At 43.6% G+C, this 288,358-nt stretch overlaps 1 protein-coding gene across 2 annotated transcripts; it reads left to right on the forward strand.

Moving 5' to 3' along the window:
• The first annotated feature begins 16,664 nt into the window (after positions 1 to 16,664).
• Positions 16,665 to 242,486, forward strand: ncs1a (neuronal calcium sensor 1a). Of its 2 annotated transcripts, none has more exons than XM_060913112.1 (9): positions 16,665 to 16,741; positions 16,920 to 17,070; positions 100,618 to 100,642; positions 160,460 to 160,598; positions 164,515 to 164,593; positions 165,278 to 165,366; positions 165,505 to 165,582; positions 211,154 to 211,272; positions 242,409 to 242,486. In XM_060913112.1, exons 2-8 carry the CDS (start codon positions 17,007 to 17,009, stop codon positions 211,250 to 211,252), a joined length of 573 nt encoding a protein of 190 aa, XP_060769095.1. In that variant the 5' UTR covers positions 16,665 to 16,741; positions 16,920 to 17,006; the 3' UTR covers positions 211,253 to 211,272; positions 242,409 to 242,486. The 2 variants fall into 2 exon arrangements, with proteins under 2 accessions (XP_060769095.1, XP_060769094.1); XM_060913111.1 differs by lacking the exon at positions 242,409 to 242,486 and adding an exon at positions 239,616 to 239,685.
• Positions 242,487 to 288,358: the final 45,872 nt, after the last annotated feature.

Genomic DNA, 288,358 nt, shown 5'->3' on the forward strand with positions numbered 1-288,358 from the left:
CGAGAGAAGGTGGGTCATGCAGCAAGACAACGACCCTAAGCACACAAGTCGTTCTACCACAGAATGTTTAAAGAAGAATAAAGTTAATGTTTTGGAATGGCCAAGTCAAAGTCCTGACCTTAATCCAATCGAAATGTTGTGGAAGGACCTGAAGTGAGCAGTTCATGTGAGGAAACCCACCAACATCCCAGAGTTGAAGCTGTTCTGTACAGAGGAATGGGCTAAAATTCCTCCAAGCCAGTGTGCAGGCCTGATCAACAGTTACCGGAAACGTTTAGTTGCAGTTATTGCTGCACAAGGGGGTCACACCAGATACTGAAAGCAAAGGTTCACATACTTTTGCCACTCACAGATATATAATATTGGATCATTTTCCTCAACAAATAAATGACCAAGTATAATATTTTTGTCTCATTTGTTTAACTGGGTTCTCTTTATCTACTTTTAGGACTTGTTGAAAACCTGATGTTTTAGGTCATGTTTATGCAGAAATATAGAAAATTCTCAAGGGTTCACAAACTTTCAAGCACCACTGTACTCATGTTATGCACAGCTCAGTCTATCACTTCACAATGTTTCATGATCCTGCATACTTTTGTTTAATGTACTTCTTTTGGATCATTCAGAAAGCATAGTTGTATGGATTTAGAAGAAACACTGAACATATGGTCTCGATTTAAATTCTGATTTAGTTAACTTCCATTTACATTCAAATCACTGATTATTCATATTTAAATTAAAGTCAGATTAAAGTCCTCTTCCCCACAGCAATTAAATATTACAGCATAATATGAACATAACAGTGACTGTCACAGTGTTTGCCCTTGTAATCAAATGTCAAGTGTGAGAGCATTGTTAATACCACATTTAATTACTCTGATATAGTTGACATGCAGATTTACTATGACATTATCACCTACAGTTTTGGACACTTCACTGGATCATATTATGAAAATGTGTTTATAAAAACACATTTTATAAAGCCTGACATGACAGAGAAAACTATATCAGTCAGTGATGCTTTGCTTTTTTTCATAGATGCAACATTTCATGTCTTGTTTTCTGCCCAAACTACTGACAGGAAGGATGCATGTTGCAAAATGTTAGTGCAAATTATGATCCAGTTTCATAAAACTGGATGCAGTATTTGGGCAAGCAACTAGCCAGAGGGTTTGTGAGTCTCTAGGTAAGATCTTGAGAATAAGTCACTCTTGCATCTTTTTTTAATTTTTTTTTTATTACTAGATGTCCTGACACATGTAGGTACAGCGCTACAGCCCGTCTAAGAACTACAGATCCCATCAACCAACTTCCACGATGACCTACGTCACGCCTGGGCGGGATCACCTACGTCACTTCCTCCATGAGCCCATAAGTGACTCAAGCACACTTCCGTCTTCCTCTTTGGCTCTGTGAACCACGCGGTAACAGACATAAAAAGAGGCACTCTATCCGGACCGTCCGAAATCACGACTTCTGCCTGGCAAGAAAGAAGATTTCAGCATGCTTTTCGTTTACCGCTGGCCACGGTAAAACTACCTAAGTGCGTTATTTTACTGAGATTGAGTTACAACCGTTTTTTGTGTTCATTATAAGTAGCATTACGACTGCCGCCCAAAGCAGTTAATTAAAAGTTAGAAGCGACCGGATTCCTTCTGACTTAATCGCTGTGCACATTGTTTGATCAGAGACTTTTCCTCACGAACGCTGAAGTTCGGACCAAGAAATTCTCTGCGCTTCCCCGGAAGCCTTCACAACCTCTGTGAACTCCAGAAGTTTCGGAACATCTCTAGAATCTTGCATAGCAGCAAGATACTGAAGTAAGACTGGCATTTTGGGCAAAACTAGTCTTAGGAATTAGCTTTATGAAGTAGTGTGAATTTAAACTCATGAATTGTTTAATTGTGCACACTGTAGACACTCAGTGTTGAATTGATCATTGTTCTATGTTCTCTCAGTTGTTTTATTAATAGATAGGCTGTTGCATGCTTTCTCTATCCCTCCTAACACTTTTAATTTCATTATTACACATATTTGGATCTCATCAAGGTTTCAGTGGATTTAGTAATGTTTTAAGCTAGTGAGTTAGCTGCCACGGCTAATTCTTTTGTCTCAAGGCAAGCCACGAGGTTGGGTGTCACCCTCCCCCAACACGCATACACCTTAGATAACATTCCAAGGCCTGATTTATTCCAAACTTTACAGCGCATTTTCCCGCACTCACATTCAAACTCTCTTTGTCTCCTCCTTCCCATACTGTGCAGTCGCATACGGGACACACCCTAAGAGCTCAGTGGCTCACATAGTGGTAAGAAGAAAATCTCTGCCACCCCCCCCCCCTTTCTCTCCCACACACACACACACGCGCGCATACACACGCTCATCAAGTATATGACCATATTGTATATAATGTATTAAGCTACTATTACCCATTTTTAACATTGTTATAATAAATTCAATTAATTGTTAAACTGTGTCCGTGTTGCTTCCATATATTTTTGAAGTCATCCAATCTCAAAGAATTCCAAAGTGTATGAGTGCCATTGGGTGTAGCCTGGTAAGTGATATATTATTGCTGCATTGGAAGTGATCATAATAATTTGGAATATACCATAATTTGGCTGTTTGGTAATTTATTATTAAGCACCAAAATTAATGGTATTATTAATGAGACTGATTTAATGAGACTGATTTAATGAGATTGATCACTTAAGACCAATTGCCCCTACACACAAAAGCGACCATAGAATGAGTGCTTTCAAAAACATTCATTCATTCGTTTATTTATTTATTACTTCCTCCAACGGGCAGCACGGTGGTATAGTGGTTAGCGCTGTCGCCTCACAGCAAGAAGGTCTGGGTTCAAGCCCCGTGGCCGGCGAGGGCCTTTCTATGCGGAGTTTGCATGTTCTCCCCGTGTCCGCATGGGTTTCCTCCGGGTGCTCCGGTTTCCCCCACAGTCCAAAGACATGCAGGTTAGGTTAACTGGTGACTCTAAATTGATCGTAGGTGTGAATGAGAGTGTGAATGGTTGTCTGTGTCAGCCCTGTGATGACCTGGCGACTTGTCCAGGGTGTACCCCGCCTTTCGCCTGTAGTCAGCTGGGATAGGCTCCAGGTTGCCTGCGACCCTGTAGAACAGGATAAAGCAGCTACAGATAATGAGATGAGACCTCCTCCAACTTTGTTGGTTGAGGTTATGTTTTCTCCTCTGTTTGTTTGTCTCTTCCCAACATAACTCAGGAGGTCGTGATTGGATTTTGATGAAATTTTGAGGAAACATGGACCATGGGCCAAGAAACAATTGATTATATTTTGATGCAAATCCGAATTTGTGGCTTGGCAGAGGTATGCACCCTACCGAGTGCTCTTCTCATTTTAATTGTGTGTTTTGATTATTGTTTTACAACCCAGCTGACAGGTTAGCATTCTTTTAGCCTACATTTCTTTCGCAACTCTGAAAACCAAGCTAACTAGTATCTGGTTAATGTTAGCAAATTTGAGCAGCATCACAGTAACTTGAACAATATAGATTAAACAGCATATCCTACAGCATGAGTCATCTATTCGCCGCTTCACCAAACCAGGGCTCTGGGTAGCATAATAGATGAGTCAGTCTGGTATGGGTGTACTAAGCATAGCAAATTTCATATTTTGACAGAGAAAAACAAGCAAACACTGAAGTGGACTAACTTAATCATCATGTCTTGAGTATTCAGTGTCATCTGATGGCTTGGATGCCCCCTTAAGATATTGTACTGTTGCCAAAATGTCACCAGTCGAGAACAGTCTGAAGAGCCGGAGATACCAAAACAATGTCATGAGCACTAATCTTGCTCCCTGTAAGGCAACATTTAACTCTCTTCTTGTGGTAAATGTGGGAGAGAAATGTACAGCTGCAGTCAGAAGTTTACATACATGTTTTCTGTGGCAGAATGATTGTACAATGTACATCTTTCATAGAAAAAAAACCCATGAATTTGTTGCACAAATTTTTATATATTTTGGGTTTTCTGAAGTCAACACAGGTTCAAAATTATACATACAGGGTCAAAAATTTACATACGCCCACTTAGATTATTAATTCAGTGATGGTAAATGTTTCGAAAGGTCTTTTAACTTGCCAAGGCCTCAACTTCCTGTTAGTGATCATAATTGACTACAGCTGGTAGCGTCTCTGTGTCAGCATGAAAAGGGTTTGTTTGAGAGCACTCATTGGATTGACCAATGCACAATACCATGGGAAAGTCCAAGGAGCTCAATGCAGATCTGAGAAAGTGGATCATTGATATACGCAACTCAGAAATGTTTCTTAGAGCCTTTTGTAAACAACTGCAGATTCTAAAGTCATTCTGAGATCAAAACTGTATGCAAGTACAAGTTCCTGTTTGGTGTAGCTACTTGGCCAAGCCAATTTGCTGGAACAAACCCCAAACTGTCACCATTAACTGAGAGGAAATTGGTTTAGATGGACAGGAATAACCCAGGAAACTGGAAATCTATGGTCAAGAAAGTTTTACATCTCTGTGGACTGCTGTCCAAGAAAGATGCCCCTGCACCAAAATTGACACCTTCAAGCTGAACTGTACAAATGGGTGGTTGAAGGCAAGACTCCCTGAGGGGCTGTTGGAACAATTTACAGCAGAAATAAGATATGGTTTTGCTCCAGACCTGTCCAAGTTGTCTCAGTAAGGACTTCAGGGGCTTCAAGTGCTGGGAAGTGCGTGCGTTCATGAGGCTCATTTAAGTCCACCGCAAAACTGTAAACCATGCCCTTTTATCATTAAATAACTCCTATAAAACACATTTATCATAAGGAAATATATTGGGGATGATATCAAAGTCAACTGAAGTAAAATGTTTGGTTTATTTTCCATTCACTAACATGGGAATGGGTGGGGTTAAAAACTACTGTGACCAGCCACTAGAGGGCCTCAGTTATTGTGGCTTCACTTAAACTGGTTACAACACACAACCATATACAGCGTAGACTAACTGGGTCAACCCAACCACTTCAGAATGAACCTGTTGGCCTCACAGTCCATTTTTGATACAGCAGATGTGGTTATTTCGCACGTTTTCAGAGGTTACAACTGTTGCTGGTACAGGACAAACTGGTAGCACCAGACCTTGAGTTTCCCAGGGAGATGATTTTAACTTCAAGAGAAAGTGATTGTTTATAGTTGATATAATGTAAGTGATGATAATAAATAAATAAATAAATAAATAAATAAATAAATGCTGTGATATAAAGAATAAATAAAATAATTTGAATATTGTTATATTGATGTTCAGTTTATCCTGAATTATTTGAAAAATTTTCATCTTAAACAGTATTATGTAATATTTTATCAGTTTCTAAATCTGCATTATTCCATTGTTTGTGGTAATTGTTAATGTTAGCAGTACATTGCTATTTTAGGTACAAACTGTATGTCTTGCTATTTAGGGACCTAGGATTAGCTTAATTTGTCTCTTTTGATGTCTATTGTCTTGACACATAGCATTTATCTCCACAGTCGTTTACCATTAGCAGTGGGGGCCGTGTGCTTCTACTGGCACTCAATACAACCTTCCGCTGTCTTTTGGGCAGTAAAGATTAGATATAAACCCCATTAGCTGTCTCCCAGTGTGAAAAATGACCTGCTTTAACACTATAGCCTTCAAAATGTAAAGCTTTGTGTTTCCAGCTGACTTTTACTTGATCCACCCATTTTGGACATGTGATATTTTATCTTGTGTTATGTTAAGCCCATCTGTGACTTTCAGTTCTCTCATGTCGGTGAAAATATTTTTTGTACTCTGACCGTTGTGATTTTTCAAATATGATAATCATTTAATGTAAAATTACATGCATTCATTAATGAATTCTCTAATGAACAATTAGGAAGACCTGAATTTGCTGCTAATGTACTCTCACTCGTATTTTTAGTTCATATAGGCAATGATGGTTTTAAAATATGTATCCTTCTCGACATACAGAGTAAAGCCTGTTTGAGTGTCTGTGAAGGTGAACTTAAGGTAATAGAGGTAATAGTTTTATTTTAACACTGCTGATTAGGACACTAATGTTCAACAGATGTTTCCCTGTTCCACCAATGCTTCATTCTGTATTGTCTCAAGGAAACAGCTGCAGAAATATATTACAGTCATGACTGTTTCATTGCCCTCTTTACAAGGACACTCATTTAGTCCCTGGAAAAGCTCATCACTGATCTTTGATAACTTGACCTGCACTGACCTTCATATAATAGTCTATGCTTATTATTATCCTTAACATTTTAAAGCCCTGGTTTGGTCAGCAACCCGGCCAGAAGGCTGAGTTTGATCAGAGAGGGTGTGGTGTTGCCTTCATGTCTGGGATGGCCTCTTTTTGGAGGGAGGATACTTTTTGGGAGTGCAGTGACAGAGATGGATTACTGCACTGTTGTGTTAGGGCAAAGGGACATCTTTGAAGATCTGCTAGCTCTTTGCCAAAAGGCAAGACACTGATGTCTGTATTGTGGCTTTGAAACGATCTGTGTCTTGAAAAAGAATGTTCTTTTTATCATTCTTATTTGTCATGTTATGTGTAGTGATTTTTATCAGAATCTGAAAATGTAATGTGAAATTATTGTGTATACAGGCTCTTTTAATGCAGTATTCTGACTACAAATATCTTGATCTGATTTTACATCCAGTTTTGATCAGATTTACTGGGTTAAATAAAACCAGCCTTGGAGCAGTCGAATGGTGTTGTTGAAATGTTTATATACGGTTTGTGCTTGCCTGTTCTGTTTATATTCCTTTACTTACGTTAGAATGTACTAGAATATCTGTTTTCTGCTTACATTTTGCCATTTGTCTTGTCAAAGGCAAACTGGAGCCTTTGACCAAATTGAAATGGTCTCCGCTGAGCAGGCCTGCTGTGCAGGTAAGCTCCATTATGGTGCCATCATTGCTGTTTCACTTGCGTGTTGTTTGCTTTGGTGATATTTTGTTATTCACTCCCAGATGGTGCTGGCACCTATGAGCTCAGCATGCTCTCCGCTCTCAAGCTGCTGAAAAGCAATAGCATATAATATAGTTTCTTTTTTCTCTCTCTTTTTTAAATACTTCCTGCCAGAAAAATCTCATGCCACTCTTACTGCATGCAAATGTCTTGGCACTACCACCTGTGTGAAGTCTCATGTGGCACACTTGGAGCTGATAGAAGGATAGAGGAAGGGAAAAAAAAAAGAGAGAAATTGTTACCTTAGAGGGAAAAGGGGCCATATCAGGAGATGTAGCCTACTTTAAAACTGGCCTGTGCAAGAGCTGTTCTAATCTAGGGTATGCAATGTCTGCCAAGTCAATATGGTGCGTTCTCTGAAGGGAGGGTGGACAGTGACACTGCAGGTGATGTTTATAGGACAACAGAGCGTTGACTCAGCACTCTCGTTTACTTGTTTCTGCCTCCTTTTAGCATCTCTCTCTCTCTCTCTCTCTCTCTCTCTGACATCTTTAGTAGAGCAGAAATTCATTATGCTGCACCAAGGGGTCAGATGGGCCGACATAGCTTGAGGCGTTTTGCAGTGACATCATTAGCGAGGGAAAGCTCTGACATCATCCAGGCTCCTATGGAATGTTTGCTGCCCAGAAAGCCTGGGATCGCGTTCTGCCTCAGATAAAGACAGATCAAGAGAATTAGTCACATGAACAGACTCTAACAGTCATACTTTGTCTATATATGGATATTTTGACTGTTAAAACCAGACTGAGAAAGAATTCTGAGTGTGATTACTAGCATGGATTAAGTTATTAAAAGCTCTGATAATGTGTACATCAGTCTTTAAATTTTATTCTTAAATTCAAAAAGATATTACCAGTAAATAAACCTTTGCGTATATAGTTTTTTTAATGACAGAATTCTGACTCTTTCTCTCAAAGCCCCAGTCATAGAATAGAAATTTAAATTTCCAATTAACTTGTCATGTCTCAAAAAAAAAAAATCCTTAATTGGGGGCAGCACGGTAGTGTAGTGGTTAGCACTGTTGTCTCACAGCAAGAAGGTTCTGGGTTTGAGCCCAGTGGCTGATGGCGAGGGCCTTTCTGTGTGGAGTTTGCATGTTCTCCCTGTGCCTGCGTGGGTTTCCTCCGTGTGCTCTGTTTTCCCCCACAGTTCAAAGACATGCAGGTTAACTGGTGGCTCTAAATTGACCGTAGGTGTGAAGGAGTGTGTGAATGGTTGGTTGTCTCTCTGTGTTGCCCCTTTTCCACCAAAGCAGTTCCAGGGCTGGTTCGGGGCCAGTGCTTAGTTTGGAACCGGGTTTTCTGTTTCCACTGACAAAGAACTGGCTCTGGGGCCAGAAAAAGCGGTTCCAGGCTAGCACCAACTCTCTGCTGGGCCAGAGGAAAGAACTGCTTATGTCAGCGGGGGGGGGAGTTGTTAAGACCAACAACAATAACAAGACCGCGAAAGATCGCCATTTTTAAGTGACGAGAAGCAGCAGCTGTACAAACGCGAAGTCATCCATTATTATTATTATTGTTGTTGCTGCTGCTGCTGCTTCTTCCGTGTTGTTTTTGCTTCGATATTTGCGCCAAGGTTTAAGCAAACGTAGCGACGTAATGACATATACAGCGACGTAATGACGTGGCACCGTGAGCGATGGAAAAGCAAACTGGTTTTCAGCTGGCTCGCAAGTTGAACGAGTTGTGAACTAGCACCAGCACTGGCTCCGAACCAGCCCTGGAACTGATTTGGTGGAAAAGGGGTATGTGTGAGCCCTGTGATTATCTGGTAACTTTTCCAGGGTGTACCCTGACTCTCGCCCACAGTCAGCTGGGATAGGCTCCAGCTTGCTTGCGACCAGATGTTGCAGTATTTAGGAAGGCGTGCAATTGGGACTCTGTCCTCACTATTCCTTTATGACTGAAATATTCTGTGTGGTCATATTTGGAAAGTTCCTGGAAATTTGTCTGCATTTAGCCATATGTCTGAAACCTGAAACTACACTCAATTTACTGAACAAGTAAGAGAATTTTTGACAGTAGAATATCTAGTGATCTCAACAATACACTTTAAACGGTAGGGGAGAGCGGGGTAAGATGAGCCACTTTTTACATTTTTCATCATAACTACATGTTAAAGCCATTTTTGCTTCCAGTCTACACACTATACCAAATTTCAAAGTGTACTGTTACTATCTGAGCAAAAAATAATTGATAAGCTCTTATGGTTAGAGTGATATTACCTCTTGAAAAAAAAATGTCAAGTGGCTCAACTTACCCCATGCACGGGGTAAGATGAGCCACTGTGTGGGATAAATTGAGCCAACACAAAACATGTTAGGTTAACAAAGTAAACAACTTTTATTATTAGAAATGCAATCAGTGAATCAAGTCAATCAAGTGGGGGATAGGGCCGTTGCATAGAGAAGGGGAGATGAAGAGAGAGGTGATAGAACGAGATGGGATAGGGAGGGATAGATAGATGGATAGAGAGAGAGATATGCATAGATAGATAGAAAGAGGGATGGTTAGAGAGGGAATGAGAGATATACTATATTATAGAAATTACTAAAACAGTAGAACAGTGCCAAAAAATCTTATTTCTTTCAGTAGGTTAAAACATTGCTAAAACATGCAGCAATCATTCCATCAATCATTTCATCATTATTCAATGTTCCAAGCGTTCAAATTGCAAGGGAACACCATTTGCCTCTCCCTCCGTGCTGTCCCCCCAACAGTAAAGGGGTGGGGCAATTTTTTCACAATATCCTGTCTTGACAGGACAGCCTTATCTTTCTCTTTGAAGACAAAGGTCGGCTTTCTTGCAGAGCCATGGCATGACCGGCTTCTTTTGACAAATCTTGCCTCTATTTCGAAGACATCCAATTTGATTATCTGGCCAATGAAGAAATGCACTTTCTTCTTCCCCGTGAATTTTGCCACAACATAATCCCCCACATCTAACAACTGGTCTTCCTCATCTGATGTCATATATATATATATATATGTTGTTGTCATATATGACCAGTAAATGTGAAAACTTAAGTGTCATCCATATTGGGTAAGCTCAGCCACCAATGGGGTAAGTTGAGCCAGTGGCTCAACTTGCCCCACATCTAATGGCTCGTCTTACCCCGTGGCCACCATTTTGTAGAAAAATGCTAATAAAGGGGATTAGGCTAATCAAAATTATTTTTATTAGCATTCATATCATAGCTTAGAAAGCCACTAACTTAACCCTAATGTGTCTAAATATTATTCTACTTTTGTCTTCTCTAAATCATCTTCACTGTGGACAAACATGGAATTGACTTAGAAAGCACAAAAACACATTTTTATAAATATCTCCCTCACCTAGTTTGACATGTGGTGCTCCTCTCCACAAGTGTAAGTAAATGGTCCCGCCCCCCTTTGAATGTGGTCACATGGTCACATTTGTTTACTGTTTCTTAGAAACAGGGGGTGGCTCATCTTACCCTCTGGCTCATCTTACCCCGCTCTCCCCTACCTGTACAGCATTTAAACATGATTGATATTGATAGTACAAGCCATAATTACAACCCCAATTCCAAAAACACTGGGACACTGTGTAAAACATAAATAAAAACAGAATGTGAAGATTTGCAAATCATGGAAACCCGATATTTCATTGAAAATAATACAAAGACAACATATCAAATGTTGAAACTGAGAAATTGTTTTTTGAAAAATATTTGCTCATTTTGAATTTGATTTCAGCAACACATTTCAGAAAAGTTGGGACGGAGGCAATAAAAGACTGAAGTTGTGTAATGCTAAAAAAAAACCCCTAATTTGGTTAATTGGCAACAGGTCAGTAACATGATTGGGTATAAAAAGAGCATCCAGAAAGGCAGAGTTGTTCTGAAGTAAAGATGGGGAGGGGTTCACCGCTCTGTGAAAGACTGCGTGGGCAAACAGTGCAACAAATCAAAAATAACGTTCCTCAATATAAAAGTGCAAAGAATTTGGGGATCACATCATCTATGGTACATAATATCATTAAAAGATTCAGAAAATCTGGAGAAATCTCTGTATGCAAGAGACAAGACTGAAAATTGGCATTGGATGCTTGTGATCTTCAGGCCCTTAGGTGACTCTGCATTAAAAGCAGATGTGTGTCTGTAGTAGAAATCGCTGTTTGGGCTTAGGAACTCTTCAGAAAACCATTGTCTGTGAAAACAGTTCATTACTGCATCCACAAATGCAAATTAAAACCATATATAAACAATATCCAGAAACACCGCCACCTTCTCTGGGCCTGAGCTCTTTTATGATGAACTGAGGCAAAGTGGAAAACAGTCCTGAGGTCTGAAGAATCAAAAGTAGAAATTCTTTTTAGAAATCATGGACACCACATCCTCCAGGCTAAAGAGTAGAGGGGCCATCCGGCTTGTTATCAGTGTCCAGTTCAAAAGTCAGCATCTGTGATGGTATGAAGGTGCATTAGTGCACATGACATGAGTAGCTTTTACATCTGGGAAGGCATCATTAATGCTGAATGATATATACACGTTTCTGAGCAATATGCTGCCATCCAGACAAAATCTTTTTCAGGGAAGGCCTTCCTTCTTTCACCAAGACAATGCCAAACTGCTTTCTGCACATATTAAAACTGCATGGCTCCATAGTAAAAGAGTCCGGGTGCTAAACTGGCCTGCCTGCAGTCCAGACCTGTCTCCCATTTAAAACATTTGGCGCATTATGAAGTACAAAATACAAGGAGATCCTGAACTTTTGAGCAACTGAAATTGTATATCAGGCAAGAATGGGACAACATTTCTCTTTCAAAACTACAGCAATTGGTCTCCTCAGTTCCTAAACATTTACAGAGTGTTGTTAAAAGTAGAGGTGATGCAGCATAGTGGTAAACGTGCCCCCACCCTAACTTTTTTGAAATGTGTTGCTGCCAAATTCAACAGGAACATATTTTTCAAAAAACAATAACATTTCTCAGTTTCAACATTTGATATGTTGTCTTTGTACCATTTTCAATGAACTATATGGTTTCCATGATTTGCAAATTATTGCATTCTGTTTTTATTTACAGTTTCTGTAGTGTCCCAACTTTTTTGGAATTGGGGTTGTATAATAATGCACACAAGTGCAGCCACCTGGTTAGCTATCATAAGTAGCTTTAAGCATTTAAAAATCCAAAAACACCAAGTTTTATTGGACATGGGGAACCAATATGGTGACCAGGATGTAATGTCAAGTCATTGATAGTCAGGTACCGGAAGTTAAATGTCGCCAGTGTAAACATACTTGTTAGTCTGGATTTAGCCTATCTGCATCCGGGAAATGATTTCAGCAGTGAATCATCAGACGATTCTCATAAGCAAGGCACCTAACCCCCAACTGCTCCTCAGGCTGGGTATGTTGTATATTGCTCTGGACAAGAGCATCTGCTAAATGCCTGTAATGTAATGATGAAATCGATGGTGCTTTGCAAGTGCAAACTCAGGAAGTAAGGTCAAAGGGTTCTATAGCTATTTGATGCCGATGTGGAAAGTGTGCAAAGCGAAAAACTGACATTGAATGTGTTTGTTGTGAAGAGTACAAAATTTTGTGCGATATAATACAGGTCCAGTCATGGAATTGTTTCACAGATAAACCCAGTTTGGAAACATATATCGCACAAAAGCCTGCATTGGAAATGGATTATATACAGACCATGATAGCATGGTAGCCTGATGCGAGAGGGAGAGCACCAGATGGAGAACTGATAAATCGGTAAGCAGCCTATTATATATAGAAACTCAGTGTGTGCACATGTATATGCGTGTGTGTCCATACTAGCTATAAAGCCTATTTATTTATTTAGTGTGTAAGTGTGAATACAAGTATAGAAATACAAATGTTCCACAATAGTTTATGGTCTAAATATAGGCTAGTGACAGCTCGAAGCCGAGTGTGAGTTTATAGTAGAGCAGAGCAAAATGCGGAGCACCAGAGAACAAAATTTGTATCTTTAATCACATAGATGGGTTTTTATCCAGTGCTTATTTGCTTTTTAAAACCTAATGTGGGATTATTGACAAACATATTTTATACCTATCAGGAGCTCTACTTTTAGACAGCACCTAATTACAGTGTGTGTGTAATATATATATATATATATATATATATATATATATATATATATATATATATATACACACACACTGTAATATATATATTACAGTGTGTGTAATATATATATATTACAGTGTGTGTAATATATATATATTACAGTGTGTGTAATATATATATATATATATATATATATATATATATATATATATATATATATAAAACACACACACTGTAATTAGGTGCTGTCTAAAAGTAGAGCTCCTGATAGGTATAAAATATGTTTGTCAATAATCCCAAACTTGGGGCGGCATGGTGGTGTAGTGGTTAGCGCTGTCGCCTCACAGCAAGAAGGTCCTGGGTTCAAACCCCGGGGCCGGCGAGGGCCTTTCTGTGTGGAGTTTGCATGTTCCCATGTTCTAAATTCATTAATTGTTCTATTTAAAAAATAATAATAAAATTGGAAGTCTGTGATTTTAAATTCAGTAGCTCTCGGTCCACTAAACAAAAATAACTAGGTGTCGGGGAAAATTCTTATGACCTAAACCTGAAAAATCTGAAAGGCAGTCTACTTTTAATACCTAACCCTAACCCGCATGCGCAAAGTAGTTTCTGGTATTACTGCCACTAAAGTGCAAGCTAGCTCAGATTTCATTTCAACAATCCATCCATCCATTGTCTGTAGCCGCTTATCCTGTCCTACAGGGTCGCAGGCAAGCTGGAGCCTATCCCAGCTGATTACGGGTGAAAGGCGGGGTACACCCTGGACAAGTCGCCAGGTCATCACAGGGCTGACACATAGACACAGACAACCATTCACACTCACATTCACACCTACGGTCAATTTAGAGTCACCAGTTAACCTAACCTGCATGTCTTTGGACTGTGGGGGAAACCCATGCAGACACGGGGAGAACATGCAAACTCCACAAAGGCCCTCGCTGGCCTTGAACCCAGGACTTTTTTGCTGTGAGGCGACAGTGCTAACCACTACACCACTGTGCCGTCCTGCCTCATTTCAACAAATAAAACTTAAAAAAAAAAAAGGTTTTGTAAAAAGTGAATACCAAAGAGGGTTTGCATTTTAAAATGGCATTTGCTATGATTTAGCATTGTTGTACCTATAAAACCGTACTCCATTTCAAAAGGAATAAAAGGGCCCGGGCTATAGTTGTCAGGGGCAACACTATTAACACGTCGTGCACAAGAAATCACACTGTTGGCGGTGTGCTTTCGCTTTTCTTCACACCTCCAACAGAGGACCTACAGCAGACCTGGGCATTTTACGGCCCGCGGGCTGCATCCGGCCCTTTGGTTCATTCTGACCGGCCCGCGTAAGGTTAATTAGAAATTACAAAATAAACGTATTTTCTAATTTTACCCCATGCATGGACTGAATGTGCATTGCTTTTATTTTGAAGTTGTGTTCAACAATAACGCAATGCGCGCGACATGAACATGACATGAAATCCCATAGACATATAAAACATAGACGCCGCATTGAGCTGGTGGCCCCGTTGCTGGGATACGTCAGACATGATACAAATATGTTGTAAAGATGTTGTTTTGATACAAACAGGCATCAAAACAACATATATAACTTTTAATGTGATGGTTATAAATAGTGTGCGAAATACCCTGTACACTGCAAACTAGCGACAGATACGCAATAGATAGCTCAGGTAAGCTAATCAGTCAGCATACTGTAGCAAGCTACCAAAACCTGAGGCCACAATAACCAACCTACAAGACTGAATATGATAAATGATGGAAATAGTGGAAAAACTGGAAATAGTGAATGAAAATAAAAATTTACTGTTTTATTTATTGAGTCACCACACAGACCTACTCTCGTTGAATAAAGTGAGCTGAATGACCGCCAAACTGAGTTCGGCCAGGTTCTAACATCATACCAAAACAAAATACATCACTGATTCCTTCACATTCAGAAAGGTTAAAAACATTCATCATACGTTCAAAAACGTTCATCATAGTGTGGCACTGTATTATCTAATTCTCACTGCTTATAACTATACACCTACCCGGTGGAGATGAGCTGGGAAACTGAAGACTGAAGGAACAGTATTGAAAAGTATTTTTCCAGTCTCACCTGTGAAAGGTAATCCCATGTGATCTCGTTTGGACGGTAAACCTGTTGGTACAGTTAAACGCAGCACATGAATGAGGCATCTTTATTCTCGGCTACTGTCTAGACGCCAGAGACGGTTGAAGAATCTCCACTTTGCCACATCCAATATGGCGGCGAGGATGACGTATGATTCTACGCAGAATGCGGCGTCTATGTTTATATGTCTATATCCGCATCCATCTCACCTCAGAAACTGAGTGGATCGAACGCAACTTTGCCGCGCTTCGCAGTGACGTAAGCACGTTAGGGCAAGCCCCCCCGGAACCCATAGAGATTGCATTGAAGTGTCAGTCAGGAGAAAAAAAATATATTAACATGGGACTCTATCAGTGAACTCTTGTGCAATTTTCAGCGTGACTGAAATCGCCCCAAAAGGGGCGGTACTCTAGAAGCAAGACCACCCTGATTGGACAATGATACCCAGAGACATATTAAAACGGCCTCGAGCAGCGCTGGTGAAAGTTTGTTTTAAAAAAAGAAAAAAATTTTTTTTCGTTTTGGGAGTGCGTCGCCCAATCGCCCTTATGCACCAGCCGCCCTTGGATTCAACCATGTGCGAGTCAGTGTTTATATAGGCTTAAATTCTGTTACTGAAAGTGTGTTATGTTTACAGTGAAGGACTGTGTGCACTTTACATTATTTTTTTTTTTACTTAATACAAGAAATTAATGGATGCCAACATTTTTGCCAAAATGGTATTTTATTTTCCATTGTTTAGGCAGCTTCAGCATCATACTGTGAGATTCTGTTCAAATTGTTTTTTTTTATTCTATGAAGCCTGAGCCATTTATTTTATTAGTTTATAATTATTGTTTAATTTAGTCTTCAGGAGAGACTGCCTGCATACAGTATTAATAGTTTTTTTTTCTTACATGAAAGCTGAGGCATTTATATTATATTTTAAGGTAACTTCGTGTTGTGCTGTTCTATGCACTTTAACTTTTGAACCAACAAGTGCATTTGGATAAGTAAAGCCTATTTTTCTGCATTTTTGTAGTCCTGGTAATCTTTTATATTGGTAAAGTTGTTTATAGGACTATTTCTCAGTGTCTTTGTTTTTTTTAATCAATAGTTTTTCAGTAATAACTTAATATTTAACATATCACTCAATTTTAATCACAAAAAGAGAAAATCGCAACAATTTCTCGCAACTTTCACTTCCTCCCGCAATGTAATCGCAACAAAGACCTAAAAAACACCGCAACTTTCATAGCAATTTTTTGGAAAACCCCCGCAACATCAGATATTTTAGCCCGCAACAATCACAAAAAAGGCCCGCGGAATCCTGGGGGGACTGAACAGAGAGAGAGAGAGAGAGAGAGTTAGCTAGCTTGCGCGATATAAAAGGGGCGGAGCTTTTAGTTGTCAGGGACAACGGCGTCAACACACTCTCACACTCAGGAGAAAGGCAAGTGAGCGGGCGCGCGCTTTGTTACCGTAGCGGTAGTGAACGCTTTCTCTCGCCATCCCTGAGGGAATTACCCGGGGACAGGAGCTTCACCAGGGCGCGATCTCTGACAGACTTCTTGCTGTAAGCGTAGGAGAAGAATTAAGCTTTATTTATTTATTTTTTTTTAAATTTTTTTAAAGACATCTTCTCGTTCTATTTGTATGACGCGTTAACTCGGAGCGGCAGTGTGCGTTTATTATTTATTCTGTCTCATTTGCACCGTCTTTCCTTCCCTTTCCATGTCCGTGTGGGAGAAAAGAGGAGACAACGTAATGCTTTCGGGAAGTGTGTGCAGAGATTTTTAGGGAGAGAGTGGACACACACACACACACACACACACACAGAGATGGGCAAATCCAACAGCAAACTCAAGCCAGAGGTGGTGGAGGAACTGACCAGGAAAACGTACTGTGAGTAACACGCGCACACGTACACGTGTTACATGGTGTTTTAGGTAGCAACCATGTGGGAACAGGATCCTAAAACAGCTCAGTTTAACTAAGTTTTATCTTTGTACTATTCCTGTCCCCCCCCCCCTTAATCTCTGTGACACTGTCAGACAAATACAATTCATTTAGTGTCTTTAATCCCTTTAAAAGCTTTTAATGAGTGGATCTAAAAAGATGTGGTACTCATCTCATTATCTCAGGCAAGCTGGAGCCTATCCCAGCTGACTACGGGCGAAAGGCGGGGTACACCCTGGACAAGTCGCCAGGTCATCGCAGGGCTGACACATAGACACAGTCTGTGTGTTTATGTGTCACCACACAGACAACCATTCACATTCACACCTACGGTCAATTTAGATTCACCAGTTAACCTAACCTGCATGTCTTTGGACTGTGGGGGAAACCGGAGCACCCAGAGGAAACCCACACGAACAACATGCAAACTCCGCACAGAAAGGCCCTCGCCAGCCACGGGGCTCGAACCCGGACCTTCTTGTTGTGAGGCGACAGCGATAACCACTACACCACCATGCCGCCCATATCAATGACAATTTGAATCAGTTTAATGAGATCTACATCAGTAATACAATTTTTAAAAGAAAATCAAATCGAGCCCCGTGGCCGGCGAGGGCCTTTCTGTGCGGAGTTTGCATGTTCTCCTCGTGTCCGCGTGGGTTTCCTCCGGGTGCTCCGGTTTCCCCCACAGTCCAAAGACATGCAGGTTAGGTTAACTGGTGACTCTAAATTGACCGTAGGTGTGAATGTGAGTGTGAATGGTTGTCTGTGTCTATGTGTCAGCCCTGTGATGACCTGGCGACTTGTCCAGGGTGTACCCCGCCTTTCGCCCGTAGTCAGCTGGGATAGGCTCCAGCTTGCCTGCGACCCTGTAGAACAGGATAAAGCAGCTAGAGATAATGAGATGAGATGAGAAGTTGTATTCCTGATGTATATCTCATTAAACTGATTCAAATTGGCATTGTTATGGGTGGTATTGTGGTGTAGTGGTTAGCACTGTCGACTCAAAGCAAGAAGGTCCTGGGTTCGAGCCCAGTGGCTGATGGTGAGGGCCTTTCTGTGTGGAGTTTGTATGTGTCTGCGTGGGTTTCCTCTGGGTGTTCTGTTTTTCCCCACAATCCAAAGACATGCAGGTTAGGCTAATTGGCCAGAGGTGTGAATGTGAGTGTGAATTGTTTGTCTCTATGTGTCAGCCCTGCGATGACCTGGCGACTTGTCCAGGGTGTACCCCGCCTCTCACCCATAGTCAGCTGGGATAGGCTCCAGCTCGGCCGCAACCCTGCACAGGATAAGTGGCTACAGATAATGGATGGATGAACTTGATACACTAATGATGCTATATTAAGCACAGGCTATCAAATATGTCATGTTTAAAGACCTATAATAATATCAGCCATTTTTCTATCCTTTTTAAATACCTTTGATTTGCAGCATTGCTGTACAACCGCTGGCTAGATTCTTCCTTTCAGGCTTCTGTTTATCTTCCTCTCATCAGACTATCAGCTCAGCCCTGAGCTGGAGCGCAGAACACAGCTGACTGACTGACCCCCACACCCATTTTTCTTACAATGCAACTCACGAGGCATATCTAGTTTCAGCATAGGGATGGTTGAGTAGACGGAGGTGGAAGAATTCTCAGTGATTTTATTGCAATTGTACTTCACTCCGTAGGCATCAGAGAACTCTAAAAATGACAAACTGCTCCTTTAAAGATATAGTAATCATCCTGTAGGCTCTCTACAAATATTTAATAGATATGGAGAAATCCTATACAAAATCCTCTCTTTCACCATTTAGGAAGGCAATTCATCCTCATCTGATAAGCTAGGTCACAATCGAGAATTGAACATTATCCTTGTGAAAAAGCATACAATGCTGCACATGTTTTGAGAAAATTGTATGATGTCCGACTATGAACAGTGTTACGTGGAATATGTCCTTATTTATAGCTCTATACAGATTTCTGTTACTCTGTAATCATAAACAGTCCAAATAAAATGGTTAATTTTGAAATTGCATTACACTGGACCTGTTTGTGCTACCACAGTTCAATGAGTTCAATAAATAACACTCTGCTGCTGGATGGTGTGCAGCATTTCATCTTTAACGTTCCCAGGACATTGTATACTCGTTTCTTTCCCATAGTTGATATTAATATACTTCATAAGCCAACTAGTTCCAGCATTATTACATTGTGTTTTAGCTTAGTTAGTCAGGTTTCTGGCAAAACCAAGTATAAAACTGCGCTTAAATGTTGTTGTAAGTGTCGTCGTATTTTGTTTTGTATACTGGGTGCATACACATTATATTCTGATAATAAATGTTTATGAAAATATTTCAATATTTTAAATTGTAATGGACATTATTTCTTTAGGCTGCAGTATTTATGAGAATAGCCTTTAAGAAACTGTGACTATTTTATGAAAATCTATATAATGATGAATATTGAGATCAATATAGGGAAATTTATTGAGAACATTTTTAGCCAGTAGTAGTTTTGCCACACAAACAGAGTCAGTTAATAACATGTGACCGAGACCTACGCTGACCAAGTTTAGGCCTCAGTAACAGATAAAGATCAAAACAGATAGACTTTGTTACTTTAAGATTTGGCATCGATTTACAAAACATCATAATCAGACTTTTACATAATTTTATTTGTCTGAAAACTTCACACAATGAAGCTCACACAATTCAACCACAGCCCCAATGCATTTTTTTCCCCATGAGACCAGGTTTGTAAAAGCACTCATAATGTATGATGGATTTTGAAAGTATTCAGACCCCTTCAGAGTTTTCACACTTTATTGTGTTACAGAGTTCACTTAAAATGGTTCAAGTCTGAGCTTTGGCCTCTCAAGGCCATTAAAAGAGATTCAGGGACTTGTCCCTAAGCTACTCCAGCATTGTCATGGCTATATGCTTCAGGTCATTGTCATTCTGAAAAGTGAACCTTTATGAAGTTTTATTGCTATCTTTAATCAAGAGTGTGGTCTTTCAATTTGAGAACAGTATTTATTCATTTCACATTCAGATTTTGTAACGTCCCCCCCCCCCCCCCCCCCCCAAAAAAAAAAAACCTTGCATGTGCTCAGGCTGCTTTGCATTCATGAATCTTTTGCTCACAGATTTCTGTGGGCTCGCTCAGATTTTGGAGATATGACCCTAACAAAATTCACCAACCAATAGAATACAAGGTAAAATATTGACCAATGAAATTGCCAGTGCCTCCTTGGTGCATTTGCTTTCCTGAGAAGAAACCTTTGTCACATGTACTCAAGCACAGTGAAATTCCTCCTCTGCATTTAACCCAAGTGAAGCAGTGAACACACAAGTGAGCAATGAGCACACACACATACCCAGAGCAGTGTGCAGCTATGCTACAGCACCCGGGGAGCAGTTGGGGGTTAGGTGCCTTGCTCAAGGACAATTCAGCCATGATACAGAGAGAGGGGAAAGTGCTGTTCATTCACTCAACTCCCCTCACATTTTTCCTGTTGGTCCTAGGAATCGAACCAGTGACCCTTTGGGCTTAAGGCTGCTTCTCTAATCTCCCACCCTGTTAAGTGCAGTTACTGTTTAACTGGAAGCCAAGGTGCTATAAGGCAACTATATGTAGCTATTATAGTTTAAAAAAAGGACACTGGTACAGTTAGGTCCATATATATTTGGACACTGACACAAGTTTTCTTTTTTTACCTGTTTACTGAAACTTATTGAAGTTATAGTTATATAATGGACATGGACATAAAGTCCAGACTTTCAGCTTTCATTTGAGGGTATCCACATTAAAATTGGATGAAGGATTTAGGAGTTTCAGCTTTTTGTTTTTGTGCCACCCTGTTTTTAAAGGGACCAAAAGTAATTGGACAATTGACTCAAAGGCTATTTCATGGGCAGGTGTGGGTAATTCCTTCGTTATGTCATTCTCAATTAAGCAAATAAAAGGCCTGGAGTTGATTTGAGGTGTGGTGCTTGCATTTGGAAAATTTTGCTGTGAAAAAAACATGCAGTCAAAGGAGCTCTCCATGCAGGTGAAACAAGCCATCCTTAAGCTGCGAAAACAGAAAAAATCCATCCGAGAAATTGCTACAATATTAGGAGTGGCAAAATCTACAGTTTGGTACATCCTGAGAAAGAAAGAAAGCACTGGTGAACTCATCAATGCAAAAAGACCTGGATGTCCACAGAAGACAACAGTGGTGGATGATCGCAGAATAATTTCCATGGCGAACAGAAACCCCTTCACAACAGTCAACCAAGTGAACAACACTCTCCAGGAGGTAGGCGTATCAATATCCAAATCTACCATAAAGAGAAGACTGCATGAAAGTAAATACAGAGGGTTCACTGCATGGTGCAAGCCACTCATAAGCCTCAAGAATAAAAAGGCTAGATTGGACTTTGCTAAAAAAACATCTAAAAAAGCCAGCAGAGTTCTGGAAGAACATTCTTTGGACAGATGAAACCAAGCTCAACCTCTACCAGAATGATGGAAAGAAAAAAGTATGGCGAAAGCGTGGTACAGTTCATGATCCAAAGCACACCACATCATCTGTAAAACACGGTGGAGGCAGTGTGATGGCTTGGGCATGCATGGCTGCCAGTGGCACTGGGTCACTAGTGTTTATTGATGATGTGACACAGGACAGAAGCAGCCGGATGAATTCTGAGGTATTCAGAGACATACTGTGTGCTCAAATCCAGCCAAATGCAGCCAAACTGATTGGTCGGCGTTTCTTAATACAGATGGACAATGACCCAAAACATAAAGCCAAAGCAACCCAGGAGTTTATTAAAGCAAAGAAGTGGAATATTCTTGAATGGCCAAGTCAGTCACCTGATCTCAACCCAATTGAGCATGCATTTCACTTGTTAAAGACTAAACTTCAGACAGAAAGGCCCACAAACAGCAACTGAAAACCGCTGCAGTAAAGGCCTGGCAGAGCATTAAAAAGGAGGAAACACAGCGTCTGGTGATGTCCATGAATTCAAGACTTCAGGCAGTCATTGCCAACAAAGGGTTTTCAACCAAGTATTAGAAATGAACATTTTATTTCACAATTATTTAATTTGTCCAATTACTTTTGAGCCCCTGAAATGAAGGGATTGTGTTTAAAAAATGCTTTAGTTCCTCACATTTTTATGCAATCATTTTGTTCAACCCACTGAATTAAAGCTGAAAGTCTGAACTTCAACTGCATCTGAATTGTTTTGTTCAAAGTTCATTGTGGTAATGTACAGAACCAAAATGAGAAAAATGTTGTCTCTGTCCAAATATTTATAGACCTAACTGTATATGTATCAGCTGTATCAGCAGAAGTCCAACAAGAAAACAAGTGAAGTTAATATCCCAGTATTGAAGCTCTGGATGGCGGGAATGGATGAACGCTATTAAAATGTAACCCACCCACAAGTAAAGCAAATGCACCCAAGGATGCACTGACAATTTCATTGGTCAATGTCGTACGCTTCAGGTCATTGTCATCCTGAAAAGTGAAAATGTTGACCAATGAAATTGCCACTGCCTCACAACCATTCTATTGGTTGTTGAATTTTGATCAGATCATTTCACCAAAATCTCAGAGAGAGGGCAGATATCCGTAAGCAGACGATTGACGAATGCACAAAAAAGCATGATCATGGGTTATTTAAGAGAGAGAGAGGGCAGTTTTTTTGAGCAGGATCAGAGCTATTATTATTATTATTATTATTACCACTAGGACGGCATGGTGGTGTAGTGGTTAGTGCTGTTGCCTCACAGCAAGAAGGTCCGGGTTCGAGCCCTGTGGCCGGCGAGGGCCTTTCTGTGCGGAGTTTGCATGTTCTCCCCGTGTCCGCGTGGGTTTCCTCTGGGTGCTCCGGTTTCCCCCACAGTCCAAAGACATGCAGGTTAGGTTAACTGGTGACTCTAAATTGACCGTAGGTGTGAATGTGAGTGTGAATGGTTGACTGTGTCTATGTGTCAGCCCTGTGATGACCTGGCGACTTGTCCAGGGTGTACCCTGCCTTTCGCCCGTAGTCAGCTGGGATAGGCTCCAGCTTGCCTGCGACCCTGTAGAACAGGATAAAGCGGCTAGAGATAATGAGATGAGATGAGATTTTTACCACTGCCAACTTTGTTGGAGGAGGTTATGTTTTCACCTCCGTTTGTTTGTCTGTTCTATTTGTGAGAGAAAGGGGAAAACAATGCAAAATCTGAACATAAAATGAATAAATGCTGCTTTCAAATTGAAAGACCATGCTCTTGATTAAAGAATAAAACTCCAGAAAACTTCACCCCAGTTTGAGGTCAGGTATGAGAAAGTTGATGAGCAGTACCTGGTTTTTGCCAGAGGTAGCATTTGGAATTCAGCCAAAAGTGGTCAGTTTTTGTCTCATCAGACCAGACAATCTTTTTGCCTCATGCTTTCAGAATAATTTATGTTCCTGTAATATGCCTTTTAAACAAGAGTGGTATCTGTCTAGCCACTTTACCATAAAGGTCTGATTGACAGAGTAGTTCTGATATACAGTGGTGCTTGAAAGTTTGTGAACCCTTTAGAATTTTCTATCTTTCTGCATAAATATGACCTTAAACATTATCAGATTTTCACACAAGTCCTAAAAGTAGATAAAGAGAACCCAGTTAAACAAATGAGACAAAAATATTATACTTGGTCATTTATTTATTGAGGAAAATGATCCAATATTACATATCTGTGAGTGGCAAAAGTATGTGAACCTCTAGGATTAGCAGTTAATTTGAAGGTGAAATTAGAGTCAGGTGTTTTCAATCAGTGGGATGACAATCAGGTGTGAGTGGGCACCCTGTTTTATTTAAAGAACAGGGATCTATCAAAGTCTGATCTTCACAACACATGTTTGTGGAAGTGTACCATGGCACAAACAAAGGAAATTTCTGAGGACCTCAGAAAAAGCGTTGTTGATGCTCATCAGGCGGGATAAGGTTACAAAACCATCTCTAAAGAGTTTGGACTCCACCAATCCACAGTCAGACAGATTGTGTACAAATGGAGGAAATTCAAGACCATTGTTACCCTCCCCAGGAGTGGTCAACTAACAAAATTCATTCCAAGAGCAAGGCGTGTAATAGTCGGCGAGGTCACAAAGGACCCCAGGGTAACTTCTAAGCAACTGAAGGCCTCTCTCACATTGGCTAATGTTCATGTTTATGAGTCCACCATCAGGAGAACACTGAACAATGGTGTGCATGGCAGGGTTGCAAGGATAAAGCCACTGCTCTCCAAAAAGAACATTGCTGCTTGTCTGCAGTTTGCTAAAGATCACATGGACAAGCCAGAAGGCTATTAGAAAAATGTTTTGTGGACAGATGAGACCAAAATAGAACTTTTTGGTTTAAATGAGAAGTGTTATGTTTGGAGAAAGGAAAACACTGCATTCCAGCATAAGAACCTTATCCCATCTGTGAAACATGGTGGTGGTAGTATCATGGTTTGGGGCTGTTTTGCTGCATCTGGGCCAAGACGGCTTGCCATCATTGTTGGAACAATGAATTCTGAATTATACCAGTGAATTCTAAAGGAAAATGTCAGGACATCTGTCCATGAACTGAATCTCAAGAGACGGTGGGTCATGCAGCAAGACAATGACCCTAAGCACACAAGTCGTTTTACCAAAGAATGGTTAAAGAAGAATAAAGTTAATGTTTTGGAATGGCCAAGTCAAAGTCCTGACCTTAATCCAATCGAAATGTTGTGGAAGGACCTGAAGCGAGCAGTTCATGTGAGGAAACCCACCAACATCCCAGAGTTGAAGCTGTTCTGTACAGAGGAATGGGATAAAATTCCTCCAAGCCGGTGTGCAGGACTGATCAACAGTTACCGAAAACTTAGTTGCAGTTATTGCTGCACAAGGGGGTCACACCAGATACTGAAAGCAAAGGTTCACATACTTTTGTCATTCACAGATATGTAATATTGGATCATTTTCCTCAATAAATAAATGACCAAGTATAATATTTTTGTCTCATTTGTTTAACTGGATTCTCTTTATCTACTTTTCGGACTTGTCTGAAAATCTGATGATGTTTGAGGTCATATTTATGCAGAAATATAGAAAATTCTAAAGGGTTCACAAACTCTCAAGCACCACTGTAATTTTCCTTTCGGCAGCTTCTCCCATCTCTGTAGAGGATTTTTGAAGGTCTGATAGGGCGACCATTGGTTCTTCTAATTTGCTTACTCTGTTTAGCCAGACAGACAGCTTTAAGAAGAGTTCTGGTGGTTCTTAACGTCTTCCATATCACAATGATCAAGCCCACTTTGAACATTCAAAGCTTTAGAATTTTTTTTTTTTACTTTTGCCCAGCTCTATGTCTCAACACAATTTGATTGCAGAGATCTATGGAGACTTCCTTGAGTTTGAGCTGAAGGTCATTGAAAAAAAAACAACAACAACACAGTACCCTAGTTCAATTTGGAGTACTGGTCTAAATCATTGTCACTGCTGAACCCATTTCAGACTTGAGACAAACCATGTTTGGTTGACTTGGCCCGAATTGCAGCAGTAGGATGGCCAGTTCCTTTCTGCACACTCACACACCTATAGAGATCTTGCAGTCACGTGACCGGAAAGTACACAGCCGCCATCTTGTCGGTCAACAGCACAGCTGAATACTGCTGCACTCGTGTACAGAATGGATCAATTTCAACCCACGGACTACATGGCTCATTTTTCTAATGAACAGATAACTAGATATATGTCTAAAATAAACGATCTACAGATTAGTGACCCTTATGGCTTTCCGGACGGAGTTTTCACGACCGTGTCAGTGGATATGGAACTGCCAGAGGTGGAATACCCGGACGTGTATAATTACCTCATCCACTTTCCCTCGCTGTTCAGTGGTGAAGCACTGCATGCTTATAAATCTCTGGACAGTTATCTTTACAGAAATTCAGGATTTGTCAGCGACTCAGATGTGGCATCTTGTAAACAAGAAAATGATCCTCACTGGATGGGTAAGTCACTTAAGTATTGAGTATAGCACTGACCAGCCGATTATAGAATAGAATAAGGTAATTCCAGCTGTAATTCCAAATCGTCCATCTTGTTTATCTGGCGTTGGAGAGGTAGAGGCTTAGCAGTGGAGGTTTGAGTAGCTGTTTTCTGAGCTTAGTCAACAGGCCGGCTCTGCAGCCTCGCTTTTGCTTCCGCTCCCGGCGCCACCTCCTTCACTTTGCTTCCAATAACAATCCACGGAGACCCCGCTGGTCTTGCTATCTTGTCCGGAATGTTTTTTTTTTTCTCGTCCGGAATGTTGTGCATGCGATGGAAATCGCTACAAACTGTCATTTTCTGCTGGAAACCAATGTCCAGTAAGTCCATACGGTTGTAGTGGATATTGAAGTCCGGTACAGACGAACAACACGCAAAAATATACACAAAAAACATAAAAAACGTGCACAGGTAGGGAGAGCTTGTAGCCGCAGCCGTTGTAGTAGAATTGTATATAGTAGGTTTTTCCAGAAGAAAAGGGAGAAGTAGAAGCAGAACCAGAAGTAGAAGGCGGAAATATGGTGTTTGACCGACAAGATGGCGTCTGTCACAATCTGGTTCGGCTGTGACGTCACATGCAAGTGCTCCATGGGCAATTTAAAGTAGCCAATTATCTTTGAACTATGGGGGAAACCAGAGCACACGGAGGAAACCCACACAGAACATGTAGGGAGAGCATGCAAACTCCACGTAGTAAAGCCCCCCCCACCGGCCACTGGACTCGAACCCAGAACCTTCCTCCTATGAGGCGACAGTGCTAACCAGTGCACCACTGTAAGGGTCTGAGTACTTATCTAAATGAGATTTCAGTTTTTGAATTTTAATACATTTGTAAAAAATATGGGTTATTGTGTACAAAATAATAGCCAAAAGTACATTTAATCCATTATCTGTAACCACTTATCCTGTTCAGGGCCACGGGCAAGCTGGAGCCTATCCCAACCATTCACACCTAGGGTCAAATTAGAGCCAACAATTAGCCTAACCTGCATGTCTTTGGACTGTGGGGAAACCGGAGCACCCGAAGGAAACCCACACATACCCCTTTTCCACCAAATCAGTTCCAGGGCTGGTTCGGAGCCAGTGCTGGTGCTGGTTCACAACTCGTTCAACTTGCGAGCCAGCTGAGAACCAGTTTGCTTTTCCATAGCTCGCGGGGCTAAGTGGAGCCACGTCATTACGTCGCTGCGTATGTCATTACGTTGCTGTATACGTCAGTTACGTCGCTGTATACGGAAGTTACGGCGCTACGTTTGCATAAACCTTGGCGCGAATATCAAAGCAAAAACAACACGGAAGAAGCAGCAGCGGCAACAACAACAACAATAATAATAAATTACTTTGCGTTTGTACAGCTGCTGCTTCTCATCGCTTAAAAATGGTGATCTTTCGCGGTCTTGTTATTGTTGTTGGTCTTAACAACTCCGCCCCCCCCCGCTGACATAAGCGGTTCTTTCCTCTGGCCCAGCAGAGAGTTGGTGCTAGCCTGGAACCGGTTTTTCTGGCCCCAGAGCCAGTTCTTTGTCAGTGGAAATAGAAAACCCGGTTCCAAACTAAGCACTGGCCCCGAACCAGCCCTGGAACTGCTTTGGTGAAAAAGGGGCAACAGACACGGGGAGAACATGCAAACTCCGCACAGAAAGGCCCCCGTCGGCCACTGAGCTCAAACCCTGAACCTACTTGCTGTGAGGTGACACTGCTAACCACTACACCACCGTGCTGCCACATTTAATCCAGTTACACTTAAATCTATAATACAACAAAATATGCAAGAAGTTAAGGCATCTGAATACTTTCTGAGGGTACTGAATATACAACCCCGATTCCAAAAAAGTTGGGACAAAGTACAAATTGTAAATAAAAACGGAATGCAATAATTTACAAATCTCAAAAACTGCTTTGTATTCACAATAGAACATAGACAACATATCAAATGTCGAAAGTGAGACATTTTGAAATTTCATCCCAAATATTGGCTCATTTGAAATTTCATGACAGCAACACATCTCAAAAAAGTTGGGACAGGGGCAATAAGAGGCTGGAAAAGTTAAAGGTACAAAAAAGGAACAGCTGGAGGACCAAATTGCAACTCCTTAGGTCACTTGGCAATAGGTCATTAACATGACTGGGTATAAAAAGAGCATCTTGGAGTGGCAGCAGCTCTCAGAAGTAAAGATGGGAAGAGGATCACCAATCCCCCTAATTCTGCGCTGACAAATAGTGGAGCAATATCAGAAAAGATTTCGACAGTGTAAAATTGCGAAGAATTTGAACATATCATCATCTACAGTGCATAATATCATCAAAAGATTCAGAGAATGTGGAAGAATCTCTGTGCGTAAGGGTCAAGGCAGGAAAACCATACTGGGTGCCCGTGATCTTCGGGCCCTTAGACGGCACTGCATCACATACAGGCATGCTTCTGTATTGGAAATCACAAAATGGGCTCAGGAATATTTTCAGAGAACATTATCTGTGAACACAATTCACCGTGCCATCTGCCGTTGCCAGCTAAAACTCTATAGTTCAAAGAAGAAGCCGTATCTAAACATGGTCCAGAAGCGCAGACGTCTTCTCTGGGCCAAGGCTCATTTAAAATGGACTGTGGCAAAGTGGAAAACTGTTCTGTGGTCAGACGAATCAAAATTTGAAGTTCTTTATGGAAATCAGGGACGCCGTGTCATTCGAACTAAAGAGGAGAAGGACGACCCAAGTTGTTATCAGCGCTTAGTTCAGAAGCCTGCATCTCTGATGGTATGGGGTTGCATTAGTGTGTGTGGCATGGGCAGCTTACACATCTGGAAAGACACCATCAATGCTGAAAGGTATATCCAGGTTCTAGAGCAACATATGCTCCCATCCAGACAACGTCTCTTTCAGGGAAGACCTTGCATTTTCCAACATGACAATGCCAAACCACATACTGCATCAATTACAGCATCATGGCTGCGTAGAAGAAGGGTCTGGGTACTGAACTGGCCAGCCTGCAGTCCAGATCTTTCATCCATAGAAAACATTTGGCGCATCATAAAACGGAAGATACGACAAAAAAGACCTAAGACAGTTAAGCAACTAGAATCCTACATTAGACAAGAATGGGTTAACATTCCTATCCCTAAACTTGAGCAACTTGTCTCCTCAGTCCCCAGATGTTTACAGACTGTTGTAAAGAGAAAAGGGGATGTCTCTCAGTGGTAAACATGGCCTTGTGTTTTTGTGGGTTAAGGGCTTCAGTCAAGAGCCCTGGAGTAGATTGGAACTAACAACCTTCTGATCAGAAGGCCAATGTCCTAACCACCAAGCCACCACTGCCTTCTACAACTACATGAATCTGCAACTGCTCCGACCCGGAAAAAAACGACACTCTAATATGAACTGTTACCAGACAGCAATATGCAGCATCAAACACAAGCCACAATAAAGCTAGCCCAAACAAAATCCCTAAAATATAATACTAAGTTAGGTCCTTTACATTTAGAAGTTATGTTGTCAGGATATACAGTATTTGTAGCAAAGTCCTTGTAAAATCCGCCTCAGTAAAATCTTGTTGGAGGTGGTGGTTGGGGAGGAGTGTTGCAGTATTATATTTTCTCTCATCTCATTATCTCTAGCCGCTTTATCCTTCTACAGGGTCGCAGGCAAGCTGGAGCCTATCCCAGCTGACTACGGGCGAAAGGCGGGGTACACCCTGGACAAGTCGCCAGGTCATCACAGGGCTGACACATAGACACAGACAACCATTCACACTCACATTCACACCTACGGTCAATTTAGAGTCACCAGTTAACCTAACCTGCATGTCTTTGGACTGTGGGGGAAACCGGAGCACCCGGAGGAAACCCACGCGGACACGGGGAGAACATGCAAACTCCACACAGAAAGGCCCTCGCCGGCCACGGGGCTCGAACCCAGGACCTTCTTGCTGTGAGGCGACAGCGCTAACCACTACACCACCGTGCCGCCCATTATATTTTCTGTTATCTGATATTATAATAATTAGCTAACATCAAAAGCCCATGTGGCTGCATCTCTGTTTCCTTCCATTGTCAAAACTGCAAGCCAAATGTGACTGACACACAATTAAGCAATTTCAAAAAATTATTGAACCTGGATGAGGTAGCAGTTTGTTTTTTATTTCTTTGGTGAGCCCCTTCCCCCTGGGTAAGGGTAGTCCTGGGTGTGACTTTAAACTGCAACCGGTGGTGAGTCTCAGGTCCGGGAGGTCTTGAGTATTGGGGAAAGTGGAGTTACCCTGTAATCACCATTGTTCCCAGGTCTGCTCTGACCTGTAGTGGTAGCACCTGCCTGGGTTCCAGCTATGAGTTAAATAGTACATCACCAATAAGGCACTGGCAGCAGGCTGCTTTTTGGGCAATGTGACCGATGAACCCAACAGGGTCAATGGCACACCACCAGATGGCATGTGGAAGAGCCACTCAAATGACCAATGGATGGCATCACTCGGCAAGTCAGTTGTTACTGTGGGGCAACTTACATACCTGTCAGGTCTGTGGCACTTTTGTGCACCACTTGACATCAGGTCTGGAGGTCCAGAGAGACAACACGATGGGGGTATAACATTGTTTGTCTTACCTTACCATGCCAGGTGCTTCGTTAGGAAAGGAGAGTAGTATGCGAGAGCTCACGAGGCCAGACATTACGTGGCGGCTCAGCCGGGCCATCCGTGCCGCCGCTGCGGGCGACTCTGTCGCTCTGGTGCGGGCCTCGTAGCCCATCTGTGTTTCTGCGCATCCTAATCATCACTAGTGATGGACAGCCGATGAGCCCCTTCCTCCAGGGCCCTACATAAACCTGCCCTGGTTATCAGCCATAATTAGACTACCTGGCTACTATTGGGCATTTGTTCTCTAGCTCCATCAGACTGGTACACATATCCTCTGAGATCTGACATTCAATAGATCAGTATCAGGGCTTTCCCCCCAGACAAAAATATCAGAGCGGTGCTGCTGATGTGGAGCCCAGCTCGTAAGGGCTGGCCCGGCCTGGAGGGCTCCGAAGACTGCTGGGGGGGTCCAGGGGCATGCTCCCTTGGAAAATTTTGAAATTAGAGACTTCAAATGGTGCATTCTGGTGGCATCTAGGGCTGATTTAAGCACAAGTCAACATTATTAAATTTGCTGTTTTTTATCTTGTCAAATATGCAAGGGGCAAAATTAGATTTGAAATATAAACACTGGAAACAGTAAATTCAGAGAAATATTTAAATTTATTGCACAACAAAAGCCTGCAGAGGTCAAACCACGCAATAGCGCCATCTAGTGACCAGCGCCTAGAATGTGGTTTTATGTAGGGTTGTGAATGGCAGTCAGTGCACGCAGCGAAGCCCTTTATTTTCACTTTTGGGTTGAGTATCAGGATAGTCTAGGCCTATATATTACAATATCTTCCTATTTCTATAGTTATTTCTCATTTTCAGAGGGGAATAGGAGATATTTAGGTGAGGAACGTACTCTGCATTGTTCAGTTTATGGTATTGATTTTTCTTTTGCTGTGCAAGTGACGGCACGGCACTGACGTTGTACAGCGCCACGGAGCGCCACTTATCTGTGCTTTGGGGAAAACCCTGCTGTATAGATTATGTTCCAGTCAACATTTGGATTTGTGTCACATTTGATCTGTTTTCATAAATTTCATAGAAATAAATGTTTTAGCATCTAGTATTGTAGCAAGTGTGTTATTACCTTGCCCGGGAGGGAGTCCACCAGGAGGTGAGGTATTGTTTTCGGTGGGGTTTCTTTGTTTGTTTCTTTGTTTTTTTGTTAACGATATTATGGGAAAATGGCTGGAACAATCTTCATGAAACTTTCAGGATATATGGGCATTGGTCTCAAATAGAACGTCCCAACATTTTGAGGGTCATCCGGCCAAGGTCACCAAAAAGGTGAAAATCATTTTTGTTGTGGCTACTGCCTCATATAGAGGCGCTAGCCACTATGTCATCATGCTGTAAGAATGTAAGAGCGTAACAATCACGCACTGCACATGCGCATACATGTGTTCCGATTAAAATGGCCAGTTAGTGTATACAATTCGGTTCACCATTCGAAATAAATGGACTAGACTAAAAAAATTGCTAACAGACATGTTTATACTTATTACAGAGGGAAAGTGTGTTCCACTGAGCTCTAGCGCTGGGCCATTTCCGGGAAATAAGAGTTTCAGTCATGGCAACAGTGTGTGTATATCAGCCTTGGTTTGGAGGTTTCAGTTTCGAAAACTGAAGAGTAGAATTTTTATATATATACAGTGTATATATATATATATATATATATATATATATATATATATATACAGTAGAATATAAAGCACAGACACTTGGTATATTTTACTTCTATGATTTTTAAATTGTTCATTTTTGGATTACGCTTCATTTTTGTGGCTACTGCCTCATACAGTAAATATATATACTATATTTACTGTATGGACACGGTATCAGAAAACAATTTTATTTAATTTATAAGCAGTAGCCACATGTACCCATAGCGTACCTATTTTTTTCACGATATCTTCCTTCATAATCATCATAAGTGCTACCGGGTGAGGTTTGTTTTGCCTGGCAACACTTGTTTAAGATAAATTTAAGAAGCAGATTGACATGGTCTACATGGAAATGTCTAAAGCATTCGATAAAGTTTGCCATTGCTGCTTGCTACAGAAACTTCACCTGTTTGGGTTTGGGGGCGGCCTCCTTCAGTGGTTCTGTTCTTATTTCATAGATCGCCATCAGCGTCTGACAGTGCTCGGTGCCATATTAGATCCACTACATGTCTCTTTGGGAGTCCCACAAGGTTCCATCCTGGGCCCCGATCTATGTTAATGATCTCCTGGATGCTGTTGTAGCAAGCCATGTAGCCATGTTCACCAACGTGACCAATCTCATCTCATCTCATCTCATCTCATTATCTCTAGCCGCTTTATCCTGTTCTACAGGGTCGCAGGCAGGCTGGAGCCTATCCCAGCTGACTACGGGCGAAAGGCGGGGTACACCCTGGACAAGTCGCCAGGTCATCACAGGGTTGTGACCAAACTGTACAGGGAAATCAAATCAAGCCTTGCTGATGTTGACTCCTTGCAAGCTGATCTGGACCACTTGGACACATGGTCAACAGACTCTGGCCTCATGCTTAATGAGAGCAAATGTAAGCACCAGATCATCATCAGGAAGATCAAGTCAGTAAAGTCTTCATACACCATTAAGGGCAAATCCCTAGAGGTGGTGTCATCTGAGTGCGATTGAGGAATGCTCATCTGTAACAATCTCACATGGAAACAACAAATGCTTGAACAGACTTCTCATGCCAACAAGCTGCTGGGCTAAATTAAGAGGAACAAATGTTAGAAGATCTGTATACCTCACACTAGTCACTAGGCACTAGCCTCTCTTATGGACGCCACAATTGGTAGAACTTATTTCTTAGTATGTACTTAGTACATCCTAAAGTTGCCATTTTTGTGCTCAGTGTCATAGGTTAAAAGCTTTTCATCTACTTTCTATTACCGATTGGCACGGAAATCTAGATATTGGTTTCTTTGTTAAAAATGTAAAATGTTGAAATGTCTTAAAAATGTAAATGTATCTCCTTCAATGCAACCTATTCTTCACTGCTCGAAATCAGCCAGATCATCAAGTAGCAGTGTTGTTAAGTACAATGTCCCTAAGTGTAAAACCACAACCTACCAGAAATCTTTTACTGTTAGAACTACAAGAATTTGAAACACTCTTTCAGATGAACTGAATTTAAACATAGACAATCTTAGCTCGTTCAAATTTACCTTGTTGAATTACTATTTTTCTGCTTTAAATACAGTGTCTTGCAAAAATCCCCCTTGGTGTTTGTCTTATTTTGTCACATTACAAGCTGGAATTAAAATGGATTTTTGGGGGGTTAGCACCATTTGATTTACACAACATGCCTACCACTTTAAAGGTGCAAATTGTGATTTTTTTTTTTAATTATGACACAAATAATAATTAAGATGAAAAAATAGAAATCTGGAGTGTGCATAGGTATTCACCCCCTTTTGTATGAAACCCCTAAATAAGAGCTGGTCCAACCAATTAACTTCATAACTCACATAATTAATTGATTAAGAGCCACCTGTGTGCAATCAAAGTGCACATGATCTGTCACATGATATCTGTATAAACCTGTTCTGGAAGGACCCTGACTCTGCAACACTACGAAGCAAGCAACATGAAAACCAAGGAGCCTCCAAACAGGTCAGAGACAAAGTTTGGAGAAGTATAGATCAGGGTTGGGTTATTTAAAAAACATCTCAAACTTTGAATATCCCAGGGAGCACCATTAAAGCAAAATGGAAAGAATATGGCACCACTACAAACCTGACAAGAGAAGGCTGCCCACCAAAACTCACAGACCAAGCAAGGAGGGCATTAATCAGAGATGCAACAAAGACACCAAAGATAACACTGAAGGAGCTGCAGAGATCCACAGCGGAGAGGGGAGTATCTCTCCATAGGACCACTTTAAGCCATACGCTCCTCAGAGTGGGGCTTGAGAGAAGAGTGGCCAGAAAAAAGCCACTGCTTAAAGAAAAAAAAAACACATTTGGCGTTTGCCCAACAACATGTGGCAGATTCCCCAAACACATGGAAGAAGATTCTCTGGTCAGATGAGACTAAAATTGAACTTTTTGGCCATCTTGGTAAATGCCATGTGTGGTGCAAGCCCAACACTTCCCATCACCCTGAAAACACCATATCTACAGTGAAGCATGGTGGTGGCAACATCATGCTATGGGGATGTTTTTCATGTGCAGGGACAGGAAAGCTGGTCAGGATTGAAGGAAAGATGGATGACACTAAATACAGGGCAGTTCTGGAGGAAAACCTGTTTGAGTCACCCAGAGGTTTGAGACTGGGATGAAGATTCACGTTCCAGCAGGACAATGGTCCTAAACATACTGCTAAAGCTACACTGAAGTGGCTTAAGGGGAAACATTTAAATGTCTTGGAATGGCCAAGTCAAAGCCCAGACCTCAATCCAATTGAGAATCTGTGGCATAACTTGAAAATTGCTGTACACCAGTGCAACTCACCTAACTTAAAGGAGTTGGAGCAGTTTTGCCTTGAGGAATGGGCAAAAATCCCAGTGGCTAGATGTGCTAAGCTAATAGAGACATACCTCAAGAGGCTGGCAGCTGTAACTGCAGCAAAAGGTGGCTCTACAAAGTATTGACTTTGGAGGGTGAATACCTATGCACACACCAGATTTCTGTTTTTTCATCGTAATTATTGTTTGTGTCACAATTTAAAAAAAAGATTTGCACCTTTTAAAATTGTAGGCATGTTGTGTAAATCAAATGGTTCTAACCCCCCAAAAGTCAATTTTAATTCCAGCTTGTAATGCGATAAAACAGGACAAATACCAAGGAGGACTTTTTCAAGACACTGTAATTATGATTATAACAATCCTTGCACTTTTTAATCTACAGGGTGTTTCAAAAATTTGATATTATTTGAGATGTAAATATCCCAGAAACTACATAGTCTAGGCAAATGAAACTGAACGGGCTTAATGTTGAGCAATATAAGATATATTCCTCAAAATTTGAATGAGAAATTCAAAGGTATGTGGATTCCACGAACGATTTCACAAATTTTCAATATTCGCAAACCCGCTCGGCCGTCTCTTCTGATGCTGGTGGTCATCCAGATCCTTTTGCCCTGTACACACAGCCTTCCTCTTTGAACTTATTGTGCCATGTCCAAATCTGCATTGCAGTTGGTGCGTTTTTAGAGAATTCTCTCATAAATGCACGGTCTTGTTCAACTGTGTTCGAGCATATTCTAACGCACAAAATGCCTTTTCTTTTCCAGTGAATGGCATTTCTATACCTAAAAAGATAAAAACAAAAAACATTAAACATAAAATTTTGACCTGTTTCCACACATGCTGCTAAAATTTGAGGTCAATTGATCGACAATTGGCAAAGTTATTAGATTGTGAAATTATCTCAAATTTTTTGAAACACTCTGTATGTGTTTGAAATGTACCTTGGTCTGTAGTTTTGTGGTCAGTAGATTACTTTCGTTTATAATATTTAGCTTCCTTTTTTTAAATGCTTTTTTTTATACAGTGGGCCCACAGTAACTGGCTAACACTGTTGTGGTCATCTTGCCATACTTTTATTTAAATTTACTTATTTAATTATAAACATTTACATAATTTATTTGTTAATTTAAGTACTGATGGCGAAGTTAATAAATCCATCCATTCATTATCCATAACCGCTTATCCTGTGGAGGGTCGCGGGCAAGCTGGAGTCTGTTCCAGCTGACTATGGGTGAGAGGCAGGGTACACCCTGGACAAGTCGCCAGGTCATCGCAGGGCTGACACATGGAGACAAACAATCATTCACACTCACATTTACATCTACAGTCAATTTAGAGTCACCAATCTGCATGTCTTTGGACTGTTGAGGAAACTGGAGTACCCGGAGGAAACCCATGCAGACACGGGGAGAACATGCAAACTCCAAACAGAAAGGCCCCCATCGGCCACTGGGCTTGAATCCAGAACCTTCTTGCTGTGAGGCGACAGTGCTAACCACTACACCACCATGCCGTCCGAAGTTCATCTCATCTCATCTCATTATCTGTAGCCGCTTTATCCTGTTCTACAAGGTCGCAGGCAAGCTGGAGCCTATCCCAGCTGACTACGGGCGAAAGGCGGGGTACACCCTGGACAAGTCGCCAGGTCATCACAGGGCTGACACATAGACACAGACAACCATTCACACTCACATTCACACCTACGGTCAATTTAGAGTCACCAGTTAACCTAACCTGCATGTCTTTGGACTGTGGGGGAAACCGGAGCACCCGGAGGAAACCCATGCGGACACGGGGAGAACATGCAAACTCCGCACAGAAAGGCCCTCGCCGGCCACGGGGCTCGAACCCGGACCTTCTTGCTGTGAGGCGACAGTGCTAACCACTACACCACCATGCCGTCCGAAGTTAATAAAATAAAATAAAAAAATGAAATCTCAGTATTAAATCTGGCATGGGGCTGAAATTACTATATAAAATTTAATAATGATCTGGCACATCATTTGAGCATCATGATTATTTCTGATTGTTATAGTTAATATTGTAGTTCATTGTTATGGCTAATTCATTAATTAATTATGTTACCAGATTTATCTGCCTGGTCTGTTCAGTTAGCTGCAGCACATTATTTGAGCATCATGATCCTATTAGATTGTATAATTAAATGAAAGTAGGATGCAGGCCTGAATCTCATATCTGAAGATTATTATTGGTTAATTATATAATGATACATTCTTTATTCAGCAGGATTATAACAGTCAACCTAGTCCATTCAGTTCTGAATACTCTAAAAAGCCATTATGGTTTTATATAGCTTTTACATATTGAAATGTCCATGGTACTACTAATGAATCAAGTTAGTCGATGTATGTATTTCTGTTTAACATAAATCTGGCATTATATACCTGTTTTCTTTTTGTTGAACTTAAATAAGTGAAAAATCTGCCCTTAATTGAAATACATTGAACTAGGAATATTTTTTTCAGTGTCATCATTTGTAAAGCACAATCATTTCTGAAATATTCTCTAATAGTATGTCTGGAATGCTATGCACTAATATGCTATGCACTAATAAGTTCTGGGAAGCATAGATCACAGAATACATCACTTTATCATGTTGAACGGCAAGGTTCTGGTTGCTTTGTGCTTGCATTGAAGGTGTTGATTGCAGCTGTCAGGAGTCTAAATTATCACTTTCACACCATGTTCTCCTGTACGTATCTTTTAACAGATTTCAAAGGTTGCACCCTGTTGCCATATTTTTAATATTCTACAGTATGTCAGATGGCTGCTTTCAACATTTGTAGTTAATTTTTTTTCATGGCTGAGGTGGTTTGTATGAAGAGTGAATTATTTAAACTGTAGGATTGAAATAAGATGTATTTAGGCACACTTTCTCTGCTGTTGAAGAGTATTCTTCAACATACTCTTATTGGCTCTACTGTGTATGACATAAAATATTAGAAACCATGTCAAAGATAAAGAAAGATAATCCTTTAGTTGTCAGTTGGTCCTACTGTAAAGTTGATTACAGAGTAAAGATGGATGAATGAAAGAACGTGCGCATGTCGTGTACATTTAAGTTTCTTATCTTTTTTCCCCCCTCTAAAGATTCTTCTTGACTGGCCATAATAGCTTTATTGCTGGCACAAAAGATTTATGGTAGGTAGTTAGTTGTGACATTACTGCATTAAATTCCTGGTTCCAAAATAAAGGCTAATCACCAAAAAACCCACACATATTGGTCATTACTGTGAAAATTCTTTGCATAAAAATAAAACATTATTGCCGGAGAATTGCATCACAAGTATTGTTATAGTCACATGGCTGTGTCATATAACAAATGCTAATGCTAGTTCATTTTGAACACAGCCATTATTCCAGATCTTGAAATGGCTCCTGTGGACTTGAGAAGGACCACTGTGGGAAGGTGCTTCCTCTTTGTGGTGTGGGATGATATTTAGAGCATTATTACATGTGTAGCTTCCTCTCTTGGCCTCCATCGTAGCCCTGACTATGTAATTACTGCTGATGGGCCACTGGATAGAGTGGCCTATAATTAGTTTGAGACTGCCATTGCTCAGCGGACCTCCTGGCCCTCCAGTCATTAGCATAAGCAACACACACTCACTTTATTATGAAGAGACATTAGAAACAATGCAGGCATACAGTTGTACTGTATTATGGTAGCACTTGTAAAGATATAGCCAGCTGTTCAGTATTGAGGTTTTTCACCCACGTGACCAAGTCATGTGATGCATCGTTAGGCTGCCATTTTGGATGTCACGGCTCGAATCAGTTTGAATGCGAGGAAGGCGACAAACGAAAAACATAAAAGAAAAAGGAGCGAGATGCAGAAAACACCTTCACTATCCAGCGACGTAGGGCATTTACAGGGCGAGCAGAGGGAGAGGTATTTGCAAAAATTGAGGTTAGCAGGCTTAGAGAACGACGTTTACCTGTTTCCACCAGGATTGTTCACTGATGTACGGAAGTACACGAAGCCCTCGTCTTTACCTGACTTCGGCCCACATGATCTGTATACCTATGTCGTTAAAAACCCATCGCCATACACAGGTATTGATCTGAAAGCGTATAAGAGTTTGGATGCCTACAAATATTTTGTGTCAGGCTGGGTAACATGCCTACATCAGTGGGTCGTCCCTGGAGCCGGTGGTCGCCATCTTATTACAGCCAAGGTTTGTTCACATTTTCATTTACTTTCGGTCCTCAGGATAAACAAAATGTTATTAAATGTCATTGAAATAACTTCTTAGTCTGCTGAGACATGGCCCGTTATAAATTTGCTGTTACCAGGCAATGACCAAGAACTGTATTATTAGGGTCGGTGTCTGTGTTGTAGCAGTGTACTAGCAGCTAGCTGTTAGCACTAGCTAATGTCAACAACATAGTAGCTAGTATGTTACTGTAGCAATGTTTACGTTCAGTCATTTGGATGACTTTTAAAACCTTTCAGTCTCAAGTTTTTCCTTTACTGTATTTACTAGTTTACTGTAATTATGATCCGGCAGCTATTTACACCGGATCCAGTGTAAATAGCTGCCGGAGCGCGCTCCGGCTTGCTCCCCCTCAAATTAAGCAGCGCGCTCCGGCTTGCTCCCGGAGCACGCTGCTTAATTTGAGGGGGAGCAAGCCAGAGCGCGCTCCGGAACCTCGGCCGGAGCACTCCGGGAGCAAGCCGGAGCGTGCTGCTTAATTTGAGGGGGAGCAAGCCGGAGTGCGCTCCGGAACCTCGGCCGGAGCACTCCGGGAGCAAGCCGGAGCGTCCTGCTTAATTTGAGGGGGAGCAAGCCGGAGCGCGCTCCGGCAGCTATTTACACTGGATCCGGTGTAAATAGCTGCCGGATCATAATTACAGTAAACTAGTAAATACAGTAAAGGAAAAATTTGAGACTGAAAGGTTTTAACAGTCATCCAAATGACTGAACGTAAACATTGCTACAGTAACATACTAGCTACTATGTTGTTGACATTAGCTAGCTTGACCTTCAAAATGGCGGACACCGGGGCGTCACGTGACCCTGTGACGTCAGGTGAAATACCTCAGTTACCCACCTCACTATGTAGTTTTACTTTTCATTCATTTTGATTCCTCTTTCAGTTATTTGGTTGCTTCTTCTTCCTCTTCCTCTTCTTCTTCTTCACCACCCCTCCTTCCTGATTTTTTTTTTTAGTTTTTTTTAGTTATCTCCCAGGCCTGCACCCTATCTACTTCCATTGTATAGCTCTTCTGCCCTATCTCATGCACTCTCTCTCTCTCTCTCTCTCTCTCTCTCTCTCTCTCTCTCTCTCTCGCCTAATCCAACTTTCACAATAGCCCCCAAGCATAACTACGTCATCACTTGTTTACTGCAATACATTGTGGGGGATAGCCGGGGTCAGTAGTTGAGCGATATGACGGATGTCAGATTAATTTTCCGTGAGAGGAGCGATTTTGCTGTGCTCTGGCATAGAAGACAATGAAATTGGTGATTTAAAGAGGTGGATAACATGTCGAGGGTTTACAGCAGGAAAATCGGAATCCAAATCAAGCTTGGTGAGAAGGTAAGAGTCTAGACCGAGTCTGCCACACTATACAACATCATCAAATCAGAGAATGTCTTATTTCTGAGGACGTATATTGCACCAGCTAAACTTTATCGAGAAAACAAATCTATCTGAATATCGAGAATTGTATGTAGCCTCTCTGAAATTGGCTGTAATGTCTATAGTGTTCATGGTGAAGTTACGTTCATGTTAGGCCTACTATATTATCAGTAAGAAAGTGCAATATTTATTTATTTATTTTTTACACACACCCCAGGACTACAGGCCCCGGGATCATGAAGCAATCTTAGACTTAAGTCTAAATTTGTTTCTTTTAATCTTCAGTTATTCCTTACTATTTTCTAAGAAGCTTTGTTCTAATGAAATCTTAGCCTTGTACTTAATCTTAATCCAGCACAATGAAAGTTACAGATGCAGTAAGGGAAACTGTTATGAAAAATCAACTTTTGACTTAAGTCTAAGATTGCTTCGTGATCCAGGGCCCAGACGAACAGCATCAAAACATTTATAAACAAGTGATTAGTTAAATAAAACTTGATATCAGGAAACATTACAAAAAAAAAAAAAACCTTTGGAAACCCACTGATCTGCTGTGTCATGTTAAATATAAATGCATTTTCTTCAATAAATGCCATTAGTGAGGTACACTGAAAATTATACATACCCGAAAGAGAACCCTTCATGGTTTGGGAGTTTTATTGGTTCAACAGGCTCATTCGGCTGCCAAGTGCTTCGGTACGTTGAGAGGCAAAGGCTGAAGAATACTTCTTTGTTTTACAGGCTTTGGAATATTGCTGGTTTCAGACGATGAACAGTGTCGATTGTTATAATCTTCTAACCGATGGCCATTCCGCAGACCATGGAAATATTGCTGGGCCACAGTTTAAGTACGTCTTTTTCCCACCAGAGAAATGTAAGCTACAAACACTTGTCCATTTCGATTCGGTTCGAAGGTTTTCGTTGTGGATTAAACTTATCCATTTCTTTCTTCTCTTCTTCTCCACTGGCAGCTGATAAAAGCTCAAATTAGGTGTTCTCTTTGTTGTGCAGACACAGTAAGGCACACAGCAATTCACTTTAGGCATGGTTAAAACTGGTTAGACAGAACAATGCAGTGTTTAACAAAGGCGAAGTAAACAATACAGCAGAGCTGACTCCAGGTATCGCCCATAATGCATTGCAGTAACCAAGCGATGATGTAGTTATGGGTTAGGATCATTCAAACTGGTCACTGTTGGGGGTCAGTTTTAATATTTTAGTTTTAGCGCATGGCCCCTAAACTGTGGAACTCTTTACTGTAATCTTTATGACTTTGTTCTTAGTTTTTTACAGTTGATTTTTTGTTCTTTTATGAGAAGAGCAATATATAATCAAACATTATTATTATTATTATTATTATTATTACAACCCCACTTCCAGAAAAGTTGGGATGCCTTGTGAAACATAAGTAAAAAGAGAATGCTATGATTTGCAAATCATGGAAGCCCTATATCTAATTGAAAATAGTACAAAGACAACATTATCAAATGTTAAAACTGCGAAATTTTAATGTTTCTTGAAAAACATATGCTCACTTTGAATTTGATGCCAGCAACACGTTTCAAAAACACTGGGAGTTGACAAAAATGTTTACACAACTTCCCAACTTTTTTTGAATTAGGTTTGTAGTAGTAGTAGTAGTACAGTTAAGGAAAAAACTTGCTTTTTTACGACAATGGATATGATGTGTATCATGTGATTTCCACAATTCCAAGCTGGCAGAACTTGTGATGCTGGTTTCTGTGTTAGGTATTGTCAGGAAAGCAGCATTGAGATGGATGTAATCGCAGGGAAGTGTTTTATTTACAAGCGTACTATTTACAAATGTCAGGCAAGGTTGGAGAAACAAAATGAAAACAAATGAAACTGAAACAGAAAGCAGAGTTGTCAAACAGGACATAAACCAGAGTCATAAAACAGAGCCATTAAACATGGCTAGGAACAAACATAGTGACAGAGATACAATATTTTACGCAGTGTGTGTGTGTGTAGACAGTATCCTTTTAAGCATGCGCTGATAGTACTCCAAATCAGCAACAGGTGTATGCAACGATCCATTGTCCCAAGGGCACGCGCAACACGCTCCGTGTGCATGGACAAGCATGGCCATTTAAACTACACGCTTGCTCGAGTGTGCAAAGGCGTGACAGGTCTTTAATTTTTTGTTGTGTAGTATAATAGCAACTATGGATATATCTTCTTCTTCTTTTGGCTGCTCCCGATTAGGGGTCGCCACAGCGGATCTTTCGTCTCCATTGCTCCCTGTCTTCAGCATCCTTCTCTACCACACCTGCCACTTTCATGTCCTCTCTCACCACATCCATGTATCTCCTCTTTGGCCTTCCTTGTTTTCGTTTGCCTGGCAGCTCCATCCTCAACATTCTTCTTCCAACATGCTCTGCATCTCTTCTCAGGATGTGCCCATACCATCTCAGTCTCATCTCTCTTAGCTTAATTCCCAAGCTCTCCACATGTGCTATCCATCTGATGTGCTCATTCCTTATCCTGTCCAACCTTGTCACTCCCATCCACGCCCGGATCACCGCACAGGCTTCATATGGCTTCAGCCTAGGGGCCCCCCACGCCCCCCGCCTCGTAGGGGGGCCCCCAATTGGTCAAAAGAAAAAAAAAACCTTCATATTCATTGGCTCAAAATGAATATTTAAATAAATGGACGCTGATTGGGTGAGGCAAATCCGCCTTCCATATATAAACGTTAGACGTCACGCGCGACGTCACTCCACAGTTGAACAGTGAACGTGTGACAGAAAATACGAGAGCAGTGCTCAAAAGCGCAAGGCGCAACGGCAAAAAGCCCAACGTGACAAAGCTCTATTGAGCAATATACCAAAACTAACAGGGTTTTTTAAACCTAATGAAATCCAACTGGCAAGTGCAAGTCATCATGACACTAGCGTAGCAAACGTTATGTTAGCTGCAGCCAGTAGTACTACTAGCTCTGGTGAGGGTGAAGGACCATCCCTTTCAGACCCCGTCCCATTTGTGGATGAATGTGCCACTGCCACTAGTTTCACAAACACACACACACTCACTCCGATGACATTGACATGCATGATAGTTTCCTTCAAGCATCAACATCAAACATTTCACATCTAGATCCCCCCTCTGTTTCTGGGACTGCAAGCTCATGCAATGTTAGCTTCTCTGACCAGGCGGCTGCCTGTGACGTGTCTCTGGGATATTCTAGCCATGTCGATGCTAACTTAAATTCGGATCCAGGGTTTTGGGGTGAAATAGATTAACCTACTAGGAAATACTGGATAAAAATGGGACCTGATAAGTGCCGTAACAAAGACGCTGATAATGCAGCATCCGAAAGGATCCACAAGCAGCAGAAGAGGTATTTTTCGAAGTCTTTATTCATGAGGAAACTTGGCAATGGCGAACTTGTGCAGAGAGAGTGGCTCCTCTACTCTCCTTCAAAGGGTACAATCTTCTGTTTTGCATGCAAATTATTCGGTACAAACTGTCCGTTGACGTGTGGGTACAGTGATTGGAAAAATGCATACTTGCGCTTGTCTTAGCACGAGGGATCAAAGTGCCACAGAGATGCGATGATGGGTTACCTTAAACCATAAGTTGTGATAAGTTGTTGTCAATCTAAACCTTATAGTTTTTGGTGTTCTGTTTTTGCTGGCCCAGCTGTACAAAGTTTAATAATGAAAAAACAAACAAACAAAAAAACTTTAAAATGTAGAAAATAGACAGTTCTTTACAGGTAGATGGGATAAGATGGTGGTGGCCGGGGGGGGGGGGGGGGTCTACAGCAACTTGTAGCCTAGGGGCCCCTGGCCATGTTAATCCGGCCCTGCTCCCATCGCAAACCGTAACATCCTCAACTCCGCCACCTCCAACTTTGCCTCCTGTCTCTTCGATAAGGGTATGGTCTCCAATCCATACATCATAGCTGGTCTCACTACTGTCTTATGCATCTTACCTTTCACGTTTGCTGGGACTTTCCTATCACAAATGACTCCCGAAATCCTTCTCCAACTGCTCCACCCTGCCTGCAGTCTCTTTCTCACCTCACTATCGCAGCCCCCATTTTCCTGCACAGTTGACCCCAGGTACTTGAATTCACCAACTTTCTTTACGTCTACTCCTTGCATCTTCACTACACTCTCATCCCCATTCTCATTGATGCACATGTATTCTGTTTTGTTACTGCTCACTGTGGCAGCGGGGGCGTGGTCAAGCATCGGTCTGTGACAGGAGGGCGGAGTCAGGGAAGGTAAGTGGCAGAATCACTACACCTGTCGTTAATTAATGTTTGTGTGTCTTCCCAGTGACCGCGCCCTATTTAAGGAGAGAGAGCGAGAGCAGAGGGAGCTCTCTCCTCAACCAGATGACTGATGTGTGTGCGTGTGTCTGGGTGTGTGTGAGAGAGTTCGTATAGGCTGAAAAGCTGAATAAAAGCCAGTTTTGTGAACTCAGTTCTGTCCTGCCATCCTTCTGTGCTCCACCCACCTACACAAACTGTCACAGTGGTGCTGAAACCCGGGACCGAGCACAGAAGAGAACAGCCCCATGGAGTCCTCCACCTGCGCCGACCTGATCCACCCCCTCACCACGGCCCAACAGAGCTAGCACCAGGCGCTGCTCGCCCTCCGAAAGGAGCAAGAACAATGGTTCGAGGCCCTGGTGCTGGCGTGACAGGAAGATCGTCGAGCATTCCGGCACCTCCTTGCGTCGGCGGGGTTCACCATCTCCACCGCCGCAGGCCCTTCCCTCCTCACCCTCATGAAGATGGGCCCGCAGGATTACCCCGAGGCATTCCTCACGCTCTTTGAGCAGGTAGCAGAGACCTCGGGGTGGCCGGTGGAACAGCGCGCGGCGCGCCTCCTCCCCCTGCTAACGGGAGAGGTGCAGCTGGCCACGCTACAGCTCCCCGCCGACCGCCGGCTGGCCTACGCGGACCTTCGCCGGGCCGTCCTCCAGCGTGTGGGACGCACCCCTGAGCAACAACGTCAGTGCTTCCGTGCTTTGCGCTTGGAGGAAGTCGGCCGGCCGTTCGCGTTTGGCCAGCAACTCCAGGATGCCTGCTGGCAGTGGTTGAGGGCCGACAACCGCAACGCTGAGGGACTCATCGACCAGGTGGTACTGGAGCAGTTCGTCGTGCGCTTACCAGCGGGAACCGCAGAGTGGGTCCAGTGCCACCTCCCGGCGTCACTGGATCAGGCAATCGAGCTGGCGGAGGACCATTTGGCGGCTGTCCTGACGGCAGGACAGCAGACGACCTCTTCTCTTCTCTCCTCTCTCTCTCTCTCTCTCTCTCTCTCCCTCCTCCTGTCTCTCCTCCTCGCCCGTTTCCCCCACCGTGGGGGCCGGTGCCACCTCAGCCGGCCCGCCGCACCCGCGGTGCCCTCCCGTGTCTCCCTTCTGTGTCTGTCTCTCCCCCCCCTCAGGTGAGTGAGCCCCAGAGCACTAGTGCAGAGAGGAAGCCCGGGCCGGTTTGTTGGCGCTGCGGGGAGCCGGGCCACCTCCAACAGCAGTGCTCAGTAATGGAGGTGGGCGCGGTGGTTCAAATCCCCGACGCGCCAGGAACTGCCCTCGATCGGGCCGGAGCGTATCGCATACCGGTGAGTATCCAAGGGGATACATATCAGGCGTTGGTGGATTCTGGCTGTAATCAGACCTCAATCCACCAAAGCCTGGTGCAAGACGAGGCATTGGGGGATGCACAGGGGGTGAAGGTGTTGTGTGTGCACGGGGATGTTCACAGCTACCCTTTGGTGTCGGTCCACATTTTTTTCAGAGGGGAAAAATTTATAGTGAAGGCGGCGGTTAATCTTCGCCTCACCCACTCGATAATTTTGGGGACTGATTGGCCAGGATTTCGGGATTTAATGACACATTTAGTGAAGAGTGGGTCCTGCCATCAGTTAACAGGGGGAGGTCCCGGTGTCGCGTTGGCGGGAGCAGCTGTCACAGAGCCGTCTACGTCAGCTCCGCATCAGAGTGAGGAGCCGCCGGCTCCTCCTCTCTCTGTTGGAGAGTCCCTCGCGGATTTTTCATTAGAGCAGTCGCGAGACGAGACTCTGCGGCATGCGTTTGACCAAGTGAGAGTAATCGATGGTCAAACGCTCCAGCCGAACGCCACCCTGTCCTTCCCCTACTTCGCGATTATGAAGGATAGATTATACCGAGTGACGCAGGACACTCAGACTAAAGAGCGAGTCACGCAGCTTTTAATTCCGAAGAGCCGCCGGGAATTGGTATTCCAGGCGGCTCACTTTAATCCCATGGCTGGACACTTAGGGCAGGATAAAACACTAGCCCGAATAATGGCCCGGTTCTATTGGCCAGGGATTCGTGGCGATGTCCGTAGGTGGTGTATGGTGTGCCGCGAATGCCAGTTAGTAAATCCAGCGGCCATTCCAAAAGCGCCTTTGCGCCCTCTACCGTTAATTGAGACCCCGTTCGAAATAATTGGGATGGATCTCGTCGGGCCATTAGATCGGTCAACACGAGGGTACCGCTTTATATTAGTTCTGGTGGACTATGCAACGCGATACCTGGAAGCAGTGCCTCTTCGCAATATCTCAGCACGCAGTGTTGCGGAGGCACTCTTCCGCGTTATCTCCCGAGTTGGAATCCCAAAAGAGATTCTGACTGACCAAGGCACTTTGTTTATGTCACGCACACTGAACAAACTGTATGGGTTGTTGGGTATTAAGCCGATCCGCACCAGCGTGTATCACCCACAAACGGACGGTTTAGTTGAACGGTTCAATCACACCCTCAAGAACATAATTTAAAAATTCGTAAGTGAGGACGCACATAATTGGGATAAATGGCTCGAACCCTTGCTCTTTGCAGTGCGAGAGGTCCCCCAAGCCTCCACGGGGTTCTCCCCGTTTGAATTGTTATACGGGCGTAAGCCGCGCGGCATTCTAGATGTGCTGTGGGAAAATTGGGAGGAGGGACCTTCACCAAGTAAAAACGAAATCCAATACGTTATTGATCTGCGCGCAAAACTCCACACACTCACGTACCTAACTCAGGAGAATTTGCGGCAGGCCCAAGAACGACAGACCCGCCTGTACGACAAGGGTACGCGCCTTAGGGAGTTCGCACCGGGAGATAAAGTTCTCGTACTGTTGCCCACATCGAGCTCCAAATTGGTCGCCAAGTGGCAAGGACCCTTTGAGGTCACACGGCGAGTCGGGGACGTTGACTATGAGGTGAGGCGAACGGATAGGGGTGGGGTGCTACAGATTTACCACCTCAACCTGCTCAAACTCTGGAACGAGGAGGTCCCCGTGGCGTTGGTGTCGGTGGTTCTGGAGAAGGCGGAGCTGGGGCCGGAGGTTCAAAAGGGAACATTGGCATCGCGTACCTCTCCGGTCCCCTGTGGAGACCACCTCTCCCTGACCCAACTCGAGGAGGTTGCCCAGTTGCAGACCGAGTTTTCGGACGTGTTCTCGCTCCTGCCCGACCGCACCAACCTCATAGAGCACCACATTGAGACGCCCCCAGGGGTGGTAGTGCGTAGCTGCCCTTACAGGTTACCTGAGCACAAGAAAAAAGTGGTTCGGGAAGAACTCAGGCCATGCTCGAAATGGGCATCGTCGACGAGTCCCACAGTGACTGGAGCCTGGTCTTGGTACCCAAGGCCGATGGGTCGGTCCGGTTCTGTGTGGACTATAGAAAAGTCAATGCGGTGTCTAAATTCGATGCATACCCAATGCCTCGTATTGATGAGTTGCTCGATCGGCTAGGCACGGCTCGTTTTTATTCGACACTGGATTTAACAAAGGGCTATTGGCAGATCCCCTTGACTCCATTATCCCGGGAAAAACGGCCTTTTCCACACTGTTCGGCTTACACCAATTTGTCACACTTCCTTTTGGGCTGTTTGGGGCGCCTGCTACGTTTCAGCGGCTGATGGACCGGGTCCTCCGCCCCCACGCCACCTATGCGGCAGCCTACCTCGAAGACATTATTATCTATAGTAATGACTGGCCGAGGCACCTTGAACATCTGAGGGCCGTCCTTAGGTCGCTGAGGCGAGCGGGTCTCACAGCCAACCCGAAGAAGTGTGCGATTGGGCGGGTGGAAGTACGGTATCTGGGCTTCCACTTGGGCAACGGGCAGGTGTGTCCCCAAATTAACAAGACAGCAGCAATTGCGGTCTGCCCGAGGCCCAAGACCAAAAAGGGGGTGAGACAGTTCCTGGGGCTGGCTGGCTATTATCGTAGGTTTATACCTAATTATTCAGACGTCACCAGCCTGCTGACTGATCTGACTAAAAAGGGGGCACCAGATCCGGTCCAGTGGACGGAGCAATGCCAGCGGGCTTTTTCTAAGGTAAAGGCTGCACTGTGTGGGGGGCCACTTTTACACTCCCCTGACTTTTCTCTCCCCTTTATGTTGCAGACGGATGCGTCGGACAGAGGGCTGGGGGCCGTTTTGTCCCAGGAGGTGGAGGGGGAGGATCGCCCAGTCTTATACATTAGTCGCAAGCTGTCGGTGCATGAGGGGCGCTACAGCACCATTGAGAAAGAGTGCCTGGCAATCAAGTGAGCGGTCCTCGCCCTCCGGTACTACCTGCTGGGACGCCCTTTTACCCTCTGTTCGGACCATGCGCCCCTCCAGTGGCTCCACCGCATGAAGGATGCCAACGCGTGGATCACCCGTTGGTATCTGGCACTCCAACCTTTTAACTTCAAGGTGATCCACAGGCCGGGGGCGCAGATGGTCGTGGCGGACTTCCTCTCCCGTCGGGGGGGGGGAGTCGGCTGCAGGCCGGACGGCCGCCCGGCCTGAGTCGGGCGGTGGGGGTATGTGGCAGCGGGGGCGTGGTCAAGCATCGGTCTGTGACAGGAGGGCGGAGTCAGGGAAGTTAAGTGGCAGAATCACTACACCTGTCGTTAATGTTTGTGTGTCTTCCCAGTGACCGCGCCCTATTTAAGGAGAGAGAGAGAGAGAGCAGAGGGAGCTCTCTCCTCAACCAGATGACTGATGTGTGTGCGTGTGTCTGGGTGTGTGTGAGAGTTCGTATAGGCTGAAAAGCTGAATAAAAGCCAGTTTTGTGAACTCAGTTCTGTCCTGCCATCCTTCTGTGCTCCACCCACCTACACAAACTGTCACACTCACCTTCATTCCTCTTCGTTCCAATGCATCCCTCCATCTCTCCAAACCCAACTCAACCTCCTTTCTACTTTCACCACATATCACAATATCATCTGCAAACATCATGTTCCATGGTGACTCTTGCCTCACTTCGTCCATCAAGCTATCCATCACTATGGCAAACAAAAAAGGACTCAAAGCAGATCCTTGATGGAGTCCCACCTTCATCTTGTCATTCAGTCGTTCCAACTGCACACCTCACTGCTGTTTCACTGTTCTCATACATGTCTTGCACCACTCTCTAATATACTTCTCATTCACTCCACTCTTTCTCATACAATACCATAACTCATCTCTCGGCACTCTATCGTATGCCTTCTCCAGGTCTACAAACACACAATGTAGCTTTCTCTGGCCTTCTCTGTACTTCTCCATTAACATTCGGATGCAAAAATTGCATCCGACGTGCTCTTCCTTGGCATAAACCCGTACTGCTGTTCACAGATTGCTACCTCTCTTCTCAATCTCGCCTCCAATACCCTTTCTCATAGCTTCATGGTGTGGCTCATCAATTTTATTCCTCTGTAATTAACGCAGCTCTGTACATCTCCCTTATTCTTGTATATTGGAACAAGCACACTCTTTCTCCTTTCATTCGGCATTTCCTCATTCTCTAGGATCTTATTAAACAATCTCGTTAGGAACTCCACAGCCGTCTCACTCAAACATCTCCAAGCCTCAATCGGGTTACCATCTGGTCTGACTGCTTTCCCAGTCTTCGTTCTTTTCATGGCTGCCCTCACCTCATCCTTACTAACCAACTCTGCTTCCTGATTTGCCGTCTCCAATGAATCTGACCTTTTCTCTCTTGGATTGTCCTCATTTAATAAATCCTCAAACTATTCTTTCCACCTTCTTAATACACTCTTTTTGTTTGTCAGCACATTTCCATTTCCATCTTTCATCACTCTTACCTGCTGTACATCCCTCACTTCCCTGTTTCTCTGCCTAGCTAGTCTGTACATGTCTTTCTCTCCTTCTTTGGTCTCCAGTCTTTCGTACAACTCCTGGTATGCATCTGCTTTCGCCTTCGCTACCGCTCTTTTTGCCTTCTGTCTCGTCTCTCTGTACAACCGCCTGCTTTCCTCGTCTTTCTGATCATCCCAATTTTTCTTTGCTAGCCTCTTCTCTTTTATAATTTCCTGCACTTCTTTGTTCCACCACCATGTCTCCTTGTCTTCCTTCCTCCTTCCCGATGACCACCCTAGCACCTTCCTTGCTGCCTCTCTTACTAGTATAGCAGTAGTATTCCAATCTTCTGGTAGACTTCCATGACCACTCAATGCTCGTCTCATTTCTTCCCTAAACTCCTTCTGATGTTCAACCTCTTTTAGTTTCCACCACTTAATCTTCGGCTCCACTATTTCACGCTTCCTCTTTTTCACTTTCAAGCTCATCCTGCACACGACCACTCGATGTTGTCTAGCTACACTCTCCCCTGCCATCACTTTACAGTCTCCAATCTCCTTCAGGTTATCCCTTCTGCAGAGTATGTAGTCCACCTGTGTAAATCTTCCTCCACTCTTAAACGTCACCCTGTGCTGCTCTTTCTTCTTGAAGTATGTATTGACTATTGCCAAATTCATCCTCTTTGAAAAATCAACCACCATTTGCCCTTCCACATTTCTCTCTCTTACACCATATCTGCCCATCACGTCCTCATCTCCTCTTTTTCCCTCGCCAACATGTCCGTTGAAATCTGTTCCTATCAGCACGCACTCCTCCCTCGGTATACTTTCTACCACTTCATCCATCTTTTCCCAGAAAGACTCTTTCTCTTCATTCTCACATCCAACCTGTGGGGCGTACGCACACACAACATTGATTACCACTCCTTGAATCTCCAACTTCATGCCTATCACTCTATCTGACACCCTCTTCACATCAATCACACTGTTGACCAACTCTCCCCTCAGAACAATACCAACACCATTTCTCTTTCCATCGACTCCATAATAAAACAACTTGCATCCATCTCCAATGTTCTTGGCCTTGCTTCCTTTCCACCTCGTCTCCTGCACACACAAAATGTCCAACTTCCTGCTAACTCACTCGCTCTGCCAGTCAGTGTTCCCACATTCAGTGTTCCTACCCTCAGTTCTAGGCTCCTTCCCTTCCATCTTTCACGCTCTCTCCTAACACACCTCCCCCCACTCTTTCTCCTTCTCCCTTTTGGCGCAACAGTAGCACACTTTCCACCGGCACCCTGTTGACCAACAGTACTGGAGGCATTCGTTGTTAACCCGGGCCCCGACCGATCCGGTATGGTATTTCTCTTTTCATTCCGCATGTTAGATTTGGCACAGTTTTACGCCGGATGCCCTCCCTGACTCAACCCTCTCCAATTTATCCGGGCTTGGGACCGGCACCAAGAGTATGCTTATGCACCCCCAGTGGCTGGATTAGCAACTATGGATATATATATAATAGCAAATATAATAACTATTCATAGTGCAGCCATGGCCTGAGGTTGGGCTGAAGTGTCCCTGAGCAAAGCACCTAACCCCCAACTGCTCCCCAGGCGCTGTAGCATAGCTGCCCACTACTCTGGGTATGTGTGTGTGCTCATTGCTCACTTGTGTGTTCATGTGTGTGTTCACTGCTTCAGATGGGTTAAATGCAGAGGTTAAATTTCACTGTGTGCTTAAGTCTGTGCTTGAGTGTACGTGTGACAAATAAAGGATTCTTGTCTTCTGCTTCTTCTTCTGGTGTATGCAAGTGTACTGTATATTTATGAGGTAAAGATAAATGAAAAAAGGAGAGGGTTGGAAGGAATTGGAATTAAAGTCTGTACACTTGCTGTTCCATTATCTTACCCAGTGACTTTCTCTCACACAATTCATGTCCTTACATATCTGAACCATGTGTTGCAGTGCACATGGAGGTAGCTTGGAGTAATAAATGAAGGAATGGAAGTCTATGCAAAATATTTATTAGGTACGTTAGCCTCAGAGCAAAACTTAAAAAAAGAAGCAAACATCAGACACCACACATGTGTAAGGTCAAGTCAAGTCAACTTTATTGTCAAATATGCTATACATGCTCGACATACAGCACAGATGAAATTTCAGTCTTCTCTGACCCACGGTGCAAACAGGCAATGCAATAAATAAAAATAGAATAACTGAAATAAACAATATCAACAGTATAAACACTTTAGATAAGAAATAGACATTATATATATATATATATATATATATATATATATATATATATATATATATATATATACACACACACACACATACATACACACATATACATACATACAGTGCTCAGCATAAATGAGTACACCCCCCTTTGAAAAGTAACATTTTCAACAATATCTCAATGAACACAAACAATTTCCAAAATGTTGAAAAGACAAAGTTTAATATAACATCTGTTTAACTTATAACGGGAAAGTAAGGTTAATAATATAAACTTAGAATACACATTTTTCAGTTTTACTCAAATTAGGGTGGTGCAAAAATGAGTACACCCCACAACAAAAACTACTACATCTAGTACTTTGTATGGCCTCCATGATTTTTAATGACAGCGCCAAGTCTTCTAGGCATGGAATGAACAAGTTGGCGACATTTTGCAACATCAATCTTTTTCCATTCTTCAGCAATGACCTCTTTTAGTGACTGGATGCTGGATGGAGAGTGATGCTCAACTTGTCTCTTCAGAATTCCCCATAGGTGTTCGATTGGGTTCAGATCAGGAGACATACTTGGCCATTGAATCACTTTCACCCTGTTCTTCTTCAGAAATCCAACAGTGGCCTTAGATGTGTGTTTAGGATCATTGTCATGTTGGAAAAGTGCATGATGACCAAGGGCACGGAGTGATGGTAGCATCTTCTCTTTCAGTATAGAGCATCTGTGAATTCATGATGCCATCAATGAAATGCAGCTCCCCGACACCGGCAGCACTCATGCAGCCCCACATAAGGACACTGCCACCACCATGTTTCACTGTAGGCACCATGCATTTTTCTTTGTATTCCTCACCTTTGCGACGCCATACAGTTTTGAAGCCATCAGTTCCAAAAACATTTATCTTGGTCTCATCACTCCAGAGTATAGAGTCCCAGTAGTCTTCATCTTTGTCAGCATGGGCCCTGGCAAACTCTAGGTGGGCTTTTTTGTGCCTGGGCTTTAGGAGAGGCTTCTTTCATGGACGGCATCCATGCATGCCATTCCTCTGCAGTGTACGCCGTATTGTGTCACGGGAAATAGTCACCCCAGTTTGACTTTCTACTTCTTTAGATAACTGCAGTGAACTTGCATGCCGATTTTCTTCAACCCTTCTCATCAGAAGACGCTCCTGTCGAGGTGTTAACTTCCGTGGACGACCTGGACGTCTCTGTGAGATGGTTGCAGTTCCATCTTTCTTAAAATTTTGTACCACTTTTGCTACAGTATTCTGACTGATAAGTAAAGCTTTGCTGATCTTCTTGTAGCCTTCACCTTTGTGGTGTAAAGAAATTATTTTCTTTGGGGAATTCTGAAGAGACAAGTTGAGCATCACTCTCCATCCAGCATCCAGTCACTAAAAGAGGTCATTGTTGAAGAAGGGAAAAAGACTGATGCTGCAAAATGTCGCCAACTTGTTCATTCCATGCCTAGAAGACTTGGTGCTGTCATTAAAATCATGGAGGCCATACAAAGTACTAGATGTAGTAGTTTTTGTTGTGGGGTGTACTCATTCTTGCACCACCCTAATTTGAGTAAAACTGAAAAATGTGTCATCTAAGTTTATATTATTAACCTTACTTTCCCGTTATAAGTTAAACAGATGTTATATTAAACTTTGTCTTTTCAACATTTTGGAAATTGTTTGTGTTCATTGAGATATTGTTTAAAATGTTACTTTTCAAAGGGGGTGTACTCATTTATGCTGAGCACTGTATATTTTATATATATATATATATATATATATATATATATATACACACACACACATATATATATATATATATATATATACACACACAAATATATACACACACTATACACACACACACATATATACACATACATATAAATTGGAGCAAAAGGACATAAAATAAACAGTCAAGGGTACCTGAGGTATAGCAGGTAAACATGAAATAAGCAGTATAAACAATAAACTAATAGCTGCTAAGGTGAGGTAGTGCGGAATAGTGCAAATGAGCGAGGTAAAGTGAAATGTGCAGTCCCTGAGTTCAGTGTGCGAATGAATGTTGAGTGTGTGTGTGTTTGGGGGGAGGGGAACTGAGGGTGACATGATGTCAGATGCTGAAGGGGGGGGCAGGGGGGTATACGGGCAGAATCTGTGGCAGGGGACAGAGGGGGGAGGAGGGGCAGAACAGGGAGGGAGTTGAGCCTCCTGACCGCCTGGTGAAAGAAACTGTCCTTGAGCCTGCTGGTTTTGGCCCGGAGACTCCGCAGTCTCCTCCCCGACGGCAGCAGGCTGAAGAGGCTGTGAGATGGGTGGGTGGGTGGGGTCACCTGCAATCCTGATGGCTTTGCGGGTGAGGCGGGAGTTATAGATATCCATAAGAGAAGGGAGAGAGACACCAATGATCCTCTCAGCTGCTCTCACGATGCGCTGCAGAGTCTTGCAGCAGGACACGGTGCAGGCGCCGTACCACATGGTGATGCAGCTGGTCAGGATGTTCTCGATGGTGCCTCTGTAGAATGTGTGCATGATGGGGACCGGGGCTCTTGCTCTCCTCAGTTTGCGGAGGAAGTACAGACGCTGTTGGGCTTTTTTGGCCAGTGATGTGGTGTTGTTGCTCCAGGACAGGTCCTCGGAGATGTGCACACCCAGAAATTTGATATGTATGTGTACAACTCAGTGTGTGCTTTATTTGGACAAATCCAGAAATCACTGTCCTAGTTTGTGGTGTCTGTCAACACAAAGGCAGGCAGAGTATCAAGGGGTAATCCGTACTAGTACACTGTGCAATGAGGCAGGAGTCAAAACAAAGAGGAACTAGAAACACAGGAACACTGAGAAACTAAGGTTGGCCTTAATGACATAAAGCATGATAAGTCTATGTAAGACATGATGGTATAAATGGACAAACTAATCAGGGACTAATACTTGTGCAAAGTAGGTGAACACAACAGAGAGCAGACCAGTGACATGACCGGGATGGAGATAGGACAAAAACCAAAACAAACCCACAATACAAAACATAAACAAAAGCAAATCGCAGTTGTCACTCTGGGAACAGCAACACAAAGGAGAAATCCGTGATATCTCACCTGATCAACCCCGATTCTAAAAAAGTTGGGATGCTGTGTAAAACATAAATAAAAACAGAATGTAATGATTTGCAAATCCTTTTTGACCTATATACAATTCAAAGACAAAATATTTACTGTTCTTTATTGTTTTTGGACATATACACTCATTCTGGATTTGATGCCTGCAACACATTCCAAAAAAGTTGGGACAGGGTCATGTTTATGACTGTGTTACATCACTTTTACTTTTAACAACACTCAATAAGCATTTGGGAAGTGAGGACACTTAATCGTTGACATCTTGAACATGAAATTCTTTCCCATTCTTCCTTGAGATACATCTTCATTTGCTTAACAGTCCAGGGGTCTCTACTGCCATATTTTGCACTTCATAATGCACCACACATTTTCAGTGGGAGACAGGCTTCGACTACAGGCAGTCCAGTTTAGCCTCTGCACTCTTTTACTATGAAGCTACACTGTTGTACCACCTGCAGAATGCGGCTTGGAATTATCTTGCTGGAATAAGCAGGAATGTTTGTGATGTCGTTAGAGAAGTCATCTGGATGGCAGCATCTGTTACTTCAAAATCTGTATGTACCTTTCAGCCTTAATGTTGTTTTCACAGATGTGCCAATTACCCATGGAATGGCCATTAACACAACCCCATACCATCACTGATACTGGATTTTGAACTTTGTGCTGGTAAAGGCCTGGTCCCACTGCACTTACAGATGCAAAGAGGATGTAAAACGTAAAAAAATCTTTGCCATCCGTTGGAAAACGCTATGCATCCGTTGTGTACTCATTGCATACGTGCTTCATAGGCTCTATCCATCGAGCATCCGTCCACTGTGATTTCATCCGTGCAAAAAGTTTTGAGCTGCACAAAACTTTTAGAACAGATGAACTTTCCGCTGTGTACGATGTAAATCCGCGACATATACGAGCAACAAACGTTCTATGTCCGTTATCATCCGTTAAACGTCTGCTGTATCCTCTCTGCATCCTCTGGGCATCCTCGCAACTCACATCCGCTGCAGCTGAAAACGGAAAGAGGGAGGAAAGATAAGGTACATGAAATGTCTATTCATCGTTAGTAGCACGGAAATAGAAAGGATGTAAGCGTATGCATCACGTATATAAAGTATTCAAAACGGACAAAGCGTTTATATCTGGGATGTATCTCATATATTTAGGATGTCTGGAGTATGTCTAGAGTATGTAGAAGGACACCTAGCGGACAATCGATATTTTGTATAAAAAGGGGGAGAAAATCATCTGGATCTCTCGATGTAGCCGCCAGCACGTCTTTCCGCTTTATGCTGACGGCGTGCGTGCTGTATCCCTTTATATCCGCGGAGCAGACGCAATTCATACCCCCCGCATGCGCAGTGAACGATCTGCATCCGATATACATCCGCGCAACATCCCCTTTGTTTCCGTTAGGCGTACGTGATGCATCCCCTTCATCCGCTATGCATCCGCTCTTTCTGCTATGCGTCCGCTTCTCAGTTATCACCGGTAACCCCTTCGGAGCTGTCATCCACTTCCATCCGCTTTCATCCGCTAGGCTTCCTATGAACATGCGTTTAACATCCCCGCTATATACTACCCACGTCCGTTCTTTTCCGTTCTGTTTTCGCAAATTTTGTCCATTTCTGGAGCGGATGAAAACGGATACAGCCACCCCCGAAATTTTGCTCATCCGCTGTGTCCTTTTTGCATACGTTTTGTGTCCATCGGCCAGTGGGACCGGGCCTTAACAATCTGTATGGTCCTTTTCCTCTTCAGCCCGGAGGACACAACATCCATGATTTCCATAAACAATTCGAAATGTGCACTTGTCAGACCACAGCACACTTTTCCACTTTGCATCAGTTCATCCTAGATGAGCTTGCACCCAGAGAATTCGGCAGTGTTTCAGGATGTTGATATATGGCTTTCACTTTGCATGGTGGATGCAGCAATGAATGTTTACCAACAATGGTTTTCTGAAGTGTTCCCCAGCCCAAGCAGTAATGTCTTTTAATCCAATCATGTTGGTTTTTAATGCAGTGCTGCCTGAGGGATCAAAATTCATGGACTTTCAGTGTTGGTTTTCAGCCTTGCCCCTTGTGTGCAGAGGTGATTTTCTGAATCTTTTGATGATATTATGGATTATCAATACAATACCTTGCAGTTGCATGTTGAGAAATTTTCTTCAACTGTTGGACTGTTTGCCCACGCAGTTTTTCCCAAACTGGTGACCCTCGCTTCATCCTTGCTTGTGAATGACTGAGCCTTTTTAATTACCAATTAACCTGTTTACCTGTAAAATGTTCTGAATAGGTGTTTTTTGTGGATTCCACAACTTTGCCAGTTTTTGTTGCTCCTGTCCCAACTTTTTTGGAACATGTTGCAGGCATCAAATTCAAAATGAGTGTATATTTACAAAAAAAAAACCCAACCAAAAAAAAAAAACCAATGAAGTTTATCAGTTTGAACATTAAATATTTTGACTTTGAATTGTATTCAATTGACTATAGGTTGAAAAGTATTTTGAAATCATTACATTCTGTTTTTACTTATATTTTACGCAGCATCCCAAATTTTTTGGAATTGGGGTTGTGTACATTTGGGGTAATGGGGAAAAAATGGGGAAATAATTTTTTTGCCAAGCTATTATTTTAGGCATACACCATCCTTTAAACCTACACTAATCTGAAGCTGATATATTTTTGCACTTTATTTTCAATCCACATGGTTGAAAAGTGAAACAAATCCAAATTCACCAGGATTTTTACTTTCATGGAACAACACACTGTAATTAGTACCAGATTAGGAAGTACAGTATAGTTAAAACACAACTATCATGAAAGTAAAATGTATTGCTTATTTTATAATCAATAATAATTGGACTTTTTTATTATGGCTTTATCATCAGACCTAAGCTTACATTTTTTTGTGTTTTTTGATAGATTTCATCTTGAGCTTTGCAGAATTCATGTTCTTTTTCTGCTAATGCATTTCTCGCCCACATCAAGTAGTTTTATGTTTGTGTTTATGTGGGCTTGTGTTTAGAAGCATGCAGGAGGAGGCGTTACCATTTGGCTTTATCGGCCATAGCTCCAGCTTGGTGTCTGTACTTAGCATCAATGTCTGCCTGATTCTGCTGCTCTGATACATGTTAGGATTACTATGATTCAGAGGAGAAGAAGGCTTCTCTTATGCAACTCTGTTATGAGCCATAAACCAGTTTTCTCCTTCCTTCATTGCGATCCAGTTGACATTATTTGCACAAAATAAGCCTAATCAGAGTCCTCCCTCTGCTTCATGCTGAGAGACAGCTACACTGATGTTAATTGCATGATGGTGCTTACAGGAGCTCCTTATCCAGGCAAAACAAAATCAAACATTTTTCAGAATGTGTGTGTGAGATTAATATAAGTAGTAATATTATCATTGTCTCCTAATGCAATGTAATTTATTATGTTAATTTTTTTTCACATTTTGTGAGCCTGTTACAAACACCTCACTTTTCAGTAAGTCCAGAAAAGCAAACTATGCATGTTTTTTTTTTTTTTTGTAAATCTCTTACAGTGCAACACTTGGACACTGACAACAGCCTGTCATAGTTTAACAACCATTAGATTGACATCCGTAACCGACAATCCTATAAAGGCCTAAGCTGTTGTGGTGAACATGCTTGTGGACATAAAACACAATACAAGTGAGAGAATGTCAACACTAATTGCAATACAGTGTAGCTGAGAATGAGCTGTGGCTACAGTAAATTATGCCACTATTGTTGTCTATTAATTATTGACCATTTGTTAACTAGGCAATTTGTGGTGGAGAAATTATGGCTATAAATGATGGCCATTAGCATTATAGCACCACCATTACTGCCACAGAAGCATGGCCACTGCTGCCCTTGTAACAATAACTTTTCAAGGCAATTCTTGTAGGACTTGATGTGCTGTGAGCAACGCTCCAGTTATTGTGTGTAATCCGTCACAGTCTCCCTTTGTGACAACAGGGTGTTTAGGGCAATAAAAGGTTATAGTGATTCTTACATTTAGATGTGTAAAATCTACCGCCATAAAAAAAAGGGCATACTCAGGAATGAGGTATTTATTTACAGAGATTTTCTTAAGGACATCTCAAACTCCATACAAAATGTACACATACTGTATTTATTTGCACTTGACCTTCACTTCTCTAGTAGATGCGCATGGTGTAAGATATCCAGGAACCCGTAAAGCCAGAAAAGTTCAGGCATATATTTACAGGTACATACAATATGGATTCTGATTTATGCATTTAAACGTTTCATATTCAGAAAACACTTTATCCTGGTCAGGGTGGCAGTGGATCCCGGGAACACTGAATGGGACACCCTGAGTAGGATGTCCATCTATTACAATGCACAGTGCACATTCACACACTCATGAATGCATATATTCACACACTGATTCACTCCTAAGGACATGCTTTTTTTAATTATTATTATTTTTTTATTTTTGTGGGTTTTTTTTGTTTTTTTTTGGGGGGGGGGGGTGTTGAGGAAACCGGAGACCCAGGGGACCAGCACAGTCACGCAGGGAGAAAATGTGAAACTTCACTCAGACATTAACCCAAGCTCAGTGTTGAACCTGGTGGCGTGAGATGGTAATTCAATTTTTAATAATATGCAGTTGTTAATAATGTACAATTATTCAGTCATTCAAAGTTAACTGATGAACAGGCCTATGCATGTTGGTTGCTAAAGAAGTGTGTGTTGTCCACACATCACTAAGAGACTGGTGGAAGTGGCCCTAAGCCAGCACAATTACACAAGACTTTCTTGATTAGTTGACTAGTCATTTAGACAACTGACTGAACAGTCAATTCTGAAAGCAGGTACTTTTGCACACCTCTGTCAAAAAGATATCAGTGTTATCCTTTTGCTGTCTGTTTCTCTTTTTTCTCATACTGTTCTCCACTTCTCAGCCACTGCACACTGCAGAGCCCACTACACATAACTCTCTTTCACTACTGCTCCTGTCTCCCCATGCTCATTCCTGTCCGCTTGGATACACTTCACTGAGCTTTGTAATGACTACGCTGCTGTCTGGACAAAAAGCTTGTGTGTGTGTGTGTGTGTGTGTGTGTGTGTGTGTGTGTGTGTGCGTTCCCATGGACTCAGCTGGAAACACATTGCCAGCTCCTGTAGCAATGCACAACAATTAGATAACAGCAGACAATCCTCCGTGGAGGACAGACTCACACTTAGTCTTCATGGAGGAAGTGTCATTTAATTTATGAAAATGAACTATACCAGTCCACATTACATGCACATTGTTCCCAGATTGTGCACACACATCTAGCCAACACTGACACGCACAAATTATGTCTCAACATCATGTTATGCAGATTGTTTGCTAGTTCGAAAGATGTTAATTCTTGTTCTTAATATTCCTCTTTTAACTTTAGACAAGTTGGAATATTTATTCAGTCACTTGTTGTATTCAGTGGTGTGTTACTGACTAAATAACACGCCCCCACCAAAATTAGTTATGTCAGTAAATTACGAGAGAAAAGTTGCATGAAGGGAACTTGGCCTGAATATCACCTGGGGAGAGAGTAGTGTTTAAATAAATCACCACCAAGAGGGGGTGCTGTCGGGATAAAGTTTCTTATCGTACTCTGTGGTGACTGGAAGGAATGCATGATCCTAAAACAGCAGAAGTACAATTAAGGTCCAATTATGTATGCATTTCCAATATCACATACAATATGTTCACTTTCCCCAATAAAATATTGTAACGCTCTTGTGGTTCAGGGGAAATGAGGAACTGGGGGACAGGCTTGTGACAACTTAAGGTGTGTTTTATTTTAGCTTGGTTTTGCTTTTTGATGATTTTTATTTCACTCTATGCATTCTAAGCACACACACACACACACACACACACACACACACACACACACACACACACACACACACACTGCTGGGGTGCTTAGCTCTTTCTCTGTCTACTGGTTTCTCTCTGCAAACACACACAAAGGAAACAAATAAACCGATGGGAATCTGACACTCATCACGTTACCTGGCTCCTCCACAGCTGACACTCAACTACGTCCCCGCTGCCACATGCCTCCACCACCCAGCTCAGGCTGGGGAACTGTCTGGCCTGCAGCTGACTCCCTCCCCTGATGGGAAAGGTAATTTGCCACCATCAGCTGCAACCCCAGCCTGTAGACCACCTGGAACTTAAATTGCTGAAGCACCAAAGAGTGGTCATCATTGACATCCTTCATGTGGTGGAGCCATTGAACTGGGGCGTGATTGGAAAACAGAATGAAGGGTGTGTCCCAGCAGGTAGTATCAGAGAGTGAAGACTAGCCACTTGATGGCCAGACTCTTCTTCTCTATCTTGCTGTACTTCATCTCTTGCACCAAAAGTTTGTGGCTGATGTACAGCATGGGCTTCTCTTCCCCCTCCACCACCTGGGACAAATTGGCCCCCAGCCCTCCATCCAATGCATAAGTCTGTAGAACAAAAGGGAGAGAAAAGTCAGGTGAATGCAACAGTCAGCCTGCACACAAAACTGCTTTTACCTGAGCAAAAGCCCATTTGCATGGCTTCATCCAGTGGACCAAGTCTGGCACCCACTTTTTAGTGAGGTCAGTCAGCAGGCTGGTGATGTCCAAAAATTAGGTACAAATGTAATGTAATAGCTGGCCAGCCCCAGTGAAGAATGGTTAAGAGGGTTTTCTTAGAGCTTCATTATTTTAGACCTGGTGTAATTCTCTGCCTGATGGAAAGAGTGTTTCTGAACCAACAATTTGTGTTAAAACCGGAGTCCTAAAAACAGGCATTTACAAGCTCAGGTCACAGATAAGGGGTAAAGCCTATAGCATAGAACAGACAGGATGGTATGTGTTGTAAAAGATGGTATGTCTCTTTCTCTGTGTGTGTGTGTGTGTGGTTGATGCTTGAAAGGTAACATCCTTATCTTTGTTACAATTTTGGGGTGAAGCCTGAAAGTATGAAGAGAGTGTGAGCACTGAACAAGCGTCCATAGGGGCAACACCTGGGTATGAACCTGAAGTTTCAGTAAAATCATCTTCTCTCCTCCAAGTTTGTGCCCACTTGCATCTTTATTCAAGGGGAAAACAGAAAATTTACTTAACAGTCCAACACCCAGGAACTGGCTCACCCTCTTTTTTGTCTTAGGTCTCAGGCAGGCCGCAGTTGCTGCTGTCTTATCAATTTGGGGATGCACCTGTCCATGACCCAAGTGGAAGTCCTGATACCACACTTCCATCTGCCCAATTGCACACTTCTTTGGGTTTGCTCTGAGTCCTGCTAATCGCATCGCAAGTATTTTAGGACAGCCGTCAGATGTTGTAAATGTCGCTGCCAATCATTACTGTGAATGATTGTCATTTAAATAGGCAGCGACCTCAAAGGGTCCTTCGTGGTGTGGGGAGACAAAGGGGAAGGACAAGAGAGAGAGGGAGAAGGGACATGGTTGCCTGCTCCCAGAAATGCTGCCAGATGGCCTTCCGCCAGCCGGACTCTCTTCCAGTGAAGCTGGATGGTGGTACCGTATTGTATCCACGGCACCACTCTTTGGGGCAGCTTAAAGATGAACTGTTCCAGTGCACTCGTTCAGTGATGTCATCAGTGTCACACTTTTCTGCCAGAAGCCACCCTCGGCAGGTGTCTTGGAGCTGTTGGGCGAAGGCGAATGGGTAGTTGAGCTCACTCAGTGCCAGCACGCGGAAGCACTGGTGATGATGCTCCAGGGTACAACTGACACATTGCAAAATAGAAGTCTGTAGAACAGGCTTCAGGTCTGGATACTCCAGCTGGTTGGCAGCTGGGAGCTGTTGGGGTGTGAGCTGGGCTTCCCCTGACAGGAGCGGCAATAGGTGAACCACCTACTGCAGCACTCTCAAGCAGACACACAAAAGGGTCATCCTGTGAACCCTTAGTGCAGAACATAGGATGGGGATGCAGCATCCGTGAGAGTTGCTGCTGGGGTACCTGCTGCCTGGAGCAGGCTCTGGACCACCTGACGGTCCTCTGCCTGGGCCTTGAGCAGAGGGCCTGATGTTGGGCTTGGTGGATGCTGGCAAGGGTCTGGAAGATCTCAGCAATGGCCGTGGACGGAGCTTTCTCCTCATATCCTGGGTTTCACCACCAGAGCAACACTCTTCTGTTTCAGGGGGAATGAGGAATTGGGAGACAGTCTTGTTACCAGTTTCTTTCTGCAAACACACACAAAGGACACACAAATAAACTGCTCGCACTGCAACACAGGTGAGACTCATCATGTGTTCCCTGCTGGTTCTACCCTGCTTCTTCTCTGTTCACAGCTGATTCTTGATCACACCCCTGCAGCCACAAATACACATGAAGGATATAAAAAGTTCTGAGTGTTCTGGGTGATAAAGTACAGTTTATCTTCTTAGCACCTAATTTATCTTAAAAGTGTACAAGAAAATCTGTGAAGATAGCACAAACATTGTTCTGATTTAATGCAAACAATTTTAATCTCAACATGACACCAATGTATATTTGTTGTGCAACAAAAGCATACAGTGGTGCTTGAAAGTTTGTGAACCCTTTAGAATTTTCTATATTTCTGCATAAATATGACCGAGAACATCATCAGATTTTCACACAAGTCCTAAAAGTAGATAAAGAGAACCCAGTTAAACAAATGAGACAAAAATATTATCCTTGGTCATTTATTTATTGAGGAAAATGATCCAATATTGCATATCTGTGAGTGTCAAAAGTATGTGAACCTCTAGGATTAGCAGTGAATTTGAAGGTGAAATTAAAGTCAGGTGTTTCCAGTCAATCAATGGGATGACAATCAGGTGTGAATGGGCACCGTTTTATTTAAAGAACAGGGATCTATCAAAGTCTGATCTTCACAACACATGTTTGTGGAAGTGTATCATTGCACTGAGGACCTCAGAAAAAGCACTGTTGATGCTGATCAGGCTGGAAAAGGTTACAAAGCCATCTCTAAAGAGTTTGGACTCCACCAATCCACAGTCAGATTGTGTACAAATGGAGGAAATTCAAGACCGTTGTTACCCTCCACAGGAGTGGTCGACCAACAAAGATCACTCCAAGAGCAAGGCTTGGAATAGTCAGTGAGGTCACAAAGGACCCCAGGCAGCGCTCGAAACTAACGGTGTCCCGATGTCCCGGGGACCATAAAAAATGTCATCGGGACACAAAATTATCATATCTGGGACAATCCCGGGACAATGGAAAAAAATAGATCTAGAAAAAAAGTTCTACATTAATATTATTTACAAAGCTGTAACACATACGTAGACATTCACCTAATTTGTCAATTTTAATTTTAAAACGTTAACAGCGAAAAATACATAGTAGCTACACTTTCGATGCACCCGCATCCGTAGGCTACAGAGCAGCACATTCTGTTCGAGAATCTTCGGCCGGAGTCCGCATTATATGGACTTGGAATGGAATTGCTACTGCACACGCTGCGCCGACTCTTGCCAGAACAAAAATGCTTAAGTGGTTGAAGCGGACCGACCGCGGGGAAGAAACTGAAAGCCCAGACATAACGTCTCCGGGACCTTCAGGATCCAAAGCGTCATCGCCTGGTCTGCAGGCAACGCTAGCAACTGAATGAACTTAATGAACACTGTTAGACACGTTATAAAATACAACAGGAATGATGTGGATGATATTGACGGAAGATACCGTTCAACAGAATAAGTGAGTTTTCTTGGTGTCTTTCTAGTTCAGAAAGTTTAGTCAGTCAGCAGCACAACTAGGCTCGGACCTGCCACTATGCTGATGTTGCTAACGTTTGCACCCGGCAGCGAAAGTTCATAAAATGGATAACGGAAAGTTCATAAAAATGGATAACGGTAATGGATAACGGAAAGTTCATAAAAATGGATAACGGTAATGGATAACGGAAAGTTCATAAAAATGGATAACGGTAATGGTGAAAATTATAAGTTGGCCTTATAAGTGCCAACAGATATTCAAGGTATAAGTAGATGAAATGAACATAAAAGGGGTCTTATTTTCAACTAAAGTGTACTGCAGATGTAGGGAGTTGAAACATTTTCTGAATGAGCTAGTTGGCCCCTTTAAATAAACGGGTATCTATTCATACAGTGAGATCGCCAAAGTTTAATAAACTGAAAATGCAATAACTGTAATTTTGAAGTAGATGATGTATAGGACATGTGTCGCTTGTGTCTTGTGACTTATTGTAAAAATGATATAAAGGGTTCAAAATCGCATAGTTACAAATATAATAGTAACTTCATATGATGGGCGGCACGGTGGTGTAGTGGTTAGCGCTGTCGCCTCACAGCAAGAAGGTCCTGGGTTCGAGCCCCGGGGCCAGTGAGGGCCTTTCTGTGTGGAGTTTGCATGTTCTCCCCGTGTCCGCGTGGGTTTCCTCCGGGTGCTCCGGTTTCCCCCACAGTCCAAAGACATGCAGGTTAGGTTAACTGGTGACTCTAAATTGACCGTAGGTGTGAATGTGAGTGTGAATGGTTGTCTGTGTCTATGAGTCAGCCCTGTGATGACCTGGCGACTTGTCCAGGGTGAACCCCGCCTTTCGCCCGTAGTCAGCTGGGATGGGCTCCAGCTTGCCTGCGACCCTGTAGGGCAGGATAAAGCGGCTAGAGATAATGAGATGAGATGAGACTTCATATGATAATATTAACCACTGGTTATTTCAGAGAGGAAAAAAATGGGGACACTATTGCTTCCATTCGGGACAATACAACACAGAATTCGGGACCACTGGGGGACACAAAGAAAAAAAGTTAATTTCGAGCCCTGACCCCAGGGTAACTTCTAAGCAACTGAAGGCCTCTCTCACATTGGCTAATGTTAATGTTCATGAGTCCACCATCAGGAGAACACTGAACAACAATGGTGTGCATGGCAGGGTTGCAAGGAGAAAGCCACTGCTCTCTAAAAAGAACATTGCTGCTCGTCTGCAGTTTGCTAAAGATCACATGGACAAGCCAGAAGGCTATTGGAAAAATGTTTTGTGGACGGATGAGACCAAACTAGAAATTTTTGATTTAAATGAGAAGCGTTATGTTTGGAGAAAGGAAAGCACTGCATTCCAGCATAAGAACCTTATCCCATCTATGAAACATGGTGGTGGTAGTATCATGGTTTGGGCTTGTTTTGCTGCATCTAGGCCAGGACGGCTTGCCATCATTGATGGAACAATGAATTCTGAATTATACCAGCGAATTCTAAAGGAAAATGTCAGGATATCTGTCCATGAACTGAATCTCAAGAGAAAGTGGGTCATGCAGCAAGACAATGACCCTAAGCACACAAGTCATTCTACCAAAGAATGGTTAAAGAAGAATAAAGTTAATATTTTGGAATGGCCAAGTCAAAGTCCTGACCTTAATCCAATCGAAATGTTGTGGAAGGACCTGAAGCGAGCAGTTCATGTGAGGAAACCCACCAACATCCCAGAGTTGAAGCTGTTCTGTACGGAGGAACAGGCTAAAATTCCTCCAAGCCGGTGTGCAGGACTGATCAACAGTTACTGGAAACATTTAGTTGCAGTTATTGCTGCACAAGGGGGTCACACCAGATACTGAAAGCAAAGGTTCACATACTTTTGCCACTCACAGATATGTAATATTGGATCATTTTCTTCAATAAATAAATGACCAAGTATAATATTTTTGTCTCATTTGTTTAACTGGGTTCTCTTTATCTACTTTTAGGACTTGTGTGAAAATCTGATGATGTTTTAGGTCATATTTATGCAGAAATATAGAAAATTCTAAAGGGTTCACAAACTTTCAAGCACCACTGTATCTGTTCTGTAGCTAGAGGCAGAGCTGTAGGTGACCTGGGGTGGCCATGACCACCCAGGAAATATTATTGGCCACCTCAGAACTGAGAGGCAGATGATCAGTTTAAATTTTGAGGAAGATGACACAATTTTCAAAACAATATTTTGAATGATCATATGATTCCCAGCAGCATTCTAAAGATCTCTTGTTTGACCTTGTTACATCCACTCCAGAGACTACCATGGACTGGGTGTGCAGTGACAGCCAAGGTTTGTAGCTCTTCAACTGGAAAGCATAAAAATAGTTTTACATTATAAGAGTAAGTCAATTTAATGAACAGGGTGTTTGTGTGCTAATTAGTTAGCAACACAGCTGGAACCTGAAATTCATCCTTTATATATTTCCATATCATGTCTCTTGTCTTGGCAAGCATCTTTTTCTTGAAGCATCTTTTTGTTGCCAGATCCATTGTTCATAAAACGGATGAATTGGAGCTACAGATAGCAGCAAACAAGTCCATCAGGGACTGCTCTGTTATGTTAATAATAGAGACCTGGCTTCACCTAATGATACCCGATGCTTTGGTGCAGCTAGCAGGCCACATAATCCACTGCCTGGACTGAAGCAAAGACTCCAGTAAGAGCAAAGGAGGAGTACTGTGTATCTACATGCATAATGACTGGTGTACAAAAGCCAAATCACCGACAGGCACTGTTCCTCTGACTTAGAGGCTCTGTCAGTTGTGTGCCGACCCTTTTATTTGCTGAAAGAGCTGACAGTAGTAATTATTGCGGCTGTGACCATTCCACCAGAGGCTAACACTTGCACGGCCCTAGCCTTAGGTGTCAGTGATACCTGCCAGTAGCCGTTCATCAGGTCCAATGTGGAAACAAATTGAGCTCTCCCCAGCCTTTTGATGAGGTCATCCTTTCATGGCAAGGGATAGCTGTCGAACTTGGAGAGGGCGTTCAACTTCCTGAAATAATTGCAGAGCCACAGACTTCCATTGAGCTTGGACAGTACAAGGATTAAACTGGACCAGGGACTGGTGGATTCCTCAATGACCCTTTCCTGAAGCATCTACGTCACCTCCTCAATAGCCTGGCAGCATGCCTCCAGGACCTGGTAGGGCTGTTGCTTGAAGATAGTGTGAGGAGGGGGCTTTATATCATGTTGGATGAGGTGAGGCCGCCCAGGCATTGCCGAGAACATGTCCCCAAACTGGCCCTCCAACTCCTGAAGATCTTGTCGCTGGGTGGGAATTGGGTCCTCCTCTACTCAATCGACCTGGATCCACTCAACCAACCTGGACAGAGAGACAGGAGCTGCTGTGAGAGCACAATGTGGCACAACCCAACGTTTCAACAAACACACATGATATAATTGTGTTGATGTATGCTTATCAGTTTGTTGCAGGCCCTATTTGACTGGGCTGACTCTTTCTATGACAATGCAGGGGCCTTTCCATTGTGCTAGTCATTTGCAGCTAGCAATGGGGAGGAGCAGCAGCACAGGGTTGCCAGGATTGAACTCCCTAGGCTGAGCGGGGCAGTTGTATGTGTAATATTGCTCAGCCTGGGCAACTTGTAGATGTTCTCTGATGATAGGTATGACTTTGTCAATCTGGGCCTGCATGTCTTGGACATACTTGATGATGGGCAATGGCAGCTCCTCCCAGGCCTCTCTGGTAATGTTGAACAGGTTCCTAGGCCTTCTGCTGAACAGGAGCTCGAAGGGGGTGGACCCGGTGGATGCCTGAGGAGACTCCTGAATGGTGAAGAGGACATAGGGCAACAGTAGTTTCCAGTCTCGCCCCTCTTCTTCCACCACCAGCTGAAGCATCCTCTTCAGGATCTAGTTGAAGCTCTTCACCAGACCATCTGTTTGTAGGTGACAGACTGATGTCCACAGGCTTTTAATCTGCAGCAGTTGGTACACGTCAGCCATCAACTTGGAAATGAAGGCTGTGCCCTGGTCAATGAGTATATCCTTTGGGGTTCCCACTCTGGTGAAGAGGAGGATCAGTTCTCATGCAGTGTTCTTCAGTGTGGCTTTATGGAGGGGAATGGCCTCAGGGTACCTTGTTGCATAGTTCACCAGTACTAACATGTATTTGTGCCGCTGGGCAGACTTGGGTAGTGGCCCTACCAGGTCCATGCCCACCTGTTCAAACGGGACATTGATTATGGGCATCGGGATGAGGGAGGCTGGTGATGGCTTGTATGGGGACAGTCTCTGACATTGGGGGTACTGCTGAACAAAGTTGGTTACTTTCACCACCATGCCAAGCCAGTGGAATCAGTCCTGCAGCTTCTCCAAGGTGCTGCAGGCCCCCAGGTGGGTGTAGGCCAGATGCATGATGGTGTCGACCTTGGACTGGGGATGATGAGGAGGTCAAAGGTTTTGCCATGTCTCTTGCAGCAGTAGTACAGCAGACCTTTTTCTACCATAAAATAGGAAGCTGGAGGATCTAGCACCTGGCCCCAACAGTGCTTGAGACGGTCATTTGCCTTCTCATCCCTCCCAAAAATTCCCTGTATTTTGTTTCCACAGGTTGCCAAAGGCTTAACTTCCACCTCACTGTTGGCAGTGCTGTCTTTATCTTGGGCCAGGAGGGTGGGGTGGCTGAAGGGCGGTGGTCATTGGCTGTGCTGTCATTGTTCCAATCTCCTGCTTCCTTTTTCTCTGCTGCAGGAGCAGGTTGGAGAAGCCTGGCCAGTCTCTCTCCATCAGGAGTGGCACTAGGAGGTCAGGAACTAGTCCCACTAGCAACTATCACTCGCCCCAGTGACTACTGATCTGAACCTTGGCAGTAGGGATCTCTCTAATGTCACTATACACAGGTCACTGACAGGCTGCTGCAGGGCTCAATGGCCTGAGGGAGGGTAGTGGTCCAGACCAGGGTGATGGTGCTCTTTAAGTCCAGCAGCGCCATCACTGGGCTCTCATTGTGCCTCATAGTGGTCATATGGGAGCTCACAGTAGACTGACTGTGGATGGCACATCCAGTTAGCCAGAGTTTGCTGGTTTGGGAAGGGGCTCTTCGGTGGACTCAGTGGGCATAGACTCAACAACGGGCAAGGACTGGGTTGTGCTTGTGTCTGGGGCTGGCTGAGTTGGGGTGGTGGGGGTGGGTCGCTGGGGTCACTCCTGCCAGTTGACCCTCTCAGGGTCCATTCTCTCTCTTCTCCCCATCTCGTGGGTGTTCAGAGTGCACTCAAGGGTGACAACCAAGTCCCTCAGGGTTTTAGCTGCTCTCATCCTACCTAGAAGGGCCATCAGAAACTGATCCATGGTGATTCTTGCCAGGACCTCCATGGAGGTGTGGAGGTCTGGTTGGAGCTACTGATGGGTGATGCACAGCAAGGCATTCATCTGTCTCAAGATTCTTGGTTAATGTGGCAGAACCAGCACTGGAAATATGAGGCAGCTTGCTGGGAGGAGAGGCTGTACTGGGCCAGGATCTCCTGATGAAGGGTGGGGTAATCGGCTGTCTCATCAACCAGGAGTGCATGGTATGCTCTCCATGCATTTCTGGTGATGAGGGGAGTGATGGCATGGGCCCAGTCTCACACAGGTCAGCCTTTCCTTCTGTCCAAACACTCAAAAGTGCCCTTGATTTCGTTGTCCCTGGTGAACTTGCTGAGGAGGTGCTGAGCATCCCTTGCTGAGTCGGGGAGAGGTTGGCCTTGAAAAGATAATGTTAAGATATAAGATTTTATGAGAGAGAGAGATTGCTCATTTGTGTGCAGGAGCAGCGCCTGTTTATACTTCCTTGGCAGCTCGTGAAGGGTAGATAATTAGCACACTACAGCCAAGCAGAGTCAGTGAAGCCCGCCCTCCAGCCATGTGTGTGCTGTCAGTCTACAACATTGGTTGTGCTGAAATGCCAGAGCAGAGTGTGGCAAGGAGGATGCCACTGTCCATTCAGCACCACTGGAGCAGTACAGTGAGGAATGCTTGCCTGTTTGGAGGCTTGTACCACCAGTCCATCGCCACATGTAGGATTTATAATTGTTCTGTTTTGTATATTGTAGGTTATGCAGCAATATTAGGAAAAAAGTGTAACCAGGCTTGAAGAAAATGTAAAATGAAAATAAAAATGTAGAAATACAGTACAAAAAAATACTATTATTTAAAACAAACAAACACACACTATAAACATGAAAATTGGTTCTGACCTACATCCTGAAATAAGCATATGGTAAAGCATGCAATGCATCAAACTATAGTATTTGAATATGAAGATTATCTGACATTAGCATTTTGCTTATGGCCACCCCATACTAGCTCCATGTCCCACCATGGCCACCCCAATCAAAATGTTCTGGATCTGCCACTGTCTGTGGCCTTGTTGTCATGTGACAAATGGAAAAAAAAATGTACACATTGCTGTTTTATTCATGTAAGAAAAGGTGTAATGTGTAAGCAATGAAACACAACAGGGTATATGTTTATAGTAAAATAATAAGTAATGGAGTGGTGTAATGCAGCCAACACAAAGCAAACTTGATGTTACTCCAACCCCATTACCATTACCCTGGACAGCTTTTCTATTTTTTTTTTTTGTTCTTTTTCTCTCTAGCGAAGGTAAGTGGTGGAAAACCTGAAAGGAACAGCTTTACTTCTGACAGAAGCAAAGCACTGACACTCGAGACCCCTTCCAGAAATATTAAACATATCCTTACAGAAACCATCACAGTATCAGCAATTATACAGTTTTCTTCATTAAAAATAACACATTTTTATATCCATTCATTATCAGCCTGAGATTATGTGGAGTGCCCATAATTCAAGTCCTGGTGAATTAGCGGTTATGATAGAAATGATAATATGTTAATATGCAGTACTGCAGTAAAGTAATGAAGTAATCTTATTTTCCACCTGTGATTTTCCTTGCAGCCTGAAATACTGCCAGTGCTGTGCAGTTAGTGGAAATTAATCAGTTGATCAGGAAAATAATTCTCTAAGCCTTTTATTGACTGTGTTTTCCCTTAAAACTTTCTAATTTGAATAGACCTACTACTTCATTTTAATTTGCTGCATGTTTAGCATGGGGTGGTAGGGTACACTGCCTGAAGCTCAAAGACACATTTGGAGCATGGGAAATTATTAATATGGCTGTTTATATGTTGCCAGATGAACTTGACAGCCATATAGCCATCTTCCATGTTGTAATCAGTATCAAAAATACTTTAATAATCCCGAGGGGAAATTGACTACATCTGCAGTTGCTCACACTCAAGCAGAGAAAAGAAATTACAAAACTGGACAGATATGTACAACATATGACGTATGTAAAAATATATATAAAATATAATATGTAAAATATATATAAAATATGTACAATATAAACCACATATTGCATATAAATAGCTGTGTAAGAGGAAAAATAGCCACACAGATGGAATAAAGTTAGTTATTGCACTGTTATTGTTAGTTATTGCACATAAGTAGTAAATAATGGCTATGGTACGAAGAGGATATTACACGGTTGTGCGAACATATGAAGTTTATCTTCGAGTGGTGAATATATTCACAGATGAGCGACGTGAATGAGTGAAAATATTTTCGACACAAGGAGATAAACTTCATATCTTCGTGCCATTGTGTAATGTTCTTTATATTATGTGGACACATCCACAAAAAAGAATATGCAAGTTAATCAAAAGAATTAAAAATTTAAACTGGTTCACCATTTTGACAATGTGCATCTAGTCAGCAGGAAAACACTGGGAGTGACATCATCAGAGTGAAATATCGGACATTATTCTATCCACATTCACTGGATATGAGCAGGCACACGCTCTGATTGGCTACTCTACTACAAAAGGTGACCAGATTTCTGAGAAGAAAACCAGCAACATTTTTGGTTCAGCGGTGAAAATATCATTAAAACATCTGTTTTTATCTTTGTAATAAAAGGGGGGGCGGACATTTCTAGTTTTCATGTATTTTGATCATCCATTGCATAAAAAGTGGGATTTTCCTCGCTGAGGGCACTGCAGGCTGATTCTGCAACTGCTTTAGATTAACATTAATTAAAGACAAAGTGAAAATCTCTGGTATGGGTACATAGTTTAGATTGATAGAGTCTTAAATTGTAGGCTAGCTGAAATAGATGTTTTAGACCCATGAAATCAAATCAAATCAAATCAAATCAAGTTTATTTGTACAGCGCTTTTAACAATAAACATTGTCGCAAAGCAGCTTTACAGAATTTGAACGACTTAAAACATGAGCTAATTTTATCCCTAATCTATCCCCAATGAGCAAGCCTGTGGCGACGGTGGCAAGGAAAAACTCCCTCAGACGACATGAGGAAGAAACCTCGAGAGGAACCAGACTCAAAAGGGAACCCATCCTCATTTGGGCAACAACAGACAGCCTGACTATAATATTAACAGTTTTAACAGGTATAACCCTCAACTGTCCTCATGGGGCCGTCCTTCACAGGAGTGGGGCGATAAAACTCCGACCAGACACAGGGCACCAGGATGGATCAAGCAGGTCCGAGGGGCAGAAGAGGCCAGCATCTCAATCCCAGGATCAATATGTAACTCAGAGGGACAGATGGGGGGGCGGGGGGGGAGAGAAAGAAAACACGTTGTTAGGTATGCCCTAAAAATGACAAGTATTAAATCTGTGTGGTAGGCTCGCAGAGACGAGAGTCTTTACATCAGGCATGACGCACAATGGCATGTTAATATGGTAAAAAATATATCATGACCTGCTCTGGCTGGATGCTTGATTGGGTGATGGGAGCACACTCCTCAGCAATGATGAGATGCAGATGGGACCGTTAGGCCTGGCCAGGACAATTCAGTTACATTTAACCGGGTCTGGGACATGCGACAGAATGTCTGACGGCCGATTCCCTGCAGGCTACGATAGCCAGTCGAGGTCCCCACCGTCTCCACCAAAAGATTTCCTGTTGACTCCATGTAACTCAGAGGGACAGATTTGGGGTGGGGGGGGAGAGAAAGAAAACACAGGTGGTTAGGTATGCCCAATGTCACCTGAATAAGTAGGAACAGTATACATATTGCACCGAGTACAAGCAGGGACTCCGGCAACTAACTATGACAGCATAACTAAAAGGAGAGAGCCAGAAGGTAACACAGGCATGAGGGAGCCCCGGGACATAAAGCAGCCAGCCACTGCACCGTCAACAAACTCGAGTGAGCAAGCGAGTGGGGACTGACAGCATCCATACATCCCAGTTTACCAAAACACTCTATGTCTGAGGACCCTCCAGATCTACTCCTTTACCTCAAACACCATTAACAAAAGGCTTGACTAAACAGATATGTTTTCAGCCTAGACTTAAATGCTGAGACTGTGTCTGATTCCCGAACATTACTTGGAAGGCTGTTCCATAACAGTGGGGCTTTGTAAGAAAAGGCTCTGCCCCCTGATGTAGCCTTCACTATACGAGGTACCAGCAGATAGCCTGCACCTTTTGATCTAAGTAGGCGTGGCGGGTCATAGAGGAGCAGAAGTTCACTCAGGTACTGTGGTGCGAGACCATTTAGTGCTTTAAAGGTCAATAGTAGTATTTTATAATCAATACGAAATTTGATTGGGAGCCAATGCAGTGTGGATAAGACAGGCGTGATGTGGTCATATTTTCTAGTTCTAGTAAGGACTCTTGCTGCGGCATTTTGAACTAACTGGAGCTTGTTTATGCACTTATTGGAACATCCAGACAGTAAGGCATTACAATAATCCAACCTGGAGGTAACGAAAGCATGGACTAGTTTTTCTGCATCATGCAATGACATTAAATTTCTTATCTTTGCAATATTTCTGAGATGAAAGAAAGCTATCCGGGTGATGTTATCAATGTGAGTTTCGAATGAAAGACTGGGGTCAATAATCACTCCGAGGTCTTTTACTGCTGCACGTGAAGAAACAGAAAGGCCATCCAGAGTTACTGTGTAATCAGAAAACTTACTTCTAGCTGTATGTGGTCCTAGCACAAGTACTTCAGTCTTGTCAGAGTTAAGCAGAAGGAAATTTATAAGCATCCAGTGTCTAATGTCCTTAACACATTCCTCAATTTTATTAAGCTGGTGTCTCTCATCAGGTTTTGCAGAAACATACAACTGTGTGTCATCAGCATAACAGTGGAAACTAATACAATGTTTACGAATAATATCGCCCAGAGGTAACATATATAGAGAAAAAAGCAGTGGACCCAAGACAGAACCTTGTGGAACACCAAAGTTTACCTCGGTACGTCTAGAAATATCACCATTTATATCGACATACTGATAACGATCAGTTAGATAAGACCTGAGCCAGGAGAGGGCCATTCCCTTAACTCCCACAACATTTTCTAGTCTATCCAGGAGAATGGAATGATCAATGGTATCAAATGCTGCACTAAGGTCAAGCAACACAAGTAGCGAGACACAGCCCTGATCAGACGCCAACAGTAGGTCGTTTACTACTTTAACCAGTGCTGTCTCTGTGCTATGATGAGGTCTAAATCCTGACTGATACATTTCATGGATGTTATTCCTATGTAAATATGAGCATAACTGCTGTGCCACAGCTTTTTCAAGGATCTTGGAGATAAAGGGGAGGTTTGATATTGGCCGATAATTGGACAGCTGACAGGGATCAAGGTCAGGTTTTTTAATCAGGGGTTTGATAACTGCTAGTTTAAAGGATTTGGGTACATAGCCAATCGTAAGAGAAGAATTTATTATTTTTAGAAGCGGTTCAATTACTCCAGGCATTATCTGTTTGAATAGACGTGTCGGTAAGGGATCTAGTACACAAGTTGAGGCTTTTGATGTAGAGATTAATGAGAGTAATTCAGTTTCTTTTAGGGGAGTAAAACATTCTAACTGATGATCTGATACAGTTATATTGTTAACTACAAGGTCACTTTCATTGTCTAACCTTAAATTAGTAGTTTGAATTTTTTGTCGGATATTCTCAATTTTGTCATTAAAAAAATTAATGAAGTCGTTGCTACTACATACTGCAGGTGTGCATGTGTTGATAGTGGACTTATTCCTGGTTAATTCTGCTACAGTATTAAATAGGAATCTAGGATTATTTTTGTTATCTTCTATTAGGGAGGAGAGATATGTTGATCTCACAGCACTAAGAGCTTTTTTATACTTCAGGAAGCTCTCCTTCCACGCCAATTTGAACACTACCAATTTTGTTTGACGCCATTTACGTTCCAATTTTCGAGTGGTCTGTTTTAATGTGCGAGTGTCATCATTATACCAGGGTGCTAATTTTTTGTCTCTGACCATTTTCCTTTTTAGAGGAGCTACATTATCTAAAGTATGGCGGAATGTTGACTCTAAGCATTCAGTTGCCTGATCGAGTTCTGCAGGGGCTGACAGTGACCCAATCAAAGTTGACAGCTCTGGGAGATCATTTATAAAGCTCTGTGCAGTAGTTGACGTGAAAGTACGTTTAATACAGTAGCGTGGTGAGGTGCATATATTATTACTCAGACATATTTTGAATGAGATGAGACAATGATCTGAGATAACATCAGACTGTGGAAGTATGACTATATTGTCTACGTTTAATCTGAATGTTAGTATTAGATCAAGGGTGTGACCACCATTATGGGTCGGTCCTATGACATTCTGCTTAATCCCGACTGAATCTAAGATGGACACAAACGCTGTTTTTAAAGGGTCTTCTGGGTTATCAAAGTGAATATTAAAATCTCCGACAACTAAAGCTTTGTCTAAGGAAATAACCAGATCTGAGATAAAATCTGCAAATTCAGAAAGAAACTCAGAATATGGCCCCGGGGGCCTGTAAATAATAAGCAATGGAATTAACTGGGTAGACTTATTTTTCGAGGCTACATACATTATATGAGTATGAAGAACTTCAAATGTATTAAATTTATAACCAGATTTGTGTGTTACACCTAGATAATCGTTATAAATAACCGCGACGCCTCCTCCTCTGCCAGTTAGACGAGGCTGGTGTATATAACTGTATCCAGGAGGACTCGCTTCATTTAATGCTATATATTCATTTGGCTTAATCCATGTTTCTGTTAAACACAGTACATTAAACTCCTGATCAGTAATGAGTTCATTAACCATTAGCGCTTTAGATGTAAGAGATCTAATATTTAATAGCCCCACCTTTAGATCAAAGGTGCTGGCAGCAGCTGTACAGTCAGTCTGATCTAATTTTATATTGATTAGGTTACTGGAACAAACTCTCTGAAAATTTCTACCTTTTTGTTGAGCTCGGGGAACAGACACAGTCTCGATGTAGTGGACCCTGAGTGACGACTCTGTGCAGCTAGCAGACAGTCGGTTTAGCCTGTTCGTCTGCTCCCTGGCCTTGGCTCTGGATTGTCAGAAATTAACTAGGCCTGTTCTGAGACTATGACCTATGCTGCAGGAAATGAGAGCAGCACCTTCCCGAGTGGGATGGATACCGTCCCGCCCTAACAGGCCAGCAGTGCCCTCAAAATTAGCCCAATTATCTATAAAGCCCACACTGTTTTCAGAGCACCACCTGGACAGCCAGCAGTTCAGCGACCATAACCTGCTGTAAGCTACATCGCCACGCCGCATTGGGATGGGGCCAGAGCATACTACAGCATCGGACATCGCCTTCGCTAATTTAAACACCTCTACAAAGTTACTCTTAGTAACCTCAGACTGACGAAGGCGTATATCATTAGCTCCTGCATGGATAACTATCTTTGAGAACCTGTGCTTGCCTAGGACCCTAAGATTACCTGCTATGTCCGGCGCCCTGGCTCCCGGTATACACCTGACTAAAGCTGCTGGTGCCCCTAAAGGCTGAGCTAATTTCACGTGCCGTATGATAGAGTCCCCTATAACCAGAGCTCTTTCAGGTTTCTCAGTGGGTGCATCACTAAGGAGAGCAAACCTGTTCGACACGTGACGCGGAGAGGAGTGGTGCTCCCGTGGGCGAGCCTCAGCGGTAGCTTTGGCTCTACGCTTATGCCGCCGAGCCGTCACCCATTCGCCCCGCTGTAAGGGCTCTAATGCCAGAGTTGGGGGATTGCTAACTCCACCTAGGGCGTCCAGACTTTCCCTAACGGAAACTACACTGTTCTCACGCTCACTAACCTGCTCTAAAGCCTGGACACGCGCTTCTAGCACTGAAATCTTCTCCGTCAGAGAGCTAACTAATCTGCACTTATCACAAGTAAAGCTAATAGAGCTATCGCTAGTGACGGAGGAAGAATGACTAAACATCCTGCACTCAGCACACTGAACAGGCTGAAGGTGTGCCATGATGAAAAGATTCACGTACCTTAAATGAAGATCTGTTGATATTAAAGCAGATCAGATGGCCTCCGCTTGTGGACTTTACACAGGAGGAGAGAAAAAGAAAGCTTCCGGTCTCGGCGTTCTTCCGAAAAAAGAAAGAGAAAAAACCGGAAAAAAAAACCGGAAAAAGGAAAGCGAAAGTGAAAAGTACAAAAATGAAAGCGACAGTATAATAAAAATGAAGACGATACTGGAAATTTATTTATAGAAAAAAAGTTAAAAAAGGATTAGTAATTAACGCCGGCACTCGCGGGAAAAAAAACTCGGCGCGAACAACTCAGGAAACAGGAAGTGCGTAATAGGGACTAGAGTAAATAGATGAAATTAATTACCATATATGCCACTTGTCTTCTTTCTCTTTTGTCCCTTCACTCTTTTTACTCCCTTTCAAAGACATGCGGTTAGGTTAACATGGGGTGGCCTTAGGCTGAGGTGCCTTTGAGCGAGGCACCTAACCCCCAACTGCTCCCCGGGCACTGTTAGCATGGTTGCCCACTGCTCTGGGTATGTGTGTGTATGTGTGTGTGTGTGTGTGTTCATTGCTCATGTATGTGTGCGCATGTGTGTACTCACTGCTTCAGATGGGTTAAATGCAGAGATGAATTTTACAAGTGTATGTGTGATGAATAAAGTTGTTGTTTTTCTTCCACTTCTTCTTCTTCCTCTCCTTCTTCTTCTGAATTTCTCACTCTACTCTCCTTCCTGTCCAATCTTTAACAATAAATAGTACAGTATTAGATAAATTACTTATTCCTTTTGCTTGCCTGAATTTTGTTTATTTAAATTTATCTTAAAACATTGATTAGAATATTAACTTTTCAGGCACAGTGATATTTTTTGGAATAGACAAGGGATACATTAAATGAATTACACGACTTTCAGGTAAGAACTTAATGAACGTTCGAGGAGGTAATGGCAGAGATCATAGCCATCACTGACAAACATTTCTAACATTATGGCGAATTGAGTTGTAGTGGTTACGCCACAAAAAATAGAATTTTAACCCACTGGCAAGAAAAACTACTGCCAAAACGGTACCATAGACAACGCCAAATGTAGCCTATACCATCTGAATGTACTTCCCACTGACGGAATTGATCTATAGTCTAAAAAATATAAGATTACAATTATCAGATCCTTATAACCTCCCTGGTATCCTTTTTAAATCCATTGAGGATACAAATGATTCCCAATCTCCCATAGCCTAAATTGTAGCCATAGTTGAATTGATGACCTAGCCTAAATGAGTAGCCCTAATCAAAATGTGTAGTCCACTACACAAATTACTGACACTTTGGTAACATTACTATAAGCCTACAGCTTTACATAGCCAGCTACTCTGTAGGATAATACACCAATTTGTGTGTAAGTTAGCTTATGCCATTGAACTGTTAAAATTTTACCTCAGCAGGATTTCTGTTACAGCAACGCTACATCTAGCAACAACTTCAGCTGACTCCTGCTAGCATTGGCCACAGTAGGCTATGGTTTGTTAGGTCAACCACTACATCTCAATACAGTGTGACAAGCAATGTTATGTCATATACAAGATCGCAAAATGTATCACCACACATTTAAAGGCTAAATAACATAGATGACAAACAGTGTCACTTAGGCCTACAAAAAAAGACTATGGTTCACTTGTCCAGGAGCGGATGAAGCGATCTGTCAAAGCTGAATAAATGACTTTAGTTTAGACAAAGGTTCTAGCACTCTGCTAAAAAGTTGTTCCTCAGCTCCACCAATCAAAATACTGGAAAGGCTATCGCCAGAGGTGTTCTAGAACAGGGGTTCTTAACCTTTTCTACTGTAAGGCCCACCTATTCACACTTGTAATGAGTCGGGGCCCATTAAAAAAGATCCCCAATTATTTTGGCTCATCTATTCTATTAGAGTCTAATAATCTATTGTGAAGTGTATTAATGGTATGCAACATCACTCCCTGTTACAGATGGGAGCCCAGGAATTAGATAAATGCAGTAAAAACAAACTGTTTTTAATTGTAGTTATTGTATTTAAAACAGTATGGGTGTGCCAGAAGCCAACATAAAACCATGCATACAGGGCATTCTTAGTCAAAAGGGGTTAATGATCCAAAAGTGGAGTCTGGTCAATTAACACAAGAACTTATTGCCATGTTTGTGTATAGCAAACAAGCAAGTCATTAAAACCAAGAAGTACACTCAAGAGAAGTAGATATAGAAACCACTCAATGGGATAGACCCTTACACGTTAACAAAGAAGGATTTTTTCCTATGATTTGGAAAATTATCCATCCGTTGAGTTCCCCCGACATCTCAAACTACCTGGTACTGCAGACATCCTTCTACACAGACAAACAGTGAAAACCTGGAAGAGCATGGAGGTGTACAACTTTTTTATATGTGACTGGGTTAAAGATCTGGGGATCAGGACACTCCATGATAGACGGCGGTAGACAGATCTAAGTGCAGGAAGAGGTTTTATTAGCAGGCGTGATATTTATGAAAATGAAAGCCAAACAGAAAGCAGAGTATTTAAACAGCATTATAAAATGGCTAGAAACACATGATAATGATGATACTTCACAAAGCCTCCATGAAAACAGCATTCATAGCTGCACGTGCTGGTTGTGATCAAATCGGTGTCAGGTGTTTCCCATAACAACTGGGTCCCAAGCATGCGCACAATGCGCTCTGTGAGTAAGTGCGGCTGCACGAGCTGCGCCAGATTCAAGTGCGCGAAGGTGTGACAGTCAAGTGTCCACATGCTGTGTGACCACAAATTTTAGCTCACTTGTATATCGCCATGCATCGCTGCCAAAATGCCTCATTTTCATCAATAACCCATCTCAAAGCACTGCAAGCTGTAGTGTGACCGTAGCTTAATAAGGCGGATGTGGTGTTGGATGCAACCGAGCATGTTGATGAACCAACCAATGATGAAATAAAAACTCTACTCAAAAACAAAACCTCAAAAATACAAAAAAGCAACAAAATATGGAATAAAAGTATTTGATGGTAACAATGTATCCTTTTTTATTTTTCAAGAATTATTATAGTCTTTTTCACAAATTGTTACTGTCATTTCTCCAGTTTGTTTACATTCTAAGCGGAAATTATTTTGTTGGACGTTTTGTATAAAGTTTTTATTTATCAAATTTGCAAAAAATACAAATGCTCTGTTTTTCAAACTCCAGTGAATGTGGATATAATAAAACAGTTATTCCACTCAATCTTGTCATACATGGCTTATAGTCAACTCAGCGCTACGCGCCTTGTTGGCTATCAGCTCATGTACGAGTCAATTTTGTGGAATAACTGTTAAACACATCACTCAGATCTGCGATATACACTACCATTCAAAAGTTTGGGGTCACTTTGAAATTTCCTTATTTTTGAAAGAAAAGCACTGTTCTTTTCAATGAATATCACTTTAAACTAATCAGAAATACACTCTATACATTGCTAATGTGGTAAATGACTATTCTAGCTGCAAATGTCTGGTTTTTGGTGCAATATCTACATAGGTGTATAGAGGCCCATTTCCAGCAACTATCTATTCCAGTGTTCTAATGGTACAATGCATTTGCTCATTGCCTCAGAAGACTAATGGATGATTAGAAAACCCTTGTACAATCATGTTAGCACAGCTGAAAACAGTTTAGCTCTTTAGAGAAGCTATAAAACTGACCTTCCTTTGAGCAGATTGAGTTTCTGGAGCATCACATTTGTGGGGTCGATTAAATGCTCAAAATGGCCAGAAAAATGTCTTGACTATATTTTCTATTCATTTTACAACTTATGGTGGTAAATAAAAGTGTGGCTTTTCATGGAAAACACAAAATTGTCTGGGTGACCCCAAACTTTTGAACGGTAGTGTATTTCCATATGAAAAATGTCAGTTTTTCAACATGAGAAGATAAACTTCATATCTTCAAGCCAATGTGTGATGTTCTTTTTATTATATAGACACATTCACTAAAAAGTACCCAAAATTATCAAAACAATCCATTGATTTCCTCCTTTCCATATAGAGAATTATGTCACGGTTTTGGTTCTCCATGTCCCAGATGTAGCTCATATGAAAAATATGAGTGGTGTATTTCCCAGTAAAACACTCATGTCCATATAATATAGAGAGCTATTACTCTAGTATTGCACATTGAGTGAGGCATCGAATCGTTATACACTGCAACCCCGCTATAACGTACTCCTTGGGTGATGTCCAGATAGTTCAGTATACCGAAAAATTCGGAATACTGAAATTGACTCACTTATCACACCAAACACACACTCTGATGTAAAACAAGACCAAGTGTGTTTAATTTATATTTATGCTTAATTCACTTACATATTTACAAAGGAAATACATCATTCTTTTCAATGTGTCATGTAAAGGAGGCAGATGGACAAATATAATTGCAGAAAGAGTGTTGATTTACAAATAGGCAGACAAACAGATCAAAAACATAATGCGAAAGCAGAGTGAGGAAACAGGCAAGGGTCATGCAAGGCACAAACAGAATAGCTGAGGTCAGAACAAAAGGCAGAATCTAAATATACACAACAAAGTCAAAACCAGAAGGGCAATCCAGAGACACAAGTTAAAGCATGTATACTTCACAAAGTCTGTGTGCTTTCAGAGTCCTTATAAGCACGCACTGTGATTGCTCTCTGATCAGCATCAGGTGCATGGCATTTAGTCCTAATGAGTGTGGCGTGAATGTGAGTAGCATTTCAAGACGAGCTGCTGCACGTGGACGTGAAAGTGCGGACTTGAGGAGCAGTTCGAGGTGAGCCGCTGTGCGTGCGCGGAAGTGACACAATGTCATAAAAATAATGTCAATATTGTAAACTTTCAGTCAGTAAAAGTATGGTACGAGTGTCCCATCAGTTTTACTTGCTGAAGAAACTTATCATCCTGGACTGCTTTAATTTTTGGGCACATTTTCCTTATCATGGATGCGATGATTTCTTTGTCTGTTATGGAAATGACAGAGGTTACCAGTGTATTGTTGTCAATGTCCATGACTCAATATGCTGTCTAAATCTTAGCCATTCAGTTCATTAATGTGTTGCAAATCACCGATGATATCATTTATCTTGTGCGGTGGGGCTGGGTGGGGGGTATAAAAACGACACTAGTGCACTTTTAATTAGGTGTTAAGTTTAGCGGTATCAGCAGTCATTTCGTCCTTTTATCGATCTGTTGATCCCCATTCTTGATAATTCTTAGTGAATGAAACCTAAGCCGGGCTCATTAAGCCTTTGTTTTATGGCATTAACATGTCCTGTTAACTTGACTGCGGACGTCATTACTTATTGTTTGTGTCTGGTGGGAAGAGAAGCGCATGGCTCAGTGATGTTCTTTTTTTGAAGACTCCTACTCATTGTCACTAAAGGCAGGGGACACAAACTTAGTTCATTAAATGCAAATGTTCACAGTAAGAGTTCATTATACTGGGGATGCAGTGTATTATGTAATTATTGAACCTAGGTACACTGTGGATGGATGTAGTACAATGGAATTATTATACAGGTGCAGAATTGAATAGTCCATTGCCTATTGAATACTTGGGTTTCAGTCATGTGACTTTTTTAGCGATTTCACTTCCGGTAAAACTGCTTGTGATCAAGCAAACCAAAATGGCTGCCACAGTGCAAACAACGAGCAATAACTTATCACAGTATGCTCGTAATCTAGAAACCACTGCTCACTTTAGATATATTCAGAAGATTGCTACAGTGGTGCCTGAAAGTTTGTGAACCCTTTAGAATTTTCTATATTTCTGCATAAATATGACCTAAAACAATCAGATTTTCACACAAGTCCTAAAAGTAGATAAAGAGAACCCAGTTCAACAAATGAGACAAAATATTATACTTGGTTATTTATTTATTGAGGAAAATGATCCAATATTACATATCTGTGAGTGGCAAAAGTATGTGAACCTCTAGGATTAGCAGTTAATTTGAAGGTGAAATTAGAGTCCAGTGTTTTCAGTCAATGGGATGACAATCAGGTGTGAGTGGGCACCCTGTTATATTTGAAGAACAGGGATCTATCAAAGTCTGATCTTCACAACACATGTTTGTGGAAGTGTATCATGGCACGAACAAAGGAGATTTCTGAGGACCTCAGAAAAAGCATTGTTGATGCTCATCAGGCTGGAAAAGTTTACAAAACCATGTCTAAAGAGTTTGGACTCCACCCATCCACAGTCAGACAGATTGTGTACAAATGGAGGAAATTCAAGACCATTCTTACCCTCCCCAGGAGAGGTTGACCAACAAAGATCACTCCAAGAGCAAGGCGTGTAATAGTCGGCGAGGTCACAAAGGACCCCAGGGTAACTTCTAAGCAACTGAAGGCCTCTCTCACATTGGCTAATGTTCATGAGTCCACCATCAGGAGAACACTGAACAACAATGGTGTGCATGACAGGGTTGCAAGGAGAAAGCCACTGCTCTCCAAAAAGAACATTGCTGCCCATCTGCAGTTTGCTAAAGATCACATGGACAAGCCAGAAGGCTATTGGAAAAATGTTTTGTGGATGGATGAGACCAAAATATAACTTTTTGGTTTAAATGAGAAGCATTCTGTTTGGAGAAAGGAAAACACTGCATTCCAGCATAAGAACCTTATCCCATCTGTGAAACGTGGTGGTAGTATCATGGTTTGGGCCTGTTTTGCTGCATCTGGGCCAAGACGGCTTGCCGTCATTTATGGAACAATGAATTCTGAATTATACCAGCGAATTCTAAAGGAAAATGTCAGGACATCTGTCCATGAACTGAATCTCAAGAGAAGGTGGGTCATGCAGCAAGACAATGACCCTACACAAGTCGTTCTACCAAAGAATGTTTAAAGAAGAATAAAGTTAATGTTTTGGAATGACCAAGTCAAAGTCCTGACCTTAATCCAATCGAAATGTTGTGGAAGGACCTGAAGTGAGCAGTTCATGTGAAGAAACCCACCAACATCCCAGAGTTGAAGCTGTTTTGTACGGAAGAATGGGCTAAAATTCCTCCAAGCCAGTGTGCAGGACTGATCAACAGTTACCAGAAATGTTTAGTTGCAGTTATTACTGCACAAGGGGGTCACACCAGATACTAAAAGCAAAGGTTCACATACTTTTGCCACTCACAGATATGTAATATTGGATCATTTTCCTCAATAAATAAATGACCAAGTATAATATTTTTGTCTCATTTGTTTAACTGGGTTTTCTTTATCTACTTTTAGGACTTGTGAGAAAATCTGATGATGTTTTAGGTCATATTTATGCAGAAATATATAAAATTATAAAGGGTTCACAAACTTTCAAGCACCACTGTGTAGCAGAACATTGACTCTAAGCATTCAGTTGCCTGATGAAGTTCTGCAGGGGCTGACAGTGGTCCAATCAAAGTTGATAACTCTGGGAGATTATTTATAAGACTCTGCAGTAGTTGACGTGAATGTATGTTTAATACAGTAGCGTGGTGAAGTGCATATATTATTGCTCAGACATTTTGAATAAGATGGGATAATGATCTGAGATAACTTCAGACTGTGGAAGTGTCACTGTATTCTGTATATTTAATCCAAATGTTAGTATTAGATCGAGAGTGGGACCACCATTGTGGGTAGGTCCTATGACATTCTGATTAACCCTTACTGAATCTAAAATGGACATGAATGCTGTTTTAAGAGGGTCTTCAGGGTGATTAGAGTGAATTTCAAATCTCCAACAGCTAAAACTTTGTCTAAGGAAATAACCAGGTCTGAGATGAAATCCGCAAATTCAGAAAGAAATTCAGAATAAGGGCCCGGGGGCCTATAAATAATAAGTAACGGAAATGACTGGGTAGACTTATTATTTGAGGCTACATACATTATCTTAGTATGAAGAACTTCAAACGTATTAAATTTATAACCAGGTTTGTGTTACACCTAGATAATCATTATAAATAACCGCGACGCCTCCTCCCCTGCCAGTTAGACAAGGCTGGTGTATATATTGTATTGTATATGGTGTACAGTTAGGTCCATAAATATTTGGACAGAGACATTTTTCTAATTTTGGTTCTGTACATTACCATAATGAATTTTGAACAAAACAATTCAGATGCAGTTGAAATTCAGACTTTCAGCTTTAATTCAGTGGGTTGAACAAAATGATTGCATAAAAATGTGAGGAACTAAAGCATTTTTTAAACACAATCCCTTCATTTCAGGGGCTCAAAAGTAATTGGACAAATTAAATAATTGTGAAATAAAATGTTCATTTCTAATACTTGGTTGAAAACCCTTTGTTGGCAATGACTGCCTGAAGTCTTGAACTCATGGACATCATCAGACGCTGTTTTTCCTCTGTAACGCTCCCTACGTGTGGGTGGAGCACTAAGGACGGCAGGACAGAGATCAGGTTTGCAAAATGGCTTTATTGCCACACTTTTCAGTGAACAATCTTATGGGCTAGACAGACAGCCACACACAGCCAGCGCCTAGTCCGGAGATCAGCTCCTCTGCTCTCACTCTCCCTCCTTAAATAGGGCGCTGTCACTGGGAAGACACACACAAACACAGGTTAATTGTTCTCAGGTGTCGTGATTCTGCCACTTACCTTCCCTGACTCCACCCTCCTGTCACAGACCGGTGCTTGACCACGCCCCCGCTGCCACATACCCCCACCGCCCGACTCAGGCCGGGCGGCCGTCCGGCCTGCAGCCGACTCCCCCCCCCCCTTGACGGGAGAGGAAGTCCGCCACGACCATCTGCGCCCCCGGCCTGTGGACCACCTTGAAATTAAAGGGTTGGAGCGCCAGATACCAACGGGTGATCCGCGCGTTGGCATCTTTCATGCGGTGGAGCCACTGGAGGGGCGCGTGGTCCGAACAGAGGGTGAAAGGGCGCCCCAGTAGGTAGTACCGGAGGGCGAGAACCGCCCACTTGATGGCCAGACACTCCTTCTCTATGGTGCTGTAGCGCCCCTCACGCACCGACAGCTTCCTGCTGATATACAGGACAGGGCGGTCCTCCCCCTCCACCTCCTGGGACAAAACCGCCCCCAGCCCCCTGTCCGACGCATCGGTCTGCAACACAAAGGGGAGAGAAAAGTCAGGGGAGTGTAGAAGTGGCCCCCCACACAGTGCAGCCTTTACCTCTGAGAAAGCCCGCTGGCACTGCTCCGTCCACTGGACCGGATCTGGTGCCCCCTTTTTAGTGAGATCAGTCAGCGGGCTGGTGACGTCCGAATAATTAGGTATAAACCTACGATAATAGCCAGCCAGCCCCAGGAACTGTCTCACCCCCTTTTTGGTCTTGGGCCTCGGGCAGGCCGCAATTGCTGCCGTCTTATTAATTTGGGGACGCACCTGCCCGTTGCCCAAGTGGAAGCCCAGGTACCGTACTTCCACCCGCCCAATCGCACACTTCTTTGGGTTGGCTGTGAGCCCCGCTCGCCTCAGCGACCTAAGGACGGCCCTCAGATGTTCAAGGTGCCGCTGCCAGTCATTGCTATAGATGATGATGTCATCTAAATATGCTGCCGCATACGTGGCGTGAGGGCGGAGGACTCTGTCCATCAGCCGCTGAAATGTCGCAGGCGCCCCAAACAGCCCAAACGGAAGGGTGACGAATTGGTGTAAACCAAACGGTGTGGAAAAGGCCGTTTTTTCTCGGGATAGTGGAGTCAAGGGGATCTGCCAATATCCCTTCGTCAAATCCAGTGTCGAATAAAATCGAGCAGTGCCGAGTCGATCGAGCAGCTCATCAATACGAGGCATTGGGTATGCGTCGAATTTAGACACCGCGTTGACTTTTCTATAGTCCACACAGAACCGGACCGACCCGTCGGCCTTGGGTACCAAGACCACCGGGCTGCTCCAGTCACTGTGGGACTCCTCGACGATGCCCATTTCGAGCATGGTCTGAAGTTCTTCCCGAACCACCTTTTTTTTGTGTTCGGGTAGCCTGTAAGGGCGGCTACGCACTACCACCCCCGGGGGTGTCTCTATGTGGTGCTCTATGAGGTTAGTGCGACCGGGCAGGGGCGAGAACACATCCGAAAACTCGGTCTGCAACTGGGCGACCTCCGTGAGTTGGGTCGGGGAGAGGTGGTCTCCACAGGGGACCGGAGAGGTACGTGATGCCAATGTTCCTTTTTGAACCTCCGGCCCCAGCTCCGCCTTCTCCGGAACTACCGACACCAACGCCACGGGGACCTCCTCGTTCCAGAGTTTAAGCAGGTTGAGGTGGTAAATCTGTAGCGCCCCACCCCTGTCCGTTCGCCTCACCTCATAGTCGACATCCCCGACTCGCCGTGTGACCTCAAAGGGTCCTTGCCACTTGGCGATCAATTTGGAGCTCGACGTGGGCAACAGTACGAGTACCTTATCTCCCGGAGTGAACTCTCTAAGGCGCGTACCCTTGTTGTACAGGCGGGCTTGCCGTTCCTGGGCCTGCCGCAAATTCTCCTGAGTTAGGTGGGTGAGCGTGTGGAGTTTTGCGCGCAGGTCCATAACGTACTGAATTTCATTCTTACTTTGTGAAGGTCCCTCCTCCCAATTTTCCCGCAGCACGTCCAGGATGCCGCGCGGCTTACGCCCATATAATAATTCAAACGGGGAGAACCCCGTGGAGGCTTGGGGGACCTCTCGCACTGAGAACAGCAAGGGTTCGAGCCACTTATCCCAATTACGTGCGTCCTCACTTACGAATTTTTTAATAATATTTTTGAGGGTGCGGTTGAATCGTTCTACCAAACCGTCCGTTTGTGGGTGATACACGCTGGTGCGGATCGGCTTAATCCCCAATAACCCATACAGTTCGCGCAGTGTCCGTGACATAAACGTAGTGCCTTGATCAGTCAGAATCTCTTTCGGGATTCCAACTCGGGAGATGACGCGGAAGAGTGCCTCTGCAATACTGCGTGCTGAGATATTGCGCAGAGGCACTGCTTCCGGGTATCGCGTTGCATAGTCCACCAGAACTAATATAAAGCGGTACCCTCGTGCTGACCGATCTAATGGCCCGACGAGATCCATCCCAATTCTCTCAAACGGGGTCTCGATTAACGGTAGAGGGCGCAAAGGCGCTTTTGGAATGGCCGCTGGGTTTACTAACTGGCATTCGCGGCATGCCGTACACCACCTACGAACATCGCCGCGAATCCCCGGCCAATAGAATCGGGCCATTATTCGGGCTAGTGTTTTATCCTGCCCCAAGTGTCCAGCCATGGGATTAAAGTGAGCCGCCTGGAATACCAATTCCCGGCGGCTTTTCGGAATTAAAAGCTGCGTGACTCGCTCTTTAGTTTGAGTGTCCTGCGTCACTCGGTATAATCTATCCTTCATAATAGCGAAGTAGGGGAAGGACGGGGTGGCGTTCGGCGGGAGCGTTTGACCATCGATTACTCTCACTTGGTCAAACGCATGCCGCAGAGTCTCGTCTCGCGACTGCTCTAATGGGAAATCCGCGAGGGATTCCCCAATAGAGAGAGGAGGAGCCGGCGGCTCCTCACTCTGACGCGGAGATGACGTAGACGGCTCTGTGACAGCTGCTCCCGCCAAAGCGACACCGGGACCTCCCCCTGTCAAATGCCAGGACCCACTCTCGACTAGGCGTGTCATTAAACCCCGAAATCCCGGCCAATCAGTCCCCAAAATTAAAGAGTGGGTAAGGCGAGGATTAACCGCCGCCTTCACTATAAATTTTTCCCCTCTGAAAATAATGTGGACCGACACCAAAGGGTAGCTGTGAACATCCCCGTGCACACATAACACCTTCACCCCTTGTGCTCCCCCCAATGCCTCGTTTTGAACCAGGCTTTGGCGAATTGAGGTCTGATTACAACCAGAATCCACCAACGCCTGATATGTAGCCCCTTGGATACTCACCGGTATGCGATACGCTCCGGCCCGATCGAGGGCGGCTTCTGGCGCGTCGGGGATCCGAACCACCGCGCCCACTTCCATTGCTGTGCACTGCTGATGAAGGTGGCCCGGCTCCCCGCAGCGCCAGCAAACCGGCCCGGGCTTTCCCTCTGCACTGGTGATCTGGGGCTCACTCACCTGAGGTGGGGGAGAGACAGACACAGAAGGGAGAAACGGGAGGGCACCGCGGGTGCGGCGGGCCGGCTGGGGTGGAGCCGGCCCCCGCCTCCGCGGTGGGGGAATGGGGCGAGGACGGGACACGGGAGGAGAGGGAGAGAGAGAAGAGGAGAGAAGAGACGATGCCATCTGCTGTCCTGCCGCCGGGACAGCCGCCAGATGATCCTCCGCCAGCTCGACTGCCTGATCCAGCGACGCCGGGCGGTGGCACTGGACCCACTCCGCGGTTCCGGCTGGTAAGCGGGCGACGAACTGTTCCAGTACCACCTGGTCGACGATTCCCTCGGCGTCGCGATTGTTGGCCCTCAGCCACTGCCAGCAGGCGTCCCGGAGCTGCTGGCCAAACGCGAACAGCCGGCCAACTTCCTCCAGTCGCAGCGCGCGGAAGCGCTGGCGCTGTTGCTCTGGGGTGCGCCCCACGCGCTGGAGGACGGCCCGGCGGAGGTCCGCGTAGGCCAGCCGGCGGTCGGCGGGGAGCTGTAGCGCGGCCAGCTGTGCCTCTCCCGTGAGCAGGGGGAGGAGGCGCGCCGCGCGCTGCTCCATCGGCCACCCCGAGGCTTCGGCGACCTGTTCGAACAACGTGATGAACGCCTCGGGGTCGTCCTGCGGGCCCATCTTGGTGACGATGAGGGGAGACGGGCCCGCGGCCGGAGCGCTGGTGGACCCCGCCGACGCGAGGAGATGCCGGAACGCCTCGCGGTCTTCCTGCTGGGCCAGCACCAGGGCTTCGAAGCGCTGCTCCTGCTCCTTTCGGAGCGTGACGAGTGCCTGGTGCTGGCTTTGCTGAGCCGTGGCGAGGGCGTGGACCAGATCGGCGAACGGGGAGGATTCCATGGGGCTGCTGATTTGGTGCTCCACGTCCCGGGTTTCGGCACCACTGTAACGCTCCCTACGTGTGGGTGGAGCACTAAGGACGGCAGGACAGAGATCAGGTTTGCAAAATGGCTTTATTGCCACACTTTTCAGTGAACAATCTTATGGGCTAGACAGACAGCCACACACAGCCAGCGCCTAGTCCGGAGATCAGCTCCTCTGCTCTCACTCTCCCTCCTTAAATAGGGCGCTGTCACTGGGAAGACACACACAAACACAGGTTAATTGTTCTCAGGTGTCGTGATTCTGCCACTTACCTTCCCTGACTCCACCCTCCTGTCACAGACCGGTGCTTGACCACGCCCCCGCTGCCACATCCTCCTTTTTAATGCTCTGCCAGGCCTTTACTGCAGCGGTTTTCAGTTGCTGTTTGTTTGTGGGCCTTTCTGTCTGAAGTTTAGTCTTTAACAAGTGAAATGCATGCTCAATTGGGTTGAGATCAGGTGACTGACTTGGCCATTCAAGAATATTCCACTTCTTTGCTTTAATAAACTCCTGGGTTGCTTTGGCTTTATGTTTTGAGTCATTGTCCATCTATATTATGAAACGCTGACCAATCAGTTTGGCTGCATTTGGCTGGATTTGAGCACACAGTATGTCTCTGAATACCTCAGAATTCATCTGGCTGCTTCTATCCTGTGCCACATCATCAATAAACACTAGTGACCCAGTGCCACTAGCAGCCATGCATGCCCAAGCCATCACACTGCCTCCGTCGTGTTTTACAGATGATGTGGTATGCTTTGGATCATGAGCTGTACCACGCCTTTGCCATACTTTTTTCTTTCCATCATTCTGGTAGAGGTTGAGCTTGGTTTCATCTGTCCAAAGAATGTTCTTCCAGAACTCTGCTGGCTTTTTTAGATGTTTTTTTGCAAAGTCCAATCTAGCCTTTTTATTCTTGAGGCTTATGAGTGGCTTGCACCGTGCAGTGAACCCTCTGTATTTACTTTCATGCAGTCTTCTCTTTATGGTAGATTTGGATATTGATACGCCTACCTCCTGGAGAGTGTTGTTCACTTGGTTGGTTGTTCTGAAGGGGTTTCTCTTCACCATGGAAATTATTCTGCAATCATCCACCACTGTTGTCTTCTGTGGGCGTCCAGGTCTTTTTGCATTGATGAGTTCACCAGCGCTTTCTTTCTTTCTTTCTTTCTCAGGATGTACCAAACTGTAGATTTTGCCACTCCTAATATTGTAGCAATTTCTCGGATGGGTTTTTTCTGTTTTCGCAGCTTAAGGATGGCTTGTTTCACCTGCATGGAGAGCTCATTTGACTGCATGTTTTCTTCACAGCAAAATCTTCCAAATGCAAGCACCACACCTCAAATCAACTCCAGGCCTTTTATCTGCTTAATTGAGAATGACATAACGAAGGAATTTCCCACACCTGCCCATGAAATAGCCTTTGAGTCAATTGTCCAATTACTTTTGGTCCCTTTAAAAACAGGGTGGCACATGTTAAGGAGCTGAAACTCCTAAACCCTTCATCCAATTTTAATGTGGATACCCTCAAATGAAAGCTGAAAGTCTGGACTTTATGTACATGTCCATTATATAACTATAACTTGAATATGTTTCAGTAAACAGGTAAAATAAAAAAACAAAATTTGTGTCAGTGTCCAAATATATATGGACCTAACTGTATATGTTCATTTGGCTTAATCCATGTTTGTTAAACACAGTACATTAAACTCCTGATCAGTAATAAGTTCATGAACAGTTAGCGCTTTAGATGTCAGAGATCTAATATTTACTAGTCCTACCTTTAGATCAAAAATGCTGACAGTGGCTGTACAGTCAGTATGATCCAATTTTATATTAATTAGGTTACTAGAACAAACTGAGTATTTCTATTTTTTTGTTTAGCTTGGGAAACAGACACAGTCTCAATGTAGTGGACCCTGAGTGATGACTCTGTGCAGCTAGCAGACAGTCGGTTTAGCCTGTTCGTCTGCTCCCTGGCCTTGGCTCTGGATTGTCAAAAGTTAACTTGGCCTGTTCTGAGACTATGAGCTATGCTGCAAGAAATGAGAGCAGCACCTTACCAAGTGGGATGGATACCATCCCAACCTAACAGGCCAGCAGTGCCCTCAAAATTTGTCCAATTATCTATAAGGCCCACACTTTTCAAAGCACCACCTGGACAACCAGCAGTCAGCGACCATAACCTGCTGTAAGCTACATCGCCACACCACATTTGGATGGGGCCAGAGCATACTACAGCACCAGACATTGCCTTCGCTAATTTAAACACCTCTACAAAGTTACTCTTAGTAACCTCAGACTGAGACTAGTTGCAGTTATTGTTGCACAAGGGGGTCACACCAGACACTGAAAGCAAAGGTTCACATACTTTTGCCACTCACAGATATGTAATATTGGATCATTTTCCTCAATAAATAAATAACCAAGTATATTTTTCTCTCAAGGCGTCACGGTGGTGTAGTGGTTAGCGCTGTCGCCTCACAGCAAGAAGGTCCTGGGTTCGAGCCCCGGGGCCGGCGAGGGCCTTTCTGTGTGGAGTTTGCATGTTCTCCCCGTGTCCGCGTGGGTTTCCTCCGGGTGCTCCGGTTTCCCCCACAGTCCAAAGACATGCAGGTTAGGTTAACTGGTGACTCTAAATTGACCGTAGGTGTGAATGGTTGTCTGTGTCTATGTGTCAGCCCTGTGATGACCCGGCGACTTGTCCAGGGTGCACCCCACCTTTCGCCCGCAGTCAGCTGGGATAGGCTCCAGCTTGCCTGCGACCCTGTAGAACAGGATAAAGCGGCTAGAGGTAATGAGATGAGATTTTTGTCTCATTTCTTTAACTGGGTTCTCTTTATCTACTTTTAGGACTTGTGAGAAAATCTGATGATGTTTTAGGTCATATTTATGCAGAAATATAGAAAATTCTCAAGGCTTCACAAACTTTCAAGCACCACTGTACTTTAGATAATGTAACTCCACTTAAAAGAAACATGATTAGAGAGGGGGAAAAAATTAGCACCCTGGTATAAAGATTACACTCGCACTTTAAAACAGACCACTTGAAAATTACAATGTAAATGGCGTCAAATAAAATTGGTAGTGTTCAAATTAGCATGGAAGGAGAGCTTCCTGAAGTATAGAAAAGCTTAGTGCTGCGAGATCAATGTATCTCTCCACCCTAATAAGAGAACAAAAATAATCCTAGATTCCTATTTAATACTGTAGCAAAATTAACTAGGAAAAAGCCCACTATAAACACATGCACACCTGCAATATGTAGTAGCAACGACTTCATGATTTTTTTTTCAATGACAAATTGAAAATATCTGACAAATTCAAACTACTAATTTAAGGCCAGACGATTTAAGTAACCCTGTAGTTAACAATAGAATTGTATCAGATCAGCAATTAGAATATTTTACTCCCCTTAGAGAAATCGAACTACTTTCATTAATCTCCACATCAAAATTCTCAATTTGTGTACTAGATCTCTTGCCTACACGAATCTTCAAACAGATAATACCAGAAGCAATTGAACTTCTTCTAAAAATAGTCAATTCTAAAGGAAGAATTTATGTACCTAAATCCTTTAAACTAGCAGTTATCGAACCACTGATTTAAAAAACCTGACCTTGACCCCCGTCAGCTGTCCAATTATCAGCCAATATCAAACCTCCCCTTTATCTCCAAGATCCTAGAAAAAGCTGTGGCACAGCAGTTATATGCATATCTACACAGGAATAACATGCCTGAAATGTAACAGTCAGGATTTAGACCTCATCATAGCACAGAGACTGCACTGGTTAAAGTAGTAAATGACCTACTATTGGCATCTGATCAGGGCTGTGTCTCGCTGCTTGTATTGCTTGACCTTAGTGCAGCTTTTGACGCCACTGATCATTCCATTCTCCTGGATAGACTAGAAAATGTTGTGGGAGTTAAGGGAATGACCCTCTCCTGGCTCAGGTCTTATTTAACTGATTGCTATCAGTTTGATGTAAATGGTGATTTTTCTAGACATACTGAGGTAAAGTTTGGTGTTCCACAAGGTTCTGTCTTACATCCACTGCTTTTTTTTCTTTATATAGGTTATCTCTGGGTGATTATTATTTGTAAGCATGGTATTAGTTTCCACTGTTATGCTGATGACACATGGTTGTATGTTTCTGCAAAGCCAGATGAGAGACACCAGCAGCTTAATAGAATTGAGGAATGTGTAAATGACATTATACGCTGGATGCTTATTAACTTCCTTCTGTTTAACTCTGACAAGACAGAAGTACTTGTACTTGGAACACATGCAGCTAGAAGTAGGTATTTTGATTACACAGTAACTCTGGATGGCCTTTGTTTCTTCATGTGCAGCAGTAAAAGACCTCGGTATGATCATTGAAGCCTGGCTTTCATTTGAAAATCATATCGATAACATTACCCGGATAGCTTTCTTTCATCTCAGAAGTATTGCTAAGATAAGAAATGTCACTACATGATGCAGAAAAACTAGTTCATGCATTTGTTACCTCTAGGTTGGATTATTGTAATGCCTTACTGTCTGGATGTTCCAATAAGCGCATAAACAAGCTCCAGTTAGTTCAAAATGCAGCAGCAAGAGTCCTTACGCTGTAAAAAATTATTTATTGTTTCAACTTAAAGTTAGTACCTGGGCTGCCTTAAAATTTTGAGTTCACTGAAATTCATATAGTAAGTTGAATAGTTCACCTTGTTGTGTTAGCTTACTATATTAATTTCAATGAACTCAAAATTTTAAGGCAGCCCGGGTACTAACTTTAAGTTAAAACAACAAATCATTTTTTACAGTGTACTAGAACTATAAGATATGACCACATCACCCCTGTCTTATCCACACTGCATTGGCTCCCAATCAATTTTGTATTGATTATAAAATACTGCTATTGATCTTTAAAGCATTGAATGGTCTCACGCCACAGTGCAATATCACATTCACAGTGCAATATCACATTCACAATTAAGCAAGATCGCACAAGCAAGCATGCTAAATTGTCACAACTGTGCTGATATTCAGTACAACAGCATGACCGTGAATGTGATATTGCACTCAGGATGTTTTTGGGCAAAAGGTCCTTCATCAGCTGTGTAAGCACTTTTAAATTTTAGCTTAATATACATTTATACAATGTGGGATGTGTTGTGGAAATGTGAATTTTAACCTAACTTTTTTTAAAAATTACAAAAAAAACTTATGCCAACTTACTGGAACAAAAGACAGAATGTTCTTAAATGTCTTAGCTTCATTATTTTGATGTAATGAATTTTAAGAATTATTTTTATGTACAGAATACAGATGCTTTTAGACAGATTATATAATAAATCAACTGTCACAAATTCCTTCTCTTAGCTTGTGGCCTGTTTCCCAGGGTGACTGGTACAGCACTTGTTTATGCCATACATGTGCTTTTGTTTTTCGTTTTGGTCCTGTCTCTGCCACTGTCACAGCACTAGTTGATTAAACAAATGTGTTCACCTTTTCTCTGTCTCAGTGTAATTAATTTCTGCCCTGTTTCTGTTCCTCCTCGAACATGTGCCTGTAAACACTACGTTTACAAGCACCTCATATTCCAGTTTTGCCCTTATTCCAAAAGAAGAAAATATTCTTACTAAGCTGTTTACATGACTAATGAAAATTAATATTCCACCAATATTCGTATTTGCATCTCTACTCAGCCACATCTCTACCCCAGCCTTGCAAACTGTTGTCTTGTTGGGTTGTGTTCAATGCACAGAGCTGATCGTAAACTGGCAAGAGGCTGTGTCCCAGACTGCCTTAAAAACCCCAACTGAGACACATATTCTGAATACACTATGCATGTCCAAAGAATTCTCTTACCATCCAAGTAATGTCAGCATATCCCACGTCTTAATCAGAAAATACTAAGTTTGGAATAAGGCCAAATTTGGAATCTCTAAAAGAAATATGCTGTTCATATGACCTGTATCAACTTCTGAATGTTGTCATTTGTAACAATAGTGGAATGTTATTGTGCATGTAAATGTACAGATTGTGTTTTTTGTCCCATTTAGTGTTTGCCTTGATTTTTGAGTTCTGTGTTTTCTGATTCTAACCTTCATCTGCGTTGATGATTATCCTGTGTCACCTGCCTGCCTGTGTTTTAACCAATAGTACAGACACTGACTATGATTTCAGGATTGATTACAATAAAACACACATTTTTATGCACCTGTGTCCTGCCTCCCACTTCCACATACTACTGAGCAAGCCCAGTTGACCTCAAGAGGCAAAGATGTGATTTTGCAGGATGTTATACAGGAGTTTCAGTTACAAAGATTATTCAACTGGTGAGTGTTTCAATAGGAACAGTAAATAAAGTAATATCTGCATTTAGCTCCATGGGAAAGTAAATATAGCTGGAAATGCACTGGTTAAAAGCACTCATTCAATGACCGAGATGTTCAGGTGCCCAAGAATGTCAATGCAGGATGTGACTGGTCTATCAGTTGGTTCATAACTACACAGAAAGGGTTAACTCTCTTACTACAAAGACAAAAGAATATTTGCAAGTTCAGTGGTGCAAAAATCATCAGCACTGCTCTACAGAGATGTGGAAAAATATGGTTAATAAGTAATTTTCACCATATTCTCAAAAAGTGGGAGCAGGTACATACTGTATGTGGTACACACGAAGAGGCCTGAGTGTGAAGTATTTTACTGAACTGTAGGCCTGAATTCTGGACCAACGAAGGGGTCTGGTGGTTCTATTGTACTATAGCATTTTGCTGGCATGGTTTGGCTCCACTTGTTCCCTTAGAAGAAAGTACCACTGCAAATCTATACAGAACCATTCTGACTGATCACCCTTATGCTATGATGAAACATTTCTGTTGTGATGGCTGTGGTCTATTTTCAGGATGGCAGTGTCCCAATGCACGAGGGTTTAATAAGGGGTTTATTTATACACAAGTCTGATTAAGACTTTCTTGTAGTAATTTAGACCATCTATTTGCAACGATCTATTTATAGCTATTCTGATCCAAATCAAAATGTAAAACGTGTGTAAGCCAGGGATGTGATATGTCTTTCGCAATTCAGTGGCAGAGCTGGCACGACTCTAACTCCAACCTGAGGACTGACACCTCCACAGCACCATTTTTCTTTTTCTCTCTGTCAGTTTTGCTCTGTATTGTCAGGTTTACAGTGTAGTCACATACGCTTGCAAAACTAAAACAGGGATTTGCCATGGTTCTAAAAGAAGAATGTACAACTAATTTAAAACATTTTAAAAAGTAAACTGGTAGCCTAGAATATAAGGATTAAATAGTATATTGAATAGAGTATATTGAAAACTTTATGTACATTTTATATACAGTGCATACTGTGTTCTGTAATATCTCATACTGCAGCCTGGGTTATTAGCGGAGCTCCAGTGGAGCACCATACCTAAGAAAAAATGGTCAACCCATTGAGTCGATTTTTTGTGGTTTGTCCGTGTACCACCACTCATACACACCGCCTAGTGGTCAGTGTTAGTAATTATCAGTCATACACACCACCTCGTGGTCAGTGTTAGTAATTACCAGTCATACACACCGCCTAGTGGTCAGTGTTAGTAATTATCAGTCATACACACCGCCTAGGGGGCGGCACGGTGGTGTAGTGGTTAGCGCTGTCGCCTCACAGCAAGAAGGTCCTGGGTTCGAGCCCCGGGGCCGGCGAGGGCCTTTCTGTGTGGAGTGTGCATGTTCTCCCCGTGTCCGCGTGGGTTTCCTCCGGGTGCTCCGGTTTCCCCCACAGTCCAAAGACATGCAGGTTAGGTTGACTGGTGACTCTAAATTGACCGTAGGTGTGAATGTGAGTGTGAATGGTTGTCTGTGTCTATGTGTCAGCCCTGTGATGACCTGGCGACTTGTCCAGGGTGTACCCCGCCTTTCGCCCGCAGTCAGCTGGGATAGGCTCCAGCTTGCCTGCGACCCTGTAGAAGGATAAAGCGGCTAGAGATAATGAGATGAGATGAGACACACCGCCTAGTGGCCAGTGTTAGTAATTACCAGTCATACACACCGCCTAGTGGTCATTGTTAATTATTACCAGTCATACACACTGCCTAGTGGTCAGTGTTAGTAATTACCAGTCATGCACACCACCTAGTGGTCAGTGTTAGTAATTACCAGTCATACACACAGGCTAGTGGCCAGTGCTAGCCAGTAAAGAAATAAAACAAAAGAGACTGGCTATGATATAAGAAAATTCTACAACCCAGAAACAGATGGGAGCTCCGCTTTTAGGCAGTGCCTAAATCTATATATTAATAATATTCTCTTCTCCTCTGTCTTTCTCTGCAGTCACTGAAAAAGAAGTCCAGCAGTGGTAAGTTACATTCTTTCTTTTTCCTGTCCTTTTCCAAACCTACATTTTATCCTTCTTTTCCTTTACTTTCTTATCAGATCCTTTTTCATGTCACCAGTCACTTCAAACCAACACAGATTAATGATGATAAAAGAAATATCTGTGTGTGTTTTTAGGTTTTATAAGTGAAATATTGTTGTGTATAAGAACACAGCCTCAGATTTACTCTCACAGTATTGATGAATGTTTTTGGAAAATGCATGTTTCTGGACCTGTGTTACCATGGACACACAGTGAGGTATTGTATCGTTAGTGAAGGGAGTATGTATGAGGACAGAAATTACTGCTCAGATTTGTGGTTGGATGTAGATTTAGTGTGGGCACTGTGTGCAGATTTTGGCTCATGTGCTCATTCCTGTGTCAGAGTGTAGATGGATGGGCTTTTATTTGTTAGTAGAATCAGTGTGAAATGTTAATTCGAGACAATTACAGTATTATACAGTTTAGTGTTTTTCCACATCCACCACCCTTGAGTCAATTATTGAGCTCACTAATGAGCAGTGTAGTGAATAGCTCTTGATTTTATAGCATTACAAGTTTTATGTACAGTATCCTATGGTATACCTGTCAGTAATGGCATTGTGAGTCAAAACTTTAACTGAACTACAAACATGGCTTCCCAAGACTACAATTCCCAAAGTTCACAGTGCCCCTGTCTCCTTCCTACTAAGTTCACCTGACTGTCGTTAACTGTTAATCAGCAATGCTACTTAAGTCTCTCTCTCACACACCTTCAGTGTGAAGTATCGTTTTGTGTTTACCCGGTCATACTGAGCCTTTCTTGTCTGCCTGCCTGCCTCTAGTTTCTTGGACCTTTGCTACGCTTACCTGTTTCACTCTCTAGTCTGCTCTCTACTATTCTGTTTGCCGATCGACCGACCCCTGCCTGCTTTCTGACTTCGAGTTTGCTTTCTGATTTGGCTATACTTCCTATTTGCATCCCCACTCTCCCCTGCACATACATCCATGAGTGCCTGCAGTCTGACAGGATACTTCACCTCAAAATGGATGTAGTGGAGGAGGTGAAGCAAACAGCTTTAAATGCTCAGGGACGCCTCTTAGGAGAACATCAGCAGATGCTCGCCAACCTCAACACCAGGATGGCACAGTTAGCAACTGTGGTGTCGCAGGCCCTCCTAATGTGCTCTGATGCCTCTTCAAATCCCATGCAGCTTCTCCCAACTCCCGAGAAATATGCCGGTGATGCCCTTAACTGTAAGGGATTTCTGCTTCATTGCTCCATGTACTTCGCTACCATGCCAAACCTCTCAGGCGAACATAAAATAGCAAAGTTTCTCTCGTTCCTCACCGGTAAGGCGCTACAGTGGGCTAGCGTGGTATGGAAGAGTGGAGAGGAGCATACAACCTCATATGAAGATTTTCTAGAATGATTCAAATGAGTATTCAATCATGAACCTGAAGGGATAGAAGTCGGTGAAAGTCTACTCACCATCACCCAAGGTGCAAGAGTATGTACTGGACTTCAGAACTCTTGCAGCCTATAGTGGATGGAATGAGTTAGCTCTGAAGGCAGTGTTTCACCAAGGTAATATTGAGTGACCTGGCTTGTAGAGATGAACATCTCACGTTGGACTCCCTCATAGACCTCGCTATTTGACTGGATCATCTACTTTCCAGCCAACCCTCTCTCAAGGAGGACACCAGACCAGCTCCGTCAGCTGATGCGTCCACACCATGGAGGTTTCGCAAACTAGACTGAAATGCTCTGAACGAGAGAGAAGGTGATGCGAGAGGCTATGTTTCTACTGTGGGAGTTCAAACCATCATATCACACAGTGTCCAGTCCGTCCAACTCGCAACAACACCTGAGCCTGCTCCTGACTCGGTGAGTCCGGTGAGAAACTTTAACTCACAATTGTTTCAAGTACTTGTGTTGTTGAAACTGCCAGCCTCGACCCACATATTATCTGCCTTTATTGACATAGGGCGGAGGGGAACTTCATAGACAGTTTGATCATCCAGGAGTTCGATCTACCCACAACCCTTCTGCAGAGTCCACTCAGCGTCAGGACCATTGACGGAGGACCAATAAGAGATGGTCTCATCACTACTAAAACCACTCCCATTCACATTCAAGTAGGAGCTCTTTATTCAGAATTCATTTCACTCTTTATGACTTCTACAGTTAACCAGGACATCATCCTGGGTAACCCATGGTTACAGCTCCACAACCCACTGATATCTTGGCAGAACAAGGAAATCCTCCAATGGTCCCCCACATGCTTTCAGAACTGTTTGTTACGTCCATAGCTCTGTATTTCGTCTACTTCTGTTGAAAGTCCTCAATCAGCTTCATTGGACAATGTACCTGAATGTTATTCTGACCTGATGGAGGTTTTTAGTAAGGGTAAAGCTTGTGGCCTACCACCACACCACCCTTACGTTTGCACCATCGATCTCCTCCCAAGTACGTCACCTCCACACAGCAGCATCTACCCTCTTTCCCAGAAGGAACAAGCTGCCATGGAGAAGTACATCCAGGAAGTGCTCAAACAGGGTTACATTTGTCCCTCCAAGTCACCTGCCTCTGCAGGATTCTTCTTTGTAGAGAAGAAGGGAGGAGGCCTTCGACCTTGCATAGACTTCAGCGGACTAAACCAAATATCTGTAAAGTACCCATATCCTCTACCACTGGTTCCCTCTGCATTAGAGCAACTACATTCTGCAAGAATCTTTTCTAAACTTGACCTGCGCAGTGCATACAACCTAATCAGAATCCGAGAGGGTGACAAATGGAAGACTGCTTTCAGCACCACCGCTGGCCATTTTGAGTACTGGGTCATACCATATGGCCTTTCTTCAGTGCCAAGCATCTTCCAATGCCTAATAAACGAGGCGCTCCAGGACATGCTGGGGAAGTTTGTAATTGCATACATCGACAACATCCTGATCTACTCTCCTGATGAAGCAAGTCACCTGGAACATGTCAGGTCAGTTCTTAAGCGTCTACTCAGTAATCACCTCTATGTTGAAGCTGAGAAATGTGAATTCCATTTATGTCAGATTTTGTTTCTGGGGTACATCATCAGTGCAGAAGGAATCAGCATGGATTCCTCCAAGGTGCCTGCCATCACATCTTGGCCAGTACTCATGTCTGTGAAGAAGCTTCAATGTTTTCTAGGTTTTGCTAACTTCTACCAACACTTTATCAGAGGTTTTAGTACCATTGCAGCTCCCTTAACTGCCTTGCTTAAGAAGGGACCCAAATGTCTTCACTGGAACCCTGCAGCTGAGGAAGCCTTCTGCTGACTCAAGACTGCATTCACTTCAGCTCCAATCCTGCAACATCCTGACCCAACCAAGCCATTCACAGTCAAGGTGGATACCTCAGAGACCGGAGTGGAAGGAGTACCAGGCCTAGACATTAAGCATTTACTACTGGTGGCCCATTGGGCCAGTGGAATTGAAAAGTTACTGGCCCAAATGGAAAATGTGGTGGCCCGAAGGCGCGTGGTACCCGAACCACAGCTGCTACAGGCAGCCGCTGCAATGTTTGTACACAGGTGTTGTACAAAGAGGGGGGTACAGGGGCCTTCCCCCGGAAAATTTTGATTTTTCAATTAATATTCGTGCATTCTGGTGCATTTTAAGGTGAAATTAATGAAAATAAGATTATTCATATTTTGCTAACATTATTGTTTGTTCACATTGATATTTTGTTTGCATTTCTTGTTCTATCAATTTCTTAGTTACATTTAAAAATGTCCTTTGTTCTTGTTCTCTGTTCGTTTAACACGTGCTGTTGATTACTGTTTTACATTAATTGTTTGTTTAAGTTTTAGAATAAGCTAAGTTTTGCCTCACCATGCAACTAACTTGTTTATAGAATAAGCTTTGCCTGTGTTAGGACTGGGACTGTTTTGGCCTCTAGAGGCCGCTGTTATTTCCTTTGTTTGGTCATGTTTGTTTTGGTCTCTAGAGGTCGCCACTGTGTTCTGTGTTTTGTGTTTGTCTTATTGCCTGTTTCCTGCCCCGCCCTGTCCTTAATTAGTTTGTGTATTTATACCCCTGAGTTCAGTCCTCTTGTCACGGAGTCTTTGTGCTGTTATGTTTAGCTCCAGTTACCTCTGTACCGTGTTCTTTGCCTTTGTCTTTTTGGTTTTGCACTTTGCTTTTCTTTTTGGACTTTTTGGACTTTAGTATTTACTGTTTTTTTTAAATCTTCTGAGCGTTGGTATTTTTGCCTTTTCTGGTTTTTTGGCTTTTGTTTTGACTTTGAACTTCTGGACTTTTTTATTTTTCCCTTCATCTTCTGAGCGTTTTGGATTATTTCTTTTTGGACTGTATATATTGTAAATAAACTTTTTGATACTTTTCTACTTCCGCCTCACGCCTCTGCATTTGAGTCATCCCCCTGGTGGCCTAATGGGGGTTTGCTGGATTATCACACCAGTGAACCAGGTTCGAATCCCAGCAAAACCCTAACAGAAAGACTCCGTCATGACCGACTCAGCAGAGGCTTCTTCAACTGTCTATGGCCGCTTTAACACACTTCAGAGCTACCATGGACACTCATGGACGTACTCTTGCAAGCCAATGTGAGACCCTTACTCGCCACGAGGTACTGCTTCAGCAGATTGGAAAAACCCTGGCACAGCTGACTTCTCTACCCCCATCTCCTCTGCCTGATTCTGCTCCTGCTCCTCCATCCGCTCCCGCTCCAGTGCCTCCGGCCATGCTGCCTCCTTCATCTCGCGAACCCAGCCTTCCTGCACCACAGAGGTATGACGGCAAGCACAGTGAGTGTCGGGAGTTCCTGCTGTTTACTGAGGAGATGCTTCGTGTCTTCGATCAAGCAGACATCAGTAAAGACGCAGCCAGAAAGCTCATGTCCATCTGGCAAGGGGGAAGCGTCGCAGACTACGCCATCTCGTTCCGGACACTTGCAGCAGTAAGTGGATGGAACGAGACTGCCCTGGTGTCAGCCTTCCATGGTCTGTCTGACCCCATCAAAGACGGTCTGGCCTCTATCGGATGCCCAAGTGACCTTGAAGCTCTGATCTCACATTCTATTCGTCTTGACAACAGGATGAGAGAACGCCGCCAAGTCCTGAGCCTCCCCGGCCTCCCTGCCTCTACCTGGAGCCCGTCTACCTCCTCCAGTGACTGTCCAGAGCCCATGCAAGTTGGCCGTACTCGTCTCTCCGTAGCCGAGAGGGAGCGCAGAAGAAGGGACAAGTGCTGCATCTACTGTGGCAAGCCTGGTCACTTCCGGGCATCATGTCCCGAGCTCTCGGGAAAAGGACCGCCCCGTCCAGCCGAGGGAGGGTTGTGACGGGGCCTACCCTCTCTCCCGGACTCCCTGGCCAAGGAATCTACATCCCGGTCTCCATCTCCTGGGGTGAGTCCGTCCACTCTTGTCAAGCCTTGTTAGACTCAGGGGCGGCTGGAAACTTTATGGATATCCACTTCGCCCAAAGTATCAATGTCCCGACTGCGCCTCTTGAAGTCCCACTGTCTGTGTCTGCCCTCGATGGCCAAGCCTTAGGTGATGGAAGAGTCACCCAAGTAACTTCTCCAGTCTTCCTCCAGTCTCAAGGTCACAAGGAAGAGATATCCCTGCACCTGATTCCTTCACCAGAGTTCCCAGTTATTCTAGGTCTTCCTTGGCTTACCCGCCACAACCCTCGTATAGACTGGGTCACTAGCCAGGTTGTGGAGTGGGGTCCTGCTTGCTATGCCTCTTGTCTGCTCTCTAGCTCTCCTGTATCTCCTGCCGAGCCTCCTGATCTCACCGAGTTATCTCAAGTTCCCACAGAGTACTGGGATCTCAAAGAGGTCTTTAGCAAGAGCAGGGCTGCCGTTCTTCCTCTGCACCGCGCCTACGACTGTGCCATTGACTTGCTCCCTGGGACTACTCCTCCTCGGGGCTGACTGTTCTCCCTCTCTCAGCCAGAACGCAAGGCCATGGAGGAGTACATCAAGGAAGCCTTGGCCTCTGGGTTCATTCGACCCTCCACCTCACCCGCTGGTGCCGGCTTCTTCTTTGTCGGCAAGAAGGATGGGGGGCTCCGGCCATGTATTGATTATAGGGGCCTGAACAAGATCATCATGCGCAACCGCTATCCCCTTCCGCTGATGTCCACAGCATTCGACCTGCTCCAAGGCGCCACCATCTTCACCAAGTTGGACTTACGGAACGCATACCACCTCATCCATATCCAACAGGGAGACGAGTAGAAGACCACTTTTAACGCCCCGTCAGGGCACTACGAGTACCAGGTGATGCCCTTCGGACTCACCAATGCACCAGCTGTTTTTCAGGCCCTTATCAACGACGTCTTGAGGGATATGATTAATCTATACGTTTTCGTCTACCTCGACGACGTCCTGATATTCTCCAAGACCTTACAGAAGCACCGCCACCATGTCTGCCAAGTCCTCCAGAGACTTTTACAGAATAATCTGTTTGCTAAAGCCCAGAAATGCGAGTTTCATGTCCCCGAGGTCTCCTTCTTGGGATTTGTCGTACGAACGGGGCAACTCCAAATGGACCCAGCCAAGACCCTGGCCATCCGGGACTGGCCTACTCCCAAGTCCGTTAAGGAGGTTCAGCGGTTCTTAGGATTCGCCAACTTCTACCGCAAGTTCATCAGGAACTTCAGTTCCGTAGCAGCACCTATGTTGGACCTCACCAAAAGGACTGATGGATCCTATGTCTGGTCCCCTCAGGCGGAAAAGGCGTTTAATGACCTCAAACACCGCTTTTGCACGGCACCTATTCTGGTTCTCCCGGACACCTCCCAACCATTCATCGTGGAGGTGGACGCCTCGGACAGTGGTGTCGGCGCGGTGCTCTCTCAACGCTCGGAAGGGAAGCTGCACCCCTGCGCTTACTTCTCCCACCGCCTGAGCCCTGCAGAGTCCCGCTATGATGTGGGGGATCGGGAACTGCTAGCGGACAAACGAGCCCTTGAGGAGTGGAGGCACTGGCTGGAGGGAGCGCAACATCCATTCCTGGTGTGGACGGACCATAAAAACCTGGAGTACCTCCAGCAAGCCAAGAGGCTGAACCCATGACAGGCTAGGTGGGCTTTGTTTTTCAGCTGTTTCAACTTCACCCTATCATACCGCCCGGGCTCTAAGAACACCAAACCGGACGCGCTCTCCAGACTGTTCTCGCCCAACAACAGGGAGAGTGAAGTTGGGCCTATTATCCCTGTATCCTGCATTGTGGCTCCTGTCCGCTGGGGTATTGAGGAGACCGTTCGACAAGCTCAACGCCGGGACCCTGATCCTGGGACGGGGCCACCGGGCCTCCTGTACGTCCCTCGTCAAGCCCGGGCCAAGGTTCTCCAGTGGGATCACTCTTCCCCTCTCACCGCCCACCCGGGAGCTCGGAGGACCCTGGACTTCCTGAAAAGACGCTTCTGGTGGCCTAACATGGAGAAGGAAGTGAGGTCATTCGTCCTGTCCTGTGAGGTCTGCACCAGAACCAAGAACCCGCGACAGCGTCCCCAGGGCCTCCTGCATCCTCTGCCTATTCCCCGGCGTCCCTGGTCCCACGTGGAGGTCGACTTCATCACGGGTCTCCCTGAGTCTCAAGGTAACACTGTCATTTTGGTCATAGTGGACAGATTCTCCAAGGCCTGCCGCTTTATACCACTGTGCAAACTCCCTTTTGCCCTTGACACTGCTAAATTGTTATTTAATCACGTCTTCTGAGTCTTTGGTCTTCCACAGGACATCGTCTCTGACCGGGGGCCCCAGTTCTCTTCCCGAGTGTGGCACGGCTTCTGCAAGCTCATCGGGGCCACTGCCAGCCTCTCCTCTGGGTTCCACCCCCAGTCCAATGGCCAGACGGAGAGGCTCAACCAGGACCTGGAAACCACCCTGCGAGGCCTGGCGATGGATAACCTGACATCGTGGAGCACCTGGCTGCCATGGGCAGAGTACGCCCACAACACCCTGCAGTCATCGGCCACCAAGCTGTCGCCGTTCCAGTGCCAATTCGGGTTCCAGCCACCTCTGTTCCCAGACCAGGAGGAGGACGCGGGGGTGCCCTCGGTCAACCAATACGTGAGACGGTGTCGCAAGACCTGGAGCAAGGTCAGGAGGACACTCATCCAGACCTCCAGTACCAACCAGACTCAGGCCAACCGCCATAGGAGACCTGCCCACACTTTCCGCCCTGGGCAGCGGGTTTGGCTGTTCACCAAGGACCTTCCACTGTGGGTGGAGAACCGCAAGCTTGCTCCTCGCTACATTGGCCCCTTCAAGGTTGTACGCAGAGTTAACCCTGTCTCCTACCGGCTCCAGTTACCATGTACGCTAAGGATCAACCCCACATTCCATGTTTCCCTGTTGCGGCCCGTACTGATGTCCACGTATGCCCCTGCCCCTAGGAACCCTCTGCCCCCCGCATCTTCCAGGGTCAGACCGTTTTCACCGTGCGCCACCTGCTGGACTCCCGCCGGGTTCGCGGGAGTCTCCAAAATCTTGTGGACTGGGAGGGCTATGGCCCTGAGGAGCGCTGCTGGGTCCCAGCTCGGGACATACTTGATAAAGAGCTTTGTCGGGACTTCCATTCGGCCCATCCTGATCACCCTGGGAACGTCAGGAGACGCTCCTGGGGGGGGGGGGGGGGGGGGGGGGGGTCCTGTTAGGACTGGGACTGTTTTGGCCTCTAGAGGCTGCTGTTATTTCCTTTGTTTGGTCATGTTTGTTTTGGCCTCTAGAGGTCGCCACTGTGTTCTGTGTTTTGTGTTTGTCTTATTGCCTGTTTCCTGCCCCGCCCTGTCCTTAATTAGTTTGTGTATTTATACCCCTGAGTTCAGTCCTCTTGTCACGGAGTCTTTGTGCTGTTATGTTTAGCTCCAGTTACCTCTGTACCGTGTTCCTTGCCTTTGTCTTTTTGGTTTTGCACTTTGCTTTTCTTTTTGGACTTAGTATTTACTGTTTTTTGGATCTTCTGAGCGTTGGTATTTTTGCCTTTTCTTTTCTGTTTTTTTGGCTTTTGTTTTGACTTTGAACTTTTGGATATTTTTTTATTTTTCCCTTCATCTTCTGAGCGTTTTGGATTATTTCTTTTTGGACTGTATATATTGTAAATAAACTTTTGATACTTTTCTACTTCCGCCTTACACCTCTGCATTTGTGTCATCCCTCTGGTGGCCTAGTGGGGGTTTGCTGGATTATCACACCAGCGAGCCAGGTTCGAATCCCAGCAAAACCCTAACAGCCTGTAACCCACCCTGTGTAATGTAGATATATTTTCCTTTTTTGTCATGGTTTCAACTTTGGCTCATATATTCTCAACATTGTAGATATTGAATTCTTACCACTGTAGATATTCTTATAGAAATAGAAGTACAGTTAACTTTTTAAATACACCTTTATATAATAGCCACAAGACACACACAGGCCAGTCCCAAGTCTGGATGAAAGGTGAGGGTGGCATACTAACCCTTATCATGCTGGATTTAAATGGACATTTTTATTGCCCATGAATAAGTTTTATTTCTTAATTAATAAGATATCATGAGAATAATTGACAAACCATACATTTCCTGAAAGGGTGGACTTTGGGGAATAATCTAGTGAGATTTTTGCAAAGCCTTACCTGCTCGGGGGTGATTTATAACCCTAATTACCTGTTAATTAGCTAATTAACAGGTATGCTCAGGTGAGCCAAAAAGGGGTGAAATGTTGTATTTTTTTAATAATACAAGATATAAACACCAAATTTTCAGGATATGTCCTTGGGGGAACTAGTAGTACATTTTTTTTTTTTGCAAATTCAGCTCATTTGCATAAACCGTTGCCATGGCAATAGCAGATACTCTAGCAACTGGGGGTATACTGGGTTTAGCATGGTCTGGTTGTACCAGAGAGGGTCAGAATAGTTATTTTTGTTGTAATGAACTAATGTAGACCTAGTTTGGCTATTTTGATAGATTTCATCATCTTTTGATATTTGAATAATATAATATATATGGGATCAGATCTAATTTACCACATTATTTTATCTGTTCTTCTATTTCAGTCATAGCAACCAACATTTATACTTCATTCTTTAATCACTAAAAGTTGATACACGTGTAGCCATATTTCTTGGCAGTGTATCCTGGAATTTTGATATTAATATACAAAGTCTGAACGATTTTACACCATCTAAAGCTAAAGCGCGTGTGTTGAAATGCTGTTTTACGATTTGGCAAGTTGTAAATCGAGCGTGATGTCGCGTGCTCTGATTGGCTGCCGAGTTCAAAATGAAGCCATTCGTTAACACCCGATAGTTAATTTATGCACGATCGTATTTAAACTGTTGACCTGGCCTTTGGCCAGGTTGGGGAGCGTGGAGTTTGAACATATTTCTATTTGAATTTCACTGTTCTGATGGTCTCCTTGCCGCAACCGTCTTCATCTACAAGATGCTATTTTCCTGCCAAAATGACGCTTCCGAACAGCGCCGAACATCTCCGAAGATGCACGAAGACAACACACTCCTGCCACGGAGCGTGACGAAAACAAAGATGGCGGACCTCGTATCGAAAAGGTGCATTTTACGAACAATTTCTTCACAATTCTGGGTAAAATATGAGTAATAAAATTTGTTAATTTGTATCGAAAACGTACTGGCCCGCCCAGGCCACTGTTTGGCCAAATTTATTGGCCCGAACTGGCCCGAAAGACGTAAAAAACACCACCGGGCCATCGGGCAAGTGCTAATGTCGAGCCCTGGAGTACTATCCCAGCACTTCGGTGAGAAACCCAAGCTTCACCCTGTGGCTTTCTTTTCAAAAATGTTCTTGTCAGCTGAGAGGAACTATGACGTCGGGAATTGTGAGCTACTAGCCATTAAACTTGCCCTCAAGGAATGGAGGCACTGGTTAGAGGGAGCTACACACCCCTTCGTGATACTAACCAACGACAAGAACTTAGAATATTTCAAAAAGGCAAAGAGATTGAACCTACATTAAGTCCGATGGGCCCTCTTCTTCATGAGATTTGATTTCACGATCTCCTTTCGTCCTGGGTCAAAGAACACTAAGGCAGATGCTCTGTCCCGAACCTTCAGCCCGGCACCTCATAACCCCGAATCTCATCCCATTCTTCCATCAGAATGCTTCATTCAGACAACCACCTGGGACTTGGATAAAGAGATAAGAGCCTCCCAACCTCGAAGGTGCCCAGAGGACTGTCCTCCTAACCTGCTATATGTCCCCAAGCCACTTTGAAGTAAACTCATCACATGGGCACATGCATCTCCTGCCACAGGTCACCCTAGTAGTTAAAGAACTTACCAAATGCTAAGGAGTAAGTACTGGTGGGAGAAGATGCAGACCGAAATCAACCACTTCATGACCTCCTGCTCCGAATGCACCCAGGCAAAGGTTTCATGAACCCCTCCCTCTGGTAAGCTGTGTCCCCTCCCCGTACCTCAGAGACCATGGTCCCACCTGGCCATTGACTTTATCACTGACCTACCACCATCTCAGGGTAATACAACCATCATGGTTACTGTGGACCAATTTTTGAAGGTGCTGGGACTTATTCCCTTACCGGGCATTCCTACTGCTTTTCAGACAGCAGAACTGTTATTTCAGAATGTATTCAGATTAGTGCTGTCAAAGTTAACGCGATAATAACGCGTTAACGCGATCTCAATTTAACGCAATTTTAAAAAATAGTGCCGTTAACGCAAATTCTGATTTGGCCCTGCGAGTCACCCGTAGTTCCTGTTGAGGCTTGTCGCGCGCTGCTTCAATAAGAGTACGTGTGAGTGATGGAGAAAGGCATAGACATATAAACATCCTCGCCGCCATATTGGATGGGGCAAAGTGGAGAATAAAGATGCCTCATTCATGTGCTGCGTTTAACTGTACCAACAGGTTTACCGTCCAAACGAGATCACATGGGATTACCTTTCACAGGTGAGACTGGAAAAATACTTTTCAATACTGTTCCTTCAGTCTTCAGTTTCCCAGCTCATCTCCACCGGGTAGGTGTAGAGTTATAAGCAGTGAGAATTAGATAATACAGTGCCACACTATGATGAACGTTTTTGAACGTATGATGAATGTTTTTATTTTTGTTATCTGTTTTTTTTCTTCTTTTATGGCAAATACTTCTCTTCAAAAGAAACTAATGAAGAGTAAAATAAAACGTTTTTTTATTTTCACAGTGATATGCACTTTATTTTTCATCCCTTGGTTTTCTCATCTAATATGGAAGTTATGGATGTCAGTGGCTGTGACAAGACGTGTTATGCTCTGCAATAAAAAAAAAAAAACATTGGTACAAAGCAAGCCCATTCACCTTTTTATGCTGATAAGAGAATTACAATGTTTTTTCATGTGACAAAAATGTGCGATTAAATTGCGATTAATCGCGAGTTAACTATGACAGTCGCGACATTAATCGCGATTAAATATTTTAATCGCTTGACAGCACTAATTCAGATACTTTGGTATCCCTGAGGATATTGTCAGCGACCATGACCTCAAGGAACTCAATTCATGCAAGAAAATACAGGCACACTATATTCGCCCATACAAGGTGCTACATCACATTAACGAGGTCTCCTACAGACTACAGCTCCCACCGCACAGTCGCATAGCTCCTACATTCCATGTGTCATGTCTGAAACCTGCTATTCAAGGTCCACTAGCTGAAAACACTCTTGTCCAGGAACAACAGCCTCTGAGTCTTGAGGAAGAACCCATCTACCAGGTAAACAGAATGCTTGATTCTAGAAGGAGAAGAGGACAGTTGGAATACCTGGTAGAGTGGGAAGGCTATTGACCAGAGTAGCTGGGTGGAAGCCAAAGACATTCTGGACCCCCTGTTGACACAGGAATTTCACACCCAGCACCCTAACAAACCTGCACCAAGGGGGAGAGGACGTCCCAAAAAGAGTATAGCTCCCAGAGGGATCTCTTCGGAGGGGGGTGTTCTGTCAGTAATGGCGTTGAGTCAAAACTCTAGCTGAACTACAAGCATGGCTTCCCAAGAGTACAACACCCAATGTTCACAGCACCCCCTGTCTCCTTCCTATTAAGTTCACCTGACTGTCGTTAACTGTTAATCAGCAATGCTACTTAAGCCTCTCTCTCACACCTTCAGTGCAAAGTATCGTTCTGTGTTTACCCAGTCATACCGAGCCTCTCTTGTCTACCTGCTTGCCTGCCTGCCTCTAGTTTCTTGGACCTTTGCTACATTTACCTGTTTCACTCTCTAGTCTGCTCTCTACTATTCTGTTTGCCGATCGACCGACCCCTGCCTGCTTTCTGACTTTGAGTTTGCTTTCTGATTTGGCTATACTTCCTGTTTGCATCTCCACTCTCCCCTGCACATACATCCATGAGTGCTTGCAGTCTGACAATATCCTGTTTAATCATCATTATCTTATTTATTATCACGAGAAGCAAACAGTTCCATGTTCATATCATATAAACCATGGTAAAAATATAAAAACTGTTAGTTTCTTGAGTAAAGAAAAGGACAAAATATCTTAACTTTATCATAAAAGGGAGACTGCCTTTCAGATTTTTCAGGTGTAGGTCATAAAAAGAATTTTCCTTCCATCCATCCATCCATCCATTATCCATAACCATTTATCCTGTGCAGGGTCGTGGGCAAGCTGGAGCCTATCCCAGCTGACTATGGGCGAGAGGCGGGGTACACCCTGGCCAAGTCGCCAGATCATCGCAGTAAAAATAATTTTCTCTGACACCCAATTATTTTTGTTTAGTGGACTGAAAGCTACTGAATTTAAATCACATACATCCAATTTTATTAGTTTTTTTAAACTAGAACAATTAATGAATTTAGGCGGGCCACATGGCCCTAAATTTTCCGCTATTTTTTCCTGCTTCACCATGACCGAATTCAAGATACTATGTCATGCATCATGTGGTAGACTTTCCCTGTTCATGCAAGGCATTGTGGGATACAAATTTGAAACAGGAGAGAAAAATGGAGGATGTGAGTGCGCGAATGAAACGTGAAAGACCGATTACAGTAACGGAAAGCAAGAAGAAAAGACATTATGTTGTGAAGGAAAGGAAACACAGGATCAAACTAATAAATATTGGCGGTCAGCGAGCACCTTGGTGTGATCAGCTGTTTGTTTAGTGACAGAATGATGTAATTGTCAGTGCACGGTCAAGGTAAACCTGTAGATGGCTGTAATGCAACACTGTGGATGCCAGCTGCCGTAAAACCCAACAGAAGAAGGAAAAGAAGAAGAAGCATGGCTCTGGAGCATGCGCACACGGACTTCCTCTGTCTGCCTGACACAAGCGATTTCATGCACATTATTTGCTAGGGAATCCCCTAAAATTAAATAACTTCCCAGCCACAGAATGGCCTGTTTTTCTTTTGAGATATTGCAGAAATAAACATATATCACAGTGACCAAATTTCAGAGGGAACTAAATTTCACCAATTTTATGAAATTAAAAGGTCCTCTAGCTTTAAGCTATTTAATCACAAATACATTTGTGAAGAAACTTTTTACCCATCTTTCTAAAGGGTGCCAATAATTCTGGAGCTGACCGTATATATTATGGTACAAAGACACCCTGAGTAAACACAAAATACAGTGTTTGTTTAGACTAGACACACCCAGGTTTGATTACTGCCCACCCCATTGGATCTAAACATCATTCAGAGAGAACAAGGCTAAAACACTCTGCCACAATCACAATAAATTCCTGAAGAGATCAGAAAGAAACTTATTGAATTATGTATATCAGTCTGGAAAGGATTACAAAGCCATTTGATTCAAAGGGTTACAAAGCCATTTGACTCCAGTGAATCACTGTCATGATATCAAAATGGACAAAACATGTGGCCGTCCAACTAAAATTCCGCTACCAGTGCTCAATGACTCATCTAGGAAGTCACAAAAGAACCCAGATGAACATCTATGAAACTACAGGATTCTCTTGCCTCAGATGAAGTCAGCATTCATGATTCCACAATTAGATAGAAACTGGGAAGAAATTTTCTCCATGGGAGTGTTTCAGGGTGAGACCCACTGCTAACTAAGAGGAACATAAAGGCTTGTCTCACGTTTGCCATAAACATCTTGATGGCCCCCAAGCTTTCTGCGATAATGTTCTGTGGACTGATGGATTGAAAGTGGAACTTTTTGGAAGACATGGGTCCTATTACATCTGGCATAAACATAGCATTTCACAGTAAGTACATCATACCAACAGTCAAGCATGGTATTGGTAGTGCGATCGTATGAGGATGCTTTGCTGCTTCAGGGCCAGAGTGATTTGCCATAACCGAGAGAACGGTGAATTCTGCTCTCTACCAGAAATTCCTGAAGGAGACCTTGATCTGAAGCTCAAGTACAATTGGGTTATCAATTACAATTGGGTTAATCACAATCTCAATTTATAGGAAAGGAGGGGGTGGGTCGGGGGGGGGGGAGTCTTTAGTAAGGCTCTCTCTCTGCTCTGCCCCCCCTCTTTTTAATGCATTTAGACATTAGATAAAACACATCATAGGGCCAGTGAGGCGCATGGATTGGGGGAGCCTTGGGCTCCTGTTCTGTTCGGGATGGTGGGGGCCGGGGGTGGGGGTGGTCTGGGGTAGAGCTGTGCAATATATCGTATTTTTATCACGATATCGATATTGGTGTCAAACGATATCAAAATTCATAATATCGATATGAAACGATTTTTTGTCATTTGTAAGGTAAAACAACCCTTCTGTCCCCTAAGGCACACCGTAGCCTTGTATACGTCATCCATTCTACTCCCGCGATATCTCCGCAACAGTAAAAAATCAGTTCTTCTGTTTTCATACGTGTCGGGTGATTTGATATATTGGTTTCTTAATATGTTGTTTGATTTGCTTGCTAATAGTTATAATAATACAATTAACATATATTTACGTCATATTTTTGGATGTGGGACTGGGTAATGTAAAAATGGCATCTACGGAAGAAAACAAGCACAACAATATTAGCACATATCCAGCTTGCTAGCTGTGTTAGATGTGTTAAACCGTGTGGATTTAAGTGGAATAATTGCGAGTCGTCCTGTGGTCAAGGCAGCGTTTTAAGGTAAGGCAATTTGGTTATTAATGTTGCCCGCCGCGGCATGTTTACTTGGGTTCATTTGATTTTGACTTGTGCATCTGCAGCTAGCATCATGCTTTGAAGTAGGTTCTGCTAAGGACGGGTTTATTGCGCAATGTAGACGGACTCAGATGTAATTACATTGTTTTTAAAATTCCGTGCGCTTAAAACGGTGTCCCCCTGCTAATCATGTAGCCCTAATCATGTGTTGCTTTTACTTTTCCTAATGGCGAGTGAAATATCTCTGCAAATGGTATTTCAATGCTGACATGCCAAAAAGATAGCGGAGTCCACATTTGGAAGATGAAGGAAGAGAAGCCTGGTGCTTGAAAATAGATCGCTTAATCCACAACGCATATCTGTATTTGAGACATAACCTGCAACTAGTGGGGATGTTTTGGAATGACTGTGCATAGGGTGTTTTTGGCCACAGAACACTAACCCACAGTAGTAGGAGGACTACTGGGTTCGTGGATTTTGTCTGTTGACTGAGCGAAGCATGGTGTTTGCCTTGTGCCATTTCACGTAGCATCTAGCCGCAGTGCCACCTACACTTTCAGGGAATGTTTACATGCCGCTGAGCTATTTTCATGTATGTTAATTCTTAAGGACTTGTCTCTATATTGTGCGTGTTCACACACGGACTGGCCATCGGGAGTAGCGGGAGTTTTCCCGGTGGTTCAGCGTGGGCCGGCGGAGAAAAAAACAAAACAGTTGCGCGCTGGCCTTTAATATGATAAGCAATGTTAACAGTTTCTTAAAGAAACAGTTAACATTGCTTATTACAGTTGCGCGCTGGCCTTTAATATGATAAGCAATGTTAACAGTTTCTTTAAGAAACAGTTAACATTGCTTATTACAGTTGCGCGCTGGCCTTTAATATGATAAGCAATGTTAACAGTTTCTTAAAGAAACTGTTAACATTGCTTATCATATTAAAGGCCAGCGCGCAACTGTTTTGTTTTGTTTTTTTTTCTCCGCCGGCCCACGCTGAACCACCGGGAAAACTCCCGCTACTCCCAATGGCCAGTCCGTGTGTGTGCGTGTTTAATGTTGGTGTCTTAACAACACACAAGCTTACGTTGTAGTGTGTGTGAGAGAGAGATTTTATCCTTGGCTGGCTACGAGCCAGTGTGGACGTTACGCAGTAATCACTGGTAATAGCAGCGCTGGCTCCATCCTCTGTGATCGGAAATGTTGAGTGAGGAGAACGTGAGCCTTGTGCAGGCGATAGGACCTATGCAAAGTACGCGCTTGCACAGTAAATAGTTTAAGTAAAAGGCGTTTCAGGGTACAACGGGAAGGGTTGACAGGTAGCCTATGAGGCCTGTACTATAAAAATGTGGCCCGGTGCCTCGGGTGTTGATGATCGGGGCTTTAAAAAAAAGGTGTATAAATATCGTTTTAAAAATTGCGATATCGATATTTACTGAAAAAATCGTGATATTGATTTTTTCCAATATCGAGCAGCCCTAGTCTGGGGGGCTCTGCGGCGGCCCTTTCCTGTCCTCTCCTCCCGCTAGGGTTCGGCTTGTACCTCTGATGCACTGGGGCTTGGAGTGGTCAGAGGAAGTCATCTTACCCCCCCCCCCCCCCCCCCCCCCCTCCATTTTATTTTATTTATTTATTTTTTCTCTTGGGGGTGTGATTGTGTCTGGGGGTGTGTGTCAGTTTGCCCGAAGTCTGCTTCTCCCTCCCTTGTCTCTTCCTCCCTTCCTCCAATCCCTCCCAGTGGGACTCATCCTAATCCCCCATGCCCCAGACTTGTCTGCTTACATATCATTTACATAACTGCTAAACTGATAATATACATATGTATTCATGTACACACACAGTTTAATACTTTTATTTGGATCACAGCACAAGAAAGATCCACAGATCCAAACATTACTGGAAACCACTGCAGATTTGTAAAAGTGATCATTCAATTAGTCAATCCAACAATATCTATGGAAAAATATGACATCTCCGTCTCCAAATGGACAAGCTACCTATTATGGCAGATATGGAACAGTACTTCGCCAGTCTCTTTGCGGTTGTTTTTCGTAGCCCACATAGTTGCATTCCTGATAGAACAAGTTTGTGTACATGTCCAAGACTCCCAAATACTAGAACAACTAGTTTACATTGAAATCTAAGGCCCATGATAGTATTGACAAGTGGCTGGTATTTCAACATTTTATAATTAAAGCATGTGTCCATATACAGATCAAAAGAGCAACCTACTTCCACAATTATTGCTATTCTATTGTTTTTGTCTATGATGGTTATATCTGGAGTGTTTGGGAAATTGTCTAATAGTACATTAGTAATGTCAGAATTAAACCACGCAATTTGCACAGCACTATGTTTATACATACTGGTGGGCGCTTCAGATGTTCCTTTAATGCTATCTGCAATTATGTCAACCAATCGGTCATGCCTAGCTGTATAAAGGCCCTTGTAAAAATGACAGCCATTAAGGACATGTGCTATTGTTTCGTTTTCACGAGTGGAGGTATGGAGAATACAGTATGGATCTTGATTGGACGGATACCAGGTGGCTAGATTATATTTTGTTGGGAGGACTTGAAGGCGAGCATAACAAATCTGCAGCTTAAATTTCCCTGCGTTTTCGCCGGCAGTTACGACGGGTGCGCATGTCTAGTGTGGTGCAGTGGCGTTTGCTCACGCCGCCATGTTGGCTCACACACTGCAAACAAACACACAAACACACACACGCATACACAAATACCCCCCTCACACCCACACTCAAACATCCCCCTCTAACACACTCACAGACACACACACACACACACACACACACACACACACACACACATACACATTTTAATAACCCCCCCCAGTACCATGTCCCTAGCCCTTATTGAATGTCCTATGTCCTGGTTCACTAATGTTGTATGTTTTTTGTTATATTGTTTGTTACACACATCTTGGTTTTGTAGTAAATTAAAAAAAAAAAAATCCCAAAGACTTTCAATGGGGTTAAGGTGGTGGCCAATTCATGTGTGAAAAGGATTCCTTATGCTTCCTGGACCACTCTTTCACAATTTGAATCTGATGAATCCTGGTGTTGTTGTCCTGGCATATACCTGTGCCATCAGTGAAGAAAAAAATATTGATGGTATAACCTGGTCATTCAGTACATTCAGGTAGTCAGCTGACTTAATTTTATTGCCACACAACTTTGCTGAGCTTCGATGTGACCAACTGAAGCAACCCCAGATCGTAACACTGCCTCCAGAGGCTTGTACAGTGGCCACTATGCATGAGGGGTGGATCGCTTCATATGCTTCTGTTCTTACCCTGATGCGACCATCACTCTGGAATAGAGTATGTCTGTATTCATCAGACCACATGACCTTTTTCATTGCTCCAGAGTCCTGGCCAAAAATGTGTTGTATTGATGACAGGAGAGTTGAACCACTCTATAAAGTCTTCTCCAGCACATCCCAAAGACTTTCAATGGGGTTAAGGTGGTGGCCAGTTCATGTGTGAAAAGGATTCCTTATGCTTCCTGGACCACTCTTTCACAATTTGAATCTGATGAATCCTGGTGTTGTTGTCCTGGAATACACCCATGCCATCAGTGAAGAAAAAAATATTGATGGTATAACCTGGTCATTCAGTACATTCAGGTAGCCAGCTGACTTAATTGTATTGCCACACAACTTTGCTGAGCTTCGATGTGACCAACTGAAGCAACCCCAGTCTTTGGGAATCCTTTTCACACATGTATTGGCCACCACCTTAACCCCATTGAAAGTCTTTGGGATGTGCTGGAGAAGACTTTATAGAGTGGTTCAACTCTCCTGTCATCAATACAACACATTTTTGGCCAGGCAGTGTGTATATAGTGTATATAAACACCCAAGTGAATAAGTAATTGGCTCTATAAACTTAATAACCGAAAACTCTTCAATTAACTGGAGATCAGTCTTTCACATCAACGTGGAGGAATTCTGGCCAACACGTCTTTACTTCAGCTACATTGGAGGGCTTTCAAGCCAGAAATGCCATTTTAAGGTCAATGTGGTTAGGCTACTCCAAAACCTTAATTTTGTTTCTTTGAGCCATTCACTGGTGAAATTGCTCTTGTGCATCAGACTGTTGTCTTGCTGCATAACCCAACTGTACTTGAGCTTCAGATCAAGGTCTCCTTCAGGAATTTCTGGTAGAGAGCAGAATTCACCGTTCTTTCAGTTATGGCAAATCACTCTGGCCCTGAAGCAGCAAAGCATCCTCATACCATCGCACTACCAATACCATGCTTGACTGTTGGTATGATGTACTTACTGTGAAATGCTCCCTAGCAAATTTAAGCTTTTTTAATTTTATGAATCTCACTAACAAGTGATTTTTTTTTAAATTGAGAACACAGCTGTTTAGTACCGATACTGTGAGTTCTCATCACATTGTGTATGTGGAAATGCTCTTACTTTCACTATTAAACATAGCTATGAGTTCAGTCAATCAGATTTTTTTATGACCACATTTCACATTTCGGGCGGCACGGTGGTGTAGTGGTTAACACTGTCGCCTCACAGCAAGAAGGTCCAGGTTCGAGCCCCATGGCCGGCGAGGGCCTTTCTGTGCGGAGTTTGCATGTTCTCCCCGTGTCCGCGTGGGTTTCCTCCGGGTGCTCCGGTTTCCCCCACAGTCCAAAGACATGCAGGTTAGGTTAACTGGTGACTCTAAATTGACCGTAGGTGTGAATGTGAGTGTGAATGGTTGTCTGTGTCTATGTGTCAGCCCTGTGATGACCTGGCGACTTGTCCAGGGTGTACCCCGCCTTTCGCCCGTAGTCAGCTGGGATAGGCTCCAGCTTGCCTGCGACCCTGTAGAACAGGATAAAGCGGCTAGAGATAATGAGATGAGATTTCACATTTATTCTGCGAAGTTAATGGTTCACCACTATCCTCCAACTTTTAGTAATGCATTAGACAGTTCTTAATCCAGTTTTAATTTCAGTAGTCTCCTTAGTTGCTTTCTTTGCTTGATACAAACCAATAATTTGACTCTTCTCAGCAATAACAGATTGATCGTCTCTGTGTTAGCCTTGTGATAGACTGGCAACCTGCCCAGGATGTACCCTGCTTCTCACTCAAATCACAGTACTGTGTAAGTACTGTGCAAATTTTTAGCTACATATAAAAAAAAATGTTGTGGACCAAAAATGACAAAAAATAATGAAATGAAATGTTTCAACATTAAAAAAAAATTATAAACATCAGTAAGCCATAATAAATGAAACCAAGTCAATCTTTGGTGTGAGACGACCCTTTGCTTTAAAAAAAAAAAGTAGTCTGAGGTACAATTAATTCAGTTTTATAAGGGAATGAGCTGTAGGTTTTACTGAGCATCTTGTAGAACCAGCCTCAGTTCTTCTGGACACTTTGACTGTCACATTTGCTTCTTAATTCTGCAGCAAAACCTAGTAGTCTTCATTATGTTTTCTTTTTTTAATCTGAAAAGTGGTCTCTTATGTAATATGCTGCTCAGATACAAACATATTTTTTTTTCTGTAACATTTAATTTGTGCCAGAAAACAAACATTTGGAACTCTGAAATGTTTTTGTACTGACTCGATAATGAAGTCATAAAATAAAAATCTATAACAAAAGTTTGTATGGAAAAAAATAGGGTGCCTAAGTCTTTTGGACAGTACTCTATATATACATACAGTATATCATTTGTGTATATGTATGTCAGTTGGAAAATTTATACATAAAATACAAAAATGCTTTTTTAAATTAATTTTTTCTATTTATTTATGGCTATCTTTTTAATTAAAAAATAAAAGGGTCACCAAAACAATTTAGTGAATACGTGTTTTGGTAGATGATTAGATTACAAGTTAGATTACATGACTGAAAGTAGAATATGAGACCTAAAACACACCTTCAAATATGTAAAATATAAAAGTTTTAGTAGTGAAATACTCTCTGATAATCCTAATGTTTACCTGTGGCAGTGGAAGTGAGTGAGAAGCAGGGAAGGTGATGGCTAAAATCAACTTTTTAATAATACAAGTCAATTTAACACTTATAGTTTGTTCTTTTACTCAGTTTGCACTTTTTGCACAGTTTGCCAGAAAATTCACACCAGCCCCAAGACATAAACTCTGTATCAAAATTCAACCTCATCCAGTGTCCAGCTGTTGAGTCAGCACTTTACTGTAGATGGTTCTACAATAACATAGTGTCTGATTATGTTTTATCATGTGGTTTCTAGTGGTAGAGCAAAATGTTTTTATGGCAATGATACTCATTACATCAGCATCACCATAAGGGACCAAAAGGAACACAAACATGCAGTTTGTTAACTTTCACACTGTCTCATGTCACAATTTCAAATGAACTGTGTTGTAATTGCAGCTTTTCCAAAGATTGTCCCCAACCTTCATGTTACATTAAGGTTATTAGCCATCATTTTTTGGACGAAAACAAAGCCTGCTATTTCATCGGCAGTGCTTAACTGAACTCAAGTGCTCTGGACTGGACATTTATGCAATAATAGACAAAATAGAATATTTTTAATATAAATATGATTCGCCCCCCATGTTTAATACAGAAACTGAGCCAAGAGTGTACACATTCTTTTGGCGGTGGGGGGTTTCCACTTTTAGTGAATTTAAATGAATTATTTTGACCCAAACAGAACATAAATACTAGGTTTTGCTGGTAATTTGGCTCTGGGGAAAGGTCAGCCCTGTTTTCAAAGCTGCATTTAATCCAGTTTCCCTATCACTATGAAGAGCAGCTGCCTGAATCACTCTAGGGTTTTACTATAGTTTCACTTCTTTTAAGGGTTTTCACTTCTCAAAAGTAAGCTCTCCTATTATAAGCTGCCCCTACTGTGTCATTTTATAGTGCACATTTAGTTATATTGAGCCATTCTCTCTCTCTCTGCATTCTTAATTCCCTTAATGCATATGCCAAAAGCCTCAGCTTACCCACCTGCTGTATGCCACACACAGCAGATGGAGAGCAATTGACATGGGACAGCATGCCCAGGAGAGAGAGAAAGAGAGGAGTGAGAATGTCTTAAAACAAAGCATGAGTGGAAGCTGAACAGAATATACAGCAGGTAAATCAGTAGAACAAAGTGAAAACTGATAAAAGAACATGGATGGAAATATGAGACAAAAAACTTGTCATTTTTAATTGGATGTAGAGAATGTCTATAAATGTGTCAGTGTCAATATCTGTAAATGTGTCAATACCGTGTGATTGTATTCTAACAAAGAATACAATGTTACTCGTGCATTAGCTCTTCACACTAGCTGTATAAAATAAGATACAGTTCAGTCTCTTGACAGAAAAGCAGTAAGAGTGTCAGCGCAATGATTTCTATTATTGTGAGCCGGCTGCTGCTTAAGCAGTGTCAGTAACAATGCTGAAAGCCTGAGTTCGGAGCAGCCTCCAAACATGGCCTTGTCATCAGAGTACTTATTACATCACCTGTGACCAATTCACCTGCCAATTACCTTGCCTATTTAAACCCCATTCAAACAATCACTCAGTGCAAAGTATCATTCTGTGTCTTGTATCTGACTTTACCAAGCCGTTTGTTTTCTGACTGACTTTCTGTTTAGACCACTGTTTACGGTCATTCCCAACCTCATCTTCACGTCTGCTCTGTACTACTCTGTTTGCTGATTGATCGACCTCCGCCTGTTTCCTGCCCTTACAGAAAAAAACCTATGAATTTCCCATGTATTTCACGTGATCACGTTACCACATGTGATAACATGTGGAATACATGGTATCAGATTTTGTAACGTGTTACCATGTAGAGCACATGTGGAAAACATGTTACCACATGTGTAAAACATTCCCACTTGTGATTCACATAAAATTGGGCCAAAACCACATTTCCCATGTGCAAATAACATGTTTCCCATGTGCAAAACACATTTTCCACATATTTCACATGTGAGAAATCACATGTGAAGTTCATGTGGTTTTTCTGTAAGGGTGACCATGATTTCTGCTCTATGATTTGGCTCTGTTTGCAGTTTGCACTGCACCTGCTCTTCCCTGCAATTGCATCCCAAAGTGCCTGCGCTCTGACAAGCAGCTCTGTCCTCAAACCCAAAATAAGGCTGTTTGCAAATTAGAAATTAGGGGCATATGGAGAGACCCATGGGTCCTAAACAGCATTTTGAAATGCAGCTGTCATAGATTCTCATGAACCATATTGTGTGTGCATATTTCTCAGGCTTCGATTAAGGATTACAATTTGGATTTGTCTACCAGTTTGCGATGCACCCACTGTCTCCTGCAACTGCCTCCGTCTGTGCCTGCCTTTTCTGACAATTTCCTCCCAGCTTTCAAAAGGATTGCTGGCTATCCTAAATTGTTGTGAATGTGTATGTATGGTGCCATGCAGTGGACTGGTGTTTTATCAATAGTGTACCCTCCACCTCACAGCACATGCTCTGGATCCACTGTGAACCTGGCCAAAACAAAGCAGTTACTCAAGATTTAGCGATTGATTGGATGGATGGATGGATGGATGGATGGATGGATGGATGGATGAGTTTCTTCTTAAGGTAGACATACGCTCCTGGCAAATTGAAATTTGTCACTGTATTACCTAGCCAAACAGTACCTTTTGGTCAATGAAGGTGCCTGTAATGCCGCTTTTCCACTACCAACGCGGCTGAGTGGGGCTGTTGGAGTTGCATTTCGACTACAACCGCGCTGAACCGTGCTGGCTGGAAGTGGGTGGACACATTGGGTGGAGTTAGCGAAAGTGGGTGGACGTCACGTGATGTCGTTAGGCGGCGCAAACAGTGACATCAGTGACCTTTTAAGCGGATAATAAACAATAAACATGGAGTCGTTAGTGTTGCTGGTCTTGGTGCTGTGGCTTGTTGTCACCGACAATGCCAACAGATACTGGCAAGAGTGTATAGATGAGGCGAGGCGCATAAGGCTTCAGAAATTCTCGTAATTCGTAATTATTCTTCTTCCGGGTTTACGGTGTTTACAGATCCCAGCGTGCTCGCGGGGCGTGTGTAGGCATGTGAGGACACTCTTCCTCACCAATCAGTGCACAGGGGAGTGTCTGCTCACGCCCCTAGCCCCACTCAGCTCGGTTTGGCTCGCTTCAGCCCCACTCCAAAACCGTGTGAGTTTTGGGTGCTAAGCAGGGCTGAAGCGAGCTGAGTCGCGCCACTCTGAGGTAGTCGAAACGCGAGCCGTGTTGGGCTGAAGTGAGCTGAAGTGAGCTGAAAAAGGGTAGTGGAAAAGGGCCATAAGTAAATAGATTGAGACACTACTTGAAAGCATCCAGTGTTGCCAAGACAAATTTATAACAACAATAAAGCAGTTCAGTCTCTTGACAGATAGATGGCTAACATCAAAAGCATGTCTAAGCTAGAAACATGACCACACCAGCTGAACACTATTAAGCTAACACTATTTTCCCAATTGTTCTCCATCTGCTGTAATTTCTGCTCTGTTTTTTCCCCCACACTGGTTCTAGTATTCAAAGGGACACACAAGATTGTGGAAGACGATAAAAAATAATGTCTTACCATGTCTTTGTGTGCTGTAGCTTTAAGATTTCTCTTCAATGGAACTAAGGCACCCAAACCTGTTCCAGGATGACCTTGCCCCTGTACACAAAGTAAGGTTATAAAGACATGGTTTGTCAAGGTTTGTGTGGAAGAAGTTAAGTGGCCTGCACAGACCCCACTGATCATGTTTGAGATTAATTGTAACGCAGGCCAGGCCTTCTCACCCAACATCAGTGTCTGACCTCACTAATGCTCTTGTAGCTAAATGAGCCCAAATCCCCATAGTCTTACTCGAATCTCGTGGAAAGCCTTCACAGAAGAGTTGACGTTACTATAACAGAAAAAAAGGAACCAAATCTGAACCAGGATGTTCACCAAGCTCGTAGTATGAGTGTAATTACCAAAAGTATTGGGACACCTGACCATATGGTGTACCTTTAGTGCAGAATTGCGTAATTAAACAAGTCTTGGCTGAACAAACTGTTAGGTAAACAAAGCCCCAAAATATACCCAAGTTCTGAAAAAAAAAACCCAGATGCAGTGATGATTGAAAGTTTGTGAACCCTTTAGAATTTTCTATATTTCTGCATAAATATGACCTAAAACATCATCAGATTTTCACAAGTCCTAAAAGTAGATAAAGATAACCCAGTTAAACAAATGAGACAAAAATATTCTACTTGGTCATTTATTTATTGAGGAAAATGATCCAATATTACATATCTGTGAGTGGCAAAAGTATGTGAACTTCTAGGATTAGCAGTTAATTTGAAGGTGAAATTAGAGTCAGGTGTTTTCAATCAATGGGATGACAATCGAGTGTGAGTGGACACCCTGTTTTATTTAAAGAACAGGGATCTATCAAAGTCTGAGCTTCACAACACATGTTTATGGAAGTGTATCATGGCACGAACAAAGGAGATTTTTGAGGACCTCAGAAAAAGCGTTGTTGATGCTCATCAGGCTGGAAAAGGTTACTGTAAGACTTTGAGCAGGTGGGTGGAGCACAGAAGTACGGCAGGCCTGAACTGAGTTGTCAAAACTCTTTATTGTGTTTACTTTTCAGTCACACACACACAACTCCCAGTCACCCAGACACACGCGCACACACATTAGTCGTCTGGTTCGGGAGAGAGCTCCCTTTCTCCTCGCTCTCCCTCCTTATATAGGGCGCGGTCACTGGGGAAGACACACAAACACAGGTTAATTGACGTCAGGTGCAGTGATTCTGCCACTTACCTTCCCTGACTCCGCCCTCCGGTCACAGACCGACGCTTGACCATGCCCCCGCTGCCACAGTTACAAAACCATCTCTAAAGAGTTTGGACTCCACCAATCCACAGATTGTGTACCATCAGAGTGGTCGACCATCAAAGATCACTCCAAGAGCAAGGCATGTAATAGTCGGCGAGGTCACAAAGGACCCCAGGGTCATTTCTAAGCAACTGAAGGCTTCTTTCACATTGGCTAATGTTAATGTTCATGAGTTCACCATCAGGATAACACTGAACAACAATGGTGTGCATGGCAGGGTTGCAAGGAGAAAGCCACTGCTCTCCAAAAAGAACATTGCTGCTCATCTGCAGTTTGCTAAAGGTTACGTGGACAAACCAGAAGGCTATTGGAAAAATGTTTTGTGGACGGATGAGACCAAAATAGAACTTTTTGGTTTAAATGAGAAGCGTTATGTTTGGAGAAAGGAAAACACTGCATTCCAGCATAAGAACCTTATCCCATCTGTGAAACATGGTGGTGGTAGTATCATGGTTTGGACCTGTTTTGCTGCATCTGGGTCAGGACGGCTTGCCATCATTGATGGAACAATGAATTCTGAATTATACCAGCAAATTCTAAAGGAAAATGTCAGGACATCTGTCCATGAACTGAATCTCAGGAGAAGGTAGGTCATGCAGCAAGACAATGACCCTAAGCACACAAGTCGTTTTACCAAAGAATGGTTAAAGAAGAATAAAGTTAATGTTTTGGAATGGCCAAGTCAAAGTCCTGACCTTAAGCCAATTGAAATGTTGTGGAAGGATCTGAAGCGAGCAGTTCATGTGAGGAAACCCACCAACATCCCAGAGTTGAAGCTGTTCTGTACGGAGGAATGGGCTAAAATTCCTTCAAGCCGGTGTGCAGGGCTGATCAACAGTTACTGGAAATGTTTAGTTGCAGTTATTGCTGCACAAGGGGGTCACACCAGATACTGAAAGCAAAGGTTCACATACTTTTGCCACTCACAGATATGCAATATTGGATTATTTTCCTCAATAAATAAATGACCACGTATCTACTTTTAGGACTTGTGTGAAAATCTGATGATGTTTTAGGTCATATTTATGCAGAAATATAGAAAATTCTAAAGGGTTCACAAACTTTCAAGCACCACTGTATGTAATATTTTGCCATCAAAGTCTAATGCTTAATTCAGCTCATACACTTTCAAGCTGTATGGATGAAAGCATTTACTGACTGCATTTGTAGCTGTTCTGTTATTTGACAGCCTGTCTTGTAGCAGCACTAACAGCTGGTGTACCAGTGACAACACAGATGGCTTTATCAAGCTTCTAGTTACTATTTCCTCAAACACACATTCTTTTTCTGACTGCAAGCTTTTTTTACTGCTATTTAGATATTACAGACACTTAAAATGTGTTTTATCCATCTCAAGCTTTTACTGCTATATTCCCTCCTTCACACTGTTAGTCAAGATAATCCACTGGCTGTAAATGTGTCTTCAGTATGGAACACATCTCCTCCCACTACCATCTCTCCAGCCATCTCCTTTCCTGATTACAAAAGGCTGTGGCTTGATTAAAATAGCCTGTTTGTTTGTGCAGCATATCAGCTGGTTCGCCAAGCAGAACAATTGTGCAGCTAGATGGTGTCATAAGGAAACATTCACATTCAGAAAATAACTATAGTCTAAAATATCTCATTAACAGCTTTCATGAATTTATTTGGGCATAGTTGATTTTAGCGATGTATTAAAACTCCAATCAAGTCTTTTGCTAAAAAGCACTCACTACCCAAGATCTGGCCCAGAATAACAAAAACTTTTACTGGTTAATATGGGGCAGGGGTTGTTTAAAGGCTTTCATATTAGTCATATCAAATATGTACTAGACATGTAACAATACATCATGTGATTATAAATCGTGATACAAATTTATGACGATTAAAATAAAAAATGAATTGCAGTTATCATCAGGCTGCGTAATCTCTTAGTTTTTCTGAGCTGTAATTGCATTGTTTAGACAGCAGAGGGTGCAGTAACATAATAGCAGGAATGCACTTGACTTCACCTCAGCTGGAAGTAACACAACTCTAATGCCATCAAAAAACACAAGAAAGTTTTAAAATGGGAAACGTTGTTGTCCAGTTGATAGTACAAATAGATATAACAAGAAATCAGAGCTATCTTTTTAAACACTTTATCTTTTTAATAAAGACTACAGCTTTTTTTCCCCAATTTCACAAAAGAAATATTTAAGTTGATAAAGAATAGGAAAATAAATATTGCATTTTTTGGTAATAAAATTTTCTTCATTTAACTTTTTTTTTCAAAAAAATTGTCAAAATCAAATCGTGAACCCAATATTGTGAATCAAATTGAATTGTGCATTGGGTGAATCGTTACATGCCTAGTATCTATTGTATATTAGTACAGTTTTGAAAATTATCTTGCTAGTTGCATACAGTATTTGCAATGTCCTAAATATACTGTATAGCAAATTAGCTTTGTAATTATGGTTCTATGAAACCAAGATAACTGCCAGAGTTTGTGTGCAGCATCTGGATACTTTCTTGTGTATGAAACGACATTCAAACTGTTGCTTATGGAGGTGTTACATAGTATTTACATGGTAATACCTCTGTTATGCAACCATCATTCCCTGTAACCTACTCAATGAGCTAGTGCCACTTCTGGATGAGGGGTTACATAATACATACTTATTAGTGGTTCGTGCCATCCAACCAGTACACCTGGATAAAGTATGTCAGCAATATCATAAGGAACATGACTCAACTCAGAGATGACTCACTCACACAATTGGGAAGGGCAATGTTACCATTGTAGGACACAGCGTTGCACAGATAGCAGTATAGAGTACCTGGAGCAGCATGCTTCCATGAGGACGAGATGCTCCTCATAGTGTGACATGTCACAAGAGAGGCTGAGTATCCAGCCCATCTATAGGTCAAGGTCATGTCCACCACAAAATGGGCCAGTCTCTTTTTAGAATGGGAGGGGCACGGCACGGCACTGTGTCTTTCCTTAGTCATAGATAAACAGTTGGTATGAGGGTTAGTGGTAATGTATCTGACTCAACTATCAAATGGTACGTCGAGGGAAAACCACTGAACTATGCTTGCAGTATGTTAGCTACAGGTCTGCTAGTTGGATAAATGGTGGGCAGTGTGGAATATTTGGAGGAGAAAATGCAAAGGAGAAATTGACCTAACAGGGAGAACATTGAGGCAAACGCTACATATCAAGTGGTGTGTAAAACTGCACAGTACAAGCCTGCAGAGATAACATAGCATACAAAGCAGCTAATACAGGCTAATAATGTCAACAAGAAAAAAATTCGCTTAAAGCTAACAGGGTGCTTGAGCTGCTGCTAACCATTACTTGGTATAATTTGACTGCAATGAGAACACAATTAGGTTAATTTTGCAACACACAGCGCATGCTGGCCGACCAGATACTGGGTATGGAGCAGACTAACCCAGTCTCCAGTGACTTTAACAAAGGTAACCTCAGTCATGAACTACCCAAATACAAACAGTTAATTAAATGCCCAACCAGAGAGGAGAATAGTTTGGATCACTGCTACACTACAGTCAACAATGCCTATCATGCTGTCCCCCGTGCTGCACTGGGTTACTCTGACCACGTCATGGTCCACCTGATTCCTGCGTACAGGCAGAAATTAAAGCTGAGTAAACCTATACTGAGGACTCCAAAGAAATGGAGCAACGAGGCTGTGGAGAACCTTCAGGTGTGCTTGGACTGTTCAAAATGGGATGTGTTCAGGACTGCTACCAATATTTTGGATGAGTACACAGATGGCTGTGACATCCTGCATCAGCTTCTGTGAGGACTGCTGCATACCGTCATGTACCAGGATGAGTTATAATAATAAACCCTCGTTCATAGATAAGCTCAGACAGCTAAGGTTGCCAAAAGAAGAAGCATTCAGAAGTGGGTACAGGGACAGGTTTAGGTTTAAAGAGTCAAGGAACAGGTTTAGCAAGGCAGTGAGAGAAGCTAAATGACTGTACTCTGAGAATCTCCAACACAAGTTCTCAGCCAATGGCTCTTTGTCTGGAAAGGGCTCAGACAGATCACAAACTACAAACCTACAGCCCCCCACTCTGTTAATGACTTGTGCCTGGCCAACCAATGAATGAGTTCTACTATTGCTTTGAAAGACAGTGGGACTGTCCTGATATCATCCCATGCAACTCCACACACCAGCTCCTGCCCACCATCCCCACTTCCCCCACCTGAATTGCTGCCAAGGCCTCTTTACAACCTCACACCTTGGAGGTTCACCCCCTTACCACCACAGCCACAACTCTCTCCATTCTGGAGAGAGATGTTAACAAGCTCTTTAAGAAGCTGAACCCCTACAAAGCAGCAGGTTGCAACTCTCTCTCACCATTCACCCTTAAAGGTCATAAGCAACGGTCGGAGGTGAAAAGTAGAATATCAACTTTATTGTCTAGAAGAATGGCCCAAAAAGCGAATTCAATCTTCTTATTGTCTAATTTGCACCCTAAAATTGAATAAAACGGTTAAGATACTGTTTTGCCCAATTTCCGAAGGTTTGTTTACATCTCACTTATGCAGACTTTCACCGCCAGGGGACAGTCGTCGTGATGTCATTCAAGCCAAACAGACCGGGAGCAGTTCTGTGTTTGCTTGCAAACTGAGCACACGTGTACGGACTTTGGTCATGAGAGGCTGTGTAAAATGTCTGAAAGCGATAGCGATTTTGAAGTAGGAACTCTCCAAATTGAATATCGAGAGGTGAAACCATGTATGTATGAACCTATGGCCGTTGCGAAGCAATCAGTGAATGTGGCTCACTGGTTTGACCGTGCAGCCTCGGAATCGGACAGTGACTCGGCCGACTCTGATCGCGGTGACCCCAGACCTCAACAAGACTCACGCCCAAACGATTTATCCTGGTAGTTATGATAAATTCTTACCTTCATCGTAATACTAAATAAGAGCCCTTTTGAAGAATAATTAAACCGCCCTCCCTAGTGGATATATGTAACGATTACTTGACAGTGCACCGGTAGGCCACATTAGCCTGCCATCCACGGTATTATACTATTTATAGTTTACTCTAAGCGAGGAAATATCCCTTTGTCTCATTTCCACAATGATTGTACAAGATCCCTCAGGATTCTTGACTTGTCAATTGCAAGCAAAAGTAAAAATGTTTACCTCCAATCTTCTCCTTTTTGCTTGAGCATTGCTCGTCCATTTCTTCTTTGACTGCTTGATTTTGTTTCACGTGCACAATCCACTCTCTCCGCCTCTTCTCCTCTTCCGGAAAAAAACAACCCTCTGGCTTCACGTGCACAATCCACTCTCTCGGCATCGTCTCCTCTTTTGGAAAAAAACAACCTTCTGGCTTCACGCGCACAATCCACTCTCTCCGCCTCGTCTCCTCTTCTGGAAAAAACAACCCTCTGGCTTCACGCGCACAATGCACAATCCACTCTCTCCGCCTCTTCTCCTCTTTCGGAAAAAGCCAACCCTCTTGCTCCGCCTCTTCTTCTTTTTTGGAAAAAGCCAACCCTCTTGCTCCGTCTCTTCTCCTTTTTCGGAAAAAGCCAACCCACTCGCTCCGCCTCTTCTCCTTTTTTGGGAAAAGCCAATCCTCTCGTTCCGCCTCTTCTCCTCTTCTGGAAAAAGCCAATCCACTCTCTCTGCCTCTTCTCCTCTCTCGGAAAAAGGTAAAAACTTCTTCCTGAACCGGTCCTGTTGTTACAGTTCACTGCACAACAACAACGCATGGGCTTTTTTTGGAAATTCCTGAACACACGTCTGCAATCGAGCTGAATGGCAATGAAAATACACGGAAGTGGACTCAACTCAAGCGGTTTGTTTGTCCTAAATGATGTCATGCGCCGAGTTGTCATGAAAATAGCTGAACAGAAATTCGCCACGATCCATGCTAACTTATTTTAATTATTACTTATTAACAATACTTCTTGGGACCAGAAGAAAATTACAGAGGGTTTTTTAACATATAAAGTTTCAAATGTGCATAAAATTAAAACCATTGCCTATGACCTTTAAAGGAGATATGCATAGGGTGACCATATCTTGATTTGGGAAAACCAGGACACCTTAGTGCGGGGGGGGGGAGTAGTGTTAGTAATAATATCAAACTACAAACTTCCTCACTCTGTTGAGGTGTCCCATTCTGTGGTGTTAGTACTGACTGGAGTAATCACTTTGATTGGAAGAAGAAGGGTGGTGTGCAGACCAAATTAATTGAGGTGAAAGATACACCAAATGAGACAGCAACCACCATCGCAAACTACCTAATGGAAACATTGGTAAAAAAACTGTCTTCCAAATGCAAAACAAAACACTCATTGGTGCGGGTTGCCCAGTACACATACTGAACAACTGTGTCCATCACGGGGCAGACACACTTGATGTGGACCTTGAAAATATCATTTTTAAAATATACCAGTACTTCCACATTTACACCGTGCGTACTGAGTCCCTCAAAGAGTACTGTGATTTTGCTGACATTGAGTACAGGAGGATGCTTTCACACAGCAAGACAAGGTGGCTCTCTCTGTTCCCAGGCATAGAGAGGATGCTACAGATGTTCCCTGCTTTAAAAGCATTCTTTATGTCTCAGCAAAAGCCACCCATGGTGATCAAGGTGTTTTTTGAAAACCCATTTAGTGAGATATACTTATGGCACATGCACTCACTTAACAAACATACAAATAAAATATTTAAAGTTGGTTTATTAAAAATGCTTTTCATAAAAGTAAACAACAATAACTCCAATAACAAAGGATATTTAAAATGTATTTATTCAAAAATGCTTTACAATTTCTGTAATGAATGAATGACACAATGAAAGAAATAATGTCTCATCTAAACCACACTCACTCATATTAACAATAAAAGTTAACAATAACTCTCAACTCCCAATAACAAACATACTGATACTCAGTTAGCCTCGATTTCAGTAATGAAAGAAATAAATGCCTGATCTGTAGGCTATTGGAAAAGATAAATTAACAAATTAGCTAATTAACAAAAATACCTCTTGTATATTTACTTTAAAAATAACTCAAAAATGTAAAAAAAAAAAAAAACTAACAAAAAATATCAATAGTCTATCTTTAGTTTCCTGCTTAATCCTCATCTTCCTCTTCGTCTGGTTTTTCCTCCTCTTCATCTGGTTTTTCTTCCTCATCCTCCTTGTTTGCCCATTGATATTTTGCTGTAGAGCTGATCTTTCTCAGCAGTTTTTTGTTGCTCAACAAATAAGCATGAAAGTCTTTGCAAGACATATCTTTGAAATTGTATTGCACAAATAGAATCCCTTTCAATGATTCAACAGAGAGCTGGTTCCTCTCCTTTGTCCACTGGCTCTGCATCAGTGAAAAAACTCTCTCCACATTTGCATTGTGAGAAGGAAGTGCAAAGACAAACTGTGCAATCTTCAGCAGTTCTGAGTAGCATGCAATGTTTTTGGCCTTCTCAAAGTATTTGGTCCACTTCTGGTGCACCTGCAGGCCCATGAACTCATCGTCACTGCAGCTTTCAATGAATTTCTTCAGATTGGCAACCTGGTCAAAACATTTAACGTCATCAACTGGCACCCCCTTCTCTCCAAGGTACTTGGTGCAGGCCTCCACATCATTCCACTTTGGTGGCTCACTCATGTCCATCCACATGAATGGTGAGAACTCTTCCATGGAAGTCATCCACTTCTCCAGATACTCTAAACATGAACTGTACATGCCGAGCGCATCAGCCATGAACTTGTCACAGCCCCCTTCAAGTCCATCTCTGCGATTTTCGGCCAGCAGTCCCTTAACTTTGAGGGACATGAAATTGTTGTTCTTCCGTTCAAGAAGAATGTTGTGGATGCTGCTCAATATTTTCTTAACCTCCATGATGGAGTTATTCTCCCTTTCCATTTCTTGAATGTGATTGTGGAAGACGGACATGAGTGAGTGCATGTGCCACAAGTATATCTCACTAAATGGGTTTTCAAAAAACGCCTTGATCACCATGGGTGGCTTTTGCTGAGACATAAAGAATGCTTTTAAAGCAGGGAACATCTGTAGCATCCTCTCTATGCCTGGGAACAGAGAGAGCCACCTTGTCTTGCTGTGTGAAAGCATCCTCCTGTACTCAATGTCAGCAAAATCACAGTACTCTTTGAGGGACTCAGTACGCACGGTGTAAATGTGGAAGTACTGGTATATTTTAAAAATGATATTTTCAAGGTCCACATCAAGTGTGTCTGCCCCATGATGGACACAATTGTTCAGTATATGCACTGGGCAACCCACGCCAATCAGTGTTTTGTTTTGCAGCAATCTTTTCAAATTCGCAAATACATTGTTTCCCCCTTCGTCACGCCGGGTTCCACCAAAATTAGTGTTATAATTGTCCCCAGTAAATGCGATGCATTTGGAAGACAAATTGTTCTTTGCCAATGTTTCCATTAGGTAGTTTGCGATGGTGGTTGCTGTCTCATTTGGTGTATCTTTCACTTCAATTAATTTGGTCTGCACACCACCCTCCTTCCAATCAAAGTATTGGATAATTATGGGGAAGATTTTTACTGCACCGTGATTACGCCCATCAGTACTAACACCACAGAATGGGATATCTTTGAGCGCTTCGTGCGCCAATTCGACAGAGTACTCTGTTATCGACTTTGAGGTACTCTCGCCTCGAACAGCTTTTTTGTGTTTCTCAGTGTCCAGGTGGAATTTTAGATCCCTGGCACCTCCACTGGACACCGAGACATATGTACCTGCTTTGCACACTGTGCACAAAGCTTCCCACTTGTCTCGACCCGGTCTGAAAGCGGGGAACTTCTTTTGTAAGTCGTCTGTAAACGTGCATTTGCGCTTCGGCATGTTGCTGGTGTACTGACAGCCACGCTGTCTTCTGATTATAAAAAGCTGACCACACTGACGTGGCTCAGGGATTACGTCACACGCAGCGCCGTGCGCAGTGCCCTAGTGCCAGGCAATTTAATGGTCCAATGAAAGGTAATAAAAAACAGGACATTTCCCCACTTTCTAAAAAGAAACCCGGATGCCCCGGACAGGACGTGAAAAGCGGACATGTCCGGGGAAAACCGGACGTTTGGTCACCCTAGATATGCAGAACCATGGCCTCACTTTTTGTTTATAAATGCCTTGAGACCTCAAAAATGGCACAGGAATAGTTTTAAGCATTAACAATAAATCTAAAATAGTAATTTTTACGATTAAAATGATTCATATAGGTAGCGGTCTGAGTGAATGATCTTGACATCTGTGACATCACAGCAAGAAAGCTATCGGTCTCATCGCCATTTTCGCTATACTAAAACACAGAGCTGACTGCAACTTCGATCCTCCATTTTGAGCTAATTTATCACCATGTCATGTAGATGTGTTGCTGGTGGGTGCAGCAACATGACAGAAGGTGGATTTATGTTGCATTCATGGCCCAAGAATGTTCAAACTGCAAAGATTTGGATGCATTTTGTGAGAAATTCATGGGCACATTTTACTGCTGACTCGTATGAAATCTCTGATCTGTTGAGGAGTGTTGGTTATAAGCCCGTATTGAAAGAGGGTGCAGTACCAACAATTAAAGGAAAAGAAAACTACAAGAGAAGGGAAGTAAGTTCAGTTGCACCAGTTCTCCCGGAGTGTGAGCTGAGCAGTAATGGCAGAGTACTCAGTATGGAGAACATGGAGAATGAGTGGACCAGTCATCAGATTTCTCTGCTAGATATGCTTTTTTTCTGCTGGATATGCTTGACTCAGCAGCAATATCTCGCCCTTACGTGGAAGAAGCGAATGAACGAAGAACTGAAAGTCAGATTGTTTCAAAACAATCAGCCACAAGATCGGCCTTCAAGAAGCGAGAACACAGACAGATAAGATGCAACTCTCATTTCACTCTCATAACAACAACACTCCTCATTGTTTACCTGCATTTAGATTAATACATATAACTTGTATTGTGTATTTAAGTTACTGGTATAAGATTATTTGATTTGTTTCAGAATGTGATTGTCTCAGTTTATCTGATTATTTAATTAGCCTTTTACATTTTATCAGTGAAAATGCATGCATGTACATGTATGTTGCATAAGTTATAATGCCTATCCTGTTTTAATGAGAGTCACATGAGACTTTCAGTTCAATTCTATCCAATTCTCTAGACGGCTTTGTTCTCTGGCTTTATTTCGTAAGGTGGGGGCCTCCGTGGCGGACGTGTTACTATTGGATTCACTTTCCAATGGTTCGAACTGATGCAGTTCTATGTGTATAGCAGTAGCATGTACGTACACACACTCCAATTTCAGGACTATCACAGTCAGATGTATTACTATCTGAGGAATCTGAAGAATCCCCAATAAATCCAAATGAAAAGGCCATTGCAGCCACTCGCCTGCCGAGTGTGGCTTTGGTCTATAGCTGTCAAAGGCCTCTACCTTAAAACTGGTTACCGCTGTGACGTCACGCACTCAGGGCTGGCTGGCTCAGTGGGGCAGCTTGAGTGCCAACTTTGCAGTCGATTTTAACTCTCAAAAAAATATATTTTTTTTATTCCCATTTATGCAGCATACAAGAGTCAAAGATGGAGATACTGTCCACTCAGAAATGTATTTAAAAATAAAGGTTTTCCGTATCTCCTTTAAGAACTGTGCTGATCAGTTGTCTCCAGTGTTCACAGATATCAACAGCTCACTGGAGACATGCCATGCGCCAGCCTGCTTCAAGGCTTCCACCATTATCCCTGTCCCCAAAAAGCCAAGGATCACAGGATTAAAAGACTACAAACGCATCACCCTGACATCTGTGGTTATGAAGTCCTTTGAGCGCCTTGTGCTTTACCACCTTAAAGCCATCACTGACCTGCTCCTGGATCCCATGCAGTTTGCCTACAGAGCCAAAAGATCTGCAGATGATGCTATCAGCATGGCTCTATATTTCATCCTCCAGCACCTGGACTCCCCAGGAACCTATGCTAGGATCCTGTTTGTGGATTTCAGTTCTGCCTTCAACACTGTTATCCTGGCTCAACTGCAGGACATGCTGTTCCAGGTGAGTGTGCCTGACTCCATCTGTAGGTGGATTACTGACTTCCTGTCTGACAGGAAACAGCACATGAAGCTGGGGTTATTGGGTCTCTGACTCCCGGACCATAAGCACTGGATCCCCCCAAGGCTGCGTCCTCTCTCCTCTACTCTTCTCTTTGTACACCAACAGCTGCACCTCCAGTCATTAGTCTGTCAAGCTCCTGATGTTCACAAAGAACACCACCCTCAGTGGACTCATATCTGATAAGGATGAGTCTGCCTACAGATGGGAGATTGACCAACTGTTGTCCTGGTGCAGGCAGAACAACTTGGAGCTTAGTGCTCTAAAGACAGTGAAGATGACTGTAGACTTCAGGAGGAGCTCTGCCACACCCTCCCCATCACCCTGTTTGACTCCCCAGTAACCTCGATGGAGTATTTCTGCTTCCTGAGCACTACAATCACTCAGGACAAGTGGGAGAGGAATATCTGCTCTCTCACCAAGAAAGCACAGCAGAGGATGTTCTTCCTGCAGCAGTTGAATAAGTTCAGTCTTCCAAAGACAATGATGATGCACTTTTACACCACCATAATTGAGTCTATCTTCACCTCCTCCATCACCATCTAGTATGGAGCTGCCACTGCTAAGGACAATGGCAGACTGCAGTGCATTATTCGCACTGCTGGGAGGATGATTGACTGCGATCTTCCATCTCTTCAGGACCTGTATGCATCCAGGACCCTGAGGAGGGCAGAAAGGGTTGTGGCCGACCCCTCTCACCCCAGACACAAACTTTTTGACACACTCCCCTCTGATAGGAGCTTACAGTCCATTAGAACCAAAACTTCATGCCATAAGGCCAGCTTTTTCCACACTGCAGCTGGCCTCATTTATAAGGTCAGAGACCCCCACTGACTCTAAACTTACACTCTCAATCTGTAACATTAATGCACTTCCTCTCTCAACTGCGATTTTGCACATTTCATGGTCATGTCATACCCCTTCATTCTGTGAACATTTATTGCACATTCTGGCACACTCTGCACAAGGGGTGGGTTTCCCAAAAGCATCGTAGCACAAAGATCATCGTTAAATGGTAGAGCGAGCATCACAAGGAACACTCTCCTAGTTAAGCTGCTCTTAGCATTCATAGGCTTTTGGGAAACCCACTCCAGGTTGTTTACTTATTTAACTCATTGCAGATATTTGCTTCTTGCACATTTATGTCATGACTCTTCATCTTCATCCTGTGACCTATTTTTGTACATAGAATATATCTTTGTCATTGCAGATTTATACTGTAAAACAAAATTGGATTCAACCCTACCAGTGCAACATCTGCTTATAAAATGTCTATATAATAATAATAATAATAATAATAATAATAAGTTCAATTTATATAGCGCCTTTCTCAAAACCCAAGGCTGCTTTACAATTATAGGGAATGAATGAATGAATAAATAAGTAAATAAAGTCCACTGAATAGAGGCCAGGATGTCATTCCAATGGTGTAGCAGCCACAGTCCCACCAAAAGGCACACGAAAACAAGTCCCACACCGCCAGCACAGCCGCTGCAACACCGTCAGCAACATCACTCAGAACACCACGTCATGGATCCACAAAGCGAGCACAAAAGCACCGCCACGTCCTAAACCTCCTGCACAGCTGCCGCGACATCACCAAGCAACATTGCTCGGAACACCACACCAAGCACTAAAGCACAGAGCGCTGGACAACCACGATGTTAAAATGAGCAATGAGCTCACTGCAGTCCATAGCTAGGAGCACAGGCATCATCCATGGTGAACCAAGGCCTGGAGGGAACCGACGCCCAAAACTGGGTCCGGAGCTACACCACAACTGGCGGACAAAAACACTCAAACAAAAAAAAAAATCAAACTACACAAAGTTAGTGGAGCATGCTGGGTGTGCGCTTTCCTGAAGTCCACAACAATCTCCTTCGTCTTCTCCACGTTCAGGTGGAGATTGTTGTCCTTGCACCACATGGCCAAGTGGCTCACCTCACTCCTGTAAATTGTCTCATCACCATTGTTGATGAGACCCACCACAGTCGTGTCATCTGCAAATTTAATGAAGAGGTTGGAGCTGGATGTTGGTGTGCAGTCATGGATCAGCAGAGTGAAGAGGAGGGGGCTCAGCACACATCCTTGGGGGGCCCCTGTGTTCAACGTGCTGGTGCTGGAGGAGTTGCTGCCGACCCGTACAGACTGTGGTCTCCCCGTCAGGAAGTCCAGCAGCCAGTTGCACAGGGAGATGTTGAGTCCCAGCTGGTCCAGTTTATGAATGAGCTGCTGAGGAATAATTGTGTTGAATGCTGAGCTAAAGTCTATGAACAGCATTCTGACGTATGAGTCTTTTGTCTCCAGGTGGGTGAGGGCTGAGTGGAGGGCAGACTTGACTACAGCACTGGGTGGTGGCACAGGTTTGTTGATCTCTCAGTCATGGAAGTTCTCACCCCTTCCACTCTCCCACCTCTCCATCTCCTCCTTTGAATTTCACTCGGTTTCAGGCTTCTCTTCTATTAACCTTTTTGTCAGTTGTTTATCACCTTCCTGCCCCTGTGGGATGTTTCTTTGATGAATAGGACATCCTACTCAGCTCCTTCCCAGAAGATGGCACCCCACTGATGCTCCTAGAAGACTTCAAACTCCACCTAGAAGCCTTCCACTCTGCTGCCTTCCTTCCACTACTCCACTCCTTTGATCTCTGCTATTTTCTATTTTCTCTGCTCAACTCTCCACCAGCTGCACCTCAGTCATCCATCATTGCAGAGGACTTCGCGGTCTTTTTTGAGGAAAAGATCATAGCCATCTGCAACTCCTTCACCATGTCTTCTTCCCCCTTACTCTGCTTTTCCCCCTTTTTCCACTTCTGATGTCTCCGAGCTCCTGATCTCTCATTGTCTGACCATTTGTGCCCTTGACCTTATCCTCTCATCTCTCCTCAAGACCATCAATCCTGATATCCTCCCTTTTATCATCTCCCTTGTCAACTCCTACTTGTCCTCCGAATACTTTCCCTCAAGCTTCAAATGGGCCCACATCACTCTTCTGCTGAAAAATCCACCTTAGACCTCTCTGTCATCCAGAATTACTGCCCCATTTCTCTTCTCCCCTTCCTATCAAAGACGGATGAACATGCTGTTGCTTCCCAACTCTCCTCTTTTCTCTCATGGAACTACCTCCTGTTCCATCCTCTCCACCTTTGGACATTGCCATCTCCCTGGGGGACATCTCTAGGTCACTTTCACCCAATGCAAAGAACCTAGGGGTCATGTTCGATCACAAATTCTCCTCCTCAGTGAACGTCGCTGCAGTGACCTGGACATGGAGATTCCTCCTCTACAATATTTGAAGGATCCGCCCTTTTCTTACCACCTACTTTACTCAGCTCCTGGTCCAAGCACTGAACCTCTCCTGCTTGGACTACTGAAACTATCTCTTTGCTGGCCTTCCAGCATCTGCCATCAGACCCCTGCAGCTCATTCAGAACACTACAGTTCGCCTGGTCTACAACCTCCTTCATTCTTGCCATGTCACCCCTCTGCTTGCCAACCTGCACTGGCTACCTATCGCAGCTCATATCAAATTTAAGACATTGGTGCTAGCTTACCAGGCTGTCAAGGGGTTAGGGCCAGCATACGTCCAGAGTCTGATCTGCACCTACATGCCAGCCAGATCCGTATGCTTCACTCCTCTGCTCTCTGTTCCTGCCCAGCCCGCTCAAGACTGCTGTCTGTTCTGGTCCCCCATTGGTGGAATGACCTTCCCACTGAGGTCAGAACTGCCCACTCCCTGACCACCTTCAAGCACTGACTGAGGACTCACCATTTCAGGCTGCACCTCTGCCCTGCTTCCCTGCCCACTGTGTAAATGCATATCAGTCTAGGCCAACCTAGGCTGTGTACTTTCTAGCCTAGGGTTGGCCATTTGAATTCTCTATTTAGTTGTACTTTTTATGATTTGGTTTGTTTCCTTGGCTGTTTGAGTATTGGTACTTCAACAGAATATTACACTAGGTATTACAATCCCAATTCCAAAAAAGTTAGGACACCATCTCATCTCATTATCTCTAGCTGCTTTATCCTGTTCTACAGGGTCGCAGGCAAGCTGGAGCCTATCCCAGCTGACTACGGGCGAAAGGCGGGGTACACCCTGGACAAGTCGCCAGGTCATCACATAGACACAGACAACCATTCACAGTCACGGTCAATTTAGAGTCACCAGTTAACCTAACCTGCATGTCTTTGGACTGTGGGGGAAACCGGAGCACCCGGAGGAAACCCACGCGGACAACATGCAAACTCCGCACAGAAAGGCCCTTGCCGGCCACGGGGCTCGAACCTGGACCTTCTTGCTGTGAGGCAACAGCGCTAACCACTACACCACCGTGCCGCCCATTAGGGCACCATGTAAAACATAAATAAAAACAGAATGTGAAGATTTGCAAATCATGGAAACCCTATATTTCATTGAAAATAGTACAAAGATAACATGAAATGTTGAAACTGAGAAATGCTATTTAAAAAAAAAATTTGCTCATTTTGAATTTGATGTCAGTAACACATTTCAGAAAAATTGGGACGGGGCAGCAAAAAACTGAAAAAGTTGTGTAATGTGAAAAAACCTAATTTAGTTAATTGGCAACAGGTCAGTAACATGACTGGGTATAAAAAGAGCATCCCAGAGAAGCTGAGTCTCTCAGAAGTAAAGATGGGGAGGGGGTTCACCACTCTGTGAAAGACAGTGTGGGCAAACAGTGCAACAATTTAAGAATAATGTTCCATCCATCCATTATCTGTAACCGCTTATCCTATGCAGGGTTGCGGGCAAGCTGGAGCCTATCCCAGCTGACTATGGGTGAGAGGCAGGGTACACCCTGGACAAGTCGCCAGATCATCGCAGAGCTGACACATAGAGACAAACAACCATTCACACTCACATCTGTGGTCAATTTAGAGCCACCAATTAGCCAAACCTGCATGTCTTTGGACAATGGGAGGAAACCAGAGCACCCGGAGGATACCCACGCAGACACAGGGAGAACGTACAAACTCCACACAGAAAGGCCCCTGGCTTGAACCCAGAACCTTCTTGCTGTGAGGCGACAGTGCTAACCACTATACCACCATGCCACCCCAGAATAATGTTCCTCAATGTAAAATTGCGAAGAATTTAGGGATCACGTCGTCTATAGTACATAATCTCATGAAAAGGTTCGGAGAATCTGGGGAAATCTGTGTATGCAAGAGACAAGGCTGAAAACTGACACTGGATGCCTGTGATCTCCAGACCCTCAGGCAACACTGCATTAAAAGCAGATACGTGTCTGTAGTGGAAATCACTGTATGGGCTCAGGAACACTTCAGAAAACCATTGTCTGTGAAAACACTTTATTACTGCATCCACAAATGCAAGTTAAAACCATATATAAACAATATCCAGAAACACCGCCACATTCTCTGGGTTCGAGCTCTTTTACGATGGACTGAGACAAAGTGGAAAATTGTCCCGAGATCTGATGAATCAAAAGTAGAAATTCTTTTTTAAAATCATGGACACCACGTCCTGCAGGCTAAAGAGGAGAGGGACCATCTGACTTGTTATCTGTGCACAGTTCAAAAGCCAGCATCTGTGATGGTATGAGGGTGCATTAATGCACATGACTGCTTTCTGCACACTATATAAAACTGCATGGCTCCATAGTAAAAGAGTCTGGGTGCTAAACTAGCCTGCTTACAGTCCAGACCTGTCTCCCATTTAAAACATTTGGCGCATTATGAAGCACAAAATATGACAAAGGAGACCCTGAACTGCTGAGCAACAGAAATTGTGTATCAGACATGAATGGGACAATATTTCTCTTTCAGAATTACAACAATTGGTCTCCTTAATTCCCAAACATTTACAGAGTGTTGTTAAAAGTAGAGGTGATGCAGCACATGCCCCTGTTCCAACTTTTTTTGAAACGTTACTGACCTCAAATTCAAAATGAGCATATGTTTTTAAAAACAATAAAAGTTTCTCAGTTTCAACATTTCATATGTTGTCTTTGTACTATTTTTTTATGAAATATAGGGTTTTCTTTATTTGCAAATGATCACATTCTGTTTTTATTTACAGTTTACACAGCATCCCAACGTTTTTGGAATTGGGGTTGTATTCACTTCTTCAGTTGTCCATTTTCTTTTTCCATAAGTCTATGATCAGCTCCTTGGTTTGGTGGTGTTGAGGACCAGGTTGTTGTCTCTGCACCACCCAGACAGCTGCTCCACCTCGTCCCGTTAAGTGGACTCATCCCCCCAGATATGAGCCCCACTACAGTGGTGTCATCCACAAATTTACTGTTACTGAAGTGGGCAGGGGTGCAGAGGGTGAAGAGTAGGGGGCTCAGTATACAGCCCTGTGAGGAGCTAGGACTGAGGAGATGTGGGGGCCTACTCTTACCCTCTGAGAGCGATCAGACAGAAAGTCCTTAATCCAGGGGCAGATGGACTAAGACAGTCCCAGGTCTGTCAGTTTAGACAGCAGTCTGTGTGGGAGGATGGTGTTGAATGCTGAGCTAAAATCCACAAAGAGCAGCTACAGTAAGCATAGCTCCTCTGCTGCTCTAGATGAGTGAGGGCAGTGTGAAGAGTTGTGGGTATGGTGTCCTCTGTAGACCTGTTACCTCTGTAAGCATACTGGTATGTGTCTAACATGGGTGCGATGCTTGTGATGATGTAATTCCAGTTCAGTTTCTCAAAGCACTTCATGGTGACAGGAGTAGGTGCCACTGGACGGTAGTTATTCAGGCTGCTGATGGTGGTCTTTTTTTTGGCAGTGGAACGATAGTAGAGGACTTCAGGCAGGGTGGGATGGTGGACTGGAATAGAGACTGGTTGAAGATATTGGTGAAGACCAATATTTTTTTCAATCTTTGAAGACCCCAGCCAGCTGATCTGCGCAGTCCAGCAGCATCCGTCCGCAGATGTCATCGGTTCCTGCAGCTTTCCTAGGTTTCACCACCCTCAGTGTGTGCCTCAACTCATGCTCCTCTACTCTGAGGGTGTGGCTGCTGTGGGCTAGTGGATGTAATGTGTCTGCCTCTGGTCATTCCACCTCGAAGCGGGCAAATAAGTGGTTCAGCTCTTCTGCCAGTGAAGTATCCCTGTCAGCAGCTGAGAGGTTGCTGGATTTATAGCTGGTGATGTCCTGGACCCCCTGCCAGATCTGCCTTGTTTTGTTGCTGTGAAAAATAGTCCTCAATTCAAGATTCAAGACTGCTTTATTGTCATTGTGTAGATGCACAATGAAATTCATGAAATGGTCCTCAATATATACATAAAAGAGGTTTACATAAAAGATACAAGATTTACAAACATTTGACATAAGGGTTTACAAATTTACAAGATAGACAAAATTTACAAACAAGAAAGATATGCAATGTACAGACATTCACATAACATACTGAGCACTTGTGAAGGGTATTGCACATGATAATAGGTATTGCACTGGTAATAGGTATTGCACTGGTAATTCAATTCAGCTCTATTGTCTCATGTACTCGAGACAGTATCACACAGTACAATGAAATTCTTATTCTGTGAGTCCTCCAGCAACATTACCTAAACATGAATAGACATTAAAAAAAGAAAGTAATTAAAGTTAGATAATAAAGTAATTAAAATAAAGAAATTAAATAGATATCAGGTAATTAAAAACAAGGACATATAGTAAAAAAGATGCAGCAAAGTGTCAGTATAAATAAATAGGTAGTTCAGTTCAGTGCAAACCCTACAGGACTTGGGGAGAGGCAGTGGCTGGGTTTTGTTCACGAGCCTGATGGCATGAGGGAAAAAACTGTCTTTCAGCCTAGTTGTTTTGGCTGCAATGCTCCTATAGCGTCTCCCTGATGGTAGCAGCATGAACAGTTTGTGTTGTGGATGGGTAGTAATTGAAATTGTGTTCATAGATATTGCACTAGTAATAGATAAATAACCATAAGTATAAATGTTGCAGAAGATGTGGGTAGATTGACACGTTACTGATTGTGGTGTGTGTGTGTGTGTATGTGACTTCAGAGCAGAGTTCAGTGTGGTGATAGATTTGACATAGAAACTGTTTTTGAACCTTGTGGTGCATGCTTTGATTGTTCTGTAACACTTGCCCGAGGGTAACAGCTGATAGGCTGGGTGGGATGAGTCCTTTAGGATGCAGTGTGTTTTCTGCAGGCAGCGGGACGTGTATATGTCCTCAAGAGTAGGCAGCTGCTTGTTGATTTTTTTTCTGCAGTTTTTAATGACTCTTAGCAGAGCCTCCTTGTCTGCTGCAGAGCTCTTACCATACCACATCAAGATGCTGTTTGTGAGGACATTCTCAATGGTACACTGGTAGATGAGTGCACTGTGGGGACAGTGCACTCATCTCATCTCATCATCTCTAGCCGCTTTATCCTGTTCTACAGGGTCGCAGGCAAGCTGGAGCCTATCCCAGCTGACTACGGGCGAAAGGCGGGGTACACCCTGGACAAGTCGCCAGGTCATCATAGGACTGACATATAGACACAGACAACCATTCACATTCGCATTCACACCTACGGTCAATTTAGAGTCACCAGTTAATCTAACCTGCATGTCTTTGGACTGTGGGGGAAACCAGAGCATCCGGAGGAAACATGGGACAGGGCACTGTGATAGGGAAATGTTGAAGATATTTGTAAATACCGTACCTTAGTTAATTTCGCAGCACAGTCTCTGAGGACCCATCCTGGGCCAGCTGCTTTCCATATGCTTATGTTATGGACTGTGCGTGTGACATCTGCAGACTATATGATGAGGCAGCTCGTATCTGTGCCTGGAGCAGTGGTTGTGATAATCTTTGTGCTGTCCCTCTCATGGCGACCAAATAAGTGGTTGAGTTGCTCTGCCAGTGAGGCACTGCTGCTGCTGGTGGTCATGTTGATGGTGTTGTTTTGTGTTGTGATGTGACGAATAGCTTGCCATACCCTACGGGGATCTGAGTTATCAAAGTGGCCCTCAATCCTCCTTCTGTAAGCTGCTTTGGCATTTCTGATACCTCTTCTCACTTCCAACTGGGCAACACTGTACTGCTGTGTGTCTCTGGCCTTGAAAGCCCTATTGCGGGTCTTTAGCAGTAGTTGGACGTCTTTTGTGATCCATGGCTTGTCATTGGGGAAGACACGCACGGATTTGTTTTGTAGTAGTCGCAGTGTCCATGCAGCTTTTTATGTAAACAGGACAGTGGAAGTGTAGGTGTCAATGTCATCATCCTCAAATATGGTCCAGTCAGTGCGACTGAAGCAGTCCTAAAGCTGTTCAGAAGCTCCACTTGGCCACACTCGTATAACTTTAGTTGTTGGTTTTACTGTGCTGATAATGGGTCTATGTGCCAGAATTAAGAACAGGGAGATGTGGTCAGATTGGCCCAGATATGGAAGAGGAGATGCCTTAAACCCATGCTTAATGTTGCTATAAACATGATCTATTTTGTTTTTTCCTCTTGTGGGGCACTGGACATGCTGATGGAATTTTGGTAGAACTGTCTTTAGGTTTGCATGATTAAAATCACCTGCTATTACAAACACTCCGTTCAGATGTGCATTCTGTTGTTTGTTAATTGCATATAGCAGATAGCCTAGTGCAGCTGCAGTCTTAGTGTCAGGAGATATGTATACAGCAGTGATTATGATTACTGTGAATTCCCTCAGTAGATAGAAGGGATGACAATTCACTGTTAAATACTCCAGGTCTGGAGAGCAGTGGGAGTCAGTGATCTTAGCAATTGTGTACCAGTTGTTATTTGTGTAAACACAAAGTCCTCCTCCTCTGCTCTTACCAGAGTCTAGCGTCCTATCGGCTCAGTGTGTAAGCGCGGTCTGCTAGCTTGATAGCCTCCTCCGGAATCATTGGGTTCAACCGTGTCTCCGTAATGATCATAACACAGCAGTTCTTGATGGTTTTCTGCATGGATATAGAGAGCTGCAGCTCCTCGATTTTGTTGGGAAGTGATCTTGCATTTGAGATGAAGAGCCTTGACAGCAGGGGTTTGTGTGGGGCTCTAGATAGCCTACCATGCATGCTGGCTCGGCAGCCTCGCTTTTGTTTCCACTCTCTGCGCCATCTTTGTCGCTTCCCAGCTGGAACGGTAATCCACAGTGACCCCGGCGGTCTAATGAGTTCTTCTGGGATGTCTTGTTTAACATGTTTGGTGAAGTATTCTATGTTGAAAGCATAGCTGTTTTGCAGCAAACCGATGTTTAACAGCTCGCTTCAAGTGCATCTTATGTTCTCATAAGCATATCTGACACACAGAAATAAATAAATAAACGAAATATGAACAAAAGAGCCATTTCCTGGAGTGCTGAGCTGCTGTGTGTGCACATGCTGCCACCTTGCAGAGTTTGTTCTGGGTGTTCCTCCTTCTTCTTCTTAGTTTCTTCCTCTTGTAAGCAGCCTTGGCCTTTCTGATGCTTCTTTTCAGGTTGGCTCTGACAGCGCTATATTGTGCCCCAAACCAGACCTGAAAGTGGTGTTTCTGTTCCTGAGTAGGCACTAGACCTCTTGTCATCCAGAGCTTCTGGTTGGGATCGATCTGGATGCAGTTGTCCACAGTGACAGTGGCATGCAGTACTTAATGTAACAGAGAACAGTTGTTGTGTACTCTTCCAGGTCCTGATGTTCAAAGATATTCCAGTTTGTTCTTTTGAAGCAGTCCTGCAGCTGATGAGAGGCACCTTTGGGCCACGTTTTAACAGTTTTCGATATGGCAAGAGCACTTTTTCTGAGGGGGATATATGGCAGAATTAAGAGCAGAGACATGTGGTCAGACTGGCCCAGGTATGGTAGTGATTTCACCCTGAAGTCCTGTTTGATGTTGGAGTAGACCTTGTCCAATGTATTTGCTCCCCTGGTAGCATGCTTGGAATTTAGGGAGCACTGCTTTTAAATCAGTACGGTTTAAGTCTCCTGCTATGATTTGAACAGCCTCAGGATACATACTCTGTTGACTGCTAATGGTGTTCCATAAATTATCAAGACCAAGTTAGCATTAGCATCTGGTGGAATGTACACAGCTGTTATCATGACCACAGTAAACTCTTGGGGAAGCTGTATGGGCCTGTATTTAGCAGTCACATACTCCAGCTCCGGAGCGCAGTGGCTGTCTACACTCTTACCGTTAGTACACCAGCTGTTGTTTACATATAGGCATAGCCCCCTCCTTTGCTCTTACCAGAGTCCCTGGTCCTGTTATGACTGTGTACTGTGTGGCCTGCTAGCTCGATAGCTGTATCTGAAATGAGTGAATGAAGCCAGGTCTCGGTGATTAGCAGAATGAAACTGTCCTTGTTTGCTGCAACCTGTAGCTTCAATTCGTCCATCTTATTTGCGAGGGATCTTGCACTGGTAAAAAAGATAGTAGAAAGAAGCAGCTTGTGTGGCCACCACTGTAGCCTCACCAGCACGCTGGCCCTGCAGCCTCACTTCTGACTCCTGTCCCTGTGCCACCTCCATCTCCTGCCTGTGAGGATGGTAATCCACGGAGAGCCCAGGCACCTGGCTTTGTCTGCTGGGATGTCATGGGAGTGGAGAAACTCAGCTGTAACAATCCGCTCGCTGCATAATCCTATTTTTAGGATATTGTGCTGGCTGTAAATGATGTTTGCCCATCAGGATGAATAATAACACGTATACAACCAGCCAAACAAAGCACCAAAAAGGAGAGCGCTAAGCCACTGTGTCTGTGCGCGCCGCCATCTTCATCTACATTCTGGGACATACTGTACAGCTTGGACTTCCAAACAACCCGTGCACATACTCTTTATATGTGTTTACTTTTCAAACTGTATATATATAGTGTGGATTCCTACTTATTGTATTTATATTACTACTTTTGTCTATTTTTAAATTCTTTTATCTTAACTGTTTAAGCACCAACCACCACAGCAAATTCCTTGTATGTGCAAACATACTTGGCAATAAATTCGATTCTGATTTCAGCAAGTGACCTGCAAACTAAAGACCCAATAGAAAATGAAGCAAAAGTATGCAACTCACTCCCGGTTCCCTAGCAAACAAATGATAAAATTAAAATCAAATTTAAGCAGACCAGAATTAAAATATTTTGGTAAAGTGTCTGATTACAAATACACTTCCAAAAGTCTTTTATTCATTATTCACTTCCTGCAGATGGGTTGAATCATAGTTGAGACCACCTCTCTGCACAGGAATGGAAACAATGCAGCAATACTGCATACGTGAAAGGTTCCTAGCTATTAGTTAGTACAGAACCATGTAAACATTAACACAGTTATTTGCGTTAACATATCGGAGAGAAAAGTGTGGATCTGTTCGCATCTAACAAAACCCTTGTAATGAGTTGATAGTATAAATTTGACTGTAACATGCCATTTGGAAATCTCCTGCTGATTAGCAACGTGGCATGCTCATCAAACAGGAGAGTTATGCATGCACAGGATCTCACATTTGGACAAAATATAAGATGAGAATGTGTTAATTCTAACAAGCTCAAAATGGCAGAAGTAGCTAAAAATACAAGTGATTTTCATTAAAAAGCAATGGTCACACACTCAGATTGTTGCTATTCAAATGCTCTGTTAGCTTTCATTAATAGTCTATACACATGTCCACTTGTGTGAACTTCACTGTGTCAGTCCTAATGTCAGTATAAATTCTGTGGGCTAGTTTTATGTTTACAAACAAGGGAAATAATTTAAAGGCTCTTTAAGCACTTTTTTTACTCTGCATACTTTCATTATACAAGTGTGTACTGTGGGCAGGAGGCTTTCATCAAATTTATTTTCCAACAACAGATGGTCTGGTCAAACTTGGCAAAAATGTGTCCAGTCTGTCTTATCAAATATATCTGGGATCATAAAGTAAATCTCTGTTTCTATGCAATGGATCTTGTGTCATATATGGTGTTGCTAATTTGGGGTCCTTATTCAACTGTAAATCATGAATGAATGAATGAATTTATTTATTTTGAACATGTATAAAAAAGGTATGTAACTATTTGTACATACAAAAGAAAGAAAACGAGAAATAAAAAAAAATAAAATAACAAAGAGCTAAGACATTACAAAACACCGCACATTTTTCGAAAAAGGAGTGGGAAGAAGTATAATACTTTTTTAATTTCCCACCCATTTTTAACTACTCTGAAATCCAAACTACATTAATACACCTATAAAAATATATACCATATATACACTTAATGAATATCTATATAAATATATAACTACAAAAAAAAAAAAAAATATATATATATATATATATGAGTGATTCCACGCTTATGGGTACTGAAATGGGGACATGAACTTATTCACCTAAAACCATTTCTTTTTTTACCATCAGGTCACAAAACATGTAATCTTTAATGAATGATATGTTAAAAGATAACTTTAATTTTCTGATATGTAATAAAAACATATTTATATGCCAAAGTCAAGCCTATGAGTTCCAAAATGATGTCTGTTACATTACTTCTGTTACGATTGTCCATCTCGCGTCTGTTACAAATTAATTACAATCTAGCTATATACCATGTTAATCTTATTGAAAGAATGTGTATGTTTATTCTACTACACATGTTTATTAATTATATTTGCTAAAACATCACTGTTTTGCGCACTGTCATTTTGGTGGAGGGTAGAAAACGTCAACACATGGGTGATCACAAGTAATGTTGCTCAGCTGATTAGGTGGGTGGGGACACTCACCTGGTTTGGTGTTTTGGCTTGCCGTTGGCTGGTAATATTCCGTGAAATGTGTTGATAAACGGGAGCGAGCACGCACAGAGACAAAAATCCAATTGCATGCTGGAAGAGCGACGCACATCACCGGTTTATAACTGTTCGGTTTTCTGTGGTTTTGTCCCCACCGAAGAGGGCGCTAGAAGAGCGAGACTTGGGTATAACTCAGTGTCCAAAATGTTTTGTTTATTTTTCTCTCTTTACTTGTGACACGGCAGCAGGTTATAAACCTGTGGTGTGCGTCGCTCTTCCAGCATGCAATTGGATTTTTGTCTCTGTGCGTGCTCGCTCCCGTTTATCAACACATTTCACGGAATATTACCAGCCAACGGCAAGCCAAAACACCAAACCAGGTGAGTGTCCCCACCCACCTAATCAGCTGAGCAACATTACTTGTGATCACCCATGTGTTGACGTTTTCTACCCTCCACCAAAATGACAGTGCGCAAAACACCTCCCACTTGACTGAATGATCGCAAGATCCAATGAAGTCACAATTTCTACTAATTTCTCCCTTTCAGAGTCCCTTTTTTTTTTTTTTTTTTTTTTTCCAGTGCATGATGCAGATTTGCAGTTCTTCATGAGCTTCGTTGACCAGAAGAGCTGCGAGCCATGACTGGTATGGGATCAGTGGTACAGTCACTTTATCCTCATCCAACGACTGGACTCTTCCTCCACAGACAAGTAGACCCGTGGTGGGATGTTTTTGAACGACCAGGCGATCAAGTGTTGAGTCTTGGAACTTGACGTTGTGTTGGGCCTCAAGGGCCAAGAAGTTGAAGGCGGTAGCTCTTTCATCAGTTGAGAGGCATGTTTTTGCCTCCCACTTTAGGGCTCCTGAGGTCTGGGTGCGTTTGCTCAGCCAGATGTCAACTGCTCTCTTCAGCCAGCCAAGAGCTCCACACAGACGTGTCAGAGAGCTGAATCTTTTTGGTTCAACTAGTTTCACGAGAGCGATGATGTTTTGGGCGGGCCATTTCAAGGGCTGAGCTGTGGCGGACAAGACTGTTGCTGAAAATGCCTTCCTTTGAAGCGCTGAAACATCTCCAGTGACTGAGGAGATAACTTCTCCAGCTGTTTTCACAGGCCATTCTTCAAAGGGGAGTTTTAGGAATCCAGGGCCTTCCTGCCATGCAGATCCTTCTGCAAGGTCCTCAGGGGTTGCACCCCTTGTGATGAGGTCAGCAATATTTGCCTTCCCTTCAACCCATCTCCAGCTGTCGACGGGCCCGGCTTTTTGGATTTCCCCTACTCGATTTGCAAAGAAGGATTGATAGCCATAGCTATCCTTCTGGATGGCTCCAAGAATGGTCTGGCTATCGACTATGTGGACCCACTTGTCGACTTGGATGTAGCAGTGCTTTTCGAAGTAGGACCTCAGGCGAGTTGCGAAGACAGCCCCACACAGCTCTGCTTTGATGGCATCACCCTTTTGGTCTAGAGGAGTTAGTTTGGCCTTTGACTCGACTAACCTGACAATGATTCCATCAGCGGTCTCCCAGCGGAGGTATAGAACGGCTCCATATGAAGCTTCACTGCCGTCAGAGAAAGTGATGCCCATGGGGCGGCCCATGGCTCCAGGGGGAGTGAGGCTTCTAGTGAACCTCACCTTGCCGAGTCTTACGCACTGCTCGAAGAGGGTTATTGCAGCCTCCCTGAGATGCGGTGAGAGGGGGTCATCCCAGGTATCTTTGACAGGACGGTCTTTCCCGGCCTCCTGAAAGGACTCCCTCACCAGCATCACACCCTTTTCTTGTGCGCAAAACAATCACCTTCCTATGTTTCAAAAAGTAATTCTACATTGTTAAAATTGAGAATATATATATGTCCACAACACTTCTGTTACGTTCTGACTTTGGCATATAAATATGTTTTTATTACATCTCAGAAAATTAAAGTTATCTTTTAACATATCATTCATTAAAGATTACATGTTTTGTGACCTGATGGTAAAAAAAAAAGAAATGGTTTTAGGTGAATTTTTAAAAATAAGTTCATGTCCCCATTTCAGTACCCATAAGCGTGGAATCTCTCTCTCTCTCTCTCTCTCTCTCTCTCTCTATATATATATATATATATATATATATATATATATATATATATATACACACACACACACACACACACACACACACACACATACACACACTTCATAAATATCTATATAAAATATATAACTACAAATATACTATACCATATATACACTTCATAAATATCTATATAAATATATAATTACAAAATAAATATCTACTACATACCTATCCCTGCAAATATAAATATATAAACTATCCCTATAAATAAATATATACCATATATACCAAGTTAGTTCTAATATAACAATCAACCCTATTCTATTTATAGATTAATGATTTTTCTTATTAAAAAAAAAGTCATCATACTATCACTATGCTAGAAACACCTCATTGATGTTTCTAGCATAGTGATAGTATGATGACTTTTTTTTATAAGAAAAATAATGAATCTATAAATTAATGATTTTTCTTATAAAAAAAGTCATACATATAATTGCATACATTGAAGCTTAGATTCTGATGTCTCTGCAAAAAATGTTTTTCCTTCACGTATTTACATATCTTTGCATATTTTATCATTTTCTGTGAACACACCCTCCAAACATAATCTGTTGTCTTGTTTACCTTAAGGATGTGCCCTGAAGAAGCTTTTCGACTTATCAATTTTTTTCAGCCACTCAAATTTCAGATTAAATGTCAGGGCTGATTTTCCCAAAAGCACTATAGCTCAAGGATGATTCTGAAACGGTAGATTGAGGAGCTCCCAATTGGCACAACAGAAAACGGTTCACCTTATCATCAGGAGATTGCAAGATTGAATCCCGACAATACAACAGACATCCATCGAGACCCCCCCCGTCATTCATAGTGATGCTGCCTTGTGGTGCAGTAGTTTGAAAAGATGCACTGATTAGCCCGATTGCTGTTTTGGGATCGAAGAGAGATGGCTGGTGTGTGGGAATTAGCAAATGAACAAATTGGGGGAGGTGTAAGATTATCTTCAAGGTACCATATAATATATTTATGCAGCATTTTAAATTATTCTCTGGTGTCTAAATCAAAAGTATGTGACTTTGGGCAGGGCGACAAATACCCAGATGCAGTTTTACAACCATATGATTTGGCCCTAATTTACAATGAAGCACCACGATGGCTCACACAGAAGCAACATGTCAAAAGCAACCAAATTAGCTTGCTTCCGAGTTATGTCTTGTTGATTAAATATAAATTAGAGATTTACTTGACAAAGAGATTGACAAAGATGCATCTTAGGCAGCTGGGCCATAGAAGGTTCACGCTGCACGCTACACGCTACACGTTCACGTGAAGAACCGGACCCTGGGCCATTAAACTTCATGCTTGGATGTTCACGTGTTGCGTCTGTTCTACTTTGACCGAGTAACCAACAATATGGACTCTTCGGATGACGACGATTGCCTCATTCTGCTTTTACTGAGACAGAGGAAGAGAAAAAGGAACAGAATTTGGAGCCGAGAACACTTCCTTCTGAGAGAAACCCGTGGTGAATTTCACCGAACATTCTATAATCTGCTTGACAATCCCGATGAAGAACTATTTTTCAATTATACCATTCAATTATATTTTTTCTGAAGTTTTCCCCTGAAAGCATAGAGTTATCTCCCTAGACCCGTTCTGATTGGCTGGCGCGGCGGTGACCGCATGCATTGACTGGAATTTCCATCTTCACGCCTAGAAAAAAGTGTGCATGTTCATTTCACGCGTGAAGTGTGCAGCGTGCAACGTGAACGCCGTTCTATGGCCCAGAGCAAGTCATGCTACGTTTGTCCACTTTTCTTTACACGCGTGTAGCGTGTAGTGTGCAGCGTGAACCTTCTATGGCCCAGCTGCCTTATGTTGTAGATTTATATGACTACACAGACCAATTCTTTAAATGGGACACATGTAGGAAATAAAATGATCCTCACTGTATACAAGTTAGGTCATTTAGTTAGCTATGTCAGCTACTTGGAGCTTGCTATTAGCTAACGTTACCCATACTAGCTACTTGCTTTTGAGCTCAACAGCAACACAAAGTAAATTAAAGGTGATTACTAATTATGAAACTTTCAATTTAAGATGATCTGGCTTCAAACATCAAAAAGTGGATAAAATCTAATGACATGGCTCGCTACTTGCAGGTTTTGGTTGGGGCTCTGATGCCAGTAAAGTTAGAACTGCCCTTCTCGTCAGTGTCAAACACTGAGCAAAACCTGCTCAATATTGCCCAAGGTTTGAGAAAGTGTCCGGAGTGAAATGTGCAGCGCAAGCTAACAACTTCGCATTAAAGTTGTCAGGGATCCTGTTAAAGATGCCTGGTGACAGTTCAGTTTCTTGGGAAGGGCAAGAAATGTTGTGACCCCTTTCACAGCCTGGAATAGCACATTTGTACCTGCAGAACTGCTGAAGTTTCAGCTGTGCAGGTCCATAATAATAATATTGCCTGAGCTAGAGCATGGATTGGTGTTGCAAATTCTGGGGTCTTTAATATTAATCACTACTGTTATGAAATAGTTACATTACTACTGTTATGAAATAGTTTAGGATTTATGAATTGGACCACTTTACTGCCATATTTTGCTTAAGCAAGATTAGAATTTGAAGGAGGAGACAACAGTGTTTCAGGTTCATGGTACGTCAGTTCCAAGTGCCAAACTTTCAACTATGACAAAATAGATACAGTGTTCTATTCTATGACACCGTTAACTGCAGGATGGTTTGGGGAAACTAGGCCTGCCTCACTTTCTTTGGACAACCCCAATTCCAAAAAAGTTGAGACGTTGTGTAAAATGTAGATAAAAACAGAACGCAATGATTTGCAAATCTCATAAACCCATATATTTTTCACAATAGAACATAGACAACATATCAAATATTTAAACAGAGAAAATGTACCATTTTAAAGTGTATGTAATGCCTTTTTGTAATACTTTAAAATTAATATACATCATTAGTATTAACCAAAATGAATTAATAAAGCAGGAGGGGAAATAATATAAATTATTTATTATTTTATTATAGAGCACAAAACTATCAATAAATCGTGGCTTCCAGATCCCGGAAGAAGGCAGCCTTGCCTCAGGGCAAATCTTGCATGACGTCACACATGGAACCCCGGTTATCTGGATCATTTCCGTTCATCTGACTCCATGCTTGTTTACTCAATGAAATTCGATATTGTTTTTGGAATCTTACAAAAATAACGATGGGAAAGCGCTGTGTTGTGTTTGGATGTTCAAATTCATATACAACAAGACATTCAGGTCACGAATTTCTGAGAAAAGACAATAATCTAAAGTGACAGTGGGTGAGGTTTGTGCAAACGGAACTTACACCCCCTGTCAAGAAGAAGAGAGCTGTGAACAAGTTGATGACAGCCCGTGTAAATATGCATTTTTTTTGTTATCAGTTAATAACCACTAGTTAATTATCTAGATTGATTAGAATATATTTACATTAGTGTTAGAGTCGAGGCACGAAATGATGGACACTAATATTTGCATATTTCTATCTATTATAACATAATTATATGTATTAGTACATGATTTATACAAATCTAATTAAATTTTCCAGCTGTTGCACCATGCCACGGCATCTACACAAATCAAGACAGAATCATGACCAGAGAATTACTGGAGCAAAAAGAAACCCATTGATTTAATAAATGACATTTGATCTGACATTGGACAGTTTGTCGATTCCCCTATTATCAACCACTTAATATTTTCTTTCAATAATTACACTGTGCCAGTCCTGCGCGCTTTGGCGTGCGCACCAGAAGGACTCTCGGGCGTGCTCTGGACTGCATGCGCGCCAAGCGGACGCTTGAACGTGCACTGTTAATTATGCATACCTGCGTGTGATTAAGACACGTCAATGTGCCTATAAAAGGACTGTGTCAATGCACACTCGGCACGAAGTATTATGTAACGTTTGCACACTTTGCCGAGCCATTTTCTCTGTGTTGATCTCCTGGTTTTCCGATCCCTGTTCCTAGTTTCCGTTTTTGGGCTGTGCCTGTGATACTGTGTGCCTCGCTTGACCCATTGCTTGTTTCTCGTTTATGATCTTGCCTGCTGTTTTGGATTGTTTGCCTGTTTGTCACTTTTTATTAATAAACATTGGCTACTTCTGCACTTACATCTGTCTCCCACCTATCCCCTGACATGATTAAGTGTATGCTTTAAAGATTACATTTCTGCATTTATTGAGGTACATGTAAATATTTTCCCTATATTTTACAGTGGCCAGCTTAGAATAAAAATCCACAAACCAATCTGTGTTTCCAATTCTCTCTGGTTAGTGATGCGCTATTGACGGTGAGTGGGACTGTTGTGATCTGAGTGAACTGGCAGTGTCTCGTTTTAGGGGCTCGAAAAGATAACCACTTACTCTAGAATGTCCTTGATAATCTTCTGCCCCTTCATCCGACATAAGGATCCCAATCACTATCAGAATTCTCTCCAAAACATGATTCCATATCAAGACTGGTCTAACCACTACTGCACACGAGAATGAAACTGACACCTGGATCCTTGTTACACGTGTGACATCACGCACCCCTTCGGGATCTTCCGGATGAGTCTTGGCAGATTCCGTGAAAATCAGCTAATGTTATTGATTTTCCATTAATTTATAGCCTTTTGGGTCAGCTATGGTTCGAAAACACATGGTCAATCAATATAATGATTGTTGCTTTGTACAAGGAAAAAAGTGGGGTTTAGAGGCATTACATATGCTTTAAGAAAAAAAAGGTAATTTTGAAGCAATTTTGAAAAAAAAAGTAATGGCAGCAACATATCTCAAAAAAGTTGGGACAAGGCCATGTTTACCACTGTGTACCATCCCTCTTTTAACAATAGTCCATAAGTGTCTGGGAACTGAGACCAGTTGCTGGAGTTTTGGGAGAGGAATGTTGTCCCATTTTTGCCTGATATAGGATTTTAGCTGCTCAACAGTCCTGAGTTTTCTTTGTTGTATTTTTCGTTTCATAATATGCCAGATGTTTTCAATTTGTGAAAGGTCTGGACTGCAGGCAGGTCAGTTCAGCACCTATACTCTTCTATTACGAAGTCATGCCGTTGTAATTGATGCAATGTGTGGTTTAGCATTGTCTTGCTGAAATATGCAAGGCCTTCCCAGAAAAAGACGTCATCTGGATAGGAGCATATGTTGCTCTAAAACCTGTATATATCTTTCAGCATTGATGCTGCCTTTCCAGATGTGCAAGTTACCTATGTCTTAGGCACTAATGCACCCCCATACCATCAGAGATGCAGGCTTTTGAACTGAGCACTGATACCAAGACGGATGGTCTCACTCCTCTTTAGTCCGAAGGACACAGCGTCTGTGGTTGCCAAAAAGAATTTCAAATTTCGATTTGTCTGACCACAGAACAGTTTTCTACTTTTCCTCAGTCCATTTTAAATGAGCTTTGGCCCAGAGAAGACAGTGGTGTTTCTGGATCATGTTGACATATGGCTTCTTCTTTGCATGGTAGAGTTTGAACCTGTGTTTGTGGAGGGCCCGAAGATCACGGGCATCCAATATTGATTTTCAGCCTTGTTCCTGCCATCAAATTCAAAATGAGCTAATATTTGTCATGAAATAGTAAAATCTTTCAATTTAAACCTTGTTATATTGTGAAAAAAATATATGGGTTTATGAGATTTGCAAATGATTGCATTCTGTTTTTAATTTACATTTTACACAGTGCCCCAACTTTTTTGGAATTGGGGTTGTACGTTTCATATAATTCATCATTTATTTTGACTGATTGTGGATTTTTTATTTTTGTAAGAACATACTGACTGCATTTTACTGCATATACAGATGCCAAATAAGATCATAGAGAAGCTCACATTTATTAATAACTGATTCCTACATCTCTCACCCCACAACTTGTTCCCTTCCTGTCTCTGTTCCTCTCTTAATAATAACTGTGTACTGTACCAACTGTATATGGTTGAAATGACAAATAAAAAGACCTTGGCCTCTTCTGTTCTTTTCTTGTCAGGTATAAGGGTTTCATTAAGGACTGTCCCAGTGGGCAGCTTGATTCAGCTGGCTTTCAGAAAATCTACAAGCAGTTTTTTCCCTTTGGGGACCCCACCAAGTTTGCTACATTTGTTTTTAATGTCTTTGATGAGAACAAGGTAAGGAGGATTACAACCCACTACCTATGAGCAGTTTGTGTGTGTGTGTGTCAGTGGCGGGTCCTGAAAATTTTCTCAGGAGGGGCAAATTATCCAATAATGTCATAAGGTGACTCATTCAACAGGTACATTATAGGTAGCCAGACATTACTGACTCTTTTTGTTTTCTCTCTGCATATCACAGTTCCATGCCACTTCTGTCCACTAGATGGCAGCACATTACAGAAATCTTTTCCCTGTAGCTACCTAAGGCCCCGGTCACACCACCCGAACTTTGCTGGAGCGTTCCTGGAGCGGTGAAAAAAATTCATCACCGCTCGTAACCGTTCACCACCATTTAACAAAAGTTGGCCCCCGTTAAAGCAATGCCGTATATGCTCGGCCACCGCTGATGTTTCTCGAGGGGCCCTCCTACCGCTCCGAAAGTTTTGAGCTGCACAAAATATTGCGAGCGGTGAGGAGGGGGCAATTTTCCGCCCCGGCAAAGTTCACCCCCGCTCCACCAACGCCCAGTCAAAGTTTGGCACCGCTAGACGCAAGTTCGTGGACGCTTGGGTCCGCGAGGCCAACGCAGAAATCTTGAACGCTGGACCACCGCTGCTTCGCCAGCATTGCCCGGGCGGCAATTAAACGTTGCACAAACTTCGGTGGAGCGGTTGTAAGCGTTTTACGAGCGGACACGGGGTTGCTGGAACGGTGTCGGGTGTTGAAGCAGCTATCCATGGCGGCGATGAACTTTGGTTTGGCGTTGGTATAGAGGTGTCGGAGCGGGACCAGAATTTGGCTATAAATACAGGGAGAAATGGACCAGGAGCTTATTTGGAATCGAGCTGCCGTTGAGTTCAGACCTCATCTATATCGAATTTGCTCAAAGTTACAGTAAAACTATCACCATGGATGCTGCGAGACTTGCTATGATTGGTGCACTAGTCCAGCAGCAGAATCAGAACCTCCTCAGATTGCAACAAGTTGACAGATTTTTTTATTTGATTTGATTTTATTCGATCATAATGTAAAATGAAGTACAAAATACATTAAAATCAGGATTACACAAGAAAGCGCAAGCACTTATTTCCATTGTGGTCCCATTAAAACACGTAAAACAGCAATGGCAACGTTATGATTTGACTTAATATTGACTCACTGTACTATGTAAATGGTGAAAATAATAATAATAATAATAATAATAATAATAAATTGACTTAAATTGACTAGACTAGTAGACAATGAAAATGCATTGTATAGACTAGACTGGAATTTGATTATAAAATTTGATTTCAAAAAGTATGACTAGTACCTATGGATAACAATTATAAAGTAAAATGTTGTATCTATTAATAGTAAATATTAAATGATGATTAAATAATGATAAAGATAATATAATAGCAAATAATAATAACATTAAGGAAAAGACAGCAAAAACAATGAAAATAGAAATAATCTGACTGACAGCAAACAAACAAAAAATAAAGTAATATGAATGATAATAAAAAGTATAAAGTAATATAAATAATATTAATAAACGTTTTTATAGATAAAAATATGATAAGATCAACTAAACAACAGTGAAAAAAGGGGAAAAGCTATACAGACAACAGAACAGTAATAAGAATTTTAACTAGAAAAAAAAAAGGAGAAGAGAGAGAAGAAGGAGAGACAGTTGTGTGGGTCAGACAGTGGATACTGAGAAGGCCTGAACATGGACTGTATGACAAGCTGATGGTGGAGCTTCTATCAAAAATCTATCAGAACTTGTATCAAAATGATCCGTTCAGCTCCGTAGTCACAAGCGGTATGCCGCTAAACCAACTTTATACCCCCGCCGAGCCAAAGCCCGCATGTGCAGAACGTCGCTATACCAACGCTCGCTACCGCTAAACCAACGCTAAAGCAACGCCGGCTTCAGTGGTGCACCGCTAAGCCAACGCCCGTGTTTTCGATTTTTTTCCCCATTTTGTGTGCGGTGACGAGCGTTGTCGAAATTCGGCCCCCCCTCCCTACCGTTCAAGGAACGCTCCAGCAAAGTTCGGGCGGTGTGACCGGGGCCTAAGCTATAGGCTGTGGTGTAAAGTTGCAAACAACATTCACAATTGAAGAATAGTTTGGCTCCACAATGACCAATTCCAATTACGCCCTATTCACTATTCACATTATTTCAATATTGTATGATGTGAATGATCTTTATAAAAGATATGTCCAACAACTAAATAAGAAAGGAAACCATATTTTTAAAAAATACATATTTGCCAATCTTGAAAGTACTGTTCTACAGAATGTTCTGTAAATAGATTTTGTACTTCAAACTCCATGACCAGCAAGAATTTTACAGACTGTGCAACTTAAGGACAACAGGAAAGTGCACTTACTGTAATAAAACATTGTAAATAGTTGGCTAACATAACAATAGCAGTTGAATAAATAGATGAGTGGATCTTTAGATCTTGCAATTACTGGTATTTACCAAGGATATTACCAAAGTGCTAACGCTCAGAGCAAAGTGTGGCAAATATAAAAATGCACATTGAAAACATCAAAAGTGAACTGATTCTGTGACTGTGTGTGCGTGTGTGTGAGTCATGAAGTCAACCAAACCCAGAAAAACACCACGGTGACTGGAGCCCTCAGTTTCGTCTTTGCCTCATAGAGCTAACTCGAACACTCCACAAAATTTCACGCATTGGGTGAGCCGGTTTAATATGTGCCTGTTCTTGCTCACCTCATGGTTGTGGCGGTGAACTGCTAGCCTGTAGCCCTCATCCGGTTGTGTAGCGATGTTCACTCTCCCAAAAGCCGAAAATTTCAGGCAGCTGCCCATGTGAATCTTTGATGACTCGTGTTTTTTTATTTTCTCCGACAAATGATGCATGTCCGAAACTCCAGTGACCGTCCAAGCAGTGTTGTCCATGGAGCCACCTCCAGGGTGGAAAAGTAAGCAGGGGGAGCAGAAAACCGCTGAGGCGTCCTTGCAGCCAGCTCGCCAGGATTTGCGCTGGGACCATGTTGAAGTAAAACCTCGAGTATATGATTCCCCCCCTTGTCGAAATTTGTTTTATGTTTAGATTTGGTCGAGGGGGTCCAGCTTGTTTTGTTGCCAATTTAGCTTGATTTGATCGCCGACTAAATGGAACTTCTTTTAAGGACCGCATTGAATTGCTTTCCGCATCCATCTCACCTCAGAGACTGAGCGGATCGAATGCAACTTTGCCGCGCTTCGCAGTGACGCAAGCACGTTAGAGCAAGCCCCCCCGGAACCCATAGAGATTGCACTGAAGTGTCAGTCAGGAGAAAAATATACATTAACATGGGACTATCAGTGAACTCTTGGGCAATTTTCAACGTGACTGAAATCGCCCCAAAAGGGGCGGTATTCTAGAAGCAAGACCACCCTGATTGGACAATGATACCCAGAGACAGATTAAAACGGCTTAGAGCAGCACTGGTGAAAGTTTGTTTAAAAAAAACAACAACTTTTTTTTCGTTTTGGCAGTGCGTCACCCAATCGTCCTTATGCACCACCCGCCCTTGGTGTGTGTGCACGTGTGTACATATTTACAACACACATTGACCTCATCTACCCCTCAACAAATTAGCATTTTAACCAAAGCAGGGCTGTCAGAGAAAGTCAAATCTTCATTCACACGTCAGTATTGCAGATATGACAAATCTGTATAAACTGTCAGTGTCAAATATATTATTTTGTGGAGTATTTAACAGCATTAACGTGATAAAATGCTACATATTTTGGCATTATTTTGGCTAGAGTAGAGAAATCAGTTTAGCTTTCAAATCTTGTACAATCTTCCCTGTGTCAGAAACAGTGACATGTCAGGTACTAGTTCAGACAGAGCTATGACATAGTTCTGCTTATCTGCCTATATACCTAACTTTCCATAGCGCTCTCTCTCTCTCCTGGCAGGATGGACGCATTGAATTCTCCGAGTTCATCCAAGCGCTTTCTGTCACCTCCAGAGGAACCCTGGATGAAAAACTTAGATGTAAGTACTAAAGATCTCCACTATTCATATACAACGGTGCAACTTCTTAAATCTTTATGACGTGAATAAAAATCTTAAATCAATTGTTTACTTGATTAATATATCAAATAAATTAAGAATTTTAATTGTAATTGTCTCTGTGTTGGCATTGTCACAGCACAAAACATAAAAGAGCAAATAGAAATTAAATAGGGCACAGCGTGTATGCAATTTGTGCAGAAGAATACAGAAGGCCAGATGTGCTAAACTGTACCAATACACCAGAACAAAAGCAAAACCACCACATCTGGGAATGTGGGGCCAGTTATATAAGCTGCATGTAAATAAATGCTAAGCCTAGTTTTAACAGCAAGTTATAAAACAGATATCATTACATTTTATTGGGTCAAGTTCACAGCCCTTGACCAAGAATAGCAATTTAAATGCAGTGACGGAGCAATCTGAATTCATTGATAATGAATTTAATATTTTCTTACACAATGTACATGGCCAACTACTCTGACATCTGATAACATATGATTGTGAAATTTAATGAGAAATTTTACACTGTTTCCCGTATTTGATAAACATGCACATTGATTTCAGGCTCATTAGTAATGCTATTGAAAAACTTTTAGTATTTTCTTCTTCATGTGTAGAAATATAACAGCAGTTGTACATGCTCATATACTGGTAATATTGCAGGGGCTTTTAAACTTTATGACCTTGACAATGATGGCTACATAACTCGAGATGAGATGCTGAACATTGTGGATGCCATCTACCAGATGGTGGTGAGTTATATAATGTACAAGTTCCTGTTTCTCCTCCTCCTTTATCCATGTTAGCTCAAGGTTCATTGTAGCTTGTGGCATGAAGTGGAAGTTCATGAACATGTGAGTTCAGGTCATATTCTTCTTCTTTATTTGCAGGGGAACACAGTGGAGCTACCAGAGGAAGAAAACACTCCAGAAAAAAGAGTGGATCGCATTTTTGCTATGATGGACAAGGTGAAGTCCACACACAATGATTTCAGTATGATCTACAGTAGGAAAAGCTTCCAGCACAATTTTATATAGAATACTGTGCAAAAGTTTTAGGCACCATCACTTTTTAAATAGTAAGTTTGTCTTATGTTTACATTATGATTTGTTTAGATTACATTTCTGACCCGAATAAAGGACAGGGTCATCTTTTTTTTCCTTTATGCATGGTCTATGTGGCTTTACAGCCTCCCAGACTTATTTCCTATGTTGTAGTTGAAGCCAGGATAGTTAAATGGTTGTTGGAAATTAAGCAGTAACTTATGGGCTTGAATTTATGGGAAATTAAGCAGTAACTTATGGGCTTGAATTTATGGGAAATTAAGCAGTAACTTATGGGCTATAATAAAAAAATAATCATTTTTTATTATATTTTCTGAGACTGTAAATTGTGTATTTTTAACTGTTGGTCACACCAATAAATGAACACTGGAGGGTACCTGGAGAATTTGTGCAGTCTATAGTGAATCCAGGACTCCCTAAAGTGAATGACGCATGAAATGGAATGACGAATGACAGGTAGTAAATTTGAACAATAAATGGTCCCTTGTCATTCAGATTCTTACAAATGGAATAACGATTGAAATCTTTAGTTTTAGACCTCCCTAGGATAAGATAAGTGGGTGCTTGGTGGGATATCAGCTTTTACAAATGGAATGACAGGGTTTCTATATGTATTGACTTACTTTGAGCTAATGTTGTCAGTGATATCACCTTTTACAAATGGAATGATAAGGTTTCTAGGTGGAATTACATACTTTGAGGCAATGTTATCAGTGATATCAAATTAACAAATGGAATGACATTGTTTCTAGGGTTAGGTTATAGATGATATCACTGATAACATTGCCTCAAAGTATGTCATTCCACCTAAAAACACTGTCATTCCATTTGTAAAAGGGGATATCACTGATAACATTAGCTTAAAGTATGTCATTCCACCTGGAAACGCTGTCATTCCATTTGTAAAAGGTGATATCACTGATAACATAACCTAAAAGTATGTCATTCCACTTAGAAACAATGTCATTCCATTTTATGAGCTGAAAGCATGTCATTCCACCTACATTTCAATCGTTATTCCATTTATAAGAATCTGAATGACAAGGGACCATTTATTGTTCAAATCACTAGCTGTCATTCGTCATTCCATTTCATGCGTCATTCACTTTAGGGAGTCCCGTGAATCCACCCTCTGAACCTACACAAGTGTCATGCACAATCACAAATGGTGGCAGCAGTGAAGCTTCTGCAACAGATAAAAGCACTGAGTGTGGAGCACCTGTTCAACATGTTCCAGAACTTCATCCAAGTTTAGCATGAAAGAGAGGAGCTGTTTGAAAGAAAAGCGGCAAAACAAACAAAGGTGGCATTCACTACAGCACCAGTTTGGTCTGTTGAAAGTGGAATTGCAAAGAGGCCAGAGAGGAATGTTGCAATGAATCAACAAGCGAATGGAACCAGTTTCACTGTCACAGACAACACAGACCCTGAACCAGGCACAAGTATTGACCCCGAGAGCAAACAGCAGCACTGGATGCCAAGAAATACCAAAGTATAGTATTTATAAAGTATATACAAAGCCATCTCTGAGAATGAAACCAGTCAAAGAAGAGGATGACATTGAATATTATCTAATGACATTTGTATGCATTGCTTTCAAGAATTAAGGTGGTCCAAAAAGGGGTGGGCATTGCATCTTGTAATGGTGCTTGAACATAAAGTCAGTGCAGCATATATGGTCATGGATTTCGTTGAGGCTTTGTTCATAAAAAGTCAACAAAGAAAACTAAAGAGGACTAAACAGTACTCCAAAATAGTGACTCCAGTGCTGAAGACTTAGATTATTGAATGCAACTCATCATCTGTGAAACAAGCATTGGAAATGGTGAAAGCATACATGGTAATGAGACAAGCAAAGGGCAAATTACAGCTTGGCGGAGACAGACCCAGATCCGGCTTTGTGCCCAGTAAGTTTGGGAGAGGGATTGGTGTTGGTCCAAAACATCAGGGTAGTACCACTACACAAGGATGTTGTGTTAAAGAAAAGCTTTAAAGGGAAAGACATACTTTAACTTGAAGCAACTATAAGAAAAAAAAACAGCTGAAATGGTACAGTTGTACCCATACAGGTCACATAAGAGTGAATGCCCTCGACTACCTATTAGCATGAATCACTTAGGTTGTAGTCCAAGAACTGAACATTTGCAAGAATGTTTGCATAGAAATTAAGGCCAAGTTAATTTACTGTATGTAGGTATGATAGAAAACTCACCATCTGCACTTATACTGGATAGAGACATTACCATTTAGTCAACCTTTTAAATGCAGAGAATTATGTATCTGAGGCTATGGATGTGACTAGGCTCCACGCTAAACAAAAGAAATCAGCTGAGTTGACAGATGTTCCATGATAGATAAGAAAATTCTAGTGCCAAATATATAAGTGACAGAATAACTCTTAGTTTAATATTCTGTTGAAGTAACAGTCAGTCAAGGAAAACAAGCCAGTCATACAAATGAGCCGACAAAGCACAACTAAATAGACAGAAATAAAAACTCGACAACTAAAATGAAGCCATCATGGCCAGGCTAGATAGCACACAGTCTGGGTTAGTCAAGACAGCTAAGGGAGCTTTATGATTACACGGTGGGCAGGGGAGCAGTGCAGCCTGAAAAGGTGGGTCTTCAGTCAGCACTTGAAGGGTTGGTGTTGGTCCCAAACAGCAGGGTAGTACCACTACACAAGGACACTGTGTTAAAGAAAACTTTAAAGGGAAAAACATATATAGCACCTTTAAGCAGCTGTAAGGGGGGGAAAAAAGCCAGCTGAAATGCTACAATTGTACCCATACAGGTCACATAAAAGAGTGAATGCCCTCAAATGCCTTTTAGCATGAATCACTTAGGCTGTATTCCAAGAACTGAAAAAATTATGACAAGTAAATATATGATCGAGACATGATAATTCCTCTGAAAATTGACAACAGATCAAGATGGGCACCAATCAAACCCTCATTTTAGCCCAGTCCTTACCTGAATTCCAAGTGATACACACAATGTTAAAAGCATACACAGCATTGAATAAGTGTGCTTAACAGCAGACATTTGCATAGAAATTAAGGCCAAGTTTATTTACTGCATGTAGGTATGCTAGAAAAATCACCATCTGCAGTTATCCTGGGTAGAGAAATTACCATTTAGTTGACCTTTTAAATGTAGAGGACTGTGTATCTGAGGCTATGGATGTGACTAGGCTCCACACTAGACAAAAGAAATCAGCCGAGTTGACAGGTGATCCATAAAAATGACTTACCTATTGTACCTAGCACAAAAGAAAGAAATGAAAAAGGGACAAAAGACGACAAAGTTACAGCAGTAGAATAGTGGAGCAATTAAAAACACCTGTGAGCAACAAAACATTGTGTTACCTGGCAACATAGCGGAACTCCAGAAATAGTTAAATCATTATTCACTAAATGTGTAAATGAAAGCTGCCTAAATGTAGGAGAGGGGCAGATTATCTACAAGGAAGATAAACTGTACAGAGTCAAGGAGGTAAGTGAACACTTAGTGGTTCCTAAATCTCTCAGAAAGGAAGTACTTAAACTAGGACATGCAGAACTGTTGGCAGGCCAACTAGGACACACCAAAACACTTGATAGAATAGGTACTGGTGTCAATATATGGATATAGTGTAATTTTGTAAATTATGCACAGAATGTCAATTAACAGCCCCAGGAATTAAATCTGACATCCGTCCATCCATTATCCGTCACCACTTATCCTGTGCAGGGTTGCAGGCAAGCTGGAGCCTATCCCAGCTGATGAGAGGCGGGGTACAACCCTGGACAAGTTGCCAGATCATTGCAGGGCTGACACATAGACACAGACAACCATTCACACTCACATTCACACCTACGGTCAATTTAGAGCCACCAATTAGCCTAACCTGCATGTCTTTGGACTGTGAGTGAAACCGGAGCACACCCATGCAGACATGGGGAGAACATACAAACTCCACACAGAAAGGCCTCCTGTTGGCCACTGGGCTCAAACCCAGAACCTTCTTGCTGTGAGGCAACAGTGCTAACCACTACATCACCGTGCTGCCTGAAATCTGACAGAGTATGTTTAATAACTTTGCCAATCACTGATGTGCCATTTTCAAGAAATGCGATGGATATAGTAGTTCCCCTGTGAAAAGTGTTTTGGGAAACCACTGTATTTTGGCAATCTATGACTATGCAACTCTCTATCTAGAGGTTTTTACCTTTGCAAAGAATGAAAACGTGCCAGATAGTAAATGCACTAAAACAACTTATTTGTCGAGTCAGCATACTGAGTAAAGTACTGACAGATCAAGGCACTAATTTTACATAACAGCAGATTAAAGAGGTATTCACACTGTTAGGAGAAAGGGGTATTAGGACCACGTCATACCATCCCCAAACTGACAGGATGGTGGAGCATTTTAATCAAACACACAAGAACATGCTGGGCAGTACATGATGGAGACAGTAGCTGACTGGGATACCTGGCTTCCAAATCTTATGCTCACATCAAAGATGTCCCACAAGCTTCTATGGGATTTTCTCTATTAGGACTTCTGCACAGAAGACTGGTATCATACTTCCTCAGAGCGGCTTGTTGTCAAGCTGAGACACAAGATTATGGATTTACAAGCCTTGTACATGAGAAAAGGCCTAACAGCAACAGAAAAGGTGAACAGAGCAAGAAGAACTGACACCAGGACAAAAAGTGCTCATCTTCATACCCACATCTGAAACAAACCTGTTGGCTAAGTATCAAGGACCACATGAGGTGCAGTGCAGGAAAGGAACATAGTCTGTCAAACAGAAAGAAGAAGACTTTTCAGCTAAAGTTCCACATCAGCATGCTGAGACCATAGCAAGAAAGAGCTGAGTGTGTCATACAACAGCTCTGGGTATGTGTCATTGAGGAAGAAGAAGAAATGAAAGACCAGTATTTCCCCACAAACTGAGTAGCTGCTGCACCAACTAATCTCAGCAAACAACAACAGAGGTAGGTAAAGAGCTGAATTACAACAAATCTGTTCAGTGAAGAACCAGGAAGACCAACCGTCACAGAACACCACATCTGTCTTACAATACCAGGACACATTCGACAGACAAACTGCAGGGTATGAGCACGATTGATTCCTGACCTCAAGAGAGAGGTGGAAGCAATGTTTATGCTGGGGGAGATTTAACCATCCAAAAGTAGCCAAGTGGTATTGGACCCAAAAAAGGATGGAAGACTACAAATTTTGTTTTTTTGGTGCAGTGTGGATTGGGTGGCAGTCGAAGGCAGGGGCCTCGACGACCTGATCCCCGGACACAGCGGCTGGCTGTTGGGACATGGAATGTCACTTCGCTGGGGGGGAAAGAGCCTGAGCTTGTGCGGGAGGTTGAGAGGTACCGGCTAGAGATAGTCGGGCTCACCTCCATGCACAGCTTGGGCTCTGGAACCCAGCTCCTCGAGAGGGGCTGGACTTTCCACTTCTCTGGAGTCGCCCGTGGTGAGCGGCGGCGGGCTGGTATGGGCTTGCTTATAGCTCCCCAGCTCAGCCGCCATGTGTTGGAGTTTACCCCAGTGAACGAGAGGGTCGCCTCTCTGCGCCTTCGGATTGGGGAGAGGGCTCTTGCTGTTGTGCCTACGGGCCAAATAGCAGTATAGAGTATCCGGCCTTCTTGGAGTCCCTAGGAGAGGTACTGAGGGGTGCTCAGACTGGGGACTCCATTGTGCTACTGGGGGACTTCAATGCTCACGTGGGCGACGACAGTGACACCTGGAGGGGCGTGGTTGGGAGGAACGGCCTCCCCGATCTGAACCCGAGTGGTGTTTTGTTATTGGACTTCTGTGCTAGTCACGGTTTGTCCATAACGAACACCATGTTCGAGCATAGGGGTGTCCATAAGTGCACGTGGCACCAGGACACCTTAGGTCGGAGGTCGATGATCGACTTTGTAGTCGTTTCATCTGATCTCCGGCCCTATGTCTTGGACACTCGGGTGAAGAGAGGGGCTGAGCTGTCAACTGATCACCACCTGGTGGTGAGTTGGATCCGCTGGCGGAGGAGGAAGCTGGACAGACCTGGCAGGCCCAAATGTATGGTGAGGGTCTGCTGGGAACGTCTGGCCGAGCACTCTGCTGGGGAGGTCTTTAACTCCCACCTCCGGGAGAGCTTTTCCCAGCTTCCGAGGGAGGCGGGGGACATTGAGTCTGAGTGGACCATGTTCTCTACCTCCATTGTGGACGCAGCTGTTCGGAGCTGTGGCCGCAAGGTCTCCGGTGCCTGTCGTGGCGGCAATCCCCGAACCCGGTGGTGGACACCGGAAGTAAGGGATGCCGTCAAGCTGAAGAAGGAGTCCTATCGGGCCATGTTGACCTCCGGGACTCCTGAGGCAGCTGACGGGTATCGGCAGGCCAGGCGTGCTGCAGCTCGGGCAGTTGGAGGCAAAAACTCGGAACTGGGAGGAGTTCGGGGAGGCCATGGAGAAGGACTATCGGTCGGCCTCGAAGAAATTCTGGCAAACCGTCCGGCGCCTCAGGAGGGGGAAGCAGTACTCTGCCAACACTGTTTACAGTGCGGGTGGGGAGCTGTTGACCTCGACTGGGGACATTGTCGGGCGGTGGAAGGAATACTTTGAGAATTTCCTCAATCCCACAGTCATGTCTTCCACTGAGGAGACTGAGGCTGATGACTCAGAGGTGGACTCGTCCATTACCCAAGCCGAAGTCACTGAGGTGGTTTGCAAGCTCCTCGGTGGCAAGGCACCGGGGGTGGATGAGATCCGCCCTGAGTATCTCAAGTCTCTGGATGTTGTGGGGCTGTCTTGGTTGACACGCCTCTGCAACATCGCGTGGCGGTCGGGGACAGTGCCTCTGGAGTGGCAGACTGGGGTGGTGGTCCCTCTTTTTAAGAAAGGGGACTGGAGAGTGTGCTCCAATTATAGGGGAATCACACTTCTCAGCCTCCCGGGGAAAGTTTACTCTAGCGTACTGGAGAGGAGAATTCGACCAATAATCGAACCTCGGATCCAGGAGGAACAATGCAGTTTTCGTCCTGGTCGCGGAACACTGGACCAGCTCTATACCCTTCATAGGGTGCTTGAGGGTTCATGGGAGTTTGCCCAACCAGTCCACATGTGCTTTGTGGATCTGGAGAAGGCATTCGACCGTGTCCCCCGTGGTATTCTGTGGGGGGTGCTTCGGGAGTATGGGGTTCGGGGCTCTTTGCTAAGGGCTGTCCGGTCCCTGTACGAACGGAGCAGGAGTCTGGTTCGCATTGCCGGCAGTAAGTCAGACCTGTTCCCAGTGCATGTTGGACTCCGGCAGGGCTGCCCTTTGTCACCGGTTCTGTTCATAATTTTTATGGAGGGACTATGTCTCTCGGCTGGCCTGGGAACGCCTCGGTGTTCTTCCCGAGGAGCTGGCCGAGGTGTCTGGGGAAAGGGAAGTTTGGGCTTCCATGCTTAGACTGCTGCCTCCGCGACCTGGTCCCGGATAAGCGGAAGAAGACGAGACGAGACGAGAGATGAGAAGTTGTGGTCGGACGCTCCAACGCCCCCCCTTGGGAAAGGAAGGTCGGATCTGCGCGATTCAGCCGTGGAGAGGGTGCCATCTGCCAAAAGGCGCGCCGTTTGCATCCCTGTTAATTCCAATTCTAGAATTTTAAACTCATAGGTTAACCGACTTTAACCGGCTAATGAGGCTCGGTGGTTGGCCAAGATTTTTTTTTAGTTTTCGCCATCCCTAGTTCTGACTGCATTTGAGGTGAATTCGTACAGCATTTGAGGTACCTTCCAACCCGACTTCGGGTGGTATTCGGGCAGTAATCGAACTGCACTCATACGGCATTCGAAGTGCATTCTTAATATTCTTACTGCATTCTCACAGCATTCTAGGTATTCCTACTGTGTTCCAACTACATTTGAACTGCATTCGAAAGCTAATACACCTGGAATGTGTAAGAATCATTCGAGGCAGGTTCGAAGTGCATTCTAAGTATTCGAACGGCATTCTTACAAAGCTGTAAGAATGTTGATCAGTTTGAAATTCCTGCCCAAATGTGGCATGAATTTTGAACATTTTTTCATTCCGTCTGGTTCTGCTTAATTCCTGCTAATTCCGAATAAGTGTGACGGAGGCTTAAGTGTTGATCAGTCCTGCACATCAGCTTGGAGCACTTTTAACCCATTCCCCCATACAGAAGAGATTCAGCTCTGGGGTATTGATGGGTTTCCTTGCATGAACTGCTTGTACAATATTTCTGTTGGATTAAGGTCAGGACATTTACTTGGTTATTCCAAAAAATAAATGTTATTCTTCTTTAACCATTCTTTGGTAGAATGACTTGTGTGCTTAGGGCCATTGTCTTGCTACATGAGCCACTTTCTTTTGAGATTCAGTTCACAGACAGATGTCCTCACATTTTCCTTTAGAATTCATTGGTATAATTCAGAAATTCATTGTTTCATCAAATATGGTAAGCTGTTCTGGCTCAGATGCAGCAAACCAGATCCAAACCATCATACTACCACCACCATGTTTCACAAATAGGATAATAGTTCTTATGCTAGAATGCAGCGATTTCCTTTCTCCAAACATAACACTTCTCATTTAAACCAGAAAGGTCTATTTTGGTCTCATTCATCCACAAACATTTACAAATAGCCTTCTGGCTTGACCATGCAATCTTAAACAAACTGTAGGTCGGGTAGCAGTGTTCTTTTTGGAGAGCAGTCGCTTTCCCATTGCAACCCTGCCTTGCACGCCACTGTTGTTCAGTGGTGTTCTGATTCTGAACTCATGAACATTAACATTAGTCAATGTAAGAGAGACCTTTAGTTGCTTAGAAGTTACCCTGGTTTCTAGGGATACTTATTTTTTAATTTTTTTTCTGACTGAGAACCGACACTCATTAACTGACCATCACCAATTAACCAACAAGATTAAAATGTTCTGTTTAGAATGGGCAAGTGCCTGTGACCCACTGAAATACAAAATACAGTGTTTTTTTTCCCCCCAAAGCAGGGGGCTATTTTTACATGTGCAAATAGCAGTATAAACAACAACGACAGAACATGTGGATTCACACATCATATCACACACCTGCAGCACTGCTGTGAATGGAGGAAAACAGACCAATAGGTCTACACAAAAATATTTAACTTAAATAAGTGTTTAAGTAATTAGCAAATAGTAGCCAGACTCAGGCCATGTACACATGTAGCCGGGTATTTTAAAAACCAAACATTTTGCCTCCCTCCGTTTATAAAAATGTTTTATCCACACCACCTCGTCTTCGAAAAAAATCCCTTCCACACATAACCGAACATTTGCATTTTCAATCACATTCATAAGCATTCCAAACCTGTAGATGGCATTATTTCCCCAAATCCTACCCCCTAATCACATCAGCAATAGTTGGGCTTCTAAAATTAAACATATAAATAGCACCTGCACAATAATTAATGCTTTCAAGGCACTACTCCGATCCATTACTCTTTGTCCATACTTAATCTGGCTTCTGCAGTAAACAAAGGTCGCACGTTTGACGCAGGCCCGGCGCCAGGAACAGTTTACTAAGGGGTAGAGCTGTGCAATATATCGTATTTTTATCACGATATCGATATTGGTGTCAAACGATATCAAAATTCATAATATCGATATGAAACTATTTTTTGTCATTTGTCAAAAGGGACGTGCACAATATTTCTATAATGGCAATAAAACAACAATAACATTGACGTGACAGTAAGGTAAAACGAACCCTTCTGTCCCCTAAGGCACACCGTAGCCTTGCATACGTCATCCATTCTACCCCCGCGATATCTCCGCAACAGTAAAAAATCAGTTCTTCTGTTTTCATACGTGTCGGGTGATTTGATATATTGATTTGTTAATATGTTGTTTGATTTGCTTGCTAATAGTTATAATAATACAATTAACATATATTTACGTCATATTTTTGGATGTGGGACTGGGTAATGTAAAAATGGCATCTACGGAAGAAAACAAGCACAACAATATTAGCACATATCCAGCTTGCTAGCTGTGTTAAATGTGTTAAACCGTGTGGATTTAAGTGGAATAATTGCGAGTCGTCCTGTGGTCAAGGCAGCGTTTTAAGGTAAGGCAATTTGGTTATTAATGTTGCCCGCCGTTTACTTGGGTTCATTTGATTTTGACTTGTGCATCTGCAGCTAGCATCATGCTTTGAAGTAGGTTCTGCTAAGGACGGGTTTATTGCGCGATGTAGACGGACTCAGATGTAATTACATTGTTTTTAAAATTCCGTGCGCTTAAAACGGTGTCCCCCTGCTAATCAAATCAAATCAAATCAAGTTTATTTGTACAGCGCTTTTAACAATAAACATTGTCGCAAAGCAGCTTTACAGAATTTGAACGACTTAAAACATGAGCTAATTTTATCCCTAATCTATCCCCAATGAGCAAGCCTGTGGCGACGGTGGCAAGGAAAAACTCCCTCAGACGACATGAGGAAGAAACCTCGAGAGGAACCAGACTCAAAAGGGAACCCATCCTCATTTGGGCAACAACAGACAGCCTGACTATAATATTAACAGTTTTAACAGATATAACCCTCAACTGTCCTCATGAGGCCGTCCTTCACAGGAGTGGGGCGATAAAACTCCGACCAGACACAGGGCACCAGGATGGATCAAGCAGGTCCGAGGGGCAGAAGAGGCCAGCATCTCAATCCCAGGATCAACATGCAACTCAGAGGGACAGATGGGGGGGGGGGGGGGGGGGGAAGAGAGAGAGAGAAAGAAAACACGTTGTTAGGTATGCCCTAAAAATGACAAGTATTAAATCTGTGTGGTAGGCTCGCAGAGACGAGAGTCTTTACATCAGGCATAACACACAATGGCATGTTAATATGGTAAAAAATATATCATGACCCTGCTCTGGCTGGATGCTTGATTGGGTGATGGGAGCACACTCCTCAGCAATGATGAGATGCAGATGGGACCCTTAGGCCTGGCCAAGACAATTCAGTTACATTTCACCGGGTCTGGGACATGCGACAGAATGTCTGACGGCCGATTCCCTGCAGGCTACGATAGCCAGTCGAGGTCCCCACCGTCTCCACCAAAAGATTTCCTGTTGACTCCATGTAACTCAGAGGGACAGATTTGGGGTGGGGGGGGAGAGAAAGAAAACACAGGTGGTTAGGTATGCCCAATGTCACCTGAATAAGTAGGAACAGTATACATATTGCACCGAGTACAAGCAGGGACTCCGGCAACTAACTATGACAGCATAACTAAAAGGAGAGAGCCAGAAGGTAACACAGGCATGAGGGAGCCCCGGGACATAAAGCAGCCAGCCACTACACCGTCAACAAACTCGAGTGAGCAAGCGAGTGGGGACTGACAGCATCCATACATCCCAGTTTACCAAAACACTCTATGTCTGAGGACCCTCCAGATCTACTCCTTTACCTCATAAACACCATTAACAAAAGGCTTGACTAAACAGATATGTTTTCAGCCTAGACTTAAATGCTGAGACTGTGTCTGATTCCCAAACATTACTTGGAAGGCTGTTCCATAACAGTGGGGCTTTGTAAGAAAAGGCTCTGCCCCCTGATGTAGCCTTCACTATACGAGGTACCAGCAGATAGCCTGCACCTTTTGATCTGCACCTTTTGCTAATCATGTAGCCCTAATCATGTGTTGCTTTTACTTTTCTTAATGGCGAGTGAAATATCTCTGCAAATGGTATTTCAATGCTGACATGCCAAAAAGATAGCGGAGTCCACATTTGGAAGATGAAGGAAGAGAAGCCTATTTTCATGTATGTTAATTCTTAAGGACTTGTCTCTATATTGTGCGCATGTTTAATGTTGGTGTCTTAACAACACACAAGCTTACGTTGTAGTGTGTGTGTGAGAGAGAGAGATTTTATCCTTGGCTGGCTACGAGCCAGTGTGGACGTTACGCAGTAATCACTGGTAATACCAGCGCTGGCTCCATCCTCTGTGATCGGAAATGTTGAGTGAGGAGAACGTGAGCCTTGTGCAGGCTATAGGACCTATGCAAAGTACGGGCTTGCACAGTAAATAGTTTAAGTAAAAGGCGTTTCAGGGTACAACGGGAAGGGTTGACAGGTAGCCTATGAGGCCTGTACTATAAAAATGTGGCCCGGTGCCTCGGGTGTTGATGATCGGGGCTTTAAAAAAAGGTGTATAAATATCGTTTTAAAAATCGCGATATCGATATTTACTGAAAAAATCGTGATATTGATTTTTTTCCAATATCGAGCAGCCCTACTAAGGGGGCAATTAGAAATCGCAAGGGGGCAAATATTTTTCATATAGTGTGTAGTAGTGATGGCGGTCTGACAACGTGTTTCAAACAATTAACTGCGCCATCCACAAAACCACGGCCCCGAAGGTTGCTTTAGTACGGGAAAATCATGTGACATATTACCAGGGCAGTTGCGCTTTATCAGCACCCGTGCCCACTTGTTACCCCTCCCCTCCAATTTTCTCACAGACACGTGTTACAACCGGAAAGATGCCAAACATAAAACAACACACACAAACCTACAGGCAAGTCCTTTAAATTTAAAATACATACAAATAGCTCCGCGGCATGAAAACAAAACGTCAATGCAAGTCTAAGGTACTTGGCTCGGTGGCCAAAATCATAATTTAAAAAAAATCAACAGACCCCGCTGCTGCACCAGTAATAGCCTTCCTGACTCGCACCGAGTCAACGCTAACCACTTAATCCGCGATCCCAGTTTAGGCGTGTAGGGGACAAAACACTCTGAAGTGATGAATTTTCACCCCCGCTGTATGGGGGGTGACGTCAACGACACATATTCTTACGCTATTTGCGCACAAAGCGGACCATATATGAACACATACATCAACATAAACGGAGATAAACTTAGCCTACAAAGAAAGAAAATGGATTCACAATATTGTGATTGAATTCATTTAATTCGGTGGGGGAAAGACTACTCCCGTAAACTGACTGCATCTCATCTCATTATCTGTAGCCGCTTCATCCTGTTCTACAGGGTCGCAGGCAAGCTGGAGCCTATCCCAGCTGACTACGGGCGAAAGGCGGGGTACACCCTGGACAAGTCGCCAGGTCATCACAGGGCTGACACATAGACACAGACAACCATTCACACTCACACCTACGGTCAATTTAGAGTCACCAGTTAGCCTAACCTGCATGTCTTTGGACTGTGGGGAGGAAATCCACGCAGACACGGGGAGAACATGCAAACTCCACACAGAAAGGCCCTCGCCGGCCATGGTGCTCGAACCCAGACCTTCTTGCTGTGAGGCGACAGTGCTAACCACTACACCACCGTGCCGCCCACTTGACTGCATATTACAGGATATTGCAGAGACAGTGCACTTGTGTCATAACAACCAATCAGATTTGTTCTACCATGCCAGTTTTAGTAGTGATTTATATGAAATGTATTTTTGTGCAATGCGCAACCACTTAATATTTCGTATTTGAAAATGCAAATTATTAATACGTCTATAATACATTATATTTTCATAAGAAAACAATTAAGTGATCTGAGTCTCCGTTGAGGGGGCGGGGCTGTAGCCACAAGGGGGCAACGCCCCCTTTCGCCCCCCCCCACGGCGCCGGGTCCGGTTTGACGTCAGGGCAGATTTGTCGTCATTTTTTTGGCGCAGATTGTGACGTTCTAAAACGCAAAACTCCGGTTCTCTCTGTCTACACGAAAAGGCATACACGGAGTTTTCAAAAATCTTCACTTTGCCCAGAGTTTTTTTAAATATTCGTTTTTGATGTGTTTTCATGTGGATGACAGGCCAAAACGTAGAAAAATATCTTCGATTTAGCAGATACCCGGCTACGTGTGGATGGGGTCTCAAATGAACAAAATCAGATGAACAAAATGAAAACACAGATTGAATCCCCTGGCCCCAAGTGTGCTGTGTAGGACCGACATAACAGCCTAGATCTCCTATGTAGTACTTCTTTTTGCTCAGACTCAGCGAAATATGGCTGTAGGTACATGTGGTGATTATTTATACCCCAGCAAACTTTTTAAAATTTTACAATGCATATATGCACTAGTGCATCTCAAAAGAATGGAATATCGTGGAAAAGTTCTTTTTTTTATAATTTAATTAAAAAATGTAAACTTTCATATAGAAAACAGAAAGTATACAGTAGTGCTTGAAAGTTTGTGAACACTTTAGAATTTTCTATATTTCTGCATAAATATGACCTAAAACATCATCAGATTTTCACAAAAGTCCTAAAAGTAGATAAAGAGAACCCAGTTAAACAAATGAGACAAAAATATTATACTTGGTCATTTATTTATTGAGGAAAATGATCCAATATTACATATCTGTGAGTGGAAAAAGTATGTGAACCTTTGCTTTCAGTATCTGGTGTGACCCCCTTGTGCAGCAATAACTGCAACTAAACATTTCCAGTAACTGTTGATCAGTCCTGCACACCGGCTTGGAGGAATTTTAGCCCATTCCTCCATACAGAACAGCTTCAACTCTGGGATGTTGGTGGGTTTCCTCACATGAACTGTTCGCTTCAGGTCCTTCCACAACATTTCAATTGGATTAAGGTCAGGACTTTGACTTGGCCATTCCAAAACATTAACTTTATTCTTCTTTAACCATTATTTGGTAGAACGACTTGTGTGCTTAGGGTTGTTGTCTTGCTGAATGACCCACCTTCTCTTGAGATTCAGTTCATGGACAGATGTCCTGACATTTTCCTTTAGAATTCACTGGTATAATTCAGAATTCATTGTTCCATCAATGATGGCAATCCGTCCTGGCCCAGATGCAGAAAAACAGGCCCAAACCATGATACTACCACCACCATGTTTCACAGATGGGATAAGGTTCTTATGCTGGAATGCAGTGTTTTCTTTCTCCAAACATAATGCTTCTCATTTAAACCAAAAAGTTCTATTTTGGTCTCATCCATCCACAAAACATTTTTCCAATAGCCTTCTGGCTTGTCCACGTGATCTTTAGCAAACTGCAGATGAGCAGCAATGTTGTTTTTGGAGAGCAGTGGCTTTCTCCTTGCAACCCTGCCATGCACACCATTGTTGTTCAGTGTTCTCCTGATGGTGGACTCATGAACATTAACATTAGCCAATGTGAGAAAGGCCTTCAATTGCTTAGAAGTTACCCTGAGGTCCTTTGTGACCTCGCCGACTAATACACACCTTGCTCTTGGGCTACATCCACACGACAACGGCAACGAGATGCTATTTAAAAATATATTGCGTCCAAATGGGCAACAATCAGTAAAATATCAGGTCCATATGGCAACGCAACGCTTGCTGAAAACGATGCAATACACATGCCACACCTCTAGGGGCGCTGTAAGACGGTCCCTTTGGAGACACCAGAACAATAGAAGAAGTAAGGACGCATGCGCATAAACTATTATGCGCGAGACTTCATATTAGCCACAAAGTCAGGAAAATCTGTTTGTAAAATTCCATTATAATGACCAAATACAATGAAAAGTATTTTTCCAGTCTCACCTGTGAAAGGTAATCCCATGTGATCTCGTTTGGACAGCAAACCTGTTGGTAAAGTTAAACGCAGCTAATCTTTATTCTCCGCTTTGACCTCTCCAAAATGGCGGCGAGGATGACACATGATTCTACGCGGAAGGCGGCGTCTTCAATGGTCCGGACTAAATTGAATGATACACGTTGATGGATTAATTTGCTGTTTCTCACCTGTGAAAGGTAATCCCATGTGATCTCGTTTGGACGGTAAACCTGTTGGTACAGTTAAACGCAGCTAATCTTTATTCTCCGCTTTGACCTCTCCAATATGGCGGCGAGGATGACATATGATTCTACGCGGAAGGCAGCGTCTTTAATGGTCCGGAATAAATTGGATTAATTTGCTCTTCTACGCCCTTTTTGAGGAATGTATTGTCGGACTTAAATCAACATCTGAAGAGGTGAGATCGCTCCTTTTTTCCCCTATTTTTGCTGGCGGGATTGCACCATTACACAAATATTCACAGTGAAAATATTTTGTAAGCGCGTTTCATGAACCAAGTTATAGGATTTGTTGACAACTCGCATCGCAATGAGAAGATCATTGGCACTACTGGTGTTAAGAATCAGACCATTTCATAAATGAATATTTTGCTGTAGAGCTGCAGTGTTTGTACAATTGCATGTTTTTGCTTCACTATTACTGTCACTATTCTGCTTCTTGCATTACTACTGTGAACTAACACTGAACACAATAATAATAATAATAATAATATCCAAGCTCGTGTTTCACTCTCACTAGTGCTCTGTAAGGCTTTTTCCTGGTGATATTCGTTACACTTCTACCCGGCGTGAAGCACTCACAGTCATGTGGTTGTGACGTCATCGTAAACAAATCCGTTCTACTCATCCAGACGACTTCACAACGGCAACGTTGCCAGATCTTTCCACTCTGGAACCCGTTCTCAAAAAGATTGCGTTTTGGGCACCCAAAACGCCGGTGCCGTGTGGACGCCAGGCCTAAATGATAAGCAATTGTATCGGAGTCACCTGAATCCGTTGCCGTGTGGACAGGGCCTTGGAGTGATCTTTGTTGGTCAACCACTCCTGGGGAGGGTAACAATGGTCTTGAATTTCCTCCATTTGTACACACTCTGTCTGACTGTGGGTTGTTGGAGTCCAACCTCTTTAGAGATGGTTCTGTTACCTTTTTTAGCCTGATGAGCATCAACAAGGCTTTTTCTGAGGTCCTCAGAAATCTCCTTTGTTCATACCATGATACACTTCCATAAACATGTGTTGTGAAGATCAGACTTTGATAGATCCCTGTTCTTTAAATAAAACAGGGTGCCCACTCACACCTGATTGTCATCCCATTGATTGAAAACACCTGACTCCAATTTCACCTTCAAATTAACTGCTAATCCTAGAGGGTCACATACTTTTGCCACTCACAGATATGTAATATTGGATCATTTTCCTCAATAAATAAATGACCAAGTATAATATTTTTGTCTCATTTGTTTAACTGGGTTCTGTTTATCTACTTTTAGGACTTGTGTGAAAATCTGATGATGTTTTAGGTCATATTTATACAGAAATATAGAAAATTCTCAAGGGTTCACAAACTTTCAAGCACCATTGTAGAACATGTCAGAAATGTCTTACCTGGGCTAAGGAGAGAAAGGACTGGACAGGTGTTCAGTGATCCAAAGTCCTCTTTTCAGATGAAAGTAAATTTTGAATTTCATTTGGAATTCAAGGTCCTAGAGTCTGGAGGAAGAGTTGAGAGGCACAGAATCCAAGGTGTTTGAAGTCTAGTGTGAAGGTTCTGCAGTCCGTGTTGATATGGGGTGCCATGTCATCTGCTGGTGTTGGTCCACTGTGTTTTATCAAATCTACTGAGCAACAGTCCAGTTCTTTCTCTCCTTAGCCCAGGTAAGAAGCTTGTGATGTTGTCTTTGGTTCAGAAGTGGCTTGATATTAGGAATGCAACAGTTGTAGTCCCTTTCCTGAATACATCTATGTGTGGTGGCTCTTGATGCCCTTATATCAGCCTCAGTCCACTCCTTGTGAAGCTCTCCCAAGTTCTTGAATCAACTTTTCTTGACAATCTTCTCAAGGCTGCGGTCATCCCTGTTGCTTGTGCACCTTTTCCAGCCAGCCTTTTCAGGAGTGACCTTTTGTGGCTTACCTTCCTTGTGGAGGGTGTCGATGATTGTCTTCTGGACAACTGTCAAGTCAGCAGTTTTCCCCATTATTGTGATTGCATGTACTGAACTAAACTGAGAGATACATGGTATTTATTCTGTTTTACTCAAATTCAAAATGAAAATATTCTAATATTTTGAGATACTGGATTTCTGATTTTCATAATCTATAAGTCATAATCAAAATTAAAACAAAGGCTTGAAATATTTCACTTCACATGTAATGAATATAGAATATATGAAAGTTTACATTTTTGAATTAAGTTCCAAAAAAAGAACATTTTCATGATATTCCAATATTTTGAGATGCACTAGTGTGTTTGTGGTGGTGATGATGATGGATTCTCCTGTCGGTTCGACAGATGAGTAGGCAGACAAGTCATTTGCCGAGGTGGGTCTTCGTGGGAATGAAGACCGATTTTGGACGCACATGAACGGCCACAGATGCTGCAGGGGAAGGAGTAGACAGAGGTGGAGCGCCGTTTCCTCCTCTCTTTCTTCTCATGAATAGCAGCTGCTCTATTGGCTTCAAAGGTCCTAGTGCCTAGCATGTACTGGTTTCTCCAAAGAGCTCTGTCATGGGCAATTGCTTCTCAGGAGTTGACATCAATGTTGCAGCTCCTAAGGCTTGCCTTCAGATTGTCCCTGTATCTTTTAAGGGGTCTTCCCTGGTTGCGATGCCCTTGCTTCAGTTGTCCGTACAGCAGCATTGTGTGTGCACAGCAGTGTGTGTGTAGACACAAGTGTTTTACTGGGAAATATGGCACTTGTATTTTTCATACAAACTACATCCGGGATACTCTTCGCTGTGACTGACACCTTGTCATGGTGGTGAAGCTTGTGTGCCTCGAGGATCCTAAGAGCTATGCTAGTAGGGGCTTATGTTCCTGGTAGGTCCAACCTAGTTAGATTGGCTGAGGGAGAGACGCCAGATGAAGAGCAGTCACTGGTCCTCCAGGTTGGGGGTGGGCAGAGGGTTAACCACCCACTCCTGTAAAACATCAGTGGTTACAGAAACAAGAATCACAACATATCTAGGGGAAGGATATAGGTCTTCATCAGAAACTGGGTCTCCAATAGATGGTTTTATGAATGATGTTAGCCAAACTTGACCAAGAGCCAATGTCAGGAGGGAGCCCTTAATCCACCCAAAACAGCAAATTAAGATTTGCATGTTGGAATGTAAGCACTATGTGCGCAAGCTAAAGGTTGCAGCAGATTTTTAGTGAAATGAGAAAGTTTGGAATTGATGTACTACGCAAGACTGAATGCAGATGGACCGGTTCAGGCAAATTGAAATTACGCACTGGAGAGACTTTATTATTTTTAGGACACGAAAGCTTACACGAGAGAGGAGTAGCCATTGTCATCACCAGGGAGCATGAACAATTACTGATCGAATGGGAAGCAATTAATGACAGAATCATTAGAGCGAGGTTCTATTCTAATCATATTGGAGATATGAAAATAGTTGGAACAAGAACAACGAGCACAAGTATATTAAGGAAAAACAACAATATAAAGTCACAGAGATTGAAGCACAAAATGATGGCGTATCAGGTGAAGTAGAAACAAGTCCAGTCAAGCTTAAGATCTGACAAATGAAATTATATAGATAGTATAGGTAAAGAAGCAGAGATAGCGGCAGTCAGAGTAGATCAAGGCATGCTTTACTCCTTGACAAGGAGGATCGTTGGAAGTTTACAATGGGAAGTAGATGCGTGAGGTCCAAAAATGATGTTATAACAACAGAAGCAGGCCAGTTGGAAAGGTGGAGAGAGCACTTCAAAGAGGTCTTGAACATGGATGAACCAGAGAATGGAGTGGAGAGTAATGAAGATAGAGTGGAAGATCTAAATATTAAAACTGAAATACCATCATTGAGTGAAATTAGAAATGCCATTGCAAGGTTGAAGAATGGGAAAGCACCTGGTATAAATATACAAGCCGAAGCACTCAAATCTTATGTTGAGGTAATGTCTCATGCATTACATTCTGTATTTAAGTAAATCTGGACAGAAGAAAACATACCTAGTGACTGGTAGAAAGGAATGATAGTAAAAGTACCAAAGAAGGGAAATCTAGATATATGTGATAACTGGAGAGGAATAACACTCTTGTCAGTGCCTGGTAAAGTATTTTGCAGAATAATCATTGACAGAATGAAGGAAGTAGTAAACACCATCACCTTAGAAAAGAACAAGTGGGCTTTAGAACTGGAAGAAGCACAACAGATCAAATTTTTGTAATGAGGAACATTATAGAACAATGTTCAGAATGGAATTGGCCATTGTTTATACATTTAATTGATTTTAGGAAAGCATTTGATGAAACACAGAGAGTTTATGGAACATCAGGGCCGCTGACAGCTTTGGCTGAGCCCGGGACAAAATGCTCTGAATGGGCCCCCCCGGGCCAACCCACACACACCCACCTCTCTTATCCCAGTCTCTGCTCACTCCAACCCTTAAATGACAGGTATTCAAAAACCATTCAACCGGTCAACAACCATTTCATTTTAGCATTTCAACATTTTTACAGTTTTAACATTTCCTTAGTCTGCAACTATTCAGGTGCGAAATGCAATGCGCCGGACTTTTGTTGTGCGTGCGTGCGTACTGTCCAGTGTGAAAAGCAGAGAAGAACACACCGCTTGAGAAACGGTAGGATATGACTGCGGGCTAATGTGAATATTCTTAGCTTCAATCAGATATATGAAACACAATGTTATTAAGCCGTTGTGGTTATGAAATGATTCAATGCCCTGTGCGTTTGATATGGTGTTCAGTGTGACTTGCTCTCCCCTCGTTTGTAACATGAATTGCATGCCGCGCGTGCCTTGGTTGGGGTTACTTTTCGGGGCTGGAAAAAGTTGGCTGTGTCTTACCCAGTGATGGGAATAACGGCGTTAGAAATAAACGGCGTTACTAACGGTGTTACTTTTTTTAGTAACGAGTAATCTAACTAATTACTTTTTACATCGTTATAACGCCGTTCACGTTACTTACAATAAAATACTATGCGTTACCAGTGGTGGATTTAGCAAATTGGGGACCCCAGGCGAAGGTATGTATGGGGCCCCCCTCATCCGATCCGAAACAAACAAAAAAAAAGTACCGACTGCATGGTGGATAGGCAGGTAAAGCTAATCTATAGGGAAGTAAAGGTTGGAGAGGAGAAAAAAAAAACATTCCCCTTTAAACCCTGCATACACTTCTTTACTCCAAAATGAAGATGGAAAGCAGAGAACACACAAAGTGTAGCACTACACGAACTAATAGTCATGATGGAACCCAACAGAGAATAAGATTTCAGATAACATCTGTCTTTGCCAAAATGCCAGGAAAACCAGCACTGTTTATTTTTTTTTAAAGATCAGAACATTTCAAACATTCTATAAATAAAACTATGTACATGGTTGTGTGTGTGTGTGTGAGAGTGAGTGTTTCTCTGTGTGTGAGTGAGTGAGTGAGTGAGTGAGTGAGTGAGTGAGTTAGTGTTGTGTGTATGTGTGTGTTTGTGTATGTGTGAGAGTGTGTGTGAGTGAGTTAGTGTGTGTGAGTGTGTGTGTGTGAGAGAGAGTGAGTTAGTGTTTGTGAGTATGTGTGAGAGAGTTAGTGTGTGTGTGTGTGTGTGTGTGTGAGAGTGAGTGAGTGAGTTTGAGTGAGTGAGTGAGTGAGTGAGAGAGAGAGAGAGAGAGAGAGAGAGAGTGTGTGTGTGAGTGAGGGGAGGTAAGAAGTGTGGACTGAGGAGAGATGAGGTGGCATTTGGCTCTAAGCAACTCCATATCCATGTGAATGTATGTGTCAGTGAGTGAGTGAGAGAGAATGAGACAGTGTGTGTGAGAGAGAGAGTGTTCTGTGTGTGTGAGACAGAGGGTGAGTGAATGAATGAGAGTGTCATTTTCTTCGTGGTGGTCAACAGAAACGGGACACGCACTCACCACCTCCGCTATGTTTTTTTCAGAATTATTAGTCTGCTGCTCGTCTGCTCTGTTGGAGCTTGATGCCGCTCGCTCCCCTCCTGAATCAACAGCAGGCTCCTCCTGCTCCGCTACAACATCCGAGTCACCCGACGGTGTTGACACATTAAAGAAAGTTGTAAGCTTGGGAAATGCATCATTCTTTGATTTCGCCTCATCCCGCTTCCTCCTTTTCGTAGCACCACTTGGAAAGTGGCGCTTCATTTCGCTGATCACAAGTTCAAAACAATTCACCACGGTCGCTATTAGAAGTTCTCTGAATTCACTCACTCAGGTTCAGTTCACGTTCGTCGCGCAATGTTCTCGGACTCGCGCGATCATTGCATGGAATAGTCCATTTCAACACAAGGGGGGGGGGGGGGTGTACAAATACTTCATTCCTTTGTATTTTAGTTTTTTGTCTTTGTTTCCGATTTAAACATACTAAATTACAATATACAAACACAATGGCTTAGGAATGGATCGCTGTCCAAAGGCCCCCAAATCCCCAGCTGATTCGGGAAGGGGCAGCTGGTCTGGGGCCCCTGCCGAATGGGAAAGTTGGAGGGGCCCAAGGCAATTGCCTACTTCGCCTCTATTGTAAGACCGCCTCTGTGCGTTACTTTATTAAAGCTGTTTTCATCTGGCACGCTGCTCGTTCAGCCTTTCTTTACTCTGCTTTCGTGTGGGGCGGGGAGACACGAGACAACGGCACAGTAAGCCAATCAGAGTAGATTTGGACAACATACGTAGGTAGGCCACGCCTACTGCACTACTGCGCGCTCTTTCAATCGGAAGACACAGCGATGGCGAGCGGTCAGCCCTGCACTGCGCTTTCACATTGGAAATACAGCCAGGACTTTTCATTACTTGAAATAAAAGGCAAGAATGTTTACGTGCAATGCACATTATGTCGAGGAACAAAGCGTTTGTCCTCGTCAGTGGCCAGTAATTAGTAACATAATTTTAATAACTACAAAAATATATTACATTTGATAGATGTCTTATCTCACATTGTCCCACAAAAATATTAATATAGTGTAGATAACATTACTAATTGGTTCTGTTAAGTGTCCATTTCAGTCATTAAACACATTTAACATTCACTTTTATTATGATTACACTAATTGAATTTGATTTTTTTTGAGGGGGAACAAAATGTAACGGAATAATTACTTTCCCTGGTAATTAGTTACTTTTATGACAAAGTAACTCCGTTACTAACTCAGTTACTTTTTGGGAAAAGTAACTAGTATCTATAACTAATTACTTTTTGAAAGTAACGTGCCCAACACTGGTCTTACCTGGCTCAGCTGCCCCACTGCTTTTGCTAGTACCTGCTGCATCATCCGAATCTTTTTAAAAATATTTATGCAGTGAGCCCCTGAGTCTCTTGGTTTCTTCCTCTCTTTTTCTCTTTTCTTTTCTGTGCTCCTGACTTGTGCATGTTGGCAAATGGCACGCACGCTGATTGTCGAAGCGCTATGATCGAACGATGTCGTTTTTTTCCCCTTAATCAAAGAGTCAGACCAAACCATTTTTGCATTGGGGTGGTAGGGGGTTCTTGATGCCTTTTTCAAAGACAATAAAGGCAAAAGATCTAGAAATCATTTATTGAATGCAAATATAGCACATTTCTCCCCCAAATCAACACATTTTGAAATTAAATAAAATAATCGCAACTTCATGAGAGCCCAGTTCTGGGCCCCCCCCCCATTCCTGGGCCCGGGACAACATACCCGTTTGTTCCCCCCCTGTCAGCGGGCCTGTGGAACATAATGGCATCATATGGTATCTCTGAGAAGATGGTTAAGCTAGTTAAACTTCTATATCACAGCTTCACATGCTGTGTGAAGCATGAAGGTCAACTCACAGATTGGTTTATGGTAAAGACAGGAGTCAGACAGGGATGTGTAATGTTAGGGTTACTCTTTTTAATGGTAATTGATTGGACAATAATAAGAAGAACTACCAAAAAGAAGCGAGGCATAAACTGGGGCAGATTTGAAACATTGGAAGACCTTGATTTTGAGGACAATTTGGCCCTGTTATCTACTTTTTACACACAAATGCAAAGGAAAACAAATGACCTGGTGAGAATATCAGTGAAAACAGGAATAAGGATCAACAGGAAGAAGATGAAAGTAATGCATGTAAAGGTAATGGGTGATACAAGACCGATCACAGTTGGCAACAATGAAGTAGAGGAGGTAAAAAGATTTATATACCTGGGATCACAGATTGACAGAAGAGAGCTAAACGGCCGATATCAGTAGTCGAATAAGCTGAAGATTTGGATATCAAACCAGTACAATACAAAAACCAAGTTAAAGACCTTTCAAAGTAATGTTTTTTTTTCTTTCCAGTTTTAACGTATGGTTCGGAGTGTTGTAAAGTTAGTAAGAAGGATGAAGATAGGTTGAACGCATTCCACAACAGGTACCTTGAGAAGGATATTAAAGATATTTTGGCCAAGAATAATAGCAAATGTGGAACTGAAAGAAAGAACAAAAATGCCATCAGCAACTTACATGATAAAAACAAGGAGGTGTAAATGGATAGGGCATATATTAAAGAAAGTGATCACAGATAATTGCAGGATAGCACTAATTTGGGTGCCACCGGGAAAAAGATCAAAAAGGTGGCCAAAAGATACATGGAGGAGAATGGTCAAAAAGGAAAGGAATAATTTTGGCTGGAAGAGTTGGAGAGAGGAGGCAGTAGCTGCAAAGGACAGAAAGGAATGGAAGATTTTTGTAAATGGCCTAAGACACACTATTGGCACAGTAGGAACTTGATGATGATGAGGACCACAACATCTGGGACATTAAGTAACATTTTTCAATATCCTCACTTGCGAGGATATCGATAAATCATTTTGACAAATTTACATACTTTTTTTGTGAATGTGTCTATATAATAAAAAGAAAAATCACACGCTGGCTTGAAGATGTGAAGTTTATCTTTTCATGTTAAAAAACTCATATTTTCATACAAAATGCATCCCGGATCTGAGTTGCATCTTTCCTGATATTTCACTCCGATAACATCACTCCCAGTGTTTTCCCGCTGACTTGATGCGCGTTGTCAAAATGGCGAACCGGTTCAAAATTAAAATTTTTTTGATTAACTTGTGTATTTTTTGTGATTATGTCTATGTAATATAAAGAATATTACACAGTTGCACAAAGATATGACGTTTATCTTCTTGTGATGAAAAATATATCACTTGCTTGCTGCACTCACTCATGAAACATGTTCACCACTCAAAGATAAGCTTCATATCTTTGTGCGACCATGTAATTTATTATATAATACACACACACACACACACACACACACACACACACACACACACACACCCCTGGCCCTTTTCTCTCCTCTGGACCATCAAAGCATGTAAAGAATGCACACATTTTATGTAAACAGTCAGCATGCAACAATGCAAGTTGATTCTGTACATAAGTGCACTTTATCATGCCTTGTGACGACCAGCTACTCACTACATCACTCGCTTGCTCTACGTCACGTCCTGATTTCCCAAACCATGGGGGAATTGTGTGCAAACCATGCACACAGAATGCGCATGAGTTAATCGCGCAGCAAAAAAAAAAATTAGTGGTGTTAAAAGAAATTTGCGATAACACATTATCACATTAACTTCAACAGCCCTAATTTTATTTATGCACAAACACCAGATCAATTGCTGTAGTTTTGAAAGAGAAATGTCCGATTCTTGCCTGATATACAATTTCAGTTGCTCAACAGTTTGGGGTCTCTTTTGTCCTATTTTGTGCTTCATAATGGGCCAAATATTTTAATATTTTAAATGGGACACAGGTCTGGACTGCAGACATGCCAATTTAGCACCTGGACTCTCTTACTACGAAGCTGTGCAGTTTTAATATGTGCAGAAAGCGGTTTGGAAGAAAGGAAGGAAGGCCTTCCCTGAAAAAGATTTTGTCTGGATGGCAGCATATTGCTCTGCAGTGTGTGTGTGTATATATATATATATATATATATATATATATATATATACTTGTTTTATACATCACGTGATGCCATGCATACAGCCACTCTCTAAAGTGACTGTGGCTTTTGGCCTGGAGCCGATGTCATCAGACGGTGCCCAACCTTCACGGGGTGTTTCGACCCTTAACCGCTACACCCTCCAGCTGACGGGTCAGCAGTGGTGGCCAGGTCACTGCCCATCAGCTCCAGGCCTCCAGCCCCCCTCCTCCCTCTTAAACCACAACCAGCATGAGGCTGTCTCTGCTGCCTCCCCAATCCTGCGCACAGCTGTCTTCCGCTCCTTGCCAGATATGCCGAGTATAGTGAGCACCGACCATACAGACTGTGCCGGAAACCCTCTACACCCCACCTCCACTGGAAACAGCCATGCTTGCCAGCCTTTCTCCCTGCACTCCATGATGAGGTCCTGGTATTTTAGGCTCTTCCTCTCATGGGCCTCATCACAGCCTTCTTCCCAAGGCACAGTCAGTTCCACCAGGATGATTTTCTTTGCCTGCTCTGCCCAGATAACAATGTCAGGCCTCAAGGTGGTCTGGACGATGAGGGAAAAAATTAGTTTCTTCCCCAGGTCAACTGACATCTCCCATCCTTGTGCCCCCTGGAGGATATTAGTCCTGGCTCTTTTTACAGAGGATGTCTTCTCTCCTGCCCTGACAAACTGCAATGATGGTACTTGTGGCTTGAGTGATTGTGGTCTTCTCCTGGCCTGCTCAAAGATGTCACACTGAGCACTTGATCATGCCGCCACCTGTATCTCCCCTGGGCCAGAGCAGTTTGGCACCCTGCTAAAATGTGGGACAGTGTACCCTTCTTCCCACACAACTTGCAGAGTGGATCCTCCCTCAGGCCCCACCTGGCTAAGTTCGCTGGCGATGGGAGTGTGTCATATACCGACCTCAAGAGGAAGCTCACACGGAAAGATTCCAGCCTCCAGAGTTCAGTCCATGTGACCCTCCTGTTTGGGAGGTCCCATCTAGTCCATGTTCCCTGGGTTGCTAGTTCAACAGCCTTTGCCTTCCGTGTCTCTTCCTCTTGGTGACGCACTTCCGCTTGCACCATCTCCCTCCTCTGCTGGACGCTTGCCTTCCTCCACTGGGTGACGTGAGATGTTCCTAGTCCTTGCCGGCCAGTGCAGACATTGCCAATATATATAAAAGATGAAGAAACTTTATTCATCACATACTTGTGAAATTCATCTCTGCATTTAACCCATCTGAAGCAGTGAAAGCACACACGTACACACATGAGCAATGAGCACACACATACCCAGAGCAGTGGGCAGCCATGCTAACAGTGCCCGGGGAACAGTTGGGAGTTAGGTGCCTCGCTCAAGGGCACCTCAGCCCAAGGCCGTCCCATATTAACCTAACCGCTAATGCACCCTCATACCATCACAGATGCTGGTTTTGAACTCTGCACTGATAAAAAGCTGGATGTTCCCTCTCCTCTTTAGCTTAGAGGATGTGGTGTCCATGATTTCAAAAAAGAATTTCTAACTTTGATTCGTCAGACCTTGGGACAATTTTCCACTTTGCCTAAGTCCATCATAAAAGAGCTCGGGCCCAGAGAAGGTGCCAATGTTTCTGGGTATTGTTTATATAATGGTTTTAACTTGCATTTGTGGATGCTGTAATGAACTGTTTTCACAGATGATCGTTTTCTGAAGTGTTCCTGAGTCCATACAGTGATTTCCACTACAGACACGTGTCTGCTTTTAATGCAATGTCACCTGAAGATCACAGGCATCCAGTGTCAGTTGTCTCTTGCATACAGAGATTTCTCCAGATTCTCTGAGTCATTTAATGATATTATGTACTATAGATGATATGATCCCCAAATTCTTTGCAGTTTTACATTGAGGAACATTATTCTTAAATTGTTGCACTGCTTGCCCATGCAATCTTTCACCCTCCCCATCTTTACTTCTAAGAGACTCTGCCTCTCTGGGATCCATGCATCCATTCATTACCTGTAACCACTTATCCTGTGCAGGGTCGCGGGCAAGCTGGGGCCTATCCCAGCTGACAATGGGCAAGAGGCAGGGTACATCCTGGACAAGTTGCCAGATTGTTGCAGGGCTGACACATAGAGACAAACAACCATTCACACTCACGTTCACACCTAGGGTCAATTTAGAGCCACCAATTAGCCTAACCTGCATATCTTTGGATTGTGGGGGAAGCCGGCACACTCGGAGGAAACCCATGCAGACACAGGGAGAACATGCATACTTCACACAGAAAGCCCCCCGTTGGTCACTGGGCTCAAACCCAGAACTTTCTTGCTGTGAGGCCATAGTGCTAACCACTACATCACCGTGCCGCCCTCTCTGGGATGCTGTTTTTATACCCAATCATGTTAGTGACCTGTTGCCAAGTCACCAAATTAGTTTTTTTAGCATTACACAGCTTTTTCAGTCTTTTGTTGCCCCTGTTCCAACTTTTTTTGAAATGTGTTGCTGACATCAACTTCAAAATGAGCATATATTTTTCAAAGAACAATAAAATTTCTCAGTTTCAACATTTGATATGTTGCCTTTGTAACATTTTTAATGAAATATTGGGTTTCCAAGATTTTGCAAATCATCGTATTCTGTTTTTAATTTGTTTTACACAGTGTCTCAAATGTATGGAATTTTTTTTATCCGTGTGTGTGTGTGTGTGAGATTATTATTATTATTATTATTATCATCCAATTATATATTTACCATCTGTTTGCATTAAAATGGGAAAAGTTCCAATTTGGCCTATAAATGTCATTGTTTAAAATGTTGATAGGCTATACCTCTCTCATATTTTCTCTCATAACTTTCTACTTATTATCTGTTTCATACATGGACTCATAACTGCCTCACTCAGTCAGTCATGTTCCAGCCCCTGTGCTGCAGAAGCACTTTATTACAGCCATACACATAATTAGATCTTTTTTCAATTTTACTGCAGACAGATGGCAAATATATAATTGGAAAATAATACAACCCCAAATCAGAAAAAGTCGGGGCAGTATGTTGAAATTGAAATTAAAATGTAAAACAATTATTTGTAAATAATCTTTCACTTACATTCAGAACAATACAACAGCACATTATTTGATGTTTTACCTCATGAATTTTATTACTTTTTCCCCCTAAAATAAATGCTTGTGGGTGGCACGGTGGTGTAGTGGTTAGCGCTGTCGCCTCACAGCAAGAAGGTCCGGGTTCGAACCCAGTGGCCGGCGAGGGCCTTTCTGTGTGGAGTTTGCATGTTCTGTCCGTGTGGGTTTCCTCCGGGTGCTCCGGTTTCCCCCACAGTCCAAAGACATGCAGGTTAGGTTAACTGGTGACTCTAAATTGACCGTAGGTGTGAATGTGAGTGTGAATGGTTGTCTGTGTCTATGTGTCAGCCCTGTGATGACCTGGCGACTTGTCCAGGGTGTACCCCGCCTTTCGCCCGTAGTCAGCTGTGATAGGCTCCAGCTTGCCTGCGACCCTGTAGAACAGGATAAAGCGGCTACAGATAATGAGATGAGATGAGATAAATGCTTGTCAGTTTTGATTCTTGCAACACATTTCAAAAAAAGTTGGGATGGTGAAGCATTTATTAATTTGTAATGTTGCCGTTCTTTCTCACAACACTTAAAATATGTTTCAGGACCGAATACACCAAGTGATGAAGTGTTTCAACTGTTATTTTGTCACATTCTTCCTGCAAACAGGTCTTAAGGTGTGAAACAGTATAGGGGCGTCGTTGTCATTTCTCATGTCAAAATTCGCCACGCATCCTCTATTGGGGACAGAGAATACAGACACCCTCTTTTTCCATAGCCATGGCTTTGTAATATGTACAGAATATGCATTGCCTTGTTGAAATCTCATCTCATTATCTCTAGCCGCTTTATCCTGTTCTACAGGGTCGCAGGCAAGCTGGAGTCTATCCCAGCTGACTACGGGCGAAAGGCAGGGTACACCCTGAACAAGTCGCCAGGTCATCACAGGGCCGACACATAGACACAGACAACCATTCACACTCACATTCACACCTACGGTCAATTTAGAGTCACCAGTTAACCTAACCTGCATGTCTTTGGACTGTGGGGGAAACCGGAGCACCCAGAGGAAACCCATGCGGACACGGGGAGAACATGCAAACTCCGCACAGAAAGGCCTTCGCCGGCCACGGGGCTCAAACCTGGACCTTCTTGCTGTGAGGCGACAGCGCTAACTACTACACGACCATGCCGCACCTTGTTGAAATATCCCTGGAAAATATGTTGTCTTGAAGGCAGAATATGTTGATCCAAAATCTCAATGTACTTTTCTGCATTAATGCTGCCATCACAGAAGTGTAAGTTACCTTTCCCAAGGACACTGACAACCCCATTCTATGACAGACCCTGGCTTTTGAACTTGTTGCTGGTAACAGTCTGGATAGTCTTTTTCGTCTTTGGTCCAGAGCATACATAAGTGCACATTTCTTGCAAAAAAGGCCTGGAATGCCAATTTATCTGACCACAATACATGTTTCCATTGTGTGATGGTTCATCCCAGATGTCTTAGAGCCCAGAGAAGTCAATATGCTTCTGGACACAGTTAATATAAGGCTTCCTTTTTGCACAGTGAAGTTTTAACTGCCATTTGTGGGTGTAACTCTGTATTGTAGTGCTTGTCAAAGGTTTGCAACAGTAATCCAGAGCCCATCTATATCAGATATAGATGAATGATAGTTCTTGATGCAGTACCATCTGAAGTAACAGAGATCACAGGTGGTCAGCTTAGGCTTGTGCCCTTGCCCTTTATGCACCAAAATTTCTCCAGATTCCTTGAATCATTTCATGATATTATCCACCTCTGTCATCTTGTGTAGCAGGTACACCCTGGGAATCCCAGTCTTATGACTGAGTGAGCAAACGGAGCACTGGCTCCATTTCATTCATATGAAGTAGCCACTTTCATTCTGGAAAAGAGCTTACAAAAGGCAAACAGGCCGATTTGGTTCTCTCAGTATCTGAGAGAGAATGGAGAAGAGACAGAGATAGAGAAATAGGTACAATATTATTTTATAGTAGGAACTGGAAGTATGAAGTGCATTAGGAGATCTAAACCTATTTCATATAATAATTTCCAGCTTGGGATCATTATTGCGATGGCCGAAGGCGATGTCCGATGCTGTAGTATGCTCTGGTCCCATTGCAATGCGGCGTGGCGATGTAGCGTACAGCAGGTTATGGTCGCTGAACAGCTGGTTGTCCAGGTGGTGCTCTGAAAACAGTGTGGACTTTATAGATAATTGGGCTAATTTTGAGGGCACTGCTGGCCTGTTAGGGCGGGACGGTATCCATCCCACTCGGGAAGGTGCTGCTGTCATTTCCTGCAGCATCGGTCATAGTCTCAGAACAGGCCTAGTTAATTCCTGACAATCCAGAGCCAAGGCCAGGGAGCAGACGAACAGGCTAAACCGGCTGTCTGCTAGGTGCACAGAGTCGTCACTCAGGGTCCACTACATTGAGACTGTGTCTGTTCCCCGAGCTAAACAAAAAGGTAGAAATTTTCAGAGTTTGCTCCAGTAACCTAATCAATATAAAATTAGATCATACTGACTGTACAGCTGCTGCCAGCACCTTTGATCTAAAGGTGGGGCTATTAAATATTAGATCTCTTACATCTAAAGCGCTAATGGTTAATGAACTCATTACTGATCAGAAGTTTAATGTACTTTGTTTAACTGAAACATGGATTAAGCCAAATTAATATATAACATTAAATGAAGCGAGTCATCCTGGATACAGTTATATACACCAGCCTCGTCAAACTGGCAGAGGAGGAGGCGTTGCGGTTATTTATAATGATTATCTAGGTGTAACACACAAACCTGGTTATAAATTTAATACATTTGAAGTTCTTCATACTCATATAATGTATGTAGCCTCGAAAAATAAGTCTACCCAGTTAATTCCATTGCTTATTATTTACATGCCCCCGGGGCCATATTCTGAGTTTCTTTCTGAATTTGCAGATTTTATCTCAGATCTGGTTATTTCCTTAGACAAAGCTTTATTTGTCAGAGATTTTAATATTCACTTCAATAACCCAGAAGACCCTTTAAAAACAGCGTTTGTGTCCATTTTAGATTCAGTAGGGATTAATCAGAATGTCATAGGACCGACCCATAATGGTGGTCACACCCATGATCTAATACTAACATTCACGTTAAATGTAGACAATAGTCATACTTCCACAGTCTGAAGTTATCTCAGATCATTATCTCATCTCATTCAAACTATGTCTGAGTAATAATATATGTACCTCACCACGCTACTGTATTAAACATACATTCGCGTCAACTACTGCACAGAGCTTTATAAATGATCTCCCAGAGTTATCAACTTTGATTTTGTCACTGTCAGCCCCTGCAGAACTTGATCAGGCAACTGAATGCTTAGAGTCAACATTCCGCCATACTTTAGATAATGTAGCTCCTCTTAAAAGGAAAATGGTCAGAGACAAAAAATTAGCACCCTGGTATAATGATGACACTCGCACATTAAAACAGACCACTCGAAAATGGGAACGTAAATGGCGTCAAACAAAATTGGTAGTGTTCAAATTAACGTGGAAGGAGAGCTTCCTGAAGTATAGAAAAGCTCTTAGTGCTGCGAGATCAAGATATCTCTCCTCCCTAATAGAAGATAACAAAAATAATCCTAGATTCCTATTTAATACTGTAGCAAAATTAACCAGGAATAAGTCCACTATAGACACATGCACACCTGCAGTATGTAATGCCGTGCGGATGGCACAGTGGTGTAGTGGTTAGCACGGTCGCCTCACAGCAAGAAGGTTCCAGGTTCGAACCCAGCGGCCGGTGAGGGCCTTTCTGTGTGGAGTTTGCATGTTCTCCCCGTGTCTGCGTGGGTTTCTTCCGGGTGCTCCGGTTTCCCTCACAATCCAAAGACATGCAGTTAGGTTGACGTGGGGCGGCCTTGGGCTGAGGTGCCCTTGAGCAAGGTACCTAACCCCTGACTGCTCCCCGGGCACTCTGGGCTGCCCACTGCTCTGGGTGTGTGTGCGTGTGTTCACTGCTTCAGATGGGTTGAATGCAGAGGATGAATTTCACTGTGCTTGAAGTGTGCATGTGACGAATAAAGGTTTCTTCTTCTTAATGGCAACAATTTCATGAATTTTTTTAATGACAAAATTACAGTGTAAGTGACCCTGTAGTTAACCATATACTGTAACTGTATCAGATCATCAATTAGAATGTTTTACTCCCCTTAAAGAAAATGAATTACTTTCATTAATCTCGGCATCAAAAGCCTCAACTTGCATACTAGATCCCTTACCTACATGTCTCTTCAAACAGATAATACCTGAAGTAATTGAATCGCTTCTAAAAATAATAAATTCTTCTCTTACGATTGGCTATGTACCCAAATTCTTTAAACTAGCAGTTATCAAACCCTTGATTAAAAAACCTGACCTTGATCCCTGTCAGCTGTCCAATTATAGGCCAATATCAAACCTCCCCTTTATCTCCAAGATCCTTGAAAAAGCTGTGGCACAGCAGTTATGCTCATATTTACATAAGAATAACATCCATGAAATGTATCAGTCAGGATTTAGACCTAATCATAGCACAGAGACAGCTTTGGTTAAAGTAGTAAACGACCTACTATTGGCGTCTGATCAGGGCTGTGTCTCGCTACTTGTGTTGCTTGACCTTAATGCAGCATTTGATACCATTGATCATTCCATTCTTCTGGATAGACTAGAAAATGTTGTGGGAATTATGGGAACGGCCCTCTTCTGGCTCAGCTCTTATTTAACCAGGGATGTGATTTTTCCGCGAATTCGCGGAATTCCGCTTTTTTCACCTCAAAACTTGAAGAAAATTTTTTTTCCAATTTTTCCCTCATCCACATTCGTATCCTATTCGTTCCGACTTTGTTTGAAAGATGGCAGCCTCGGATTTGCATCTTTACGCCTCGATCACGGAGGCTGCCATCTTTCAACTCTTTGTTTGAAGCGAGCTTACGTACAGTTATCTAACAAGCGCGTTCATTGGTTGTTACAGAGCGATGAGCCAATCACGTACCTCGTTTCATCTCAATGACGTAATTGCGTAAATGACGTAATTACGTCAATAAGATGAAACGAGGTACGTAATTGGCCCATCGCTCTGTAACAACCAATGAACGCGCTTGTTAGATAGCTGTACGTAAGCTCGCTTCAAACAAAGAGTTGAAAGATGGCAGCCTCCGTGATCGAGCGTAAAGATGCAAATCGAGTTAAAGAAATCGACAGAATAGTGAAAAAAAAGTTCCGCTGGGAATGGTTGGAGAAAAACTGCGGCTCGCCTCGGGGCGAATTACGTCACAAGGCGCGGGGCTAGCGGGCCCTGCTCGCGCTGGTTCTTTGGGGTGTGTGTGAGTGAGAGAGTGTGTGAGTGAGTGTGTGTGTGTGTGTGTGTGAGAGAGAGTGAGAGAGAGAGAGAGAGAGAGTGTGTGTGTGACAGTGAGAGTGTGTGAGAGTGAGAGAGAGAGTGAGAGTGTGTGTGAATGAGAGTGTGTGTGTGTGTGTGTGTGTGTGTGTGTGTGTGTGTGTGAGCGAGAGTGAGTGTGTGTGTGTGTGTGTGTGTGTGTGTGAGAGAGTGAGCGAGAGTGTGTGTGTCAGAGTTGCATGTTGACCATTAAATTGGCTTGAATTTGTTAATCATGACAAGTTTTTTCTTGTGTGTTTGCTTGCCATTTTAGTACAATTTTTAAGTCAGAAAACCCCAGAACCCAGGAGCTTCGGGGGGCTTCCCCCCTTGTCCCCCCACCAGGCCGCTGCCCTGGACCAGCTGGGGGCCTGCGGCCCCCAGACCCCCGGCTAAAATTTTCAGATAATTTCACCAGCCCCAAATCACATCCCTGTTTAACTGATCGTTATCAGTATTTTGATATAAATGGTGATATTTCTAGACGTACTGAGGTAAAGTTTGGTGTTCCACAAGGTTCTGTCTTGGGTCCACTGCTTTTTTTCTTTATATATGTTACCTCTGGGTGATATTATTTGTAAACATTGTATTAGTTTCCACTGTTATGCTGATGACACACAGTTGTATATGTTTCTGCAAAACCTGATGAGAGACACCAGCTTAATAGAACTGAGGAATGTGTTAAGGACATTAGACACTGGATGCTTATTAATTTCCTTCTGCTTAACTCTGACAAGACTGAAGTACTTGTACTAGGACCACATACAGCTAGAAGTAAGTTTTCTGATTACACAGTAACTCTGGATGGCCTTTCTGTTTCTTCACGTGCAGCAGTAAAAGTTATTGACCCCAGTCTTTCATTCGAAACTCACATTGATAACATTACCCGGATAGCTTTCTTTCATCTCAGAAATATTGCTAAGATAAGAAATTTAATGTCACTACATGACGCGGAAAAACTAGTTCATGCTTTTGTTACCTCCAGGTTGGATTATTGTAATGCCTTACTGTCTGGATGTTCCAATAAGTGCATAAACAAGCTCCAGTTAGTTCAAAATGCAGCAGCAAGAGTCCTTACTAGAACTAGAAAATATGACCACATCACGCCTGTCTTATCCATGCTGCATTGGCTCCCAGTCAAATTTCGTACTGATTATAAAATACTACTATTGACCTTTAAAGCACTAAATGGTCTCGCACCACAGTACCTGAGTGAACTTCTGCTCCTCTATGACCCGCCTCGCCTACTTAGATCAAAAGGTGCAGGCTATCTGCTGGTACCTCGTATAGTGAAGGCTACATCAGAGAGCAGAGCCTTTTCTTACAAAGCCCCACAGTTATGGAACAGCCTTCCAAGTAATGTTCGGGAATCAGACACAGTCTCAGCGTTTAAGTCTAGGCTGAAAACATATCTGTTTAGTCAAGCCTTTTGTTAATGGTATTTATGAGGTAAAGGTGTAGATCTGGAGGGTCCTCAGACATGGAGTGTTTTGGTAAACTGGGATGTATGGATGCTGTCAGTCCCCACTCGCTTGCTCACTCAAGTTTGTTGACGGTGTAGTGGCTGGCTGCTTTATGTCCTGGGGCTCCCTCATGCCTGTGTTACCTTCTCGCTCTCCCCTTTTAGTTATGCTGTCATAGTTAGTTGCCAGAGTCCCTGCTTGTACTCAGTGCAATATGTATACTGTTCCTACTTATTCAGGTGACATTGGGCATACCTAACAACCTGTGTTTTCTCTCACTCTCTCTCTCCCCCCCAAATCTGTTCCTCTGAGTTACATGGAGTCAACAGGAAATCTTTTGGTGGAGAGGGTAGAGACCTCAACTGGCTCTCGTAGCCTGCAGGGAATTGGCCGTCTGACATTCTGTCGCATGTCCCAGACCCGGTGAAATGTAACTGAATTGTCTTGGCCAGCCCTAAGGGTCCCATCTGCATCTGCCTGCACTCTCTCTGATCTATAATTCCAACTGTCTCATTGCTGAGGAGTGTGCTCCCATCACCCAATCAAGCATCCAGCCAGAGCAGATCATGATATTTTTTAACCATATTAACATGCCATTGTTGTGTATTATGCCTGCTGTCAGGACTCTCGTCTCTGCGAGCCTACCACACAGACTTAATACTTGTGTTATTTTTAGACATTGACACCTGTTGCCTACACTTATTCAGGTGACATTGTGTTTTCTCTCCCTCTTCTCCCCCCCAAAAAAAAATCTGTCCCTCTGAGTTACATGTTGGTCCTGGGATCGAGATACTGACCTCTTCTGCTCCTCAGACCTGCTTGATCCATCCTGGTGCCCTGTGTCTGGTTGGAGTCTCATCGCATCGCTCCTGTGGAGGACGGCCCCATGAGGACAGTTGAAAGTCACACCTGGAGGACGCTCTGGACTCTTACAGTAATGCTTTTATGGCTGAGGACTACAGTTGACCTGCTAACTTTAGGACTGCAGTTGTCATGAACAGTTTTGCACTCAAGTTTCCATCAATGAAGAGTTACAACATCAACGAAACTGTCTTCATGTTAAAACTGTTAATATTATAGTCATGCTGTCTGTTGTTGCCCAAATGAGGATGGGTTCCCTTTTGAGTCTGGTTCCTCTCGAGGTTTCTTCCTCATGTCGTCTGAGGGAGTTTTTCCTTGCCACCGTCGCCACAGGCTTGCTCATTGGGGATAGATTAGGGATAAAATTAGCTCATGTTTTAAGTCGTTCAAATTCTGTAAAGCTGCTTTGCGACAATGTTTATTGTTAAAAGCGCTATACAAATAAACTTGACTTCACTATTGTAAGAACATGTAAATGTGAAAGTGAACTGGCTGAGTGTGTGATGCAATTCAAGAAGTTATCACATTATATGGTGTGCATGCAGGAGGTGAGACGAATGGGTAACAGTGAAATCTGCTTTAATGATCATGCGTTGAAAGGGTAGCATGTAGTCTAAAATGGAATGAAGGTTGCATGAGCAGGAGTTGCCGTGGTACTGGCTCCACATTTCAGCTTACTGGATGTGGAACACATAATTGAGAGTGACAGTGCATGGTGTGAAACTGGCAATATACAACTGCTACTGTCCAACAGAAGCATGCTACCTCTGCCAAAGAATGGAGTCAATAAGGCTATACAGAACATGAAAGTTGGTCATCCCTCATTTAAAATAGTTACTGCAGGTGATTTCAATGCGACTATTGGAAGTAATTGTGACCCTGATAGATGAAAAGGTGTTGGCCCATATAATGATGAAAGTCCAACAAGATTTAATGAGATAGGGCTCATTTAAACAGTGGAAGAGAATGGTCTCTATTTGCTGAACATGATGTTTGCTACAAAATCACATGAACACAGGTGGTCATTTCAGTCCACGCTTGGCTGGAAACGTAGACTTGATTACATTATGGCTGAGTCATATGTGAAATGCTTCACTAAAAATTGTAGGGTATACCCAATGCAAAGTCAGCCCTTCAATTCTGATTACCAAATTGTTGTTATGCATGGATGTCCCTTAGGTCTATCCAGATATTCGACGTCTAAGAGATGAACCCGCAATCCAAGACAATTATAGTGTCAAACTTGATTGTCTCCTCGGGGCTGAACCAAAATTGCAGCACGTTGATGAAGTGGAGGAGATAGTGGTAAATGACATTCAACAAGAATCTAAGGAGGCAATCCTATCTAAAAAAAAAAATTAACAAAGTTAAAAAACCATGAACAAACCAAGTATATCAAGAACTAATCCAACACCACCATATGGAGCAAGATCCAAAAAAAAAGAAAGTCACTGGGCCACGAAGTGAGAAAGCAACACATGAAGTTTGAAAAATGACTACTTCCAAACCAAGGCAGATCAACTGAACTTCGCAAGTGAACAGCGTGATGCTGAAGATGAATGCAGACTGATGAAACAACACACATCAATGCCACGAGTAAACAGATCACTGATTCCATCTAGAAAGTTAGAGGAACATTTTTCCAAACACTTTGGTGCTCGTATGTATGAGCCACAGCTAGAACTAGATCAGTATACGGTGGTGCTTGAAAGTTTGTGAACCCTTTAGAATTTTCTATATTTCTGCATAAATATGACCAAAAACATCATCAGATTTTCATACAAGACCTAAAAGTAGATAAAGAGAACCCAGTTAAATGAATGAGACAAAAATATTATACTTGGTCATTTATTTATTGAGGAAAATGATCCAATATTACAAATCTGTGAGTGGCAAAAGTATGTGAACCTTTGCTTTCAGTATCTGGTAAAACCCCCTTGTGCAGCAATAACTGCAACTAAACGTTTCCGGTAACTATCGACCACTCCTGCACACCAGCTTGGAGGAATTTTAGCCCATTCCTCTGTACAGAACAGCTTCAACTCTGGGATGTTGGTGAGTTTCCTCACATGAACTGCTCGCTTCAGGTCCTTCCACAACATTTCAATTGGATTAAGGTCAGGACTTTGACTTGGCCATTCCAAAACATTAACTTTATTCCTCTTTAACCATTCTTTGGTAGGATGACTTGTGTGCTTAGGGTCGTTGTCTTGCTGCAAGACCCACCTTCTCTTGAGATTCAGTTCATGGACAGATGTCCTGACATTTTCCTTTAGAATTCGCTGGTTGTGACAGCGGGGGCGTGGCCAAGCGTCAGTCTGTGAATGGAGGGTGGAGTCAGGGAAGGTGAGTGGTCATGTCACTACATCTGTTGTCAATTAACATGTGTTTGTGTGTCTCCTTCAGTGACTGTGCCCAATAAAAGGAGAGCGAGAAGGGGAGGTCGGGCGGAGGGCTCGTTGACAGCCTGTATGTGTGTGCATGCACATGTGTGAGAGAGTGAGAGTTTTTGGAGCTGTATGCTGAAAAGTCATCAAATAAAAACCCCTCTTCAATGCACACAGCTGCCTGCCGTGCTTCTGTGCTCCACCCACACCTGAATCTCACTATAGTGGTGCTGAATCCCGGGACGAGTGCAGAAGGGAACAGCCTCATAGAGTCCTCGCTGTTCAAGGATCTCATCCATGCCCTCGCCACAGCTCAGCAGAACCAGCACCAAGTGCTGGTCGCCCTCCGGAAGGAGCAAGAACAACGGTTCGAAGCCTTGGTGCTGGCCCAACAGGAAGATTGCCAGGCGTTCCGGCACCTGCTCGCGTCAGCGGGGCCCACAACCGCCACCGGAGCAGACCCTCCGCACCTCACCCTAATGAAGATGGGTCTGCACGACAACCCGGAAGCCTTCCTCGGGCTCTTCGAGCAGGCAGCGGAGGCATGGGTTTGGCCGGTGGACCAGCACACAGTGCGCCTCCTCCCCCTGCTGACGGGCGAGGTGCAGCTGGCTGCGCTACAGCTCCCCGCCGACAGCCGGCTCGTGTATGCGGACCTACAGTGAGCCATCCTCCTGCGTGTCGGCCACTCCCCAGAGCAACAGTAGCAGCGCTTCCACTCATTGCACTTGGAGGAGGTCAGCCGGCCGTTCGCGTTCAGGCAGCAACTCTGGGACGCCTGCCGGCGGTGTCTGAGGGCAGGCGACCGCGATGCCGAGGGAGGGATCGACCTGGTGACACTGGAACAAGTCATCGCATGACTTCCGGAAGGAACGGCGGAGTGGGTCCAGTGTCATCGCCTGGCGTCGCTGGACCAGGCGATCAAGCTGGCAGAGGACCACATGGTGACAGTTCTGATGGCAGGAAGGCGTGCCTCCTCTTCTCCTCTCTCTTCTCTCTCCCACTCTCCCTCTGCTTCCCGTCCTCGCTCCATTCCCCCATTGCAGAGGTGGGGGCCGGCTCCCCCCCAGCCGACCCGGCGCACCTGCAGTGTCCTCCCGTTTCCCCCTTCCTTGTCTGTGTCTCCTCCCCCTCAGATGAGTGACGTCCGTAACTCTGGTGCAGAGGGAGAGCCTGGGCTGGTGTGCTGGCGTCGCGGGGAGCCGGGACAACTCCAGCATCAGTGCTCCGCGATGGAGGTGGGCGCAGTGGTCTGGGTCCCCGACGCGCCAGAAACCGCCCTCGATCAGGCCGGAGCATATTGAATACCAGTAAGTGTCCAAGGGGATACGTATCAGGCTTTGGTGGATTCCGGTTGTAACCAGACCTCAATCCTCCAAAGCCTGGTGCAAGGTGAGGCATTGGGGAAAGCATGAATGGTGAAGGTGTTGTGTGTGCATGGGGATGTTCACAACTACCCTTTCGTGTCTGTCCACATTCTGTTTCGAGGGGAAAAACATAGTGTAAAGGCAGCAGTTAACCCTCGCCTCACCCACTTGCTAATTTTGGGGACTGATTGGCCGGGGTTTAAGGAATTAATGACGCACATAGTGAAGAGTGGGTCCTGCCGTAATTCAGCTAGGGAAAGCCCTGGAGTAGCATTGGCGGGAGAAGCTGTCACAGAGCTGTCTATGTCAGCACCGCTTCAGGGTGATACATGGAGTGAGGAGCGCCCCGCCTCTCCTCCCTCTCTCGGGGATTCCCTTGGGGATTTCCCGTTAGAGCAGTCGCAAGATGGGACTCTGCGGCGTGCATTTGACCAAGTGAGAGTAATCGATGGTCAAATTCTCCAGCCAAATGTGATGCTGGCCTTCCACTACTTTGTTATTATTAAGGATAGGCTATACCGAGTGACGCAGGACACTCAAACTGGCAAAAAGATAACACAGCTGTTAATTCCAAAGAGCCACCGGGAATTCATATTCCAGGCGGCTCACTTTAATCCCATGGCCGGACACTTGGGGCAGGATAAAACACTAACCCGAATAATGGCCCGGTTCTATTGGCCAGGGATTCATGGGGATGTCCGTTGGTGGTGTGCGGCGTGCCGCGAATGCCAATTAGTAAATCCCGCGGCCACTCCAAAAGCGCCTTTGCGCCCTCTCCCTTTAATCGAGACCCCTTTTAAAAGCATTGGGATGGATCTCGTTGGGCCATTAGATCGGTCAGCATGGGGATATTGCTTTATTTTAGTTCTGGTGGACTAATGCAACACGATATCCAGAAGCAGTGCCTCTCCGCAATATCTCAGCACGCAGTATAGCAGAAGCACTCTTCCGCTTTATCTCCCGGGTCGGGATTCCGAAAGAAATCCTGACAGACCAAGGCACTACATTCATGTCACACACACAAGCCTCCACAGGGTTTTCACCATTTGAATTGTTATATGGGTGTAAGCTGTGTGGCATTTTGGACGTGCTATGTGAAAATTGGGAGGAGGGACCTTCACTCAGTAAGAACGAAATTCAATACGTTCTCGACCTGCGCGCCAAACTCCACACACTCACTCACTTAAACGCAGGAGAATTTGTGGCAGGCGCAAGAACGTCAAGTCCGACTGTACGACAGGGGCTCGCGCCTTAGGGAGTTCACACCGGGAGACAAAGTACTTGTATTGTTGCCCATGTCGAGCTCCAAATTGGTCGCCAAGTGGCAAGGGCCCTTTGAGGTCACACGGTGAGTCGGGGACGTCAACTATGAGGTGAGGCAAACGGACAGGGGTGGGGCATTACAGATTTACCACCTCAATCTGTTAAAACATTGGAATGAGGGGGTTCCCGTGGCGTTGGTGTCGGTAATTCCGGAGAAGGCGGAGCTGGGGCCGGAGGTTCAAAAAAGAAAATTGACGTCGCCCATCGCTCTGGTCCCTTATGGAGACCACCTCTCCCCGACCCAGCTCACAGAGGTAGCCCAGTTGCAGAAAGAATTTTCCGACGTGTTTTCACCCCTGCCCGCCCACACCCACCTTGTAGAACACCACATTGAGACGCCCCCAGGGGTGGTAGTGCGCAGCCACCCTTACCACCTGCCCAAACACAAAAAAACAGTGGTCTGGGATGAACTTGAAGCCATGCTTGAAATGGGCATAATCGAGGAGTCCCACAGTGACTGGAGCAGCCCAGTGGTCCTGGTCCCCAAGACTGACGGGTCAGTCCGGTACTGTGTGGACTATAGGAAAGTCAATGCAGTGTCTAAGTTTGACGCATACCCAATGCCTCGCATTGACGAGTTGCTAGATCGATTAGGCACTGCTTGTTTTTATTCGACACTGGATTTAACGAAGGGATATTGGCAGATCCCCTTGACTCCTCTGTCCCGAGAGAAAACGGCCTTTTCCACACTGTTTGGCTTACACCAATTCGTCACACTTCCTTTTGGGCTGTTTGGGGCGCCCGCTACGTTCCAGTGGCTTATGGACAGGGTCCTCCACCCCCACGCCACCTATGCAGTCGCGTATCTGGATGACATTATCATCTATAGTAATGACTGGCCGTGGCACCTTGAACACTTTAGGGCGGTCCTAAAGTCACTGAGGTAGGCGGGTCTCACAGCCAACCCAAAGATATGTGCGATTGGGTGGGTGGACGTATGGTATCTGGGTTTCCACTTGGCCCATGGGCAGGCGCGTCCCCAAATTAATAAGACTGCAGCGATTGCGGCCTGCCCAAGGCCCAAGACCAAAAAGGGGGTGAGACAGTTCCTGGAGCTGGCTGGCTACTATCGTAGGTTCATACCTAATTATTCAGACATCACCAGCCCGCTGACGGAACTCACTAAAAAGGGAGCACCAGATCCAGTCCAGTGGACGGAGCAATGCCAACAGGCTTTCTCTAAGGTAAAGGCTGCACTGTGTGGGGGGCCACTGTTACACTCCCCTGACTTTTCTCTCCCCTTTATTTTGCAGACAGACGTGTCGGACAGAGGGCTGGGGGCCGTTCTGTCCCAGGAGGGGGAGGAGTGTCCCGTGCTGTACATTAGCCGGAAGCTGTCGATGCGGGAAGGCAGGTACAGCACGATCGAAAAAGAGTGCCTAGCCATCAAGTGGGTGGTCCTCGCCCTCCGGTACTACCTGCTGGGGCGCCCTTTCACCCTCTGTTCAGACCACGCGCCCCTCCAGTGGCTCCACTGCATGAAGGATGCCAATGCGCAGATCACCTGTTGGCATCTTGCACTCCAGCCATTTAAATTCGAAGTGGTCCACAGGCCGGGGGCACAGATGGTGGTGGCGGACTTCCTCTCCCGTCAAGGGGGGAGGGGAGTCTGCTTCAGGCCGCTGCCACATACCCCCACTGGCCTGAGTCGGGCAGTGGGGGTATGTGGCAGAGGGGGCGTGGCCGAGCGCCGGTCTGTGAATGGAGGGCGGAGTCAGGGAAGGTGAGTGGTCGTGTTACTACACCTGTTATCAATTAACGTGCGTTTGTGTGTCTCCTTCAGTGACTGTGCCCGATAAAAAGAGAGTGAGAAGGGGAAGACAGCGCCGAGGGCTCGATGATAGCCTGTGTGTGTGAGAGAGAGTGAGAGGTTTTGAGCCCTATGCTGAAAAGCAAAAATAAAAAAACACTTTAAACGTAAACAACCACCTGCCGTGCTTCTGTGCTCCACCCACATCAGGATCTCGCTACAGAAACTTTGATAACTGTTGGAAAAAGCAAGTCAAGAAAGTACGTAGTTTCAAATACCTTGGATATACCATCACAAATGACAGTGCTTATGATGTTAGCTTCCTTTATGCTAGGATGGAGGCTGTGTTTCAAAAATGGAATGAGCTGAAGCATGTCTTAACAGACCATAGAATATGACTATCCATAAAAGTGAAGTTAATCACTGCATGTGTCTGCTCACAACTTCTGTACAGGATTCTGACCTGGGCACTGTCTGAAAATGAACTCAACAAAATTGAGATCATATGGCATGGATTTTTGAGGAAAATGGTCCTAGGGGGATATGTACAAAGAAATGCACCTTCCTTGAGAGAATGCAGCAAAAACGTCAACCCAAAAACCCAGGTTGATGGTGAACTAGACTGGGGTTTTAAGCTCTCCAATGCCCTACTGTGAGAGATAACCAACATGCTTCCAATCTGCGATTACTGTTACGTTCAACACTTGAAATACATTGGGCACATTTGTAGATTAGAAAATTGTGCATTTCAGAAACAGGTTCTGTTTGATGTCAAAACGTCTCAGAGTTTGGACTAAGATTGAGGCTCTGCTGGGTATCAACATCCACAAGGCGAGACGTCTGATGATGGACAAGTCAGGCTAAATGCAACTGCTGGAAAAGAGATTCCTAATCTGATCCAAGCAGGAGTGCCCCAAGGCCGTTACTGCAGCAAGAGGGAAAATATGATGATTTAAAGAAATAATTCCAATTCGATTGAAAGATGTCCCACCTACTTCTACATTTATATCCTAATCTATAAACTAAAATAACTGACAATTTTTCAAGAATTAAGTCTATAACAAGAAATGAGTTATCACTTGGGTTATCAAAGCCATCCACATCAGTTTGTCTCATCACGGAGGTAATTTAAATATGTGACGTTTAAACAGCAGCCTCATCCTTGCCTCATCACTCAAGTGATTGCTCTCTGTGCAAACATCTGTGGGGAAATAATTACTGATTATTTCAGTCAGTTCTACTGACCTATTATTGGGCCATTTAACCGTAGAGTGTGTAGGTGCTTTTTCTGTTTTGATGATGACATTTTAGGAGTTGATATCTGATTCCAAACTGTGTTGATTAGGATTATGTCCTTTTTCACAACAGCAAATAGCTATACAGCTACAATCAAAGCATGGCATTCAGTGTGTGAGAAAATCACACCTAGGTTTTAGACATCTTTAGGCAGACTGGCTGTTTTTACTGATGTATTCATTAAATTGGCTACTTACCTGTCATACTTTTTGTAGGCAGACAGCAAAGGAAAAGGCTAGAAAGTAGCCTAAATAAAACAAATTTCCATGTTATATGTTTTTAAAGCGGAGATAACATATGTATTACACAAATTACTATTTGTGAAATTTGAGAGTTACATGCATAAGTTTTTAACAAAGACCACTAAACTGTCAGTAGCCTGTTATATGCCCTAACTGATGCAATGAAATGGCAAACTGGAACATAAAACAGCTTTGATGATGAACCCAATGTAAAATACCTTATGACCAAAGCTTTATAATTAACCTGTTTTAACTTAGTACCTGTATGAAGAACACTAGCAACAAAAATTGCTAAAATGGTTGAAAGCTCTGAACCAAATTCTATTCACAACCAGTTTCATGGGTGTTGTCACTTCCACTGGAGGCTTGTGCCAAATGTGTTGGAGATGTAGGAAAATGAGCATCCTCAGGGTGGAATCTCATAGTCATTATTATGAATTCACCATAATGCCATCATAACATAAACACACTCTGGATATGTATACATACATACAAAACAAAATTCTTATTCACAGAAGCAACAGAAGCACTTGGTGATTTTTTTAACCTTTTAGACACCGTTACAGTATTGTTGCACAGCACAGCCCTGTGACTGATTGTAAGTTTGAGTAAATTGTGCATGTCTCTATTACCAGAATGCAGATGGGATGCTGACACTACAAGAATTTCAAGAGGGCTCCAAGGCAGATCCTTCCATTGTACAGGCACTGTCACTCTACGATGGCCTTGTGTAGCCAGACTTCAGCATGGCACAGTGAGTATCCATCATTCTCCAAACAGTTCACTGTTTACTGGGACAATTATACAGTTCTAAGGTAAAAATCTGAATTTGTTTAGAGATACAAGCCTTTAAACAACATTGATATGAATATCATTTTTGCTGTACATGACAGTGGTGCAAGGTTGCTGCATCACAGCTGCAGAGTCAGTTCTGAACTTGTGTTATTGTCTGTGTGGAATTTTGCATGTCTGTGTGGGTTTCCTTTGAGTTCTTTGGTTTCTTCCCACCTCACAAAAATATACTGGTGGGTGGATTTGCTGCTCTAAATTGCCCCTAGGTGTGAATTGCCCCTTTTCCACCAAAGCAGTTCCAGGGCTGGTTCGGGGCCAGTACTTAGTTTGGAACCGGGTTTTCTGTTTCCACTGACAAAGAACTGGCTCTGGGGCCAGAAAAAACAGTTCCAGGCTAGCACCAACTCTCTGCTGGGCCAGAGGAAAGAACCGCTTACGTCAGCGGGGGGCAGAGTTGTTAAGACCAACAACAATAACAAGACCGCGACCGCGAAAGATCGCCATTTTTAAGCGACGAGAAGCAGCAGCTGTACAAACGCGAAGTCATCCATTATTATTATTGTTGTTGTTGCTGCTGCTGCTTCTGTGTTGTTTTTGCTTCGATATTCACGCCAAGGTTTATGCAAACGTAGCGACGTTACTGACGTATACAGCGATGTAACTGACGTATACAACGGCGTAACTGACGTATACAGCGACGTAATGACGTGGCTTCCCTTAGCACCGCGAGCTATGGAAAAGCAAACTGGTTCTCAGCTGGCTCGCAAGTTGAACGAGTTGTGAACCAGCACCAGCACTGGCCCTGAACCAGCCCTGGAACTGATTTGGTGGAAAAGGGGTAAATGTGTATGTGAAAGTATGTGTGAATGGTTCTCTTTGATGGACTGACAGCCCATTTTGTTAGCAACAAAGACAACAACTGGGCAAATGCAACTAAACTAAAAAGTATGCTTGTGAAAAACGGGATAAAAAATAAAATCATATGAATCATTTCTTAGTTTATACATTGCCTGGCCAAAAAAAAGTCACCATTTGGATTTAAATAAGCAAATACTTAAGAGCCTTTGATTGGATAATTATTGTAGTGATTAATATGTTTCAGCTGGCAACAGTTATTTTAATCCTAACTGATGCAGTGAGTAGCTTCTAAATTTCTTAAACAACCATGTTGGAAGGTGTATCCCATGGACATGGAAAAGATGTTACCGTTTTTCAGAAGGGTCAAATTATTGGCATGCATCAAGCAAAGAAAGCAATGAAGGAGGTTGATGAAATGACTGGAATTGGGTTAAGAACTGTCCAACACATTATTAAAACTGAACTTCCTGGAGGAAGAAATGTGATCAGAAAAAAATATATATAGATATATATCAACTGAGCATGATTGGAGAGCACCTAAATGCTTGGTGAAGTTCAATAAAAACAAACAAGCAAACAAAAAAACAGTAGAACTCATGTCTATGTTTAATAGTGAAAGTAAGAGCATTTCCACATGCACAATGTGACGAGAACACAGGATTAAACAGCTGTGTGGTTATAAGAAGACCATTCGTTAGTGAGGCTAATCAGAAGAAAAGGCTTCAATTTGCTAGGCAGCATAAAGATTGGACTCTGGAGCAATAGAAAAAGGTCACGTCTCTGATGAATTCAGTTTTACACTGTTCCAGCTCGATGGATGTGTCAAGGTAAGAGAATCTCATGAAGCAATGCACCCATCATGCATATTGGCCACTGTACAAGGCTCTGGAGGCAGTGTTACAATCTGGGTTTGCTTCAGGTTGAGGCTCAGCAAAGTTATGTGGCAATCAAATGAAGTCACCTGACTGCCTGAATGTACTGAATGACCAGGTTATCACATCAGTAGATTTTTCTTCCTTGATGGCACAGGCATATTCCAGGACAACAATGCAAGGATTTATCATACTCAGATTTTGAAAGGGTGGTTCAGGGAGCATAAGGAATCATTTTCACACATGAATTAGACACTACACAGTCCAGACCCCATTGAAAGTTTTTGGGATGTGCTGGAGAAGACTTTATGGAGTGGTTAGACTATCCTGATATCAATACAAGCTCTTGGAGAAAAAAAATAATGTAACTCTGGATGGAAATAATTTTTGTGATGTTGCATAAGGTTGTCAAAACAGTGCCATGATAGATATGTGCTGTAATCAAAGCTAAAGGTGGTCCAAAAAATATTTGAGTGTGTGGCTTTTGTTTTGACTGGGCAATGTAAATTGAGCAGCCAGTTTACACAGGAACATCTGTACATCTGCATATGCATGCAATTATCCAGGCAGGCAATCATGTGGCATCATGACAGTGCATTATTACATGCAGATACAGGTCAAAATCTTCAGTTATGTTCATAGCAAACATACTAGTGCATCTCAAACACTTAGGTGGTGTTTACATTAGACCGTATCCGTATCGTTGTCGTTGCGGATGCACTGTCCGTGCACATTAAAACGCCGGGAAACGACTCCACAGGCGGAACAGTTTGAATCCACCAGGGCCCATGTATTCAACCCAGTACGTATCTGATCCGGTGCTGTGTAAACATTGAGGAACGAGGATACGCAGTGCTGAGCTCTAGCTGACGTCATCATTGGACAACGTCACTGTGACATCCACCTTCCTGATTCGCTGGCGTTGGTCATGCCACGTTGGTCATGTGACGCGACTGCTGAAAAACCTTCTCCTCTTTAGTCCCAGTGACACGGCATCCCTGATTTCCATAAAGAACTTCAAATTTTGATTCTTATGCTCTCTCACTCTCTCACACTCTCTCGCTCGCTTGCTCTCTCTTTCTCTCTCTCCTCTCTCTCACACTCTCTTGCTCACTCTCTCTCTCTCACTCGCTCACTCAATCTCTCACACACTTTATGTGCTTGCAAGTGGTGAGTGACTTGCGCATGCCCGATATGCACTGGGATCATGTGACGTGCCGTCTAATTAGTCATGTGATTAGCGTATCCGTGTATTGGCGTTGCTGTGTGCACGGGGAACGGTTTTGTTGCGGGCACAGAAATTTTGTGTGTGTACGCGAATTGTTTTAAAAACGTTAATCTGATGATCCGCTGATTCGAAATAATGTAAACAGGGCCTTAGAATATTGTGTAAAAGTTATTTAAGAAAGTGAAAATGTAGTATATTCTAGACTCACTACAAATAAACTAAATTGTTTCAAGCATTTTTCTATTTTAATTTTGATAATTGTGGCCTACAGTGCAAAAAAATCCATATCTTAAAATATTAGAATATTTTAGTTTGAGTAAAACAGAATAAATACCATGCATCTCTCAGTCTAGTTCAGTACACGCAACCACAATTATGGGGAAGATTGCTGACTTGACAGTTGTCCGGAAGACGATCGTCAACACCCTCCACAAGAAAGGTAAGCCATAGAAGGTCACTCCTGAAAAGGCTGGCTGGAAAAGGTGCACAAGCAACAAGGATGACCGTAGCCTTAAGAAGATTGTCAAGAAAAGTCGATTCAAGAACTTGGGAGAGCTTCACAAGGAGTGGACTGAGGCTGGAGTCAGTGCATCAAGAGCCACCACACACAGAGATCTTCAGGAAAGGGACTACAACTGCCTCATTCCTAATATCAAGCCCCTCCTGAACCAGAGATCAGAACTGTCTTACCTGGGCTAAGGAGAGAAAGAACCAGACTGTTGCTCAGTGGTCCAAAGTCTTCTTTTCCAAGGCGTTTGAAGTGTAGTGTGAAGTTTCCGTAGTCTGTGATGATTTGCGGTGCCATGTCATCTGCTGGTGTTGGTCCACTGTGTTTTATCAAGTCCAAAGTCAATGCAGCTGTCTATCAGGAGATTTTAGAGCACTTCATGCTTCCATCTGCTGACAAGCTTTATGGACACACCAATTTCCTTTGCCAGCAAGACTTATCACCTGCCACAGTGCTAAAACTACTACCAAATGGTTTGCTGACCATGATATTACTGTGCTTGAATGACCAGCCAACTTGCCTGACCTGAACTCCATACAGAATCTATGGGGTATTGTCAAGAGGAAGATGAAAAACACCTGACCCAAAAATAAAGACAAGTTGAAGGTCGCTATCAAAGCAACATGGGCTTCAATAACACCTCAGCAATGCCACGTGCTGATTGCCTCCATGCCACGCTGCATTGATGCAGTAATTTATGGTAAAGGAGCCCCAACCAAGTATTGAGTGTATACATGAACATACTTTTCAGAAGTTGGACATCTCTTTATTGTAAATCCTTGTAAATCCTGAACTCTTCATCCAGTCTCACTTTTTTGTTGTACAGTGTTTAAACTATGTGTAGATTTTAAAGGCAGTGACGTCACCTTTCAAAATGTGTAAAATACTTTTAATTGATCTTAAGAAATGTTCTAATAAATTGAGACACTGGATTTCTGATTTTCATGAGCTATAAGCCATAATCATCAAAATAAAAACAAAAAAAGGCTTGAAATATTTCACTTTCCATGTAATTAATATAGAATATTAAAAGTTTACCTTTTTGAATTAAATTATGAAAAAAACCAAACTTTTTCACAATATTCTAATTGGTTGGTTTTTGGTGCTTGATAGAGGTTGCAAAAGTACGCACATTCTTTACTTAAGCAAAAGTACAGATACTTGTGTAAAAAAAACTGATAAAAGTATAAGTACTGATTCTATTCCTTTACTGAAGTAAAAGTATAGGCTCTGAAATGTACAGTAAAGAGGAGCCCTTTGAAGGACATTTCTATTGGCTGTTTCTGTGCCAAACTATATAATATATTTATTATATAATATATTTGGGGGGGGGGGGGTCGGCATGTTCTCATGGAAAGAGACAAATCTACATGTTCTTAAAATAAAACCATATATAAGGTGCTTGTAACAGTTCTCAGACTTTGGGAAACAGAGGAATGGGAAGCAGGCTTCAGAAAAGGTGAGTTCTTTCATTTAAGCACTTTTCAGTGACCATTCACAAAACAAACACTCACACGATGGGCTGTCACAGCTGTCATTCCTGACTGTCTGCAAGACACACAGAGACACAGGTTAATAGACAGCCAGTAATTTTACACAGGTGCACCTCATCACATGTTACCTGCTGGTTTAACCTGCCTCCTCGCCATTCACAGCTGATGTTTGACCATGCCCCCGCTGCCACAGTGCTCCACTGCAAGTATTTTAATTGCTAAGTATTTTGGGACAAATAAATAATCCACTTGCACATGCAGTCAATGTCGATTAGCTATGTACAGTGTGCTAACCTTGACAACCCAGCTGTATATAATGGTAACTTATAGCTATCCTTACATTATTAGCTACTCCTTACGTGCTTACTAATAACTTGAGTTTGAAAAGCAAAAATCACATACAGATAAAGCATTAGGTATTTAAATCAAACAATTTGGAATGTTTACACAAAAACATCTCATCTCATCTCATTATCTCTAGCCGCTTTATCCTGTTCTACAGGGTCGCAGGCAAGCTGGAGCCTATCCCAGCTGACTACGGGCGAAAGGCGGGGTACACCCTGGACAAGTCGCCAGGTCATCACAGGGCTGACACATAGACACAGACAACCATTCACACTCACATTCACACCTACGGTCAATTTAGAGTCACCAGTTAACCTAACCTGCATGTCTTTGGACTGTGGGGGAAACCGGAGCACCCGGAGGAAACTCACGCGGACACGGGGAGAACATGCAAACTCCACACAGAAAGGCCCTCGCCGGCCACGGGGCTCGAACCCAGGACCTTCTTGCTGTGAGGCGACAGCGCTAACCACTACACCACCGTGCCGCCCCACAAAAACATTTAAATTTAAAAGTTCAAAGAAAACCCGTTCACCACAGATAATTCCCCTCAAATGTATTAAAACTAAAGTAATGAGCCTGATTGGAAAACATGAGGAGTAGAAAGTGTGTGTGTATATATATATATATATATATATATATATATATATATATATATATATATATATATATATATATATAAATAAAATTGTGTTCAAGTGTAGTGGGTAAAAGTAAAAATTTGCCAGGAAAATTAATACTCAAAACTCTGCTTAAGTATAGTAATGAGTAACAGTGGCCAAAGTACAGGCAGTGTTTTTCCAATCGTAAACTGTACAGTTACCATCACTAAGATCACATTTCTTTCACCATTCTGATGTTTGATACGAGCATTAACTGAAGCTCTTGACCTGTATCTGCATGGTTTTATGCATAGCACTGCTGCCATATGTTTGGCAGATGAGTATCACTCTCAAGTACTGTGCAAAAGTCTTAGGTACATGCAATGAAATGCTATAGCACAAAGATGACTTCAAAAATAATTAAATGTTTCTACATTTAAAAAATACAATAATGATCAGTAAGCAGTCATGCAAAAAAATGCTTGGTGTGATGTCCCTTTGCTTAAAAATAAATAAATAGCAGCCTCAGGTACAATTAGTGCAGTTTTATAAGGAACTGGGGTGGGTTTCCAGAAAGCCTCTTAAGGCCAAGGGCATCTTTCACTGCCTCTAAAGATTCACTGTCAAGCTAATGTGGTTTTCCCGAACAACATTGTAGCCAAAGTAGTCCTTTAGTTTGCTCTTAACTTACAATGGACCTGGACCACTCTTTCACAACAGAATGTCTTGCTCACAGCCGAAAACACAGCATGTGCATGTGCCTCCCAGGGACTCTCAGTCAACAGGCGGAAACTGGTGTTGAATTTGCTTCTGGTGTTAAATTATTTTTCTTGTGTATTGCAAGTACAGTCAAGACAAAGTCTGCACACCCCTTTCACCTTCTCCATGTTTTATTATGTTACAGACTTATTCTACAATAAATTGAATTAATTTTTGCCTCAAACATCTACACACAATTGCCAATAATTATGAAGTGAAAACAGGTTTTAAGAAAATATGCAATTTTATTTTACTAACAAAAATAGGTTATTTAGGGGTTACGTATCTGTGTACACCCTTAGGTGGGGTTTACATTAGACCGTATCAGCGGATCATCAGATTAACATTTTTAAAAACGATTAGCGTGCACACAGCAACGCCAATACACGATTCGCGTGCACACAGCAACGCCAATACACGGATATGCTAATCACATGACTAATTCGGCACGTAAGTTGAAATGTGTCAGTGCGGCTCATCGCTTCCTCCTCAGCGGCTGCTCTCCAAATCACTCCGCCCTGAACAGCGAGTGCCCTCTGGAGGGTGCGCACTCCGGCCCTGTGCAGCTCACAGAGTGCGCGAGTGTAGTGCACGAGCAGTGATTCGGGACTGAGCCGCTGTGCGCAAGTCACTTACCACTTGCAAGTGGAAGGATGGCAAGCCTAAAGACCATCATAACTACACAATGGGCAGTATTTACATCAGTATTTGCAGTATTTTCATACTTTTATACTCTTTAATGAAAGGTGATACAAGGCGGAAGTCCGCGCCGTTTTTCAGCAGTCGCGTCACATGACCAACGCCAGCAAATCAGGAAGGTGGATGTCACAGTGACGTTGTCCAATGACGACGCCAGTTAGAGCTCAGCACAGCGTATCCGCGTATTCTCAATGTTTACACAGCACTGGATCAGACACGATCTGGATTGAATACGTGGACCCTGGCAGATTCCCGTTTCCAGGTGTTTTAATGTAAACGGACAGTGCATCCGCGAAGAAAACGAGACAGATACGGTCTAATGTAAACTTGGCCTTAGCCTAATACTTGGTTGATGCACCTTTGGCAGCAATTACAGCTTCAAGGTGTCTTGGGAAAGAATCTACAAGCTTGGCACACTTGTTTCTGGACATTTTTGTCCATTCCTCTTGGCATATCCTTGCAAGCTCTGTCAGGTTGGATGGGGAGCATCAGTACACAGCCATTTTCAGCTCCTTCCACAAATGTTCAATTGGATTCAGATCTGGGCTCTGGCTGGGCTACTCAAGGACATTCACAGCCTTTCTCCGAAGCCACTCCTTTGTTCTCTTGGCTGTGTGCTTTGGGTCATTGTCATGGTGGAAGGTAAATCTTCACCCCAGTCTGAGGTCCAGAGCACTCTGGAGCAGGTTTTCTTCAAAGATCTCGGTGTACTTAGCTGTATTCATCTTTCCCTCTATCAGGACTAGTTGTCCCATTCCCGCTGCTGAAAAACATTCCCACATCATGATGCTGCCACCGCCATGCTTCACTGCAGAGATGGCATTAGCCAGGTGATGAGCAGTGCCTGGTTTCCTCCAGACGTGACGCTTGGTATTCAGGCCAAAAAGTTCAATTTTGGTTTCATCAGACCAGAAAATCTTGTTTCTCGTTGTTTGTGAGTCCTCTAGGTGCCTTTTAGCAAACTCCAAGTGGGCTGTCATGTGCCTTTTACTAAGGAGTGGCTTCCGTCTGGCCACTCTACCATAAAGGCCTGATTTGTGGAGTGCTGCCTGGATGGTTGATCTTCTGAAAGGTTCTCCCATCTCTACAAGGATGCGCTGGAGCTCTGTCAGAGTGACCCTCGGGTTCCTACTCACCTCCCTAGCCAAGGCCCGTCTTCCCCAATCACTCAGTTTGGCTGGGTGGCCAGGTCTAGGAAGATTCTTGGTGGTTCCAAACTTTTTCCATTTACGAATGATGGTGGCCACTGTGTTCTTTGGGACCTGTAAAGCTGCAACAATTTTTCTGTACCCTTCTCCAGATCTATGCCTTGACACAATCCTGTTTCTGAGGTCTGCAGATAATTCCTTTGACCCCATGGCTTGGAGTTTGCTCTGACATGCACTGTCAACTGTGGGACCTTATATAGGCAGGTGTTGGCAATCCCCAATCATGTACAATCAATTGAACTTACCAACAGGTGGACTCCAATTAAGTTGTTGAAACATCCTAAGCAGTATCAATGGAAACAAAATGCACCTCAGCTCACTTTTGGGTGCCATATCAAAGGGTGTGCACACTTGTTTACATATGATATTTTACATTTTGATTTTTAATAAATTAGCACAAATGTCTAAAAATCTGCTTTCACTTTGTCATTATGGGCTATTTTGTGTAGAATTTTGTGACAAAAAATGAATTCAATCTATTGTAGAATAAGTCTGTAATGTAATAAAACGTGGAGAAGGTGAAAGGGGTGTGGAGACTTTCCGGCTTGATTGTACATCAAGTTAATTATTAAATAAATATATGCAAAACATTATGAATATACTTCAATATGTTATGGGATTACACATGGATATTGTAATGTCACACTGATATGGCCACATATTTAATCAAATTTAACTCCATTCGGCAAGTGATTATCTCATTTAGTGTAATAAATGAGACACTCTAACATTGTGTGTATGAGAGTGAGCAAGATTGTCCAAAAATAGTTTCAATTATTAATTTCCATATTATATATGTAATGTTTTTTGTAACTCACTTTTTATTGCTTTTCAACAATGCAACATAAGAATCGACATACACGAACCGGAACAACAACAAGAACAGAATAACATAATTCTTGACATGTGGAAACCCCCCCCCAAAGGAGGAAGAAGGAAAAAAAAAAGGAAAATATTACTCATATAGAGACACTTGCAGAAATTAAACTAATATGGACATAAAAATAAATATAAATAATTACATATATCTACATGCACAAGATTCACATTACATTCACATTACCAACATCTCTCTCACCTCCTTTACTCTCACAGACTCCACCCCACCATACCGTATATCAGACTTGTGTCACAATCCAGACATGGCTTATTGTTTACATGAAAATCGATCAGTATAGCTACTCCAATCAACTACCTAGTATGAAATTCATGTATGGACCCCATATTTTCATAAATACCTCCTCCCTGTTGTTCAGCCTAAAAATCAATTGTTCATAGCTGGCTATTTTGGTCATTTCTCCCATCCATTCATTAAATGGGATAACACTTTTTGACTTCCAGTGTGTGAGAACAATCCTACATCCCATAGTAAGGGCCACCCTACACCACTGAGTTTGCTGGGATAATAACTCTACTCCCTCTGTTATTATGCCCAGAATACATAAAGCAGGGCTCTGAGATAAATCTGTCCTGAGTACTTTGTTGATGAATAATATTATTCTTTCCCATAGGTTTTGTGTCATTTCACATTCATACAGCATGTGTAAAAGTGTTCCTCTACTCCTCTCACATCTCCAGCATATCTCGGATTCACAGAGCTTTAGTCTTGCCATCTTACAAGGAGTCCAATACATCCTATGTATGGTTTTATACGTAATTACGCGGGTCTGCACCTCTCTAGATGTCTTATACCAGGATCCGATTATTTCCTTCCATTTCTCCAGAATTATCTCGCCCTGTAAATCTGCCTCCCATGCTCTCTTGAGACCCTCTAGTTTAGGTGGGTGAGATTGCCTCATAAGACTATAATATCTAGATGCCCCACCTCTCGTCCCCTGCTCTCCCTGTACTAGTCTTTGTAGCTCTGTTTGAGGCAATAGGGGGAGTTTCCTTTGAGCAGACATTATACAGCTTCTTAATTGCAAATATTTCCAGAAGTCTCATCTAGGGATTCTATATTTAGTTACCATTTGTTCAAAACCCATAAAATTATCACCCTCGAAAACATCTCCAATAAAAGTAATCCCTGTTTCAGCCCATGATTTCCAGTAAAGAGTTTTTTTTACCCACTTTCAGTAGTTTGTTATGCCATAAAGATGACCTTCTAGTAAAAAAATGGGTTAAGACCAATAAGACGATGTGATGCTTGCCAGGTTTCTCTTGCAAACAACAACAATGGATTCCAAGTTGGAATTTCTCCTCCATTTTGTGAAATAAAAGCCAATAATGGGATTGGTTCAGTAAGTTCTTTTTCAATCAAGACCCAATCTGGAACTTGGTCCTCTGCAATATTTATTTTTGGCCAATTGATTAAGAGAAACGGCATAGTGGTACCAGTCCAATCTTGGCAGGTTGAGGCCTCCATCCTCCTTGGCAGCATGCATTTTAATTCTATTTAAACGGGGTCTTTTACCTCCCCACAAAAAGGTAGCTACCGCTGCATTAAATCTTTTAAGTAGTAGGGGAGGAAAGCTCATGGGTAATAAGTATATGATATAGTTCAGTTGTGGAACAACCATCATTTTAAGAATATTTATTTTTCCCAGCAAAGATAACCCTATTTTAGCCCAGTTTTGTAGAGTGCTCTTGATTTTCAGAAGTAGGGGGAAAATGTTCTCAGTCATTATGTCTTTTAAACCTGGTGTAAGCTTTATCCCTAGATACACTAAACCCGAAGGGAGCCATTTAAACTGCCAGTTCTGTCTAATACTAGGTGGGCATAACCTAGACAGAGGCATTGCCTCTGGTTTTCCCCAATTTATTTTGTAACCTGAGATATGGGAGAAAGTATCATACAAAGACAAAATTTGAGGGACAGCTGTTTCTAGATTTGAGGTCAGTAACAAAATATCATCCACATACAAAAGTAATTTGTGTTCCATCTTTCCCGCTTGGATACCATTGATATTTGTGTTATTCCTGATGGCAGCTGCTAAGGGTTCTAATGCCAATGCAAAAATTGGGGGCTCAGGGGGCAGCCCTGTCTTGTACCCCAGTGCAGAGGGAAATGTGGGGATACCCTTCCATTTGTTAACACTAAGGCATTGGGGTTACAATATAGAAGTCCAACCCATTTTATAAATGAGGAGCCTAATCCGAACCTAGATAGCGCCCTGAACAAGTATCTCCACTCCACTCTATCAAACGCTTTCTCAGCGTCGAGAGAGAAAGTAACCACAGGATCAAGGCTATTCCTTACTTGCCAAATTAAATGAAGTAACCTACGAAGATTATCTGCTGAGGATCTTCCTCGAATAAAACCAACTTGGTCTGGATGTATAAGACTAGGCATGTGTGCCTCCAGTCTCATAGCTAGTATCTTGGCCAATATTTTAGCATCTGCATTTATTAGAGACACTGGGTGGTAGCTTCCACATTGCTGCGCATTTTTACCTTTTTTATGTATCAGAGTAATTACTGCCGATTGCATGCTTTCTGGCATCTTGCCCCTTTCAATTGCATCCCTGAATACTATCACTAACCTTGGTGCTATCAGGTCCACAAATTCTTTATAAAAATCTGTTGGTAGCCCATCATCCCCAGGGGACTTCCCAGAGCTCATTTTTCTTATGGCTTGCTGAACCTCTTCTAATGTAATTGTAGCAGTTCTTACGAAGGGGTGGAGCACAGAGGACGGCAGGACAGAGATCAGGTTCAACAAATAGTTTTATTGCTACACTTTTCAGTGGACCATACACACACAGCCAGACACACGCGCACACACATCAGGTGTCTGGTTCGGGAGAGCTTCTCTGCTCTCCCTCCCTAAATAGGGTGCGGTCACTGGGAAGACACACACAAACAGGTTAATTGCAGTCAGGTGTAGTGATTCTGCCACTTACCTTCCCTGACTCCGCCCTCCTGTCACAGACCGGCGCTTGACCACGCCCCCGCTGCCACATACCCCCACCGCCCGACTCAGGCCGGGCGGCCATCCGGCCTGCAGCCGACTCCCCCCCCCCTTGACGGGAGAGGAAGTCCGCCACGACCATCTGTGCCCCCGGCCTGTGGACCACCTTAAAATTGAAGGGTTGGAGTGCCAGATACCAACGGGTGATCCGCACGTTGGCATCTTTCATGCGGTGGAGCCACTGGAGGGGCGCGTGGTCCGAACAGAGGGTGAAAGGGCGCCCCAGCAGGTAGTAACGGAGGGCGAGGACCGCCCACTTGATCGCCAGACACTCCTTCTCTATCATGCTGTAGCGCCCCTCACGCACTGACAGCTTCCTGCTGATGTACAGGACGGGGCGGTCCTCCCCCTCCACCTCCTGGGACAAAACCGCCCCCAGCCCTCTGTCCGACGCATCGGTCTGCAACACAAAGGGGAGAGAAAAGTCAGGGGAGTGTAAGAGTGGCCCCCCACACAGTGCAGCCTTTACCTCCGAAAAAGCCCGCTGGCATTGCTTCGTCCACTGGACCGGATCTGGTGCCCCCTTTTTAGTGAGATCAGTCAGCGGGCTGGTGACGTCCGAATAATTAGGTATAAACCTACGGTAATAGCCAGCCAGCCAGCCCCAGGAACTGTCTCACCCCCTTTTTGGTCTTGGGCCTCGGGCAGGCCGCAATTGCTGCCGTCTTATTAATTTGGGGACGCACCTGCCCGTTGCCCAAGTGGAAGCCCAGATACCATACTTCCACCCACCCAATCGCACACTTCTTTTGGTTGGCTGTGAGCCCTGCTCGCCTCAGCGACCTAAGGATGGCCCTCAGATGTTCGAGATGCCGCTGCCAGTCATTACTGTAGATGATGATATCATCTAGATAAGCGGCCGCATAGGTGGCGTGAGGGCGAAGGACTCTGTCCATCAGCCGCTGAAACGTAGCGGGCGCCCCAAACAGCCCAAATGGAAGGGTGACGAATTGGTGTAAACCAAACAGTGTGGAAAAGGCCGTTTTTTCTCGGGATAGTGGAGTCAAGGGGATCTGCCAATATCCCTTCGTCAAATCCAGCGTCGAATAAAAGCGAGCAGTGCCGAGTTGATCGGGCAACTCATCAATACGAGGCATTGGGTACGCGTCGAATTTAGACACCGTGTTCTGTAGTCCATACAGAACCGGACCGACCCGTCGGCCTTGGGTACCAAGACCACTGGGCTGCTCCAGTCACTGTGGGACTCCTCGACGATGCCCATTTCGAGCATGGTCTCAAGTTCTTCCCGAACCACCTTTTTTTTGTGTTCGGGTAGTCTGTAAGGGCGGCTACGCACTACTACCCCCAGGGCCGTCTCTATGTGGTGCTCTATGAGGTTAGTGCGACCGGGCAGGGGCGAGAACACATCCGAAAACTTGGTCTGCAACTGGGCAACCTCCGCGAGCTGGGTCGGGGAGAGGTGGTCTCCACAGGGGACCAGAGGGGTACGTGATGTCATTGCCCCTTTTTGAACCTCCGGCCCCAGCTCTGCCTTCTCCGGAACCACCGACACCAACGCCACGGGGACCTCCTCTTTCCAGAGTTTAAGGAGATTGAGGTGGTAAATTTGTAGCGCCCCACCCCTGTCCGTTCGCCTCACCTCGTAGTCGACATCCCCGACTCGCCGTGTGACCTCAAAGGGACCTTGCCACTTGGCGATCAATTTGGAGCTTGAAGTGGGCGACAGTACGAGTACTTTATTTCCCTGGGTGAACTCCCTAAGGCGCGTACCCTTGTTGTACAGGCGGGCTTGCCATTCCTGGGCCTGCCGCAAATTCTCCTGGGTTAGGTGGGTGAGCGTGTGGAGTTTTGCGCGCAGGTGCATAACGTACTGAATTTCGTTCTTGCTTTGTAAAGGTCCCTCCTCCCAATTTTCCTGCAGCACGTCTAGGATGCCGCGCGGCTTACGCCCATATAATAATTCGAATGGGGAGAACCCCGTGGAGGCTTGTGGAACCTCTCGCACTGAGAACAACAAGGGCTCGAGCCACTTATCCCAATTACGTGCGTCCTCACTTACGAATTTTTTAATGATATTTTTGAGGGTGCGATTGAACCGTTCCACTAAACCATCCGTTTGTGGGTGATACACACTGTTGCGGATCGGCTTAATCCCCAATAACCCATACAGTTCGCGCAGTGTCCGTGACATAAATGTAGTGCCTTGATCAGTCAGAATCTCTTTCGGGATTCCGACTCGGGAGATGACGCGGAAGAGTGCCGCTGCAATACTGCGTGCTGAGATATTGCGCAGAGACACTGCTTCCGGGTATCACATTGCATAGTCCACCAGAACTAATATAAAGCGGTACCCTCGTGCTGACCGATCTAATGGCCCAACGAGATCCATCGCAATTCTCTCAAACGGGGTCTCGATCAATGGAAGAGGGTGCAAAGGCGCTTTTGGAATGGCCGCTGGATTTACTAACTGGCATTCACGGCATGCCGTACACCACCTACGAACATCGCCACAAATCCCCGGCCAATAGAATCTGGCCATTATTCGGGCTAGTGTCTTGTCCTGCCCTAGGTGTCCGACCATGGGATTAAAGTGAGCCGCCTGGAATACCAATTCCCGGCGGCTCTTTGGAATTAAAAGCTGCGTGATTTGCTCTTTCATCTGAGTGTCCTGCGTCACTCGGTATAATCTATCCTTCATAATAGAGAAATAGGGGAAGGACGGGGTGGCGTTCGGCGGGAGTGTTTGACCATCGATTACTCTCACTTGGTCAAACGCATGTCGCAGAGTCTCATCTCGCGATTGTTCTAACGGGAAATCCTCGAGGGATTCCCCGAGAGAGAGGAGGAGCCTGGGGCTCCTCACTCTGACGCGGAGATGACGTAGACGGCTCTGTGACAGCTGCTCCTGCCAAAGCGACACCGGGACCTCCCCCTGCTAAATGGCAGGACCCACTCTCTACTAAGCGCGTCATCAACCCCCGAAATGCCGGCCAATCAGTCCCCAAAATCAAAGAGTGGGTAAGGCGAGGCTTAACCGCCGCCTTCACTATAAATTTTTCCCTTCGGAAAAAAATGTGGACTGACACCAAAGGGTAGCTGTGAACATCCCCGTGCACACACAACACCTTCACCCCCTGTGCTCCCCCCAATGCCTTGTTTTGCACCAGGCTTTGGTGAATTGAGGTCTGATTACAGCCAGAATCCACCAATGCCTGATATGTATCCCCTTGGATACTCACCAGTATGCGATACGCTCCGGCCCGATCAAGGGCGGCCTCTGGCGCGTCGGGGATCTGAACCACCGCGCCCACCTCCATCGCCATGCACTGCTGTTGAAAGTGGCCCGGCTCCCCGCAGCGCCTGCAAACCGGCCCGGGCTTTCCCTCTGCACCGGTGATCCGGGGCTCACTCACCTGAGGTGGGGGAGAGACAGACACAGAAGGGAGAAATGGGAGGGCACCGCGGGTGCGGCGGGCCGGCTGGGGTGGTGCCGGCCCCCGCCTCCGCGGTGGGGGAATGGGCGAGGATGGGACACAGGAGGAGGGGGAGTGAGAGAGAGAGAGAGAGAAGAGAAGAGAAGATGCCATCTGCTCTCCTGCCGCCGGAACAGCCGCCAAATGGTCCTCCGCCAGCTCGACTGCCCGATCCAGCGACGCCAGGCGGTGGCACTGGACCCACTCCGCAGTTCCTGCTGGCAAGCGAGCGATGAACTGTTCCAGCACCACCTGGTCAATGATTCCCTTGGCCTTGCGGTTGTTGGCCCTCAGCCACCGCCAGCAGGCGTCCCGGAGCTGCTGGCCAAATGCGAATGGCCGGCCGACTTCCTCCAAGCGCAACGCCGGAACGCCTCTCGGTCTTCTTGTTGGGCCAACACCAGGGCCTCGAACCGCTCTTCTTGCTCCTTTCGGAGGGTGAGTAGCGCCTGGTGCTGGCTTTGCTGGGCCGTGGCGAGGGTGTGGACCAGTCCAGCGAAGGGGGAGGACTCCATGGGGCTGTTAGGCTGCTGTGCTCCAGGTCCCGGGTTTTGGCACCACTGTAGCAGTTCTTACGAAGGGGTGGAGCACAGAGGACGGCAGGACAGAGATCAGGTTCAACAAATAGTTTTATTGCTACACTTTTCTGTGGACCATACACACACAGCCAGACACACGCGCACACACATCAGGTGTCTGGTTCGGGAGAGCTCCTCTGCTCTCGGCTCTCCCTCGCTAAATAGGGCGCGTTCACTGGGAAGACACACACAAACAAGTTAATTGCAGTCAGGTGTAGTGATTCTGCCACTTACCTTCCCTGACTCTGCCCTCCTGTCACAGACCGGCGCTTGACCACGCCCCCACTGCCACAGTAATCTCTCCCCCTATTTCTTTTGTTTTTCCTTGGACAAGGTCGGCAGATGCACCTGTAATAAGAACTTATCTATATCATCCTGGTCTACTGTGCCCTGTGACAAATGCAATTTTTGGTAAAATACCCTAAATGTTTCATTAATCTCCCCGCTGTCAGTTACTATGGTCCCCTTTTCATTCTCCACAGAAGTTATTAAAGTGCGACTGTACTGCTGTTTTACTCTCTAGGCCAGAAATCTCCCTGCCGCTTCCCCGTGCTTGTAGTACCTCTGTCTACACTGAAACAATGCATACTCTGCCTTCTTCTGTAGGATAGAGTTTAGTTCCAGTTTCATCTTATTTAATTGTGTAAACACTGCTGGATCTAACTGGGGTGCATATATTTTTTCAAGATCTTTAATTCCTTTCTCCAATTCAAGTAATTGTATAGCAGATTGTTTTTTCAAATAGGAACAGTGTTGTATTAAGCGACCCCTCAAGTAGGCTTTAAATGCATCCCATTCTAAACCTGGGTTAGAAGTTGACCCTTCATTAAATTCCCAATACTCAATAACTCAGGACCTTCTGAGAAGGTTTTGTTACCTGTTTACTGAAACATATTCAAGTTATAGTTATATAATGGACATGTACATAAAGTCCAGACTTTCAGCTTTCATTTGAGGGTATCCACATTAAAATTGGATGAAGGGTTTAGGAGTTTCAGCTCCTTAACATGTGCCACCCTGTTTTTAAAGGGACCAAAAGTAATTGGACAATTGACTCAAAGGCTATTTCATGGGCAGGTGTGGGCAATTGCTTCGTTATGTCATTCTCAATTAAGCAGATAAAAGGCCTGGAGTTGATTTGAGGTGTGGTGCTTGCATTTGGAAGATTTTGCTGTGAAGAAAACATGCGGTCAAAGGAGCTCTCCATGCAGGTGAAACAAGCCACCCTTAAGCTGCGAAAACAGAAAAAACCCATCCGAGAAATTGCTACAATATTAGGAGTGGCAAAATCTACAGTTTGGTACATCCTGAGAAAGAAAGAAAGCATTGGTGAACTCATCAATGCAAAAAGACCTGGACGCCCACAGAAGACAACAGTGGTGGATGATTGCAGGATAATTTCCATGGTGAAGAGAAACCCCTTCAGAACAACCAACCAAGTGAACAACACTCTCCAGGAGGTAGGCGTATCAATATCTAAATCTACCATAAAGAGAAGACTGCATGAAAGTAAATACAGAGGGTTCACTGCACGGTGCAAGCCACTCATAAGCCTCAAGAATAAAAAGGCTAGATTGGACTTTGCTAAAAAACATCTAAAAAAGCCAGCACAGTTCTGGAAGAACATTCTTTGGACAGATGAAACCAAGCTCAACCTCTACCAGAATGATGGAAAGAAAAAAGTATGGCGAAGGCGTGGTACAGCTCATGATCCAAAGCATACCACATCATCTGTAAAACACGGCGGAGGCAGTGTGATGGCTTGGGCATGCATGGCTGCCAGTGGCACTGGGTCACTAGTGTTTACTGATGATGTGACACAGGACAGAAGCAGCCGGATGAATTCTGAGGTATTCAGAGACATACTGTGTGCTCAAATCCAGCCAAATGCAGCCAAACTGATTGGTCGGCGTTTCATAATACAGATGGACAATGACCCAAAACATAAAGCCAAAGCAACCCAGGAGTTTATTAAAGCAAAGAAGTGGAATATTCTTGAATGGCCAAGTCAGTCACCTGATCTCAACCCAATTGAGCATGCATTTCACTTGTTAAAGACTAAACTTCAGACAGAAAGGCCCACAAACAAACAGCAACTGAAAACCGCTGCAGTAAAGGCCTGGCAGAGCATTAAACAGGAGGAAGCACAGCATCTGGTGATGTCCATGAGTTCAAGACTTCAGGCAGTCATTGCCAACAAAGGGTTTTCAACCAAGTATTAGAAATGAACATTTTATTTACAATTATTTAATTTATCCAATTACTTTTGAGCCCCTGAAATGAAGGGATTGTGTTTAAAAAATGCTTTAGTTCCTCACATTTTTATGCAATCATTTTGTTCAACCCACTGAATTAAAGCTGAAAGTCTGAACTTCAACTGCATCTCAATTGTTTTGTTCAAAGTTCATTGTGGTAATGTACAGAACCAAAATTAAAAAAATGTTGTCTCTGTCCAAATATTTATAGACCTAACTGTAGATGTAATGTTTAACAATGATACAATATATTAACATAACACTTTATATTTCATTGTTTTGTGGTAAAAAATGAACAGCATGTGACCACATCGACTGGATTTAACAACTACTAATGCCTTCAGCAACAGTATGAATGCATTTAACAACTACTAATGCCTATATCAAGGAGGTGCACTGCAAAGATGCTCTTAGCAAAGTTGCCCTTAAGACTCCTTATGAGTGAGTTCGGGTAAACCATGTACAGAGACAACATTTGTTGCTTAAGAACGTCTTTAAACTCGCTCTTTAACCTCGCTCTTTAACCCTAAAGTGCAGTGTTATCGGGAAACCTACCCCTGAGCTGCAAGTTTTACTGAGCATCTTGCACAATCAGCCGCAATTCTTCTGGAGACTTTGCCGCAGCAAAACCCAGCAGCCTTCAATATGTATTTGTCTGAAAAGTGGCTAGTTATGTAATATGCTGTTTTCTTTACAGACATACAAACATTTCTCTGTAAAGTTTAATTTTGTGCTGGAAAACTAATATTTGGAACTCTAAAATGTTTTTGTAGTGGTTCCATAATATAGAAGTCATAAAAAGTCTCTACAACAAATATAGTTAGTTTTTTGTTTCTTTTTTATCAGACATCTAGTTTTTGGGTTTGTTTACCTGACATGTTTCGACGTACGACTGTCGTCTTCCTCAGAGTGTCACCGGATGTTATTGGTGACGCATCTTTTATCAGCTGATGTTAACGAAGGCGTGGCCTTCCTGTCTGGATTGACAGGTCGGTCATGCCTTCTACTGTCAGTTCGTCCCCCGCAAGATGGCATTCCAGGTATGGGAGAGCATGTATGCTCCCTCATCTCGGTTGATGGTCCTCGGGCTTCGCTTACGGATCTCTATGGCCTCCCTGATCCAGCGCTGATGTTTATTATCTTCTGTGCGGATGACTCTGGCATTCCCCCAGTCCATAATATGATTTTCCCTTTTGCAATGATCTGTTATGGCTGACTTATAATTTTCCTGTTGTGCCTTTTCTTTTATTGTTCGGGTTTGTCTTATAGCTGTCTCCTTTTCGCACTCTTTCTTATGTTCATTTTTTCTTGTGTTGAAACTCCTTCCTGTCTCCCCAATGTAAGTTTTATTGCATAATTGACATGGAATCTCATATATGGTGTTGCATCTGTTGTCCGGATATATTCTGTCTTTGGGATGAACCAGGATCTGACGGAGTGTTGTGTATGGTTTGACAGGTGTGTTAATGTTGTGTTTTCTCATTGCTCTTTGAATGCGTTCAGTTATTCCCCTAATGTATGGTAATGTAACTACTCCCCTGTGTTCTTGTTTGTTAGTTTGTTTTTTCTCTTTCTTCTGTGTTTTGTTGTTCTTAACCTGTTCCACCCCTTTGGATATTGCCCATTGTGGATATTGACATGCCTTCAGTGCGTGTTGTATATGTTGTTCCTCCTGTTCTTTGTCCTGTGGATCTGTAATTATTGCTGTGCGTTCATGTAATGTTCTGACTACTGATATTTTGTGCATTATGGGGTGTTCGGAAGTCCAGTTTAAATATTGGTCGGTGTGTGTGGGTTTTCTGTGTACTTTTATTTTGATGTCCCCATCTTCTGTGTGATGTATTTTTAAATCCAAAAATGCTATTGACTGCTCCGTTTCTTCTTCATGTGTGAATTTTATATTACCGGTATTATCTATGGTGTTGAGATGGTCGGTGAGTTGTTGAGTGTGTCCCCTCTTAACTTTTTCTAGTATATCATCCACGTAACGTTTCCAGAGTGTTGGCCTGTATTCTGCTGGTATTGTAGTGAGTGCTTTCTGTTCCAGATCTTCCATGAAAAAGCCGCACATGATGGCTGATAGTGGGTCTCCCATGGCAAAACCTTCCTTTTGTCTGTAAATTGTATTCCTGAACTGAAAGTATGTGGATGTGGCGATGAATTGAAGGAGCTGAGTGATGTCTTGTACAGTGAGGTTTGTGCGTTTCTTGAGCGTCCTGTCTGTTTTTAATTTTTCTTGTACTATCTGTATGGTGGCTTCCGTGGGTGTTCTGGTGAAAAGAGATATGACGTCGTGTGATATGAAAACTTCGTCTTGCTGCATTTTGATGTTTTTTAGTTCTTCTGCCAGTTGTTTTGAGTTTTTGCAGTGTTGGTCTGTGAGTCCTAGTAATGGTTTAATTATTTCGGTGAGTGCTTTTGATAAGTTGTATGTGACTGAACCAATGCTATCTACTATGGGGCGTAATGGTGTTCCTGGTTTGTGTATTTTTGGTGTGCCGTAAATCCTGGGGATGACGTTGGCTGTGGGTACTAAATGATTGTATGCCTGCTTATCTATTTTATTTTCATCGAGTAGTGGTTTGAGTAGTGCTTTAAGTTTCTTTTTCTTGTCTTCTGTTGGGTCTTTTTTTAATATTTCAAATGCGTTGTCACTGAGTAATTCAATCATTTTTCGTTCATATTCATCAGTGTCCATAATAACTGTTGTCCTGCCTTTATCTGCTGGGAGGATTGTGATATCTTTATTTTTAGCTAATGTTCTCATAGCTTTGGCTTCCTGTTTGGTGATGTTACTGGGTGGTGGTTTGGCCGTTTTCAATATACCAGCTATTGCGTTTCTTAGTGCTGCTTTTTGTCCCTGATCCTGTATTTTCTCACATGCTAATTCAGTTGCCAGAATGAATTCATCGTGAGGTATATTGTTCGGTGTGACAGCGTAGTTGAGTCCTTTTGCTAATATACTGCGTTCTGCTTGTGAGAGTTTGTACCTTGATATATTATGAATCCATTTGTCGTTGATGTGTGCGTGCTCCGGTTCTGCCTTCTTTTTCTGTGCGATGAGTTTGTCCAGTTTTCGTATTTGTCGGGTTTTTGTCATGGTGAATTCCTGTTCGTGTATGTCTGCCAAGTGTCCGTGTAATGCTAATTCCATTTCCTTGTTTTGGGGAAACCGGCGTTTGAAAGTTTCCATCTCCCTATGTAGTTCGCTGTTGATATTATTTAGTTTGTCCGTTGTGCACCGTATCCGTTCTTTTACCAGAGTCATCCGCACTTTCCTGATCATCTTTTCCGCGTTTCTGGTTGGAATTGGGTTCTTGATGTTCAGGCTGGCCGGTACGACTTCCTCATCCCGGCAGCGCAGATTGAATCTCAGGTGATTCCTGTAGCGTGCCCGTTTTCGTGTCAATCTCTCTATGCGGTGAAACTCCTTGATGCTTTCATCTCTGTAACTTATTCTTAATCTTTCGATTACGTTCATTATGTCTTATATTAAATATAGTTAGTTTTTTGTTTCTTTTTTATCAGACATCTAGTTTTTGGGTTTGTTTACCTGACATGTTTCGACGTACGACTATCGTCTTCCTCAGAGTGTCACCGGATGTTATTGGTGACGCATCTTTTATCAGCTGATGTTTCCGAAGGCGTGGCCTTCCTGTCTGGATTGACAGGTCGGTCACGCCTTCTACTGTCAAACAGGGAGGCCATAGAGATCCGTAAGTGAAGCCCGAGGACCATCAACCGAGATGAGGGAGCATACATGCTCTCCCATACCTGGAGTGCCATCTTGCAGGGGACGAACTGACAGTAGAAGACGTGACCGACCTGTCAATCCAGACAGGAAGGCCACGCCTTCGGAAACATCAGCTGATAAAAGATGCGTCACCAATAACATCCGGTGACACTCTGAGGAAGATGACAGTCGCACGTCGAAACATGTCAGGTAAACAAACCCAAAAACTAGATGTCTGATAAAAAAGAAACAAAAAACTAACTATATTTAATATAAGACATAATGAACGTAATCGAAAGATCTCTACAACAAAGTTTGTACTAAAACAGTAAGGTGCCTCAGTACTAATTTTATATACTAGTGCATCTCAAAAAATTAGAATATTGTGAAAAAGTTCAATATTTTCCATCAGTTATTTAAGAAAGTGAAAATGTTATACAGTGGGGCAAAAAAGTATTTAGTCAGTCACCAATTGTGCAAGTTCTCCCACTTAAAAAGATGAGAGAGGCCTGTAATTTTCATCATAGGTATACCTGAACTATGAGAGACAAAATGAGAAAAAAAAACCAGAAAATCACATTGTCTGATTTTTAAAGAATTTTTTTGCAAATTATGGTGGAAAATAAGTATTTTGTCAATAACAAAAGTTAATCTCAATACTTTGTTATATACCCTTTGTTGGCAATGACAGAGGTCAAACGTTTTCTGTAAGTCTTCACGAGGTTTTCACACATTGTTGCTAATATTTTGGCCCATTCCTCCATGCAGATCTCCTCTAGAGCAGTGATGTTTTGGGGCTGTCGCTGGGCAACACGGACTTTCAACTCCCTCCAAAGATTTTCTATGGGGTTGAGATCTGGAGACTGGCTAGGCCACTCCAGGACCTTGAAATGCTTCTTACGAAGCCACTCCTTCATTGCCCGGGCGGTGTGTTTGGGATCATTGTCATGCTGAAAGACCCAGCCACGTTTCATCTTCAATGCCCTTGCTGATGGAAGGAGGTTTTCACTCAAAATCTCACGATACATGGCCCCATTCATTCTTTCCTTTACACGGATCAGTCATCCTGGTCCCTTTGCAGAAAAACAGCCCCAAAGCATGATGTTTCCACCCCCATGCTTCACAGTAGGTATGGTGTTCTTTGGATGCAACTCAGCATTCTTTCTCCTCCAAACACAACAAGTTGATTTTTTAACAAAAAGTTCTATTTTGGTTTCATCTGACCATATAACATTCTCCCAATCCTCTTCTGGATCATCCAAATGCTCTCTAGAAAACTTCAGACGGGCCTGGACATGTACTGGCTTAAGCAGGGGGACACGTCTGGCACTGCAGGATTTGAGTCCCTGGCGGCGTAGTGTGTTACTGATGGTAGCCTTTGTTACTTTGGTCCCAGCTCTCTGCAGGTCATTCACTAGGTCCCCCCGTGTGGTTCTGGGATTTTTGCTCACCGCTCTTGTGATCATTTTGACCCCACGGGGTGAGATCTTGCATGGAGCCCCAGATCGAGGGAGATTATCCGTGGTCTTGTATGTCTTCCATTTTCTAATAATTGCTCCCACAGTTGATTTCTTCACACCAAGCTGCTTACCAATTGCAGATTCAGTCTTCCCAGCCTGGTGCAGGTCTACAATTTTGTTTCTGGTGTCCTTTGACAGCTCTTTGGTCTTGGCCATAGTGGAGTTTGGAGTGTGACTGTTTGAGGATGTGGACAGGTGTCTTTTATACTGATAACAAGTTAAAACAGGTGCCATTAATACAGGTAACGAGTGGAGGACAGATGAGCCTCTTAAGAAGTTACAGGTCTGTGAGAGCCAGAAATCTTGCTTGTTTGTAGGTGACCAAATACTTATTTTACTGAGAAATTTACCAATTAATTCATTAAAAATCCTACAATGTGATTTCCTGGATTCTTTCCCCCCATTCTGTCTCTCATAGTTGAAGTGTACCTATGATGAAAATTACAGGCCTCTCTCATCTTTTTAAGTGGGAGAACTTGCACAGTTGGTGGCTGACTAAATACTTTTTTGCCCCACTGTATATTATAGACTCATTACACATAAACTAAAATGTTTCAAGCATTTTTCTATTTTAATTTTAATCAGTATGATATACAGTACAAAAACAAAAAAATCTCAAAACATTAGAATATTTCATTTCGAGTTTGAGTAAAACAGTATGAACGCAGTGTATCTCTCGGTCTAGTTCAGTACACACAACCACAATCATGGGGAAGACTGCTGACTTGACTGTTGTCCAGAAGATGATCACTGATGCCCTCCACAAGGAGGGTAAGCCACAAAAGGTCATTGCTGAAAAGGGTGGCTGGAAAAGGTGCACAAGCAACAGGGATGGCCGCAGTCTTGAGAGGATTGTCAAGAAAAGTTGATTCAAGAACTTGGGAGAGCTTCACAAGGAGTGGACTGAGGCTGGTGTCAGTGTATCAAGACCCATCACGAACAGACATCTTCAAGAAAGGGGATACAACTTTCACATTTCTAATATCAAGCTACTCCTGAGCCAGAGACAATGTCAGAAGTGTCTTATCTGGGCTAAGGAGAGAAAGAAATGGACTGTTGCTCAGTGGTCCAAAGTCCTCTTTTCAGATGAAAGTACATTTTGCATTTAATTTGGAAATCACGGTTCTAGAGTCTGGAGGAAGAGTGGAGAGGCACAGAATCCAAGGTGTTTGAAGCCCAGTGTGAAGTTTCCACAGTCTGTGATGATTTGGGGTGCCATGTCATCTGCTGGTGTTGGTCCACTGTATTTTATCAAGTCCAAAGTCAACACAGCCATCTACCAGGAGATTTTAGAACACTTCATGCTTCCATCTGCTGACGAGCTTTTTGGAGATGCTGATTTCCTTTTCCAGCAGGACTTAGCACCTACCCACAGTGCCAAAACTACTACCAAATGGTTTGCTGACCATGATATTACTGTGTTTGATTGGCCAGCCAACTTGCCTGACCTGAACCCCATAGAGAATCTATGGGGTATTGTCAAGAGGAAGATGAGAAACACCCGACCCAAAAATACAGATACGCTAAAGGCCACTATCAAAGCAACCTGGGCTTCAATAACACCTCAGCAGTGCCACAGACTGATCACCTCCATGCCACACCGCATTGATACAGTAATTCACGGTAAAGGAGCCCCAACCAAGTATTGAGTGTATAAATGAATATACTTTTCAGAAGTTGGACATTTCTGTATTGTAAATCCTTTTTTTTGATTGATCTTAGGGAATATTCTAATAATTTGAGATACTGGATTTCTGATTTTCATGAGCTATAAGCCATAATCATCAAAATTAAAACAAAAAAGGCTTTAAATATTTCACTTTACATGTAATGAATATAGAATATATGAAAGTTTACCTTTTTGAATTAAATTATGAAAAAAAAGGAATTTTTTCATGGTATTCTAATTTTCTGAGATGCACTAGTATGTGTGTGTATATATATATATATATATATATATATATATATATATGTATGTGTGTGTATATATATATATATATATATATATATGTATGTGTGTGTATATATATATATATATATATATATATATATATATATATATATAGGGCGGCACGGTGGTGTAGTGGTTAGCGCTGTCGCCTCACAGCAAGAAGGTCCAGGTTTGAGCCCTGTGGCCGGCGAGGGCCTTTCTGTGTGGAGTTTGCATGTTCTCCCCGTGTCCGCGTGGGTTTCCTCCGGGTGCTCCGGTTTCCCCCACAGTCCAAAGACATGCAGGTTAGGTTAACTGGTGACTCTAAATTGACCGTAGGTGTGAATGTGAGTGTGAATGGTTGTCTGTGTCTATGTGTCAGCCCTGTGATGACCTGGCGACTTGTCCAGGGTGTACCCCGCCTTTCGCCCGTAGTCAGCTGGGATAGGCTTCAGCTTGCCTGCGACCCTGTAGAAGGATAAAGCGGCTAGGGATGATGAGATTATATATATATATATATATATATATATATATATATATATATATATATATATATATAAAGTACTGAGGCACCTTACTGTTTTATACACACACACACACGTGTGTGTATATAAAACAGTAAGGTGCCTCAGTACTTTTTTATATATCACACACACACACACACACACACACACACACACACACGGCTCTGGAAAAAATTAAGAGACCACTGCAAAACTATCAGTTTCTCTGGTTTTACTATATATAGGTATGGTTTGAGGAACATTGACATTTTTGTTTTATTCCATAAATTTTATTTCCCTCAAATTCCACATGAAAATATTGTCAGTTAGAACATTTAATTGCATAAAATGACAATTGGTCAAAATAAAACGATTAAGTCTTTTAAGACCTTGAATAATGCATAGAAATCAATATCATATTCAATTTTAAACAACACAATACTAATGTTTGAACTTAGGATGAGTTCAGAAGTCAATATTTGGTGTAATGACCCTGACATTTAATCACAGCATTCATACAGCTTGGCATGCTCTCAACCAGTCTTTTACGTTGCTCTTGAGTGGATTTATGCCACTCCTGGTGCAAAAATTCAATCAGCTCAGCTTTGTTTGGTGGCCTGTGACCTTGTGATCTTCTTCTTGATCACATTTCAGTGGTTTTCAATGGGGTTCAGGTCTGGAGATTGGGCTGGCCATGATCTTGTGGTCCTCCATCCACACCTTGATTGACTTGGCTGTGTGGCATGGAGCATTGTCCTGCTGGAAAACCCAATCCTCAGAATCAGGGAACATTGTCAGAGCAAATGGAAGGAAGTTTTCTTCCAGGATAACATTGTACATGGCTTCATGTGTCCTTCACAAACAAAACCTGCCCCATTCCAGCCTTGCTGAAGCACCCCAGATCATCCCCAATCCTCCACCAAATGTTGCAATGGGTGTGAGAAATGGTGGCTTGTAGGCCTCTCCAGGTCTCCATCTAACCATTAGACAACCAGGTGATGGGAAAAGCTGAAAATTAGACTCATCAGAGAAGATGACTGTGGCAGTGAAGGCGTAGCCAAGCATTAGTTTGTGAATGGAGGGCAGGGCCAGGGAAGGTGAGTGGCAAAGTCAGTACACCTGTGGTCAATTAATGGGTGTGTGTGTTTTGCGGTGACAGCGGAGGATAGAAAAGGAGGGAGAGAGCGAAGAAGGGGGATCTCTGTCGACCAGAGCACATCTGTGTGTTGTGTGCATCTCAGAGTAAGACTGTGAAACAAAGCTGAAAAGCAAAAGTAAAGAAAACTGTAAAATAAAAAGTCTGTGTTCACCTAATTTCACACCTGCTGCGCTTCAGTATTCCACCCATGTTAGGGACATACCACAGTGGTGCCGAAAGCCGGGATACTAAAGCGTGGCAGGCGGGAAATGAGGTGAGCACAGACTTTATTTTGCAGTTTTCTTTACTTTCGCTTTTCAGCTTTCTTTATTTTTTCACACTGTCACACACAGACAACATACAGTACAGATGTGCTCTGGTCAGCAGAGATCCCCCTTCTTCACTCTCTCCCCCCATTTCTATCCTCCGTTGTCACTGCAAAACACACACACACACATTAATCAACCACAGGTGTACTGACTTTGCCACTCACCTTCCCTGGCCCCGCCCTCCATTCACAAACTGACGCTTGCCCCCCATGACCTTACTCCAGTCCTCTACGGTCCAATCCTTATAGTCTTTAGCAAACCTCAGCCTGGTTCTTCTTTGCTTCTCTTTGATGAAGTGCTTTTTTGTAGCTTTGCATGACTTCAACCCTGCCCTGAGGAGCTTGTTTCAAACTGTCCTTGCCGTGCACTTAACCCCAGCTGCCATTTGCCATTCTTTTTGTAGGTCACTTGAGGTCATCCTACAGTTGTTGAGTGACATTTGAAGGAGTTGACGATCATCCCGGTTAGTGGACAGCTGTTTTGAGGATGGAAACAACCTGATGCTCACTGTATCCCTCTGCCAGTAAAGCCAGAATTGAACCCTTTTTTTTCTCACTCAAAACTTAACACTTTTGGCATGATGAATAGATATTTTTTTTAGTTCAATTAAATTTAAGGTACTACTAGGACTGTTTTTGCCATCCAAACTGGTCCTACTGCAAGAGGATAGTGATGACCACGGCAGCGGTTTTTATACGTTTCCTTGTTAAATAAGATTTGATTCAGGTGATCACCTAATCAGTACCTAAGTAAAATGAGGTGTGCTTGTGTTGGAATTCTAGCACAGTCACTGGAATGAAATGGCTGCCGTACATAGAGATGCTGATTTAAGAAAAAAATTGAAAAGGTCTCTTAATTTTTTCCAGAGCTCTGTATAATTATATTTTATATATTAGTTATTCCATAAAATTGAGTCGGATATGCGCTGGTAGCCGATGAGGCGCATAGCACCAAGTTGGCTACAAGCCATGTACAATGAAATTGAGTGAAATAACTGTTTTATTCTATCCACGTTCACTGGATTTTGAGAAACAGAGCATTTTTTTTGCAAATTCAATAAATAATAACTTTATACAAAATGTCTGACAAAATCATTTCCACTTAGAACGTAAACAAACCGGCAAAATGACGGTAGCAATTTGTGAAAAATGCTATAATAATAATACTTGAAAAATAAAAAAAGATACATTCTTCCCATCAAATTTTATTCCATATTTTGTTGCTTTTTGGAGGGGTTTTGGTTTTGAGTAGAGTTTTTATTTCATTCTTGGTTAGTTCAGTAACACGGTCCGCCATTTTCTTCTTCAGGGATTTTGGCAGTTTGGCACCACCGACTGGGCTGAAGTGTGTAACAGGAGATTTGAGGGGGGTAGACGACAATATTCTTTTAGCCATTTCTGTTTCTTTTAAATACTGTACTTGATAAAGTGATATCTGACTTGATGCACTCCGCCATTTTGTTTTTCTCTACTCATGGTAAATGAGCCGATATCCTAGTAGTAGAGTAGCCAATCACAGTGCACGATTGCTCATATCCAATGAATTTGGATAGAATTTAATTTTATATGGGTCTGTCTTAGAAGCTGGGTACTGTGGGGGTACCCCACTAAATATACTCACAGTCAATAAACTGTATGGTTTTGAATGGTGATGTTGGTTTTAATTTGAAATAAAATGATGAAAGAAATAATACAGATAAAACTAAATCTTTGATGTGAATATTCAGAATTTGGCAAAAATTCTGCAAATTTGTGGAAAAATGGCGGCTTGATCTGGGACATGATAAATGGTTGACTACGTTGCATTCCCTTAAAAAGGTTGTGGTCCACTGAAAAGTCTACAATTATCACTAATTGTATTTTAAGTTGTAACTTTATACACCTAAGGATTGGTGTGCTCACAGAATAATCATAACCGTAATAGAACATCATGCAAAATATTTGATCACCGTTGTAACTCCATTTTCCGCATAGCCAAAACCAATACGATCGTGTGTTTTGATCTAAACGGAAAGCCTCAGGGTCAAGGTCACTACCTCACCAAAAGTAGTAACTTAAAATCACTACGCCATATAAAAATTTAGTTATAAATCTGCAATTTTGTTTTTTTTTTTAAACGAAAGCTGAAAATTAGGTATAGAATATGTTTCTTACAGAATGTTACAATGGTAGCTGGTCTTGTATGAATTTCTGAGCTATAAAATTAGTTGTGGTCTATTTTTTACCGTAGTGTGTTATTTGTGTGCGGGGAAGGACACACATTAACAATTTGCATGCGTAGAATGGAATTTTCCACTCCAACAGTTAGAAGTTGATCGTGCTTCCATTTGCGGTCTTTCTGTTACGCGGGTGATCTGTTCAGACGTTATCACTGAAAAGGTGAGTTTTGACAGCTTTATTTTGTTTTAGTCTTGCAGTATAAGGCAATAGAATGTTTCTTTTTCATCTTACTTTCATATTTTGTAGTGTTTGTGTATTTTTGGCCAATATTTTGTAACCATGGTCAATTTAGATCGAACTTTTGATAGAATCTATGGCCAGTCATTTTGCCCCGCCCCCACCTCACGTTCCATTCGGTGCGGTAGTGATGTCCCGTTGCTCGCGCGCCGCAGCAGAAACTCGCGCGACCTTCAGCTGGTACAGTCGCTGTTCTTTTACCACCGCCGTTATTCTCATCTTTCCAGTGTATTCTTGATTTTTCCATTGTGTCCTATTTCGCCATATCAAATACCCAAAATGTATCATATTATTCATATTTACCGTAAGTGAATAATCAATTCAGTCATCATAACTTGGCATTTTTAACCCAAGCAATCAAAAAGAGGAAATTTATTCAATATTTTCACTCATCTGTGAAGGAGGGGCTTTAATTCTTCATGATGTAGTTATTTTATATGTAAATAAATTTTGCAAAAGCATTTAAATTGTAATCAGAAAATTTTCCACAGTGGAGGCCAGATAAAGCAAGATGCTATCTTTATTCTTATTAAACATGACGAAAGAAACATTGAGTGTTAGGTAAATGCAAAAAAAAATAGTAAAATTAGAAAATTTATTTTTTGACCATAATGTCCCACATGAGAGACCAGTTTCTGAGACGGACCTATATATATATATATATATATATATATATATATATATATATGAAATGCTTAAAATAGATGTTTCTTGTTTAATGATATTTTGTCTGATTGCAGGTCACCTCGACAATCCATTTTTGCCATCCTGCTTGCTCTGTGAGAGAAGCTCGTGTGTTCCTTACTTTCCCACTCTTGCTTGGACCATGTACAGTATTGGTGCATTGTGGGGGATGCTTTTGGATACAGCTCAGCTGTCAATAATTCATCTGCATAGTCAAAGAAAAACACAGGTCAAGACATCACAGATTGTGCCATATTCAGCAGAATTATTCTCAAGATTCTTGTGAATAGGGTGAATTAAGTAATTTCCTTTAAAGGAGAGAGAAGCACTCATGCATGACTAGTGCACATATAAAAATCAGTATGTTACTGAATATTAGTCGACCTGTCCATTTTATTTTTTTCAGTGGAGCAAGATGAAGACATTCAGACACATCAAACTCTTGAGGGGCCTCCAAACAGAACATGTTCCACAGACTTTTCATATAAATATATAATAAATGAATAAAACTAAACTGTATTATTTGAATTGTAGAATATGGACAATGACATGAAAGGCTGTGATTCACTGGACCTGATGGGCCAGTCTTTTTGAAGATTAAATGAAAATGTATTATAATTGGTTTCATGTATGCAGATATGCATCCAGTATTTGTTTATTTATTTAATTGTTTTATTCTATTCCAATCACATTTGTGGTGTAAATTCCTGCTGCAACGTGTGCTGCTCTTATGATGCTTCTATGATAATATTGGGGTGTGTGACTTGCAGTAAACACTGATATGGTGTTTTGCTTCTCCAGCTAAACATAGCATATTATGGACCTAGAAAGGTGACAGGAGTTTTATTATGCCTTGGCTCATATGCTTCAAAAGGAAGTGTTCCCAATTAACACCATTTTTCAAGTTTTCAGATTACTGATTATTTCTGAAAATCGTGCATTTTGAAAAATTCAGTATGTTTATTTGACTTGGATACTTTTTCCATTTTAATCCACTTTTCCAAGTCAAGCCACTTTACTTAATTAACATAAATTTGTGACAAATAGAGTCCAATCTAGCAAGGTACTTTTGATACCTGGGGAAAAGATTGGTTATTTGGCTAATGTCTGAGTCACACTAGATAAAACAATGTTTATATCACGTTCACATTGTGTCATTTTACAGCATGGAGAAGGCACACCAGTATGGCAGCCAGAAGCTTCACATCCCTCTGTACAGAATGACATCATGAGCTATTATGGTCTATAATATGTTTATCTATGGTACTAACAAATCTGATCTCAAAAAAATACCTTGTACAACAGGACAGTATTTGAATATGCAGCACATTGTGTATTATAAATTTGTAAAGTGTGTATTCATTCCCTGTTCTTCTACAAAAACTGCTGACTTTTCTGTTAATGTGACAGGAAACAGTTCAAGTCTCATTACTTACATATATTGATTTTCAAATTGTAATATGTAAAAATATTTTATACCCTGTAGTCTTTGACATGGGAAAAACTCACTTAAGGATGATAAGAACTATAGTATTGTATGATTTGAGGCTACATTTACGTCATTTGTACCCTGGCAAAAAAATTGTAAGAATAAAAAAAAAAAAAAAGAAAAGAGACATCAAGGGCAGCTTTTTAAGCATAAAACAACCCATCTTGGTGTCCTTCAAAAAGTGGTTAAGAATTCTGCCTGTTCCTTTCAAGAACTCTGAAAGTTGTATTGCTAACACGGTCAATATTGTGAATACAGTCACATCATATGGTATGTAGTGATGTGTTACTGGAGTTCCTAAATAAATCAAAGTGGTTTTAAAACAGAACTCTGGGTCTTTTACAGAGGGAGCTAAATTGAGATTAATAATCTCATGATTAGCAAACTATCTTGAAACATAATGTAGTAAGGCTGATGAGGCTGATATGAGAACATTAAAGGTGTATTAAACTATGCCACTATGCACTTTCCTAAGTATCACAAGTATGGCATTTATAAAGCAGTTTCAGCACAGACTGGGTTTGATGTATGCATATCAGGAGATACAGAGCAAAATGCAGCTGCAGAATTCACTCACAGAGTATCCTAAATTAACTAAATTCACTGGTGTGGGGATATTCATATGGCTTATATGCCATTTGATTACTAAGTAAGTGTGTTTGAGTAATAAAACTCAATGTATTGTTATAGGGCAATCAAAGTAGGGGGCCATTACTACAGGTTGACTATTTCATTATTCCTATTTCTTCCTATTCCTATTTCCTAATTATAAAACACAGATTGTCTTGTACCATGCCAAGAAACTGGAAAGTCTTCTGTCCTGAAGAGAGGAAAACTTACTGACAGTTACAAAGCACTGACACCTGAGACTCCTTCCATAAATGTTAAGCAAACATCTCCTTATAGAAGACTTTACTATATTAATGATTCTATGTTTGTTAAATAGCACGGTTTTTAAATTTGTTTATTATTAGGATGGGATTGTGTCTGCCATACAATTGAAGGAATTATTACTCCTTTTGAGTTACAAACAGACAATAGAAAAAAATATAATGTATTAGAATGAGCACATTAATATAAACCTGTAAATTACAGCCAGCACTACTATTAAACAAAATTAAGTCTTTATTTTATTTTATTTTTTTTTAAGCAGAGGCCAAAAAAGGGACTTCCTCCTGTTTTGGGCATGCTCGTGTTCAGCATTGAATTTATTTGTTGTGTCACACTCCAAAATATTGTTGAATGGCTCATATGAAAATAGACACTCAGGGCTTTAAGAATTTGCAGTTTTTCACAAGTACTGTATTTCTCTCCCTCTTTTTTTTTGTTTACCTAGCCTATGATCAAAAAAGCATTAGTTCTCCTGTCTGTTTTATCTCTGTATTAATGTTATTGTGTGAATTGTTTGCCCAGCAGGGGGCTCACATCCCTCCTCTTTCCCATTGCTCTGTTCACCAGCAGTTAAAGCTACACAGCCTTTCAATTTCATAAAATCATTGAAACTTACTTCCCTCTGAAATTTGGTCATTGTGAGATATAAACCCATGGCTGGGAAGTTATTTAATTTGAGGGGATTCCCTAACAAATAATGTGCATGAAATCGCTCGCTTCGCGCAGTCAAGCAGACAGAGGAAGTCCGGTGTGCGCATGCACTGGTTTACCTGCTTCTTCTTTTCTTTCTTTTGGGTTTTACCGCAGTTGGCATCTAGTGTTGCATTACTGCCATCTACAGGTTTACCTTGACTGTGCACTGACAGTTACATCGAACAGCTGATCACACCGAGGTGCTCACTGACCACCAATATTTATTAGTTTGGTCTTGCGTTTCCTTTCCTTTGCAACATAATGTCTTTTCTTCTCGTTTTCCATTACTGTAATCTGTCTTTCACATTTAATTCGTGTTCTCTATTTTCCTCTCCCATTTCAGATTTGTATCCCACAATGCCTTGCATGAACAGGGGAAGCCCACCACATGATGCAGCTTGAATTGGGTCATGGTGAAGCAGGAAAAAAAAATAGCTGAGAATTTAGAGCCATGTGGCATAAAATTCATTAATTATTCTATTTTTTAAAAACCTAATAAAATTGGAAGTCTGTGATTTGAATTCAGTAGCTTTCTGTCCACTAAACAAAAATAATTGGGTGTCGGGGAAAATTCTTTTTATGATCTAAACTTGAAAAATCTGAAAGACAGTCTACCTTTAAACATATACCCCTTTCCTATTCACAGTGAAAATCATATACAGTATTTTCCTTTATTATGCAGTAATGGTGTCGTGTGGGAATGGGAGCAAAACGGCAAAGTTGAAAAGTTTATCTACCCCGTCAACCTTGTAACATTTACAGAAATCTTTTGTTTTGGCTCCAGTGGGAATTGAAATCATACGATTTGTGTGTTGTGACCAGTCATGACGTTGCTGGCAGTGATGTAAATTATAATGTAGTGATATGACAGCACTACTCATATTGCCTCAATATAAAGCAACTGGTGGTGAACACAAAACAAGCAAAGAAAAACACCAGCAGATACAGTGGGAGAGCCATATCCACAGGGAATACATTCCAAGATCTAACGACGAGAGCTGAAACTGCAGATAGGAGCGAACCATATATAAAGCTTGTTTTTCATGTACATACATACCTATGATAAAGTTTCATTTATAAACTGCACACAAAATAACAACTGTACCTAATAATAAAATAAAATGTACTCTCTAAACAATATCTCTCTCTCACGCTCTGTCTCTATCTCTCTCTAATGAATTGGATTCTGACATTTACACTTAATATTTTTATTGTGGGTAAAGCATGGATATGGATGCAAGGACAAAAACCTTTTATTTACACAGGTCAATGCAACAAAAAACACCAGGCATGAAAGCACGACTGTAGAAGTGAGGAAACCATCACCATGGAGAATAAAAACAAATGCAAAACAAGCTAAGAGATGCATGGGTTTAAATAAGGCAAGTAATAAGTAAAAGTGAAAGCAGGTGTTTGTGGTTAATGCTGTCTATAGAATGTGTAGTTCTCCAGGGTGTATTCCACAACCAGGTCTCAAAATTGATGTGTTGGAAGCAGGAAAAAATGGGAAAGCATAAGGACCTGAGCGACTTTGACAAGGGCCAAATTGTGATGGCAAGATGACTGGGTCTGAGCATCTCCAAAACGGCACATCTTGTGGGGTGTTCCCGGTATGCAGTGGTTAGTACCTACCAAAAATGGTCCAAGGAATGACAACTGGTGAACCGCTGACAGGGTCATGGGCGTCGAAGGCTCATTGATTTGCATGGGGCACGAAGGCTAGCCCATATGGTCCAATCTCACAGAAGAGCAACTGTAGCACAAACTGCTGAAAAAGTTAATGCTAACACCTTTCTGTTTTAGCCAGCATTAACTTTTTCAGCAGTTTGTGCTAAGTATGCTCAAACCCAGTCATCTAGCCATCACTATTTAGCCCTTGTCAAAATAGCTCAGATCCTTATGCTTGCCCATTTTTCCTGCTTCCAACACATCAACTTCGAGAACTGATTGTTCTCTTGCTGCTTAATATATCCCACCCCTTTACAGGTGCCATTGTAACAACATAATCAATGTAATTCACTTTACCTGTCAGTGCTTATAATTTTATGGCTGATTGGTCCTGGCAGAGGATCTGAAGGTGCTTCTGTAGCTCCACGTGGCATCATCATTTGCACTTTTGTCTTGTGAGCTTTTGTCTTGTGAGCTTTTGTCTGCGCACCACCCTCCCCAGAAGTGGTCAACAAACAATGATCACTCCAAGAGCAAGGTGTGTAATAGTCCACAAGGTCACAAAGGAACAAAAGGCCTCTCTCGTATTGGCTAATGTTAACATTCATGAGTCTGCCATCAGGAGAACACTGCTGCATCTGGGTCAGGATGGCTTGCCATCATTGATGAAACAATGAATTCTAAATTATTTCAGCGAATTCTAAAGGAAAGTGGCAGCACGGTGGCGTAGTGGTTAGCACTGTCACCTCACAGCAAGAAGGTTCTGGGTTTGAGCCCAGTGGCCGACGGGGGCCTTTCTGTGTGGAGTATGCATGTTCTCCCTGTGTCTGTGTGAGTTTTCTCTGGGTGCTCTGGTTCCCCCCACAGTCCAAAGACATGCAGCTTAGGCTAATTGGTGGCTCTAAATTGACTGTAGGTGTGAATGTGAGTGTGAATGGTTGTTTGTCTCTATGGCTACGTTTACATTAGACCGTATCTGTCTCGTTTTCTTCGCGGATGCACTGTCCGTTTACATTAAACCACCTGGAAACGCCGGGAAACGGGAATCCGCCAGCGTCCACGTATTCAATCTAGATCGTATCTGGTCCGGTGCTGTGTAAACATTGAGATACGCGAATACGCTGTGCTGAGCTCTAGCTGGCGTCCTCATTGGACAATGTCACTGTGACATCCACCTTCCTGATTCGCTGGCGTTGGTCATGTGACGCGACTGCTGAAAAACGGTGCGGACTTCCGCCTTGTATCACCTTTCATTAAAGAGTATAAAAGTATGAAAATACTGCAAATACTGATGCAAATACTGCCCATTGTGTAGTTATGATTGTCTTTAGGCTTGCCATCCTTCCACTTGCAAGTAGTAAGTGATATGCGCTGGGATCACACACACAGCGGCTCAGTCCCGAATCGTGGCTTGTGCACTTCACTCGCGCGCTGTGTGAGCTGCGCAGGGCCGGAGTGCGCACCCTCCAGAGGGCACTCGCTGTTCAGGGCGGAGTGATTTGGAGCGCAGGATGCCTGCGGAGCCGAGCGTATCCGTGTATTGGTGTTGCTGTGTGCACGGCGAACGGTTTTAGTGTAAACGCGAATCGTTTTAAGAACATTAATCTGATGATCCGCTGATTCGACGTAATGTAAACGTAGCCTATGTGTCAACCCTGCAATGATCTGGCAACTTCTCCAGGGTGTACCCTGCCTCTCGCCCATAGTCAGCTGGGATAGGCTCTAGCTTGCCCGTGACCCTGCACAGGATAAGCGGTTACAGATAATGAATGGATTCTAAAGGAAAATGTCAGGACATCCATCTGTGAATTGAATCTCAAGAGAAACTGGGTCATGCAGCAAGACCCTAAGCACTCAAGTCATTCTACCAAAGAATGGTTAAAGAAGAATAAAATTAATGTTTTGGAATGCCCAAGTCAAAGTCCTGACCTTAATCCAATAGAAATGTTGTCCAAGCAGTTCATGTGAGGAAACCCACCAACATCCCAGAGTTGAAGCTCTTCTGTACAGAGGAATAGACTAAAATTACTCCAAGCCAATGTGCAGGATTGATCAACTGTTGCTGGAAACATTTACTTTCAAATGCCATAACATTAATGCCATTTAGGAGACACTCTTATCCAGATCATCGTACAACATACCCAGAGCAGCCTGGGGAGCAGTTGGGGGTTAGCTGCCTTGCTCAAGGGCATTTCAACCATTCCTGCCAGGCCAGGGAATTGAACTGGTGACCTTTTAGTCCCAAAGCTGCTTCCTCTAACCATTAGGCTGATGAAAGCTAATTTTACACAAGGGGGTCACACTAGGTCCTGAAAGCAAAGTTTCACATACTTTTGCCACTTGCTAAAATGTTTACTCAGAATGGTTCAATAAAGAAAAACATCCAGTGAATGACGGTACTGCACTTTGCTGGGGAAAGGGGTCAACATAGAATGGCCAGACTGCTTTGACAGAAAGGCTACAGTAACTCAGTTTACCACTCTGCACAATTGTAGTGAGCAGAAAAGCATCTCAGAATACACATCAAACCTTGAGGCAGATGAGCTCCAACAGTAGATCACATTGGGTTCTACTTCTGTCAGCAAAGAACAGAAGGCTGAGGCTGCAGCAGGCACAGGCTCACCAAAACTGGACCATTAAGACTGGAAAAAACATAGCCTGGTCTTATGAGTCTTGATTTCTGCTGAGACACACAAATGGCAGCATCAGAACTTGGTACCAACAGCATGAATCCATGAACCCAACCTGCCTTGTGTCCACATTCCAGGCTGGTGGAGGTGGTGTAATGGTGTGCAGAATGTTTTCTTGGCACACTTTGGACCTGTTGATACTAATTAATCATCACTTGAATTCCACAGCCTATTTGAGAATTTTTGCTGACCATGTGAATCCGTTCATGGCCACAATTTACGCATCTTCTAATGACTACTTCCAACATGATAATGCACCATGTCACAAAGCAAAAGTCATCTCAAACTGGTTTCCTCAACATGACAATGAGTTCAGTGTTCTTCAGTGACCTTCCCAGTCACCGGATCTGAATCCAACAGAACTCCTTTGGGATGTGGTAGAACAGGAGATTCACAGCATGAAAGTGCACCTGAAAAATCTGCCGTAATTGCATAATGCAATCATGACAGCATGGACCAGAATCTTAAAGGAATGTTCCCAACATCTTGTGGAATCCATGCCAAGAATAATTGAGGCTGTTTTGAGAACAAAGGTAGGCCCTACACAATATTAGTATAGTGTTCCTTATAGTAATCAGTGATTGTAAAACTACCGTTACAGCCACTGAGCCTTGACACCTCACTTACATGCTTGAATTTGATTTCTGCCTTGCTTGTAAGTTGTTTTGCATAATTGTATCAGCGAAATGAGTAAATCTTAATTCAACTGGTTTAGAACAGATTTTGCAGTAAAATGGAATGAACAGCTAAGATATTACTTACTGCTGTTTTTTGTTAGTACTGGGACTGTTTTGGCCTCTAGAGGCCGCTGTTATTTCCTTATCTTGTCATGTTTGTTTTGGCCTCTAGAGGCCGCCACTGTTTCTGTGTTTTGTGTTTTTGTTTTGACAGCCATGTGCCTTTGTTTTTCCATGTGCCTTGTGCCCCGCCTAGTCCTCATTATTATCACCTGTGTCCTATTTAGTTTGTGTATATATACTTCCTCAGTTTAGCCTCTTGTCACGGAGTCTTTGTGCTGTTATGTTTAGCTCCAGTAACCTCTGTTCCGTGTTCCTCGCCTGTGGCTTTGTGGTTTTCGTACTTTGCTTTCTTTTGGACTTTTTTGAACTTTTGTTTTTTTCCCGGTTATCTTCTGAGCGTTTGGATTATACTTTTGTTTTTGCCTTGGATTGTAAATATTGTTAATAAACTGTTTTTCTACTCTACTTTCACCTCACTCCTCTGCACTTGAGTCATTCCCCTGATCTCCCCTGCCTCTTTTCCAGTTTCTTAATGTCCGTAGGTATGTTTTTCTCTTGTAAATTTGTGTGAAGAATTTATAATGAAGTTTTAGTAGCCTTTTGGGTGTTCAGCGCGTCTTCAGTATCAGTTTGTTTATTTAGTGCTTAAACCTAGCAGTAGGACTGGATTAGCCTCACCTCTCTTTCCTGGCCGACACAGAAATGATTGTGCGCATGCACAGCAGAAAAGTTTTGCCATCGGATCGTCGCATGAGCTCTGATGTGTGATGTCATGTTGTTTTGACAAGTGCAATATTATAACAATATTGCACACTCATTCTCCATTGGGGAGAGTGGCGTAATACATGGAGGATAAGTAATATGATATTGCATGCCATCAATAAACCCACTAGAAGGGAATAGAATACATGTTTTTATTCCATGGAAAAAGTGGCCCATATGTATAATAAAGGATAATGATAAATAGATTATCAGACACTTATTTACAAAGAAAAAGTATTATTGTTGATACTAGAGAAAGAAAAAAGAGAGGCTGGTGATGGAATGATGGTTTATAGTTGCTATATTAGTCTGTAAGTGGTAACAGCAACTAATTTGTCTCATGTACATCCCATAGTGATTGTGTATCAGTATTTACTTGTATTTGTACAACTTAAAAATGCTCAGATACCAATATCCAATACCACATGATACTCTGGTGTAATGACAGATGACATGAAATGATGGTGATCTGGACGTATTTCACACATAGTGATAGCAATCAAAGCAAAGCAGACTACAAACTGCTCTGTGAAAATATCAGGAGGATGAACTACAGAATCTTACAACACAAGTAACCTGATAAAACATGAAAGCATGTGGGCAGCCAACCTGAGCAAGCAGAGCAGTATCAGTGAGTGTGGATGGTAAAAATGAGCACAGGTTGCTGTGAATTGTGCATACACACACAAAGGCATTCAGAACTATGCAAAGAAACTTCTGTATGTGAGAGTATGTCAGTTCTGCAAGCACTGAATACTGAAATACACACACTTTGGAGCTACATTTTGCTCATGAATCAGAGTACAATTCACAGCACCTTGCACTGACCACGCTTGCTGATACTCAGGTTGGCCACCTTACACTCTCTATTAAAGAAAACACTTCAGGAGGAGTTTATTGCCAACAGCACATGGCAGCAACCAATGTAAACAGATGTGAAATAAAATGATCCTTGATGCCCCTGATAGATTATTACTAAGTAGGTTATTAATTTCTGTATCAATATCAGTCAGTATCAATGAATACCCCCCCCCCCCCCCCCCCCCCCCAAAGTGCTCATATTCATATTCGGTCTGAAGCTACTATAAATAGTTAAAGTGTAGCGTATCTTTTAATAATGAATACAAAATTGTAATCCTTGGCAAATAATCGCTTTTGCATGGGACTGCATCACACCACCCCATCGTTAATTATTTTCCTATCACAGCATTTAAAATCTTGTTTTATTTTCTACATATATCACAATATATTAAAGTAATGCTATGTATTCCAAACAAAGAAAGTCACATACCTAACGCCTCTGCATGTTTCTTGCTTGTCGTCTGTTGTGATCCATGATCTCTGCTTTCATGGCCATCTGCTTCTCAGGCTGACTGGGAAACTGTCTGATCTGACTCCATTCTCTCAGTTGGCTCCTGCATATGTGCTGACAGTCCATCACATTGAAGGGGCATCTCATGCCTGCAGGATTCTCTCTCTCTCTCTCTCTCTCTCTCTCTCTCACACACACAAACACATGTGGGATTCTCATTTGTTCTGTCTGTCATCACACTTCCAAAAAAGGATTATAAAGATTTGGGAGGAGGTATCACTGTACCAAAGTAGTTTATTTGATTACTTTTACTTTTACTCTATTACTTAAAATTTAATTTTGCCATGGCATCTAAGTGATTTGAGGAAAGCAGCAACCCCAGTGAGTACCTTTGGGATGAACTGAAACACTGACTGTACTTCAGGCCTGCTCGTCCAACATCAGTGCCTTATTTCACTAATGCTCTTGAATGAGCACAAATCCCCACGGCTACACTCTAAAATCTAATGGAAAGCCTTCCCAGAAGAGTGGAGGTTATTATAACAGCAAAGAGGAACTGCATTTAAGAGGGATGTTCAACAAGCCCATATGGCATTGTGAGGTGATCACAAACATTTGGCCATGTCAGTGTTCAGTGATGTCAGGCCTTCTCGATTGTTTGTTGTGTAAAGTTGGATGTCAGCACCACCTGCTGGTCATGATGAGACATACAGCATATAATGTATAGACCAGCCTTTCTCAACCGGGGTGCCATGGCATCCTGGGGTGCCGTCTGGTTTTGTTAGGGGTGCCGTCAAAAAATTATATATTCTAACATTGAAATAAATAAAATGAATTAAAATTCCAAAAAATGATTGTTACACTAATGCAGATCATTGCTGCCTCATGCATCATCAAAATTTGTCTCACGGCCCCCTTTCCCATGTCACAATGTCACTGCCAGGGTCAGCATATGGTCAGCGTGACTGCGTATATTTTATATGGAGGTGCCTTGAGAATGTGCATACTTCTGAAGGGTGCCGTGACTGAAAAAAGGTTGAGAAACGCTGGTATAGACCCCTTGCAGTGATGTCACATTTACATTAGCAACCATTGCTACCCTATAGGCTACCTGGGGGACAAGCGAACTTTGTTTACATACAGTTCACATATTAAAGCCAAGCAAAGATGTCTGGCATCTGTTTCTGTTGTCCAAAGAAAACTACAGCTAAAAAAAGCTTTACTTCCAGATTACTTGAACAATCTTAATCAGAAAGAAGCAATGGATAGATATACAGTCATGTGAAAAAGAAAGTACAACTTCTTTCAAGTCTAGGTTTTAAGTGTCAGGACATAAAAAAATTCATCTGGCCCTTACCAGGTCTTAAAATTAGGCAAATACAACCTCAGATGACCAATAACACATGACATATTCACCCTGTCATTATTTATTTAATACAAAGTAGTCCAAAAATGCAGTAGCAGTGTGTGAAAAATGAAGTACACCCTTACTGCTTCCATAGAAATTATGAAGGCAGTTAGCAGCCAGGTGTTGCTGATCAAATGAATTTGATTAATTGATCATCAGCCAGTGTGGCCACCTCTTAAAAAGCAGAAGTTTTGGCAGTTTGCTGGTCTGGAGCACTCAGGTGTATGTTAACACAATGCCAAGGAGGAAAGACCTCAGCAATGATCTTAGAGAAGCAATTGTTGCTCCACATCAGTCTGGAAAGGTTATAAGGCTATTTCCAAACAATTTGAAATCCATCATTCTCCTGTGAGAAAGATTATTCAGAAGTGGAAAACATTCAAGACAATTGCCAATCTTCCCAGGAGTGGATGTCCCAGCAAATTTACTTCAAGGTCAGACCGTGCAATACTCAGAGAAATTGCAAAAAAAACCAAGAACTACATCTAGAACCCTACAGGCCACAGTTAGCATGTTAAATGTTAAAGTTCATGGCAGTACAATTTGAAAAAGACTGCGCAAGTATGGCTTGTTTGGAAGGGTTGCCAGAAGAAAGCCTCTTCTATCTAAAAAGAACATGGCAGCATGGCTTAGGTTGATGCATCTGTACAAAGATGCATCTGTACAAGCCACAAGCCTTCTGGAACAATGTCCTTTGGACAGATGAGACCAAAGTGGAAATGTTTGGCCATAATGTACAGTGCCATGTTTGGTGAAAACCAAACACAGCATATCAGTACAAACACCTCATACCAACCATCAAGCACGGTGGTGGAGGGGTGATGATTTGGGCTTGTTTTGCAGCCACAGGGCCTGGGCACCTTGCAGTCACTGAGTCAACCATGAACTCCTCTGTATACCAACGTATTCTAGAGGCAAGTGTGAGGCCATCTGCCCAACAGCTAAAGCTTGGCCACAATTGGGTCATGCAACAGGACAATGATCCCAAGCACACCAGCAAATCTATAGCAGAATGGCTGAAAAAGAAAAGAATCAAGGTATTGGAATGGCCAAGTCAAAGTCCAGATCTCAACCCAACTGAAATGCTGTGGCAGGACCTTAAGAGAGCTGTGCATAAACAAATGCCCTCAAACATGAATGAACTGAAGCAATGTTGTAAAGAGTAGGCTAAAATTCCTCCACAACGATGTGAGAGACTGATAACATCATCCAGAAAACAATTGCTTCAAGTTATTGCTGCAAAAGGTGGTTCTACAAGCTATTGAATCATGGGGTGTACTTACTTTTTCACACATGGATTCTGCATTTTCACTTAATTTTTGTGAAATAAATAATGACACAGTGGAATCTGTTGTGTGTTGCTTTACACCTGAGGTTAGATTTGCATAATTTTAGGACCTGGTAAGGATCAGATGATTTTTTGTTATGTCTTGATTGGTAAAACCATGTAACTGGAAGAAGGTGTACTTTCTTTTTCACATGACTGTTCTTGGAAATTAGAGAGTTCATTAGCGATTATGATCCATACAAAATTCCTCCAAATGATTGGAGTGATGGTGCAGATTTGTGGCCTAGCATTAGCTACATGTTGGAATATACCTTTTTTCCCCAAAGAGTCCTGACATGGAAGAACAGTTTAAAAACTACAAAAGCAAGAAAACCTTTGTGGAAAGAATTTTTCCCTGACATCAGCTTTTGGGAACAGAATGTTGCAAAAGCTAAAGTATTTACTCTCAAAGGACTCCTACCTGAACTGTGGGCTAGATGGTATTCCTAGCCCTCCATGTCTCAGTAACTCCACTGACATCTAGTTACAGAGCTATTTGCACTCTATCATTTATACATTGATACTTATTATTGTTAAAACAGTAGCTGAAGTGTTACAGTATTTATAAAACCACAAAATATCTTGCTCTAGACTTTCAAACAATGTTGTAAGATTTTATTTTAATTTTATCTAACAGTGGATGGTACAATAATTACAAACAATAACAATCAGCACATTCCAGTTGTAGCTATAGTCATATAATAACTGAGTCACCCTTGTAGTAATAATAATTTCACTAAACAGTTAATGTTCTGTGCAGAGTTTCCCAAAAGCATCATAGCACAAAGATTATCATTAAATGGTAGAGCAAGCAGCACAATGAACACTCTCTCTCCTAGTTAAGATGCTCTTAGCGTTAAGAAGCTTTTGGGAAATCCACCCCAGTTCCCTCTTCATTTATTCTCTATTCAAAAGGCACAACTGAGTCACACAGGTTGATAAGTGCACAATGGACAATAATTTTATCCAAAATAGTTTTTCCTGTCTTAGTTGATTTATTTCCGTTTCACATGCATGCAGTTGTTGTAAAGTTCAGTCTGTTTGTGTAGAACACTCTCGAACTGCAGGGTCATTACTACAATCAAGCTCCATGGTGACATTTTGCACAGGTCTGTGTTCCTCTGATAACAGAAACAAAGTTTCAGCGCTCTCTGCTCTTAATCTTTTCTGTTCTTGCAGGATATATCGTGCATGTCGCTCCTTGTTTTTTTTTTACTGAGTTATGTCCTTGTTGTTTGAAATCAATCTGGGTTTTCCATGTTGAATAAGGAAGCTGCTTCACCTGTAAGAAAATCAAACACTTTCATGAAGAAGGTAACTTGAATGCGAGCAGAAAAAATAAATCAAGATTCTTAAGCAAACTCTTCCATACTCACTTCCGACTTTTTTCTATTTCTTTATTTGAACAACCAAAAACAGCGTAAAAATAAACCATATTGAAGACTGATTAAGTCTTGCTTACACGAAAGACGGTGTCTGTTTGACCCCAGCTGTATCACGTGATGCGTGACGTCATGCGCAATATTGGACACCCCTACTCATTCATAGGTTTTTCTGTATTTTGACTATTTTCTACATTGTACAACACCACTGAAGATATCAAAGCTATGAAATAACATATGGAACATATATGGAATTATATGGTAAACAACACTGTGTTCAAAAAAACACCAACATGTTCCATATTTAAGATTCTTCAAAGTAGCCACTATTTACCTTGATGACACTTTGTGCACTGTTGGCATTATCTTAACCAGTTTCATGAAGTAGTCACCTGGAATGCTTTTCAGTTAACAGGTGTGCCTCATCAAAATTTAATTAGAGCAATTTATTGCCTTCTTCATGCTTTTGAGATTAAATAGTAAATAATAAACATCTATTGTGGCAATGGGGGCATGGCCAAGTGGCAGTTTATGAATGGAGGGCGGGGTCAGGAAAGGTAAGTGGATAAGTCATTACACCTGGTGTCAATTAATGTGGGTGTGTGTGTTTGTTGCAGGGATGGAGCATAAAAGGAGGGGGAGAGCAGAGAAGAGTCTCCCGACCGGAACACGTGTATGTGTGTGGGTGTGTGTGGGAATGAGTAAAGCTGAAAAGCTGAACAAAATAAAGTGTCTGTGTGAACATCAACTCTCGCCTGCCATGCTTCTGTGCTCCACCCACATCAGGGTCCGTTACAGTGGTGCCAAAACCCAGGAGTACAGAAGGGAACCACCCCATGGAGTCCTCCCCATTCGAAGAGCTCATCCTTGCCCTCGCTACCACCCAGTAGAACCAGCATCAAATGCTGATCTCCCTCCGAAAGGAACAAGAGCAACGCTTTGAAGCCTTGATGCTGGCCCAGCAAGAAGATCGCCAGGTGTTCTGGCATCTGCTCGTATCAGCAGGTACGTTGACCATCACTGCAGTAGGCACCCTCACGAAGATGGGTCTGCAGGACGATCTGGAAGCGTTCCTCACCCTCTTCGAACAAGCAGCCGAGACGTGGGGGTGGCCGCTCGAGCAGCGCACGGCGCACCTCCTCCCGCTCCTGACTAGTGAGGCACAGCTCGCAGCGCAGCAGGTCCCTGCTGACATCCGACAGATGTACAGTGGTATGCAAAAGTTTGGGCACCCCTGGTCAAAATTGCTGTTACTGTGAACAGTTAAGCAAGTTGAAGATGAAATGATCTCCAAAAGGCATAAAGTTAAAGATGACTCATTCCCTTTATACTTTAAGCAAAAACATTTTTTTCATCTTTTACATTTTCAAAATGGCGGCACAGTGGTGTAGTGGTTAGCGCTGTCGCCTCACAGCAAGAAGGTCCTGGGTTCGAGCCCTGGGGCCGGCGAGGGCCTTTCTGTGTGGAGTTTGCATGTTCTCCCCGTGTCCGCGTGGGTTTCCTCCGGGTACTCCGGTTTCTCCCACAGTCCAAAGACATGCAGGTTAGGTTAACTGGTGACTCTAAATTGACCGTAGGTGTGAATGTGAGTGTGAAAGGTTGTCTGTGTCTATGTGTCAGCCCTGTGATGACCTGGCGACTTGTCCAGGGTGTACCCCGCCTTTCGCCCGTAGTCAGCTGGGATAGGCTCCAGCTTGCCTGCGACCCTGTAGAAGGATAAAGCGGCTAGAGATAATGAGATGAGATGAGACATTTTCAAAATGACAAAAAAGGAAAAGGGCCCGGAGCAAAAGTTTGGGCACCCTGCGTGGTTAGTACCTAGTAACACCCCCTTTGGCAAGTATCACAGCTTGTAAATACTTTTTGTAGCCAGCTAATAATCTTTCCATTCTTACCTGGGGGATTTTCACACATTTGTCCTTGCAAAAGGCTGCCAGTTCTACAAGTTTCTTGGGTTGTCTTGCCATGACCATGGCAAAACCTTTAGCTTGTGCCTCTTGAGGTATTCCATTGTAGATTTTGAGGTGTGTTTTGGATCATTGTCTTATTGTAGGACCCATCCTCATTTTAACTTCAACTTTTTTACAGATGGTGTGATGTTTGCTTCCAGAATTTGCTGGTATTTATTCGAATCCATGCTTCCCTCAACCAATAAAATGTGCCCTGTGCCACTGGCTGCAACACAACCCCAAAGCATGATCGATCCACACCCATGCTTCAGAGTTGGAGAGGTGTTCTTTTCCTGGAATTTGGCACCCTTTTTTCTCCAAACATACCTTTGCACATTGTGGCCAAAAAGTTCTATTTTGATTTCATCAGTCCACAGGACTTGTTTCCAAAATGCATCAGGCTTATTTAGATGCTCATTTGCAAACTTCAGACGCTGAATTTTGTGGCTAGGACACAGGAAAGGTTTTCTTCTGATGACTCTCCCATGAAGGTCATATTTGTTCAGGTGTCGCTGCATAGTAGAACAGTGCACCACTACTCCAGGGTCTGCTAAATCTTTCTGAAAGTCTTTTGCAGTCAAACAGGGTTTTTTATTTGCCTTTCTAGCAATCCAACGAGCAGTTCTTTCAAAAAGTTTTCTTCATCTTCCAGACCTCACCTTGATCTCCACTGTTTCTGTTAACTGCCATTTCTTAATAACATTACAATCTGAGGAAACAGCTACCTGAAAACACTTTGCTACATTCTTGTAGCCTTTTCCTGCTTTGTGAGCGTCAATTATTTTATTATTCAGAATGCGAGGGAGTTGCTTAGAGGAGCCCATGGCTGTTGATTTTAGGGACAAGTTTGAGGAGTCAGAGAATTTATACAGCTTTGAAATCTGCATCATCTGACCTTTCCTAATGAAGAATTTGAACAAGCCACAGCTCAATAAGCTAATTAAGGTCTGAAACCTTGATAAAAGTTACCTGAGAACTCAAATGTATTGGGGTGCCCAAACTTTCGCATGGTGTTCCTTTTCTTTTTTTACTGTCCAATTGTACAAAACAAATATAATACACAAATCTTGCAGAAAACGCTGAAAAGAAATGTGTCTTTACCTTTATGCCTTTTGGTGATCAGTTCACCTTCTACTCACTTAACTATTCACAGTAACAGACATTTTCAGTAAGGGTGCACAAACGTTTGCATGCCACTGTATGTTGACTTGAAGAAAGCCATCCTGCAGCAGGTCGGCCGCTCCCCAGAACAACATCGCCAGCGCTTCCGGACGCTGGCATTGGAGGAGGCCATTTGCATTCGGCCAGCAACTCCGGGACACCTGCTGGCAGTGGCTGAGGGCAGAAGATTGCGACGCTGACGAGATCATTGATCTGGTGGCACTGGAACAATTCATCTCTCAACTTCCAGAAGGAATGGTGGAATGAGTCCAGTGTCATCACCTGGCATTGCTAGAATGAGCCATCGAGTTGGCGGAGGACCATCTGGAGGCGGTTCTGACGGCAGGCAGATGAGGCATCTTTCCTCGCTTCTCCTCTCTCTCTCCTTTTTCCCCCTCTGTCTCTCTTTCCCCTCCCCACCCTGTTCCCCCACCGCAGAGGTGACAGCCAGCTCCTCCCCAGCCAGCTCATCACACCTGTGGTGTCCTCCCATCTCCCTCTTCCATGTCTGTTGTCTCCTCCTCAGGTGAGTGACACCCATAACGCCGGTGCAGAGGGAAAGCCTGAGCCAGTGTGCTGGCGCAGCGGGGAGTCAGAGCATCTCCAGAGTCGGAGCTCCGAAAGGGAGGTGGGAGCTGTGATCTGGAACCCCGACGCACCAGAGACTGCCCCTGATCAGGCCGGAATGTATCGCAAACCAGTAAGTGTTCAAGGGGATACATCTCACATGTTGGTGGATTCCAGTTGTAATCAGACCTCAATTCACCAATGCCTGGTGCAAGGTGAGGCACTGGGGAGAGCACAAGCTGTGAAAGTGTTGTGTGTGCATGGGGATGTTCACAATGATCTCTTAGTGTCTGTCCGTATTCTATTCCGGGGCCAAATGTATAGAATAAAGGTGGTGGTTAATCCTCATCTCACCCACTCGTTGATTTTGGGAACTGATTGGCCAGGGTTTAAAAAGCTGATGGAACATTTAACACGTAGTGGGTCCTGCACTAGTATGTCATGGGAAGATCTTGGTGTGGTGTTGATTGGAGAAGCTGTCACAGAGCCATCTACGTCAGCACCGTGTCAGAGCGACACAAGGAGTGAGGAGCAGTCTGCTCCTCCTCCCTCTCTCAGGGATTCCCTTGAGGATTTCCCATTAGAGCAGTCATGAGATGAGACTCTGCGGCATGCATTTGACCACATGAGAGTAATCGATGGTCAAACTCTTCAACCAAGTGCGACACCGGCCTTCCCTTATTTCGCTATTGTTAAAGATAGATTGTACCGAGTGATGCAGGACTCTCAAATTGGTGAACGAATAACACAATTATTAATCCCAAAGAGCCATAGGGAACTCGTATTCCATGTGGCTCACTTTAATTCCATGACTGGACACTTAGGGCAGGATAAAACACTAGCCCAAATAATGGCCTGTTCTATTGGCCAGGGATTCATGGGGATGTCTGTTGGCAGTGTGCAGCATGCCATGAATGCCAACTAGTAAATCCCACGGCCAGTCCAATAGTGCCTTTGCGCCCTCTCCCTTTAATCGAGACCCTGTTTGAGCGAATTGGGATGGATCTCGTCGGGCCATTAGGTCGGTCAGCATGGGGATATCGTTTTATTTTAGTTCTGGTGGATTATGTGTGATATCCCGAGAGGCTCCGTTGTCGAGGGGCACTATGTCACACGTAGATGGCTCCAACAACAAGTAGCTATAACTCCATCTGGTGGTGGAGTTGGGAACTTCATCCTCAGCACCCAACACGGCAACACACCTGTGGCCAATGAGGGTCTAATGAGTAAGAGAGCTTTGTGAGAGCTCAAAACTCTGCAGAGTGAATGTGGAGGGGAGAGGAGCAAGGTTCATGGACTCTCCTGCAGAGTGGATCCTGCTGGGCGGAGTATTCATCAAACTGCTTATCTGGAATTCTTACCTGAGGGATTTTTGCACTGAAATACTTACCTGTGTTACGAAAGCCTGCTACTGGGCTGCCACCGAGCTGAAGACTACAGGGATTGTTGACTGGACTCAAAGTAAGGCAGAAGATTTTGTTTGTTCTGTGAAAAGGATATTGGACTGAAGGAAACTTGCCTATAATTTTGTTGTTCTAAAGCCAGAGACATTGTTTGAGTTTGACTTTTGGGGATCCATCTTCGTTTGAACATTGGACTTCGAGATACCTTTTCTGTTTAATCTCCTGGCATAACATTAAAAATCCTGATTTATTTTAACCTTTGTGTCCTTGCACTGATTGAAGGGTCCCGCTGAGAGCCAGCCAACCTCTCGTGATGTCACATATGGTGGAGAATGTGGGCATTTCAATCAGCAATAATAGTGCATGTATGAGGAGGACACTGAACATTTGATTGCTCAATTTTCCCAGTTAACCATAGGCCCTCTGCATAACAAGACGGAGGAAATTTTGAAGGCCCTTATTGCAGGCCAGCAAGCCCAAATGCAGGTGAACGTGGCCCTCCTGGAGGAACAAAGGAAAGTCAACCAACTGAAGGCAGAGGAGTTGCAGCTACAGAAGAAGATGGCTGTTCAGAGCGTTGGCCCAATAAAGGCAAGTGATTTTATCTCCAAAATGGGGGTTACAGATGATGTTGAGGCATACTTGCACACCTTTGAAGCCACGGCCACTAGGGAAGGATGGCCCAAGGCACAGTGGGTTGGACTGTTAGCCCCATTTTTAACGGGAGAATCGTTGAACGCTGTCCGAGACCTACCCCCTGACAAGACTACGAACTATGATGCTCTGAAGACTGAGATCCTCAGCAGACACGGGCTCACCAAGTTTGGTATGGCTCAACGCTTCCACAGCTGGACCTTTCAAGCAGACCAGGCTCCCCGTGCACAGATGCACGAACTTTCCAGAATCACAAGGAAATGGCTGGAACCTGAGAAAACCACAGCGGCTGCAGTGGTGGAGGCCGTTGTTGTGGATCACTACATTCGAGCCCTGCCATATGAGGCGAAGCTCTTCATCAGCCAACAAGCCCTAACCACAGCTGAACTGACTGTTGAAGCTGTGGAAAAGTACCAGGCCACAACCGAAATGCTCTGTGCTTCCAGGAAGGATCCCAGGACTTGCGCCCCCACTGCTGACAGGGGGAGGCCACCCCAAAAAACCCAAGGGGTCCAGCCCAGCCACAGCAGGACCTGGCTATGCTCCAGGGGGAGCCAGAAGCCAGCCGGGTCCGGTTAGGATTCCCCGTGATGGTGACACCCGACAATGCTTCCGGTGTGGGGGCAGGGGACACGTCTTGGCAGTGTGGGAAACCGGTGGACAAGCCTATGCCCACTGCAGGGTCCTCCAGCTCATCCTCCACCCAGCTGTTTGCATCACTCGTCGGGGCTGCAGACAGGCCCCCAGATCGACCCCCCACTTGCCCAGTGACTGTGAATTGCCATGATGTCAAGGCATTGTTAGATTCGGGTAGTCGGGTCACCTTGGTGCATAAGGACCTGGTGGATCCATCGTGTCTGACCACTGACAAAGTTCTCCCAGTTTCCTGCGTCCATGGGGACACCAAAGAGTACCCCACCACTGAACTAGAAATGACCACCACCAGGGGGACTATATACACGAGGGTGGGAGTGGTTGATTCCCTCCCTGTTCCTGTTCTGATTGGGTGAGATTGCCCAACCTTCCACCTTCTGTGGAGAGAGACCCAGCAGAGGCCAGCCTGGGTACCCCGCAGTCAGAGAGGGAAGACTCATCCTGCAACCATGCAAGTGCAACCCGCACAACCCCGCATCCCCGCTTTTGCCCTCGCAGGGATGACAGGCACCCAGGCTGACAGAGACTGGCCCGGAGACTGGAGAAGAGAATGGGGCCCCGGAAAACTCTCCGAGCTCCGACGAGGAAGACGCCCCAGGCATCGAGGAGCTTCCCCCTCTCACAGGCCAGTATGGTACTGCCCAGTTGCAGGATCCCACACTTGCAAATGCCTTAAGAAATGTGCAGGTGCTACAGAGTGTGCTGTTAGGGGGTAGAGCAAGCCCTACATACACCCATTTCACAATTATACGGGGCCTACTGTATCAGGTGGTGAAGAAAAATGACAAAGTGCATGAACAGCCCCTTGTACTACAGCCCCACTGGGTGACTGTGCTCAATCTGGCACACACACATCCACTGGGGGCCCACCTAGGTGTAGAGAAGACAAAAGAAAGGATCTTACAGCGTTTCTTCTGGCTGGGAGTGCACAAGGAAATGGAGAATTACTGTCGTAGTTGCCCAGAATGCCAGAAGGTGGTGCCTAAACCCCCATACCATAACCTGCTCATCCCCTTACCAATTATCAAAACTCCTTTTGAGAGGATTGGACTGGATATAGTTGAGCCTTTGCCAAAAAGCTCCAGGGGCATCAGTACATTCTGGTCATCCTGGACTATGCGACCCGGTACCCTGAGGCCATCCCCCTGAGGAAGGCTACCTCCAAACAGATAGCCAAGGAACTGTTCCTCCTCTCCACCAGTCTGGGGATTCCGAAGGAAATATTGATGGACCAAGGCAGTCCATTCATGTCCAGGGTGATGAAAGAACTGTGTGCCCTGTTGAAAATCAAACAGTTGCAAACATCTGTCTACCACCCCCAGACAGATGGGTTGGTCGAACGGTTTAACAAGACTCTGAAGTCCATGCTGAGGAAGGCGATTGAAGAGGATGGGTGGAACTGGGACCAGCTGCTGCCATACCTGCTGTTTGCAGTAAGAGAGGTACCCCAATCTTCTACTGGCTTTTTGCCTTTTGAACTGTTGCTTTCTTACAGACCCAGAGGGCTGCTGGACATTGCCAAGGAGGCTTGGGAGGAGCAACCCTACAGACAGCGGACCCTGATCGAGCATGTCGGGGCCATGAAGGAGAGAATGAGGGCCGTCTACCCGATAGTGTGTGAACACATGGAGACTGCTCAACGGCAACAGCAGGCCTCCTACAACTGACCTGCCCAGCCGAGAGAGTTTAAGCCGGGGGACAGAGTGCTGGTCCTGGTGCTGACCGTGGAATGTAAGTTCCTGGCAACCTGGCAAGGACCGTATGAGGTCATCGAGCGGGTAGGAGAAGTGAATTATAAGGTGAGACAGCCTGATAAAAGAAAACCTGAGCAGATATATCACGTTAACCTCTTGAAAAAATGGCACGCCAGGGAGGCGTTGTTCAGTTGTTTGCCCCCGACAGAGTCCAAAGAACCTGCCAGAGAGGAGGTTCAGGTGGGGCCAGGCCTATCCCCACACCAGCGGCAGATGACCCTAGAGCTGGTGGACCACAACCGAGACATTTTCTCCTCACTCCCCGGGCACACAGAGGTGGTCCAACATGAGATCCACACCGTCCCGGGCCGAACAGTGACCCAGCGTCCCTATCGTGTGCCGGAAGCTCGCAAGGTGGCCATCAAGGAGGAGGTGAGAAAGATGCTAGAGCTGGGAGTCATCGAAGAGTCCAAAAGTGCCTGGGCAAGCCCCATCGTCCTGGTTCCCAAACAAGATGGGTCGATGAGATTCTGCAATGATTATCACAAATTGAATGAGGTGTCAGAGTTTGATTCATACCCCATGCCCCGTGTTGATGACTTAGTAGACTCCTTAGAACATGCCCGGTTCCTCACCACTCTGGACCTGACAAAAGGATACTGGCAGGTGCCCCTGACCCTGGCATCAAAGGAGAAGACGGCCTTTGCCACACCAGAGGGTCTCTACCAGTACACACGGCTCCCATTTGGTCTGCATGGAGTGCTGGCCATGTTCCAGCGCTTAATGGATCGGGTCCTGGCTCCCCACAAGAGGTATGCCGCTGCATTTTTAGATGATGTGGTCATTCAAAGTCCGGATTGGGACAGTCATTTACCCCGTGTACAAGCTGTGCTTGATTCCCTCAGAGATGCAGGTCTGACGGCAAACCCGAAAAAATGCAGACTGGCCTTCAGTGAGACCAATTACCTGGGGTACACCATTGGCCGGGGACTAGTCAAGCCCCAGGAAGCGAAGCTGCGGGCCATACAGGACTGGCCGCAACCCCTCACCAAGAAGCAGGTGAGGTCGTTTTTGGGCCTAGCCAGCTACTACCGGTGTTTTACTGCCAATTTTGCCTCCATTGCTGCACCCCTGACAGATCTGACAACCAAACGGCACTCAAGGATGGTGAAGTGGAATCCCGCGGCGGAGGCAGCCTTCATCAACCTGAAGCAGGCCCTCTGTTCCAGTCCAGTTCTGGTGGCACCAGACTTCAAGAGGGAGTTCGTGGTGCAGACAGACACTTCAGAGGTGGGGCTGGGGGCTGTACTCGCTCAAGTACATGAAGGTGAGGAACATCCCATCCTATATCTAAGCAGAAAACTACTCCCCAGAGAGAAGAACTATTCAACGGTTGAAAAAGAGTGTCTCGCCATTACCTGGGCCCTGGAATCCCTACGATATTACCTCCTGGGCCGGCGTTTCACGGTGATCTCTGACCACGCCCCTCTGCAGTGGATGGCCAAGAACAAGGAGACAAACAGTAGGGTTACCAGATGTTTTTTAAGCTTGCAAGCATTTAACTTCTCTGTTGTCCACAGGGCTGGCAGGCGCCATGGCAATGCAGATGCCCTGTCCCGGCGAGATGCCCTCTTCGTAGCCTTCAGCCCGACGAGGATGTCGGTCCCGGGGGGGGGGATGTGTGATATCCCGAGAGGCTGTGTCATTGAGGGGCGCTATGTCACACGTAGATGGCTCCAACAACAAGCAGCTATAACTCCATCTGGTGGTGGAGTTGGGAACTTCACCCTCAGCACCCAACACAGCAACACACCTGTGGCCAATGAGGGCCTAATGAGTAAGAGGGCTTTGTGAGAGCTCAAAACTCCCAGAGTGAATGTGGAGGGGAGAGGAGTGAGGTTCATGGACTCTCCTGCGGAGTGGATCCTGCTGGGCGGAGTATTCATCGAACTGCTTATCTGGAATTCTTACCTGAGGGATTTTTGCACTGAAATACTTACCTGTGTTACGAATGCCTGCTACTGGGCTGCCACCGGGCCGAAGACTACAGGGATTGTTGACTGGACTCAAAGTAAGGCAGAAGATTTTGTTTGTTCTGTGAAAAGGATATTGGACTGAAGGAAACCTGCCTATAATTTTGTTGTTCTAAAGCCAGAGACATTGTTTGAGTTTGACTTTTGGGGATCCATCTTTGTTTGAACATTGGACTTCGAGATACCTTTTCTGTTTAATCTCCTGGCATAACATTAAAAATCTTGATTTATTTTAACCTTTGTGTCCTTGCACTGATTGAAGGGTCCCGCTGAGAGCCAGCCAACCTCTCGTGATGTCACATATTCAACATGATATCCGGAAGCAGTGCCTCTCCGCAATATCTCAGGACACAGTATTGCAGAAGCGCTCTTCCGCTTTATCTCCCGGGTTGGGATTCTGAAAGAAATCCTGACAGACCAAGGCACTACATTTATGTCATGCACACTGTGCGAACTGTATGGGAATTAAGTCTATCCGCACCAGTGTCTATCACCCACAAACAGATGAGTTAGTGAAGTGTTTTAATCAAACACTCAAAAACATAATTTGGAAATTTGTAAGTGAGGATGCACGTAATTGGGATAAGTGGCTCGAGCCCCTGTTATTTGCAGTACGAGAGGTCTCACAAACCTCCACGGGGTTTTCTCCATTTGAATTATTATATGGGTGTAAGCTGTGTGGCATTTTGGATGTGCTATGAGAAAATTGGGAGGAGGGACCTTCGCCTAGCAAAAATGAAATCCAGTACGTTCTTGACTTGCGTGCAAAACTCCACACCCTCATGCACTTAACCCAGGAGAATTTGCAGCAGGCACAAGAATGTCAAATCCGGCTGTATGACAGGGGCACATGCCTTAGAGATTTCACGCCGGGAGACAAAGTACTTGTATTATTGCCCATGTCGAGTTCTAAATTAATCGCCAAGTGGCAAGGGCCCTTCAAGGTCACAAAGTGAGTTGGGGATGTCGACTATGAGGTGAGGCAAATGGATGGGGTGGGGCATTGCAAATCTACCACCTCAACCTTTTAAAATGCTGGAATGAGGGGGTCCCCATGGAGTTGGCATTGGTAGTTCCAGAGAAGGTGGAGCTAGGGCCAGAGGTAAAAATCTCAAAGCACTCTGGTCCCCTCTGGTCACCTCTCACCGTCCCAACTCACGAAGGTAGCCAAGTTGCAGGAGGAATTTTCCAATGTGTTCTTGCCCCTACCCGGCCACACCCACCTCATAGAACACTACATTGAGATGCCCCGGGTGTGGTGGTGCGTAGCCGCCCTTACCACCTACCCGAACACAAAAAAAGGTGGTTCAGGACAAACTCAAGGACTTGCTCAAGATGGGCATAATCGAGGAGTCCCACAGTGACTGGAGCAGCCCAGTGGTCCTGGTTCCCAAGACCAATGGGTTGGTTTGGTTTTGTGTGGACTATAGCAAGGTCAATGTGGTGTCTAAAGTTGACGCATACCCAATGCCTCGCATTAATGACTTGCTCGATTGGTTAGGCTCTGCTCGCTTTTATTCGACACTGGATTTAATGAAGGGATATTGGCAGATCCCCATGACTCCTCTATCCCTAGAAAAAACATCCTTTTCCACACCGTTTGGGTTACACCAATTTATCATGCTTCCTTTTGGGCTGTTTGGGGCTCCAGCTACGTTCTAGCAGCTCCTCCGCCCTCACGCCGCCTACGCCACTGCCTACCTCGACAATATCATTATCTATAGCCATGATTGGCCATGGCACCTGGAATATCTGAGGGCTGTTCTAAAGTCACTAAGGCGTGCGGGCCTCACAGCTAACCCAAAAAAGTGTGCAATTGGGCAGGTGGAAGTACAGTATCTGGGCTTCCACTTGGGTCATGGGCAGGTGCGTCCCCAAATTAACAAGACTACAGTGATTGTGGCCTGCCCGAGGCCCAAGACTAAAAATGGGGTGAGACAGTTCCTGGGGCTGGCTGGCTATTATTGTAGGTTTATACCTAATTATTCGGATGTCACCAGCCCATTAACTGATCTCACTAAAAAGGGGGCTCCAGATCTGGTCCAGTGGATGGAGCAGTGCCAACAGGCATTCTCTAAGGTAAAAGCTGCACTGTGTGGTGGTCCACTTTTGCACTCCCCTGACTTCTCTCTCCCCTTTATTTTGCAGACTGACGCACTGGACAGAGGGCTGGGGGCCGTTTTGTCCCAGAAGGTGGAGGGTGAGGAGTGCCCCGTGCTGTACATCAGCCATAAACTCTCGATGCGTGAAAGCAAGTACAGTGCCTTGCCATCAAGTGGGTGGTCCTCGCCCTCCGATACTACCTGCTGGGGTGCCCTTTCACCCTCTGTTCGGACTACGCGCCCCTCCAGTGGCTCCACCACATGAAGGATGCCAATGCGTGGCTCACCCGTTGGTATCTAGCCCTCCAGCCATTTAAATTCGAGGTGGTCCACAGGCTGGGGTGCAGACAATGGTGGCGGAATTCCTGTCCCGTTGGGGGGTGTGGGGGGTGTCTGCTTCAGGCCAGACGGCTCCCTGGCCTGAGTCGGGCGGTGGGGGTATGTGGCAATGGGGGCGTGGCCAAGCAGCAGTTTGTAAATGGAGAGCGGAGTTGGGGAAGGTAAGTGGCTAAGTCATTACACCTGGTGTCAATTAATGTGTGTGTGTGTGTGTGTGTGTGTGTGTGTATATATATATATATGTGTGTGTGTGTGTGTGTGTGTGTGTGTGTGTGTATGTATGTATGTGTGTGTGTTGCAGGGATGGAGCATAAAAGGAGGGGGAGAGCAAAGAGTCTCTCCCGACCGGAACGTGTGTGTGTATGGGTGAATGAGTAAAACTGAAAAGCTAAACAAAATAGTGTCTGGGTGAACATCAACTCTCACCTGCCATGCTTCTGTGATCCACCCACATCAGGGTCCATTACATCTACAGTGGTGCTTGAAAGTTTGTGAACCCTTCAAAATTTTCTATATTTCTGCATAAATATGATGTAAAACATCATCAGATTTTCACACAAGTCCTAAAAGTAGATAAAGGGAACCCAGTTAAACAAATGAGACAAAAATATTATACTCGGTCATTTATTTATTAAAGAACATGATCCAATATTACATATCTGTGAGTGGCAAAAGTATGTGAACCTCTAGGATTAGCAGTTAATTTGAAGGTGAAATTAGAGTCAGGTGTTTTCAGTCAATGGGATGACAATCAGGTGTTAGTGGGCACCCTGTTTTATTTAAAGAACAGGGATCTATCAAAGTATGATCTTCACAACACATGTTTGTGGAAGTGTATCATGGCACGAACAAAGGAGATTTCTGTGGACCTCAGAAAAAGTGTTGCTGATGCTCATCAGGCTGGAAAAGGTTACAAAACCATCTCTAAAGAGTTTAGACTCCACCCATCCACAGTCAGACAGATTGTATACAAATGGAGGAAACTCAAGACCCCAGGAGTGGTCGACCAACAAAGATCACTCCAAGAGCAAGGTGTGTGATAGTCGGCGAGGTCACAAAGGACCCCAGGGTAACTTCTAAGCAACTGAAGGCCTCGCTCACATTGGCTAATGTTAATGTTCATGAGTCCACCATCAGGAGAACACTGAACAACAATGGTGTGCATGGCAGGGTTGCAAGGACAAAGCCACTGCTCTCCAAAAAGAACATTGCTGCTTGGCTGCAGTTTGCTAAAGATCACATGGACAAGCCAGAAGGCTACTGGAAAAATGTTTTGTGGATGGATGAGACCAAGAACTTTTTGGTTTAAATGAGAAGCATTATGTTTGGAGAAAGGAAAACACTGCATTCCACCATAAGAACCTTATCCCATCTGTGAAACAGATGGCCTGATGGGCCTGTTTTGCTGCATCTGGGCCAGGACGGCTTGCCATCATTGATGGAACAATGAATTCTGAATTATATCAGCAAATTCTAAAGGAAAATGTCAGGACATCTGTCCATGAACTGAATCTCAAGAGAAGGTGGGTCATGCAGCAAGACAATGACCCTAAGCATACAAGCCGTTCTACCAAAGAATGGTTAAAGAAGAATAAAGTTAATGTTTTGGAATGGCCAAGTCAAAGTCCTGACCTTAATCCAATCAAAATGTTGTGGAAGGACCTGAAGCGAGCAGTTCATGTGAGGAAACCCACCAACATCCCAGAGTTGAAGCTGTTCTGTATGGAGGAATGGGCTAAAATTCCTCCAGGCCGGCATGCAGGACTGATCAACAGTTACCGGAAACATTTAGTTGCAGTAATTGCTGCACAAGGGGGTCTCGCCAGACACTGAAAGCAAAGGTTTACATTCTTTTGCCACTCACAGATATGTAATATTGGATCATTTTCCTCAATAAATAAATGACCAAGTATAATAATTTTGTCTCATTTTTTTTAACTGGGATCACTTTATCTACTTTTAGGGCTTGTATGAAAATCTGATGATCTTTTTGGTCATATTTATGCAGAAATATAGAAAATTCTAAAGGGTTCATAAACTTTCAAGCACTACTGTCTATCCAGGACATACATCTCTATATGTCACTTGTGAGGAAATTGATGAACTGTTTTGATAAACTTGGGGGGGCTTTTTTTGTTTGTGAATGTGCTATATAATAAAAAGTACATCACACGTTGGCTTGAAGATATGTTTTATCTTGTGTTGAAAAGCTCGCATTTTTCAGACGAAGTACATCGCAGATCTGAGTGACATTTCTGAGTTTCAACAAAGTTGGAAGAGGGGGCTCATCTTCCAGGAAGAAACTCAGAGACTAAATTAATTTAGAAGAAAAAGTTGCACATTCTCAGAGACTAAAAGTCATAAATTTGTAGGGAAAAACATCCCAGTGTAAGGCCAGACTGGTAGACATTGACTGGTAATTTTCGCATTTGTCCATCTATATTTCTGGATGGTCGATAAAAAAAATTTGAATGTGTCCATCTGTATTTCAAAAGCATTAAACCAGATGGCCCATGAAAAATAGTAAAGATATGGGTCTAATCTCATCTCATCTCATCATCTCTAGCCGCTTTATCCTGTTCTACAGGGTCGCAGGCAAGCTGGAGCCTATCCCAGCTGACTACGGGCGAAAGGCAGGGTACACCCTGGACAAGTCACCAGGTCATCACAAGGCCGACACATAGAACCATTCACTCACATTCACACCTATGGTCAATTTAGAGTCACCAGTTAACCTAACCTGCATGTCTTTGGACTGTGGGGGAAACCCACGCGGACAACATGCAAACTCCGCACAGAAAGGCCCTTGTCGGCCATGGGGCTTGAACCCAGATCTTCTTGCTGTGAGGCGACAGCGCTAACCACTACACCACCGTGCCGCCCCTGTTCTATGGTTAGACGAATCAAAATTTGAAATTCTTTATGGAAATCAGGGACGCCGTGTCATTCCGACTAAAGAGGAGAAGGACGACCCAAATTGTTATCAGCGCTTAGTTCAGAAGCCTGCATCTCTGATGGTATGAGGTTGCATTAGTGCGTGTGGCATGGGCAGCTTACACATCTGGAAAGACACCATCAATGCTGAAAGGGCAGGGGCGCAGATAGGATTTTTGAACTGGGGGGACTGAGCTGTCAGCAAATGATTCCATTTTGTGTATGTATATGTGGCGTGTATCGAGTGTGGGTGGAGCACAGAGGATGGCAGGACAGCGTTTGGAGGCAGACAAGGCGATTTATTTTTATAACTTTTCAGTCTAATAATCTCATTCATTCACACACACACACTCGTCTGGTCCCGGGTTGCGCTCCCTCTCCTCTCTCTCTGCCTCCTTAAATAGGGAGCGGTTACTGGGAAAAAACACACACAAACAGGTTAATTATCCTCAGGTGTCGCGATTCTGCCACTCACCTTCCCCAGCTCCACCCTCCTGTCACAGACCGGCGCTTGACCACGCCCCCGCTGCCACATACCCCCACCGCCTGACTCAGGCCGGGCGCTCGTCCGGCCCGCAGCCGACTCCCCCCCCCTTGACGGGAGAGGAAGTCCGCCACGACCATCTGCGCCCCCGGCCTGTGGACCACCTTGAAGTTGAAGGGTTGGAGTGCCAGATACCAACGGGTGATCCGCGCGTTGGCATCCTTCATGCGGTGGAGCCACTGGAGGGGCGCGTGGTCCGAACAGAGAGTGAAAGAGCGCCCCAGCAGGTAGTAACGGAGGGCGAGGACCGCCCACTTAATCGCCAGGCACTCTTTTTCAATTGTGCTGTAGCGCCCCTCACACACTGACAGCTTCCGGCTGATGTACAGGACCGGGCGGTCCTCCCCCTCCACCTGCTGGGACAAAACGGCCCCCAGCCCTCTGTCCGACGCATCAGTCTGCAACACAAAAGGGAGAGAGAAGTCAGGGGAGTGTAAAAGTGGCCCCCCACACAGTGCAGCCTTTACCTCAGAGAAAGCCCGCTGGCACTGCTCTGTCCACTGGACCGGATCTGGCGCCCCCTTTTTAGTGAGGTCAGTCAGCGGGCTGGTGACGTCCGAATAATTAGGTATAAACCTACGATAGTAGCCAGCCAGCCCCAGGAACTGCCTCACCGCCTTTTTGGTCTTGGGCCTCGGGCAGGCCGCAATCGCTGCTGTCTTATTAATTTGGGGACGCACCTGCCCGTTGCCCAAGTGGAAGCCCAGATACCGTACTTCCACCTGCCCAATCGCACACTTCTTTGGGTTGGCAGTGAGTCCCGCCCACCTCAGCGACCTAAGGACGGCCCTCAGGTGTTGTAGGTGCCGCTGCCAATCATTACTATAAATGATGATATCATCTAGGTAAGCGGCCGCATAGGTGGCGTGGGGCCGGAGGACCCGGTCCATCGGCCGCTGAAACGTAGCGGGCGCCCCAAACAGTCCAAAAGGAAGTGTGACGAACTGGTGTAAGCCGAACGGTGTGGAAAAGGCAGTTTTTCCCCGGGATAATGGAGTCAAGGGGATCTGCCAATATCCCTTCGTCAAATCCAGTGTCGAGTAAAAGCGAGCCGTGCCTAGTCGATCGAGCAGCTCATCAATACGAGGCATTGGGTACGCGTCAAATTTAGACACCGCGTTGACTTTCCTATAGTCCACACAGAACCGGACAGAGCCGTCGGCCTTGGGAACCAAGACCACCGGGCTGCTCCAGTCACTGTGGGACTCCTCGACGATGCCCATTTCGAGCATGGCCTGAAGTTCTCCCCGAACCACCTTTTTTTTGTGTTCGGGTAATCTATAAGGACGGCTCCGCACTACCACCCCCGGGGGCGTCTCTATGTGGTGTTCTATGAGGTTAGTGCGACCGGACAGGGGCGAGAACACATCCGAAAACTCAGCCTGCAACTGGGCGACCTCCGTGAGTTGGGTCGGGGAGAGGTGGTCTCCACAGGGGACCGGAGAGGTACGTGATGCCAATGACCCTTTTTGGACCTCCGGCCCCAGCTCCGCCTTCTCCGGAACTACCGACACCAACGCCATGGGGACCTCCTCGTTCCAGCGTTTCAGTAGATTGAGGTGGTAGATCTGTAGCGCCCCCTCCCTGTCCGTTCGCCTAACCTCATAGTCGACGTCCCCGACTCGCCGTGTGACCTCAAAGGGTCCTTGCCACTTGGCGATTAATTTGGAGCTCGACGTGGGCAACAGGACGAGTACCTTATCTCCCGGAGTGAACTCTCTAAGGCGCGTGCCCTTGTTGTACAGGCGGGCTTGCCGTTCCTGGGCCTGCCGCAAATTCTCCTGAGTTAGGTGGGTGAGCGTGTGGAGTTTTGCGCGCAGATCCATAACGTACTGAATTTCATTTTTGCTCGGTGAAGGTCCCTCTTCCCAGTTTTCCCGCAGTACATCTAAGATGCCGTGCGGCTTACGCCCATATAATAATTCAAACGGGGAGAACCCCGTGGAGGCTTGGGGGACCTCTCGCACTGCAAACAACAAGGGTTCGAGCCACTTATCCCAGTTACGTGCGTCCTCACTTACGAATTTTTTGATAATATTCTTGAGGGTGCGGTTGAACCGTTCAACTAAACCGTCCGTCTGTGGGTGATAAACGCTGGTGCGGATCGGCTTAATACCCAGTAGCCCATACAGTTCGCTCAGTGTTCGTGACATAAACGAGGTGCCTTGGTCAGTCAGAATCTCTTTCGGGATTCCAACCCGGGAGATGACGTGGAAGAGGGCCTCCGCAATACTGCGTGCTGAGATATTGCGAAGAGGCACCGCTTCCGGGTATCGCGTTGCATATTCCACCAGAACCAATATAAAGCGGTACCCTCGTGTTGACCGATCTAATGGCCCGACGAAATCCATCCCAATTCTTTCGAACGGGGTCTCGATTAATGGTAGGGGGCGCAAGGGCGCTTTTGGAATGGCCGCTGGATTTACTAACTGGCATTCGCGGCACGCCGTACACCACTTACGGACGTTGCTGCGAATCCCCGGCCAATAGAATCGGGCCATTATCCGGGCGAGTGTCTTATCCTGCCCGAGGTGTCCAGCCATGGGATTAAAGTGAGCCGCCTGAAATACCAATTCCCGGCGGCTCTTTGGAATTAGCAATTGGGTGACTCGCTCTTTCGTCTGAGTGTCCTGCGTCACTCGGTATAACCTATCCTTCAAAATGGAAAAATAGGGGAAGGAGGGGGTGGCGCCCGGCTGGAGCGTCTGACCATCAATTACTCTCACTTGGTCAAACGCGTGTCGCAGAGTCTCGTCTCGCGATTGTTCCAGTGGGAAATCCGCGAGGGATTCCCCAATAGAAAGAGGAGGGGCCGGTGGCTCCTCACTCTGTTGCGGAGATGACGTAGACGGCTCTGCGACCGCAGCTCCAACCAAAGCGACACCGGGACCCTCCCCTGTTAACCGGCAGGACCCACTCTTTATTAGGCGTGCCATTAAACCCCGAAATCCCAGCCAATCAGTCCCCAAGATCAAAGAGTGGGTAAGGCGAGGATTAACTGCCGCCTTCACTATCGATTTCTCCCCTCTGAAATGTATGTGGACCGACACCAACGGGTAGCTGTGAATATCCCCATGCACACACAACACCTTCACCCCTTGTGCTCCCCCCAATGCCTCGTCTTGCACCAGGCTTTGGCGGATCGAGGTCTGATTGCAACCTGAATCCACCAACGCCTGATATGTAGCCCCTTGTACACTTACCGGTATGCGATACGCTCCGGCCCGATCGAGGGCAGCCTCTGGCGCGTCGGGGATCCGCACCACCGCCCCCACTTCCATCGCTGCACACTGTTGCTGCAGGTGGCCCGGTTCCCCGCAGCGCCAGCAAACTGGCCCGGGCCTTCCCTCTGCAGCTGTGTTCTGGGGCTCACTCACCTGAGGGGGGGGAGAGACAGACACAGAAGGGAGAAACGGGAGGGCACCACGGGTGCGGCGGGCCGGCTGGGGTGGAGCCGGCCCCCGCCTCCGCGGTGGGGGAATGGGGTGAGGACGGGACACGGGAGGAGGGGGGGAGAAAGAGAGAGAGAAGAGGAGAAAGAAGATGCTGTCGTCCGCTGTCCTGCTGCCGGAACAGCTGCCAGATGATCCTCCGCCAGTCCCACGGCCTGATCCAGCGACGCCGGGCGGTGGCACTGGACCCACTCCGCGGTTCCAGCTGGTAAGCGGGTGATGAACTGTTCCAGCGCCACCTGGTCGATGATTCCCTCGGCGTCGCGATCTTCGGCCCTCAGCCACTGCCAGCAGGCGTCCCGGAGCTGCTGGCCGAACGCGAACGGGCTGCCGACTTCCTCCATCCGCAGCGCGCGGAAGCGCTTGCGCTGCTGCTCCGGCGTGCGCCCCACGCGCTGGAGGACAGCCCGGCGAAGGTCGGCGTAGGCCAGCCTGCGATCGGCAGGGAGCTGTAGTGCGGCCAGCTGCGCCTCTCCCGTCAGGAGGGGGAGGAGGCGCGCCGTGCGCTGCTCCATCGGCCACCCCGAGGCTTCGGCGACCTGATCGAACAATGTGATGAAAGCCTCGGGGTCATCCTGTGGGCCCATCTTGGTCACGGTGAGGGGAGACGGGCCCGCGGCCGGGGCGCTGGTGGACCCCGCCGACGCGAGGAGACGCCGGAACGCCTCTCGATCTTCCTGCTGGGCCAGCACCAGGGCTTCGAAGCGGTGCTCCTGCTCCTTTCGGAGCGTGACAAGTGCCTGGTGCTGGCTCTGCTGAGTCGTGGCGAGGGCGTGGACCAAGTCTGCGAACGGGGAGGATTCCATGGGGCTGCTGTGTTGGTGCTCCACCTTTTCCCAGGTTTCAGCACCACTGTGGTGTGTATCGAGTGTGGGTGGAGCACAGAGGACGGCAGGACAGCGTTTGGAGGCAGACAAGGCGATTTATTTTTATAACTTTTCAGTCTAATAATCTCATTCATTCACACACACACACACACACACACACACACTCGTCTGGTCCCGGGTTGCGCTCCCTCTCCTCTCTCTCTGCCTCCTTAAATAGGGAGCGGTTACTGGGAAAAAACACACACAAACAGGTTAATTATCCTCAGGTGTCGCGATTCTGCCACTCACCTTCCCCGGCTCCACCCTCCTGTCACAGACCGGCGCTTGACCACGCCCCCACTGCCACAGTATATATATATACACACACACACTACCGTTCAAAAGTTTGGGGTCACTTTGAAATGTCCTTATTTTTGAAAGAAAAGCACTGTTCTTTTCAATGAAGATCACTTTAAACTAATCAGAAATACACTCTATACATTGCTAATGTGCTAAATGACTATTCTAAATGTCTGGTTTTTGGTGCAATATCTACATAGGTGTATAGAGGCCCATTTCCAGCAACTATCACTTCAGTGTTCTAATGGTACAATGTGTTTGCTCATTGCCTCAGAAGGCTAATGGATGATTAGAAAACCCTTGTACAATCATGTTAGCACAGCTGAAAACAGTTTAGCTCTTTAGAGAAGCTATAAAACTGACCTTCCTTTGAGCAGATTGAGTTTCTGGAGCATCACATTTGTGGGGTCGATTAAATGCTCAAAATGGCCAGAAAAATGTCTTGACTATATTTTCTATTCATTTTACAACTTATGGTGGTAAATAAAAGTGTGACTTTTCATGGAAAACACAAAATTGTCTGGGTGACCCCAAACTTTTGAATGGTAGTGTGTATACATGTTATTTCACCTCCCTCACTGCCATCACCAGGAACTACCTGCAGGCCAGGACAATGATAACATTTTAACATAGCCTATGGAAATCCAAAGTTTACACATTATCATCACGCACAGAAATTGCAAAACTGCAAAACTAGTTTTAAAACCGCTAAGTTCCAACTGTTAAACATAGCGAGAGGCTGGGCTACGCGTGTATTGTGTAAAGTGTAAACCAGTGCATCCTGACTTTCTAACTATGCCTGTGTGTTGCGTGAGCGGCAGTCAGTCAACAACTCTTCGCAAAGTTTCCTTATGAAACAATATGCTCGCTGAAATTATGGCAGGGAACGCCAGATTAAACATTAAAACTGCCTTCTGAGCACTGTATCTACAGGCTACCACCGAAAGAAGGAGGCTACCAGAAAGGCATCCCTACTCCGTACGATTTTACTTTTACTACGACATTACTTTGAACAGACTATCAAAAAATTGCAAGGTGATATGATAAAGTAAGGCACAGTTTACTTACAGTCGTTGTTTTTTTTTTTGAAAAAACGATGCAATCGTTTTCTGCCTTTTGGCACCCTTCATCATGCCGTGTTGGGGTCCTGAACTAGGAGCTGTCCCCGATATGCCTGTCAAACTTGTTGTGGGTAACCATAGCAACCAAGCTCGAGCTCGCAACCCGTGCAGTCTGCGCAGTTGCAACTATGTATGTACTGCTGTGCACCTCAATAAACCGAATGGTAATTAGTCTTTTGATTTTTCCGTGAGGTTTGCCTTATGCAAAGAAAGACAGCATAGACGTTTTTTCCTCCCTATAAGTGGGGGGGACCGAACGAGATGAATTTAAATATGGATGGGACGAATCTTTCCCCGTCCCCCCCCATCTGCGCCTGTGTGAAAGGGATATCCAGGTTGTAGAGCAACATATGCCAGGGATCCCAGACGTCCGCTATTTAGCGGAATTCCGCTATTTTTCTAGCCAAAGTGGTGGTGTTTTTTTTTTAAATCTCTTGTATATCCATTAAAAATATCTCATCTCATTATCTCTAGCCACTTTATCCTTCTACAGGGTCGCAGGCAAGCTGGAGCCTATCCCAGCTGACTACGGGCGAAAGGCGGGGTACACCCTGGACAAGTCACCAGGTCATCACAGGGCTGACACATAGACACAGACAACCATTCATACTCACATTTACACCTACGGTCAATTTAGAGTCACCAGTTAACCTAACCTGCATGTCTTTGGACTGTGGGGGAAACCGGAGCACCTGGAGGAAACCCACGCGGACATGGGGAGAACATGCAAACTCCACACAGAAAGGCCCTGCCGGCCCCGGGGCTCGAACCCAGGACCTTCTTGCTGTGAGGCGACAGCGCTAACCACTACACCACCGTGCCGCCCCCGTTAAAAATATGTTTAAGTAAAATGACCAGCAGAATACGTTCTGATTTGGTTTGCTTGTTTAGCGTTGTTTTTGTCAGCTTCGTTTGTTCTCGTTGACATTCGGGAACACTCAGAAGTTAAATTGATGTAAATACCACGAGACTGTATGCGATAGAACAAGAAAACAATATGGCTGCGCCCATTTGCTAGAAAATGTGTTTTAACTCCATTCGTGCTTTTGTTTCTAATGCGTTGAACTTCATTCAATATGTCGTGGAAAAAAGATATCATCCATAAAAGAGATAGCAGAACAGTGTCCAGGTTAGAAGAAGTATATTCTTTAAAGCTACATTTTCATCTAATTTTTATAAATAACATTTTTTTTGCCACTTATGTCATTGATTACAAAATATGGCATCAAATGTAAGTCCTTAGTAAGTCCTTCCCACACCTTACAGTACCTGGTATTCCTAGGCAGTTTCCCACTCAAGTACTAACCAGGCCCAACCTGTATGTGGCGCATCGGGCGGCGCCGATCTCCGTTTCCATAGCCCTCGGCCTCTCGCCTATTACATAGCTAGGGTTACAGTGGGGGGCTAGTCCTCTGGTAACCACGAGAGTTTAACTCCCCATGAACATCTGTATTGCAGCGTGCCTTGCCAGAAGGCACTTTTATGATGGTCTTTGGTATGACCCAACCGTGAATAGAACTCACGATCTCCCGATCGAGAGGCGGACATGCTACCACTAGGCCACTAGTCGGTATGGCATCAAATAGATACACATTACTGTTAAATTCTGTTGCTTTTCTATGTTAAATCTATGTAAAAAATGTGTTCTATAGCATCTTTAAATGTTAAAATCTCAACAGCTTCAGGGGGCTTGCAGCGCCCTTGACCCCTGCTGATAGTTTCTTACATTCCTCTATTTTTTTCAATTACTGCTGGGATCCCTGATATGCTCCTATCCAGATGACGTCTCTTTCAGGGAAGACCTTGCATTTTCCAACATGACAATGCCAAACCACATACTGCATCAATTACAGCATCATGACTGTGTAGAAGAAGGGTTCGGGTACTGAACTGGCCAGCCTGCAGTCCAGATCTTTCACCCATTGAAAACATTTGGCGCATCATAAAATGGAAGGTACAACAAAAAAGACCTAAGACAGTTGAGCAACTAGAATCCTACATTAGACAAGAATGGGTTAACATTCCTATCCCTAAACTTGAGCAACTTGTCTCCTCAGTCCCCAGACGTTTACAGACTGTTGTAAAGAGAAAAGGGGATGTCTCACAGTGGTAAACATGGCCTTGTCCCAACTTTTTTGAGATGTGTTGTTGTCATGAAATTTAAAATCACCTAATTTTTCTCTTTAAATGATACATTTTCTCAGTTTAAACATTTGATATGTCATCTATGTTCTATTCTGAATAAAATATGGAATTTTGAAACTTCCACATCATTGCATTCTGTTTTTAGTTACAATTTGTACTTTGTCCCAACTTTTTTGGAATCGGGGTTGTATAAAAAATAGTCATTGTTGACATAATGTTTAATGAGTGTTATTATAGTACCTATATATGAGTACCAGCAAGTTGTAACCAACTGGAACATCCTTGCCCCCTTATACTTTTTTCTAGACATGGAACTGACCTGTGTGTGCTACTGTTTTCTTGGGTATAATTTTAAATATGTTTTTCTTGAATCTAACATTTTCTTGTAAATTATATTCAATTTGCAGTGTAATTAGCAACTAATGTCAAGTGTAATTTGGCCTTTGAAAATCACAAAAATGTGCCTGGAATAGCTGAGAAGCCATCTCCAGGCATCTATAGCCCTTCATCGTAGGACCCCTGGCCACATTATTCCAGGCCTTTGGCCCGTTATTTGGACAGACTGAAATTTGGACAGACAGACAACATTTCAGACTTGTCTGTCCTGTGACAGTCTGCTTAAAATTCCTTATTTCCCACACTGACACCCCCCAAAATAAATTCTGAGATTAAAGTCACAAACTTATGAGAAAAAAAAATAAGAAAAGTGTTTTTCATCAAGACCCACATTACTTCACTTTGCAAGGTTGGATCAACCTCATCACACCACAGATGCTGCCACTTGCTGTGTATTATGGATGACCTAAATCAAATTACACTTCTTCCTCAGATTTAGCAAGAAGGAAATACTCATGGCATCACCATATTATCATAAGCATCCAGACTTTGAAGTGACATTGCTGTGAAATGGGTCACAGAAGAAAACAGTCCATTTATTTGTTTGTTTGTTTGTTTGTTTGTTTGTTTGTTTGTTTGTTTAGAGAATATCCCGCCTGCTGGGCCAGTAGCTCAGCGTCAGACATGAGAAAGGAGTGAACCAGGTGGAAGTTTGCTTTGTTCGAGTTGGTGCCTAGCGTCTGATTATTGCTTTGCAATTTTAGCATGATAGCACTTCAGAGAACTTTTTTCTCTTCACCTGGACATGTTAGCTATAGGACTGGGTATTGTGGGGGACATTGGGTGGAAATACCAACCAAGGTCCAGAACGGTGTTCTTCCAGTGTTCCTTGCAGACTCTGACAGGATAGCAGGAAAGGAGCTGGAAGATGACACTAACACAATGGAATTTAATGAGGAAGACAGGAAGAGGGAGGGTGAATGGGAAGAGATGGTGAGAGGGAAGAAGGTAATTAGTTGTAAAAGGAAGAAAATTTACTGCTATAGCAGAGGAGATTCAGAAAGCGAGGATAGAGACGTACAAAAGGACCCAAAAGGAGGGATGTATAATATAATATAATAGAGTGGTGGCTACAGTTATTGACACCTTAATGATCTTTTGGTCACTGCAAAAGTAAAAAAGACTTTCAATACTTAAATTGTGCATGAACAATTACTCAAACTTCCACTGGAAAAAAAATGAGTTGATTCCCAATTACTTAGCATATCAGATCACGTGACACTGTTCCACAATTATTAACACGTTTGTCCACAGTTATCGACACCATTCCACAATTATCGACATCCAGATGATTTTTAAAAAAATAATAATAAATAAAAATCGGTATGTGATATTAAGTAAACAAAAAACATAGTTTTTATTTAAAATTTGTTTTACATAGACTTATATTTAGTACAAAGTATCTTTTATATAAATATATCGATGTCGGTGCTTACGTAAATGAAGTAATTCTAATGTTTGTAAACAAATGAACTGATCATGTTTAACCTGTCAGAAAATCCTTTTGTTCCACTTTCTGCCCACTTTCTAAGTATTTTCATAGATCACATTTTGTTAATCATTCATTGTTGCTTGTATTAATTTCTAGTTTTGTAATTTACCAGTAAATGTCAACAGGCAGTTGACATTGTAACCATATGACAATCCAGATCAAAGATCGATTTTTTAAACTGAGCTATTAAATTTACATCTAAAAATGTCTACTGATATTGTAATATGTGGTAGATAACCTGGGTGCTAGCTTGTGAGAGATGGTCCTAAGTGGCTGGTGGTGCATGGATAGCATAACTTGTTGACCTACTCAGTAGGTGGGTGCCTTGGAGCGACGTTTGTCAGCCTGCCTCTTAGATGCGAGTGCAGAGCGAATGAGTCTTCTCCGGGCCAATGCCCATGTCCTCCTGCAACGGCGTATAAAGAGCTGGGCTGATGGTACGGCGACCTCCTCCTCTTGGCTGGGGAACAGTGGTGGTTAGTAACCTAATGAGCACTGGAACGGTGAGATACCTGTGGCAGAGGAAGGGAGAGTGTTATGTGCATATTTGATCCAGGGTAGGTACTTGCTCCAAGAACTGGCATCCCTGGATGCCATGCACCTGAGTGCAACCTCCAAAGCCTGATTTGCCCGTTCTGCCTGGCCGTTGGTCTGTGGGTGGAAGCCTGAGGAGATACTACAGGTGGTCCCGATGAGTTTGCAGAAGGCTCTCCAGAATTGTGCAGTAAACTGAGGACCCCGGTCAGAAACAATGTTGGTAGGCAGACCAAGTAGGCGGAAAATGTGGTGGACGAGTAGTTCTGCGGTCTCTTTGGTTGAGGGGAGCTTGGGCAGAGGAATGAAATGGACTGTCTTAGAAAAATGGTCAATAACAGTGAGGATGCATGTGTTGCCACCTGAGTTGGGGAGTCCTGTGACAAAGTCTAGGGCAATGTGAGACCAAGGTCGATGCGGAGTTGGAAGGGGTCTTGGTAAGCCGGCAGGGGGTCGATTGGCTGTCTTGTTCCGGGAGCATGTGTCGCAGGCTGCCATGAACTCCTGGACGTCCTCCTTGATGGATGGCCACCAAAAGCGCTGCTGGATGAGAGCCAGGGTTCAGGCGGCTCCCGGATGACAGGCCAGCTTGGAGCCATGACCCCACTGCAGCACCTGAGTTCGCACAGGACAGGAAACAAACAGATGGTTACAAGGAATGTTGGAGTTACCTTCACCGGGGTCCTGCTCCAGGGCCTTCTGCATGAGCATCTCAACCTCTAGAATAGCGGCTCCCACCAGGCAGTGTGGAGGAAGGATAGTCTTGTGTGGCTTGGACTCCTCTTGGTGGGAAGAGAACATCCTGGACAGGGTGTCAGGTTTGCCTTTCTTGGAGCCTGGGTGGTAGGAGAATGTGAAGTTGAACCGGGAGAAGAAGAGAGACCAACGGACTTGACGGGAATTGAGATGTTTGGCGGACTTGAGGTACTCCAGGTTCTTATGGTTGGTCCAGACTAGGAAAGGGAGATCAGACCCCTCGAGCCAGTGCCTCCACTCCTCCAAGGCTAGTTTCATGGCTAGTAGTTCTTGGACGCCAATGTTGTAGTTCCGTTCGGCTGGGGATAGCCGGTGGGAGAAGAAGGAGCATGGGTTGACCTTGTTGTCATTGGCCCTCTGGGATAGGATGGCTCCAACTCCTGACTTGGAGGCATTGGCCTCGATGATAAACTACTTGGTAGAATCGGGTATGGTGAGAATGGGTGCTGTGGTAAACCTGTGCTTGAGACTGGAAAAGGCTTTATCTGCTTCCTCCCCCCACTTGAACTTGGTCTTGGTCAAGGTCAGGGCTGAGAGAGGTCCGGCCACTGTGCTGAAGTCGCGGATGAAGCGCCTGTAGAAATTGGCGAACCCCAGGAAGTGCTGGAGCTCTCGTCTCGAAGATGGGGTGGACCAGTCAGCGACTGCCTCCAGCTTGAGGGGGTCCATCTGGATCTTAGCTGGAGAGATGGTGAACCCCAGGAATGAGACAGAGCCTTGGTGGAACTCATTCTTCTCTGCCTTAATGAACAGCTTATTCTCCAGCAGGCATTGTAGAACCTGCCGGACGTGACCCCAATGTTCCTCCAGGGAGTGAGAGAAAATCAAGATGTTGTCCAGGTAAACAAAGACAAAGGTGTTAAGAAAGTCTCTCAAGCCATCGTTAACTAATGCCTGGAATACCGCGGGTGCATTAGTCAGGCCGAAAGGGACTATGAGGTACTCATAGTGGCCTGTGGTGGTGTTGAAGGCCGTCTCCCACTCGTCCCCTTCCCTGATCCTAACTAGGTGATAGGCATTGCGTAAGTCCAGTTTAGTGAACACCTTAGCTCCCTGGAGTAGTTCGAAGGCTGTGGTCATGAGTGATAGTGGGTAGCGGTTTTTGACCGTGATGGCATTGAGACCTTGATAGTCAATGCAGGGGTGGAGTGACTTGTCCTTCTTCTCCATGAAGAAGAATCCCACCCCTGCTGGGGAGGAGGAAGGGTGGATGATCCCAGCTGCCAGACACTCCGTGATATATTTCTCCATGGCTTGTCTCTCAGCAGGAGAAAGAGAGTAGAGATGTCCCTTGGGTGGTGCCGTCCCGGGCAGGAGGTCGATACCACAGTCATAGGGCCTATGAGGGGAAGGGACACTGCTCGGGTCTTACTGAAGACAGGCTTGAGGTCCAGATATTCCGGAGGCATATGAGAGAGGTTGGGAAACTCGCTGGCTGAGGGCTGTGGTGGTTTGGTGGGAGGCAGAGTAGAGTTCAGGCAGGAGGCCAGGCAGGAAGGACTCCAGCCTAAGATGGTGTGGTCAGTCCAGTTTAAGTTGGGGTTGTGCTTCTTCAACCAGTGTAGTCCAAGAATAACGGGAACGTGAGGGTTGTTCATGATGTGAAGTTGTATCATTTCGGAGTGATTGCCAGAAATCCTTAGGGTGAGTGGGGTGGTGAGGTGAGTGATGGTGGTCAAGCCAGTGCCACTGAGTGTCAGGATGGTGAGAGGGACCTCGAGGGCAAGTAACGGGATTCTGAGATCCTTGGCAGTGGCAGAGCAGATCAGGTTCCTGTCCGCCCCCGAGTTGATGAGCGCCTGAAGATGGTGATGTCAGTTGTTGAGAGTGATGATAACGGGGAGCAACGGGGGGGAGGACTGGTTCCGAGCATTGCCCACCAGGGCCCCTCGATTCACTGGTGGGCTCGTCCTTTTAGCGGGCAGGCTCGACAGATGTGTCCCTGCTGACTGCAATAGAAGCAAGCCCCCGTGCTCCGTCAGCGCTGTCGTTCTTCCGCTGACACCCATACCCAATCTACCTGCATGGGTTCGACGGATGAGGTGGGAGGTGGAGAGGGGTTGAAGTTGAGACGGCTACTCTCTCTCCTCCGTTGTTGAACCTGTGCATCAATACTATTGGCAAGGTCCATCAGGCTGGAGAGGTCCGACGGTGGTTCCCGAGAGACAAGTTCGTCCTTAAAGGATATGGGACATGGATTTTTACCTGGGCATAATTATGTATAAAGGACATAAGAAATGCCATCTAAATCACTGCAGGGCGTCAAAAATGTGAAAATCATCACATTATTCAAGTTTTTTTATACATCAACGTAAAACAAGGATTCGTTAATGAGCTAGGTGGTCACGTGACCCGTGACGCAACAAAAACTTTCCAAGGAGCCAGTGCTTGGGAATCTAATGTAAACAGGTTACCAAAATGGACACCATCGACAGTGATATTCCCGATGTTTCACAGAGATGTGAAGTTAGACCCTATCAATTCGAACCGATAGCTGGAAATTCACATGAACATGGATCTTGTCTTTACTCTGACGGGTCAGATGATTCTGAGAGTGAGAGTTCATTCAGCTCTCATGAAACTGAAAGTGGTCGGCTCGATAACACTTCCTGGTAAGTTAAAAACAATTCTGCTCAAAGGCTAATTATCTGTTGAAAGAAGTATTATTTTTGTATCATACATTGAAAGTTCATCATAGATCTAGCTAAAGTCCATTGCAAGCTAGTTTTTTTTTTGCTGATATTTTTCGAGATTGATTGAGATACAATGCTTCCAGAGTCCGAGATGAAAACATTCAAAATGGCGAAACGAGTCAGAATTATGATAATCAATAATTGATACACCCAAAATTATAATACTAATCCTTACCTTGGCTTTCAGTCGCTTAGCGCAGAGGTCTTCAACAGGGGGGTCGCGAAATCGCACCGGATCACTCATATCAACAAAAATATTCCTACCCTGTCCCCGGCCTCCGTCAGCAGGGATGCAAACAGCGCGCCTTTCGGCGGATGCCGCCTTTTTCACGGCTGAATCGTGCTGATCCGATTAAAAAAAAAAATAGCGATATTAATTCATGAAACATGAAGTATAAGGATGAGAAAAAAACAGTTTAAATCGGGAAGCTGCGCACATTTGTGCAGCCTGGCGCAAATGTGCGCAGCTTCCCGATTTAAACTGTTTTTTTTCTCATCCTTATACTTCCTGTTTCATGTTTCATGAATTAATATCGCTCAGTACCTGAGTATTAATGTTGAAAGAATCCTCAGTGAAATGGTCCGAACACAGTTTGTGGGAAACAGTAGGTGCAAAGTTTTTTCAACAGGTGTTCTGTAAAGTTGTCCTACCAAGCCTACTGCGCATGCGCAGGTGAGCCCACACTTTCCTCAGCTTCAGGTCCTTGGGGAATGCAAAAAAACTTACTCCAGGGCATTTCCCATTGGAATTATTGCAACCATAAGCAGCACAATACACCATGATGTCCAATGTATGCTGTCCAATGTACTTTAAAGACTATAAAAACAATTTTCTTGTCATCCACTTCTCCATTCATCTACCCGCTTGTGCTGTGCCCGAAAATTTTTGTGACATATGATCATGTGACAGCGGCTCTTCCGGTTGCAAAAAATGCATATCGGAAGTCGAGCAGAAATGCCATATAATCATCACGAATATAACGATTTTGCTGAATTTAATGGATGATTTTGTATTTGTTGATGCAATTAATTCATATTTTTAATGGAAAGAAACTGATATAGCGTGCTTTTATGTTTCATGTCCCATATCCTTTAATGGCATCGGATAAGCCATGTAGGAATGCGTCGACCAGGGCACTCTTGTTCCAACCACATGACGCTGCCAATGTCCGGAACTTGATGGCATAATCCAAGGTAGAGCAGGACCCCTGCCGCAGCTCCATGAGCTCTCTTGCTGCCTCCTGGCCAGACAGAGAGCAGTCAAATGTTTGCCTCATTTCCTCAGAGAATTCCTTGAAGCTGGAACAACAGGGCGCGTCGGCGTCCCAGACCGCTGTTCCCCATTCCCTGGCCTTGCCGGTGAGGAGCATGATGGTATAGGCTACCCGGGAGCGTTCTGTGGGGAAAACCAGAGAATGAAGCTCCAAGATCAGTGAACACTGTGACGAAAAATATCTGCAGGTACCTGGTTCTCCACTGTAGGGCTGAGGCAAAGGGAGTCTTGGTTCGTGGAGAGCGACGGTGCTGGGAAGTGAAGAAAGAGATGGCTGGGCAGGGGTAGGCACGGCTTGGGAGTGCTGAAGTTGTGTGGCTAGGAGGTTGAGTGAATTGGACAGGGTGGACAGGTTCTGGGTGATCTGTTTGAGTTCCTGTTGGTGGGTCCCGAGGAGGGCTCCTTGCTGCTGCATAGCTGTTCTCAGATTGTTCAGTTCCACTGGATCCATAGTGGCCAGAACGTACTGTTAAGGGTGGCAAGATGTGGTGAGTTTGGATCCAAAAGCAGAACACAGACCAGAAAATCCAATGAATAAAAAATGATTTAATTATAGTCAAAGAATAAGCGAACAAAAATAGC

The sequence above is a fragment of the Neoarius graeffei genome, chromosome 28 (assembly GCF_027579695.1).
Source record: "Neoarius graeffei isolate fNeoGra1 chromosome 28, fNeoGra1.pri, whole genome shotgun sequence".
Taxonomy (NCBI): Eukaryota; Metazoa; Chordata; class Actinopteri; order Siluriformes; family Ariidae; genus Neoarius; species Neoarius graeffei.

Excerpts from the sequence above, each read along its gene's own strand:
- ncs1a (XM_060913112.1), top strand. The coding sequence starts at position 17,007 with ATGGGCAAATCCAACAGCAAACTCAAGCCAGAGGTGGTGGAGGAACTG. Across the intron at positions 17,071-100,617 it reads ACTGACCAGGAAAACGTACT|TCACTGAAAAAGAAGTCCAG; the intron begins GTGAGTAACACG and ends CTTTCTCTGCAG. Across the intron at positions 165,367-165,504 it reads ATGCCATCTACCAGATGGTG|GGGAACACAGTGGAGCTACC; the intron begins GTGAGTTATATA and ends CTTTATTTGCAG.